This window comes from Lepeophtheirus salmonis, chromosome 7, assembly GCF_016086655.4.
Source record: "Lepeophtheirus salmonis chromosome 7, UVic_Lsal_1.4, whole genome shotgun sequence".
NCBI classification, from domain to species: Eukaryota; Metazoa; Arthropoda; class Copepoda; order Siphonostomatoida; family Caligidae; genus Lepeophtheirus; species Lepeophtheirus salmonis.
The window spans coordinates 26,126,443-26,414,800 of NC_052137.2; the positions used below are offsets into that span (position 1 = coordinate 26,126,443).

Here is a 288,358-nt window from a genome sequence, read left to right on the forward strand (position 1 = left end):
ATTGAACTGAAGTATGCATAATAAGGATTACATTAACAAAATAGCATTTGCTACTTGAAGGCCTAGTTCAGTATTTTAAAACAGAAATTAATCGGGATTATGTGTTGAAATTTTTAAAACTTCTTAATATAATGCAATATATATATATATATATATTTGCAAAAAAAGAAAATGAATAAATCCAAATTGAATAATGTAAATAATTTTGTATAACTATTTTATCAAAGTCTTATTGATTATTTTCTAAATAAACCTTCTGCAACCTAAATAATTTTTTGTAAATAAATCCAAAGTATTCATATATTAAATAAAAACGTTTGGAATACAAGAAATTAAAAAATCAAGACAATATTGTTTTTTTTTATTAAAAAGAAAAGAAAAATCTTTAAAAATTTATTGGTTTTTAAACCTTTTAATTCTTTTTCTCAAGGTAAAATGATTGCATATAAAATATAAACAGATATATGAAATTACCATAAAGTTTTATTATTAATACATTTATTTTCAATCATCGATATACATCATATACAAAAATTGTATAAACCTTTAAAAAAGATATATATTCTTTTAAATATTAAAATAAAAAATTATCGATAAACTGGATTTTGTAATAAAAAATTAATAACAGATTCATAATTTACTAGGATTGAAAAAATTTTTTAAACTTAAAATTTGGCTGACTTTGTTTAATGTACGCTTCTCTATTTACTTTAATATTATCCTAAAGCTATATTTTAATCACTAAAAAGTATTGATGGGCACCTTCTAAAAAAAGTCCCACTGCTGTTTCCGATGCGATTCAGGTAAAAATTCCCGATGTCGATTATATTTATTTAATATTTTTTCAATACTAGTTAAAAAACATCAATTTGCTAATAATTTCTAATTAATAAATAAATCACTTTCCTTTATTGAATATAAATGATATTTACATTCAATAGAAGAAGACAATTCTTCTTCCCAACAAGATTTTTCCAAGGGTAATGAATCACGTGGCAACTTTACAGAGGCAATTTTTGCAAAAACAAGCTTTCTTAGATTTCTCTACAAAACATATTCCCTAAAATTAACAATTTATGTAACAACCACATGTGCTTAATACACATTTTTCACGTTTAGTCTGTGTTAAATTTGTCTCTTATCAGTTTTCCATCAATTTTTAATAAAAAATATTTTATTACGATATTTTTAAAGTTATAAGACTCCAGTAACAAATTCACATGGTTATTTTTTATATATTGACCGATATGTTTATAATTTTTTTGTCATAACTTAGGAAATAAATAAATAGTTGAGGGTGCTTACAGTGAAATCTTTGATTCGGAATCGATATCTAAGTTTATTAATACAGGTACTCTAGTCCTGGTCCCTAAGAGAGAAAAAGATACATTTAAAATTATCTACTTCCAGCCAATCACACTTTGGAATTAGTCTTAAAAATGACAGGAATATTAAACAAGAGGCTGGTGGGAGCATCCCACATATTATTCCAAACAAACAGAAAGGTTTTATGGAAAATAGATTGGCTGTAGATATCCCACGTACTGTCCAAGATATGACCAATGAGATTAAGCTAGCAGGCACAAGTATTGCAGCTTGCCTGACAGATTTCGATAAAGCTTTTGACACGGTCTCTCACTGGGGAATTCTAACACAATTGCTCAAAATATATTTTCTACAGGGTTTCTAGTATAGTTGAAATAGGGGTACATATGACGAGTTTCCATAACAGAAGGGGCGGACGGCAAGGGGATATCTTATCTGTTTCTAATTACTGTTAGCATTCTATTTCTGGCAAATAATGAGCTATTCTTGGAACTCGATTCTCCAAATAGTTCTCCCGTTAATAGGTCCATACGAGCCCCTAAATTACAACAATAGATTATTAAATTACTCAAGCCTGACGGACTCACATCTTTTGGACAACTTAGACATAATAGAAAACAACTTTAAAATCATATAATTTCCTGGTAAGAGGTAATTTCATGAATATTTGTTGAAGAAACGGCTATTTCATAGTGGCTTTGCTATTGACGACTCAGTTCTCAATTACAAAAGACGTATATTAAATAGCCCCTCTACATACTCGTATCAGAAGCTATTTCGATACTGTTTGGCGGCGGGTTCTCTCCTGTAATTATCACAGTTACGAAGCATGCCCGAGGAAAAGATTAAGGAAGGCTATAAAATAACACTGAAGGAGAGGGACTGGCTTTTCTTGATGTCTCCGGAAGCTGAAGAAGACATGAAGATCGATACATTAATTACAGGTTTTCTTTTAATATTTTTACAAATAAATGTCACAGAGTCAAATTAAACAGTTCAGTAATGCTGGAGGCGATTGAAGAGGAAATGAGTGCACTTGTATTCCTCCGCTAACCTGTCTCACTAGAGGCACAATGTTTTATGGGGGAAGGGGGGTGAAGAAACAAAGATGAAGCGTATTTGGGAAAGGAAATGAAAAGAAAAAGAAAAAAATAAATAAAATTACCATTTTAATAACTCAAATTTTTTAAATTTTATAAACGTTTTACAAAAAAAATATTCCAAATTTCCTATTCCGATTTATCATCCTATTTCTACAAGAAAGTATACAAACAGCTAGAAGGAATATTTAAAACAAAACCCTAGGAACTTTAAAAATGAAGTTTGATGAATAAATTTGGCTATGATATGTAAAAAGTCTATATTATCACGTTGAAGATTAACATATACAAATTTTGAAGGCCTAAAAATAGTTAAACATGATTTTCTTTTGCCCTATAAACAATAAAAAAGTTCCAATTTACGTCAGCCTCTAATCTAGATCTTAGTCCATAAATTGTTTTACAAGGTTATAATTTTCTTAGTTAAAAGAACTCATGATTTATTACATGTAAAAGCTCTCATTATAAGTCCTTAATCTTATAACAATTTATTTGGAGTAAAATAATTACCAAGCTTGTTGGAAGCTATACCTATTAAGTTAATTTGTGTTCAAATCCTTAAGTGAATCCTCTCCTTGAGGCTTCTACATTCGAACGAAAAAATAATCATTGTAAACATTCTTAAAGAGGTTTCTTCTTACAAGATATTGTTATGTATTCAGATGGATCATACAGAAATAAATTATTAATCACAGACAGCAAATAGATATCAATTGAAAGTTCGGTACAGTATTTTCAATCTCCTGCCATGAATATGAGTGTTAGATACTTTTTTTTATTATTTAAATTTTTAATGTATACTTGTACTAATTATAATTTATGGCTGTCTCATATAGAAATTACAAAAAAACAACAACGGCAATTCCGTGAAAGGAAGGATAAAGTGAATCAGAGAGGGGTCATCCCTCTCCCTAAAATCTTGGTTGATCATAAGCAGTCTATGTAAACAAAAATCAATAATATGTGTCTATCTGTGTATCTAAAATGTATGTATGAATAAATTAAGGAAATTGAGTCACCGGGTGCACTGTATAAAGTGCTCCATAAAGTATATAATAAACATATTTGATCTAAGAAAATTAGAAGGTTATTCGTTAAATGTTGCAGGCGTGTCTATATAAAACCGAACAGGTTTACAGGGTTTACTGCGCTGTATATAATGTTAAATTATGTAAATCACACAAATATTTTTGATATAAAAATAATAATTTGCTCGTATTACTGAAATATTATAGGCGTGTGCATGTATAGAATGAGTAATGTTTCTGTTTGTTTTTGTTATTGGTTTCTCATGTATACTATAATTTATTTGCCTTTTCTGTATATGGTAAGGTTTGAATGGAATATACACCCTGGTATGTTAAGGAATTTTGTTTGTGTTTATTAGTCAGGGCTACACAGAGAGTGAAAGTACTCATCAGTTATCCCACACATTAATATTTTTTTATCAAACCGTCATTATTATTCTTTTATTCTTGAGGAAAGAACACATGTAAATGAATTGATATATGTATTGAATAGCCTTGTGTGAGTGTGTTCATGAAAAACGGACATTAAGAGTGAGGATTTCTTCAGGGAAAATATACTATATTACGAAAGGAAAATTTATATTTAAGACTAAACATAAATATTCGGGACAATGCCAGGTGCTTTGAAGTTCTAGACTAATTGAATAATCAAACATGAAGCTTACTTATTTTTTTATATATCCCCTCTTGAAGAAAGGGAGTAAAAAATTACGTTGATTCTTTTTTTTTTCCTTTCTTTTTTCTGCCAATAACCCTTTTTATAGTCCCTTCATGTGGGAATACAAATTTTGCAAGACTATTCCACGTCTCTAACATTTCATTTAAATGGATCCTTTTTTCCCTCTACGTCTCCTTCCGTCCATGCTCTCGATCTAAGCCGGGCTCCATAATTCGTTAACCATCCGAGAACGGTCTGACAGTTCCATATATATATATCTAAGGACGGCCAAGAATCCCCTTTTTTCTACATCAGATCGCGTAGATGATTGAAAGAACGGTCACTAAATAACTTTTCATTTTTTTCCAATTTGAGTCATTATCAGTAAAGTTGTTGGAATCGTGGTAAGAGAGCGAATTTGATTTGTTAAAATTGATTTAATAAAAAACGGAATAAAACAACGTTGGTACGCTTGCATTTTCTAAATAACTTCTCCTCAGTATTTCCTAATCGTCAACAAAGTAACTTTCACTAAGTACTCTATCACGTGCATAATGCCAAAGAAAATGTTCATTTTTCCATGGGTCAACGGAGGTGCAAATTAAGAAATTAAGGTAATTATTGATCACCAAATGGAATAATTTTTTATAACTACTTAATTGTAAACACGTAAATGTTTACAATATTTTCAAATAATTCGTTTATTGATTGCTTCATTTCCATTCTTTAGATTACGCGCCAAAGTTATCTAGTTATCATTTTTGGTCAGTAAAAAGTATTGAATACACTTCCTGTTATGATGGGTTTGATGTGCTCTGATTAAATAACAAAATATTTTGTCTTGTATAAATTTACAGAATATAACATACATAAATATGTAGTTATTTATACGGAAGTTATATATTAATAATAAATAATCCCTCTTCCTTCATGTGTAAATAAATAAATAATCTAACTGAAACTTATATTCTAAACAATTATCTTTTGATTGGGTTGGAACCTATACTTACTTTGAACTCTTGATTGAGCAACAGATACAATTGTACCACTGTCATATGTAGGTATTATATTTTGGAAGTAATTTCTATGGACATTCAATGCATCGATGAGTAACTTATTTAGTTCAAATTTTTGAATAGATTTGATGATCAAAATCAAATTTTCTTTTAGAAACATGCATACTCTACCATCTTACCACATCTTGTGCATTCGACGCTTTTTTCAGGACAACATTCCCATTCTTATTAGTAAACTGGAAACCACACTGTCTACAAAATCTTCCTTGAATCTTGTTCCACAATCTTTCACGGTTTTGACTTCTTCTACAATCTGTATTGGCTCTGCTTGAGATTGTATTTGTGTGAACCCCCGTTAATATTAAAACATTTAGATTATTTTTTGTTGTTTTTACTATTCTCCATTAATATATACTTGACATATTTTATTTGCAGCATCAAACAATTTTAATTGTAGTTTCTATTTTTCAGGACTCCGATCAGTTTGATCTCCTTTTGAGACGTCATCCTTGAATGTTCTTTCAAATAAAACTTCACTCACTATCATTGTGTCATATTATAGCTATAAGTATTTCGGCCAAATTTAAGACTATTTTTCTCTTAGACTCAGATTGTTGTGGGAGATTTGTCTTCATCTGAATGGTTTACGTCCCCATTTAAGGAACAAATATCTACAAACTCATTCAAAATTATTATAGTTGCATTTAATTAACTCATATGCTATTTAAAATTTGTAAAATCCACCTTATATATTGATATTCGTAACTTAAATTTTATGTTATGACAATTAATACAATATGTATCATGAAATAAATTATAAATCACATTAAGACATTTTCTTGATGATATTATTTTGATTGAATATTACCAAGTTACATCTATATTTTGGAGAAGGAAAACTTCTATGTATAGCAGATTTTCAGATAAGTTGTAATGCTAAAATAATCATCATTAAGATATCTTATAAGTATGTTGGAGAATACCCATCGGCCATCAAGTAGGTTTTATTAATAAAGGTTTGTTAGTATCCGAAAAAAAAAAACAGAGGAACTAAATAGTAGAAATTGTATTGTGAGTGGGCTTGCGTAAAACACGATCCCACAACCCTAATTATAAACCAGTCAAGTAGTTGTATGCTTCACCCCTTACTCAGTGAAGATGTTCTTTGCAACTTCCCGATTATCTAGAATAGTGGTTCTCAAATGGGGGTTTGCATACCCCTTGAGATACTTGTAGGCGTTTCAGGGGGTACTTGATATTTTAAAATTTATATATATATAAATATCCATTAATTAAAATTACAATAAAATATAAGTATGTACGTAAACAAATCAGAGGGCGTCATTTATAAATAATACCATTCACTACTTTTGTGTACTTTAATTATATTATTATTAGCGGATAATTAGATTCAAGATTTCCATTCTTTATTTCCTGACTTAGAGAAGAAATCTGAACAGATGGAGCGGGATAGCGACCCATTTCTTTTTTCTGAGGCAAACAGAAGCAAGCTACCTATCACTGATAAGGAAGAACTCTTAGAAGTGTCATCTGACCGTGGTCTCAAGTTGAAGTTACTCAAATCAACACTCACACAGTTTTGGGTATGTGCAAAGCAGGAGTATCCTGATCAGGGGAAGAGAGCTTTAGGGGTTCCTTTGTTGAAAAATATTTTAGAAGGGGAACTGAAAAAGATTGACGCTCATGCCCCATTATTTTCAAGTTTCCATTGATAAACAAATAGCTGATCTTTTGCTTGAAAAAAGAAAAAAGACTTACAATTTGTAAAAGAAAAAAATTGACTTATTTACAAAAAAATATAAATTAATTTGAATTGGAGATATTTGAAATAGAAATTGCTCAAGGTTGAAATTTAATTTCAAAATAACAATAAATGTAAATTCATACATACTTGTAAAAAAATATCATTTACCAATTTGGACAAAGTTTTCTATTTTCTACAGTAGTTCTCAGTATTCTTTAATTTTTGAGAAGAAAACCCCATAAGCATAATGTGTAAAAACGATTGCGTAAGAAACAAAAATCGGGAATTGATAATGAAGTAATTCCTAAATATAAAGTATAACAACAGCGTGTGTGTGCTCACAAATGACCAAATGTAACACTCAAAGAATGTAAATATGAAATTCCCTGATGGTCTTATTCTACTATTGAAGATCAAAAACGGAGTAATGTTCCTGTTCGGTGGAAAGTGGAATGTGAGTTTATTTTCTTTTTATTTCGTCTGATTTTAGCTAATTTTATAATGTGTCATGACAGCTAAGCTGCTTATTTTCCAAAACATTATTCAAATGGGATTTTTGATATATTGTTTTTTTATAAACCGACAATGTTTAGAATATATAACTCTACTTAGACTGTAGAATTCAAAAATTTCGGGTAAAAATTTGAATTCATTTACGCAAAATCTATTTATTCTATGCACATATTAATTTAAAGTTCATTGAATTTTTGATAGAAAAGAGATCCATGCATCTTGATATTGAATATCTGATGATGAATAATTTTTCTTTATGAAAAATGCGTTATCATAATTTATTTCTTTTTAACAATAACAAAGATAGAACTTCGAAAGACCTTCAAAGATGCATTCCTCTCTCTTTGTTCCATTATTTTAAGAAAGATGAGTATATTACATATATAGTATAGTGTGAGGTTATTTGCTTTGAAGAAGCTGCGATACAAACAACTTAGGTACCTTGACCTAAATACCTATTTGTATTAAAACCTTCATTTTTTTTTATTTCCCTTAATTTTTTTAAAATTTTAAATACGTGATATTGATATACATAGCTTTGTTATAACTTTTAACATCCATATATCACACAAAATATTAGTAAGATCTAAAAATGGCTAAATATGAGGATTATTAAATATATATGTATTAGTCAGGTTTTAAATCCTAAGCATTGTGATTTATTTGTATTTTTATTGCCAACCTAAACTATTTTTTTTAATAAAGTTGGATTTGAGTATCACTCTAACTCGAAACATAATCAACATAAGTAAAGACGATTTTTTATGTAAATAACTCATATTCGTCCGAAAAATCTTTTGAAAACTCAACATAGTTTCAACTTGAATTATGGAAACTCAAAATATTTCTATGAGTCTACAGAAATCAAGTATCTTGTCATTTATTTTCGATGTAAAGGAATATTAAATTATTCCTGCAAAACAAACATTAAGAAATTACTATTGAAAATAAGGGAAACTGATGACACCAAATTTACAAATATTTTTATGTAATTATTCATAACAAAGGATATAATTGGCATCAAAACATACAAATTATAAGAGTTATACCAGTTATAACTAGTTCTAAGGCCCGTCATACTCCTACAGTTTATGACTGATAGTTTTATCTGCACAAGCCAAGGCCCACATTATATTCTTATGTTACATTCTATTAAAGAAAATGTTAAATATTTGGTGGCCCTTTGACTTATGATTTATTTCTTGATCGCAAAGTAAAACACATTTTAGAAACTCAAAGTAAAATATAAATATCATTGCTTTACTCACTCAAATTCAATCATCTAAATCTCGAACTCTAGAATTTCAACTCGAATCAAACTCTATTTTTTAATATCAAATGCTTTTCTCATAATTATTTAATTCTTTTTAAGAGAAGGTCTAAGTATATCTATAACAACGAGTGCGTGCACTTATGAATGACGGAAAGTAACGCTCGTGAGTTGTTGCGAAGTTTAATATGTTAGTCCCTCTAGACTCAAATGATAATTAATAATCGAGAACGGAGTAATTACTAGTTATGTCCTTGCTTGATGTAGAGTGGGCCTCTTGTGTTTGCTTCCTTTCTCCTACAGCTGCTTGAATTGAGTATAATGAAGTTTTATGACAGATAAACTGTTCACCACCAAAACATTCAGGGTTACCATGTTCATTATCAGTTTCATATCAAAAATCCCTGCTATTTACAAACCTATGTATAAGGAAATCTTTTGTCTTTTTAAATAATACTCCTTTGATTTTTGGCAATTTTCCATATATTTTAATTTAATCTTTTACAATATAACATTGTGCTTTCTTGATATAAGATATATTAAAGAAAAACTCATTTTTTTCTTCATTAGGACATCATTTTTTCTTTAAAAGGGATTATTTTTAATTACTTCTAACTATAAGCTAGGGATATGTGGTTTTATACCTTAAGAAATTGTTGTAGGGGGGCAAGGGGGGATAAGTATTAACTAATTATTTAGTCTTAGAATATTCAATTTCACGTGTATAAGTTTTAAAATAAAAACAATTGAACAAAAGAATACAAAAATATAATGTCAATATCATTATTTGCAATGTTTCTAATTATCAAGATTTTTAGAATATCCTTAAAATACCTTTTTCATTTTTTAAAGAAATATCAAATTTTTTTTTTACATTTTAGTTTTGTTTGTAAACATTGCATTTTTGTAGTGTCTTCAGATATGTATAATTTTAGAGGAGAAAAAAATACACAAAGTATAATTATAATACATGAACAATAATGAACTTGGACCCTCGGGTTTAAACTTTTAAATAACTAGGAGTACTATCTTCTTTAGGTGGCGGTGGGGGATTGGCTGCTAAAAGTGATGCTTTGTGATCAAATGCTGTTTTTACAAAATAGGTTGTAATCATTCCTTTTCCTTTGACAAATATTGGACCACGACAATTGCATTCGTAGCCAACGCTCATGAGAACCTCTGCTGTTGTATCTGGTACCTGTAAAAAATAATTGAAAATAACTTTATTGATATATACATATAAAATTATGGTTAAAATTAATATAAAAAACGGCACTATGTAATTTTGTCTTAAACTATTTTTCCTCAAGACATCAAGCCTTAAAACATTTTACCTCCAGGACATTTCGCCTTAAAATATAAATAAATAATGATATAATTATGCCCTGAAAATTCAATATTATCGAAATCTCATTATGTAAGGAGTTCGAACCAGATACAAAATATTTGATAAACTAAGGGTAATAATAATAATAAAAAAGACAACGACTGAATTTAAGAAATGGTAATCACTTCTCTGTTATTAATTATCATTATACATAATGGGTTATTCATGTGAGAAAATACTCACGGATTGACGGCCATTAGAATATGAGGAAAAATCATGATTCTATCATTATTCCAATAGAAACAATCATTACATATTGTGATTATTTTCAACAAAAATAAACAATATCGACATTTAAACCTGATTTATGTACACTTTAAAGCGAAATGGTTTAAAGCAAAATGTCCAGAGGGAAAATAGTTTAAGGCTAGAGTACCGGGTACCATAAATACACCTTCACCTATTTATAATTTAAATTGAAATACAAATATGTAAATATAATTAAATCACGACTTTAATATATCTTGTTAGATGAAACATAATTTGTTTTATCATATGTTTGAACATTGAAAATATTTGATTATCTTCTGCAACTTTTTTAATATAATTGAATCATGAATAAAAGTTTGAAAAAGGATTTTAGTTTACAATCAAAATTAAGCGGTGAGGCAAGGGAAATTGAACGCGTGACCTTTTAAATAATATTTCATATTTTGTTACTTTTTTAAATTTGAAACTGGATACTGGCTTTTACTGCAGTAAGACGCATAAAACAGATAGCCGTAAGACAAGGTTTGACTATATCAACTTATAGTATAAATACAGTAAAACCTTTATTAAATGGTCAAGTAAGGGAAACAGAAAAAAATGACTGATTAGTGTAGGTGACCTCTCAAACCAGCTTTCCTATTTTGTAATAACTATACATTTGAAATACTGGATAAGGTCCCTTATTGCAGTGACACATTTAAAATAGATGGTAGTTGGACCAGGTTTGACTGTATGTATTTTTGGTGTAATTAAGGTCAAACCTGTATTAAATGGCCAGGACTGGGAAACAAAAAAAACAAAAAACGATGGCTTTGTCAGGATGACCTTTTAACCCAACTTTCCTATTTTGTAACAATTCTAAATTTGAAAACTAGACATGGCCGCTTAGTGCAGTTACGCACTTATATGAGATGGACAAGATTTTTCTTTATCTTCTTAAATTGTAATTACAGAAAAATATGTAGTCTGAAAAAACGACGACTTTGTGCAACTGAACTTTTAACCCAGCTTTACCATTTTTAAGAATTATATATAGAAAAAGCTAGATATAGCCTTTTAGTGTGATGACACGTTTAAAACGGATGTTTGTTCCACAAGGTTTGACAATATTTAATTGTAGTACAAGTACAATCACACTTGTATTAAGTGATTAAGCAAGGGAAACTGAAAAAGTGACTACATAGTGCAAATGACCTCTTAGACATAGTTTTCTATTTCGTAAGAAATCTAAATTTGAAAACTTGATAAAGTCACTTTGTGTGGTGATACTCTTACAAAAATGACCGGTATACTAGGTTTGACTGTATCTAGAACAAGTCCATTTAAATCTTTATAAATCAATTTTGGCAAGGGAAAACGGAATAAGGAACCATAAAGTGTAGGTGACCCATAAAACCAGGTTTCTAATTTTGTAATAGTTCTTAATTTGAAAACTGAAAATGCCTGCAAAGTACGATTATATGCGTAAAACAGATGACCGTAAAAAAAGTTTTGTGTGTACATTCAAAAAAAAAATTTACAAATGAGTTTCAGAAATTCAAAAAAAAATCATATAAAATTATTACAAATAAACCTAACGGATTTTAAATGGAATAAACTGCTTAATATATAAATAATTTTCTACTTTATATCATTTCATAAATTGTGTTAGTCAATTTTGATCCCTTACTTGTATCCGACCCATTTGTCCTGTCGACTCCATTCTTGAAGCGACATTTACTGTATTTCCCCAAATATCATATTGAGGCTTTTGTGCGCCAACAACTCCAGCTACAACTGCACCGTGATTAAGTCCAACACGAAGCTGAAACCTTTGAAAGCTATCTCGATTAATTTGCTCCAAAAGTGTCATCAGTTGTACTGCAAAATCCACCAAAATAGTACAATAATGATGTTCTCGAATAGTCTGAAAGAATATATATATAGATGTAATTTAGAAATATATTTATTCATTATTGAAAGGACAAATAGGTAAAAAAACATTGATTTGGATGAGTACATATATACATAAATAAAGATATTTCAACGATAAGACGTACTTACAAGATTTAAGGAAGATGTTAAAGATGAATAATCAGGATGTACGTCTTAAAACATCAAAGGTCGCAATTCTACTTGCACTTAATATATACTTGTGTATACCTGATTATAATAATTTATTACAAGTTCAATCTATAAATAATTCTTAAAAAAAAAATCTCATATCCTATATATTTCAACAGCTGTTTTAAAACTCTTTTTGAATATATAATCATTTGAGCTTATAGTTATATATACCCTTTGAGAAAATAAATTTATTTATGTGTCCTTCTATATATATAAGAAAAGAAGGTTAAGTTCCTTAAAAAAACATTATCGGAGTGTTTTTGAGCTATGTCCTACTTAATATCATAATACACAATGTGACAATAAACCCTATAGTTAAAAAGAATAATTTTAGAGGGTTACATATATATTAATTTTGTCTTGTATATATTGTTAGAAAAGGCGTGATAAATTTCTTTATAGGGGAGGATGTTACATCTGGAATTTTTGCCTGTACAGATTTGTAATGACTAAAAATATAGGCTAACCAGATGCGTCCTCTTTAGAAATTAAAAAAGAATGAGGAAAGTATTAAAAATCATATACATACTTGTAATGTTCGGTTTACTGGTTCTACATACTGTGATATTGGTGTTTCAATAAGTTTAAAAAGGTGCCATATTTAAATAGAACTGAAACTGTTACTTACGGCATCATTACGTCATCAAAACAGTGATCTGTCGATAACGTAATCACTCAAAAGTTATGTGGTTCCCCTTACTTCGAACAAAATTGTCTTCCACAATACAGTTAAAAGTGGAAATTGTTCTTTATAAAAAAATATTTATTCAAGTAATATTTTTAACTTTCACCCCAATCAAAAATCATAGACCCGATTGCACAAACTTGACATATTATATTAAATCTAGTGAAATTACAAGATCAAAACTTAAAGTTAAGTTTGGGTGGTGCAACCAGATCATAGTGAATATTCATATGAATCCACGATATGCAATTATTTTAGACATACAATAATTGAAGGGCTAATATTTAGAGAAGGTCAAAAATCCAAATTTTAAAAATTGAAGATTTTCTAAATTGGGAAAATTTGTAATACTATAAAATACTACTGGGCATATCAAATTTCATAACAACTATACGTATTATTAGAGCTCTGCCATTTTATTTCAAACTTTCTATATAAATAATATGTGAATTTCTTAACATTTTTTAAATTATTACTAAATATGATCAGAAATTTTGATTCCTGGGGAAACTTGACTGAAATTTTGTATTTCCATTAAATAGTGTGTGATTTTCTGCTTTATATAACAAGAGTGAAATAAGAATATTTCACTTTTTTATAAAGGAATAATTAATTACGCAAGTCAAAAAAAAAAAAAAAATCGATATTGCCGCTGAAATAGACATAATAGGACCCAAAAATTCTTAAGTTGATAAATCTTAATTATTTATGCTTTGGTGTAAGACAATTGAAACATGGAGACGTTATTGCTTTTCAAACAAAACCTTTAAAACATGCTACTTTTCTAGGCTGCAATTTTCATTTTCTCAGGAATGGAGGATTGCATATAAAATATAAACGCATATTTCAAATTAACTTAAAATTTAGGAAGGAATAGTTACTTTTAACGACTATTAACGTTTTTTTCTTTCTTAAAACTTGTCTTAAACTTTTAATAAAGGCTGAACTTACTCCAAAAGTTAATGTCTAAATCCATAATTATAATTGGAGCCTCAAGTACTATTAGAACTGATTATAGAATATAAAAGATTTTTGAAAAAGTACATTTTTGTTGATTTGTTTTAATAATTATTACTACTACTTAATAAAAATAAATAGAATAATCTTGGTTTAAGTGAATCCTCACAAAAGAAATCAATTTTACATAAAAAATATACATTTTAGATGTATTACTACGTGTCTTCAAAGAGTAAGTGGACTTTGTATTTTTTTAGGAAAAAGTATTTATTTATTCATGGATATTTATGTTGTCCTCTTCAAAGTAATACCCCTCAGATAGAATACATTTGTGTCAACGTTTTTATTTCAATTCTCGAGCACATTTCATAATCAACACGAAAAAGTCACATGGGGCCAAATTCGGGGAATATTGTGACTGAGGCATATTTGTGGTGTTGCTTTTGGCCAAAAAATAAAAATCAAAAAAAGTTGTTTCGGAAGGAACTTATCTGACTCTTGTCTCATGCCCAAAATGTTCGACGAAAATAAAATTGTGTCACGAGCCAACCGATATGTAAATATCCTCAGCAACTTTTCTGATAAGTATTCGACAGTTTTCAAAAACAATTTTCTTCACTACTTCAACGCTTTTATCTACTTTGGCGCCTAGATGGAGGCTCTTCATTTGTATCTTCCTTGCTATCTTTAAGTAGTTTGTACCGTATGTAAACAAATTTTGTACAGAAAACAGTTTCACCGTGTACCATTGTTATCATTTCAAGTTTTTGAAGCACTTAAAAATATTTTCGTTGCGAGTGTATTAACATGCAAAAATCAAAAAATCGACCGTACTAAATGTACGTTACCTACGAAATTTAAAAAGTGACCTTACTTTATGAACAAATCTTGTAAGTTTTGGGGATCTTCTGAAACTCCATCTCTAGAGATCATATTTGTAAAAATAATTTGTAGTGCAATACAAATTTTTTCCCGATATCCCGTCCACAAAATTCGAAAAATGATTAAACCATCTCAAAATGGCCAACCCAACTCAAGCAAAATATTTACTTACAATGGCATAATTAAAAAATCTTGATTAATATCTAAATTAAAAGAACAAAGTTTATATGTATGTAGATGACTAATTTTTAACAGCAAACATGTTTTTGCTGAATTTCAAAACGTCATATTATAGAAGAGAAAAAGTGGAGTACATACATATATAAAATAAACACTAATGAGTGTGACTTTATATAAGTTTCAACGAAGAGTTTGCGTAGCTAAGGCCCAGCTTTTATATGAAAATAGAAACAAGAAAAGATGGTATATATTATATACCTTAATAAAACAAAGTTTTTATGTAAGTTGTCGACACTTAATAATTTGAGTATTAACAGGTACTCTGGCTGGTCTTCAATAATAATATACAAAAGTTGGTTCGGTTGCTTGTTTCTCATTGAAGGACTCTTTTTAACAATAAGCTGGTGTAGCTAAAGCTCAGCCCGTTACATTTTTAAAAAAAAGGGAAGTAAATGTAAAATATAATTTTATGTGACCTTTAGATGAGGTTTTGCAACAAACATTGTAGGAGTAGCTAAATCACAGCTTGGCATATTTGGGAAGAAGAGTAAATGTGAGTACATATTTATATTATTAAGACAAATTCATTGGACGTCTAATTACTAGAGGTGTACTTTTTTAAAGAAAAAGGAAAAAAGAAAAATGGTACTACTGAATTAAGACTATTGTTCTCATCAACTGCCTGCTATATATTGTTGTTGCTGGTTTTTTTAGGGGGGGGGGTAGAAAATGAATTAATTCAATAAAGAGGAGACCCTTCTACATTTCAAGTAGCATTAGGTGTGGAAAAATATGATAATTACCTCTGCAACGAATTTCAGAGTACTTTATGTTTTTGCCCCTGTATGTTGGTTCATTTGTTAGTCATCAGGATTATGGCAAAAGTTACAAATCAATTTTGATAAAAATTGATACAAAAATTATATATGCTCAACTTAAAGGCCATTGAATTTAGGGAGGTCAAAGTCTTAGTAACATAAAACATTAATTATAAAAATATAATCGACCATAACTTTAATAAGAAATAATTGAGATACATAACTCAATTTGATATTAGGTGGAGGTTTTTCGCTTTATCGGTGTTCATCTTAGTTATATTTGTATATATTAATTTTAATATGCATTTTTAAAGCAATTTACACCAAATACAGACAAGAATGCTAACTTTGAGGGAGAAGTAAAATTATTGTAATACATTTTCAGGCTACCTAAATAGCTTATTTAATTAAAAAATTTAAAAGATATTAAAAACTAAATTGACCAAAAATTGAAGCTTCTTTAAAGGCATTTTTATATGAGGTGTATTATATAACTTCAGCTGGATATAGAGCACTTCAATAAAAAATTAGAAAGATATTCGTTTCTATGCAAGGTACTTCATTCTCATAATTTTTTGTGGGTATATATATTTTTATTAATTATAATCAAGATAAAATAATAAATAATTCATTTTTCAAATGTTGAATGTTAGTATCAACTTTTTTTAACTTTGACTTTCATTTATATAGGTCCTTCATGCCAAAATCGTACCTATACCCTGAAGGCATGATTTTTTCAAAGGGGTTAAAGGCCAAACCTGTAGAGGTTGGAAGTTTTAATTGTCATTTTCGTGTTTTACAGCTTTATTAACAATAATAATAAATGTGGGTTTTAGCCTGTGCCCAAAAATATTGCTGCGTGATAATATTTATAAAAATAAAAACTAATAGAGCATGCCCAAATTAAAAAAGAATAAATATATGAAAAAATAAAATGAATATATGTTCTAATGCCATTATATATATTAATAAAACAAAATTTATCTTCATAAACGTCTGTATGCATGAAAAACAGTCACAAGGTGTACTTTATATAGTGCTCTCTGTGGTATATCATAAGTTAATACAGAATAAAGAAAAAAAAGAGAATAATATACCTTAAATGAATTAAATCTCGCAGGCGTTTAGTTCAATTCGTATTTAAAAAGAAAAAAAGGAAGTACTTTATATAAAAAAAATTATGTTACTTAAGAGGAGGTTTAGCAACGAGCTAAAGTACTCCTAGCATCATCAAATCTTATAACTTTTCTTTTATCAAGCTTTTATTTTTAATTTATTATTCTTTAGGAAAGAAACACTAAGTAATGAAGAAGTAGCTAAGTGTAAGTGTACTAATGAAAAACAGAAAGTAATACCAAGTATTTGTTCTGGAGTTATCTACTATATTATTAAAGCAAAAATTGTATGTTCCTCCATGCATTGCCTTGTATTATCGCTAGTAAATAAATAAGCATAGAACTTACTATTAAAAAATAATATATAATGGGTGGCGCCAATATTTTTAGTCGTTGTAAACAAACTACTAATGAGTAAATAATCTTCAAACCCCATTGAATTATTTAAAAAAAATATATAGTACTGTAATGTCTATTTGAGCCACACAAAAAGAGATTCGACCATCTTGTTTCTAATTAAAATATATTTTCTTGTTATAATTAAATATAACTTATGTCTATTATAGTTTCAGGTATGTTGGCCTTGGATAGATATACAAAAAGATTGAAAAAAGCACCATTTATTCCAGTATTCTACATTTCTACATGACTACATATCCAAAAATTTATAAAAAAAATTAAGAAAAGAACAATTGAAACACATAACACAACTGAAGTATTTGTACAGAATGTTGTAATATATCAAATTTCTTCGCCAAGAGCAAATTTTTGAATTTTCATATATAACTTTAGCCGATTGTAAAAAATCAATAATTTAAATAATAAAAATCACAAGATAAACTTTGATCTGTTTGATCTGGGTATTTCAATCGACCCATAATATCCAGTTCTTTTCTCTAGTACCCTTACTTATTGTAGCTTTATAATTGTATCTTTAGAGATCATTGCTTTCTTCATACTTTCATTCAAATTCCTCGTATTCCTTCCAATTTTTTTTTTGTTCGGCACTTAAGAACTTTACACCACACTTTTTTCAATTATGAATAAAATTTAATTATTCATATTTGGGCAATCATAAAAGTTAAAAAACAAAAAACAAATTTTCAGCTTTTTTGAATTGCTAGTTTTAAGTTTACTTGAACAAAAAAGGTATACTGTTGTATTACAAATATGTTTTACAAAACAAAAAAAACAAAAAAACGACTGAAAGATTTCTCACAAAATTGTATTGAATTACATTTATACTTTTTTACGAATTATCGTCCATTTTGATCAAAAAATCATTCTTATTAACCCTTATGGTGTGTTGCAAATTGCACTTAAGTGAGTTAAATTTGATCATCACCGTAAAGAATAAAAAATTGATATATTATAATTGAAAGGGCATATTATGGCCAATATAAGTGTCTAAAATCAAATAAAGGTTTTAAAGTATAGTTTAAGTTCTTAGGTATCTAAAATAATCCCACATAGTTGAATATAAAACCTATAACTGTCTCAAAGGTACCTATGAAATATTAAGTTGTATGGAGATATATATGAATTAAAAAATTAATTAAGTATTTTTCCATGCCTTGATTAATTCAAGATTGTTTTTATGTTGATATATCACTAACAGAGAAAAATTACAATTTTTGATCCTTGCTTGATTTTTAATATCCCAAAAAATAAGATAGTTATTTATGTAGTTATTAAAGATCACAAAATGTATAAACGTAGTATTTCTGTAAGAGTTTTAAAAATATATTTATTTAATATCAATTCAATTGCTATTCTATATAGGGAAAAATAAGCTTTCTTTCGAAAGCCAGTATTCATATAGAGCATATATTGAATAAATCATAATGGTATGCTATTTGCACAGTGTTTATATTATTATGAGGACTAAAAAAGCCATTATTGCGTTTTAGCATTTTCAAACTCTAAGCGCGTGCTTTGTAGAGGGGGTTAAGGAGGGTTCGTATTTAACATATAGTATGCACAATACATTGATGTACTTTATGAAAAAAAAAAAAAAAATTAAAATTCATAACTTTTTCTTTCAATCTTATTAAGTGAATAATATGTTATGGAATACAATTTTTATTAATTTATATTTTCATTGGTTTTATAAAATTACTTTTTCGTATAAATTTCATTACTACATAGAAAATGTGTTCCTTGTATAGTATAAAAGCGGGTGTACCCTACATTTTTGGGCTTATTTGTGAAGTTGACATTGTTACTAGAGAAACACTACATTTTTAAAATTAGAAAAGAAAATATAATAAATTAAAATTTGCACAAGACAATCTCCAAAACCTTACAGCTCTCCTTGTCAAAATAAAGAGGTTCTGTGATTTAAAATTTCTTTTTTGTGCATATAAAGGAGTGAAAATGCCATGTTGGTAATTCTCATGCTTCCAAAGTTTAATTTAAAATAGTTTTTCAGACAGAAAAACAAAACACAAAATATCTTTATTTTGATAAGGAGAGTTATTGAAGTATGGAAATTATAATATGCAAACTTTTTAGAAATAATTTGCTTATACGTAACACGCATAATAGATGTGATAACTAGTCATAACTGGATACCAAAATATTTCCTGATCCGATATTTTACAAATGATTTGATGTACCAGTATTCATGAAAGCATTTTTTTTGTCGAAATTGGTTTGTTTTGTTTGCCAAAAGATTTTTCTTATAGCATCATATAAAATATCAAATTTTCTAAGAGTTTTCTCTGATACGATACGATGTAGATATTCGATATTTTCTCCGATATATCCGTTCTTTGATTTTGCTCTGATATATCAACTCACGTTTAGTGATAACCCGTCTTTAAAGTACTGGTTTTATATCTTTGATTTAAATTCATTTCATTAATAACTCCAAACCCACGAAGAATACAAACATATATCAACATTAAATATTTCATTATTAAATAACATGTTTCCTTGAATTTGAATCTTTTTTATTATTCTGTTATACTTTTACAAGCAAATCTATTTGCATATAAAATATGTACAAAATTTGTTACTTTTAAATAAGCATAAAACATACTTTCAAAAAACTAAACCATGTGTGTTTAGAAACATATTTAACCATGCAAAGAAAAGCAATTTAAAAAAACAAACAAAAAAAAAACATGTTATAAATCAATTGTACCAAATTTTAATTTCTACAAATTTATTTTAAAGATGGGTCATGTTACACTGTGATATAGACATATTATATTTAACATGAATATAATTTGTTTCTCAGTAACATTAATTCAAATGGCTTTTCTATGCTTAAATAAATTATCTGGTTTAATGCATGTGTACAAATTAATGGTCGAAAAATAAATAAATAAACTCATTTAAAGTTAATTAGGTTTTTTAAATATATTTTGAGGGCAACCTTTGTCTTTTAATTCTACATAGATAGATGACCATAGAAAAATATTATATATATTTCTATTGCAAAATAAATGCTGGAGATAATTCAAGCTAGAAACATGTAGTTTGTAGCATAAGTTGATGTAACTATGCCACATTAAGTTTTCTTAACTCTCAGTTAGTGATCATTTTTTTCACGTGGAGTAAAGCAGTACCCCAAATAATAAACAAGCATTATTACATGATAAACCATCGACATAGACATAAAATTACAACATTTTAATTTTTAATTGTCTTAATAAAATTTCTTTTCTTTAGTATATTTACAATTTACTTTTCATTTCTGAATATTCAGGATCGGGTATTAAATGAAAATACTTCTTTTTAATTTTTGCTATTGTAAATATCAATTAAAATATTATATGTATATAAAGAGTATAACTACAAAATATGGCACTTTCGATCTCTCTAATTTAAATAAACATAAAATTGTCATTTTGTCAGTCTTATTTAAAAAACAAAGACTGATCAGCAGATACTACTGTTAAAAGTAAATGTCATTCCATTTAGCCTCCGTTGATCTCAATAATGGCCTCGATTTAGGTCTTGAACTGAGTGTAAGCCCTATAAACTTGATCATGATTCTTGCATTCCAGGACGATGGAGTTGATCAGGTACATCTTGGTAGTGTGATAACTTTTTTTTACTTTTGACTAAAGGTAGTTCTCTAGATTCAAGACGTAGGAACTAGAAGGTCAATTATCCTTGGACTTTCAGTCGTAGAAGTACTTCTGAGTCGTTTTAGAAGTGTATCATGGTGCAAATTTATGTAGACAGACACATGAACAGTCTTTGGCGAGTTTCTTGCTAAAAACAATATCGTTGTTCACCAAAATCATCACAATAGTGCACCGACGTTCTGCTTCTGAATTGTAATAGGCTTGAAATCTTTTTTTGTTGACTTAGAAGCGGTGTTTTGGCTACTTTGTGAAAATTTTGTATGTATATTTCACCGCAAAAACTATGTACAATTTTGTCATCAAATATACTGGAAAAATCTGGAAATATGAAGTGCCAAACTTCGTTGGTACACTTTGTATATAAGTGATTTCGAGATTTGGGGGAAAATTACATTATTTCTATAACTAATCTCAATAATTAATTCTTAATTCAGCACCTTTTTTATTTTAAATAGTAAAAAAGTACAAATTATTCCTAATAAGGACGTTATTACAACGAGAAAGTGTAACACTTAGAAATATATCATATACATTTATGGGAATAAAATGTTGTATAAAATAATTTAATAGAATTTGAGATACAAACAATCTCAGCTGGCTAACAAAGGGTTCAGTATCAAGTATGATATATCTGGCGTTATGATGGAGATACAAGAAATGAAATCTATACTTACTGCTCTTTCTCCTTCTTTTCCTGGTTGGAGGCCAGCAGCAATCATATAAGTACTTCCAATAGTTTTAATCTTTTCTAATACACTAAACTTTGGCTTTGATAGAAGCTATATAAGTAAAGAAATGACATTAATATTTTAAAATACAAAATATAATACAACATTCTATACAAATTGCCATTACATATACCGAGCAGTGAATAAGTCTTGGACCCCTTGTAAGCTGTACTTCATTTTAATCTCAAGGAAGACAAATGAACTAGGACTGGGTAGACATCAAAAATAGATTTATTCATTATATTCACAGAAACACTATTTTTTGACTGGACTGCCATTGGCAGCAAAGCCTCCATGCGAGGTCGGAAGGCCGCTCACACATGTTAGATATAACTGCTATGCATCTCTTTCCATTCCTTATTTATGGAGGTCTTGAAGTCGGCAATGCCGTTTCGAAAGACTCAGCTAGCTTTTAATTCAGTTAACCAACAGATCGTCTAGTTCAACAGGTCAAAGTCCGGACTCTAAGATGACCCAAGTGATTTTGAGTTTAATTAAAAAAACTTAAACAATTCTTTATACGGAAATATTGATGATTTTGAGTCAAGCATTTGCTTTCATCTCATTTATTTTACTTCCTTGGACCACCCTTAATCTCTTTTCACACAATTGAAACTTCGAGGTACACTTTTTTCACCCAAATTCGGGCATTTACATGGCTGGGATGGCCATGTAACAGTAATTAGTACATACATGGGTCAGATTGACTGGCTTACTGCTTCAAAGTATATCCTTCAGACTAAATTTATCGTTTCAGGACTTGCATATGCGATACATTGCGTGAATGTCGAACACAAGCTGATTGACGATATCTTGATTGTTATGGCTGGTACAGATCAGAGTTGCAATCTACAACCTTTTGTTTGCTTCTTTGTCCTTAAGGTAAGATATATTTTTTGCAATGTTTCGTTTGAAAGAAAACAAAAACAATTTTTCATTAATGCACCAAACTCTATGACTAAAAATCTTTTCATCTCTCGGAAATGGAGTTGAAGAGGTTGTGCAAGACCAATTCACCATTCGGTAATGTTTTGTTAGTTTTTCAAATCACATATAAAGTTTTGTATTAATAATGAAAGTGGATACCATATATCAAAATGAAAAAAATAAAAATATAAAGAGACAGCTTTTAAGTCGTTCATGTAAAGTTTAACGAGTTGATATATATTTTTTTTTTATTTCTTCTTAGTGAGACTAATAAATATGTATGTAGAAGCAGGTGAATGCTAAAATGAAAATAAATATTCCCAACCTACCTTATCAAAATCACAAATAATTTCATTAAGAAGTCTAAGACATTCAAGACCTTGTTTATTGACATCATTTTCATCATAAAATTCCTTATAATTAGGAATGGAGGCAAACATAACAGCAATATTTTCATAACGTTCATTATATAACTCCTGAAAGAAATTTAAAAATAATTAATATATAATTTTCTAAATTATCCTTATTAATAAAATAATTGTTTTGAGAATATTTATTTATTAATATTTCCACATAATTAACTTAAACTTATTTTTTATATTCATTTATGATTAAACATACAACTTGCAGAAGCTTACATAAATGTACATAAGAATACAGCTAATTCCCTAAATTTATCCAAACAAGCTTACCTCTTCTTGAACTGTGTATGCTTCTTATTAACACATTTGTGCAATTTCCTTGAAATATTTTAATTTATTGAAAGATAATTAAATATTGAAAAAATCACAAAAACTAAAAAGATAACATTTTTGGTTTTTGAATATTCCTAATAATTTATTTAATAGGTATCTATAGAATATAAAAATTTTAATTCACAATTTAAATTTAATTCCAAAAGAAGTGCATTTCGAGGGGAAGGCCAACTGTGGCTGTCTTCCAAACTTCGAGGCCCTCAAAGCCACTGCCAGTTAGCACTGGGACAACATGACAGATGACTATATCCACAGCGGATGGCAGGCCTTCCGCCGCCGCCTATAAGCCATTATTGCTACTAAGGGCAGCTACGTTAATGATTAAGAGAGCTCTGACACACATCTATTTATTCTATTAATTTGGTTAAAAATCTATAATTAAATATTAATATTCAGGCTCCCTACTCTGATCTCTAGCAGCGTGTTTCAACGGTGTCAGGCCTTTACCAAGAATAACGGAGTTGGCTCTTGACGAGAGTTATTTATAGAGAATATAACAAGACTGTTTAATTATTTGATTGTGTATTTTTTTTTTTTACCATTATATACCGGGCGGTGCAAAAAAATTTACCGATGATGTAAATATACTTTTTAAGAGGTTTTGTGGCAACCAATCTGATTGTTTCGTATTTTACTGTTAAAATAAACAAAAATCCTTCCTGTGAGAGCGTAACAACTTCCACACGTGAGACCATGTCCAATCAGGAAACAAAGAGGATCGAAATTGCAGCCCTCCTCCGAGCGGGAGTGCCTCATAACAACATTAAGGAACAGGTTGGGGCCTCGTTGAAGACAATTTACAACGTTTCCAAGCGCTTGGAGGATGGGGTGATCTCAAGCATTCCCCTGAGGCTGGCAGGAAGCCCATTGTCTCAACAAGGCAAGTAAAGGCATTGTTCAAGAGGACTCCCAACAGGTCCATTGCCGACATGGCCAGAAAGATGGGAATGTCGAGATCAACTGTTTCAAGGGCATAGAAAAGGGCTGGAGGAAAGTCCCTGAGGCGTATTGAACGCCCTCTGCTAACTGAACGTCAGCGAAAAGTCAGACTTGAGATTGCCAAGAAAATATTGAATGATATCAAGAGCTCATCTGGACACATCAGCATTTTTTCAGATGAGAAAACTTTTATGGTCGATCCTGTTTTCAACAGGCAAAATGACCGTGTTGTGTGCTTTGTAGACGTGCAAGATAAGCACCGCTTTGTGGCAACAACAAAGCACCCTGCTTCGGTGATGATGTTGGGTCTCGTGGCCTCCAACAGGAAGGCCATGAAGCCGGTATGGTTCCCCACAGCTACAGATTAACAGCGGAGGATTATGTGAAGATTCTGGCGTCCAAGGTCCTTCCGTGGATCAAATCCATAGTGGGCAACTCTCCTTGGGTTTTTCAACAAGATGGAGCATCCGCCTACTCTTCCAAGAAAGCACAGGAGTGGCTCAAGGATAACATGAACTTTTGGCCAAGGAATACTGGCCCCCTCAGAGCCCAGATCTGAACCCACTAGACTTCTCTATCTAGGCGCACGTAGAGACCCAGGCCTGCAAAAAACGACACAAGAACATAAATGCCTTAAAGGCTGTTGTCAACAAGGCCTGGGCCTCCATGTACGCCGATTATATCCAGCAAGTCTGTGGCAGCTTCAGACGTCGCCTCACCAGTGTCATTGAGTCAAATGGTGGCTACATTGATTAAATTTGATCACAAACTATTTTATTATTCTAAAAATGTATGAATAAATTGTTTCTCAAGTCATTCGAAATGTCATTATTTTCCACAATATGTTCTGAACAAAAATTGGTAAATAATTCTGCATGGCCCGGTAGTTTTGTAGTTATTGGTGCATCGTACTCCTCCGTTAACTTGTCTCACTAGAGTCCGAATTGTTTTCAGTTCTTTTTTTATTTACTTGTTGTTGTCCTTTTCTTCTTTTTAATAATTGATCTGTTTTATGTGAGCCTAGGGCCCCCACAAAGGCTTACATAAAACATATCAATTATTAAGGCGAGGAGAAAAAAAAAGTGTAGCTAAAAGGGAGAATAAAGGGAAAATATGAATGAATTTGCCATTTTAATAACTAAAATTTTCATATTTTTATACACTTTTAGATACTTCCCAATGAAAATGAATGAATTTATAAAATTATCTTTTATTATAATTTAATTTCCGTGTGATTATTTGTATTTTACTATTTCTTTTCACTTAAAACTTATTAATTGATAATGAATATCTTCCTCTTTTTTGGTTGAGAATAAATAATGGTTAAAATATAAAAAATATATATTTTGTTGAAACTTAAAATTCATAGTGTTCAGATTTTAATAGACCACTCGGTATATGTGCTGAGTCAACTAGAAATGACGCTTGAGTAAAAATCATGTTATGGGAAATTCGACTTTTATTTATTTACTTCATGAATATTAGCGGCGAAATAGTTTATATACATATTTGTTGCATTATGGGATTTCTATTCTAATTTGAGGAATGGGATGAGATACTCAAGAATATTAGCTATAATTTCAAGCCTTCCATTAATTAATGTTATTTTAATTGTCCCCGTTATGACCTTTTGAATATAATTGGTCATATTCCTAACCTACGATATTTGTAAATATATATTAAAACTGAGTTTTCATTAAATAAAACGAGTTGAACCGATCTAGCTTTACTCGACGACAAACAATATTATCTCTTGTAATATTTTTTATAACTGTATTATACACTATTATACGATTAGACGCCATTACTATTAATTTTCCAAAAGCTAGAAATCATGTCCGACAACATTTTTTCCTCCTCCTATGTCAATATTCGACCTTTTCATCATGACGTCCCACTTCGTCACAAAATGAAGGAGATAGTTTTTAACTTTTGCCAAATGGGATGCAATTTCCAAAGATTCTCTCGAAATATATGTTCTTGGAATTTTTCTTCAATGGATGAAAAATACGACAAGCTGAAGCGCAGGTGTACCAAATCACTTTTGCTTTTTTGATGGGAATATCCAGAAGTACCCTTGGTCGTTTACATACTCACTATGTAGAAAATGACCTTAATTTGAAGACACATAGATCCATTGATAATCCATCAAACAACCCTTACAATAGATCTATTCATGAGCGACGGGAAGGTATCAAGATATTTCTTGAAAACCTAATGAATGACCATGGCGTTTTTTATTCCTGGAAGGTTACCTTCTTATTCGGACTTCAAGGCTATTTGTTTTCCAAGTCATTGTAGTAAATATATCATATAATAGAAATACGTTCAGTCATGCCAGAATTTAGGTTATGAACAATATTGTTGCAAAAATATATTTTTAAAGAATTGGAAGACTGTATATCAACAATTAGGAATTATGGGAAGGCAGAGAGACGTTTGCCATATATGCTACAATCATTTGGAAACTTTAGCTTCCTTGTTTAGGGAGTCCATTCTATAAAATTTTCTGGAGGATTGGACATTAAACATTGTTAGTTACATTAATAAAAAATATGGAATGTGTTCAAGTGGAAAAAAAAGACTACACCACTCGAGTCAGTTATGCTAAATATAATAGGGATGAAGTTCAATTGTTTACAATTGACTTTTCGGAGGTTAAGTCCATTCTATATTAATCAATTCATAGAGGAAAGACTCATTTCCTATCTTTCTAAGACATCAATTTATTTGTCGTTGTAGATAAAGGAGCAGGGATATCTCACATATACATGTTTGATGAAGCGAAGCAAGTGAAGTTATATATTGTAATTTTAAAAAAATGTATACTCTTAATTTCTCTATACTAATTACAGGAAACTTGCAAGAAAAGTTTTGAAGGTACTGCATCACTTTTATACCATGAAATAATGAATTATAGTTTTGCTCCTCGTCTTGAAATTCAATGCGACACCTATGGGTTGGTCATTACTTTGAATAATATTTTTTACTTGTATATTTTCTAAATGCTTTTCAAAGGTCAAAAAAAGAGTTTAATTGTTATGGGTCTTTTAGCATACATTCTAATGACAAGGAAAGTGGATAAAATCTCTATTTATTTTCTAGTAGAGAATAATTCTAAATTTTCTGCCGATTACAGCTTTGGAATGATTTTTAAATCTTTTAAAAATCATGGTATAAATTTTGCATCAACAACAAAAAAAAAACAAATCAAGTAAAAAATTTATATAATAAATAGTTGAATAGTGGGATTAGCGGCTCAAACTCTCTTTTCAATATTAAACCATATCATTGACTGGCGAAGACGGAATAATAACGTTATCAAAAATTATCGTAAATTAAAAGGAAAAATAAATTCTGATTTTTTTCTTATCTTCATTTATGTTCGATATATGAATAAAGCATAATATGGCAAAATAAAACTAAAACAGGGACACCATATGTTTATTTTATTTTATTGTGACTATAAATTTTTGAAATCTTTAAGTAAAAATAACGGGGTCTCTGTAATCATAAAATAATCAAAAAAACCATTTATTAATATAAATGGAAGATAATTAGTTCAAAAATAGAAATCTTTGCCTCACTTTTTTGACAAAAAGTATTTCAAGTGTCATTTCTTGTTGACTCACCACTTATTCTTCAAAGACAATTCCTAGCTCAAATGGAGTAATTATAATAGAAAAATGTTTAAATATATTTAATCAGTGCAGTTCTATCACATCAATTTAAAAATCATTAAACAAATGATGAACACATTGAAAAATATATATTGATTTTTATTCCTCTTTAGTCACTTTCTCAACAATTTAATTGCCTTTGTTCTCAAGATAAATATATATTATTGAAATTGAAAAGATGTTTCATTAGATACACACAAAATTCAAACAAATAGTTAAACAATATTTTTGTAAATGTAAGATTTTTGTAAACACCAGGCCCAGCCTAATGTACCTTGTATGTTTGTACTTGTAAGATCATTAGTATTCCTTCAACATAATATATGTCTTTTAGATATTCCCAATGCAGTGATTATTTCTATTTTTAAGTATCTTCTATCTATGAATAAATTTAATATTTATGAAACTATTTAATAATATTTCAAGTGCATTTTCAAAGACCCAAACATATTCTTTCATATGCATGTAATTTTGCCTTATATGTAGATACATAAATGATGTACACATAGATCATCTTTCTAATTATGTTTGGGTCCTAAAAAGGTTTGAACTACCTGCATAATATTTATATAAACATACACTTGTCCTCAAATTCTACCTTTGTGAACTTCGGTGATGAAACGAATGCAAACTAATTATATCAGAAGATTGGTTCTTGATTAAGATCATAGATTCAAATAATATGAAGCGTGATATGTAAAAATAAAAGACCCCACAAATTAACGTAGTCACCCTAAAAATTATAAACATATTTGGGGGAAGAGTAGATTAGTTGTCATGATGTTTAATTAAACTAGCTGCACGCAGCTATGAAATGAAGGGAATAAATCTAAATCTCACTTTGTATCTAGCAATGAACGGTGCGTGGAGAAAATATCGACCGTCAAAACGTCAACCGACAGAACATCGACCGACAAAACGTCGAATTTACAAAACGTCAAATAGAATAAACGTCGAATAGTCAAATCGTCAAAACGTCGACTAAACAAAACACCGGCTGACAGAAGGTCGACTGTAGAATATAAAAGAAAGGGCTACTCCAAATGGTTTTGCGATATATCCCATTCAGACATTTCCCGCCTGAAACACCATATTCTATATAAACTACCAGTCCGAGGGCCTCCCAATCCCCTTATACAAGTTAGGGGTGTTTTCAGTCGCCACCGTGTCCCAAAATGGGATGAATCCCACCTCCACCATTTAAGCAACCACTAAAAGCCCCTTACACCCCATATATACCCCCCCCATGTTTGAGCTGTTATCGGGTACAGCCTGGACCCAAAATATGATGAAACTCTCTGCCACTATGTAAATTTACCCCACATCCATTTAAACCCCGGAAGGGCCCCCAAAAATTGAGCCTCTTTAGGGTTTCATCTCATTTTGAGGCCCTGCAGTAACCGAAATAGCCCCAAACTTCGAAGTATAAAGTTTGGTTTGTGAGGTGTCCTTACTGTTAGTTTATGTAGGGGTGGTTGGGTAAATATCTCGGGCTGGAAATGTCTGGAGTGAAATGTCGTAGAAACAGTTTTTCATATTTTGTAATGTAATATTTTCCAGCCAACATCCTCTCAGTCGACGTTTTTTCTAGTCGACGTTCTATAAGTCGATGTTTTTTTAAGGTCGAAATTTTGTCCATTTGAAATTTCGTCGGTCAACGTTCTGTCGGTTGACGTTTTGTCTGTCGACGGTTTGACTTACTACCTAATGGACACATGGGTTGAAAATAATGGGTATCACACATTAATGGCTCTTATTTAATTCACCTCATTTTCAGTTTGTATCAACCTTTAAAGGATTTCATGACTATCTCTTCTTTAGTTTTTCAGTTATTGTGCTAAGTGTGGCGCTACTTTTGTTATTTCAAAAACAATGGATCAAAAACAATTTGGTGTTTTAATTTGACACTGCTTCTTGATGATAAAAAAATACGGTTTATCTAAGCAATTGCTTGAAAAGTGTTAGATGGACTTCGCTACATAAAGGAAATAAAAATAAATAATAGCCCTAAAAACATTGTCGGTCCTGCCTTAGCCCATTGGGTGCCAATAAAATCACTTTCTATGAAAAAAGTAAAAAAAATGGGAGTTCAAATGTGTTTCTTTTGATAAAAAAATATGGTTCAAAAAGTTTGTACAATTTTTGTGAATATTTAGATGTAGCTCAACGGCCCTAAAGTTGTAAAATTTTACATATTTTTGAAAAAATCGTGATTTTGCTTTAATATCATCATTCCCTACACATTGCAGCTTGTTAGTAAAATTAACAAATTTAGTTAAGTTAAACTTCAATAGAAAGTTTATTTATAAATGTTTATGAGAAATCATTTTTATGTATTTAAATGAAATGTAGCCATTTTGCCCATTTGTCTGTTTCTCTGCGTATTGCATCTAATGTGCGGCTACTTATATCTACAAAAACTTGCAAATACGTTATTTTACTTAGATGAAGAAAAAATAACTGTTTATTTCGATGACCTTAACTTTGATGACGTTTTTTTTTTTGTGGAAACCCCCTATATAACCATTTTTTATGAAATAAATCAAAAAATTGAGCAAAATAGTAAAATATTGCAATGAAAATTTATTAGGAGTTAATTTTATAAAAAAATACCTCCCAGGTCATTTGAGGTCGTGTGCAAGGATGTGCAATTTTTCAAAAATTTACAATTTTTTCTCATTTTTCAAAATGGATCCAAATTTGTAAATTGTATATATAGACAAAAACAATATTTTTGAATCTAAAACCCTAACCATTCGAAAATTTAAAGTAGCGCTACCCTTAGAATGCATAATTAATTTTAAAAAAATGTGTTGTATTGACATACTAAGCAGTAAATTGCTAATCTAAACAAAGGACAAAAATACTGCAACGTACTATTTTATTAAAATCTTGTTAAACCATTTTTTAAAGAAACAAAAGCATTTGCGTGATAAATTATTATAAGTTTTGGTTTTTAAGCTTGTATCTATATTATTTAAACTGTAACCATGGCAACGCCAACAAGATCTAGATCAAGATCAAGGAATGTGTTTTGACACAACAAGCTCAAACACTGGTAGGAATACTGGAGCTTGTGTCTTGCTTGAAAAATTACATGGAAAGAAACTCTTTCCATTTGCATGTAGGCACCATATCATGCAATTAATAATTAGGACTGTTTTACAAGAGCGTTTGGGTGGCATATATTCTCCCAAAGTTCCGTTACTTAAAAGATTTAAAGAAAATTGGGAATCGATCAATAAAACGAAATATGAATACAGAATTGCAGATAAAAAGTTGTCTAGGCTTGTTGAAGACATACGACAAGGCCCCATTAACTTTGCCAACGAACATCTTGAAAATAAATTTCCAAGGGACGATAATAAGGAATTCTTAGAACTAGCGATGATATTTCTTGGTGATGCTCCTAAGCGAGGAGTTGTATACATGATACCGGTTGCAACACACCATGCCCGTAGCCAATCAAAAGTATTATATAGTCTTAAAATCTGGATGTTTAAATCTCAATTTAAATTAACTCACAGACAAGAAAGAGATATATATGTTTTTATAATAAGGATATATATAAAAGTTTAGATCAATGCATCTAAGGCTTCAGACGTTCCTTACAACGACCTGAATTTAATGTAATACTCAACTATTAACAGTCAAATTTCCAAATCAACATCATCCAAACATTCCAGACATTGATGGTACATGTCAAAGGAACTTGTAGGACTCGCATTTCTTTATGTTTTTCAATAAATTATATGAAAATTATGGAGCTTCGTTATGGGTTTTAGAAGTTGATCCTGCATCATGGAATGATAGGCATGATTTCAAGCAGGCATCATAAATAATTGGGTCACTCATGGTTATTAATGATATCGCCGAAAGAACAAGATACAAGAATAAAGTGGCTTGTTAACGAGTGACGAATCAAAGCTGCAATTTCTTCTACAAGTATGGGCAGACCATAGAAGATTGTATCCTGATTCAAATAAGAAAACTTAAAAAAATTTACATTAGCTTTTTTTAAATATTATGTTATAAAAAAATTTCAAATATGTAATTATTATGTAAATATTAATATTCTATAACTAAAAATAACAACTTTAAGAATTACATATGAATACGTTTGATTTGTTATTAAATCATTAAATATAAGGAAATGTGCTGCATTGCAATATTAGTTATTAACTTAAAAATATAAATTTCTATTGTTAACCCTGTCCTTGTTCTCAGTCTCAAATTACTTCGGACGTCATTTTTAAAAAAATTAGTTTCTACTAAATTTTAATTATATTATTCTTCTATTTGACATAATTTTTTTATTTATGTTATTAAACTAGACAAAAAAATTGTCCAATATTTGTGATCATATTTTTTATCAAAACGAACGCATTTGCACTCCCATTTTTTTTTACTTTTTCACAAAAAGTGATTTTATTAGTGCCCTACTGCCCATGTGCCTCTTCGTGTCTGCCATATAATTTAAGCAAAGTGTTGTTATTTCGAAGAACAGTTGTTTAAAAATTGATTTATACTATAATTTGATCATTTTCACAAAAGTGTATGGTAATTAATAAATTTATAAATTAAAATAAACCTTCCCAATTTTATTCCTCACCTTGTATGTAATTGTATACCTCCTATTAAGATCATTTTTTCGATAGAAAGTTAATTATACATGTATATGCTAAAACCTCTATAGATTTTTGTAATCAAGAGGTATACACTATTTGTTTTTGTCAAAGAGACCAACAATAAATGACTCACAATGCTCAAATAACATTAGGCATATTCAAGGTCATAGCTCGAAAATGACAGAGTTTGTTTTGTAGGAATAACATCTTACTAAGTATAAAAATAATTAGACAATTGTTATCCCATAATCTAGTTGTATAAATAGTACTTTAATTATTAGATATTATTATTCGACCTTCATGGCTTGAAGATCAATTTTGAAACAATAAAAATAAACCCCATTCTAACCTTATTGACCCCTAATAACGGATGGAGAAAGGGTTTATAGGTGAACAATGATTTAAATTATATTTAGTTTTTTTATTCCATGGAAGAATAAGGATAAGTGTGACATTTTATTTGCAGCTGTTCCTTGAACATCTATTTAATCAGTTCAAATATCACGCTTGCTTCTTTTAAGCATTTATTAGAATACATTTATGTAAATTGCATGTCTGTAAATTATTCCAAGAGTAAACTTTATTGCACAACTAATAAACTTACTTTTTTCTTTTCAAGCTATTCAAATTTAATATGCAAATGTAAATTTTGTAAAGTTTTCTTCTGATATAATTTGTTTCGATTTGGAAATATATATAATATTAATATTATTTTTAGTAATAAAACATCCATTTTTCCCCTCCCATTTATCAAACACCCCATCAATATTTATCTTTATAGCTATATTCATAATATAGTGCGTCAACAAAAACAATCTTGAACAAAAATCAAGAAATAAAAAAAAGTTAAAGTTACTTTTTAACTTCATATATGTATACAGCCCAATATTTCATAGACATATTTGTTTCAATAATAAGTATATTGTTCAAATTTATCGAACGAATTAGGATATCCATGAATCTTACGTATGGTTTTGAACCTTTAATTGATTTAAGATACTTATATTGGTCCCAAAATGATTCCTTTTAACTAAAATCTATGAAGTTATCATTTTTTTATTGTAAGGTGGAATTTTGAGCAATTTGAGAGTATTTCAAAGGGTTAATACAAACAATTTGTTGATGGGAATGCATCATAGTTAGTCAAAAAATACAATTGTAATCCATACAAAATTTTAATAAAAAAACTTTCAAGATTTCTTTTTGGGCTGAAGGCCACATACGGAGTGGGACTCAAAACTTACACAAGCATTTAATTACAAATTACTGGCCATTATTTTTAATTACGAGTTTTCATAATGCAACCACATAATTTTTTTTTTTTTGCATTCCTCTAGGTGTAAAAATGTTGGGGCAAAAATATCTCTGAGTTTTGGCCTCCCTCTCCGTATCCCTCATCCCACCCTGACTTCAACCCCTTGTACTTTATAGCTTAGGGCATTTCGAAGAAGAACGTCTAATGTATCTCGCATCCAAGTTTTGATTCTCTACCAGCTGCCATCTAGATACGCCATGGGCACGGCCTTCATAGTCAAGAGCCGTCTATTTATTTTTTTAGTGTATCGACGCCGTTATTGCTTGTGAAAGGGAACATATTGAAGAAAAAATATAGTATAGAAACATTTCACATATTAGCTTCCGTAATTTATTCATGTTACTGAATGTTTTGGGTCCTCACTCTGTGTATACATTATAAAATGTAAACCCGTAGGTACATATGTACCTTTATATAGGCAAGTGCAAGAAGGGAAGAAAAATGAAGAAGAACCAGAATATAAAAATGCTTGAAGGTCAAGGTGAAACCCAGGTTTTATTACCTTAGATTATACATACAACACTGAAAAGGAATGAACGTACTCAAGACTATTCTTATTTTATTTTAAGGAGTGTTTATATTCCATTTGCAAAAGATAAACATCCTTTTTTATTATTATTATGCATGGTCAAAGTAAGTGCATTATTATATAGTGACAATATAAGTACTTATTGTTAGTGAATATGAACCATGATGGCTGGCTTACAGCTTAGATACTGTCATTATATAAAATATGCAGATAAAATTATTCTACCTAAACCTTCCTAGGAACCTGCGTTTGAAATATTTTCCTTGACCCTTCTTTATAATCGAATAAGTTAGTCTTAAGGAATTATAATTTATTGTACATTAATTATAGCAGCATGGACTGATTAGACATAGGCTGATATATCAGATCGAATTTGGAAAAATTGATCTATCGGGCAAAAAGTTCAATAGCTGAATTGCATTGTTATCTGATAATTTTATTTTGAAATTTCAATATTTTTCGAATATTTTTAATGATGAAGTCAGAAAAAAAGACGGTAAAAAAATTGTAATTCTTGTTTTGTTACCAGGCAATGCTTAAGACACAGCGTAATAACACTTAAATTTAAAATGTTTTTACAAAAAAACATATAGAGGACGAGTAGAGGGTAAGAGCACAACATTTGGTACAACTGAATTAAATACCTTGTTAATATCAATTGTCTGTTTCATAATAATAATAATATATATATTTTTATTTTTTTTTTGGGGGGGGCAGTGAAAATAAATTACTGCTATATAGAGGAGAAACTTTTATATTTCAAATGAAATTTTAATTTTATTGAAATTTGTATATTATGCATTTCTAAAGCACCGAGTTTAGAGAGAATGCTTACTTCAAGGGTAGAAGTTAAAACCCCGACGACATATTAAATAATGAAAAAAAGGAAAAAAAGAGCACACGTAAGTCCCACTTTTCTTTTAGAATTTTTAGAAAGAATTTTTTTTATTACAAATATGACAACTCTAGTTATGACTTATGATCTTCTATAAGTCTTTTGCATCGACGGGACACTGGTGTCCCGTATTTTTATTCATTCGTTCTTGGATTATTTTTCATATTTTTTACTAATAAAAAACATTTAAAGTCTTCAAACTATGTCATTTCTTGGAATTCCGTAAAATAACATTCCACCTATCATATACTTTTCATGTATGGATAATTTAAATTTTTTATTAATTGTTTAATATTTGTATAGTATAAGGAGTAATTGTTGAAAATTTTGCTATATTTTGATAAAAATTGTAAATGTTATGGCACTTAAAAGTTGTTGGGACAGTGGTGTCCCTCTGTCTTTGAAAGGTATTTTTTTTTATTGGACTGAAATTTTTTTCAGGATGATACATTTATCTTTGGTTTTGTCCTTTTAGAGTTTAGAGTACTCTTTATTACTATACAGATTAGCAAGCAATAAATGTTCACACAAATATTTTTATAAATACTTTAATATTGAATGTAGAGTTGTTCATAAATGAAAAAAAAAACCTAAAGAATAAGATATATTAATATTTTTAGCAGTAGTAATTAACCAAATTGATAGAATTTTGGAGAAAGCAGTCGCTCATGAAGAAGACTTTGAAAATTCATTCTATGATTCTAATATTTAAGTTATAGCTGATGCAGAGGTAACTACAGAAACGAATGTATAAGAGGCTTCATTAACTCCTGAAGTCTATGTTCACATCGTTATTAAGATACTTCGAAATAGTCACTTTGATGATAATTTCAATGATGATTATGGTGATAATACATATAAATTAAGACCACTGATAATTGAATCTGAACGGAAGGTTCACAATTTTTTTTGTCTTATAATTGTTAAGCTTTACAATAAAGGCATGGGGGATTCGATCTCATAGATCGAATAACTTCTTACCACTAAGATTCAGTCTTCAACACAATTTTATCCCCGAATCTACTAGACATGGTATATTACATCGTTTATAACATTAAATATCCAAATAAATTATTGTTTCTTCACTCCAAGTTGTAATTGACAAAAAGTCTGATTAAATATTATGAATGGCGTAAGAGGGTAACCCAATCGTCTAGGCCAACGAAAAGAAAAAATGTATCTGTTACAATGGTATAATGGACAATCATAGTGGACATTTACTGGAGTTTGAACAAAAAATAAAAAGGTGTGCTTACTGTGCGAGCAAAAATATAGAAAATCGAAATTTGGTCATTTGTCTGGCTTGAAGTCTTGCTTTATACTTAGTAAGAGATAAAAATTGCTTCATTATATTTAACATATTAAGCAGTTATTAAATTAATTTTAATCAATTTTTATAGTTAAATTATTACTTCATTGAATTATAAATAAAAAGTATATCAAAATAATTTAAACAATTTAAAAATTCAACTCCATAGCAGAACTTTAGTATTTTGTTTATACATAATGAAAATATACCGTTCACACCCAGAGGGAAACAAGTGTCCCATTAAATTTTGGCGAAGTTATTGAAGTTATAAAAAAATTCATTTTAATATGCTGTGATATGATCAAAGAGATCAAGAATTGAATAAAATTATCTTTGATCTTCTTTTCAATTCCTTATGGGTTTGAAAGGGGTAAAAGAGAGTAACACTAAGTTTTCCTCCATCTTCATTATATTAGGTAAAAAACCAGGGATAAGATTTATTCATTTCCAAGAATTGTCATGTTTGTTGTAAATATTGCTCTCTTTTTTCAAAACTGTCATCTTGCTACATTACTAGACTCGGATAAAATCGATGAATCCGTGTTTTATTAATCAAATAAATTTGTCTCCCATGAGTCAGCTTTTTCAATGAAGTAAAACATTAATCAACAATGGCTGGGATAAAATTGATTCTATTGGTTCAGCCAGTATTGTATTTGAAAGTATTGGAGATGACTTGGAAGTTCAAAGAACTAATTATATTAAAATTTCATAATCAATTGGATGGCTTTGATGCCACCAAAAACATCAAAGTCATTATGCCAACTAATTACATTGATAGCCTAGACTCTGCTCTATTGCATCCTGCAAGAATAGATCGTAAGATTGAGCTCCCACCTACAAATACGTCTTGATTTAAAAAAAATGATTTGACAAGAGGGATTAACTCGTTTAAAAGTACTGAGGCGATGCCCGGCTCTCCTTAGGAGCGGAAGTCGATGAGATATTATTTTCTGAATCCCTCTTCATTACCTTGCTAACAGACATTTCAAAAGTCTTCCTTTGTGGTATGAACGCCGTTCACACTTTTTTCTGTTGAACGACGAACAGAAAAAAAATGTGAACGGCCTTCATTTTTTTTATTTTCCATAAAGTTTTAAAAATATGATTTATTTAACTTTATTTCATAAAATAGGATATTTTCTTGGATCCAGGTTGGTTTGGATCTTTAGACGTACATATTCGAGTAAATTTCTTGTAACCAAACTTTGGGATCCAAATCCAAAAATTTTTAAAAGGGTTTCAAACGTATATGTAAACTAGAGCACAAAACTGTATACAATAGTACATACACTTGAATTATATAACTAAATAAAATAACGTAGTAATTGTTCTTTGTGAGTTATGCTCTATGCAAAAATGAGTTCATCCAACAAAGGAAGACTTTTGAAATGTTTGTTAGCAAGATAATGAAGAGGGATTCAGAAAATAATATGTCTATCGAGAAACTATTCAAATGAGTCTGCCAAAATTCTACTCAATCCATCAAAAATATTTTTTAATTATTACAATCATTATAAAAATATAATTATTATCATTAGTCCTTTTACTAAACTTGATAAAAAAAATCTAAAATTGAAAAAATTCTTTCAAGATTATGGATGCATTTAATCATTTAAGGAATATTGGATCGGAGAATATTTTGATATCAGTTTTATTTTAGTACAAATGATTTGTTTTAAATATCTTGGTATTATTTGTAAATCAACTTCAATTTGTTTTAAATATGCAGAAAACTGTTTTTTATATGGGAAAAAAATCATAAACAAGACATGAGAAGATTGTTTCATTAATCCATAATGTTTAATTTTGTATTCTATAAATAAACTTGAATAGTTAAGTAGGTATATTAACTTGAAAAAAATACTTTTGTAATTTATAAATTCAATTACAGTAATAAAAAACAACAACAAGCAACTAATGCATTTACCAAAATTCAATCACAATATAATCCTTTTAACAACTTGATTAAACATGGATGAACAAAATAATAGAGTTGTGCTTTTCGCATTAATGAATATAGGCAAGTTATTTGTATGTATATATTTTGTATATGAATGTTATCAAATACAAATATACTAACCCATTACGGTCAATACCACCTAAAAATTATTTGAATTTTTTTGTTTTTTAATATGATATTCTTTTAAACTCGAACATGATTATTAAAAACCTTAAGTTGATTTTTTACACTGCATATGGGCCTTATAGACACATACATTGAGAACCACATGGGCATATCAGGCATATTTTGAATAAATTTAATATTTATTGTTATAGCTCTATTATTAATCTAAAAAATCTGAAATGTATTTCAAAGAAAAGTTATTAATGCAATGCTGATGAAAATACCATAACAAGTATTATAAACACTCATAATGTTTTTTTATTTTTTTATGTTGTAACTGTGTAAAAATTCATTAATTTGTGAAGGTGTACTATAGGTGGGCTGTGAGAAACCTCCATGCGTAATATTCTTCATTATGAATTTCAAACCAATATTGAGCGAAGAGGCAAACTTAAAATGCGACGATTTAGTGCAAATGACCTCTACCCAGATTTCATGTTTTGTTACGATATGCATAGTATTCTTTATTATGACATGTCAAACCTATTTTAAGCGGAGATGCAAGGAAAACCAAAAAGACGACAGCTTATTCCAGGTGACCTCTATTTAGATTTCACATGTTGTTACAATTCTGAATTTGATACTGGATATGTCTACTTTGTGCAGAGAAAAACTTAAAACAAGTGATCCTGAGACAAAGTTCAACTTTATTTATCTCATTTATATAATAAATCGTATTTGTCACTGGAATCAAGTATATTGGTTTATGTTGATTTATATTCAAACCCTAATATCCAGTAAATGGTAATAATATAACTTGATTAATGTTTGTACAATTTTATATTCTTAGTGACACTTTTTTTTGTTGAGTATTAGTGTTGAAAATTACTTTATAAATATGAGGGTTATTCCACAAGAAATTTTCAAGAGAAATGTATGGATAGTAGTCCAACTTAGAAAGTAAGCAGTTGATGTATAACTCAGTCCAACTTTTAGTGGTGAGGTTTTAAAGATAAAAAATAAAGGTTTTGACTATTTTTGATAATTTATGTATTTAGTTACAATACTAGGGTATTTGATGAAGCTTAATTTCTTGTTTTATTATATACATATGATAAATTGAATTATATCAATTACTCCTAATTTCAAGATTTGATTACTTTACACCTTTTTAAAAAGATTTCTATGTGATTTATCTTTAGATAATTAAATTTCAATACAGTCGAGAACCACCAAGCTTAAAATATTAAAGGTTTAAGTTAGGGTATAAAATCCTAATTTCTTATCTTTAAGACCTCACAACTCCTTCAAATCTGTTTCCATGTGAAAATTTATAGTGAAGTGACCCATCTACAATATACATATTTTTTTAGTAAGTATTTTCCGTCTAACACAGACAATTTTGTACAGAAAGATGCTGTTAATTATGCATATATGAACAAAAGGATATTTTTGCACCTTAGCATTTGAATTTCAAGGCCTTCGAGACGTTGTTTGATACAGGGAAATATAAGAGGAGATTATCTGATTAAATATAATATAGATTTCAAGAAATATATTATGTGCAATAAACTTTGAGGATATTATCACCGACAATACCAATGGTTTCTACGACTCTTCAATCGAAATTATACAATTAATTATTAAAATAGATAAAATTAATACTGGTTGCATATTTTTAAATGTGATAAAACTGGTTTACTTCACATCTGAACTTACTGAGATTAATTATAATCAATTATTTGTCTGCATCAAAAAAAAAAATGTATAGACATACCTTTTATGGATGGAATTCTATCACTACTTTGTTGAGCTAAATGATTTTAACAATTTGGTTTGAATTAATTGAAACTATCGCTCAGAAATATTTAATTTTAACTTTTTTATTTTTGTATTCGAAGGAAGGTATTAAAATATTAAATTAAAACCTATTTCTTGAAATGCTGCTTCTGACATATTCATGTTTTGCATGAAATATAAAAAAAAGGTACTGAATCCTAGCACATATGAGAAAAAAAAACAAGAAAACTATTATTTTCATTTGTATAAAAATTTCAAAAAACAATGAGAATACTTAAAACATGCATAGTATTTAAAATGAAGACTAATATGCATTTGTATACAACATCCATTTTTAATCAGTGAAAGAAACCAGATACAGATGCAATAATTTTGCTTTATGGCTCAGTACTCTAAGTATTTTTTTACAAAGACTAGCCAAATTTTAACCCAACATACCTACACTTTGTTTTAATCTATTAAAAGGAAAAAAAAGTTTTAACGACGTAGCTCAATGGACAAAAGGCTCGGGAGAAATTGTTTTTTAAACCCAATGTCCGTAGATTCGCGTTTCTTTTGTTCCTAGAGAAAGAAATATACCGAATGTACATTGATTTCAAAGCCAATTCCTATGTAAATGTTTACTTTTACATAAACAATGCAATTCCATGTGAACAAATAAAAGAACATAAAAATTAAATTTTCTTCACAAATAGCATTAGAATGCAAGTCGTCTAATGTTGCAATTGTACCTATACCTATGGAAACTTGCAACGGTTTATATACATCGAATTTGAATTATAAATTAGAAAAAAAAAGACGAAATAATATTTCTGTGGATCAACAAAAAACTAGACTTTTCATATTGTTGAATTATTCACTTCCAATTTTTATAGCGTTTTAAGATTAAATAATTATCATGTTATGGATCAATAATCAGCATTATAAATAAGATAAATTCACTCTCAAAAACCTTTTCAATCCCCTTTTGTTTCATTAAAAAAACTTGCTTATTGTAAAGTTTAATTTTAAAAAATAGTAAAGAAGAATAAACTATGCACGGAAAATTGAAGTACTTTTTGCAACTTTCTCATTTGTACGGAGCGTTACAATTTCTCAAATTTATCTTCACTCAGTGTGCTTAGAATTTGATAAATTAATATCAACCGATAAAAAATTAACCAATAGTTAAAAAAAAGTATCAGTTACCGGGATAATAATTACAAGCTATCTGTATTATTAAAAAAGTATTTATCCTCCAAAAAAATATTTTTATCACTTATAACACTTTTTATTCAATATCTCGAAGAAATTTTGTCAAAAATTATTGATTATTTAATACAATAATTGGCTTTATAATATACAATAGTTATGTAAATTAAATGTTTGTAAAACAAAACTTAGATGTTATATTAACAATTAAATAATATTACCCCCACTAAGTTATAACCTCCCATTTAACATTATAAGCATGAATACTAAAATTGTGAACACTAAATCGTAAGAAATTGCTTGACCCACTCCCTGCACACCGCCACTATAAAGATAAACACAATTTGAACTTCAATCGATCAAAAATAAGCAGTAGATACTAGTAAACTGATATAAGAAACTTTTTAAGAATAAACCTTATCTATAAAGGGTTTCACCCCAATAAATTTAATATTTTATAATGTTTGAGAATAAAGAACTCTCCCTTACATTCAAATATACATATATCATAATTTATTTTATCTGAATTAGTGCTTTAAAACAAATTAGAAAACAGAAAACTACATGGGCAATATTTTTGTAAGGTAGTGGTCGTATTGACGCTTTTTTCTTTTAGGGCCATCGAATCCCATATTAAAGCAAAACTAACTATACAACTTATATGAATTTATTTTTTAACTGAATAAATAAACGTAATTTCTGCTGACAGGGAAAAAGTAAAATACGCCATGAGGGAAAATTTAAGACAATGATACAAGATCGTATCTTGCGTGTTCAAAGGATATATCTAAGATCATATATCTCCTGAATCTAAAAAACGCATTTCCTACTTTATTCTAAAACATTAATATGTAATATGAATATATGTTTATAAAAAGGAAATACTTACATTAGAATCAGCTGCTGCAATACCTTGCACCTGAAGTAAATAATGCTCTGCCACATGAGCCGGTAATATATTTTCCAAAAGTATTTTATTGATTCCGCGCATAGTATCGACTCCTTCCTCTTCAGAGCTCAATTTAGTTCTCCACAGGAAGTCGGTTCGGGAACTCAGTTCCACTTGATGATCCAATAAATGCAAAAGGAATGTCAATGATAAAATTGCTAGAACAAAGGGCAACCATGATGGCCAGGTACTAAAAATGAAAACTAAGTTTTAGAATTTGAACAATTATAGTAGCTCCATTTATTTAGTTACATAAATGTAGCTCGTCAATATTAAAACATTTAAGAATGATTTATCTATATATTGGTTGTATATGTAGTATAATTATATTCTTCCATGAATTATTATCAGTTTCTATTTGACAAATTATTCTGACTAATTCTGTGATAAATACCAGAAATTGTATGTAAAGTAGCCAAAACTGATTGTCACAATAAAATAATGAGAAATTGATGGGTTTTATTTGAAAACCCATATGGGGGCCATTATTAGTCTCTTAAATCAAATAAAGGACTTAAACTGGGTATCTTATCTCATGCCAAATCTTTCCAAAAAAAATATTTAAATGACTAATTTTTGTTTTTAAGATAATCGTTGATTTTATATATTAGTGGAGAGAAAACTAACTTTGAATTTTCTAATTATCTTGATTTTTGTCCATATTGTAGTTATGTTGACAAATGTAATCTATATTTAAAATATTGTATTTAATGTATATATTAGACGTAAAATATGTACGACAATAACACATGATGTTTTTACTAAATTCGAAAAAATATTATAAAAAATATTTATATATAATTAGCAAATTAAATGTTTTGTTTTAAAAGTTCTTAGCTACAAGATACGGAAATGTTAAATATCATAAATCATAAATAGGTTTTTTACAAGAATATAACTATAAATAGTAATTATAGAATATGTACATCTATTTTAAACATTTATTAATTAAGATATTCAGCAATTAACGTTTTCATAGAGGAAGGTTATATTTTCCAATTTAAACTTATAAAAAAATGTAACTAATGGTACTCATTGTAGTTCCATTTTCCAATTTTAAATTGATTGGTTTAACATGGGAATCCGTTCGAAAAACCAAATCTTAGACAATTTCAAATAAAACTATAGCTTGCATCAACGAATCAGGGAAAAATACTCAGGCAAGTCCAATGGCTAGTGGAGGCTGCGGCGGTGGTGGTAGAAAACTCTTTATAAATGCAAGTAATTATTTTCATATTGAACTTTCCTTTCATAAAATGTCCACCTTCTGCATCGACCATGGTTTCAATTCTGTCCTTAAAGATACTTCAGACCCTCACAACATAGTCATCCGGCATGACATCATATTGCTCCTCAACAGCAGCTTTACGGGGGTTGAAAGATACAGCTCTACTTTCCACATCTTTCCAGATCAATCATCTAGGGAAGCACAGTCAGGGGATGATGGAGCCAAAAGTTGGATGGCCAGAAATGACGCATTTTTCCCAATCCAGTATGCCGATTTTGGTCTATTAATAAGAAGTTGACGTTTTCTTCTGACATATGAAGTCATATCAAGGTTTTCCAACACAATCACCTCTCCTGAAAGCTTTCAAAATGACCTTTTTGGATAGTCCTCGATTGTGTCCCCAAATTGCTCCAAAAACTCATAAGTCCTCACTTTTTCTGCCATCCACTCCCTGGCTTCCTCTCCAACCTTTTCACATCCTTGATTTTCTTCTTCGCCCCATAAGAAAGTGTCTTTCCGTGGGGGACAATCTGACAAATGGAGGACACTAAAATTCCAGTACAACACAAGTCAGCAGTTTTTTTGTTTTTTTTGCTTTCATTTCAAACACCTGTTGTTGTCTGATTTGATCAACACAAATATTATTTGAAACTCAAAATTTAGAATAATAAAACCTCTTAATTGCAAAACCTCTAATTGTTTTTTATTATCGAAAATAGGTTTTTAAGATTTTTCTGTGATTTTCTAACGCACGGTGTTTGTATTATTTATATTCCAAGCCACTTTATAAATAGCATTTTTTCATTTTTCAAAAAGCTTCCTCAACATACTTATGTACTTTAAAGGTCCCAGACAGCCTCCAACTGATTCCACATGGACTTGTTGTTTTTTTAAATCCCATTTTCGTTTGTAAGTAATAGTCTATATATTGTGAAGAAAAATAAAATAAAACTTTTATAAACTTTTTGAAACACTTAAAAATTTAAACAAATGACCAATTGAGATACAAGTATATTCAGCTTAGTTTTTTTCATTCCAACCAAAAGGTGTGGTCGAGGGTTTTGGCATCAGGGCTGAGACGAGGTGGGCAAAATTGTCAAAAAAGAGTTCAAAAGAACTTAAAAAAAGTCATACAACGGAAGAGGGATTATTTCGTTGCTAGTGACAAAAGTGGCCTTCACAACCTCAAAAGACTCTTTTCACTCACTTTTTTAAAGCTCTCCAGACAATCTGGTGTAAAATCCTGAGATCTTTTCATTGCCCTCATGAGCTTGAGGGGATTGGCTGTTTTCTTTCACTTGTCTAGGTGCAGTAATGCATTTTTGATAGAGGCCTTCTTCCTTTCCAACGTTTCGGACTTGCTGATAGCGTAGATCGGGGTCCCGAAGACGCCAAATTGCTTGTAGTGCGATAATGAAAATGTGTCGATCACGTTCAAGTGCTATTTGACAACTTGCTCGTAAGCTAAAGAGCTCACGTTTGTTTATACTTTAATATATTGAAATATGAATTAATTTCAATACTCCATCATCATAATTTATTAATTTCTGAGTGTTCGGATTTTAATGAACAACCTGGTAGTTTTAACCATTCGTTACCAAAAAAAAAACAATATAACTTTTAATATGTATGCTCACAACATGGTGGGTGCTCCAATATTTTTTCTTACTGAAGGAGAGGGAAGTTTTTTCTATGAATTTCAAGATTGAAATAGTTAAAATGATATTATTTTTAAGGTATTATATTTCTTATAATTTGGGAGCATTGTAAAATGATAAAAGTATTATATGTCAAAATTTCATGAAGATTATCCATCTTTGCGATATTGCATCCCAAATAATAATTCTATAGAATTAAAGAAATAGAGAAAATAAAGTAATAATTTTTTTCTTAAAATTCTAATTATTTTGTCGTTGTCGAATAAATTAAGGAAATATGGGCCTTACTGAAATCAAAAGAAAAGGTACCATCAAATAACTTTAATTATTGTCTTTCAATCTATTTTTTTAATCTTTAACCATACCTAACTGTTAAGGTACTTTTTAAATTAATAATGTGTACCTGTGAATTTATATCCTCGAAAAGTAGTTTGAGAAATAAATAAATTCCAAATTAATTCATTGTCATGAAATAAGGGATAATGAATAATGAGAATGAATTAAAAAAATCTTTAATCCATTAATTTTCAAATAACTTTTAAAGTTTCTATTTAAAAACAATTGGATGCAGAAAGTATATTTTTAATTAAGAATTTAAATATGGGCATGAGCAAAAATATGATGAGCAAAATACTTTTACATTGATATTTAAATTTCTAGGGAGTATAAATACCCCAGAAAAGTTGAAGATGATTACTAAGAGACAAATAAATCGTTACTAAACTTAGAACATTAAAGTCCTTTGTGCAAACTTGTTAAATAATATAGTTATATCTAATATCATATTAAATAGTAAAAACTAAACGATATTAGAATGGGATTTGAGAGTCCCTTATGTAATAAAGCTAAGATTTATCATTGAAGACATTAGTTATAGCATAACATAAAATAAAAACTTATACCTACATATATATAGCAATTGTATAATTTGTATAAGTCACATTAAAAATTACACTTATATTAAAATATAATCAAAAATTTATTTTATCCTTCTTAAAGAGTAACTTACCTCAAATAAGGTATTACATCATTATCATCAATGATGACAAAGTACACAGTAGAATGCACTCCACAAATAAAAAACATGATGCACAATTTGAGTATGTAGTTGACATGAAGGAAAACTGAGGTACTGATGAGACAAAGACAGCAACTCATAAGCGATGCATTCAACTAGAAATAAAATAGATAGCATTAATTACGTAGTGAAAATGAAAACTGTTTCAACTTTTTATTTCCCAAATTTTCCTCCTAATAGAGGAAGAAAAATACCAGAAACTAATCGGTACTTAGCCATTCATGTCAATATATTCAACTCTTGAACTATTATTGACTTGATAGTGTTTATATGTTTATTGGTTAAAATATTTAATTCTAGTACAACAAATCAACACTTAAAACACTAAAAATAATTGAGTCAAGGACAAATTACCAAAAGATAAATAATATAATTAGTTGTCCATTGTCCATATTTCTGTTTCTTTGCTCCTCATGAGTGTTCTGAACGTTGAGTGGTTGAGTTTGCATTGGTTCTTACTAAGTCTTTGAATAGTTTCACACAAATATTGAAAAATAAGCTTATAGTTAAGAAAAATTGGCTATCTACCAACTGGTTATTGGGAAATATTTAAATTTCTTTTTAAAAATAGTGTTGTGATATACTGTTAAGGTAACACTTATAAGATCATATAAATTTTCTTAATTAACTTTTGTATATTCATAATTATATGTTTGCTACTTCTTTTTTTAATAATTATGCTTAAATCATATATCAAAAATCTAGTTGGTATTTTTGATATTAACAATTTGAAGGAGTAATCGTGCATGGACAATTGCACGTAGAAAATATGGCTGCAGAAAATTACATGTCATACTTCTGTATATAGACATAAAATAATTAGTTTAAAAAGGATTCAAATTGTTTTGATGATTTTGATAAATTGGAAAACAATAGTTATAAATGAAAAAGGTTTGTTTCTTTGTTAGATACCTACTCAATAAAAATATCATTCTATATACTTTTTAAAAATAACATCACATTTTTCATAAGGAATTTCTTTAAAAAATTTTTTATAGGTATATTTTATTTTTACCATAAGACCAAATGAGCCGTGCGCAGAATATTGTTTTCAATATACATACCTATTAACAAATATTATTTTGTTTCTAAAGGATCCAATATTTCTGGTTTTTTAAAGTGTTTTCTGGTTGAACTTGAATTACCTCTTGTTAAAATATGAAAAATTCTAAATAATTATTGAATAATAATTTTACTGTTCGGAAGAATGGCCTAACAACTGATTTTGAGACTTTTTCTGAGCCTTTAAAGAGGAAAGGTTGTAAAATAAAATAATAGTAATTATTTGATGTTGCAAAGTATCTTGGTTTAGAGTAGACAGATATCAACAGCTAACAAAAAATGCAGTCAAAATATTCATGTTATAGAGATAATGCCTTAAATATTCAAGGATAAATCTGAATGCTATTATATAAGAGATGGTTATTCGAGTCATAAGACTGTAGTAGAGAAAAATATTCCTAAAACTACATGATTTAGTGTTATTTTTGCCTTGAAATATCTAAATAAAGAAAAAATATATATATTGTTTGTCGTAAAGTGAATGTATAAAACTTCGTATACAAAAAAGCACTAAGATTAAGCTTAAAAAAATGTGTAAATTTCGTTGATTTCTCAAATATACGTTTTGAACTTATGATTAACGGAAAATAAAACATAATCTTTTATTTTAGTACATCTCATAAAATTTGTAAACGACATAGAAATTTTTTTTATTCATTGGAATTAGATATTTTTCAAAGTAAAAATTGAATCAAGTTTTAGAAAGCATCATTTTTTTTATGACTTTTTTCTGCACTCTATTTCTGTTCATATAATTAAATATTTTCTTATCATTTATGATATAGCAAAAATATTATCTTGTTTCTTTTCTGATCTTGCATTGTAATATGCAGTGTTGTGTTGGTCCTTATTTAGGAGTGAAGACTGCAATCCTATCCAGTTCAGTCTCTTTACGAAGGATTGACTGTTTTAAGTACCCGTCTTTAGGAGTAATAGGACAAGTCTTAAGACCGAATAAATAAGGAATAACGCAACTCTAATCATATGTACATACCCTAAGTAAAATCAAATCTTTCATGTAACCGGCATCCTTCAATTTAATAGTTTCTTCATATGATTACTCTATTTATTTTGAAGATTTGCTCATTTATATAAGAGAGAAATGATTATTAATAGTATTATTTTTCATTTGTAGCTGTAGTGGACATGTACTTTTTTTTTAAATAAATGCCATACACTTATGGTTTAGAGCTATTTTGATAATAGAAACCCAGTAGCTAAGCCTTAAAAATTAGTGTCCATTATTTTGCAAATTAATTATATTACTCTAATTGTGTCTACTTATAAACAATTATTTATAAATGTTTTTATAATCTTATTACACATTTACTAAACTCTACTGAAGTGCAAGTGAATACAATAAATTTTAAAATCCACTTAACAGGCTAAATTAATACTTATGGTCCTAATGTAAAGAACCAATCATTCATCCAGACCATTATTAACAATTGCAAAGGTAATAATTCACCAATCTTATTCGTAGGAGACCTGTCAGCAAATCATATCAAAATAAAAAATATATAGAGAAACTTATATTTGAATTAAATTTGATTTACATAACAGCCTATTTTAGCCCCAACGATAGTGTTTTATGGAGAAGAGGCCGATCAACGTTACGAATTAATTTAGTACTTGCATCAAAATTAATTTATAAATACGAAGTATGCCTTCTATCGTTCTAAACCATACTCCGATCACAAGATATTAATTGTTAACTTTGTATTGGAAACTTATTCAATGACCTGGAGACTCCCTTTTAGGTTATCGAAGATGAAAATGCATAAATAAAATTGATCCTATTCTAAATAAAAAGATAACCCCAGAGCAAAAAGGTGTTTTTAAAGGAAGAAAAATATATTACATTTCCTGGAATATTCAGACACTGATTGAAAGAGTGGATAAGAACAAGTGTTGTGGAGCTATTTTTGTGATAGATTTTTCAAAAGCATTCGATATCATTTCTTATTCTCACATTTTGAAATAGGTGAAAAAACTACTACCAATCCGTTTTTTAACCCTGTCAAGGCATTGCTAGCTAGGGGACCATCGACAGTAACTATTTGAATTAATTAGAGCAGACCGATTTACAAAAAAAGTTAAAAGTTATCCGCAAGGTTGTACTTCGACCCACTGCTCCTCGTAGCTACAATAGTAGAGCTAAGAACTTTCATGACAAAAAAAAAACTAGGATTTGGTGTCAGTTTTGGAAATATTCAACATCTTATCGATCTTTATGCCAATGATGCGGCCGATATGATAGAAGCGAACTCGGAAGCTCAATTACAAAAAAGAATATAAATTGTGTTATCTTATTTAACGACGTTCGAAAAAAAGTCGGGATTGAAAATCAGTAAATCAACGACTGTAATTCTCCCAATTGACATATGGCATCTGGGAAAAGGGTTGAAAGTTTCAAATTGTTTCACCAAAGAAAAACGATAGCTGTTTTAGGCATTAAAGGGGTGTGGCTTGGTCCCTCAAAATTAAATTAGCTGGAACTAAAAACGAAAGTCAATAATTTTATCAAAAGCTACTGCACTTTTAACCTTCAAAAAAGAATATACTTTGTTATTCCAAATGTTTTGTATCAGGCTAACTCTTTACCAATATTGGCGGAGGATGCCATATTGGAAGAAAATTTTTGGTTGGCTAATCTTTTTCATCGGAATTACATTTGAGCATAAACGAGACTAAGAAATCGATTGGATAGTGGGCTAAAATCTTTTTTGGACATTAGGGTGATGTAGTTACCCATCCCTGATCTTATTCAGTTAATATTGTTTGATATTTTATTTTAACACTTAACTTTTCTTGATTGTATCAAGCAATAAAGGATTGCGCCTAAACTGTTTATTAAATAAAGAACACATTATTAAACTTTAGTTCAGAAAAGAAGAAACAAGAATTATAATATTTTTTCTTTTTTACTTATTTTCTTTTTTACTAATTACCATCTTTATATAATAATATAAATTTAATTTATAAATTAGTAACTACTTTACACATATAAATACATAGATCATTCGTCAATTTTTAAATATCAACTACTTTTTTTGATTTTTGTTCCTTTGATTTGGAAGGGGATATCTTAGGCCATGTCTATTGTTGAAGACTCTTTATCATAAAGTCAGTAATTTCAATAGATGTAGGTATGTTTTGATGGCATTTCTAACTTGATAAAAAAATAATGTTAATGGTACGAGCCCTTCCGTTAAGTATCTCAAATGTGCCAAAAAAACCTTGATTGCTGCATCTACACAAGATTTATTGATCTTCATATAACTGATCAACTTATTGATTGGTATTAGATCATTCAAAGGGGGTGCTGAAGGAAGTTGAGCTGTAAACCACCAAGACAGGTTAACCATAAATAGAAAAAGTATAAATCAATTTATTTTCTGCTGCTGTCCAGTCAAATATACAGTCTCCTTAGGTAATTTTTGAACTATATTTTTGATGAACAGATCGATCTTTATAGCATAAATATGTTAGACACCCACCTTATCTTCTGTAAGGCACCAGGTGAGATGAACTGTCTAAACCTTTATCATTTTCCTTAGTTATGTATATAATTACAAGCTTAACCAGTTCCTTACTATCCCCTCGTACAAAAGTTTTAGTGGACAACGTTTTGCAAAGCTGAAAGATATATTTGTCTCTTATAGTCTATCGTCCAGAGATAGATAATTAGAGTCCTAGATATCACAACAAAATAATGACTTGAACTAAAGAATATTTTAAACCAAAAGTCAAATTTTAGCTAATGCTACCAATGAACAAAGCGTGACCTGTGAATGCAAATTTGCCAATTAGTATTAGCTACTTGAAGCAAAAAAAAAAAAAAAAAGGAAAGCTTACGTACTACACAGTAAAATGTGACATATTTACGGTTTTCGATTCTGACAATGATTTAATATTATTATTATTATTTATTTATTTTTGAGGGGGAGGGGGGACTGCAACACTCTAAATGTAGTTAGTTTTCTTGTTAGAATATAAATACTAAATCTAGAGACAATCATTTATTTCTCCCTACAATCAAGAAAATTAGAGTGGCAAAAAATTATAAAACATCATAATCCTTTTTTGTTCATAGAAATATTATATTGTAAAACACGTTTTTGAAATAATAAACAATTTTTTTTTGCTTCATACGTGTTTAGAAATTGTGCTATAGGTAATTGTTAACCAAATTTGCTAAATTTTTATAGTTCCTTCTACTCACCTAGTTGCAGTACCAAAATTCAGTTCCGCTAATTCTCACTTTGATTTCTAATTTCGAGCGGCAACTGCATAATTCTAGTGGACATAATCACAAAAGTTTATTCAAAAGTTTTGGTTGACATAACGAAGAATCCCAACATGGAGTAGAGATACGTGATAACATCAAGTCCATACTATGAATATATTATACATGGAACGGATCTTATAAATGGACATGTCTTCGACTTTTTTTCTTTGCTTGCTACAAAACAAAGTTTTCTATGGAAAACGACTCCTATGTAAGATTGTGGAACGACTGTGGATATTATAATTAAGAATCTTAGAAAGAAAACTTTTTTTAAATTTACGTGACCCTGTGTCTTTGGAATTGGAGGCACTCACAATAAATCAGCTAACATACATGATATTGGTGTTCACCCTGTTGTTGTTTTTTTTACCGGAAAGTTTATTTTTCCTCTCATTATACATGCCAACCTATACAATGTACCCCTTCCTTGGCATTTGAAAATGACTTTTTTAATTCAGAACAGGTCTCTGAGTTGTGGAAATGGGATGTATGGATTAGGTAATTAAATTTATCTTGTAATTGGATGAAAATTACATAATTATTATAAATACTCAACTTTTTATCATGTAATTTTGTTTTTAGTAAATTAATTGCGTTATAAAAGTAATATTCACTAACAAAGGGTTTAAAAAATTGATAATGATACAAACGAAAGAAATGAGAAGGAAATGAACATAAATTATATTATTTCTGTTGAAAATTTATCAATCAAAAAAATCCTGGTATTTCCCATTCATAGAAAATATCCCGGGAAATGGGAAACACTAATACTTATATATCATAAAAGCAAAGAATTTTATAACATTCAAACATTCTGAGAAATTCTATGAATCTGTCATAACACTTCTTACGCCTTTAATTTTCCACACAAAAACAACTATTCAGTAGGCATCTATGTTTATATAATGTATATGAATTCATTCAATAGGATCATCACTCAAAAGCACACGTTTGCACATCATTTACACAGTTTTTAAACTAAAAAAAGGATATGCAAATGCAAGTGACAGACAAAAATGAAATTCTAAATATACATACATCAATATATAAATAAGTACTCGTAAATAAATAAAAAATAACAATACTAGAGGGTGTAAACAGCCTTGATCCGAGTTATTTCTTAAATTATAACAGACAGATTTTCAACGTCTATGTCACCCACATTTATTATATGAATTGTTACACCAGTCTTAGGACTAATTACCTAGTCAGTCTTTCTTTTCCTTTCCGTCTTTCTTCTAAATCATTTCAATCTTTTTTACGATTTAATGGTCCTAAAGACCGATAGATTGGTCCTGTAGTACCACAGTCCTGGTTATTTTTATACCTATTTTTCACTCATAGCTAGGATTGAATAATATAGAAACGAAGAAAATAATACAGGATAACCAGAATGTATGTACAATAATAAGTTCTAGCCACGAACCTCCTACTTTAAACTTAAAATATCTTGTCTATTGAGATACGTAATGTTGAACAACCTAAACAGCATAGTTTGTAACTATGTCATTTGTAGCTGTTGTAGTTACCATAAAAGGCCAATAAGTACTGGTTCTATATCTGACAATTCTTTTCTGGACCAGACTAAAACTTTTTAATTTTTTTTTTAACCGATGCAACACTAATTGTACGTAAAGTATTGAGTTTTACGTGGGAGTGTGCTCATGAAAAATTGAAAGTATCACTTGGGATTTCTTGAGGAGTTACTTTATGTATTTTTATGGTACAATTTGTCTTTTAGCCGACGCCTAATTAAGCCTGTCAATGCTAAGTACTACGACTAGTTGATACATATTATAACTCTTATGACTGTAATTTTCTCGTAAATTCTGAGCTATCTTTTTAAATTTCGCGTCCATACAGATTTCGAAAATCTTCATTATCTGATCTAAGTGAGTTTAGAGCGGATTTATTTTTCACAAAATTCAACTCAAAGAAAGCATATTCCCCTCCTTAAAACAAAGTATTACCTATTGCATACTAGAAAAGCATAGCAAAGGGTTAAGTTCGCCCTCTATAAATGGGGTAGAAAAACTGAGAAATTACTACAATGACATAAGATAAGTTTATCGACCATTTGACATATTTTTATGAAAATAAAGTATTTATTAAATTTAAATTGTAAATATAAAAGTATAAAACATGCATAATTCAACAATCACGGTTTTTATCACATACCTCTTTTTGAGATATAGATGTCCTTCAACTATTTGAAACTAAAATGAGCGTCTTTTTCTATAAAATATGCCAAATGATATGGTGAACTAATGACATTGCTGTAATTTCTTAGTTCTACTAACCCATTTTAGCGGGCCCACTTGAGCCTTGGGTTGCGGGTTTCTAGTAGTATAATAGGTTGTGAAAAAGTAATTTTGTATTTACCGCTTTTTTTAACTAAGTATATCTTGTTCATTATTGGTCACATCGGGTCATACGATAAAGTGTTATAAAGATATTAATACATACTACAAATACTTTTGGCGAGTATTGCGCTTGACCGGTTCAGTGGTTGAATTATATTTATAATGACTGTTAATACCCTATTTAATCATACAAAAACAATAAAAAGTGCAATGTATGCAAATAATAATGAGATCATTTGAGATAAATAATTATATATACATACACATGCCTTATTTATGTATGATTATCTAGAGAAAACCAACTTTGCAGTGATATAAACGAACATACATTTCCAGAGTAATAAAAAAAATTCTTCTTGCAATCTTTTATTGAACAAACTTTCCGAAAATGAGAATATTTTTTTACTATGATGAAAAATTTAGTGAGACTTTAATATTTTCTCTCCTTCTTTTTTTTTGTTATCATCAAAATGCTTATATTATATTAGGCGTATTAAAAAGTAATGCATTAACTTTGATAGATTTTTTTTTTCATTGAAGTTTATCATCTTGGCAATCAAAACTGTCCTTATATGAAAGTTGCACTCTACAATTTACATTATTTGTTCCACATTTTAGACATTTGTTCTTCAAGAGCATGATGCAGCATACTTGACATCAAAATTACCAAAATGGATTTGCTGAAACCAAAATTGCACATAATTGACAGTCACAGTATCAGAACCATCAACACTATTCACATTTTCAGCTGCGTGGCTTGCCTTTACATCATGTTTGAAGAAAACTATAAAATATTGCGTATTTATAATTTCTTGTGTTGATATTTGACGCGCGCTCAAACACTAGCGAGTCAAATAATCACAAAATTGTCGTAATAGTTTTTTAGTTCAAAATATTATCCTTCTCACACATTCTAGGGTAAACAAATCGTACGTATACAACGAAAGATACACATTGCTAAACCATCTTTTGGAAAAATTGTGTTTACTACAATGATTAAATTAGGGGTTTTAATATCCCGGGAAAAATAAATGGAAAACTATTTTTTAAATATTTAAAAAATAAATATTGAATAATTTGATAGGCTTACCAAATTCTAAATTACTATATTTTTCCAATATCCCTTTTTGTTTTGGTTTTTTAGAGCCAAAAGATCCTGTTTTTTTTTTTTTAATTTCATAACATAATACAAGCCCGTAACAAAAAACTAAAATATTAAGCAATGAATATGTCGTTTATATCATTGCCAATTATATTGCCCGTCCCAATTAAATTAAATAGTGTAATGCAGGTTTTTTTGTATGTGTAAATCCAATAAATCCCAGGAAAAAGGGATACTGTTATTTTAGGGGAGATTTCTTAGTATGAATGTAAGTACAAACGGAACTGCACCAATAAAAAATTAAAGTTTTTTTCTTTTAAATCTTCTTTCTTTCAGAATTTTAAAAATCTGAATCAGACAATTGAGAAATTATTTTTTTACCATTTAATTAAATATTGAAATATATACAAAAGACACCCTAGGCCAATCAAATTTTGTCTTACTACTTAAAAAGGTTATCCTTGCTGATTCGACAAACTTCATTGGACTTCCTTTAAACCAAGCCAAAGGATCCAAATCAGGCCAAAAGAGAAGTAACAATTCATTTTCTAAAAATGTCTAAAGTTAGTATTACCCTTATGTAACTTTAATGTAGTATGAACAGGTGTTTCTCCTGTTAGGAACGAATCCATTCTTTGGAATTGCTTCATGAGCCAATAATAATGTATATTTCTCTAAAATTTCCAAAGAAACTTCTCGGTTATTTTTAAAACTATTTGGAATCCAATGTTTGAGAAACATTATATTCTCAAATCTTAATTATTTCATATATGTAATATTTTTCAAATGTAATTGTAGTAATTTTTTAGAAGCTTATTTCGGATAAAAATACTAAAAAGTTTGATGAAATGCATGTTTTGCCTTAATGACTCTTTTTACTAAAACAAAGTATTATGAACATTAAACCTATTTAATAATATGCTTTTTTAAATTTTGATGTTTCCATATTTTTCCCCATGCTTTAAGATCTGAAAAGCTCGAAAACCATTTTTTGAACGATCTAAATACATCCTTTACCCTGTCTTTTCGTCTTTAAAGTTTTTCTAAAGTGCAATTTTGATGTTTTTTTGCAACTTTTGGACAAAAAAGTATGGGTATAACACACAATTGAAATTTTTTAAATATTTTATTATCAAAGTACGAAGATTGGCCATTACAATTAAGATAAGGAAAAATATATAGAAGAAATAACTGCAGAACTAAAATTGTATACTCTCATTTATAAGCATTATTTACTCTATATTTACCCATTTTTTTGAGAAAAACATTTTTATTTTCGATATATTATACACTTAATTCAATGTTTTAATTTATAATAGTTTTTGTAATGCCAATATGAAAATCAGAATGATATATCTTTTAAAGTATAGCATATATTTTCCTAGACTTTTATAAATAAAAACGTAAAAATCATAAAAAAATGATTATTTATCATATCTATTTATTCATTCAACACTTTTTTTTTTCAAACTTTGAGATCGTCGCTAATTATATTCTACTGCTTGAAGGAAATACCCTCTACTTGGGATTTTCAGTTATTATGCTCCCATAGTCTACATTGATTTTGAAGCTTCTTTCTGACGATATCTGATAAATCATTCTCAGTTCTTCTTAACAATAAAATGCCCTGGTAAATTTCGAAGTCATTGATTGGAGAATCTATTGCAAATGCTGAAGTAATCCATATTGGTGTATAAGACAAAGTAAGGGTTCATCCTATCCATCTTTTTCATTGTAACTTTATTATATTTCATTTCATCAATGAATAAAAAACATCTTTGGGATTATATATTTCTGGCCATCCATGTTGATTGATGAATTGCTTTTGGTTTCTTCCAGTGAATACCTCGAGGAGGAGTCAATAATGAGTTCTGCCATTTCTTGATAATCAGCTCTTGTAGATGTGTCTGATTTCAAACAATTTACCCTTCTTTCAGCCATAATCCTTTAACAGTGAGACTTTTTGAAAGTTCTTTATTCAAGTTACACCATTGGTCCATGAAGCGTTTGGACTTAGAATATTCTGGAGACTAAACTTTACAAAACAACATTTCCCAAACTCTGCTTATATTATTTATATTAACTCTAACTAATCAAGTTTTCATAATATAGTTGCGTTTTTTTAAGAATAGATGTTCTATCGTGTGATTTTAAGCATTTTTTTCCTAATCTTCAAATGCACTTTTTTTAGAAATGTTAAAAGGAATTGATATTGATTGAAAAAAAGAGCTTTTTTTGTTATGAATGAATCCTACAAAATGAAATTATCATTTAGAGTACTAAAAACCAGTTATGCCAGTAAAATTTAGTAGATGTTTCAGTCCCAATAGTCTGAATTCAGTTATTTAATATTAAAATTACGCAACCTCTGCAATAAGTCAATGCAAATTTGAAATCGATATTTGAGAGTTTCTGCAAAAGATTTTTTGTAACAAAAAGTATTTTAACAAAATTTGTTCAAATTTTTATTAATATCCTGCGGCTCACGAAGAAACCCCCATTTAAAAAAATAAGTACTCTCCTTATGCTTCTTATTATAATATTCTCATTATTCAGACATATAAAAACATCTACTTGTAAGACAATTAAAACTAATTGATAATAAATAAATAGTGCTTCTATTTATCAACAAGGCGATACATCAACCACAACTACATTATAATCCTAATCGCTCTTTTATATATATAAAACAAATATGTATATGTTCACATTTCATTCGTTTATAAAGGCAGTTTATATTTATTCTCTTACCTTCAACATTTCATCCATCAACGCTTATTATTTGATTAAAAATAAATCGTAATATTAGGTATAAGGCTGTTTAATAGAATGTTTTATGTGACGTCAGTATTGTTATTGACAGAGGCATTAAAAAACTTTTTTCCTTTAATACTAAGGAAAATAATACCTTATTGGATGCTAAAATGTAACCACTAATTAAAAGGACTTTAACCTTACTGTCTATTCAAACCTATCACTCTAATAGCTAGTTTTTGTGTTGTCAAGAAAATACAACTCAAAACCAATTTGTGATAAGGTTTTATACTATATTCAGCTATATTTTAAACTGAATATGTACTTCATCACATACAATAACATCCTTGATACGCTATCTAATAGAGTTGCTGCTCTTGACAATGAAGACCGTATCCATGGCGTACTCCGTTGTAATGAAAAGAGCTCGGAGTGCATCTAAATTTATGAGAGGTGCAGAAGACATTCTTATCCAGGACAAACTAAACAGCAAAGCCCATAGAGGGTAGAGATCATAGCTGGAGGAGAGTCACAGGATGGCAGGGCAGAAGTCCGCCAATCTGTTGCTGCAGAAGTTTTGGTTCTTCTTGGATGTTTGTATGGGACTGCAATGGAATTCTTGACATATTAGGTATTCGAGATGCAGATGCCAACGGTCTCTGCATCATTCTTGGCATTGACACCAGCGCACAGGAAATTGCACACGCGTTGCCCTTTTTGTAGTTGTTCCGCCTTATTTACAATTAGAGACATAGGATAAAAAACTTGTTTATGTTTCAGCTGCCATTTTGTTGTGCAATCTAACTTTGTAATCAAATGATACAGCAAGTTTCAGGTCCCAACTTTGTATCGCTATTCAGGGACAAATATAATGTGCTGTTGATAAATGAACTGATAAGTCGGAAGTGTTTATACTGATTAGGTTATTATTGTTATTATAATAAGTTACCATGTAGATAGGGAATACATACATATATTACTCGCTTTAAAAAAAATTAAGGTTTTGGTATTTATAATATGACAATAAAGTTAGTTAGTACCTACAAGGAAATATATACAGGGTTGAAGTATTAATGATATTTAATGGCATTAATAATAACTGAAGGTTAATTGTGCTCATTCCATTATTTTTAGTTGAAGGGGACCAGGGTTCAATTTCATTCCTCTTGGCTGTGCCATGTATTTTAGTGAAGTAAATGAGAATGTAAGTATTACAATAAAATAATGACACCTTTGCTTCAAGACTCATATTAAAATCCTGGGGTTATATAATTATTTATATCATGATATTACATATTATTATATCTTGGTAGATGCACAGAACACGTTCTGTATTATCAATAAATATTATGTTCATACATATATTTCATATTTATTTAATTTATGTCTTTTTTGAAGATATACAAAACAACGACTACCATCTATCTAAGCTATAAGCACAGTGGAAAAAATAAGACCATGTGATTAATATTCAATTGTCTACTGCAGATGTTAATTGTACTTTTAACCACCATAAATTAATCTGTTTAACTAACAAACAAGTTGAATTGTGCAAAGCGAAGCACCATTAAGCTGTACTATCATCTCAAAAGTCGCTACATTTATATAAAAAGTCTTGCATTTAAATGAATGTGCCTAGGAAACTTATCCGACCCCATTTTTTTATCCCTATAGGATTTTGTATAATGTAAAACAAAAAAGGTTTAAAATAAAACTTTTTTTTTCACTAATAAAAAAAAAGCTTAATGTAAAAAATAAATTACTTTTTTTTTGTTACTATATTTGTAAAGGTATATCTTTCATTTTTAGAGATCGATAAAAGTTGTGGATCTCTGTATTTAAAACTCACTTTTAAAATGGCAAAAACTTTGCTAATATGATATATTGTATTCCATATATATTTGTGTATAATTATTTCTATTTGTGAATGGTTTAGCAAAGGCATACACTGACACAGGGTTAATGCTTATCAGATAACATTTTGTTTTTCTTAAGACGATTTGAATAAAGAAATGATATTCAACTCTGATTGACTTTTATACTGCAATAAAAAGTTAATCGATAGAACTCTTTTCCTTTGACTGATCTTCAAATTATAATAAACCTTATAAGATATAATAATATACAGAAATACCTTGAAATACGAATTGAATTCATTCCTAGACTGGAGTTTGTAATTCAAAGAAATTAATTCCGAAAGAAAATTAATAAAAGAAAAATTATGCTTGAAGTGGCTCTCCCGTTGTCTGTCGTCAATTATCTACCACTTCGTATCTTAATAAAAATGTATTTTTACCCTTTGTCATGGCTGACGTTTATTGTTGCAGACTAAAGATTTTAATCTATTATAGCCTTTTTTCTAATACCAATGGGAATCCCTTTGTTGTCTTTATGTATGTATTTATTTATGGGAAGAACAAATTGTGGGGAAATGACGGAAAATAATAAAGGGACTTTATCTGTGTTATCATGAAAAGTGAGATCTTACATGAAAAAAATAATGTACAATCAGACACCTATTGAATCATTATTCAGGGTGATTATTACTTCCCATTGATATCATTTTTCGCTCTTTTCTTATAGTTAATTTCATACACTGTGTATAAATGGGGTGCAATTCGTCAACAAATAATGACAATCGAGATAAAAGGAAATGGATTACAGATCTTCTCCGCACCCATCACGTTTCAAAACAGGTCATGTACATTGTGAATTCGTCTGTTTGGTCATAAGGCTCATTCACATTGGTGAGATCCTTTTCAGGATGACTTGAAGTGAACAACCCAACAAGATTGCCAATGAAGAGTTCTTGGCCAGTGTGGCTCAGGGTGTGGATCAAGGAAAATTAGGAGGTGATGAAAAAGTTTGTGAAGTCTTGGTTAGATACAACAATCTAGAAAGGGATTACTGTTGCCAACAAGACTTGGTAGCTTGCCATAATGTCTTAACAACTCAACCTCCTGCAAGGAAAAGCTCAACGATTTCTAGACACCAAACTTTTGTTCCCCTCATCACCAGACTGTTTTTACTGGACTATGAGTGTTTGAGCTTCATGAAGAGCAAGACCTGATAATTCCACTACCACGAGGTTGATCCTTTGAAGGCCTCTGTTGAGAAGGAGTTGGCTTATATGCTTAACTATTACGTCATCAAGGTGCACAAGGTCTTCAGACACAGACTGGAGACCATGGCGGTCGCAGAAGGAGGACATTTTGAGGAATAAATAATGATATAATAATAAAAAATAGTTTTGATACTATGTACATTGTACATGTTGTTCTTCATGGCGTCGATATAATCTTATATTAAATACGATACAATTTTAACATGCACACTGTATATAATACTGAGGAAGCAGAGAGACAGCATTAACATACTCCCATTGCATTTAAATATGTATTTTATCAACACATTAAGTGTATACTGTATACATACATACATAAGACCCAATTAAGTATGTGTATTAATTGAGTCACGTTTTTAAAATATGTAAAGACGTTAAAGAAATATTTCTCATGGATTGATCACCATCACAATATCTTCATAGGTCGTTGTATTTCTTTATAACAACTAGATATTTCTTCTCATTGTACATGTTATGAATATGTACGTAAGCTACATTTTAAAAGTTTGTCAATTAATTATTCAAATAAAAAAGTTTTCCAAATTTAATGAAAAGTATTTAATATTATTACACATATTTGTTTAATTTTACATTTGAACAATGTCTATTTTTTTTTTGGTAGTTCTAAAATTGTGCTGTTATATTAATAGAGTCTTCATATAGATGCATGTTATACGCGATACACATACAGCGTCTGCATAGCTATGATCCATTTTACGCATAGAAATAATTAATTTTTTTAGGAACAACATATACAATATTTCTAACAGATTATATTTAGCTTCAAGAAGTCAATTAACCTTGATTGTACTTTCTCAGAAAGGTGTTTTTAAAATAAATAGCCAATATTACTTAGAAAATACATACAAAATCAGAATCAAAATTACATTTATAATTATATTTTATTATAACGTTAAGATAATTTAATAACAGTGCCATTCTACTCTTGTATTTTTAAAAACATTCCTCAAATGCTTGAGTTACCGTCCACTTATTGCAGATCAAGCTTTGTTTTTTGAGCAAATAAAAAATGAAAAATTTGACATTAATTATCAATTCGATAAAAATAAACTACTTTTTTTTAAAGATGTATATATAATATATAAGAAAAATCTATGAAAGGGGATATAATTATTGTAATTTTACGGAGCTATTTTATTAAAAAACAATTTTTTTGTTCAAAGATTTTGATCATGTCAAAATAATGTTTTTTATTCACCTTAACGATAGAATGACTTACCAAATATTGGAATTCCTCAATAATCTTATCTTCCTCCATGAAATTAATTGTGTTATTACCATAAGCAGAAGGATATTTATCTCTTGAAATTTGATCATATCCTTTTTGTGTTTCATTTAATCCATTATAAATATCATATTCCGTCGTATTTATGGAATACTCTTCAACATATCGACTTGAATCATACTGAAATGAATAAACATATTTGGTGATTAAATTTTTTATCTATGTTAATAAACCAAAGTTTAGTAGGCTGTCGTAAAGTTGTGTTATTTTGTCCAAGAAATAACATTGAAGGAATAAGTGTGTGCAGCTGATGCTTAGTGTGTCATATATAAATAAAAATAATAAAAGCTGTTTAATAAAGTTCAGTGCTTCTTATTAAAAAAAGTGAGAACATATACTTATTATTAAAGTAAAGTTAATCAAAGAGCCTATTAACTTTGAGCAATGTCAGGCTAAAATATTTTTCTTCCATTTTATTAGCTTTAAAAAGGTCCAAATACATTTAAACCACATTTACAACGGTATATAAATTATAAAAGTTGCGTTATATTATTTCAGTTTATATTTTATTCCAGCTGTTATAATTAATAATATTTTATTGTTAAAAATATTATAATTTCAATTATACTTCTAGCTCACTATGACTTTTTATCATCAGGTAATACAATAATAAGGCTATTGATATGAAAAAAATTAAGGGTCAATATGGGTACAAACATTTATTTGGAAAAAATCAGAGTGTTTTTCTTTCAATTTTAGTTTAATAAAAAAATCCTTTCCTTGTCGCTATAATTGCTTTACAGACATTTGGCATTATTTTTATATTTGCAAGATAGCCAGGTGTGATATCATTCCATGTATTTTTCAAAATTATTTGTGGGGTACTTTTCCAGAAATTTTACTATCTAGGTATTCCCACAAAGCTCTATTTGGTTCAAAGCAGGAGATTGATCTGCCTATTGAATAATAGATAAGATGTGAGAGGTTGCTTTCTTTTCAAATAAGTATTTTCAGAGCTTGTATGTATATTTTGGGTCGTTATCTGGTTGAAAAACAAGTTGTGTAACATTTTAAAGAATTCTTGGAATGATATCAAACCCGATATCATAAATATCCCAGTTCTTTAAAGGAGTGCTCAAATTCACTTCAAATCAGAGTAAGTAAAAATGAGATGTATGTCAGAAAATTTGAAAAAAAAAAATCAAAACCCTCATAGATAAATCCTAGCTCAAGTCCTTTAAGTAGTAATTTTTGAATCTAGTTTGATGCGTTCTACAGATTTAAGAAAACCGGTCACATCAACGTTTTGGGACATATACATGAGTTAAAAAATTATGAATTGTAGACATATGTACTAAATTAAAATAAAAACGAAAATGACGTGGTAATCCTCACAATTTGACAAATATTTGGGAGAAGAGGAGTCATTATTATTATTATTTTTTTTTTTTGCTGACACTGGTTGTGAGAGGAAGGGAATGACCTCAAAAACCACTCTATATCCAGCAAGAACATAGGTGGAAATTACTCTAAAGTCAATCCACAATTCCACACTGAGTCCAGCAATGACTTACAATTCAGTTTTGCTCTTTGTTTTTTTTTATGAGCAAACACACTTTTGATTGCCTTATATTTCAATTTTTTCTATTCAAGAAGAAAAAAAAATATTGGCAAAAAACTCCTTTTTACCATGGCACTTTTCCTTTTCCTTTTAGCACACCGGCCGATAATATTTGATAATACTTAAAGGCAAAAATTCTTTAAATTTGATATTTTTCTTTTAAAATAGTTCTGAAAGACAACGATAGAAATCGAATATGGACATTTTGTATTTAAAGTTTGTAAAGGAATCAAAAACAATGATATAAGCATAGCCATTCAAATTTTCTTTCATTTGTATAAATTTCATTGAATGGCATTCAGAAATGTGACTGAAACTCATTGGCATCACTTAACATGTTATATATTATTTATTTAACCAGTTAATGACTTATAATTTTTCGAAGTGAGTTTCAAATTGACAATAAGCTGCATAAAGTTATCAAATCATAAAAATCAAATAATCTTACCGTATAGATTGAATTGTTGGTTCTAAGAATGTATTTTTTGGATTGTATCTAAAAATTTAAGAGCTGGGACTAGCTGTACATTAATAAAAATATTTTTTTAAAACTAACCATATTATGATAGAATAACTGTTGTAAAGGAAAAAAAAACGCAGTTTAGTGATTTTTTAAAAAAAAAGGCTGGTGCTTGAGCTCTTTTTTGTCAGTTTTTAATATATCGTTGTAGTGTTAACATATCTCACTGACATAATCATTTCCACTTAATTCAAATGTATTAAAAAAAATGAATAATAATATACAGTCAAACCAGTATTAAGCGGTTAGACAAGGGAAACTAAAAAACGGTACTGCTTAGTATAAATGAATCCCTAAAACCAGGTTTACTATGCCACTTAGTGTAATGACACGTTTAAATTAGGTGGCTGTTACAATAAATTTCCTCGTATATTTAAATAATATATACCAAATAATATTTTTCCATACATGAATACAATTTTAATAGAAGAAGTTTATATTTTCATAGTAGTAATTCATTTTCTCTCCCTCCCCTAAAAAAATAATTATACAACAGCCAGCTGATCCCATTTCCTCAATAAATATTTAAGCCACCAAGAAGTATAATTTATACTTAGGAAAAAAATATGAAAAAATTTCAAATTTTATGTTTTTGAATACTTTCTAAAAGTTCAAGAAAATTGAACCATTCAGTACTATAAAAATATTTTTTCTAAGCATGTGAATTAAATAAGTGCAAATACTGGTAATTACTGCTTTGAAACCCCTTTTTGAAAAATTTCTTTGTTAAAAGGTGTTGACGAAAACATATTGAATTTTCAAATGATTTAATATTTCATTAATAGTAAAGCATGATAATAATTAATCATTAAATATATAAATTACATCATACATATTTTAAATGGGAATCTATTTATTTTATTTTTTCAAACTTGAAATCCTCAATATATCCCTTTTGAAAGCTAAAAATTGATGCATCTTGAAAAAAACAAAAACAAGCATGCATTAAAATTTAAAAACTGCTGCATGTAAGGCTCAAACAATTATTGTTATTGTATCATTTGAGCTTAATAAAAGTTAATTAGCTCAAATAAACTAGGTTTTATCATTTTTGTATTAAATATAAACCAGACATTTGATGCCTAAATAATGGGGCTTTCTTAATACAAAAGAAATTTATATATAAACTATATTTAAAGTAATACACAATCAAAGTAAAATCGTTTGAAAAGTGGAAGCAGATTGTATTATTCATGGCATTGTGTAATAATGGTATACCATTAAGTTTGTTGATATTCAAAATATATATTTTTATCTACAAAATGGGAGAAAAAAGAAAACTATGATGCAACAAAACTTTATGGACAACGTGCTCAGGAGAAGTTATGATCGATATGTATAATTAGTAATGTAAATTTTTTAGGGAGCTCATTTTTTTGGAATTGGTTATGATCAAAAAGTTTTATGTAAATTCTCTCCAAATTTATACTATTTTACGCATGTAAAATAAAATATAGTATTGCAGCTGCCCTTCTGCTCCTCTCCTGTTTATAGCCGCCATTGAAAGGCTGGCGCATAATAAAAAAGGATAGTGGATTTGGAGTAAAATTTCCATACTCCATAATATCTTGGATCTATATGCAGACGATGTGACATTAACTATAGAAGCTAACTGAAGCCCCAGTTAATCAAGAGGATAGAAGTGCTGTTGAATTTATTTACCAAGTTTAGAAATATATATGGCCTGAAGCTGAAGAAATAGAAAACACAGCTCCCCCCCTAGGATCATGGATCCCCAATCAAGAGATATGTATAAGTACCTTGCAGGGTAAAAATAAGTATTAATATTCCTTGCCTTGAGTGGGGTAAGAATGGAATTCAGAATAATAAACGTAATTGAAATTGTGTTTGTTCTAAGATTCATCAGAGTTTGAATGAGTTTAGAGGATTCTTCAGAAGAGGATTGACCGTTATACCCCGATACTTTATGCAGCTACGGCATTCTCCAAGGATTGCTGAAAACGTCATATTAGAAGAAAAAAATGCTTAACAAGATTGTCTCATAAAAGTTATTTTGAAGCTATTGACATACCCAGAGCACAACTATGTGGAGGATTTCTCATCTGTCAAAAATAATCCCTAAAATTTACATTTAAATAAATTTTAAATATTGCAAATTACCCGACTTTGTGAATAGAGGAACACAATTATAACAACAAATATATATTCCAGAATAACAATGGGAACAGATCTCGCGAATACAACCGCCGGTGCAATTTCTCAGGATTGGCTTGCTGCACAAAAAAATCATCTGGAAATGCAAGCATGTATATTAGAAAGATTCATTAATTGATAGAATCAGACAAAACTTAGGGACTTTTTTCCACTAACTTTAAAAATCATCTCTGGAGGAATATTCTATCAATAATGAAATTCCTACCATTCATGATTTTGATAATTTTGTACGATTTGGGGACGAAAGATTCAACTTTCCCCTCACGAGAGCAGCAAATGCCCAAATTATACCCTGCCGTTGGCATCTTAAAATGAAAATTTCTTATTCATGAAATCTTGGGAAAAAAAATTGTGATGATGAGATCAAGCTGTTAGGGGTTACTGAAAAACTGGAAAAAGAGGATATTAAAGTCTCTGAGAGGGTTGAGCAGAAAGATGACTGCTCAATTTCAAATCTCCACTGAAATAAATAAGTTTTTTTATGCCATACAAGGAACTTTTCAATGGCACTACTTGCTTTCGTAGATTGCCCCATTGTGGGTATTTTAATGTCCCTTGTAAAGTTAAAGAGAAAAGGATTAGAACATGCTAATATTAACGTTACTAAATGTATGGTTTTCTTCAGGATTTCCAAAAGGAACAAAGTAGTGTCATTTGAAACTATGGCTTTCATTTTGCTCAACTAAACTCTAAGCCTTAATGACAAACAGAATAATAAATAATGCTGTATTACATCCTCCGGAGCTGAGAGCAATTGTTATACCTGCAGCAGCAAGATATGCTGGTATTTCCATTAAAGTTCCATCTCTGGGAAATCATTCGTAAACTTTGCCGTGAGAAAAAATTAAGTACCTTCCGTTAACATCAAGAAACCATTCAAAGGCTTTAAAAATAATTTTATGACTATCTAAAATTTAAATTTGAGGTTTGTTTTTAGTATTATCATAAATTATCTTTGTTTTATTGTGAATGCCGTATTTTTTTAACCTCTGATAGTATTAATTTTATAAGTTTTATTCGTGTGTCTTTTGTAAATTTTAGTAACATTGCGATGTAATCTTACCCAAAGCTTTAATTTTAAACTAAAATATTTGTGTGTCTATAAATTTTAAGTAACTGTTTCTTTATTTAAGTGTAAGAACAAAATAGTAATAAAAAAGTATTGCAGGAATATAATCACTCAAAAAGTAGGTTCCAGTATTTTTCATTAGAAATTGAAAATATTTGACTTAGCCAGGGGCGAATGAATTTTCGTAAACTAGTTAAGTAATCTAAGATTTTTTAATGTTGGGGCTGATTAGAGAGTCTATTTATTACTCATTATTAATAGTGCCGACAAATATTACTCTGAACTAACCTTAGGAAAAGCTAACCCAAAAAATTATTAAAAAATTTAAATAATCATTACTGTCTAAAAAACGTCATTCGATTAAATATGAACCAAATTATTAATTATAAAGGCCATTTATTACTTTTACGAACAAGTTAGAAGACCCAATCTTTTTTTATGAGTCACCTCATACCATTGTCGGAAAAAAGAAAAATCATAGGAAGGTTCTGCCCATGCTTGCGGGTCTCTAGTAATTACGTCACTGGTAAACTACATATACACTATTGAAATAAAATCAATTTGTTTTAGCAATCGGGCACTTATTTAAGGTTAAGTAAAAGTTTTATTTTTTTTAACCAAAGGACTTTGGTGCTTTTAGATAAGATTGCCACTTTACTTTTACTTTCAATGTTTGTTTTTTAAAGTGAGAGTTTTTATTACGTAGTATATGTAAGTTTAGTTTAATTTGGGCAACTCTGAATCCTCGTATTTTTAGATATAATTAAACAAATAACTTCAGCAATCGTGAGATATATAGACTCAATAGAGTTTTAAACTATAACACATTTTACATAATATAAAGGAGACTTTAAATAACTTTTTAATTTGTCATGTGTTTTTGAATACCTGTTGAAAACTACATTTCTTAATTATTTAATTTTTGGTAATTTTAACAACTGTACAATTTTATGAATTTGGTAAATTATGTAATAAAAAAAATAATTTCAAAATTCCTCAACTTTTAAGCATATTTAATATTTTTTTTACTATCAACTGATTTTGAGCATATTTTTGTTCTTTTTCTGATGATAGTTTGCGAAATCCAATAAAAGTGAATAATGTTATTATAACAATCATTCTAAAAAAAACTAATAGTTATGTTTTACTAAAAATAATACTGGGTTATTTATTGTTTCGACATGATTAAACAATAAAAACGTAATGTTAATCCTGAAACTATTTCATTTTGTTCTGACTTTTGGGTAGAGTGCTTATAAAATTTGAGAGAAACATCCATGTTATTTTTGGTTTCAGATCTGAATCCAAAAGTTTGGGTACCCAAAATTAACCAGATTTTTTTGGTCTAAAGATCCAAACTGACCACTATCAGATAAAATGTAGACCTGTCGGAACTTTATTTCACGGGTCCCATATGTGAAAAGTAATTCAGGGTTGAAATATTATAAGAGTGGTTTTGTGATTAAAGACCTTTGATTGTTCCGTTGATGCTTACACTTTAGAATCAACCAAATCCAAAATTATCATGGATCCACAAGCTCTGGTTTAATATTGGCTATATTATTCTAAAATAATTTTCCCATACCATGAAATATATGGATTAAGTATCCCATTTTCTGACTTAAACTATCTAAAAGACAAACATGGCAGTGTACGGATTTGCGCATAATTATAAATATATTTATAATAATTTTAAAGTCTCATCGTAAAGCATAATATTATGATGTCGTGTAGTTTTAAACTGTTTTGACACTTTAATTCTCATAATTATGTTCAGATTGTAAAAAAATAATTAAGGATTTAAATATTTAAACATGTTTCCATAGTCTATAGAGCTATATTTTTAAGAATATGTGCATATTTTTACTTTGTACGGATATAAAAAATAACTTATTTTTTCAAATTTCAAATAGAAAGCCGTTCTTGACTGTCAGTTGTATGTATGTTTAACAATTATTATATAATGTATTAATAATTAATCATTCATAAACAAATAGTATGGGAAAAAATAACAAATATATTGATCGCTACATATTGCTAATATATTTGAAGAAGGAAACTTTTATATTTCATTTCATCAATCACTAGTTTTAATAGATTTTTTTTTGTAAATTGATTGAAGATGTTGTATTCCAGTACTGGTGCTCCAAGGAATCGTTTTCTGATCTAAACACCAACTATTTATCCATTTTCAGTTTGCATCCACAAAAAGCATATATTCCCTATAACATAAAAGTATTATTGGGGAACGGCTTCAAGATTAGAATAATCTGACATGGTTGTGGACTTATAGGTCGAGTGTACAAAGCGATTCCAGTTCTTGAATTGCTAGTACCAGAACCGACAAAGTTGAACTGAACCTGTAATATGTTGCTTATCGATCTTGGTTCTTGAGTTGTTTTTGTTTTTGGTATATTTATAACCTTTTAATATTCCATCTACATACTTCTATCTAAATCAAACACGTTGTTATATTTATTTTATCATGCAATTTTTTTGCAAAAAAGAAAACAAAAATCCCCGAAATTATATGGTAGTTAACCAAATACGTTAGTCGACCATTCCAACTGCTATTTTTCTCTTAAGTACTATAAGACTTTTATTATCATATTATTTATCACAATTTTTAAAATGAATTCAGAATAATCATAATGGTACATATATATGTAATAATATTAAAATCACCCCCCCATTCCCTCTTAGCCTCACCTCACTTTGAAAACCATTGTTTTAGTAGCTGTTATCAAACTGACTAGTATTAAAAAAGAACCTAGACCTATATAGCTAAATCGAGACCAAAACTGTTGAAAATGAACGAACTGAGACCGGGACCAATATAACTGCTGAACGAGAACCAGGCAAAAACTTGTAATCAGACAACACTGCTAACATATAAAATGGCTTGTACAAACAACCTGTACTAATTTTTACTTGTAGAAGCACATTGTACAAATTAAGTGAAGTTAATTTTTTCTCATCTAAGGGGCTCATTTTCTCTTCTTTACAACGTAATAATAAGATTTCTCACTTAGATATATAAATATCTTTACTGAATAAAGCCGATTTTTTCCTTGGGGGGGAAGCGAAACTTTTTAACCCCAAAGGAAGAATTATGCAGCATGGTTTTGAAAGCGTTGCCCTGTTTATATTTGTTTATAATTAGTTCAATATATTTACTTCTACAATGTTAATTGATAAAGTTAAATTAGCAAAGGAGGTGATTTTTAAATTTTTTATAGATATTTAAGTGCAATGATTTTTATGAGTTTATGTTCTAAATTAAATTAAATCATTTTTAATCTCACATATACCTTTAGTAAAAATAAAATGTAGAACTTTTGTTTGAAATAAAAGTTAACTAGATCACCTTTTAGTTTGAAAGGAAAACTGATTATTTTCAAGTGTTAAAACTTTCATGGATAAGCTATAGATAATAATTTCTTAAAAAATTTGAACATCAAATTTTTGTATACTATTTACAAACATACTTGTTTTTATCACTTAAGTATATTAAGTAATTTACTTATCTACAGCCATTCATGGAAACATCAGGTTGGATACATAAAAAATAGATAAATTAGTGTCAAAAGGATCAACCATTGCATTTAATTTGATAGTGATTTTTAAAATCTAAAAGTAAATGATAAATGGTTTTTGTTTCTTTGTTGTAACGCTTAAAATGTACGACAAGGGAAAAAAAGAGGTCCGATTCAAATTAGACACACAAGTGCATTGAAGTGCATTGTAAATTACCTCAAAATAGGTATCTAACAAATAAATATTAATCAAAGAAAAATAAAACAAAAAAAAAGTAAAGAAGTTAGACAAATCGAAAATCTAAGAGTATTAACTAAAATATATAGAGATAATTTGGCAAAAAGAATACTGAAAATTCTTAATTAAGGGAAAGGTTTGGTTAAAAGATTATGCATGGAAGATGTGATAAAGAATATAATAGTCTCATGAATGAAGTTGCATTTAATATAAAAAAAAGCTATTGCCATTACCATGGGTTTTAAAGTAGGATTTGATTGTATTTCTACTAATTATTTAATCAATTCCTTAAGGTCTTATGAATTTGGAGAAAACTTCATAAGAAGATGTTTTCTGTTGGCTTTTGCTTTCTTCATTTGGAATATTTTAGAAAAATCCAGAACTAAATTAAATGTGGCTGCTTCAAATGAGACTCAATATCACGAATTTTCATTTATTACTCTTAATCAGGGAACTAACTAAAAATAAATTAAGCTTCAGTTATGAAGAATTATGTAAATGTATGAAAGAAGCTCTGGATTTGGAATCAATCTTTTAAGCAATCATTATCAATTTAGAAGAAAAGTTAGATGAAAAGAAGTTTAAATCGTTTCCAAAAAAATGATATTAAGTACTATGAATGTAATTTCTAAGAAAATACAATATGAATCCATAGGAAGGCAGTACAAGTACATGAATGAAACACTTTGATTTTACCCTAGATGATAAATCTATTTAAAAATTAGCTCCTTTCAATGATCCCATGGTAATAATAGAAATGCTATATATCACAATTATCTAGTCATACGAATATACAACAAAAGGATGGGGAAAAAGAAGTTCACAAATGTATGGTGCACTAGGCATACTACCCATTAAAACCATTTATATTATCCTAATTCACAAACTTATCCAAAACCTTACTTTATTATTTTGGATTCATAAAACAAAGTATGGCAAACATAACTAAGAGAGCAAATAAAAGGAAAAAACCCAGTTACAACATTTTTTTATGTTGCTTCTATCAGAAAAGAGAATTAGTAAAAATCCGTTCCTCTAATGAGCTAACAAGAACTACTACATAATTACAACGATTCTAAGACAATTTGTCGGAAAAAATTAATATATATATTTGATGATGAGTCATTCTGCAAAACTATTAAATTATTATTTTCATTCATGTTACTCCAATATTAAAAGAAATGATTCAGTGCTTATTATTGAATTATCGATTCTGACTCTATTAGTTTCTAAATGTGGTTGGTATTCTACGAAAACCTACACTACACAAGTCCCAATTATAAATTATAGGACAAATATCCCCCCTAGAATTCTATAAAAACTAGTCAACTACATACAATATTACAAAGATTCTTATAATATTTCAAACCAACTGTAGAAGCATCACAGTAATTAAATGAATAAATTTTTAATTCTTCTGAATTCTTAAGGAATAATCCTCATTGACTATCTGGAAAAGGGTAAAACTATTATAAGTGCATATTATTATTCACCGTTATTGGATCATTTGAAGACCAATTTCCTAGAAAAACACTCATAATTTGCACACGAATAAGTATTTTTCTCTCACTTCACCAGCTTATACTTCAGCAGTTACTGTCGCACACTTTATGGACATTAGGGGCTTCAATTCGAGATTAAATTTTTTGAAAGTCACTCCACTTCCTCGATTCTAATGATGCCAAACATAAAGAAATATACCTTTCTGACTGAAAGTTGGTGTGTGTTATTCCAAGAGATGTTACTAACTAAATGTAACGTCTAAACGCACCAGTAATGCTATCTCTCGGACTTTGCACAAACTTTTGAAACAAACTTCGCATACATACAGTCCAATAATTCATAGATATACTTGAGTCAATCATAGGCTTTGTATATGAAATTTATGGGGTGAATTAGAACACCAAATTTTTTTAGCTATAGTTTAAAACCTGTATTTGACTTAAGAGCCTTTGATTTGAATCCTATATCCCTTTCAAATAAAATCTATTAATTTAAAACTATTTTATGGTGACAATTAATTTTTTTAACTTTAAGTGCAAATTGTAGCTTGTTTGGTAATTTAAACTGACGATAATTCATTAAAAAATACAAATGTAATCCACAGTTAATTTTGAGATAAATAATTCTAACTTACTTTTGTGTTGTGCTTTATTCATAAGTAGGAGTGAAGTTTGGTTACTTTTTTTAGCATGAACCATAAAGAACTGTCATTTTTTTAAATAAACCTTTGAAAAATTAAATTTTTGAAAAAAACTTCAAATATTTAAATGTTGTTAAGATTATTTTAAATTAAGACTTTTTTTTTTTTGGATGCGTTATGTTTATACAAGATATTGTTTAATTTTAAAGTAAAAAAAATTATTTTATTTTTTAGAAGAAATTCTATGAAAGATGCATTACTTTATTCGAATTGTAAGAATCTTATTTGTATCCATAATTTTTAATGAGATTCCATATACCACATGAAAAAATAGTTACATTATTACATTTTTGTAGCTACCGTATTACGTCTTTGTCTTCAAATTGGAAAAAAGGAAACCAAGCAGTCAAAAAGAGCAACTTATAAGCAAGTTCAGTTAATTAAATAACCTAATTTGAAATTTTCAAAATATAGAAAGAATTCCTAAACAACGTATTTTTAAGATTAATAACGAACTGTATATAATCAAATTAAATGTTTCAGAGGAATACTGAAAAGGTAATTGACAATAATACTCTGGTTCAAAGAAATAAGAAACATTTTTGTAAATCTTGACGTGTACAATATCCTAATTAACTAATGGAGGCTTAAGTACATATTGCGACGCCTCCAAAGAAAAATAAATTATATTTTGAGAAAAAATATTCAAACTTGCTTTTTTGTAGACGACTCACATATCAAAATACATTCAATGTGAATACTTATAAAAACTAGAAAATTAAGATCATACTAAATACTTATATGTAATTTACTTTGCAAATATAATAGGCTCAAGTTACACCAAATTTACTATCATCCAACTAAAGATATTATAGTATAAATTTAAATGTATGAAAATACACTTACCAGATGGTTTGATAAAATATATAAAAAAGGTGAAAATGAAAGCTCATTGAGGTTTTGAGTATGTTTTTCTTTGTTATATTTTTACTTTATTGTTCGGTTGGCTTTCAGTTATTGTTTTATGTCTATTTTTCAAGTTTGTTTTATTATTCTGTTTGATAACATTTTAATCTATTTTTCCTTTTTCAAATTAACCACAAAAGCAAATACTACAAAGGATCCTTTTTTAACTGATTGATTAATATTTTTTCTGTATTGAAGTACTTGCAGGAGTATCTGGCATCGAAGAAATTTGTTTTTGTTGATATACACCCCTCTTTACTTTTTTTATTTAACAAGTTGAGCTTAGCTAAACAATAAACTATTTTATAAAAGGATGTTATTTCCTTATATTTTATTTTTTAACATGACGCGCTGAGCTTTAAGTACAAACACTCGTTACTATCTTAAGTTATATTTCATATTTTATTTATTCATATTCCATCCTTTTTTTTTCTCTTTTTCTAATATGACGCACTGAGCTTCAACAATTCACGTGTGTTGCTATCTACAGTTTATTTCATTATTTTTTATTCGATATATTATCTCCAAGTTTTTTTTAATATGACATGCTGAGCTTTAGCAAGAAACACAGGTTACTATCTATAGTTACATTCAATATTATTTATATATTTGCCCCTTTTCTTTATTTTTCAATATGACGCACTGAGCTTTAGCTACACACGCACACGTTGTTGAAAATGAGTATTCTACAACAAAAAAAAAACAGACAAACATTTCTTTATTAATATATATATAAGATAAAATTAATGTACTGAACTTTCTGTGCACGTCTATTTTCTGATATTATTGAGCCTTGAGTGTATATATTTGAAATTGCTAAAAAGTTATGGGGCATAAAGTACACTAATATGATGAGTGTTATAAATTTGATTTTTAGCACCTATCATTAATATGTTCTATTTTTGAGTCAAGTAAATTATTTAAACAAGTATCTATCCAATCGATTCACTAATAAAATAAACTACATAAGTATTTTTTTTCTTCAAAATTGGTTCCTGGAGGCATTTACAGCAGAGGATGGATCTGAAAAAATTTACGACAAAGTAATTCCGTTACAAGAATCATGTATTTGAAACAATTAAACTTTTTAAGAGCAAAATTTAATTTTAATTTTCAGATTTTTAACTACTATTGTTTTTTTACAAATGATATTGTTCTGCATTAATTAGTGAATAAATTAAACTAAAACGCTTACCAGAGTAATTGTGGCACATCCGGAGATCAGAGTGATGATCATGAAAAAAAGGCTGATTCTTATACCTCCATTTCTTGTGATTACATTACTTGTCCCTTCATTTGATGCTGGGCAATATTCTGGATCTGAAACCAAATCAAGCACATTATTTTTAATACATATTTTTTATTCATGTTAATATTTGGTAAATAAATCCTTCACTGGTCTAAAACTGTTAAAACATGAACAAATTCACTACTATTTTGGTACTGACCGGTGTTATAGTAATATTCACTTTGAAAAAATTCAGTATATGATATAAATTTTTCGTTCTGAACCGACATGTCGGTCCAAATTAATCTGAAAAACTCAGTTAATACCGAACTGAAAAAAAAACGAGTCTCAACAATCTGCATGTGTAAAATATTAATATATATTTAGGCTCCGTGTACTATATAACTTTAATTCAAAAAAATAAAATTATGCTGCAATACATTGGGTTACCAACAGTTCTCATTGCACAGTCATACACTCAAAAAATATTTCAAAGATTAAATTTTCTAGTTAAGAGGATTTTCGGGAGTGGGCTACAGTTCTTTAGCCCACCCCCTGAAGATGCCCTTGTAAATTCATAGAAAGAGAGAATTATACAAAGTTATATAAAAGTTAGTTTTTTATGTAAAAACCATAAGACAAAGGTATTTTAGTATTTTCAATAATATTCGACACTTTATTGATATTTGATAATTTGAATTTTTTTTTAAATCCTTTATACCATGGTGTGGCTGTTGCACAACACCAAATATCTTAATATTTATGTTGATATAATATACAGACATTATTTATTTAATACCCAACATTATCCACACAAAATTAATTATTTGCCTTGTTCTTAATAGTTTTTTTTATTTTTGACAAAAAAAATTATATTTTTATTTGTACGAATTTTATATGGAATATTTTCTATATAAACCATTTTCAATATGTTTAAATACAATAATGATTTTGATTATACATGCAAAAATACATTAATATATTTCACTTTAATATTGTATTGCTTTTTTTCTTTATTGTGCATTTAAAAGTATTAAATTACGATTTATATCTTTTGTTCAATCTACAAATAAAAAATATATATCATATAGAAATATTATAAAATATCACAATATTCTAACTTTTCAACAATCTAAAGTAACAAATAGCAAGCCAGCCATCGTCATTTTTGTCTTCAACGTGAGAATTGAAGTGTAAATCATTGAGTGCGTATCCCATCGATGCAAACATGTGATAATCGGAAGGCACCAGGTCTGGTGAGTAAGCCGTATGAGTAAGAGGTTCCTAGTTGTACAATTCAACAAGCTAGAGGGTTGCTATAGAGCCATGCAGTGGTGCGTTGTCATCAAGGAAATTTACCTTGTGCTGCCTTGCTTTGTACTTTGGGTGTTATTGGTGTATAGTATGGTTCAAAGCGGCAAGTTGTTGTTGTTGGTAGCCATCACCATTAACGATTTGACAGGGCTGTAGAAGATTATACCATCTTCAAACTTTTTCGGTGACCGGTCACCCTCTTCTTTTCTCTCGTCAAAATCACCACATTGGATTTTCAAACCACCTGAAGCACTACTCTGCTTAGAGCATGTCCACTGTAAGCTTCCACAAACTTTTAATTTGCTAGCGAAGTTTTATCTTCAATTGGTAACAGAAAATCAATGATGCCCGTAGGCACAAAAATACACATTTTTACGAGCGAAAATAGTGCGTTGTTTAATGAAACTATACAAACAATGAATTAATTTTTTTTTGACACACTTAGGGATCAATTGCCGAAAGTCTCCATTCATAGGCGCATACCTAGTAACATGGCTATATAAGCTAGAATTACTCCAATATCAATCCTCAATTCAACTATGAGTCAAAAACAGGACATACATTAATAATTTCTTTAGATAACCAATTCAAAAGAGCAGCTTCTGGTTTCTTGGACATATTTTATGCATATCTGAATATCAATGTTCACAACATCTCACGTCACCTTGATTGTATCAATCAGTCTTTCTTACAAAAAGTAACGGAACTAAGCTTGTCTAAAATTAGTTATTAGTTAGAAAATTCTACACAACTTTGAAATTATAATTCAACAATTGTTAGGAATTTGTTCTCAACTTAAAAAAAACTACGTCAGAATCAATCAATCAGTGTTCAAAAGACCGATTAGGAGAAAAAATATTTAGGAAAATTTAAAGTATACGATATATTATTTGTGGCAAAATGATGGTATTCCTAGCTATGACAGCAAGTATACTCAAAAGAGGCTAATGGATGCTCTCCAAAACTTCTGTCCAGCGTCAATGTAACTTCCATTCTCACTACATTTTGAACCAGTGTACTTTGGAATATAGAGTTTCCTGTTACTCTTTGGTTAATAAATTTAAAAAATATTACGGTGGGCAGACTTATTTTTTCTCAATCGATGTGGTTTCCTAGGTTTTTTGGGCCAAGTGTAACAATTTTGCACACACACACACAATAGTTGTATTGAAATTTAAAAAAATATATATATTAGTCAAACATCATATACAAGAAGTACAATTATTTTTGAAAGGCATCAAAAATTCGGCTTAGGTTTATCCTATATAAAAATTGCATTCAATTTTTTTTCATTGGCTTTAAAAAAACATCATAGGGATTACATTATATAAATTAATCCCCAATGTGAAGGATTATATTAACATATGTTTGACATGTGGATTAATAGAATTCACTCTTTACTGAAGTACACAATACGTAGATAAGTATAGTAATCACTCTTGAATGTTGAAGGAACAAAAATGTAATGTTAAAGAGTGTAGCTATAGTTAATATTGATTATTTTCAGCATTACAGTAATACGAACTACATCATGATTTATGTTTGTACATACTTATTGTAGTTTTTATAAGTGATGGGACGATGAATCAGAAGTGGGCATCATAGAGTTGAGTATTTTTTCTAGAATTGGGATTTCCAACAGAAATTAATGTTAAATTTGCGATTCCGATTCTTTTTTATTAATAGTATTTAACTATTTATTATTTTTCTACGTCAGAAGAAAAAAAATATTCATCACTTTTTTTCCCAAAAAATTAATTTTCCCAAATAACTATGTATTTAAGAAGTCTTTTCTCCTATAAATTCAATGTTTGAATTCTTTTTTTAAAAACTTTTTTATAAGTAATTGAATTTTAGAAATATTTTTCCTAAAATTTTATTTTTTATAAGCCTGCTGTGGTTTTTTGAAATTTTTAAACCAAAAAAAAAAGTTAAATATCCAATTGTATATTTGAATTTTTTTTTTTATATTATTGTTTTTTTTTGCCAAAAAATTCCAAAAACCGAGCTCCCTTAGAATATTTTCATGTGGACGTATTTGATAGAAAAATGGTATTTTCTTACCTATTATGAATATGAAAGAATCGGATTTGGTTTTCGTCCCATTACTAGTACCTAAATAATTACTATTTTTAAAAGAATATTGATTATTCCATTAGTTGAAAAGAATAAAGAGACAAAATCAACAATTGATTAATTCTTTTAATTTATATACATCCCATTATGTAAATTTATTGATTGAACTCCCTTGATTAAAATTACCACAATAACATCGAATGGATTAAAACATTATCAATTAATCTACCATTTGTAAGTGATGTAATTTAATATGTATCCTAAAAAAAAGACGCCATAAAAATACTTATAATAATATTATTTTAGACCTATGATTCTCGGAAGAATAAGAATTAATCAAATTACAATAGCTCACAAATTTTTGCAATGGACTAAAATGCTGTGTTTCTGATTGTTTATACCTGAGTGAACATCGAAGTTATCGTTAGAATCCGAAATTTTTTTAACCTTTTTAGACTACTAAGAGTAATATTTCATATACCCCATATTACATTTTAAATATACATAATGGGAACCCAAAACATGGAGTTGCATGACTATTTAATTGCAATGTGGTTTGTATAGAATCAGGAAAGGACCACAAAAACGAATTATTGATATGTTAAATACTATATTTAGATATATTTTATATTAAATATGTCCTGCTTCACAGGCAATAACATCGCTGGCCAACAGATTGGAAGCTCTTAACGATGAAGGTAACGTATCCATGGCGTACCATGTCGTCATGATAGCAGCTCAGAACAAACCCCAAATTTGAAATAGAAGCAACGGACATTTTTCTTCACGGTGCAGGTTTACTGTTACTCCATCAATTGTAGACTTAGATAAATTGGATTAAAATATAAATATTTATGTTTTTGTCTAGCTGTTGTTTGGCTGTGTAATGAAACCACGTACATAAAATATTGCAGATAAAACTGCCATTAAATCCTACTGCAAGCTTTTTGTCTCGACTCTGTAAACACATAATTTCTTCAAATATTTGATTTAATGGACCAATTTTAATAAATATGAGGTTGCATGAGTATACAATTAATAAAACTTCCGAGGGGAAAATGAAGCTTTTACAAAGAACTTTTAGATTAAAAACATGGACACCAAACGTATGTTTGCTAGTTAAAATGTATTCTCGTCGAAAAAACTCATACGGAAGATTGAAAAGGACCTAGGCATGACCAAAAAAAAACATTATAAACATCAAATAAGTTTTGAAATCTCGTGATATATTTGAGAGAGTCCGTGGAAAAGATACTATTGAAAAACATAGATAACTTACTTAATCTACAAAGATATTTTTTAAGCAAACATCTGAAATAACTTTTAAAATGTTAAATTTTGTACGGTACCCTTTTTATTAATATAAAGTTAAATTTCATCACTTAACCACAAACTACAATTTTCATGATTAGGACGAAAAATGAGGCATTTATTCGATTTTAAAAGAAAGGATCACTTTTAAGTCATTTTTCTGAACTTACAAGGCATTTTCTCTTATTCAAAAAATGGAGATACAGAAAAAATTAAAGTATTTTTTAATTTAAAAACGTATTCCTACAAACAAACTTATATTACTTACATTTTATTTGGATTTTTTAAGGCGCAAAATGACACTGAATCATGTAAATATTCGTAATTTTTATGATTTTTTAAAACAAAATGTACATACAGTTCTAGAACAAAGTGAATTATTCAAGAACGTTCATTCCATTTAATCTTTTTAAAACTAACCCAAGAAGGGATTAAATAGCAAAAAACTTTTTTATAAAAACCACATTGAAGCAGACATATGCATTTAAATAAAATACAATACATATCTGTAAAAAGGAAACAAATAAATAAAAGTTACTTAAATCCAATACAAATGATTATTTACATGGTGATAACTTAGGCTAGTTTTTAAATTGAATAAAAAGTTTTAAGGTAGTGTCCTCATTTTTACAATATATCCGAAAAAAAAAATTTCTTATGTCAATATCCATTATTTTGTAAATGAAAAGTACTTAGTAAAAATATTATTTATATAAGTATATTTTCCGTAAGTTAATGTGACAGTCTGTATTTTTATTCTTTATATATATTAATGTTCTTTTAGTTGGTCAGATGGAGTTGCACGAAATAAATATAAGTAAACATAATTGTGTTAAAATCATTTCATCTTACTCAAGAATTGCAGGGGAATCCGCAGCGGATTGGGTGGGCTGGATGGGCTGTAGCCCTACCCAAATTATGGAATTTTTGCTTTTTGCAATATACTTTTTTTCATTCGGGCAAATTATGCAGCCAGCAAAAAATGAAATATTTGTAATTCAATTTTTGATATTTTTTTCCAAATTAATTAGTTTTTATAAATAATCTTTAATTTTAGAAAAAAAATTCAATAAAGTTTATATTTGAAATTTTATTTTTGAAACTTTTGCTGAAAATGTAATTTTTTTTAAAATTTAATTTGCTTTAAATAACTATGGATTTTGATTTTTTTTTCCCCAGAATATATAAAAATTGAAACTTAATTTTATCCCAAGTCCTCAAATTAAGGAGTGAGAAGTGGTTTGTAGTTTTTTAATTATGGACATAATCTTTTTGTAATTCAATGTGATAGAGTTCACGCCAATCAAAGTTACTAAGATTTGAATATTATATGTAAATTAAAAAGTGACCATGCTTTGACAATCAGGCTACTATATGGAGACAACAGTTCAGTTTTTTCCTCATTCCTCAAATTCTAGACTCTTTAGTTTCTTGATATAACTCGATATTAAATTTAAGAAGGTTCTAAAAGGATTCCCGGTCACATTAGCTTTTGTATTTTTGAATTTTTTTCCAAAAGAATTAATTTTCCGTAAATAGCTATGAACTTTGATAAAAAAATTCAAAAATTTAATAAATGAAATTTTGAATTTTTTTTTCAAGAAATTCAAAAAACCAAACCCTCCATAAATATTTTTTCAAATGCCACTGAATTGTCTTTATAGTCCGTATACAATAATTATATTTTCTTGTCTAGGAATGACTGAGTATCGAACTTATGCACATTAAGGTCAAGAAAATAATTTATGGCAAGCTTGTGGTTCTTTGCTGTAGCTATTTGTTTAAACTATAAATAATTAGACAAGTTGAGAATAATTTCCATAGCACTTTCTATGTAAAAAACATAATTTTTATTAAATATTATTATGATTCAGAAAGTTGTATTATTTTTTCACAAGACATTGCTACTCTCTACCGCTTTTTTTCGAAACTATTATTTGTAAGAACGCTCATGCTTCATTTTAGCTAAGCCATAATTATTCAAATGTAAACTAATGTGGGGCTTTGTGATGAATAAACTCTTCAATATTACAATTTACCTTCTTTATTATTTAGTACTGTCTACTAATTGTCCTAATAAAGATATGTAAGCAATTACAGAAGCAAGTTAGAATGATTTTTCACAGGATTGAATGTGGATTACATTTTTATTCTTTGAGAATTTTAATCCGTTAATATTAACAAATAAATCACATCACAATTTGCACATTAAGTCAAATTGATCATTAGAATAAAATAATGAAAAATTGATAGACTTTATTTGATAGATTAAGTGTATCATAAGTCTTTTAAGTCAAATCAAGGTTTTAAACTATAGCCAAAGTTGATGGGTATCTTAACTCAACTCACACATTTGAATGCAATGCTTATAACTACTGAAATATGTCCGTAATATTGGGTCGTATGCATATATTATGTAAAAAATGCACAACTCGTTCCTAATGGATTAAAATGGTTCTTATGTTAATACACCAAAAATATTAATATTAACCTTCAGGACAAATTTGATAAATTTTTGACACAAAAAAATCTTTTTTTAGTTGTTAAATACGCATTACTGATTGGAAAGCCAAGAATAAGGAGCCACAAAATCGATCATGAATAAGGTAGTAATGTGATTTGCCGAAGAAGAATGTACCCCGCGTTTAGGAAGAAATTGTGGACGATTTGATCATCTAGACAAAGTCTGTGCCATATTTGCAACGGAGAATAGTGCTCCTTCTAAGAATATAAATTGGGATTCAACAACTTAACTCATGCGTGTATACGTTATGATTTGAATAAAATATAAATACTGGTTTGTTAAAATGAACTTTATTTGTTTTTATTAGTGATCACTCCTTTAGATTAAAGTACTCATAAGTCATCACAACATTTTTTTTTCTCAAACTCTAATTATGCTTTAATAGGCCTAATTATAGCCGTCTAGACAACGGGAGCCTGACTGAACAAAGTACTTTTGTATGAACCCATTACAGGGAATAATTATTTAACAGTTAGAAACAATTATGAGATAAACTATCATATACCTTTATATATATATAGATATTTAGGTATATGACTCAAATAAGATAGTTATGATTATAAAAATGTCCCTGGCACCCCAAAAGGAGCCGGCTAATTAATTAAACTATACCTAATATCAGTTACACTTAAATGTAATATGGTATATATGACTTGAATGCCTATTTTTTATTGAATTATTGACTTAAATATTGAAAAATAATATTAAAGTATTTAAATAAGCTCATTTAGTAGTAACATGAACAAAATTTCAAGGACAAATAAAATATTTCCTTGTATAATTGTTATTAATTATGATAATTATAAAAGCAATATGGATTTTGCCCAAAATTGCATCTTAAAAACCCAAATTTCGTCTTTTTATTACACATTGGATCTTTGCAACATCCTAACTAGTAGATCCAAAAAGAAGAGAGACCAATGTCACCTATCAAGCCTTTGTTAGTTGCTTCTTTAGAAAATAGATGAAACTGGGTCACCATGATCGATAAATTATAAACGAGATGGATATACATTAGTTCTAGCTTTCATGAGTCGAAAGGCTTGAGCAGCAGAAGTACTACTGATCTGTTAAATATAAGTCACCCCTGTTTCCTTCATCTAATTCTCTCAGCAAATGTCTTATTCATATACTTTTTTTAATGCTTTTAAAAACTCTTGCTTTAGAAAACGGAATATTTTTTAACCATTTGCTCAAATTTCGTTTACAGTAAGACATTTCAAACTGTGAACAATATAATCTTGTAAATCATAATGCTTACCCAACTGACGAAATGTAAATTATTTAACCATTTAATTTTAAAAGAGAAATAAAAATCCAAAAATTGAATGGAAACAATTAAAAATTATTTTTTAAAAGCATCAAGGGGATCACTAAAACATTTCCAATTTAAATTAAATGCATAAACTTTATATTTTACTAGATCTTAAATATATCTTCTCTTGGAAATCATAATTTTGAATTAAACAACATTCTTGAATCGAACAAGACTCTTAAGTAATACAGTGCCGCAGTAAATAATTAATACTTTTTTTAAATTTAACATTAAGTAAAGTACTCAAGACGACAGATAAGCAAAAATAAAAAATAAATGTTCGTTACTTTGATTGTACCACGGAAACCTCCTATGGAAAGAAACAGAAAAACACGAAATCCATTGGTGGTTGGCCAATTCCTACCAACTATCGAATTGTGAATCATTAATTGTCTCGATTTCGATTTTAGAGATCTCGACTGTGAAGATCTTCTAAGACAGGAACATCTTCACAGTCAACCAAGTATTGAATTGAAGAAACGACAGATTTATAGCAGCATCACCTGAGGACCTTCAGTAATAAACATCCTGCCCAAACAATGTACAAGGGAGGAGGCCTACTATAAGGTCCTGAGGTAGGCAATCTTGCCGTAACTGAAAGCTAACTATCCTGAGAGCAACCCTAGCCCTACGGTCTTGAAGACACAGAACTTCTGCAAGGATCACTTTGATTACTTCTAGGACAAGACCTGCTAGCCCTCTTCCAGCCGTGATCTTAATCCCTTCCATCACTTCATTGTGTGGAGCGTCTTAAAGGGCACAGTTGGGAAGACATCGCATAGAAATATTCAAGAGATCAAGGCCAGCATCAAGAAGCAATTGGTCAACCTGTCCACCGATTATATTGTGGTAATATGCTCCAAGTTCCGACCTCGAACGAAGACTGTGATAAAGGCTTGAGGCGGCCATATTAAATAATTCTTGGCAAGATTAATTTCTAATTTTTTTTTTTCCAAATAACATTTTTCGTTTTCGTAAAAGTTATTGAGTTTTTGGATTTCCTTCTTGATCGTGAAAAATATCCCTGTCGCACTCTGTGTGATAGCAAAAATCTCAAAGAAGAGGATTCAATAATTAGAAAATTTTAAAAGCCGTTTTTACTTATATATATTTTTATTTTGTCTCATTTTTATAGCAAACTTTTGATTCAACTCCTCCATGATCACGGTCTTCTGGGCATCAACATTCCAATGAGAAGTCTTCTAACTGTTGCCCTACAGGACGCATGAGGGAGTTAATATCGTGTATGGACAAAGGCATGAAATCTGCCAGCCAGAAAACTTCTCCCTTTAGAAATGCTGCACCATCTTGGACATTTTTTGGAGTGCAGTTTTGGCTAAACACATAGCTGTCCCTGAAGAACGTACTCTTCAAACATGACAAGACTTGGTACCTGAATACCTTGTAGTGAACGTCCGTGTTGACTTTCTCGTTGGCCTGAAGAAGTAGGGAGTCATTGCCGTCGGACGAGAAGACGACATGGTCTGAGCTGAATGTTTGATCGAGAATGCTCCCTTGACCTGAGCTCTTGATTCAACCAAGAAATGATCATTTCTCCTATTCAGAATAGCGCCGATTTGTACTTTTGCACGGAGTAAATCGCACACCCTCTGTCGGTTTACTTGTTGTTAAGAATTTTAGATTTCACAGAAATAAAACAAACATCAAATTATCGCTTTTTTACAGTTAATTTGTAAATACGACGAGGTATCAACCTGAGCTTTAAATCCTATCGTTCTGGAAATTGAGCATAATCATAAAATTACTTATTACTTTGTCTATTTATATTTATAAAGAATTGAAATAGCAATGATGTATCAAGTGATACGAAGGAATCAACAGCTGACAACAAAATACAAATTATATTTTTACTAACGCCGTGATTATATTCATTGGTATATTTGATTAATCTTTCGTTTTTCAAAAGCTAAACATATTCGTTAATTGAACTAAACAAAAACAAATTCAATATTTTGTATGTAATAAATCATTTCCAATATTTTAAATAACGTAACATAAATAACAACTGCCTATGTACCAATAAATTATTCAATATTATTTTGGCAATATCAATTAAAAGGAAAATTATTATCAGTGTGTATGATCTATATAGTTTGCTTTGATAACCAAATACCATAAAATATATTATTAATGACAATAAAAAATACCATCGTAAGAGCTATTAATTTTTCTATTGGTGAATAATACTTTTACTATAATTATTAATGTTATTACTTTAATGTAGAAGGCCTCACTGGACATAAGTACATAATTACTATAATTATCTAATTTCAAATTTGCAGATAATTAATTTTTCAAAACATAATTGTTAACTTATCTACCTAATAGTTATCATTTTAACTTTTTCTATGAAGGCAAGTGGCCCGCATGATCATGTCTGTCACATTATTCATAATTCTAGACTTCCTGTTATGAAACTGTTATATGAAATGTCATGTCTTGGCATGAATAAGTAACACATTGTTTTTATAATTAATTAGAGGGGTAAGTTACATAAATAGTTAGCTTTGATAATAACCCCATGCCTCAAATTTAAGCTTACACTTAAAAAACTCACAACTCAAATTTTGAAAAGAATTTTTTTTATAAATGAGGGTACGTTATATTCTAATAAGTATTTTCAATTGTTTTGAACTAAAAATATTGGCTCAAAGACGATAAAATTATTGTGCTGGAAATGCTGAAAGAAACATTTCTTTACGATAGCCACAAGGAAGAAGAGATTGTCTCGAAGGAAGCATCTTGTGAATGTTTCCAAGAACATATCTACTCCCAGCTTTCCAAATCTTAATCCTTTAAATTATTCCATGTAGACAAAGGTTAAAGCTCAGATTAGAATTGAGAATAAACGTATTTATCGCAGTTTCTTCGTGAGATCAACCAAACCTCAAATAAAGGAACAAAGATAAAATTGTGTTTTCTTCTTATATACGTAATGAGTATGCAAATCGATTGTTCTGTTTCAAAGTCACTTAATTGTGTTTGTAGATTCAGTTTCACTTTTTAAATTATTCATTGAAATGCATTAAAACTGGTGCGGGTTATATGCGATTCATCAAAAAATTGGTATGAACTTTCCCTTTTTACAGAATAAAATATCATTTTAGATAAAAGTTAAGTTAATACTATATGTAGACTGTACTAACATCTAACACTTGTATATTTAAAAAAAATTGATATATGCGTTTATGAAAAAATATAGCCAAAATAAGGAATAATTATCATTTTTTCTAAAATTTTGAATAAAATATGCCAACTGAAGATGAAATCGAAGAGCAATGAAATTTTGTACACATTATTTTTATACTCCAGGGCAACTTTTCCGCTCTATTTATAATCGAAATTCGAAAAAAGTAGAAAATCAAACTGGTCTACTATCCAGAGAGCTTTCAAAAAGTGGGTAAAATAGCCTTGTGAGGGTAGAGAGGCCACTATTGACACCAGAAATGAAAGAAACCCGTCTCGCCCGTTTCAAAGTGTTCAGATTTCAATTGACCACTCTGTATATCATATAGCTACTAAAGTCAGTTAGATGCCATATACGCAATTTGTAGGATGATTTAAGATAACCCAAAATTTTAGCTTAAGTTTAGAAAAACAAATTATAGGCTCTGTTTTCAAATTTTTAAGACAACCAAGAACTGTATCTTTAGTTTTACAACTTATATTTGCCTTAAGAGACTGTTATTGACTTCAATATGGTCTTTATATCAAATCAATCAATTTTAGAATAGAAATGGACTATATTTAACTTTTTTTTTAAACTAAAGTTTAATCTACATTAAATTTTGAGAAAAATCATTTTAGGGGGTATACATCTATTGTCAAGACGAAATATATACTTAGTCCTATTAAAATTCAGTTTTCTATTATCTTTATCTAATTTGTAGAAATAAAATTATGTTTACCAATATTAAAAAAAAAGCTATGAATAAATATCTACACTCAACTCTCCTAAAAAACATAATGATAAGTTTTTAATTACTTTTCAGATACTAATTATCTGAGAAACCCGACATATAATTGAAAAACAAATGAATAGTGTTGTTAGGTAGAAAAAAAATTAATCTTTAATTTCTTTTCATTCTTCTACATTTAACGTTTACTTTATTTTTCTTACACTTAAAGAGAAATGAACTAGGATGATTAATATCTATGTTATAAATACTACTAGATACATAAATAAAGAAGCATCTGATTTGCCATGTATTACAATTAAATTCAGTTATTATCTATATTTTGAATAATAAAATACTTCTATTACTGTTTAATGTTCTTAATTATTTACAGAAATTTAATTGTTAGCCTTAATTAATAACCATACAAAGTAAACATATTGCTCATTTGGATTTTTCCTAATTTCAGTTTGTAATGATAATCTTCAATAAAAATGTTTTGTTTATTTATTTTATTATTTAAATGAAGTAGTTTTCAATTCTATGTTAAGAAAAAATTATAATGATAATTAATATAAAAAGGAATAATGTATAAAATTCTTTTGAAATCATATAGTTTTCCTTTTTCCTCACATGAGAAAAAAAAAAAATACAAACAAAACGAAAAATCAAAAAGTAATTTTGTAATATTTTGCTTTCTTTTAATGCTTTTTAAAAAGTGTTTTAATCATACAACTTAAGCCAAGCATGCCTCGTTCTATTCAATAACTTGTTGCCGACAAGAATCCAACTTCATAATGCCTTTTTTCTTAGACGATCTTTTCCTTATTGACAAAAACTCGTAGATCTAATTTTCGCAGGCCTAAATTTAAGCCAAATTTGTACCCAAAAGAACAGGTGATAGTCACTTGGTGCTAGATCCGGACTGCAGGGTGGATATATAAGAACTCCCTATCTAAACTACTGGAGCTTCTGGCGCGTTTTCAAAAATGTGTTTGGCATGGCATTGTCTTGTTGTCTCCTTCTCACGAATGCTGGCCACTTATGTTCTATCCCAAGCTTCGAACTGTTGGGTTTTTCATAGTAAAGGGTAGAATTGAATGTGGAAAAATTGATGGAACCACTGTCGTGCAGCTCAAACCGAGAGAGTATTGGTCCCGTTGTTATCGAAAATTTTCTTGGTAATTAATGAGTTTTTTTATTTAAAGTCTTAAAAATAATTTTTTTTCACACAAATAATTCTTAAGATTAAAATGTGTAATACTAAACAAATAAACAAGTTTTATAAAATTAAAAACTTTTATTTTTTTTCATAACGGTTATAAAATTTCAAATCAGATTGTTCATTCACTCAATAAACAAACGTTTGGTATTTTAATACCCAGAAATCTTTGTTCATTTTCTTAGTCACCAATTTAAATAATTGGCAATTTAGATGTTTTAGAGAGAAAGGGCTTTTTTACAAAAAGATACAATATTGAATAGCAAAATTTTTATATTAATTTGTATGATTAGTTGATTATATTAGTATTTATTTGATATTTCTCAAATAACTTTAAAATGTTGGTTTTTCAGAACAGATCTGGTTTAGTTGCACCAATTTAAAACTATTACATGGCACCAGGTTTGATTGCTCATTTTAGTTCTCTACATAGTATAACTATCGGTAGAGTTATTCGTGCTGGAAGAATTTTGTAAAATTTAAAATTATGAAAAATGGTTATTTGAATACTATAAATTGAAACAATTAAGTGATTGTCATAAATTGCACCAAAAAAACACTCTGAAAATTATGTCAAACCATTTTATGGCAATATTTATTTTCGGCAGGAAACGCACGATCCTCATTATTCCATTGACTGATAGGAACTTACTAAATTTTTAAGAAAACTTTAGAATCTTCCTTTTAAACCCCCCCCGCTGTTACTATTTCTTCTATAGAAATGCATAGTAAAAGAAGAAGTTATCTTTTTATACCTTGTATATTACATTGTTGCTGTTGACTCATAGGACTATTTTTATAAATTTAAATTTTATATATCAAACATGTCCATTTACCCTTTTAAAATTATAAAAGTCTAGGAATCAATTTTTTCAGTAGTTAAATTCATAATTCAACATGAGTAAAAGTAATGAATTTCGATAGTACATTAATTTTTCATATGCTTTTACTGTTTCATAAAGATTAGTTATTGTATAAATATTTGATGGTTTTATATGTACTTTTAAATTTTATATAAGATCAAAGCTAATAGTTCAAAATGAGAACATGATTTTTTCATTAGTTAAACCCTTTAAAGACGATGGAAGTAATGATAAAGATTTAACGATGATTTTTTTGCACAGGAATACGTTGCATAGATTCAATCTATTAATAAAATTTGTTTGCGCGAATATTTTCATCCTTGATTTTGAAACATGTTATCTTTGTGACTTATAGGCATTTCAATGCCTAGTTCTAGATATCTCATCTGGCTTTGAACAAAGAAATATGGTTATAAATGAAACTCATGTTCATACTTGTTAAAGAACAAAGATAACATTTGAAATATCATTCCAAATATCTGTAAACAACTTTTTCATGATAATATAAAGAAATATCTGTTCTATGTTAAGTAATATACTAATATATAATATACTAATATACAAAGGCTCACTAAAATATAAACAGAGTGGGGATCCCAAAAAATGCCATAGCATGACTCAATTAAGAAAATCATGATTATTATTGAGCAAGAAAAAACAGTTTAAAATCAATTTGTTATATGTTTAATTTTATATTTTACTATATTTTTTAATCAATATGTCTTTTGTCACTTATAGACTTGGTATTTGAAACCTCCAAAGTAAAAATAAGGGATATAAAGTTATGATTAAATGGTACAAAAAGTGTTGTCTCTGTAGAGTACTCAAATTTTTTGAAAACTTCCTAAAAATACAGTATGTAAAAATTAAATACGGTGTTATAAGTGGTAGGTTGTCATTAAAAGGGTTCAATTAGCCCTAATATGTATATGTATATATAAGATACTTTGCAAAAAATCACAAGTCCAAAAACCCCCCAAAAATAATTAATGAGAACAAAAACGTTTTTTTATAATATAAAATGTATAATGGAAAAGAAAGAATTGCTATTCATATATGAAGAGTAAATATTCACGCACCATTACATTCATAAAAATGGATAAGTACACAATTATGTACTAATAGAAAGTGCTTGACTTGTACAAGTAAACAAAAGCGACAAATTATCGTTTACTTCACAAAAGAAAGTAAACAAACATGTATGTACATATATTTATACTGATTCGACAGAATGACTGAGATTAATAAATAAAGTAAGAAAACTATTGACACTATATATATGTTTTGTAGTTATGCTGTAATGTTTTTATAAAATGCTGAAAGAATGAATATAAAGTTTTAAGGAAAACTGAATGAGCATAAACGGCACCAATAATGGGATTAGAAAACTTTAAACTTGTTAATTAGAGTTAGGGTTCAGTTTGAAAATCCTAGATCGGTCTAACACCCTTACAGTTTTAACTATTTTCGGGCCAAACAAATCAAGAAAAATCACTTTCAGACAGAATAATACCAATTCCGCCAATGCATTATTATTTATATTGATAATATAAACTTACTTGAGCTCAATTTTGGAGACAAAATTACTCTTACAAATCTATAAAATAGATAGATTAGACAAATCTATTAAGACAAATTCAAAAAAAAAAAAAAAAAAAAGGGAAAATAGATAGAAAGATTATACAATTTTGTAGGTTGGTACAGGAAATTTAAAAATCACAACATTTTAATAATACCCCGTACCTTTGATTTTCATTATGAGTGCCTCAAAAAGTCCGTAACAGTAAGAGTTAAGAGTTGGGTTGAGGGGTTTACTCGTAAACCATTAACACTAGAATGACGGAGGGTAACGACCTCCCCCCTTAAACGACGGCGGATTTCAAAAATTATAAATTTGTTAAATTTTTTTAATATTTATAACTGTTAGTCATTGCTAAAATTAAAAGTAATGTTTTAACAGTCACTTCTCTGTACAGGATAACAGCATTTATGCCATCAAAATCCGACATATTATAAAAAACTTGTAGAGGTAATTTGCAAGAAGTCATTTTGGTGGAGTAAGGTTTTGCAATTTGATATAGAATATCAATTTCATACATCGTCTCATTATAATACTGAATTGATTCTGGTAACCTTTTTGTCAGAATAGAAAAAAAAAACAGAGCTCAAAATTAAAACATTTTTTTTCCCTTCATATCAAGTCAATTTTTTGCCGCTATTTACAAAATTTCCCTTGAATTTCATAATTTTCAGGTAGTTTTTAGTTCAGAAGGTCTTTTTTCGGGAGCACTATTTATGGTTTCTAAAATACTTGTCTTATTTTTCTGAAGTTCGTTTACAAAATACAATCCGGTAAAGAAGTTATTTGTTGTAGCATTCCTTCCTTTGCTCAAATACAGTTACATTATCTTCATTGTGACATTTTTCTGATAAAGATTTATTAATTTCCTTTTTGAGAATCTTTTCCCAAGTAAAGAAATCAATTTATCAAGTATTTGGACGATGCAGCAACTGCTAACTAAAATTTTATATCAAATTTATCAGACTTATTAGCCAAATATTGAGTAAATGTATCCCTAGCTTTTATTGGGAATAGTTACTCATCAGATTTATTTATTTTTAGCTGGCCTGTATGCTTACTTACAATTTCTGAGGAATCGATCTATTACAATTGAAATCAAGACGAACATGTCGCTTGGATTCTTAGGGATAGTGCAGAACGAATATCAAAGCGAATAATTCCTTATATCTGTTGTGAGGTATAGTATTCCGAAAAGCAAAATGTCTAGTTCAGCAAAATCTATGTTTAAATTTATACAAAGAAAGCACCCGATTCCTTTCTAGAGTTGTTCATTTATGTTTGAGCCTGCTTGAGCCTTTTCATACAAAATTGTAAAACAAAATATTATATGAAATGATTGGATATCAAATATGATACTTGAAGAATAGATATTGATTATTTAAACTAAAAAAAAAATCGATTAAAAAAACAAAAAAAGAAATTCAAGTTCACCCCCCCCCCCACCCTCAACTCAAAATATAATCCTCTGTACGTCACTGCACTAGTTTGGAGTTAATTTATTTTACTACAAGTTTTCTTGGTAAAATGCTAAAAAAAGTTACCTGACCTCTGCTTAAAACTGTAAAGAATTACTTTGGTAATTTTCAGTTTATTTTTTTAAATACCAAAGATGTAAATTGACATTAGTTCCACTTCTTAACACGAAAGAAATAGGGAATAATTACTCAGCGTTCGATCTTCAATTCTACTCTGAGTCCAAAAAGACTTTAATCGAGGTAAAAATAAATTTTCTTACGAATCGAATTGGGTTCGATAAATTGTATTGACACTTAAAACTAATCATCAAATCATTACCTTACTTTTATCATTTATGTGCACACAAATTCGTGATTTCACTTTTACTTATCAAAAAGGATATTATAATGATAAAAGCGTTAGAACATTATAAAAATCACTTTTTAAGTTGTTTACAACAACAACAAAAACGCACAAAATTATCATTGTGATTTAGATGCCTAAAGATCACTTTAAAACTCCTACTCAGTAGTACATTTGAATTTTCAAAATATTGAGAAATAATTTATAAAAGCAATATATCTATGGAAATAACCAATGTATACTTTAAATAAATATATGCTATGAAGATTTCAATTATTTCCACATCCCAACTCAGTAAACATGTTCATTCTTTCCCTTAAACTCTCTTTGGTTACCTCTTTTCATGTTTTGATATAGAATACAGTCAGTGTCAATAATTTAACAGCCATTAATTTGAAATTGACATATAAAAATAACATTTATCACTATTTAATGTATTTACCTGTGCTTTGTCCCTTTAATATTGTTTTTGAACAGTTTTGAAACCATGACAGAATGAGAAAGCATAATAATATAACTCCAGAAGGACACAGAGCCATCCACATGAATTTGGAACTAATAAACAAGTAAAAAAGTGATTAAAGTAAAACATGGAAAAAATAATAATGAATGTAAGGTACAACATTTTTTAAACACACTTGGAATTTGTTAAGAATATATATTTTTTAAATTAGTGCACAAGCAGAAATATTACAAAATACATTCATGTTTCTCTAAGGATAAGTTTATTTAATATATAAGTAATTATATGTACATACATATATGACAAATGTTGCCAGCAGCTACATGTATATTGTGCTGGATCATTTTGAAGGGTTTGGATCCCCTTTTTCGTATATTGAAAACAGGATATCAGAAAAAGTTAAGTATTAGTATAGAAATATTTTTACAAAATATGAGGTTTAGAGTGTGGGTTTTAGAGGTTTCCTAATAAATTTACACTTTTAAAATTATCATAAATTGATTTATTTTATTAATTCATAAAAATGCAAATATTTCCATAAAAGAGTTACATTTAGATAGAATGTCAGTAATACTAATGGTTTCAAATGGTAGGATACGGCCTGATAGAATTTTGAAATTTTTCCATGTTATGTTATTTCTTGAACAAATGAAACACAGAGAAAAATGAATTTTTTGTATGAATTGACATGCTCTGTTGGAGAATTGAGACGATGATTAAGGGGAATGTACGCGATATTGAAAATAAAAATACTATTAAATAAAGCTTTTCAACAATAACTTATGTACTAGGATTTCAAAATTCAGAGGTGTGAGAAAAGCTTAAAAATCAATTCAAATATATGTACAAAAAGCTAAAATCTTATTCCTAAGAAAAATGAGTTAATAAAAAAAATGAATAACATCATTTAATTTTTAATTTTAAATATTGGGCTTTTTAATTTTTTTCAAAATTTTGTCTCTCATCTAACGTACAAAATTTTTGAAATTAAAAATGGCCAATGGGATGTCAAAAGTATATGTTTTTTATGAAAATATCATATTTTTGGATGTAAGGTACAGAAACCTTATTTGCGCTATACTTACAAACATATTTTTAATCCTATACGACACCTTCAAACACTTGTTCATCTAAAAATATAGCTTATAAGTTGGCAAAACACATCGACTAATAAGTACCGGGCTTAGATAAGAAATCAATTTTTTTTTTCCAAAAATTCATTTTTATTCATCAATATAATCTCATTTTGGAATGATACACTCATTCCAATGTTTCTTAAGCTTTTCGATAGCAACTATTTATTGTGACTAACAAAATATGCTTCAGTTTCGACAATCACTTCTTCATCTGAACCCAATTTCTTTCAACAGGGCATCTTTTTGAGTTCAGCAAAGAGCCAGTAGTCACTGGGGGGCAGCTCTGGAGAATACAGTGTGTGCAGAAGTAATTCGAAACCCAATTCAACCAATTTTGCGTCTGTTTTTAATGACTTGTGACATGATAGATTGTTTTGGTGAAAGCTCACCTTTTGCTTGTTCAAATTAGGTCTTTTAGGGTAATTTTGGCCTTCAAACGATCCAACAAACCGATACAATAGTCCCTGTTTTTTTTTCTTTATGTTCAATGAATATGTAGTCAATGAATAAAACTCCATCCAAATCTAAAATTACCTGCCCATGTTTGAGTCTTTGAACGACTTTCTCCGTCTGCACACCACTTAGCCGACTGCCTCTTTGGTTCTGGAGTAAAGTGGTAAATCCATGTTTCATCCATTGTGATGTACCTACGCAAAAACTCCTTCTTATTTCGTGTGAACATCTCCAAACAGCTCTTTGAATCATCTTCTCGTTGTTGCTTTTGCTCAGATGTGAGCAAACGCGGCACCCATATGGAAAACAGCTTGTTCATACCAAAAATGTTCGTGTATGATGGTGTAAACACTACCTTTTAATAACTTCTGAGTTTCAGTTATCTCTGGCAAATTCACTTTGTGATTGCCCATGCTGATTTTCAGGGTTTTTTTTCAATGTCTTCCGGAATAACCGTCTCATTTAGCCGATCAGACGTTTGACACCATCGGTGTCCGTACGACAACGTTTGAAATCGGCAAACCATCGTTTGAAGGTTTTTTCCATTGGGTAGAGTCCAAATAACATTTTTCAATCCAAACTTGGTCTTGAACCGTATTTTTTTCCCTCATAAAAAAACAATGATGATCAACACACAAAATTGCTTTGAACCCATAGTTTTTAAGAATCACAAAAGTAGAGTCAATTAAAGCACTGTAACTCGATAAATAAAATACCAAATGTCATGAAATTTGGACAGTAACCTTTTGAATGTCTGTAATTCTGAAAAATATTTTTTTTGTTAGTGACGTCATCTGGTAGTTAAGCCTGGTACTTGTGAATGGTTGAATTTAAAACATGAGCCGAAAAGCCCCAGTCTTAACAAAGAAAACGCTTCTTTTTTTCGTTTAAAATTGGTTTTTCTAAAACTATTATTAATGCCCTTTATAGAGCGGAGTTCCAATAACCATTTTCAAGGCATTCCTTTGAGTCAACGTTATTTTTTCCCCTCAAGAACAAGTGTAAAAAAAATACAAAATTGGTTTTAGTCCATTGTTTTAAAAATAACAAAAGTAGCGTCACACATAGCACAATTACTCACAAACTGAAGAACAGATTGTCATGATATATTGATTGTTAAGCCTATGACTTTTCAACCCATATGTTATATATGACCTAAAATAAATTAACAATCTCATACATCACGCTGGTACCTTTATTGTATCTTACAAACTTTTAAAAAAAAAAACACACACACACATAAAAAGACCATAAATCAGTTGGTAGTCAATCCTTCCCAACAATGGAATAATGATTCAAAAAATTATTGTCATTGTTCAAAAATTAACAAAAACAAATTTTAATGCAACAAATCAACGTTCAAAACACTGATTACAGGAAAAGAAAAAGATACATTTGTTTCTTTTTTCTACGATAGAAAACATTAAATAAATTTTTGCATCATATTTTACATTCAATGACTGAAAATTGACTTATATTTTTTTTATAAAATTAAATACTTTGTTGGAACGCCATTGTATTTTTATTGTCCTTAAAAAAATAATAGTTTTTATCTTTCTATTATTTTGGAAAACATTGTTTTCATCATTATATCATTCCTCCACACCTTTTCAAAGTCAAGGAAGGCATTTTTTCAAATATTCATAGTTTTGACCATTCTACTATCTATATATGTCTTTTTTTTCACCTTAATGTCACTTTTTCCTGACAGTATATTTATAAATAATATAATGCTTTCAGCTTAAATATAAAATATACATACATAAATAATGGGAAAACAGTTTTAAGACATGTCTGTTAGGTCTTTTGTACTAAAAGCATACTTTGGGAAAACCATCATGAATTTAATATGAATGTTAGCTTTTATTAATCTATTGTATAAATATGTATATATAAGAGTGAACCTATGAAAGTTTTATATTCTGTTTTATTTTATATTAAGAGTTAAACTTCTTATTCATTTATTTTATAATTAATTATGTAGTTTATTTAAGTTACAGCATCCATGTGTCCCGTGATTAGAGTCATTTTTTAAATGTACATTTTCTTTTAAGTCATTTGGTCCAGGTGTTAGTTATTTTATAATTACAATTAATTATCAAATGATTTTTTTTTGTTTTTGTTTTTTTGAGTTGAAATAATTATATTCTGTAACAACATTCCAATTGGTTAATAACATTATATATGGCGGAAAAGTCCCGGGCTTAATAAGGAGAACACATTTTTCTTTTTTCAAAAATGGCATTGTGTGAATTATTATTATTATTTACTATATATAGCGGAGACCCTTTATAACTTTCAAGCCATTGATTAGCTTGAACAGTGTCTTTCCCACCAAGAAAGGAGTTTAAAATTAAAACATGAAATGGTTTTTGATCGTTTGTTTTGTAAATAAGATAAGTAGCGCCACAGTCAGCAAAATAACTCAAACTAAAGAAACGATTATCATAAAATTTTGAAAATTGTCTCTTTTAAAGGTAGGTAATAAATGAAAAGGAAGTAAATTAGAAAAAAAGTAGCATAATCTATCTTTAAAGAACGAGACTTTTCAGTCCATGTGCTTTAAGATTAAATAAATTATTTAAAAAAACTGAGGTTCTTGAACACAAACATAAGTAAAAAATTTGATAAAATAAAAAAGTTAGCAACCCATAAAATTGTACATATACAGCCCGCAACAACATAAATTCTCTTTTTTAAAGGCAATAAAACAAAAGAAAATAAGTACAATTTTTATTTTTGTTCCATAAAACAAGGGAAAAATTATGTACAAATGAATTCAAGTCTAAAGAGGAATTTATCTTTTAACACAAAATCATCAACTGATCTTTTTTTCTCTCTCAGTCATTTAAATATCGAAATCTCTAGGTAATTTTGGGCTATTATCGTTCAAAATCATTTTTTACCCTTAAAAACCAATAAAAGTAGCATAAATAAAAGTAAAGTAAAACTTTTTATGTTTAAAAAGTGTTTTTATTGAGTCTATATCTTGTTTTGAACTTGATATATTTCTATTTTTAGGCTCAAAAAAATACATTCTTCGCTAGACCCTTCAAATTTATTCATAATACATAGTAATGAGCTAAAGCAGAGCTTATTTATAGAAAAAAATTTCTGTATACTTTAAAAAAAGATTTATTTAAAAAATACGTATGTCTAAAGATTTTTTAAGTGATCACATTTTAAAATTCTCTACTTATTTTAAATGGATTAATTTATTGTTTCGATCCTCGTATTTCATTCCCAAGGAAGTAGCTTGCTCTTTTTCCCTTTTTGAGATCTGGTAGTATCCCAGGATGAATTATCCCCCAGTTGTCCCGTGTGGAATTCGGAATCCGAATTCGAACATCTTTTGATACATATTTGAGTTAAATGTATATTCCTCGAATTGCCTCGATCTTCCTTTTACGGGGCATAAAATCATGAAATTGGGGTTGGAATTGGAACAAATATGATGATAATTATCACTATTTGCTAGTACACCTCCCATAAAAAAATGGGATCATTAAAAAATACAAAATGCAACAAAAATCCTTGAATATGCATATTTTTTAAATATATCTTTTTTTAAATTTTACATTGAATATTTTTTTATAATATAAGTAGCATTGGATGCAAACTAAAGTTTTTTTTAAATTTTTTGATAATCTTTCGGTACAAGTGCTATCTGGTTACACATCAAAAACCCTTTTCAAAAATGTACAACACATTCAAAAGAATATATAGAAAATTTAATTTTTTTCTCCACATCTATATCTTGCCTATTTTATAAATTTTAAGCATATTAAACATGAAATTAAAAATTTGTAAATATGTAATTAAGCATATTTTTATTTGATATCCTATGCGTGTAACTTTTAAAAATAATTTGTTAGTAGTAGATAAATGTTATTTAAAAAGTGGGTAAGATGCTTACTATATGAAATTTATTATTCATAGCTGATATATTTTCTTTGTAGAATTTCTTAACTGTTCAATGGTGACAGTTTCTGTTACATCAGTTCTTTCCTCCAATAATTTTTAATAGCAATAAGGTATTATTAAGCAGTTTTTTATCTCATTTTCTTACTGGGTAGTCACTTGTATTCTGAAGATGGTGTTACTTTTGGGTAAGAATTTCATAGATTCTCTTAGAAATGAAACCTCTATTATTAATCTATTTTGCTTTTTTTACTATAGTGCTTGTAAACATCTATTTAAACAATATTTGTAAAAGGACTGCCTTCCTCTTTCAACTCCAATAAAATCATTTGTCTTTTTGACTTTCTTTTAATTGCTAAGGCTTTTTTTTTCTGCCCCACCGTTTTTTAACCTTTCCATAATGTTTTTACTCAATATCAGTTTTAGCTCTTTTATCTTTCTTATCTCCTCATAAATTTTTTTGAATGATACATCAGATCTTTTTATTAACTTTGGATTATCATGTTTCGACTTACAGCTTCAAGTTGCATAAGCTTGAAAAAGCGATAATACACCTGTCCACACAAGGAAATATTTGTGACGGGAGAGTTATCAATTTTTTTTTTGATCACTCCTCTCAACCATGGAAAGGCTTTTATTCATGGCCGAACTGAACCCAATTGTGGTGTGAGTACCAGAGAATATTTGAGAAGCTCGAGTTTCAATATTAACCATGCTTGATAATGTAGCAGCAAAACCTTAATTGTATTGTGTTGAATAGGTAATATGGGTATCTATCATTTAATATACATCCTTACGTATTTTCCAGTAACAGTGTATGAAATTTTAAAAATTAATTAGCTCGGGTAAGTTATATCTTGCTCATTTGATTCTCTTTCTACTCTTATCAAATAAAGGGGGAAATATACATTTGGACCAATGTGTATACCTGCAATAGAAAAATTTCCACACACCCTTCTTGGTGGTATTGCCTCCGGTATGAATTATCATAAAACCAGATTCAGAAGCAGATACTACCTATTCACTGCTATCATAGAAAGAATCATAGATTTTCAACTCATTGTCATGTCTCAGATTCCTTGGATGAGGTGGGGTATGAAAATCCAAACTTTGTTCATTTTCTCTCTATATATATTGACTAAAGAGTTAACCATTTTTACGAGTGTCTGAAAAGCTTCAGAGGAAGAGCTACCAAGTCCACTTTTATCAGCCAAAGTCTGATTTATCTTATTTCTTACTTTTCTCTTTTAAACACTCAAACATGCTACATGGGAAGTTGATTAATATCTTTGGATAATTGGATTATCATTAAAAGGTGTAGATCTCTTCTTATGAGATGTTGAAGGTCTTCAACAATTGGTTAATTAGATGTTCTCACAATGGGAATAAGGTTCTTTTATGGTATAATTTTCAGTTTCTTACTTTTCAAGCTCAGTTATTAATTCCCCCATATCTTCATGCAATAATGGATTTAATCAATAGTCATAATCAATTTCCTTGGTGCCTGAAAATCTAAATATGTATTGTCGTTTGTACAATGCGAAGATAAACAAAAAACAGTGTACTTTTCGAGAGATAGCAAAATGATGCTTTAATTCTCAATTTCAGGCGTACTCAACAACTTAGGCTATATGGGAAATCTCTTTGATTATAGATTCTTCAAGACAGTTTTAATAATTAGTTAAATCGTAAATACTCCAAACTGAAGGAAGCTTTTTGTATTTGATAACATCAAAGTTTTGTTTATTAATTGGTATATGAACTGGCTTGGTCGGGTCAAATGGTTCTTCAATAACAACTTTTTATACATTTTGGGTAATTTTTTTTGGAATAGTACGTCATTCCATTGGTACAAGCTGGTTTTTTACTGGTTCAATTTTATCACCCATGCTATTTTTAGCTATGATATTCCTCATTACTATTTAATATGAATAAGTTATAAGGGTCTAACGAAGAGTGTCGTTTTTCAATATTTTAGCCTAAAAATGAAAATATATCAGGTTCAGAACAAGATAAATAGTTATAAAAACACTATTTAATAATAAAAACACTTTTACTTAAGTTTTATATTTCTTACTTTTAATTAGTTGATTGTTTTAAGGGTAAAAAATAACTCTTAATGATAATTTTTCCGAATTACTATAATTCTACATATTTCAGAATTTGGATGACTGAGAAAAAAAGCTTTGATTTCTGTACTGATAGAAAAATTCGATTATTATCTTCAATTCATCCCCCCCCCACCCCACCCTATTTTCCCCATGTGCAAATGATAGTACATAATACATATTTTGTTTTACACAGTTCTGAAAATCATATTATAATCATTGTTTTCATTATGAGTCTTTCGAAGGATAGATAATTGATACAAAAAAAATTTAAAATTACAATAGCAAAATATCTTATCTAATAATTGTGGATGATTAGTTGGTTAAGTATTGCGGCATTGTAGATTCAGCAAAGGTCTTAAAAATGTTGTTACTTTCCAGAATAAATCCTGTTAAAATTACTTGATTTGAACAAATTCACTAATTTAGAACCATTAGTTGACATTATATCTGATGACATCAATTGAAGCTTTTTAATGGCATCAGTGTATTACTTGTTTTCTAAAAATTTTGGCAAATTTCAAATAATGAAAACAAAAAAATGGTTTTCTGTGTATTCCATATAGAAGCAACCTAGTCTATCTAAAAATAATTCAAATTTTTATCGTTTACCATATTTTTGTTAAAGAATAGTTGTATTTATTTCTTAAAAGCATCTGTCGACATAGAACTATAAAAAATTGATACTTTATAAACTATATTCCTTGAAGAAAAAAAAAATATTTATAACTTTTCTTAAAGAAATAACAAAGTAAAATTTGATTTTAATATTTTCTTCATATAAAATGGAAAAAATTGTTTATGAAAGTATTTAAAACAAATCATAAACAAACAAAGGAAATCAGGAAGAATAAATTAGTTATTTTCCTTTGTTCATATGTATGCATGTATCTTTCTTATATATAAATATTAAATAATAATTCAAAATAATTTTCAATTTGTTGATTAAATTGTTCCTTTGAACACTTACCTTTTAAGAAGACAAACTTGAATTAAAACAAGAAAAATGAATATAAGGAATGAACAAGCCACATTGTGTCGGAAAGTCGGATCAGATTGTTTTTGATACTCGATCTCAATCTTTGGTGTTCTGAAGAATAATATTCCAGATCCTAGTTCGGAGGATTTCTCGCAAAACCCAGTACTATAAAATACAATAAAGACATTATTTAAAGATTCCGTTTGAAATAGATACATTTCATGTCATTGAATGATTCAAATTGAAATGGCAAATTATATTTAAGGAACATTTAATAACTTTTATCGTAAAAAGATATATGTAATAACTATTAAATGACTATTTGCATGTATATGGGAATATATTGACATTTCCATTTAGTGATACTCTCAATTATAACTAGTTTATAAATTGTTAATAGTACTTTAGTTTCCTTTTCGTCAATTAAATAATTTGGATTAATAATTAATTTTATAGGTATATATGATATTGTTAAAGTTAAATTGATACGTGTATTTGAAATTATATAGGGTAAAAAGCACATATTTACAAATAACTATATACATATTTTAAAGTCAAAATATTGTACGTGGAGATAAACTATGAACTATGCATTACTCGTCTCGAAATTAAACCGTTATTTTCTAATTCCAAATTTAACTTTCATTTGATTCTCAAAATTATTTTCCCGTTATATTGGTACATATGTTATACTTAAGTACAGCATTATTCTTCTCTATATTTTCTAAACTATACATTATAATAAATTCTTCTTTACTACATTATAGTTTTTCAAATCATAGAATTCTAAGTTCCATACATAACACAAATCTTATACGGAGTGGTCAATTAAAATTTGAACACTTTTAGTTTGAAACTTCAAACAAGATATAGTTTAATTATTAACAAGCTTCAACACTTCTCACCCTTCGTTTATGGTAAAACTTTATGTCCTCCCGATTTTAATGTATGGATTTGAGATCGGGAATCCTTCAAAAAACTACTTGATTAAGTCTTTAAAAAAGGTGCAAGCAAGGTCTCCGTCATTTTTTCCGTCGTTGGGAGATAACGACATCTATTAATTCAAAATCAAAAAACTAGGCCTCAACACTTTGTCACATAGACGAGCTATTAAAGATATAGGTGTGATCTGCCATTTTAATTCAACAATTTAAAATAATGAAAAGAAAAAATAATTTTAGAAAAAATTCTTAAAAAAACAATAAATATTTTTTTTAATTAGATTTTTGTAATAAATTTTGAAGAATAAATAATAAAAAAAGTTTTTTTAATAATTTTCTTCAAAATTGATTTTTTATTTTCCTTCTTTTCATGTGTAAAAAATTACGGAGAACACGAAAATATGTATTTTCTTTTTATATTTCAATAACGAACTAAAAATGCAAACGTTGAGAATATTTGTACTACAATAATAAAAAATAATTCGAGAATCTAGGAGAATATAATTTGGAATTATATGATAACGTGTTGTTTTTTATTGGAACTTGTATGCGTAAACAAAAGTCAAAACTTTTTGTATAAAGTTTTATACGTGATTTTAGTAATATTTTACACACAAAATAACGAATCTGTAATTATTACATTTCCTACATGGTCCATTTAAGACAGTTCGTTTATTTCCATAAGAATTATTGTTTTTTAATATACTTTTAGAAAAAGAAGAAATACATTTGAAATTTATCTACATTTTGCAGACGTTAATTATAACTGTATAGATGGGAATTTTTTTATTAAATTAATAGTCTGTGAAAAATGAAAAATAAGTTAAAAAACTTCCACTTTTCTTCAAAAACTTTTTGAAAACATTCTCAAAACTAAAAGCAAAATTTGAAAATTTACCAAAATAAAAGCTTATCAAAGATCATACCATCAACACCAGTTACCAATATAATCTTGTAAAACATTTTTTAATTTTCTAATAATGCTATTACTTATGGAGAATAAAATTAATCTAATACTAGTCAGCAAAATTTTGAACTTTGATTTCCCTTTTGATTAAGATAGTGTGTTTCTAATTGATTTTACTCCGAAAAGCGTAAAAATGACCAAAAATTTATGGTTATGTTGCCTATTGAGACCTTATAAGATAATATTCCTTCTCAACATTATTTTGGCCTTGAAATTTTTCATTAAAATTAAAATAAACATAGAATACAGCTTGTAGGCATGCATCCAGATTAAAAAAACCATATGGACTGGAAAGTCCCGGGCTTCACATAGATTGTACTATTTTTTTAAATTCACCTCATTTTTAGTTAGCACTATCTTTCAAGGGACAGTTATCAAAATTTCATAAGAAATAGTTATTTAGTTTGTGAGTTATACACTGGTTTTTGACGGGAGAAAAATAACGTATAAGCAAAACAATGAATTGAAAATTGTTATGGAGAGTCCACTTCCTCAAAAAGAACGAGCAAACATTGGTTTGCCGATAAATATGATGAACAACACAGTTGACACCCAAATAAGGTGGTAACAACAGGAAAAATATTCACAAAATCCTTTTGGATTATGGGAAAGTTAAGTTGTATGAGTTAGTTGACCTCCAACAGATAACAAAAGAACCTGTTACCTTTATATTGCATAGCATTTTACCATGAAAAATCTTTGTTCAAAGAGGACACCGTGATTGCTCACTGTTGAACAAAACAAAAACGTGCTGTTGATTGTACAACAGCTCGTGAACCTTGTACAAAATTCCCTAAAGTGCAACAATCAGCTCCAAAAGTTATGACCTTGAAAAGGAAATAACATCAACATTGACTATAAAATAGCGTTTGAAGGACTAAAACACAAAAATACGGCTCGATATGACGGAGATAAAAGTTATGTTTCTCTAGGATTACACACTGTGTCAGAAGTCAACCAAAGTATTACATTCATAAATCTACATAAATTCAGCTTCAAATTGCTCTAGCATCCCATTTAGTCTCCAGATTTTGCTCCGAGCGACTACTGGCTGTTCGCAGACTTCCTTTCGGTAAGAAATGTTGCAAGAATGAAGAGGTTATCAATGAAACTGAGGGCTATTTGGAGGCGAAAGATAAAAAAAATTATAAAATGGCATTCAAATTATCAAACAGCGCTGGAATGATTGTGTTATTTTGATGTAGATTATTATATTGATGAATAAACTTAATTTTGATTGCAAAAAAAAAATCGTTTCTTTTTTATGCATGGCACCTTTCAGTCCCTGGTTATAGTTTTATTAACTATTATGGTATTTTTTTAGAATTGTTAAAAATGGCTTGTAAGTACAAAGAAATGACGAAAAACTGACTTGCTCTTTTAAAGTTTTTATTATTATTCTAAATATATATTTCCCCTTGGTATTTATCCTATGATCTTTTATATTGACAAAACTATAGGAATTTTTTGTATCGAAATGTCGAAATCTTAAGGAGTTTATAGTTATAAATGATAACAATAATTGATGACTTTCGTATCAATTTATTAATTCTATCTTTAGACTTTGTTTATCTAAAACGTTTAAAGTTGAGAACTCATTTAATCGTTTCCAGTTCGTTCAGAACATTTTCTCGTTTTGTCTGATTTTAACTGCCACTAAACAATTAATTAGGAAGAACAGTTAAACATGTTCAAACTGGCAGCCTCCTATAGCCTTAATAACGAATCTTAAACAGGGAAATGTTCATAAACAATTTATAATTAGGGTTATGAGTGATATAGAAAACGATTTTAACACGTATCAGCAAATGTTATTGAAGGTAAAGAAGAATACTAATTATAACGGATTCAAGGTTTTCTTATAACTTTTTAGGTTAAAATCTAGAGATATTATAAAATTGTAACTGGTATTCATAATTGTTTTAATTATATGAAATTTTTTCAATATTTTTTTTGATTTTATTAACTATTTAATAAATATATCATATTATTTAATATATAGGATAATCTGAAAAACTATGACATATTGATAAAATTTATGAAGCTGATAAATAGTCAAATAATTTTGAACTTACGTTTTATATTACCAAAATGGGCAAAAAACAAAAATCAAAAGACTTAAATAACTTATGATAATAAATATTCTTACTTTTGAAATATTAATCTTTTAAATTGCTGTTTATAAACGGTTTATGTTTGAAAAAAAAATGGACTGATTAATTGATCATTTACATTTTTGCCCAAATAATTAGAATTACTTTGAATTTTTTTAAACATAAAAACCTTACGATATTTATCGTCAAGTTATAAAAACGATACAAAAAAAATAAATTTTTCTTATTAAAATCAAGGAAATAATATCAAATGTTAGTTAAAATTTCCTAAACAATGAAACAAACTAATATTTATAACTGAATCTAATAGTGAGAATGTTTTTATGTGTGGAAACTTATTACTGACCGTTTTATGCTTCTATGATTATTTTTTTGTTAACAAAGCTTTAATAATGTGACTTTGACTCAAAATTATTCATTGAGCGACTTAGAGCAATGGACAAGGCGCGGCAGAGAAATTAGTTATCTTGATGAGCAGGTTCGATACTCAGTCGTTCCGAGAGAACGAAATATATTTAATTTATCTGGACTTAAAAGACAATGCCGATGTCATATGCTTTTAAAGTAATAATATAATGTTTACTTATAGTTAATCAGTGCAACTTTATCTAACCAATAAAGTAAAATCTAAAATAAAAATAGATATATAATTTGTCAATTACGTTATATTTTCTTACCACTGACTTATAAACATTAAAAAATCATTTTCATAAAATATTTATTAAATATTATGCTTACCTCTTTGGTAGAAGATTAGATTCAATCATTGAGAGCGTCTAAAAGAAATTTATAAATTAGATTGAAATATTTTTCTAGTTATTATATTTATTTAATAACTAAAATAATAGTTTTATTCCAAGGGAAATCGCATTAAAGAAACATGGTCGACCTCAAGTCGTCTGTGAATAAAAAGGGGAAGGAAATGAGCACTCACTTGTGTGCACTTCCTTCCACCCGCTGGGAGGGTGTCATTGCGGCTATTAGTGGTTATGTCTGCCAATAATATTCTTATATAAATATAAAATAAATCTCGCTATGCTGACTTTCTTGTTGGAATTCATTTCACTTCGTTACAATTAAAATGAAACATAGCAAGCAGCTGTTTCAAGACTTATGTATTCACTACCGAGTAAATAAAAATAAAATATATAAACAAAGGAATTTTTAAAATATATTTTATTATATCAACCTTGAGAGATTTTTGATTCAATATAATTTAAATCATTTTATGTGAAAAAATTATAATGTGCGAGATTTTCCCCCTAATATAACTAAAATTAATTCAAAAACATTAGAACACTTACAGTTAACGCAATTGACTTAGCAGTGGAGTTGTTTTCTGTAATATTAGCAAAAGGTTTGTCAGCTCCCCATGCCTCCATATATTTTGGTCGTGATGTTGAATACGTTTTTCGAACATTTGATGTATTTTTTCCATTTAAGATTTTAGTTCCCTCCTATATCAATCAAATATTAACTATATTAAATAAATATCTATATTATTCAACTTATTCTAGAAGAATAATATCAAGTTCTTTTTTTCATATATGCATATGCTGCCATATTATTGGCTACTGAACTCACCACCAATAAGAAAACTTATATAAACAAATTTTTATACTGTAAGTGGTCAAAAATGCAGATACAAACAAAATGTCTAAATCTTTCTGTTGGCTAATCAGATTCATAGTATAGTTGAAATTATGTTTTCCGACGCAAGATGACGTTTATTATGATATCATAGATGCCATCGCTTTATCATTTTATCTCATAACGTATGGAACTTTTCTTTTCAATTTGCAAGATTCACATTATTAACTTAGTTTAGAGGGTGAATTTAAAGAGTTTGCAATGTTAATTATAAAGTAATATTCAAGTATACTCCCTGCTCTTAGCGGATAAAAAAGTTATTGTAAATATGCTGTTGTTTGGGCAAATATTGATCAGTTGATTTTTGTTTTTCCACTAGGTTTAATTGTAAAATAAAAATGTAAAGAGAGAATGACGCCATAGCTTCAAATCGTATGTGACATAGCTATGACATATTTTCGTGTCTTATTTTATTAACTAGGAACACTAATGAACAAAAACTCTTTACTGAAAGAGATATTTATTTTATTAACAAACAAATTTGTCATTCTTTTAAGACACACCACGATTCAGTGTATATTTAAAGTTAGTTTAATTATATTATAAATATTTTGTAGGCAAAGTTTTTTGGTATACTGACAGTGACAAATGATTATTTATTTAGAAATGGAAATTAAATCCTTGTTTCAACATGTAAAAATATCTTACATGATAATAAATAATTGAAATGTATTACTTATGTACTAAATGGTGATTACAAAATATCTTACCGCCGCAAGAGGTGCCTTGATTAGAAAAGTTTCAATTTTCAACTTGGCAAGAACTTCGTCTCTTTCAGCACCTTTCCCATCTTCTACCTCATATTTCCCATCAAGTTCCATAAGTGTAGTCTTTGTTACGTGAACACGCCTTTTAAAATGAATCATCAATTATTGATTATAACAATTAATACTTAATAATACTTTGTTATTACACTAAATATTTGTAAATCATGTTAATTATAAACTCAGAGGAACATAAAAACCAATTTACTGGGTAGATTTACTTTTATCTAGTCCTTTATTTTTAATGCTTAATATTGAAACTAATATAAGGATTAATTCTGTAGTCGATATCATAACAAATATTTTTTTTTTTTTCAATATAGACAAAGTTTATCAATGCTTTTTTTCTCTCAAATAGATGAAATGAGTGGCATGAAAGCTGAAATATTAAAAAATGAAATAATAATACGACTCAAAAACGGATTCAAGACGGTTTAAAAATTAAGTACGATGATAATTGGCATCCTTTTTTATCAGATATGTATTCCCGGTATGTTTTCATGTAGGGAACGGTTGAAGAGAGGGTCACTACATTTTTCAGAATCAGCTAGGACAAACTCTTGTGAATATTATGTCACTTTAGGAAAACATTTTGGAAAAACTTGCACGAGTTACCTTAAAAAGCGATGAAAAAGCATTTGATCGGGGTTCTAAGGCCAAGAGGGCCATTTCATATATATTTTTTCTTGTATAATTACTTATATCTTAAAAATAAATTATAATTTTAAATAATCTTCTCCTTCAAACTTTTTTATTTATAACATTTCCAATATGTAACATGCATTTTTGGACATAATAACTGAATAATCTTTTGGCAAATGATTTTTTTTTTTATATTTTGTTTCGCACTAACCTCCCTTTAAATTATTTCATAAACAACAACTTTTGTTTGTAAACTTAGTCTGTTCAGTTTCAGCATGAAGCAGAAAGAGGACTGACATAAAGTAATACCAGGATTTTTCTAGGCCAGCAACGATGCTAAAGCAAGCATACACGCCACAAATAGGCAAGGACTAACGCCTATGACATTTGCAAATGACTAAAGGTGGATAAGGGGCTTTACAATTCTTCATATGCTTTACACAAAGCCAAAAAGCTGAATGGTTACTTCTTGATTGGCCTACAAACGTCCATCAAAGCAAATCCTCAACGATTGCTCATGATTCGTAGCATATATATATCAGTAATAAAACAGTAGTCAGGGACATCAAAGACAACCTCGGCTTGAAGTCCAAAACCAGATGAATGTGTCACCTTCTTACCATGATGATGAAGGACATCAGGTTACAAAGAGTCAAGAAACTATGCCAAATTTGTAAATCAAATTCAAGCATCATACAGCTATTCAGTGATTAGTCAAACTTCAACTTAGAGACTGCCTACAAAAAAAAATGACCACTAGATGGCATAACACAAGGTAAATGTTACTTCAGTGATTAAACCCCAGTTCTTGTCCAAGATAATAGTGTTTGGCTTGATCATCAGTGACAGGAATGCCATGCCGGCTCACATCTTTGACAAAGGTTTCAAGTTGACCTCCTCAGCATACTGGGACCTTCTTAAGAATGTTGTGATGCCATGAATGGAATCCACATTCTCTCCAAATACATGGTTAATGTATATTCAAACCCAACTCCTTGTCACTTTGCCAATACTGTCATGTATTACCTCGAGAGCAAGTTCCACGTTGTTATAAAAGCTGATGAGTGACCATCCAACAGCCCTGACCTTAACCTGTGTGATTTCTAGTTGTGTTCAGACCTGAAAAGGAAGGTAAACAAACGTCCCCCATAGCTCTTGGAGATCCATGAATCTCTTTATGAAGAGGAACATATCTCGCTTCAACAAGAAAGATGTAATAAAGGCCGGCTCAGTCCTTATGTCCTTTTTACTGTATGTGATAAATGCTGAGGGTGATCATATCGAATGATATACGGCTTATTTCTGTCTACCCCTGTAATGAAATAAAATGTCATGGCAGGCATTTATTTAAAATTTCTACGTAGGGTGATTTTTAAAATTAAAGTTTTATCCCTGCTGAATTAAATACTTTACACATTTTAAAATCAATAAATTATTCACGCTTCAAATGAATTCCTTAGGGTTCATAAAGAGGTGTAAATTGATGTGTTTTTTTATCCAAATCAAAAACTTAAAATGTGTTTTTCCTTTTAATTTTACCCTGCTTTTTCTATAGAAAATACAAACTAATTTAATTATAAAATAAATGGGTATGGTTCCTCAAAATGTATATTTACCTTTAAAATATACTACAGTTGCAAAAATCACTTCTTTCTTTATAGCATTTTTTTAGGTTAACCAATAACAGTTAGTTGTTGCTATCGAGAATAAAGTGAATGTGGAAGCAATTTGGGTCTTAATTCATGCAATATCGCCATTGTTATCAATCCTTGCATTTAATTTAACATTCTAAAAATACCAAAATCAATATTACTTGTGAATTATATGTTCGATTCATTATCATGAAATTCTAAGAAATATTAAAAAAATTCGACCACTTTCTAATAATTACGCTATTTTTGTTAGAGGCACCCTCAATTTCATGCTCAGAATTTAGTAATCAATATTTGTCCTATATTTTAGTGGAATACAAATATTTTTTTAAGGGAATATAATTATTGTTTAAAATTTTGTATCAAAAATGATTTTATTTTGCTGTCTTATATTTTTTGTAATCCCTTTATCGATACTAAGTTATAATTAAAGCTTGCCTTTCTAATTTTCATAATTTCTTTCTTCCGAAAATTTAATTTCCTTTTTAAATAATATATATATACATATTTAACCTCAACAAGTGCAACGTGCAATGTCTGCATAGAAGAACTACAGACAGCAGATCACCTCATCAATAGATGCCCATCACTATCGTACGAAAGATATGAAGCTTCTCAAGAAAAGGATGAAGTACTTTGGTTTTTTAAGATTAATGAAATGTAAAAAATTGAATCAATTTTTGCAGAAAATTATAATTTAAAATAATTATGTAGGTAAGAACTAACATTACCTGTTGTAGCGCAATTACCCCATTGTGTGGTCACGCTCTTTATCTTATGCATTTATTGTACAATTCTATTATATTGATATAATATTATATGTGTGTGTATGTATACGATATACAGTAATACACTCTTAACTTCAACTCTTAACTAACTAAAAAGAGGAGAGCAAACGTTATTTATGGTATTTCTTTATTTTTGAGGTAATTATATTCTGATATATAGATATGAAAATAATATTTTTAATTTTTGTCTTCATATAAACAATTAAAAATAAGCTCCAATGTTTTTATGTGATCAAGAAAGTTATAATTAATTTATTTTTAAAAAGGTACGTATTATAAAAATGACTTTTTGTGACGTAACTAGTGGCAGCTACTTAGGCAAATGCAAAAAACGTAGTATGAGAGGGAAAAAGGTTTCATAATAAAAATTCAATCCCGAAAAAAACTACGAGAACACACCCCCAAAAAAAAAAAAATCCCTGTAAACCAGCTGGTATCTTTCAACTCGTTTCTGTTGTTGTAAGGTAGACAAAATTTGAATTTGGCACTTCTCAAATGTGTTTAAACGGAAATATTTATTTAACAAGTCCATCATAGTCTCCATGGCGATGTTATTGTTTCTCGTAATCTTCCTAATACTGGTTGATGGATTCAGTCTTTTCAAATTTCTTTTTGATGTTGGCTACGGTGTTCACATCAACTCCAAAGATCTTGGCTTTGTCGACAAAAATGTTTCTTACTAAAATTTGGGCATATATTTTTGAATGTACCTTAGACATCTGGGATGACAGAAAAAAGGGACACTTCTTATTTATTAATAAATGATACTCAATATTAAAAAATATGTCACAAATCTTTTTTCAAAATTTATAATATTGAAATAAATCTTTATAGAAAAATGAGGCTCTTGAATTCACTCGCAACCCATTATGGTACATACAATATATGTTAAATTTATTTTTCAAAAAAACAATATGTAGGCCTCAAAAGCAAAACTGTCAGTTTTTAAAGGTTATTTTCATCTTTTTTGAAGTAAAATCAATCAGGGGATTACTATTTCACGATAAGTATATTTATTATTCTACTCATTTACTAATTCAATCTCATAATTTATTTACGATATATAATACAACAATAAATGTCGCAGAGTTTCTTAACTATCCAATAAAAAATTGCTCAACTTCCATTTTTCAGATGGAGACTTTAAAAAAAAAATTGTCCTAAAATCAGCAGAAAATAGAGAAATGAAAAAAATCATTTCAACATAATTTAAGAAGACCGAAAAAATATTTGAGATACAGGTACGAATGGATTTTGTTTTGGATTTTTTATATGCATTTTTCCCCAACCCTACTCCTCCAATTATTATTAATGGTTTAATAGTATTTAAATGCAATTTTATATGTTTTATAGTTGATTCGTAAAAATGGTACAACTTCTTTTGTGTAGTTGCATTCCAGATGAACATTCAGTTTATATTCCTCATCCATTGACTCTGCCTCAGCTCCGAGCAGTCTCTAAACACATATGTCAACGTTTTTTATGCTGGCTAGCATTAAAAATCTGTGAAGTAAAGTACAATGGAACTCTTATCCTCATTTATTTTATCTATGGGTCTAGGAGAGGATACAGAATTGATACCATATATTATTGCTTACATTTTCTGTATTTTGTTACTGGCTTTAATGTGCTTTTCCTCACTTTTTCCTTCACTGTACTATATAGAACATTATACACCTCTGTTAGTGGACGAAGCTTCTTTGTGGGACAAAATACTTTTTTAATATCTTGTGTAGGAGTGATATTTTTGAGTGATATATGTTGTTCATTGTTAAATTATCAAAGATTCTTTCAATTTTCATGTAATTTCCTATTTTTATCAACAGGACTATTTTTACCTTAGAGTATCCAAGAACTGTTCTGTTTGCTCCTATTGATCCCCAATTTACATCTATTTCATTTTTTCTGAAGGAACAGTTTCCCTTTAGAGTGACATTTTATGTATCTAATTGTCAGAACAATATTTAAAAAATAACTTTTCTAAGGTTAGTTCACCATCTTTTCTCTTTTGAACCATGAGAATACAAAAATATCTCTTAGTTAAAAATTGACAATTAATGTTATATTCAGTTCGTAATAGAGTCTCAGGTCTTCTGTTTTATATTATTTTTTTAACATTTACTTGAAACAAGGGTCATTATTTCTCTCTTTGAATCTCTATCCGGCCCATTTTCATAAAATATTCGCTGACAAAATCAGCCAATAATTTAGCAGGTTTTAATCAAACTCTACCGTAATACCTAAGAGCCTTGAAGTTTTGTCAATTTTTAACTTTTTATTAATTTAAACTTCAACTTAATATTTTGTTAAAATAAATGTCAAAATTTTTCTTACTCCTCCGATATACATTTCTCATCAGAATTTTACAATAAATGATTTATTCTTGATTGATATAGATCTTGATAGTTTTTTTTTTTTTAAAGGATTAGTTATCATCTTTGGTGAGTTTATACTTTGGCCGTTTGTTCATTCTTTTTCATCCATGGGTTTGAATAGATTTTTGAGTAAATATTTATTTGATGAATAAAGATTCTTACCGTCTATTTTTAAACATAATATATCCTTACCGTTTGGTGTTTTCGGTTAGTCATAAAAGTAGTTTAATGTGTTTTTCGTTTCTTGACCATTCCCAAGCTTCTTTAAGACACAACAGTATTAAAATATTTTTAATATTTCTGTAGAAACAATTTTGTGCTTCCCCTATTATTTTTTGGTCTCAAGTTCCAAATCTATAGGGTTGGACAGTAAAAGGTAAACTAGAGAGGTTGCTTTAAAGTTAAATGAATATTTTTTACTTTTCAAAAATTGGAAAGAAAATATTTTTTTCAAAACTTGTTAACATGCCCTTCCCAACTTGGTCACTCAAAATGGACACCTTTGGCATCAATCACAGCCTTTACACATGGACAGAAGGTCTTGCAGGAATTGATGACAAACTCCCAGACAAGTGATTCGACATTGAGGTGTTGATTTTTGTTGATTTCCCCCTCCAATGTGACCTTGGAGCAAATCCAGAGAGTTCAAATCTGGCGAGAAGGGGTAAAATCTCTTTGCCTCTTTCACTCTCGAGCCTCCTTGTTTTCATAACCTCTGTCAGAATGTGGTGCGGGATCCTTGTCTATGAAAAAAAAATCCAACTTTGCATTCCACGGCCAAAATGATGGTCCTAGCAGTCAGAGAAAGGCAATTCATCGATTTGGTGGGGTCGTCATTGATCTTCTTTTCTCAGCTAGACAGGAACTCCTGCTTTCCTGGAGATTTCTTCTTCATCATACTTTATATTTACCTAGGAAACAGACTCCTTGGGCATGGTCACAAATTCCATAATTATCACCAAATCAACTTCAGCATCTAGGTGATCTGAGATATGCTTTCTTTTGGCATTTTGCTAACTCATGAGGGTAAAATGACGAAATGATTATTATAGTTTGTTTATGAACAAAAAATAGCCAATTCAAAATGTCGAAAAATAATCACTTAACTTTCTTATGTTAATGAAAAAAAAATTTCATAACTCATTTTTTAAATGTCCTTGTGTATCTAGAACTTAAAACTTCTTGACCATTTGATTGTCTTGTTATTTAAATCTTTTCTTAATTTTTGGATTTCTACAGGAAATCCCAACGTAAAAACTCTTTGCAAAATATGATTAATTATAAATAAAGAAGAATGATAACCCATCAGACTTTTCAAACTTAAACCATAAATTATAAAAATAATGTAATGTAAGTGTGAAAGAGTCAAAAAATTGATTATATTATTTTTATGCAGAGAACTCTTCTTTCAGATTTACAGATTATTAATAGTAAAAGAAGTAATCCTTTGGTAAGAATGGTTTTACATCTTAAAAAAAGATATTACTTGAGAAATAAAACTAGTTGTCAAGGAAACAGACATGTAAATTTCACCACGTTAATATAATTTGCTGGAAATAATGATCAATTTCTTTTAAAAGTAAGTAAATAGTTTACATTTTAAACATTTTGTGTGGAGATACTTTCTTTTTTTTTTGGGGGGGGGGGATAAAAGCTCACAAATAGTATATTTTGATAGGTTGCCTATGCATTAAATTAAGGTATAATATGATAGTACGTAAAAGTTTTACATCATATGTGAAAATAATGTAATCCATTACATACAAAAGAGCTTCATTATAAATCTCCATCACCATTATCATATAAATAATCAACAACGACTGCCATGCTTTTATTTCATTTACTCTAACCACATAAATAAAATTACATAATAAGTACATTAGGCTAGGCAGTTTTAAAAGGGGTTTCTTCAATTTTTTCGAATTTGCATATAGGGGTAATGGAAAAAGTAGTTTATTTTTATAAAACGAATTAGTGTTAAATATGAGCTGAAGAGAATTGGTTTCAGAGATTACCCAATCTAATTTCGTCAAGACTTTCCTTTTTTCCTATTCTTCTCTAAAAATAGAAAGTGTTTTCCTTAAAAACTATTCCCATAAAAAACTAGTATTCTTATAACTGATAATTTTATCATGGAGTCTAGCCTTGAATTCCCATCGACTGTTTCTTGCCACTTCATTGAGCGTAAAACTTTTTTTAAATTTCATCATTAATCCCATTGTTTTCTCACCAAAATATACCCCCGTCCTTTGTGATTTGGAGCAACTTAAATTGACCTTTCCATTTTTTTATTTTAATTCTTGCACAGTTTTCAGATTTAAAATATAATTCAAGTTGTTCCAGAAATCAAATTTATGACCACAATCGGTAATAATGGAAAAAACCCCACAAAATACGTATATAAATAGTTTCAACAGAATTGGACAACTTTCAAAATTCGAAAAATAGTTGTCAAACTGAAGTTGTTCTACTGAACATACTCGTACATTATATATATATATATATATTTAAAAAAAAAAAGAAGATACAACATACATATTAGTCAAAAGCATTTGCATTGAAACGAAATTACTCACCCTGGCATTCCTCCAGATTCCATACGATTTGCTAGACTTACATCATCACTCCAAACGTCAAATTGCCATTTTCTAAGACCAATTACCCCACAAAGAACATTTCCTGTGTGCACACCAATCCGCATGTCTACATTTGTTCTTGTGACCTCCCTTACAGTTCTATAGAAAATATAATAAAAAAATCATAATAGAATCAAAGGATATAGGCTAAAAAAATGCAAAGTATATTTGAATGAATGATAGATGAATAAAATATAATCAATCAAAATCGTATGCCAAAATTTTTGTTTGTTCAATTATTTTAGACAAATACTTATTTTTGAAGGAAAAAAAACAGAAATAGAAATTGATATTTGGTAGATTTTCATTCATACTTCCTTCAAAGCAATTTGGGTTAGGCACATATATATTCAATAAACGAAAAAACAAATATAATTTAGTAAACTGTCTTGACATCGGCTTTATATTTTTTTCCGCTTGAACAAAATAAAATCTGCTTGTGTCAATAAAAATACCAACTTTACGAAGTTAAAGGCCTCTCTCAACATTTATGAAGTGATATTTTCCATTTTTTATTTAAAAAAAATGAAGTTTTTGTCAAAAATTGTCCATTATCCTTGTATGAGTAAAACATTAAACTTTTTATAATTTTATTATTTGGTTTATCCTTTAAAATATTTGGTACCTCATTTTTTATCATTTGACAGGCTTAATATATACAGAATGATTTGCTGATTCCTTGTTTTATTAAAAAAAAAAATATTGTTCTAATTTTTGTTCAACAACTACTGCTTCATTTACAAAGTGGGGACCCAAAAATTACAGTACAATTTATTTATAGCTCTATCCCAGTTATTTTTAATTACGATTTTCCATTATGTAACCAACCAACAGCTGAAACAAAAATAAACAAGTTTTGTTTTATCGTGTGTCTTCAAGTTTAAAAATGTTCTAGTAACAACAAAAAATGTAATACGTGTGCCATTTACTCCATTTTCAGTACAGAGAAGGATGCATAGACCGTTTACATCTCCATACGTACTGCCCAATACAACCTTATACAGCCAAGAAAAACTATATATTGTGGTGCAACAATATGGCGGACTTTGGCCTTCTTACATGTTACCATCATCCAGCCCTGACCTCAATCCCGGGACTTTGCATTTCAGATCATCTTAAATAAGAAAATCTGCCACACCTCTCATGAAAATTCGGATGCTCTCCTAGCTACCATAATGACAGCGTGATACGGCATTACAAGGCCTTAATCGTCAAGGGCTAACAATCTGCTTGCAGGCATGTTGAGGCTGTTTATTTCTTTTGGAGGAAGGCATATGGCATAAAAAATACAGCTAAATACTTGAGTTTAAACATAATAAATAATTATTTTTGAGCTGTCTTCTCTTGATTCAATAAAAATCACGTTTTTCATAATTTAGTCATGCAAATACAAGTTTTGGATTCCGACTCTGTAAGGTCAAATTTTAATTTAATATGTTAATTGAATCATTGAGCACTCCTTTTAAAATAATTATAAACAAGATGCTTATGTTTCTAACTAAGAAATTAAATGCTATAAATAAAGTTTTGTATTGATCACATCATATTTGGGAGGGAACAAGAGATCTTAAAACAGGGCAATTTTGACATAAAAAATACCATTTTTAAACAAAAAAGGTCATTCCTAAACCAATTATGGCATAAGAGTCTTCATATTTCGCTAAGTCAGTTTTTTGAATGCTCCCAAAAAAAATATATTTCTGGAGGAGAAGAAATATATCAACCTGAAAACAGGACGGTTTTGTAAAAATACATTCTCTTTCGTAAGAGACTAATGGTATTTTTTTAATTTCTACAAAACTATTTATTTTGTCGTAACCAAGGGATGCATAGAATAAAATATTTTAAGTTTTTTTAAGCCTCAAACAATTTTTTTTTTTTTGCATTCATTTTAACGTAAAATAATTCCCTTTTTGTTTCCCCAAATTGAAAAAGGTTATGTTAAAAAGTCAGATTTAAAGTTTTAATCTTACATTTTGTCTTTAGATTTGCAAACTTTTAAAACATGCTTTTGCAACAGCTTTAATTATTTATTTAAAAACTTATTCGCTATCCCGTTAAAAACAGTTGTGCGTTCATTTTTTTTCCTTAACAACAGTAAGTACATTAGTGATGTAGTCCTTATTCGTTTAAATATTTTTTTTTCTTGGTGAGCTCCAATTTTTATTAGACAATGGAGCAAAGATTGTTATAATAATTTTGGGTTCGAAAATCTTTTGCTGAAGCTTTTGAATATTGATTAAAAATTTTCATTAATGTCATTTTAATAATATGATTCGAATTTTCCACTATTGGCACTCAAAATTATAATATATATATTGGACATAACCTTAGTTTTGATTAATTGATTCATTGGGTTTGATCCATTTTCATAAGAAGCTCTTCTTTATGAAAATGTATTTCTGGCTATGAGAAATTTATAAAAACTTCTAAGACCATTTCTAAATTAGATGGATTAATTGTAATTATATAATGTTTACTTATACATAATCTCAAGTCTTATGGCTAAACAAAGGAAAATGTAAAAAAAAAAAACTCTAAAAAGTCTAACAAACTTGTCCTCCTTGATCATAGTGAAAAAAAAAAGAAATTTGATCTTATAGTGAAACATATTAATTCATAAAAATTAATACCTTAAAAAATAAAGATTTCTTGCTAGAAATTATATTTTGGTATATGTATTAAGTTATCAAGGGTCATTTACAGAGGAAGCAGAAGTATGTGGACATGTTTATAATTGCACTGTTTAATCTAGTGTGTTTATCTCGATAAGCTTTAACTTCACCTGAAAGTACTGTCCACTGACAATAACTTTTGTTTTATACTTAATCAGTACTGCTTCACCATGAAACAGCAAGAGTACAAACGTACAGTCATGTTTGAGGCCGGCAACAATGCTAAAATAATCATAAATTTCACAAAATTTGCTAGCAGCACATTAAAAAAGGATACGAGACTGAAGGCGAGTAAGAGGTTTTCTCATTCCTCATGTGGTTCACACAAAGTCAAAAAGTGTTTTTTCAGCAACCTGGCTTGGCTCATGAGGTCCATGAAAGAAAATCCTAAAAGTTCAATAGTTGTTTATTCTTGGAGTAGGAGAAAGTTGGTGAAGGTTATTAAAGACGACCTTGGCTTGAATTCTTAAAGCAAGGGAAGGCGTCACGTTCTTACCACGAAGATAAATGACATCAAGTTGCAAAGAGGCAATAAACTCCAACAAATTTGTTATTCGAATACAAGCATCATAAAGCTGTTCCGTAATTATTCAAACTTCACCTCAGACGCTGCCTACAACCCAAAGAATTACTGCGGGCTGTCAGAGGACATATATAATGCTCCTCCTGATGAAGTCCAACAAAATGTTATTTAGCTTGATCACCTTTCAGAAGAGTGTCTTCCCGGCTCAAATTTTTTACAACAGTCTCATGCTGACCTCCTTAGTGTACTTGGATCTTCTTAAGAATGATGTTATGCCATCCTTGGAAGCCACATACTCTCCAGATACAAGGGGCATGTGGATTCAAGAATCAGTGCCTTCTCATATTCTCAAAGCTGTGATGGATTACTTCGACTGTCACTTCTACATCGTTATCAAAGCTGATGAGCGCCCTTAAAACAGCCTTGACCTTAACCAATATGATTTCTAGTTTTGGTCAGAGCTGAAAAGTAAAGGTAAACAAACGTCCCCATAGCTTTTTGATATCCCTGAAGCACTCTTTGAAAAGTAACATATCCAGGTTCTACAAGAAAGATGTATTTAAGCCCTGCTCAATATTTCATCCCGTTTACAATTGCTGATCAATGCAGAGGGTGATCATATTGAATGATACAAAAATAAATTGACTTAAAAGGGCATTTACTATTATTTAAACTTCAGCGCACCCTTTTATAGTGTATAGACTGTTGGACATTAAAACATATAATTTGTACTATATAGGTTATTATTAGGTTTCTTGATCGAACAACAGTAAAAAAAATATGATTTCTAACCAAAGGCAAGAATTATTATCTAGTATTTTATTTAGAAAGTTATTTTAAAACAAAAGTATTCACCTCTACATCTTAGAAGTCTACTAAATTCAGTATACATATATATAAACTATTTTCTCCTTGGAACTATCAAATAATATTTAGTCATTTGATTCAATAGAAAAAATTGAAGGATACTTCATAAATTCGTTACTTTGTGTTTTTTTAGTTTTTAGTCTTAATTATGTATATTTAACTTTTGTATGTTTAACATATTTTATTAACTATTCAATCGTATTGACATTATAGTTTTTAATTTGTATTTACGTCGTAAAATATAAAGTCCACTGACAAAAAATAAAATAACAATTGACAATAGGATAAAAAAATAATTAGTGCATGTGCTCATAATAGATAGGGAGTAGTACTGAGGATTTGTCAGAATTTGTTGGAATCAAAGTATCATGTGGTACACTAAAATCTGAAAACTTTAACAGTATATAATTTATAAATGAACAACAGAACTTCAACAAAATTATTTATAGATGTGTGGATGAGCTCTCATAATCATTAATGTCGCTGTACTTAGCGGGAATGATGGCTTCCAGGAGGCTGAAGATCATCTGACACCAACTGCAAATGTTGTCCTCGGTCATGGCATCCCAATGCTGGCTGACATTGGCTTTGAGGGCATTCCCCTCAACATACATCTTAAAGAAGTAGTCGAGGGGGTTAGTATCAGGGCTATAAGGAGGCCAAAAGTGTCGAAATAGATTTAAAAATAACTCAATAGTCTTACAACAGAGAAGATTGGGTTCTATCATTGATGGTATCAAAAGTAGCCTCTTCCCCGTCGAGGTTCATTCCACCAACTTTATTCATAGCTTTCCGTACATTCTGGTGTGAGAACCTGATATCTCTTGCATGGGGCATCATTGACATGAGGGGACTGGTCTGGGCCGTTTTCTTTAAATTCTTCGTGTTCAATTTGGCCTTTTCGATAGAGCCCTTCTTCTTCTCCAATGTTTGGGCTTACTGACGGCATAGAGGGATATTCCAAAGACCCCCAACTGCTTAGAGTGCGCTATCAAATTTTACCGATCACGTTCAAGTATGATTTTCTCGACTTGTAAGTAAGCTAGGGAACTCAAGTCTGTATTTAATTGTGTATACTATAACATAACGATATATGAATAATATCAACAACTCAACCATGATTAATGATTGAATTAGTAAGTGATCAGATTTCAATGGACCACCCGGTAGAATTGAGAATCGATATTTGAGTTATTTTACTTCTTTTTTTGTAGATATCCTGGAGATGGAATTGTAGCTGTTCCCTTACTTTCATAGCTGCTCCCAGTTAAATAATAAAACGATATGACAGCACAGTAATCACATTAGTCAAATTTGTATTCTTACCATTTCACTTTTGGTTTATTTTTACTACCACAACGACAGGTCATAATTTATACCATTATAAAATACGGTACATACGGTACGAGTGTATTTTAAACAAAAAATTTGCCTTGATATGGTACCTGGTTTGTCTAATTTTATCTTTGTCAAATTGAATTCATTTTTAGGCCAAATTGTCAAACATATCTATATAAATTAATATCTTGAAATAACAACTGTAATAGCAGAGTTTGTAATTTTTGTTTGAAGATATATGAATTCAATTAGAAAGGAAATGCAATTTATTAAATTAATTCACCATTACATTTATTATTTAACATTTATTTCATCATATGCCGAAAAATGGGAAATTGAAATTGAATATTTATAGTTAATGAAAACAATTTTGTAATGAATATCCTTAGAAATGGAAATGATTAATTATGTTTTGATAATATAAAATAAATAAAGGAACTTAAAACAATATTTTAATTGCTTAAGACATTCATTTAACGATTCTTTTCATTCAATTTTCTCTTTCATTTCATAATAATTTAAGCTTACAAAATTCCCATTATTTGGATCACCACTGGTGAAAAGGGAAAAAAGGGTGCATGTTCCAATGTACCAGATTTTTAAAAAAGTATATGCTCTGATTTCAATACGATAAAGTATTTTGATAATGGATTGTAAAGTTCCACACGTTTCGGAAAATTCAGAATATCAGCTACCAAATGCAACGCTTTTTTATACGGAAACAAGTAAACCGACATTATGAAAGATAAAATAATTTAAGTCTCGACTTTACTTGGCACCGGCCATCCCAATTTGGGGGTGATCAAGATAAGTAATAAGTCTAATAGGACCGTTTTTAACGTCCTAACACGACTGACAACTGCTGGAAACATTAATGATCTACCCAGGGTTGGCAAACCAGCCACAATAATACCCAAGGATATGAAAGTAGACTTTAAGGCCAATCTGAAGTGAATTAATTTTACCTAGAAGAAGAAGGTGCCCACAGTGTCAAAGGTGGTGAAAAAGGCTAGTGGTAAGTCTTTCAGACATGTGGAATTACCTCTTCTAATTTCACAACTTCAAAAACATATATATTTCTATCATGAACATGATTTGTTAAGCAACGAAAAAGGAGACAATATTCATTAGAAAACTTTTGGATGACTTATTATAAAGATTAGTTTTACTCACAGTTAATCCATTCCAGTCAAAATGAAAGGGTAAAATACTTTATTAAAACAAAGCTAAATCATTTTATTAATATGATCAAGCCCCTATCAGTTTAATTTATTATTATATTACTTTTTAGTAAATATTTGAACATGTAATGGGATATTGAAGCAGAACTTGCAGTTAAAATAATTAAAAGCTAAGTGAATATTAATTTTATGCATTCTAATTAACTTTTAGGTTTGATATTCTGTTTTTGATAGATTTCATTAATTATACATCAAATACATTCATGTAGCAAGAGTAAAAAATGCACATTTTTAAAGGATGATTTTACCTTCCATAAAGATAAAACCCAAATATAAAAGGCCATATTATTATTTTAGTAATTGAAAAAGAGTAAAAACTTAATTCATAGTATATTCAAGTACTGATTTTCCTATTTTTGGGGCTAATTTTGAAGGACAAATGTAATCAACCAAGTCAAATATATGATTTTTTTGAAATTTTTTGTTAATTATTGTGAAAAAATATATCAAACTGTAAATTGATTAAACTTATGAGTCATCCAGCTTGTAAAAAGAGTTTATGAATATTGAATATATGAAAACACATCACTGGTGCACTTAATCTAGCAATCCCAGACTCATATAATTGTAAAGTATTAAAAAAATGTAGTGAGAAAGACAGGGAACACTATATTAAAGGAGTAAAATCTTCCAGGTGTTTAGTTCAACTCTTATTAGACAAGAATAAATGGCAAATATGAATGTGACTATAGAAGTGGTTTAACAACGAGCAATGGTACTCCTGACTCATCAAATCAATTTTGTTTATGAATCTTATTATTATTAATACTCTTCAGGAGAGAATGTCTTAGTATTTAATGAGTAGCTACGTTTGATTGTGCCTATGAAAAACAGAGGGCATCATCGAGGATTTGTTGGGGTTGTTAATTTATAGATATATTATTTAATCAAAATTTGTATCTTCGTGAATTACGTTCGGATTCTTCGTCGAATTTATTGTAAATTTATCTTTGGAGATGACGGAAATTGCTTTTAAAATTACCAAAATTGATCCTCACAATAAAAAAATAATAAATTAATAAATTCAATTCCAATGGGCATAAGGGTATAAGTCCATTAAATCTAGTAATGGAATTATACTTTAGCTCCTCCTTTAAGGTATCATAACTTATTCTAGTAACTTGAATAATAAGCCTGCAGATGAATAAAATATCTTCAGGAAATGTTGGCCTATATTTTTATATACCAGAGTGGTCTCAAAAGTTTCAAACCTACCAAAAATAAAGTACTTTTTTTCTGATTTTTTTTATTTTCAACATAGTCTCCATGTACCTTTACACGGACATTTAAATTACTCCGAGTGGGATAGGCTTAGACTTGTCAAATTTGGATACAACATAACTTCATATGTATGCTATTTTTTGAATCTATTTCAAGGTAACACTTTATAAAAAAAAAAGTTAATGACAGCTTGATACTCCATTTTTTCCATTTTCACAAAAACACTAACATTAACTCCCTTGAACGACATAATGCTAACACATAACAACTGCAACTCCAAAATGGCTGAAACTTTTACGAGTAACTGCGAACATATGCTACAAAGATTTGACTAGTTTATATTTATAAATACTACCATTTTCACGTTGAGGTCTGACACTTTTCAGACCACCCTTGTCTATATAGTAAAAAATATATTGAGATTTTCTCTTTTTTTTATTTTTGTTCAAGATTTTTTTAGAGTTGATGCACCACATATATAAATGTAATAGTGAGATAAAAAAATTATGACATTTAAAATAGAGAAACATTCAATATTTGTACGTAGAAATATATGCGTACATCAATCAAATATTCTTTCTTTTTTATGGTTAAAGTTTAAATCTAACCATACATACAATTTATAACCACTTGAACTTTTCTAATTAAGAGCTGACATAGAAATATACTTTTTAAAGACATAATAAAATGATGTTTAATTCTCATTCTTTGTTGGATTTTTTTTTTAAGTATAAAATTTACAAGGGTATTTAGATTTATTTCAACTTTTATAATGATATAATTTAAAATGAAAAAAGTAGAATTTATATATCAATGTATATAACTATTTTAGTCAAGCTTTACCTTTACAAATATTTACATACTTAAAGGGAAGCATAAACAGCTATAAAAACTACTTACACGTTTTTAAAGAAAAGCTAAGATATTGAAAAGTTCCGGGCTTAACAAAGAAACCATATTTTTTTATGTTGAAATTTTTTTTATGATTATGTTCTTTGTAGCTTTATGGAGCAGATTCCCTATAACTCTTTTCAAGCCATTACTTAGCTTGAACTGAATTTTTTCCATCAAGAAGCTAAGCAAAATTACAAAACCATTTTGATCCATTCTTTTAGAAATAACAAAAGTAACATGCATCATATCTAGAACAGTAACTCACAAACTTAAGAAAGTTGTCATAAAATATTGAATAACTGAAAATTAGGACAATTAAACGAATAGCGGCATCTTCGTGCGAAAATGGATAAAATCGATTATCGAGCTATTAATTAAATATTTGTTGTCCAAAATACATAAACAACTAGTTACATCTATTTAGCATCTGGTCACAGTTGCTCACCAAAGTTTCTGCCATTTTGGCATCAAATATTTAATGATAGCTTGAACCTCCAACGACTGTTCCATAACAATTGCACGTCCAAAATGTAAGAAACTTTGGTAAGTAACTTTCAGCAGATACTTGTTAGATATGACTAGCTTTTATATACGTGTGTTGTCATCGTCATGTTGAAGTCAGAAAACTTTTCAGATCCCCTTTGTAATTTTAGGATGTTAAGCTTCATTCAGCTCAAATGAGTGAATAATTAACCAGAATGATTTTCAAAAGTGAAATTGTTGGCTTAAAGCAAATTAATTACAAAATTTTAAAAATTACAAAACTATTAGATATACATAGAGTACAATTAAATTTATTTTATACATTTTTTGAAAAATGAAAAAAACGAAATTTATTTTTAATGAAAAAAAAGTGAAATTAATCTTAGTGACTAAAACAAAGTTTCACTCCTAAGTAAATATTATAGAATTACAATTGCTCCATCTGACCTAGAAATTGTCATTGAAGTCCATATAAATTAAGTATTTTTTTCTAAGAGCGACCAAGATATGAGCTTACGCACACAAGTCAAATTGAAATGTTTTCAATTATTTTGTAACGGTATTTTAATTTAAAAGATGTTTTTAAATGAATATACTTTTAATGTCCATTAAGTTAATTAAATAAATTTATTCATTTGTAATATTTAGTAATTGAATATGAAAGAGTAGATACTCGAATTGAATAAAATATTATTATATTAATTATGTATATCTATACATACGTAAGCTCTTATTACATAGATCTTGCACAAACAATCTAACGTACATAAAATATAAATTTGAAATTCCATCCCCATATTAATTTTATTCGGTATTATTATGCAATAATAATAGAATGTTGCACGTACCGGTATGTATGTAGATAATAATTGATCGATATTAATATTGATAATGAACACATTAAGATATAATAATACGTCTGTTAAAAATAAAATATTTAATAAATTGTTTAAAACAATTTATAAAATTTATAAAAAAAGGGATCAAGGGGTCAGCCTGCAACAAGCCTCACGAGTCTATGAAATCTTTGGAGTCTCCCATCAACCCACATAGACTGACTTGTTAGAAGACTACATCTACTAGGTTTGTGTGGCATTCAGGATGAGAGTGGATGGCTTCATTGAGGCTGAGGGAGGCCATATTGAATGAAAAAGTCGCTTTCAGTTATAATTCAATGAAAATAAATTTCATTTTGTTTCCCCCGTCTTTACCAACTAGTTTTTAATAAAGTTTGAAAAAGAATATGCATTGTAAACTTAAATATGGCGCATTAGGTATAAATAAAGATTTTCCAAAATCTCAAGTACACCCTGTAGTACCTCCAATTCCTCCGTAAGTTACGTTCACCCTCCTTTAGGAATCACTGTAGTTGAGTTACTCATTTAAAAAGAAATTGTGTTTGGGCGGGATCCTTTAAAATATCTTTTTTACTTTACGGGATCCATGAAAATATCAGGAGAGTAATTTTTTTGCAAATTTTCCGGTTCATTATCAATTATCCTTCTCTCAATTTCCAATGTTGTAGCTAATTGTGCGCCGGGTTTTTTTAAAGCCTGTGGGTTACACTTTTCTTAAATTACGTAACCTGGTCTAACTGCCAACAAAAAACTTAAAAAGTAATTTTGGTAAAATTAAATCAAGCTTATATTATTAAATAGGGGGTTTTATGTTAATTTCATTTAGGTATTAAAAACTAAAAAAACCCTGGAAACGGGAGAAAACACCTAATATGTATGTTTATTATATAATTATTTTGAGTAATAGTTCAATCTTGAAAACGCAGATTGTATAATTACAAAATTTTCTTTTCCTAAAATATCTTGTTACAATATAACACGAACCATTCTAGATAGCAAAATTATTTGATACCAACATTTCATTTTGTTTTATGTATATTTAAATATATTATTTTACATATTTATTAGTAATATAATAACTGTGAGCATTTGAAACTAATGAAGTGCACATATTATTTATCAAGTAGTAATTTTCATAAAAAAAGTCATTAACAACATACTCCTTTAATATATCGACCACTCTTTGAAAATTCAATTATTAAATTTTATTTATCACAAGTACTGAAAAAATTTTATTTCCTGGTACAAGTTGTAATATGTACAAAATTGTAACCGTCACAGGATAAATTTCAATGGTTAATTTTATTTTTTCTTTCTTATGTGGATCATTTAATAATATAACTATTTGTATACATATATATGGGTATTTCATAGACATTTGAATATATATTGATCTAAAATTAAATGATCTTATAACGTAATAAAACAGAATAAAATATTCCTTCATTAAAGTTACTCTACTAAAATAATTAATCATTGAATATTCATATATTCAAATATAGGAACATTTTGTGACTCAAAAGCAAAATATCAAATATATAGTTATGCAACTTTCATTTAATATTGTGGTGTACATGTTTTTTTATTTTTGTAACAAGTGGTCTACTAAAATCTGAATACTTTGAATTTTAAACTTCAACAAGATATCATGTATTAATTCACACTAGAATTTCAACAAAATTTTATATTATAAATAGATTTTAATAAGCTTTAATAATGATTAATGTAGCCAACCTTAGCGACAATCATGGTTTCAAAGCGACGGTGGAATTAGTCCTCCGTCATGAATGACAGTAACCTTGGGAGATCCGGTGTTTAGATGACGGACACTACAGGTTTTCCCTCTACATGCACCAAAAATATGTAGTCGAGGGGGTGGCATCTGGGCTGGAGGGGGAGGGGGCAAAAATGTCAAAAAAAGAAGGAAAAAATAGTTCAAAATAGCTCAATATAGACTTGCAACGGGAAAGATGGGGTTCTTTCATTGCTGGTATCAAAAGTGGCCTCTCCACCCTCAAAAACTTTTCTATCCACTTGACAGCCTTTTTGACAGAGTTCTTCTTCCTTTCTAACGTTTCGGACTTGGTGACTGCATAGACGGGGGTTCTGGAGACGCCCAACTTCTTGAAGCTCACGAATGAAAATTCGTCATTCACGTTCAAGTGTCATTTACTTGGCATGTACGTAAGATAAAAAGGTCACGTTTGGTTTATTTATATCGAAATATGAATTAATTTCAATCATTTAACCTTCATTAATAATTGAATTAGTAAGTGTTCAGATTTGAATGGATCACCCGGTATAATCAAAAAGAAACTGTGGAATATCTAATGTAATAGTTCCAAATCTTTCATAGCAACCTATTTTGGGGAATCAATCAGGAAAGATCCTAATTCTAAAAATATATTATTTATACATTAATTTTTTGTACAAGAAACTACTTTATCTTGCGATTATTTATTAATCAAGTAATTAAAGTCTTCATTATTGAAGAAAATCAACTAATTACCATGATGTTTGAGGTTATTAATAAAAATTCTACTGCGGTTCAAATAGAATTGTTAAAGCTTTTAAGTCAAGAATGGTCTCTAAAATAAAAATCTTTGAATTTCTAACAGCAGCCTTCACTTTCATTGACACGGTATTCTTACTTTTCTTACAAAAATCTAGCCACTTGGAAAAAAAAATCGTCCAGATGCTCGCAAATTTCCCTAATCTAGTCAAAAATTGGCTAATTTGGCAATATTGATGGGAGAAACAACAGCGGTAGCGTGATGAACACAAAACATAAACCGAAAATGCTCAATAAGGTCTCTGACGTTGTGTTGAGGGACTTAAGGAACTTTTACATTTAGTATGAAACTGTCTTGGTATGTTTTTAACCGTGTTTTACATGCCTGAGGCATTTGGTTTAAAAGCAAATACGGACCCCATTGACATTGGGGTAAAGCCCACAGGTTGGAACTATTGATCGAAGAAATGACGATTGATTAGTAGTAAAACAAGAAAACAAATAAGGGAAAACGTAATATTACTCTAACTATTTTATCACATTTTTTTAAATTAATCAAACATCTGTACCTATTTTTTTTCATTTTGGGTATGTAAACATGTGACTAACTTCTTTATATTTTAACTAATTCAAAGTATTTGCCTATAAATTATCTAATTTACATCACATGCGAACTTTTTGTATGAGTGGCATCATAAGTACATCAAAAAGTTATGATGAAGTAGAAGTTTCATCGTGTTTTTTTTTGTTTTTTTCATTACAACTTTTAAAAATAAATTACCTAAATGTGTTATATGTTATTAAGTACTAAACACTTTATATTAATTGTAATATTGTTATTTTTTAATAACTAAAATTAAATTGAGCATATGATTCGGTATTGACGGTAGGAGCATCGCTAATTTTCTTCATCTAGCCCCAAAAAAATATCAACACCAAGATATAATTACTTAAATGAATTGCTTTATTTAATATATATATACAAGCAGAGGATGCATATGTTGCAGGGCTAAAAACAGGATAATAGAAACAAATAAATATAGAAAAATAAAAGAGACCGATAGAGGGATGAAGAAAAAGACAGTTGAAGAGGAGGGGTTGGGATGGACAGAGAGAAGGATAATTATATAGAAAGAAAGAAGGGAAAAAGAGTTTATATTTTGGTCAACGACAAGCTCTTAAAGACCTCAGAGGCCAAAAAAAAGATCATAGGAACATGTTTCGTTATTTTTACGTCTACTTGCTAAATTTTGGACTGATATGTTCAACCATTTTGGAATCCATATATGATAACACCCAAAGCAGACTAATAAATATTTATAATTCCTCAAAAAAAGGGATTAACGACGCCACTTGTTATCTTGAAACCAATATTTTCTTACCAATTTCAAAAATTCCTCTCTATTTAAAATTATTTTTTGACTCAATACATGATGTAAAATGAAATACCCTGACAGGAGCTTCTGCAAAATTTTGTTTTAGGTCATCTCAAAAATTAGACAACTGATCCCTCCCGCCATCCCTTTTACGATTGTGAAATCGTAAAACCTGTTTTAAATATAGTAAAGAAAAAATGAAGGATCAATACGATCAGGAATTTTAAAAGGAAGACTGGCTTGTTGCTATGCCTCACAAGCTTCGATCCCAGTTAATAACAGAATATTTGGTAAAATTCTAAAAATATTTGGTCTGCATGATTTAATAAAAATAGAATTTAGAATTTTAAAAATCTTTAATTATAAATAGTATAAATGCTGTATTGAACTTATGAAGGATTAAGAGTCAGGTGTATACTTCCTCACTCTTTAACGTGTGTTTCTTATTGCTAAACTTCTATATTTCTTCATTGTGTTAGTATCTTCTATTTTTAAACACATCGTACTTCGATGTTTATTTTTTGTTTTTAGTAGTCTGCTTCAAACTATATATGTTGTAAAACATAAAAAATACCACAAGCTATTTGGTAAATAACCAAATAAGTCAATAATACCAACTGATATTTATCTCTTAACTAATCCTAGACTATCATTGTCATATTATTTTTTCACAATTTTGAAAATCAATATTATATATATATTTCATAATATTAAAATTCTACATTGTATTTTATTTTATGCTGTATCAAAACATTGCTGAGTAATATTTTAATAAAAGCGTAGCTTTACATTTTTATTTGTATATTATAAGCTAAAATTTCTTCATAAAATAATAAAATGAGTAATATATATACAATGAGGCATCGACAAAAAAATTGGAGTCGTAATATATCTTTTTTGGGTTGGGTCACGAACTGAGGGGTTATTTCATAGTTTGTCCAATTTTTTATGACGTAATAGAATTTCAAGTATCAGTTTTCCAATTTATTATAGAACCTATATAAAGGTGTCAGTACTCCAATAGCACAGTAGCCCAGTTATACAAAGCAATACGTATATCCCTTCATTTGACTAATCAATAATATTACTAATTTATTATGAAAGTCGAGCGAGAGAAATCTTAATCTTTTCTAATTTGTAATATAATTAATTCTAGATCAGTTTTTTTTATTTTCATAAGAAGAAGTAAGAATTATCCCATATCCAATACATAGGTAGGTATAACTTCAACTCAAAATAGTAGTACATAGAAAAATAGTGTGTAATAGACATTTAACTCCATTCCTTGTCTATATTTATTGTTTTGAAGAAGCAACTAGTGTTACTTACCTTTAAAGATTCCGGGAATTACAAAATCCCTGTTCATAAACCAAAGAAATATTACAAAAAGTTTCCCTTTTACTGCTAGATATTGATATTTTAATGATTTTAGTAGCTTGTTTTTTTTTGTTTCTACATATGTTGACTAAAATAGTTATAAGAATTGAAATACGTCTTTTTGTTTTATTTTGTTGATTTTTATTCAGTTAGTATTATTGCTATTTTTTTTATGGGATGCTACTATCTTTAGATTGGATATTTGAGTATTTTGTTTGTAAGGCTTAATCGGGTGATTGCATTTTGGTCAATAATATTAACTTATACTTCTTTAAATGCAATTCACCAGAAAATTTTAGTTATTTCTTAAATATTATGCGCTATCTAAATAGTGGTATCAAAAATATAAATAATATTTATATGATTAAAATACTTCTCAAGACCATCCCGTCCTAAATATGAAAACCAATGTATTATCAAATTTTTGAGCAAACAGTGTATACAAACTGTCACAGTTTCGAAAATGATTTTTTTTAAAAGCTTGATGAGTTCTGATTTATTTGATAATAAAATCACCTTCAGTCTCAATTAGAGTCTCTATACGAGGCTAAGAGTGCAAGAAGGCCTTATGTCCGGCGAGTTAAAGTCGTCAAATTCTTTTTGGAAACATTTGATACATTTTTTTTTAGGGTGCCAAGTCGCTTAAAAGTCTCTAATTGCCTCCTAACCTTAAAAAGAATATATCACCGAGTCCCAAAATTTGAGCAATTGTTATCCCATCGCACCCAGATCAGGTTCCAAGGGGGCCCGGTGCCTTTTCCAAATATTTGGGATCACAAATTTGTCAACTGATTCAATTTTTTTTTTTAACTGATGAAAGCTTGAAAATGTTATCTAACAAAAAAAACCTGCCTGTGTTTCCCCTAGAGAACATACTAAAGGGATGGCATAGATAGCTTGCACACTCTGCATGTAAGGTATATTTAAAACTATTTAAAATATAACTAAAATGCTCAACAATTTTTTTTCTATTTGGCAATTGGAATAGTGGTTTTATTTGCAAAAATGTAAACATACTCTATAATTATTGAAGAGAGAACATATCAAAATAAAGTACTCCCGAGTACATGTGCTCATGAAAGGCACAATATGATACTAAGTATTGTTTGTGAAATTTTAAGTGGGTGTTTGTCCCTGTTGGACTCAAAGTAGAATTGAGGATCAACAATGCTGTAATTCCTATATACTTGAAAGATATGCTGTGGAATTTGAGTTTGACTACCTTCCTCTCATAACTGTTCCCATCTAATTTAAAAAAACAATATGAGAAGTTACCTACTCCTTTTCCAAATATTCTTAAAATTGAATAGTTTCTATGCCGTCCATCAGCAAATCAAGAAAAGATTTAGAAAGCCAATTTTCGATTAAAAAAAAAAATATTATATATATATTTTTGAACAGAGAGTTTAAAGTTCAGAATTTCCACTTCCAAATCATATTTGTTTTGATCGAATCAAACACCAGCAAGTGTTTAAAAGGGAAGCAAAAAGACAGCGGGTTGCTGACTTACTCTGCGCCGGAATATCCAATAACCTCCATTTTTGAAATTGTTCCTTACGAAAAAAACAGTTGTTTATGAGGTTAAGAAGAACATCAAGAATGGAAAAGTCTGGAGAATAAGCTGATGAGTGGAGGGTAGAACAAAGTGAGAACAGAGGAGTTTTTAGCTCTATTGGGGGACACCATTGAGGACAAACCAACAAGTTCAACATAAAATTTTGTAGGAAGTTGATTGTCTCGCATAAGACAGTCCACAGAGCCGTGAGGGACCTCTTATGTCAGAAGGAAACGTTAGGTAATTATTGAATCGGTAAAAATCCAGGAGTGGTGCCAATCTAATCTGGCTGATTTCTGGCCATTCAAACTTTGACCCCCACATCTTCTGACTGTGCTCCCCTAGGTTATGGGATCAGGGGCTATATGTAAAGTAGAATCTGTGATAATACTAAATTGTCTGTCAACATCCTTAAAGCTGCTGTTTAGGATAAATGGGCTGACATGCCGGGCCACTATGCTGTGAGGGTCAGCAGTGCCTTCATTGCTGAATTGAAGTCACGGTTGAGGCAGAATGTTGATATTTTGATAAATGAATGTTGAAAGTGTATTTAATTAATTGCATTAAAAAAATATTTCACAACCACCGCCCCTGCAAACCTCCTTGAGGCAATTGACTTGGGTAAGTTTTTTTTGTTTTTTTTTGCAATTGGCTGAGACAAACTGTGTGTCCCTTTTTGAATTGTCTTTACATAACCCCACGTCATATTTTATACAACTGTATGTTTATTGTAAAATATTATGTAAACTTTAATACATTAAAATATTTTATTTTGATAAATTGAATGCAATTTAAAGACCTCATTGTTAAGGTTTTAATGAGAAAGAGGGTTTAATAAAATATTGTAATACTAAGTATATATGTATAGTTTATGAGAGACTTTGACTAATAACATATTCACTCCATCAATCAAGATCAAAGTAATTTGATTGCTATATTTGATGCAGTTAAACAAACGCAGCATATTATTTTTTGTTATATTCTCAAAACATTCTAATTAAAGCTATTAAAGCTTAAAAAGGTTTTTTTTAATATTTTTAATTAAGTTAATATGAATGTGTAATAAAAAACGTATATTTTATCCTAAAAATGAAGTACTTTTACAAAGTAAAAGCCTGTACTCATATGATCACAATAAGCAGATTTGAATACATTTGACACGTATAAACTCCCATCTTTAGATTCCCAATATAAAAAACACTGTATAGCAGAACCAAAAAATTACATATTAAAGCGTGTACCAAATGTTCAACTCGCTTTTTTCACGCCCAGAAAGTTCAACTCCAACTCAATACAAGTTAATCTCGAAGTAAGTTAAACTCTAGGAAAACTCGTCTCAAACAATATGGCGATAATATAAAAGGAAGATGAGATTTTTTTGATGAAACGCATTATAAGTTTTTTACTTGAATAAAAAACTGAAGAGGATTTTTTAAAGCGTCAAAGACAATATTTAACCACTGACATACTTTCTAACAAGTTTTAAAAATGATTGATATATGTTTAAATTTGTACATGAACATTTTATTAGCAAGTTCACTTAATTTGATCACGTGTTATTGGAACTTTAAATCGAATTTTGATATCATGAATTTAATGAATTTCAGTTACTGAGGCTTGTTTTTAACCAGCTAATCCCTTTCTTTTTTCGTTATTCTTGCAACATGAATAATTATAAACTTTTTTTTTAATGACGTCTCAGTATCTTTTATGATCAGTACAAGCAAATAATAATTTTTTATCAGGCTCAGGTAACTTTAAAAACCGCAGCTCCTAAGGACTTTATTACTTTTTTGAAAAAAAATAAATAATAGTATTCATATCAAAGGATACGCTTATCATACTGTCGCAATATTGAGAAAAAGTATCCCAGCTTGTTTTTATGTTATTGCAGCCCATATAAATTTGAATGAAAAAAATCAACTATCATATAGTAGGTATTTTATTCTTTTTTTTCATATAACTATTTTTATCTAATATAATCTTTTAATATAAATGAGAACTTGTACTTAACAAAACTCTTTGTTTTACCCTTAACCACAGATTGAAACAAATTACCTACATAGCTTTAAGATACTTTATTTCCCTAAATTGAATTTTGTTATAATATATAACCAATGTTGTGCTCTCATCGGTCTTGCATTTCAAGTGGTTCCAGTATTTGTGCTTTTATTCCTATATAGAATATATGAAGAAAATATAATATATATCATAAAAAATGAATCAGTCTTAATAAGTAAGTCAATTTTTTGAATTTTCTATTGTTCATTTGCAGTGTTTTTAAATTATTTTTTACATCCCTATGGTGATACAGCTGTGTCTGAGCTCCAAATAGCTAAGGGCTTCTTATGGACCTTCTTATGACACATGTGCAATGTGTATTAGGGTGTCCCGTTAATGTTTTTTTTATTAAAATTTGCTTAAATTTACACACATTACGAAAGTATTAAAAAAAAGTGTCCATCATTTAGATGGCTCCATCGCTTCTCAATGTTTGTAAAAAAAAAATACATCTTCACAGATTTAAACCGTATGTCAAAAATAATACCAAAATGCATTTTGAAAGTTATTTTATGATTAAAACAAAAATTGGCACTTAGTAGAACGCAAAAACTCCGCTTATGGTCATTTTTTGGTGTGATCTTAACCTTGGATATTGACTTTGACCTCTCAAAAGGCAATATGCTCATATTATGACCAGTACCAAGTTTGATCAAAATCGTTACATACCATTTATTATTATATTTTATTTTATTATTAAAATCAATGATACTAAAATTTTGCATCATTTAGAGGGCTCTACTGGTCTTCCAACTTTTGTACAAATTTACGTTTTTGCATAATTAAACTGATTGCCTAAAATAATAAAAAAATGAATATTGGACGCTATATATGTATAGGTATTTCCACATACACACCTTGTATGTGTAGATTGAAAGCAATCTTCCATTCTTCATCTTCCTACGCCCCTCTCCATCCTGATCCTCTCCTCACAGCCCCACTTTGAAAACTACTGTCTTAAGCAAATTTAGTGGAACTTTGCCACTACGTATAAGTTAGGTCCGGCCCTATTTGTATCTAATAAAATTTCCTGGACCCAAATTTTATAGCAACATCCTTTGTTTTAAGTACCTGTTACCAAACTAAGCCTCTATAAAATAAGATCTGATACCAACAAAGCTGAACTGAGACTGAAACTGTTGAAAAATAACCGAGTTTGGGATGAATAAAACCGCTGAACCCGATGCAGACACAACCTGAAGTTTTGACGAATATAAAATATGATAGTTCATCAATTTTCAATATAAGAGGATTAATTTATCCTGGCATCAATTTAAGTGCTTAGATAATTATCGTGTTTATATAATCACGATAGATATTTATGGGGTGAAACTATTTTAAATGAGTCATTTAAAAATGGAAATACTTTATGTATTAGTCCTCTAAAGTATTTCAACACGTAAATATTACTAGAAAGAAATATATTAGAAGAATCATCATTTTGAAACGCGTACAATGTACGATATTTTATATAGAGTAATATAATTTTTATGTAACGTTTGTTTTGGTCTCGTGTAGAAATAAATTTGAAATATAGTGTCGTAAATCATAAATGAACGTTGATTTATATATTTACATATAATAAAAAAATGAAAAGGTATAAAAGAGTAAAATTATTGGTCTTATATGAAGCAAACTTGGTATTTATATGAAAATGTAATATACAGGGTGCGACCTCCATGGAACAACCAAAACGATTTTTTTAAGAAGGCCATGGGATTGTGGTCCTGTGAGCTAGGAGGTCAGATGACTTGGTCCGACTATGTAAAAAACCTCTGACTTTGTTTGTGATCAGCACGCTTTGCTATTGATTTATAATCACCACCAGACTCTTACAGTCTCTTCCTTACTCTCTAGGCAAAACAATTGTCCATTTTTCAGAAATTTTCAATCTCGACATTTTCTTTACCGGTGCGAATGACAACAAGCACACCCTGCCATTTCCACAATTGTGGAATAACTATATTGTTGATCCGTGACAATTTTTTTAACAGACGCCGAACACTTCTGAATTGCAGTAAAAAAACACCTCCATTCTGTGCATGCTCAGATGTTGTAGGTACTGAAATTTGTTGTTAAATAACAGCCTAATGCAGAACATAAACCATGTTATATAAAAGTTTATTTAACAGAATAAAGTCTCACTTTCGAGTTGAACTGTGTTGAGGGTAATGATTGTTTTCTTTTTTACTTAATATATATATTTATAATATTTTTGGAGCAGAATTTAAATTTTTATTTTAAACAGATACCTAGTAAAAAATTTATTAATAACATTCAAAAATGTAAATTTTATGGTTTCTGTTATTTTTTCCAAAATGTAATTGGCTTTCTTTTCATGATAACAATAAATATATTCCAATAAAATTGAACATATGTGTTTATTAGAATTAAACACAGTACTTTAAAAAAGGCTAAGCTTGTTTATTCAAAGTTGGGGGATACACCTCACCCTAATGCACAGTTGGACCATGGATTGAAATTGTATGCTTTTGATTGCTTAAACCTCAAGAAACATGAAAACTACCTATATAACTCAAAATTTATGGTTTGGTCGCATACTGTTAGCAACATTTCACATGCTAAGTAAATCAACCTTGAAACCTTTATAGATATACAAAAATCTCATTTCAAGTAACAAATCTGTAAAAAACATTTTAAATATAAAACTTTTAAGATGTTTCATTTTTGATTATGAAGCTATATGTCTTCACTTTATGACAAACTAAGTCATTGATAATTGTAATAAAAAATGAGGAAATTATTAGATTGCCAATTAAAATATCAATTTTCCTTCATTTTTTGTACTTAAAAAGCATTTTCTCCAAATCAGATAACGATACAGAAATAAATGAAGCATTTTTTGAATTCGGAACAATATTATTACAAACTAAAAAATAAATTTTTATCTTTGAAAGTAAAAGAACAAACAAAATTATTTTAATATTTAAAAAAAAAAAATTCTTTAAGCCACCAAATCAGACATTTTTGACTAATTTTGTTATTTTCATGTTTTTTGTTGTAAAAAAATCTGGAACTTACCATCTCAATCAAAAGGAAAAATGTTAAAACTTGTTTTGATTAGTGTTATAGTTAAAAATGTTAAGGTGTATCATTGAAAATTTTTCAGAGACAATCATTTTTTTGAAAAATGTTAAAATTTAATATTGTTCTGTATTGGCCTTACAAAATTGTTTCAAGCGATCAATATCTTTACAAATATGCATTACTATTTTAAGATTTAAATTATTTTTAGTAAATTTAGTCACTTACATGATAGCCTCTATCATTGCCAGTCCCATATGTACACAATTGGTTGCATGATTTGGACGACTAACTGGAAGACCAGAGACACAGTAGTAACAATCCCCGAGGATTTTTATTCGCATACACTGATTTTCCTAAAAAAAATATTAATAAATGAGTATTCATATGTTGGATTTTCAAATTCAAATAAATTATTTATAAATAGTATTCATAGACGTAGGAGAAAATAATTTTTATAGGGGAAAACTTTAACTTTGTTCAAACATTAATAAATACGGCAATAGGTACATATTTGGAACATAATTTTTCTTTGGAGAGTACTAGTTCATAATTTTCATCGTCGCAGTTACATATTTCCTTATTATTTTTTTTCTTTAGAGAAAAATTTCGATTATTTTTGTGTATTAAATTTGACAATCTAATGACGTGACGTACCTGAAAATATTATCTTAACTTCATTTCAGAATCAATAGACCCTAATTGAGGTAATACAGCTAGGTATGTAGATTACAAATACAAAATTGTAGCTAATTTGGTTACGTTTACCTCTTGTATAATTACAATTTCTAAGTACGTATCAAACAAAACTTTGTTTTGATGTGTTATGTTAAAAGCATGAATTGCAGCAAATATTTTTATTATCAAATAAAGATTCTCTTGTCACTCAATTTTCTTTAATTGTATCAAGCATAAAGTGATATCGCATAGACTGCTATTTTAATAAAGAAGACATTATTAAACTTCAGTTGAGAAAAGAAGGAAAAAACCAATAGTTTTCCTTTGTAGTTATTTTCTTCTTTACTAATTATTATATACGTACAATAATATAAGTTTATAATTATAATTAAATTAGTAACTACTTTAAACATATAATTGGATCTGTCGTCAAACACCTATTCCTTTTTTCTTGTTTTCTGTTTCTTTGATTTGGAAGGGAACATCGATCGTTCTCAAGTAAGTGGAGACGTTACCCACCAGGACATATACCTTGCTCTGAGTAAGGCAACAGGTCTAATGAGCTGTCTGAAACCTTTATCCTTTCCCTCACTTAAATAGAAAATCACCACCATTACCAGATTTTCTTACATCCTCCCTCCTTAATTTATCCAAGTTTACAAAATCAGATAGCAATGTTGGGAGTCTAGACCCAGTTAGCTTCATATTTATACTGGTGTCTCAAGTAAAATATTCAAACGTGAATCAAAACCTATAGTGCATATATTAAGAAACTAATGCAATAAACTACAAAATAAGGACTTCGGCTAAAGTCTAGTTTAACCCAACACTCAAATATTGGCCAAAGTTACTAATGAACAAAGCATGCACAGTGTCTTAAAATTCTTCCCTATATGAAAAGGATCATTAATAAGAAAAAAAGGAAAACAAGTTATCCTTGTTTTTATGTACTCAAGTTTTATTATGTCTATTTTATTTAATAAACAATCTAGGAGCGATCATATATTGCTCTTTACATTCAAAGAAGTTAGAGTCACTAAAAAAACTATAAACACTACAATCTTTTTTTCCCCTAAAAATATATATTTTTAAAACATGTTTTATAAAATAATGCACAGCAAAAAATATTTGCTTCATACATGTTTATAAATTACAATTGTGCAAGAATGAAATTTGAACCAAAATTTTGTATTAGTGTTTTTTCACCTAGATACAGTACCAAAATTGGGGTCTGCTAATTCTAAAAAGGATTCATAATTTCAAGGGCAACTGCATCACCCAAATATATATTTTTTACAGTTTATATCTAGGAAATCTGCATATTATAATCTTCAAAATTCAGCGGCTCATCATATCAAAAAAAAAAAGATTTTGTGATTTGAAAAGTTTTATTTAGAAGTTAAATTAAATACATTAAATTTTGGAATATCAAAAATGACTAACTTGGTATTTTCTCACACCTAAGCAAATATAATTTTAAAGACAAGAACATCTTTATTCTGATATAGTGAGCTGCTGACCTTTGAGGATTATAATATACAAAGATCATATAAATAAATTGCGTATGCACACAAGATAGATGTGGTAACTTGTCTTTAGCATTCAATTTATTTGAAATTTAGTTCTACAAAAAGGTCTAAGCTATAAAATAAAACCATTGAAGTTTTGTAGACTAAGAAACTTAAAAAATTCTTTGAATTGTACTATATTTAAATAATGATACAATTAATAATTATTTCATCATTATAATTTCAAAAGATATTGTTATATCAGTATTTCAATATATATAAAATTAATTTTTTTCTCAGATTGTGTTAACATTATGAGTCTATTTAAAATTTATAGGATTTACAATCAAACATACTCAATTTTCTTCATTTCAGTATTCACTACGAGAAAAGCATTGATGGAGGAAAAAAAATCTTTCAATTTTTTTGACATGATTCTATCATAACAATTTTAATTACATTTGCTTTCTTTTTTGCTTCATGTTTAGTTTTTAATATGTCGAACATTTAATATGTATAATATGCATTTCTATATCAGAAATCTTAACCGATAATTCCTCTCTTTTTTGATATTATTTTTTACTTTTTATACTAAGGCAGTAATTCATTTTACGTATTGCGGTCATTTTTTTCTGTTTTGACAGAACATTTAATATATTTAGTAAAGTTTAATTAATGGTTATGTGTAATCACACAAATTATGTATCCAATATTATGTTTAAAAAATGTTCATAAATGGCAATGCTTTTAAAAGAGAACATTTGCATTAAATTTGTAACAAATCTATGATTAAACTATGGAAAATAATACAACAAATGTGTTAACAAGATAAGTTTACTTTTTAATGGAAATTTTATACCAAAACATACACCTTTCAAATGAAATAAAGTAATAAAACAGGTTTCAATTTTCAATCAATTTGACAGATGGTAAAAAACAACTTTTAGTCTTGTCAAAGACTACCCTAAAAATATAACTTTCATACATTGATCAGGATTTGGAAGTCTATTTATAGCAAAAACGTGACTTGGTAGATAATGTAACTAATATATTATGATGGCAAAAATATGTAATTATTTAATTTTAAAAAATTACCAAAGTCAAAAAATAGAATATTGATTATTCTAAAAATGGTTTCATATATTAAAAACTAATAAGAATATATTGAATTATTTTACATGTGGAATACTTAGTTTTAAATTGATATAAAAAGACTGTTGTTCTATCTACAATAGCTAAAATGACGCAATTACAAACTATGTTCTTTTAGCACTTTGACATAGCCTCTTGTAAAAAGACAAGTTACTTAAAGTAGAAAGTGTGTGGTTAGAACTTATACGTTCTTTCTAAAATTTATTATTTTCTTCGCTTATATGTTCTTCAATTTTAGCTATGACTGAAAATTACCTATAAGGATAGCAAGTACTGCAGGAATGTTCAATGGTATAAAAGATCGACCGATAAAAAAAGACTGGAAGGAGAGGAGGGAAAGACTGATTCGGAAATCAGTCCTAGGACCAATCCAACACTAATTATACTTTATGACAGAGTCTACATCAATGCATTTTTTACTCACCTGTGCTAACTGATCAAATCTTCCAAACAGCTGGTTTAACGTAGAAACAAGCTCAGAAGCAGTTAATTTCTCTGAGAGCGGAGTGAAGTTGACGATATCTGCGTATAATATACTGAAAAAAAAGTATTTAACAATTAAGAGTTTTAAAATATATGATATTATATAATATTACATTTGAACTTTTTAACCCATCTATGTACACATACAAAACTCATTCTCAAATTAATAAAAAAGTTTCCGTTTTAACCTTACAAAAGCGTTACAATAAATTAGCTCTACCATAAAAACCTAGCAACGAAAGTAACTACTGCTTGGAAACATTTAACGTTAATACATTTTTGCATAGCATAAGGGGGTAAAAAATACTTAATATTACTGCTAGGTATATTATACACAGTAAGGTGAGGCTTGTGCCCAACAAATCCTTATATTTTGTCGAAAAAGGCTGAACTTTTTTGAACAGACCTGTGCAATTTCATTAAAACATATGCATTATTATTTTGCGTACAAGTCGATTAAGTTTTGGAAAAGGTGATAAAAAACTATATAAATCTCTTTTTTTGGGGATTTTTAATGTTTCATTTTTACACAAAATATGTACTTCTGTTTAAGATACAAAAATTTGACAGTATTTATATCATTTAAAATTAAAGCTCTTATACATATATTACCCAAAACAAATGGATGAAAATTTTATAAAATGACACCATTTGTGTACTTCATTGATTCATATGGTTATCAATAAATAAAAGAACAAATAATTCTAATTGATCCTGATAAATTAAGCAATTTTGATCATAAGAGAGGAGTTGATGCCTGGAGAAGAAGGATTCAAACATATAGAATTGTAAGTTGCATGCATTTTACAGTATGCAAAAAAATTATAATGCAAATGAAAGCAAAATCCAACAAATTATTATTTAAAATGTATTCGCCTTTGGCATCAATAACGCCCTGGACTCGAGCTTGAAAACTGGAGCAAGTCTTAATTACAGTTTTTTGTCTCAGATTTTGGAATTCCACCGGGATTCTGTTTATCAGCATGGATTTTGTATTGTAGGATGATCTTTTGGTATGTCGCTCAACTCTGCCCTACACAAATAAGTCCATGGGGTTGAGATTCAGTGACCTTGAAGACCAAAGACTGGGTCCAACAAAGTAAAACAAAATTGACAACTAGATAAATGTTTAGCTCTTAACATCTTGTATGATTTGTATCAAAAATTATCTGGCACAAACTTCCTTATCAGCTCTTTAAAACAGTTTAGAGCACTGGAAATGGCTTTCATCAATTTGGATGGTCTTTATCAATGATTTTTTTAATCATTGATGAAGACTTTCCCCCTGGTAGTCTGACCTCATCTTGTAATCAGCACACTTTGTTGTTGATTTATAACCACCTCCAAATTCTTCAAGTTTCATCCTCACTCTCTGGACAAAAAACATTTCCAGTTTTAAGAAGTTCGCAATCTCAAAATGGTATTGTCCAGCACAGATCGCAACAAGGACAATCCACCTTTTCCAAAATCGTGGAATAAATACTTTGTTGATCGATGTAATTTTTTTTAACTGATGCCAAACTCTTCTGTCTAACTTGCTGCATAAACAACAAACAACGTTCTACCTGTACAGCTGTTGAAGGCGATTAATGTTCCTTATTAAATAACGGCTGTAAGCTATACATGCAGAATGTTTATTTATATTATTAAAATGTTATTTTCATGTGGAAGGATGCTGAGGGCAATCACTTTTTGTATCTTTTTTACTTCATTAATTACAAATTAATTTAGAAACAGATTTGAAATTTTTGTTTTAAATAAATACTTAGTTAAAAAATATTAGACACATTTAAAATGTAAATTTATGGCTTGTGTCATTTTTTCCAAAATTTCCTCGCCTTCATGCTCAAAGTTAAGATTAAAATAATTCAATGAAATTCCACATATGTATTTAATTGCACCAAAAAGGCTAAGCTTGTTTGTTCAAAGTTGGGAGATTCCCCTCACCCTAATGAATAGTTGTATGTTTCTGTTATGGTTGAACTGTGTATTCTCCACATTCATATAGATAGTAGATTCAAATAAAGTGTTTAATATAGGCAAATAAAAGTAATGCTTGGAAAAGCCGAAGTTTAATATCTTGTTAAAAATGTATCCACATATATTTAATGTTCATATTGTTCGTTTATGTTTTAATATTGAGAGGGGTATTAAATATTCAGTATCTACTATCAGTTACATTGATAAAAAAAAAAGAATGTAAATTCTAATAATAACTTCATTGATTTAATTTTAAATCAATACAGGAACTTATGCAACGTAATGTGTAAGAGAGAATCTGGGGGATTCGAACCGCAAGTGACAACAAACACTCAATTTATTCCAAAATCGTTGGGATTTTACTTTTCTGATCCTGCTCAAACTTGTCTGTAGTACCGTTAGTAATTTTGTGCTTATAGATTTTTGGGTGTAAAATGCAGGTGTGATGAAAGAATAAAATGTAGTTACACTTATGACCGGTTGTTAAATGGGTTTGACCTTTGTTGACTACACTAATTTTTTAAGGAAAAAAAACATGTATATATATATTTTTTTTTATTTATAATTATAAAAGTGCAAACCATAATTTTTATAATGCGTGACAATCAGGCTGTATAAGTAGTTACAGAGTTGGCGTGGTTTAATACTAGAAGAAAGATTTTAAAGCATTTTTTTTTTTTTTTTTTTTTTTTTTTTTTTAAATACAGTCAATTACTATCATGCATTGAATTAGTGAAAATCATGCGTTGTGTCATAGAAAATATATATAGCAAAAAAATGGTTGGATATAATATTTTTTTTAAATAAACTGATTGCAGTTTAACTTCTGAGATTCATTGTTACAATTTTTGAAGATCATGTAATTTCATCCATTTCTAATTTAAAATAAAAAAAAACTATTTCTTAAATTCATTTTTATAATTTCAAATTTGTAAAATTACTTAAAAATTCCAAAGAATTAGTGTTACCATATCTTTTGTTTTTCGAAAAAATTTAATTAGTGTAATTTGTTCCATTCAGGTAATTACAAATGGATTTATTCTGGAAAATCCAAAGTTTGTCAGAATAACCATAAGCTAATTATTAGATCAACTAATTACCCCAAAAACTTTCCCTTTAAAACCTTTTTAATCAAAATTTATATAATAGAAACAAAAAATCCAAAAATCACTTTACATTAAAATGCCAAACCTCAGTTTATTCGACAATAAGAGAGAAAACATATCTGTTATGATTTTTAAAACTGTGTAAACCATAACTTTAAATATGTATCATTATTATACACAAAAAAAGAAAACTTTTCGGATTTACATAAATGTTGTATTACCTTTTGGAAAAAGGAAGTTATGTGTCTGCACCCTGTATATTATAAATATTAAGGTCGTGGGATCGACCCAAAAAGTTACAAGAATTCTCTATACTCTTATAGGTAAAATATCAAAAATTTATAAAAATCGAACTAATGAGTTCAATATTGAAAATGTAAGTGATTTTGATGGTTTAAAGATATAACAAGTAGACTGTACGATATCACCCGGTTCTCTCCTTTACAATAAACTTTCATATGAAGATTGATATTAAAGTAAATACTTTTTGAGGCCGCTTATACTTACTTATATGTGGTATTCATTATTAACAAAAGTAGTACTATAGAATCATAACCACTATGGCCTCTAGATATGGAATATTTCATTAAGAAAGTAAACTGAGTCTGTTTGTATGGATGTATATTTGTGTCTTTTCTGTAGAGTCATAAATATACAGAGCAGGGACAAAAAACTAACAATAGGATTTATTTACAGTTTTATTTCCATTATTTTTAATTAAAAGGTTTCATTACTCAAATTAACGACAGCTGAAACAAAAATAAAAAGTATAAAAATGTCAGAGCAACAGCAATCTCCTGTGACCTGGTGTTAGTGCCCAGAAAGCTATAGAGACCGTTGGTATCTCCATCCCGAATGACTACAACATCAAGAAGTTCATAAAAGCCCCATACAGCCAAGAAGAACTAAAAATCTGCAGCAACAATATGGTGTACTTCATGCCTTCCTCTATGTTGCCCTCATGCAGATCTACCATTTAGGGCTTCTGGGAGAAGAATGGCATACTTATCATCAAAACTAGGATTTACTCTGAGCTACCATCATGAAAGCGTTTTACGCCATAGACAATCGTCAAGAGCCGTCAATTGGTTCGCTGACGTGGTGATGCTACTATTGCTTATGAAAGAGAACATATTGAATGAAAATAGCGTTAATCTAACATATTGCAAATTATTTTGTGCTGCCTTTTCTTGATTCCATAAAAATCACGTGTTTCGTAATTCAGTCATACTACTACAAGTTTGGGTAGCCACTCTGTACAGTATAGAGATTTTATAAAATATGAGTCAATTACTTATTTTTAACAACAAGTGTCATCAAAGTTCATATTAAAAAAAGAAAAGAGAAGTAAACTATATAAATTACGGCTATGACATTCGATAAGAACCTGATAGTTTTTTTATTTATCAAGCCGGTATCATTACTATTTCATTTTAAAGAATAGAACACTTATATAATGAATAATTTCTTGTGAATTTGCTCATAAAAAATGTAAAGTTACATTGATAATTTCTTAGGGAGTTATATTCTATATAAATTAACAAAAATGTGTCTGTCGTAGATCATAATATATCTGGTCAATGATAGTATTTACTAAAATCAGAAATTATACAAATGTTACTGTTGATACGTTAAAGCGGTATAATCATCACTTAATAAATAAATCTAAAAATGACTTTCTTTTATTTTTATATACTTCTCAACAATGACAAATAACTATAAATCAATATATTGATAGAGAATACTTATCTAAAAGCTTTTGAAATTTATTACTATGAGTTATTAATAATATACATTATCACTTTAAGTCATCAGGATAATCAAAAGAAGTTTGATGGTACTTGTGTTGGATTTGATTGTATTACATCAATAATAGATAATAGATAAAATATTATGTTACGGGTTTTCAGTAATAATAGAGTTATTTGAGAAGAATAAGAGTATAACGTTTCATAACTTAGACTTACTGCTTTCAAACGTAATTGTGTTATTTAAAAAATGTAGAAAAATTCATTATAGAGATCTTAATATTACTTCCAATTTTTAGTCATGTCCGTTAGAAATTTGATGGTGTTAAGAAAAAATATATTAATTATTCAAATCCTAGGCATAAAAAACTATCAATGTAAAGAAAATTCAAGATTATCAAATTTTGATCAATACAAAATGTAAGAAAATTAGTTTCTCTAAGCAACAGAGAAAGGAATGTCAACGTAAAATCGAGGAAGAAACAGACGCTTAAGTCAAGAATTAAATGTAATATAACAATCAGATGAGCTATTCCGTATTGTAGAAGGTAAGATACACGCAGACGACAAAAATTTAGTGAAGAGCAAAGGACATGCCCTTATTGGGCCGTCTTTAGTATTTTTGTTTGGGGTAGGAGCTTTAACTAAAACATTGACAAAAAAAAGTTTTTTATTCTTGGCATTTTATAAATGTATCAGAACGATATCGTCACCATAATTATCAATAATAAGGTTATTTAATGTTCCTTGAATTGTTCAGATGAAGTTGCACTAATTAAGTACATATAAGTAAAAATTAGAATCAGTTTTATTCAAAGCAGATATCAAATATTATAAAGTTTCAATGGAATGACCCATATGAATTCATAACTTATCGTCTAAACGAGGACAAACTAAAGTTTCATTCGAAGCCATAAATTGTTTTGTGTTGCACATATACAAGATACCAAAAAAAGCAAAACTTTTTGTATAATGTTTAACTAGCATGTGTGAAGTTGAAACCTTTTTAAAATCTGAAACAAACCTGTGTGAGTATTATTATTTTGTATAAAAAACACTAATTTGGCAATTACTAATAAGAAGAAAAAAAACTTTTATCAAACGTTTTCACATACTAAAATTATTTTAGGCAAAAAAAAATAATAATATCATTTAAAGACTCTAATATATTTCTTGTTAATCCGAAATTGAATACCAAAAAATAAAAAAATTTGTCTAACTTTCAAATTAATCTACTAATTGATAATTGCACCTTATTTTTACAATGGACTACTCTACAGCTTCTTAGTAAAGGTAACACTCAAATAGCTCTTATAAATGTAATGTAATGGAAGTAAACTTTTTGCTTCTAAAGATTTCTTTAAAAAATATAATCATAATGATTAAACAAATATTTTATAGAATTGTGACGTAGTGGGTGGATATATGTCTTTCTCAAGAGTAATTGAGGATGTACGCCCATTAGATTGTTTTTTTTTCTTTCTCAATAAGATGTTTCTATACAGTTTATACTGAAAGATTAAAGGAAATCAAATAAGATAGACTTAAGTTAGTACGAATACCAAGAGAATCTACATAATATAACTTTCTACAGAGCGGTCAAGATAAATAGAGAAAATCTTTAGCACCTAGTATCATTCTTCTGTGGAGGCCCTGAAGAAGTCCATTATCCGTACAATGGCAAGGCTGGATCTGTACAAGGTGGCCTGGACCTGTCGAAGCTTCTGGCTTTAAAGACCAAGATTATTAAGAGAGGCAGATCTCATTAGAAATAATTGATTTTCATTTTTTTATAGTTTAAAATAATTTAAAAAAATATAGTTCTACCCCATCTAGTTCGTATGTTATAAGGCTTTAAATATTTTTCTAATTTATAAAGATCACTCTGTCCTTTAAAGTTTGAATGAGAATATAACCAGATATATTCATTCTGGTAGAAAATATGAAAAAAATTGTGGAATAAAATTCCAACAAAGCACGCGTGTGAGAAAGATAGAAGGAGAAAAACAACAATAAAAACCCTACTCACCATACAAGATACGAGAATATAGATAAATATCTCCAATTTATCTCTGTTCTATTATCTTTTATAACTTGTGAGTATTTTATCATTGATGTTCTCCTTACATTTTAGTTCATTGTACTTTAGCATGGTCTGTCAGAGCTAAAGTTAATAATGATTGAACTGTACAAGGAAAATAAACGATATGTTTCAAAGGCAAAGCCAACCATTTAATATGATATGAAAAATAAGCTACAAAACAATCATATAAATGAATGATATTTTAGCTGATTACTTTAGGCTTCTTTACATTTTTAGGGAGTATAACCAGTCGTTAAAGTGCATGAAGTATGTATGTTCTCGACAATTCAGATTTGGATACTCTGTTGCTGTTTCATCAGATGTTCCTTATTCAATAAGGAGATCTGAGATATCTCATTAAAAAATCCCTAAAGATCTCAAGATGGGATATAAAATAAATCAAATCTTTGAAAATGACTTTTTAAAGAATACTTTAATTACAATTACTAAGGAGGATCCTCAATTTGTTAAGAATCATTGACCAAAATGTACAATTTATATAACAAAAATTTCACATAGCTGTTGAGGGGCTAAAGAGATAAATTTTCCCGTGATGATGTAGAATGAAAGAGTAAATTTAGTAGGAATGTGAATATTGAGAAAAATGAGATGAGCATATATTTTAGTTAAAGCAAAATATGAATGCTCTTAATATTGTGACCAGTAGGGTGGTCTAATTACCACTATTTTATTCATCCTCAGAGTATTCGAAAAATTAAATTAAAAAAGCACTTAGTAAGAGTTTTTTGTACTGAAAGTATTTCCATTTATATATACCAAGATGGCATTGGTTCTCATATATGGAGGAAAATAATAAATATTTTTGGAACAACAAAATTAAATTAAATTCTTATTCGTACATTTTGTTAATTATCATAATATTAATTCATAAATCCAGTGGAATCGAACATTGTTTTAATAAATCCTTACTTATAATATGTTTTCTGTAGTTATTCAGCCTAAAATACAATTCATGGTTGCATTCATGTAAAATATATGGTTAAGTTGAATAGCAACACAATTTTTGAAAAACTAGCGCAAATTACAGCCTTTGTTTCAAAAACTCAGATTCGAAAGTTGGGATAAAATTGATTTGTGATACTCTACTACCTTTGCTATAAGTTTACATATTATGTTTCACAATACCAATGAGTTTGACAACTTTTGTAGTATATATATCTCTAAAAATTCTATACGATTTTTTTTATAGATCAATTAATTGATTAAGAAGAGCAACATCAAAACTTTTCTTCCCGGGTTAATTAAAGTGAAATATCTTGAATTATTTTTGTAAATGGTTTTATACCCCAAAAAATATTAATACCAATTGTATTTCATATCAAACATATTCAAATATATATAAATACAAGCAGTAATATCCCAAATTGCCCGGAGTATTTAAGTGTAGACTTAAAAAAATTCTTAAAAGTTAACTACAAAAGGAATTCTTAGTGTTATTCTCCGTTTTTCATGAGCACAATCACATTAACTACTCTATAGAATCAGACTTATATGAATTCTTATTATGAGTATTTTCCTCCAAAATGAAAAAATAGTAATAAGATATTTTGTCCCAAAATTATATTTTGGGACAAATAATGAGTAAAAAAAAGGATCCGTGTAAAGAAACCCCTAAGTAAAGTGATAAGAAAGGGAAAAACGGTTGTTCCATGTGGTTCTTTTACCTTTTGCCCATTATTTAATAAGTCGTGGGTGGGTTAATATCTCCCTTTAAAAGAAAAATTATTATCTACCTTCATTTTAAATTAATTCAAAAATTCATAATAAAATAAATATATATGAATTGAAATATAATTATGATATTTTCACTACACTAATACTAGTTAAAACTAGAAAAATATCTTCTTTAAAGCAGTAATTCATTTTATCCTGCAAAATATATATCCGCTGATATTAAGAAAAGGTCTTAATTCAGTATTATTGCATGTCTCGCTCCCGCCTTCTCCTCGCGCTCTTACACTAATCCAATCTTTTCTTTTTATTATTCACACATATTACATCAGTGAAAAATCATTAAAGTTTGTAATTCAAAACAGAAAACATACAATGTCCAAATAATAATTATAAAAATACAAATAAGTCAATTTATGAGTTTGAAATATTGAAAGTTTTATTACAAATACAAAGGAGGAAAAGAAAGAAAATAAACCGGTAGATTAAAACTTATATCAAAAAGTGAGGTTTTCGAGCGAGTAAACGTTAGTAAAGACTCTATATGTATATTCATATTGTGTATAGTATTAGTAATACTTATTAGTTCTTAGTATTTCCTTTTAATAAAGAGGGAACTGAGAATTAATATTGCATCTGTTCCGTAATCACAAAGACTATAAGGGAGTTTCTGGTTTTGGTGCTTCACAGAGTATATTAGACCCTGTACATTGGAGATGAAACATTCAATTCTCCACCTTTACTCATACCGTGAGGACGTTACAATGAGCCAATCTGAGGGACTCAATCTTGCATGATAGTTTATCCAGACTTCTTCCTCCACCATCTTAAGGATCAGGGTAATTTTGATACATTGGTTGAACAAATGAAAAGAATTCTCCAATTCTTTTGAGAAAAAATAACAAATTATCTTCTTAGCATCTTCCCGGGACTTATTAGAAAAAATACAGGACGTCTGACTGTTTACCTCAGCCATCTTTGAAAAGTGTAAGTGAATAGGTTCTTTAAAATGACGTTTGGATCTAAATGTTCCATGCCATCACTAATACCAAGCCTCTCGAACCTTCGCCTTGTGATTGATGAAATTTTTTCCTCTTCACGACCAATAATAAGAGTTGAAGCTTGGTTTTTAATTTTGTAAGGAATTACTTATAAGGCAATGAATGCAGGGATTGAAGGACTGATATAATTACTTTTGAAACCTCCCCCATATATCATCATCCACTGTGTTCTATGGGATAAAAATAAGTTATTCAACACGGGGGTCCCGTCTGATATATTTTGGCCTGCAGAAGGAATCCTTGTATTGCTAAGGAACTCCTACTGTTCAGTAGAGGATGATAATTTAGTAGGTTGATTGACTCTAGTAAAGGGTGGACACTCAATGATAGAGCTCCACACTTGGGGCATCTTCCTCCAATGATGACCTGATCTTTTAACTCTCCAAACATTTGACTTGGAGCCATACAGATCCGTTCAGCAAATTGAAAACCAAGCCATCGTAAGAGTTTTGTTTTGATATGAATTTCCCAAAAATAAACAAAGCTTCTGAGACGTTTGAACACGAGAGATTCAGTGCCTTCCGCATACTTTTGATGTGTTTAAAATCAAGATTTGTTTAATCCATGCAAGTTTTTGGGGAATTAATCTTCAACCTTGAAACGTATGTTCTTGCATGCCCTCATAATAAATCTTCGCTTGACTTATAAATACTTTAAAATATCATCTTTGAAAAAGGAATGTGTCTCAACCGATTGAATGTTTTTGGGAGGATTTTGATGTCCAAGACCTTTAATTTTTCATCTCAAGAATTACTGAAAAATTTGAATTTTTTGGATTGTAGATAAAAATTTTACCATATTTCTTAGCATCAGGGCTGCAGCTAAAAACTTCAATCCCTAGAAATGAGTAAGACTAACTAAATATTACTCGTTAAAACTTATGTCTTATGTTGGATGAGATCCTGTTCTTCTCCATATTGATGGAGAGACCTGAAAATTTTCTGAAATTACGAAGGACTACAATGGCGTGAGAGATGGAAGATGAAAGTTTTTCTTGTGTTCCCGTTAGAAACAAGATAAGATCGTCTGCATATTAAACACTTCAGTGACTTTTCATTTATTTTCAGACCTTTAAGGCTGGAGTTGTAATTGATAATCTTCTTCAATCTTTTCATTGCAATTAAAAAGAGGGATAGAGATAGAAAATCAATCTTATGTTATATGCAAACCCCCAACAATATTTCAGTCAGGCGATTACGTTATTATTTCTTACATCAAAAATATCAAAATATCTACATCATAGAGTACTATATAAAGCGAACCCTGTATACTTGTTGGATGCCATATGCACAAGTCTGCAATATTTCATTAATATGCTTTCATATATACATTATATAAAGATATACAAACTTTTTTTTATTAATATAGACGTACTAAGGCATATAATTTGAGAACTCTAAAATGAGAAATCTCTATAGTAATTTTGACACTGATACTTATAAACTACTAAAATATTTAATATTCAAAAAGGTATAAATATAAAAAAAGTTTTTTACAAAATCTTGTAAATGTATCTCCCTGGTATTATTTATACACATATACTATGAAACAAAGGACAAAATAAAAAAGGAGTTTTATTAAAATCGTATGTATTTTTTGCTGTGACAACAATAATTAAATATGTTATCTTTTCATTTTTTTTTTTTTTTTTGGTATCCTGTCTGTGCAAAATTGATAAATTTAATGTTTCATTGGAAGCCATTTCTATAGTAGATACATCTAATTTTTAATAAAATATGTCGATGTTATATATCAAATCAAGCAATTCTAACAAAAATATAGTTTGAGGTAGAAATTTTTTCTTGACAGGATTAAATATGACTTTTGTAAGTAAAATTATACAATAGACATATCCTTCAGAAAAAATGAATTCCACCAAGGCTGCACATAGAAGAAAATACTTACGAGACCCATTTTTATTTAAAAAAGTTAAATGTAATGTATATATATATATATGTATATACGTATATATATATTATAATACTATGCAGGTGTGTTCGTTAATGATGAGACGCTCTGTTTTAGGTTGGATAAAAGCTAATAACTTGAAAAAGACACAATTATTAAATTGTGTACCATCAAGACATGTAATCTTGATTATGACAGACAATCTTCACTCACTCCATTCATTATTGTTAGCAACAATCCGTTCCAGCTTGCCCCTGAACTTTTTGCAGGGGTTATTATAGTTGGCTCAAACGTCATCTGCAGCGCCCTTCAACTAGTCCTTGTCACTTCGACTGCTCTTCAAACGCCTAAATGTTGGATAGTCTATTTGTACAGCATCAAGGTGAGTAGGAAGGCCAACACTCTTATGGTAAGAAGCAATGAGCTCCCTTAATCCTTCTGTGAGAGCTAAAGTTGTCTTGCTAAAGACAGCAGTACTCTCTGTAGGTACCTCTGGCCCAGGAGAAGATATCCTTTATCAATTCAATTACATAGGTGGCTGAATCAACATCTTGCCAATTTGAAGGAAGTCGAAATCGTACATTTGAGCCTCTGCAGTCTCATTTAATCTTACTGGACATAGCCGAACCCTCTCAGGAGCTTTATCAGTCCCTCTCTCGAAGAATCAGTATAAAAGTTCGTTCAAGTAAATCCAGACAATATTTTACTACGGCCTTAAACAACAACCTAAATATTTAACTTAGTTATTTCAATTTTAAAGGTAGGGGTTCAGCGTTAGCTTTCATTTACATACACAACTTTTAATTCAAGACATGTACATATTCACGATGGAGGAGACCTGGAAGAAAACTATCTTATAATTGGCTTGTGCAGAACACTGCCTATTGTACATCAAGTTAATGCTCGGGTATCTAAAGAGAATTGTCTAAAATACCTCTAATGAGCTCTATTTGAGACATCTGATTCTGTTTTAATCAAGATGAAATGCTTAATCACTCTGTTTTTAAATATTTTGTAGATGTAGATGGTTTGACTGATTGGCTGACAAGAGCCAATCACATTGCTTCATCATTTTTAATGGCAAATGTATAAGTGTTTCGTTTTAAAACAACAAACTAATATATTTATATAATGATTTATAGAATCTTAAATTAATTTTTTTTTTACAACAAATCACTTTTTAAAAATTAAGTAGATAATATTTTTAAATTTTACAGTTGAGTGTTCGTAATATAATACATAAATAGATGAAACTATATAATTTGAATAGAATATATATTGCCAAATCTTTCAATATGAAGTACAGTTTTAAAATTCTTAGTAGGGTCTTTTATTTTCCGGGAAATGGTCTTTGTGAAGAATCCCAATTTTTTTTTTAAGTTATGGGATTCCCTTAGTAAATCATAAATACAATGACATTGAAACATTTATTTTTATGTTTTAGGAAAAAATGATACATTTTAAGTTAGTCTTACTCCATAATATATTTTTTATTTCTACGCGCTTCATTTTTCTTAGTATAAGAAATGTATAGTACTCAAGCTTTGTATAAATCAGCTTTTTAATTACGTAACACGCAAAAAAAAATACAAAATAACCTAATTTTGGGTGGAGCTAGATGTTAATAGTTTAGAAATATACTACCAGACCCGTGGGCTAAAAGTCAACTCGTGTATAACTAGAATCATTGTATTGTAACATCTCATACTGCATCTACAACATAAATGATATTCAAAATAGAAGAATTTTGTGCAGATTTGGATTACTAGTCCTTAGTTCATCTTCCACGTATCAAACCCGCATTAAATAATACACTTAAACAAAACTGGAGGGAGTTACTAGACACGGATGAAAAGACAAACTTTGCTTTATTAATATAAAAGATAATTTCCCAAGAACCCATCAATGGTACATTTTGTTTTTCATCAGCAGACTCACACTTTGTAATTCAATACTTAGATGTTATCTCCTCAAGAATAAACTGATGATTATAACAGCTTAATATATATATATTAATATCATGTAATAGCAATTGAGTAAATTAGTATTCAGAGCGCTACTATGCTGAGCTTTTGCCACGCACACTTGTTGCTAAAACTTCATTTAAAGTGATATTCAATATTTTTTTATGAACATAACGCTTTTCTTTTCATTTTTATTATTAAGGGTGTGCTCGATTCAACAAGGAAAATGCCTGCAATATTTTTTTAATATAAGTGAATTTATTAGCTACATTGTATGATTACATTGTTATTGTTTAGAGCAAAAATAACTGTACTCGAGATACATTCATGTTATTTTTTTACACCCTAGATAATTCTTACTTTGAAACCATTTTACATTTTAAAAACTTGGATTTGATTAATACCAAGATTTTTTTACCAAACAACAAATGATTCCCTCAATTCAGTAAAATTGTGATAATTCATTGAATACTTACATTGTTCAAATTATGAAATAGCCTAACTTTCCTCATGAAACAGATTCGATTGAAGGAGTAATAGTCCAAGTTATTATCATTACCCAGGATTTAAACTTTTTTTTAAATTTAGATAAATAACCAGTGCATATGTGTAACTGTATGTATGGACTATAAAAAAGTTATGTGAATTTATGTGAGTGAAGTTTTAGTAAGATGGCATTACTCCAAACATTTTGGTCATTCATTGTACATTAATGTGGAGAATGTAGATAAAAATTACAGTTTTAAGATTAAAAAAGGAACACCGGTTTATGCTAATTTTATTTCTTGTTCATTGTTCAATGGATCGTCCTGGTATTAACATTCTCTGTACATTATGATTTTCCGCAAATTTTTGGTGTCATTTTCTTTTATATAAAATGATTAGATTTTTAAAAAAACATAATTTTACAATATCTCCTTTGCACTTCCAATGTTGAAGTTTTTCCTTTTCAAAGTAATAATAATAATATCCCCTCAAAATCATATGATAAGCAAAGGATGAGTACAAGGTTCTTAATTTAGTAGTAGCATAAGCAAAGTCGATATTTTTTAGGGAAAAACAGTTTTTCTGTCTGATCTTTTTCTATTTTGTTTATTATGTAATAGGTGGTCGTGGAGTTACCTCCTCCCTATAAAGTAAACATTCTCCCCATTCTTTGCTGTAAATTCTTTTAAAAGGGCATAATAAAATAAATATACATGAACTTAAAAGTAATTGTACTATTTTATCTACATATTTGCAAGAACATCGAAAAGGAGTACAGTCCCCTACGTTCATGTTTCTTGTCATTTCTACGAACTCAGACAAAAAGTACAATATCATCTATTACTCCTTGTGTTTCTTTGCTTATAATAATAATAATTGATTTAGCGCATTGGGAAGGGAATGGTTATCTAAAAAATATATATATACAGGGAGCAGGGATCAGATTGTCGCCTACTTTAAACCTTGATAACTTGAAGACAACATTATCAAATAAAAAACCGGTTACCAAATAGGAAAGCTATTCTCAGCTGACGATACGTAGTTCAGTCAGCATTATGCCATCATCATATGAGGAGATAAAGAGCTATAAGTGGAACGAGAAGCATTCGAGGTCCGCCGTAGTCATGGCATTGGTTAATAATGGAGGTGAAATCTCCAATTCAACGATTGCTTCAACCTTAGGAGTGAATTTACGGACTGTTCAGCGTATCTGTAAGAAGCTAGAGGACACCTGGGATGTTGATGCCACCATAAAGAGGGCACCCAAGGAGGAGGGCGCCGATAGGAAGGTCAGGGACACCGACTTTGTCGACAAGGTGAATAAGATGGTTGAGGATGACCCTACCAAGTCCATGAAGGCCGGAGACAGGCCCTGGAGGTGGCAACAGGACTAAGCACCCTGCCATGTGTCCAAAATCTCCATGCAGTGGTTAACCGAGAACTGTTATGACGTCGTAACCAAGGATTTGTGCCCTCCTAACTCTCCCAACTTTAATCCTTTGGAGTATTTTGTTTGGGGCTATGTTGAGAGACATACCAACAGACATCCCCATAGCACCAAGGGAAGCCTGATCGACTCCATCAAGGAGGTATTCGGCAACATGGACAATGAGATGGTCAGAAGAGCCTGCGGCCGGTTCAGAGGCCGTATTGAGGCCGTTATTGATACTAACGGTGATTATATCGAATGCATGGCTACTCTATACCTATTTGCTCGTCATAGTTTTAATTTTCAATAAAAAAGTTAAAAATGTATATTTTGTAGAAAAATATTTTGGCGACAATTTAATCCCCGCTTCCTTTATATATTTTTCATTTTTAAGAGATATGCCAACTCTTTCACTTAAAGATGGAATTCGTATATTTTATATTTCACCTATTTCGAAGGATCAATATAGGGATGGTACGTAAGAACACCAATAAGACTTTCTTTATGGGTCAACATATGCCATTCTTCCACTATATCACAGATGGGAACCAATTTCAGAGACGTCACTCGAAAGAAGGATTGAACATATTAAATTTTACTCGTTGCCCAGCTCATCTAAGTCTAAGATATTTCTGGAATGAGGGTCATGGGATAATTTTCCTAATTATAATTATATATCTATTAGTTATAAAAATGAAATTAGTCTACTTTTCTGTGTGATTTCATTTTTTTTTATTGATGTGTGGTTATAAAAATTCACAAAATAAAGGATCTGAATTGTGCTTCAAGTTGTAAAACAAATATTTATTCAATTAAAATTTGTTTTTTATTTACTTTATTCGTGCATATGAAATTAAATAGGATAGCCAGCCAGACAATATAAGTAAATCAAACTGCTTTTGTTTAACAGTGAGCTTTACAAATTGATATATTTATATGCCAAATCTTGAGTAAATAACTATGCATCCTTATTTATTTTTTCCTCTCCTTTTTTCAAAGTATAAGCCTGAGTTTGTATACTAACTGTTTTACTCTTTTCTCTAGTACTACTTCACTAATGATATTTGAAATGTATATAGAAGGTTCTCTCTTTATAACTGTAATTCATTCCCCTTCCCCCCGATCGCCCTCACAAAAAAATCATATATAAGGTAGCTGATATTAACAATGGACTTAGTATAGGAGAATTGTTTTACAATCTACAAAACGCCCGCTCCTATCGATAAATATACTGGTTCCTTAAAATTATAAAAATATTAAACATGAATTTTTTTAATACATATTTAACGTGTAAGTTAATCCATTTTTTTTAAATAATTGCAACTTATATTAATAAATAATTAAATGTCAGATTTACTAGGAAAAAGCCCTAGGACTTAAATAAACCATAATTATAATTATCAAGAATATCCTTACCTAACGTTATTATGCCTTTGAACATACATTTCTTGAAATCTTTGCTTCGTTCCTTCCTGACAAGCATCTGCCATTCGTAACATAATGTTCCTTTTTACCTATAAAGGAATATATTGAATTACCTATATTTTTTTTAAATATCATTTTTCTGTATTCGATACAAAATATAGTAATACTTAAAATATATATATTCATTTAACTTATCAACGTTTTGATACATTTTTGGTAATATCATTTTTGAAAATATTAAGTTGTCAAGGATTTACCTGCATTAATTTTTTTTTGTTTTAAAATCGGAATCCTTATTTGTGGCCCGTCAACACTTGAGTAACCTTTGTTTATTTTTCTCAAAATTGATTGTGGATTATATTGATATTCTTTGACAAATTATTGCCATTTTATATCAACAAATTATTGCCAACTTATATCAACAAATTATTCTTATTATCCTGTTAGGGGTCCCAAAAACTCTACTGAGAGTAGTCAAAATCAATTGATACAATAAAATAATGATAAATTGACATATTTTATAGCTTAAATTTTTTTTTTTATCAAATAAAGGTTCTAAACAGTTTTTCAGTGTTAGCGAAGATGAGTTGAAAGGATCATCTTGCACGTCACACTAATAAAAGATTGGCTTAAATTTTAATTGGACAGTAAATAAAATAAACATAATAGCAGTCATTGACGTTTGAATATTTTATTTATACTTATTCTAACTCTGGTCTTCTCATAAAATCTGAGCTATTTTTTTCAAGTTTGCATCCAGATGCGAACTTACACACACATTAATCTCAGAGAAAATAGACTCGCATATTGATTCGAAGATTTTACAAATACAAGGACACAATAGTTAAACGAACTTTGACTCGACGTGTCGGTAAGAAGTTGTTTGTTGTTTTGGGTCCTGGCAGAAGTGTTTGGCGTCAGTTAAAAACGTATGGCATCGATCAACGAAGTATTTATTCCACATTCGTCAAAAAACAACAGAGTGTTTTTTTTGCAATCCAAACCAGACGATACAATGTGAAGAATGCAAACTTCTTAATCCTGGGCAAGTCCTTTGTCTGGAGGTTCTTTTTTTCTTGATTTGTGTTCAAGATAACTTTTATGTTGACACCCCATATAAATAATATAACTTCGAGCTTCAAATTCTATCTATATCTTTTTTTCTGTATTTGATTGGGACTATCAAACAAACGAATTGCCTCGTACATAAATAAATGGTGCTAAAATAAATATTTAAAAATACTATAGCATACGAGTATATACATAAAGATCAAAAGATTATTTTTAAAATAAATTTGTTTATATCAAAGTTGTCAACTCTCTCTCTAACCGTATTGAAATATTTTGATACAAGTATTTGATGAGCATATAACAAGCTATTTTGAACAATCATATATTTGATCAAAGATAAAATTCATATGCCACTTTTTATTATTTATTATTTTATCTATTCCATGACCATCTCCTGTGTTTGTGTCAAATGAAATACAATATTATATTTGTATGTGAAAATTAAAACTAGACAAGTGAACTACATACGATTTTTAATGTAAATTTTGCAGAATTTAGATGTTTATTTTGATTCAGAATATATTGATCACAAAATATATTAAAGAGTTATTCCAAAAAACTTCCTTTACTAATTTATATATAGTTTATACCCTTAGACGTGCACACGCACGATAGATGTGGTAACCAGCCTTTATTCGTTAATATATTGTATGAAAACTATATTAGGAATTATGTTAACTATGTACATACCATTTCCTTAATGTAAATTTTGGAAAATGTACAAACATTTTATATATACATATGGGATATATAGATACAGAATATTTTAATCACAAAATATATTAACCAATTTTATAACTTTTATATTGTTTTTTTTTTAAATCTACATACGTATAAGAATTTCTCATTTCCCCGAAAATTGTCTTCGAGGGGATATCAAGCATTATTTTTTTAATTGCAGGATCCCATTACTAAATAATTAATACAAAATTTTTATTATGTACAGGGAGCAGGGATCAGATTGTCGCCTACTTTAAACTTTGATAACTTGAAGACAACATTATCAAATAAAAAACCGGTTACCAAATAGGAAAGCTATTCTCGTCAGCTGACGATACGTAGTTCAGTTAGCATCATGCCGTCATCATATGAGGATATAAAGAGCTATAAGTGGAACGAGGAGCTTTCGAGGTCCGCCGTAGTCATGGCATTGGTTAATAATGGAGGTGAAATCTCCAATTCAATGATTGATTCAACCTTAGGAGTGAATTTACGGACTCTTCAGTGTATCTGTAAGAAGCTAGAGGACACCTGGGATGTTGATGCCACAATAAAGAGGGCACTCAAGGAGGAGGGCGCCGATAGGAAGGTCAGGGACACCGAATTTGTCGACAAGGTGAATAAGATGGTTGAGGATGACCCTACCAGGTCCATGAAGGCCGGAGACAGGCCCTGGGTGTGATAACAGGACACAGCACCCTGCCATGTGTCCAACATCTCCATGCAGTGGTTAACCGAGAACTGTTATGACGTCGTAACCAAGGATTTGTGGCCTCCTAACTCTCCCGACCTTAATCCTTTGGACTATTTTGTCTGGGGCTATGTCGTGAGACATACCAACAGACATCCCCATAGCACCAAGGCCAGCCTGATGGACTCCATCAAGGAGGTATTCGGCAACATGGACAATGAGATGGTCAGAAGAGCCTGCGGCCGGTTCAGAGGCCGTATTGAGGCTGTTATTGATGCCAACGGTGATTATATCGAATGAATGGCTACTCTATACCTAAATGCTCGTCATAGTTTTGATTTTCAATAAAAAAGTTAAAAAATGTATACTTTGTGTTGTTTTGTAAAAAAATATTTTGGCGACAATTTGAGCCCCGCTCCCTATAAATATACAAGGTTGAGGTAAATTAATTTTTATATTTCTCGAACTTGTTTTGTTACTAAGTATATCTCGTTCATTAATGGTCACATCGGATCATATAATGAAGCGTGGTAAATTTATAAGCTTCTTTGACAGTATTGTGCTTGGTTGGTTCAGTCGTGAATTATCTTGCGTCGAGTATGGAGGTATCAAAGGAAGAAATTCATCTTAGATTAAATTTTTTCTACCTGAATGATAAAACGCGGCGAAAGCAAACAAGAAAATTTTATATGCATACCGGTCTGATACTTTTTTGGTTCGCGTTGCAGAACAGTGGTACAAGTAATTTTTTCCCTGCTCAATTCTGCCCTCTACTGTAAACAACTCAAACGTTTGAAGCTGGATATCGAATAGAACCAACTTCCATTGGTGAATAGGAGACTACAACAACTCATCACGACAAAGCCAGGTCACACACATGTTTAATTACGCGTCAGAAGCTCCGGGAGCTTAAATGGGAAGTTCTAATGCGTCCACTCTAGACTTTGTACTTGGTACCAAGTCACTACCACCTGTTCTTGTATATAGCCAACACGCTTGGGGTTATAAATTTGGCCTCAATAGAGGCCAATGAAAATTAGTTGTCTGAGGTTTTTTTCTAATAGAAAAAGGGTAGGGTTTCTACGAGAAGGACGTGGTGATGTAGAATTCTCGTTGGCAACAAGTTATTAAACAGAACAGGCCATACCTGATTTAAATCGGATGATTTTAATACTTTAAAAACTTTGAAATAAAGTGAATATAACGAAATTGCTTTTTCCCAGCCCAATTTTTATAAGTGATTCTATTACTTTGTTGAAACTTTTGTAAGTCCCCCTATAATAATTAAGGTTAGCAACGACCCTGTTCAGTCAGATAAATTGAAATAGTATATTGTTTACTTATACGTAGTCAGTGGAACTCTTTCTGATGAATAAAAGGAACATGAAAAAACCAAAATAACATCAAGCGTCAAAACAAATAGAATATTCTTCTTTCTTTTTTTTTTGTCTTCTAAAAAAAAGAGCCTCGCATTTCATTCCGTAAAATCTTTCTTTTCAGTGTTGTTCTAGGGAAAAGACGTGAAAATTATATTTGAAGAATTTTGAGTTTTAAGAATGACACCTGCCAGAGTTAATTTGGGATATTTGGGAAATACATAATTACACCTACATAGATAAACTTTATATTTATCTTTGTAAATATATGTATTTACTAATTATAATTACTTATTTACGTTGTCAAAAAATAGTTATTACTTTGTTGATAGTTATTTAATTTCTTAAATAAGTTTAATTAATAGTGTAGAACCTAATTAACACATTACAAAAGAAAGATTTACTACTACATACAATTGAGATTATATAATTCTAAATGCGACATTTAGTAATAATTCCTGTTTATCTGTCGTCAAGAACTATATTTAATAGTATATAAAAAAAGAGAAAAATTGAAATTTGTATAATGGGGGTTCGTTTTATTCAAAAGGCGAGCTTAAATTAGTAATTGTTTAATTCAAAATGATTGTTTCTTAGAAAAAAGCAAATATCTGGTATAGGATAAGGTTTACATATTAAATTTCAACTAAAAATGTTTTTGTGATCTTCAATGTTGCACAATTTTTTTTTATCGTTCTGTTTTATTGTTTACATGTTTATTTCATTTTCAAGTTAGGTGTTTAAAAGTTTAACTTCTCATCAGTAGGGTTAGCACGATATAAGAATATATTGTTCTCATAAAAATATCTTAATGTTTTCAAAATTTTATATTAACTCAATCAAAAATATGATGTTTCAAAGACGAAAGCAGAATCTTGAGATAAGATTTTTCCTGTTATTCGTAATATATACTCCATGTAATAATAATGTAGTCAAAAGCGTTTTATGAAAAAATAATTGGCCTTATTACTTAGCCAACTACAGTTTAAAAAATATTTCGTTTTCTTAGGCAGGAGAGTAAATATAAATTAAACTAAAGATTTGAATCTAAATATTGATAATAGCATTTGGAAATATAAAAACTTTATAGGAGGAGTTGATCCATTGGATACAATAACAACTGATTATGGGCGGATAATTAGAAGGAGAAAATGTTGTTTCCTTATATTCATCTGGTATATCTGCTTTATATATCATTTCTACACCATATTATACGATAGAACAAAGACCCAATCTCCCCTTATTTTTTATACGATTAGCTAAAAAAAGCTTGTGAAGTGAAAATGGCATCAATTTTAGCAGGTCTATATCTCAGTTAAAATGTTGCAAAGGGGGAATTGGAGTGTTACTGATTAAATTCACTAGTTTAATAACAAATATTGCCTCTAATTTATATGTATTTAATTGCACATTTAAATACTACTAATACTTGCAATAGGTTAATTAATTAAACAACCCCTATCGAAGTAGTTAGATCTTTTTAGATTTAAAGAAATATATATAATTATCTTATTTGAGTCACAACTATGTAAACTATACATCCAATTTTTTCTTAACTGTCCTGAATAATAATCACTTTTTATGATTAAATATGCATTATTAACTTTAACATTATTTATAAAATAGCAACTAAAAATAACGAAAAAAACTTTAATCAAGATATGAAAACAAATTAATACTATTAATTGAGTAATTCTCACAGCCGTCAAATTCCTGATTCGAGTCAGGTATAAGTTTGTTTATATTAGTTTAAAAATTCACCTTAGTAGAAATAAAATGGAAATCTAAATAAACCTACCGAAATGTATTTTCCAGGAATAAAAGTGATCATTCTTAAAAACGTTTATCTTTGGAGACATAACACATCAGCAACCACATTTTTTAAGGAATAAAATTTTTGTTTCTATGGAATAGTTTCTTTTCTTTTTTCAAGTTTTTAAATTTTTACATCTTATTTCATAATTATGTTAAATTATAAAATATGGTGGTACTTTAGCATTTATTTTTAAAGTTTAATTGATTTATTTAATTTTATGGCTTATTTTGATGACACAAAAGGCTCTTAATATATTATTGACAGAAACAAAAGTTATCTGAATCTTCACATGTTTTTCTGTAAATTGACATTTTTTTACACTATATATTTTTGCCCCTAACAACTTCACTGGGATCTTTAATTTTATTATAATTATTCACTCAAGCATTCATAATAAATTGAAATAAATTTTTACTGCTTAAAATTGGAGGCTATATTTTTAATAGGTTACCAAGAAGTTTTGCAAGTGTTCAATTGCTAAACTTCAGGCTAATAAGTACACCTGTTTGCTCATTTACCCTGACGAACAAAACTGTGACCAAATATACATGGTTTTTATTAGTATGGTGATAGTTATGTTTGTTGTGTTACAAGGAACGTTTTATGGTATTTTATATTGAAATAAAAAAATAATTTTGAAAATGTTGAATGTATTTATGTGTGTCATATGAAATTTTGAAATTTGAATATATAGTTACTGTATATATAATTTTTTATTTCCTATCTTTCCTATTTTCTCAACTGTAATAAAATTCGAATGGACGTATATTTCTTTCATATTAGTACATTTATTGTTCTTTTGTTTGCTTTCAATCTACATACATATGTACTAAGGTTTCTGAATTCCCGGGATATTGTATTGTTCCAGGATCCCGAGAAATATTTATTTAAAATTACAGGATCCTGTTACTAAATAAATACATTAAATTTAAGTATTTTTTATACTTTCCGAATAATTACTAAACCTTTAGTTAGTCATACTTAAAGATTTCAAAGGAAAGAGTATACACTTGGCAGAAGGAGAACATATTTTTATTTTCTTGTTTCTAATTAGCTTAAAATGGTCAGCTGACGCATATTTATATTTGAAAAGTATATCAGGTATTATATTTATTGGGCACAACAAATAATTTAGTTATTTAGGATAAATAGTCCGTAACTACCATTTATGGTCTTTCATAATGATCATATGTACTGTAAAAATCAATCAGCTACCGATAAAAAGTATTTTAGGCTTCTTGCTTATCAAAAAAACTTTACCTTTGCGAAATATATGGAAGGCGTAAATACTTGCCATTAAACGTGTGAATTCCAACCAACTAAATGATTCATCTCATTTAATTTAAATTAATTTTTTAAATAAATTTTTGATTATGTGTATTATACATTTGTTATTTCTTTATAATATTATTGATGTTTATTGTGTAAAATTGTGACTCTAAAGAATTCACTTACCGAGTCAATACTTAAAGAAATAGATTGAATTATTTTTTAACTTTAAAAATGAATGATTATATATGTACACGTATTAAAACGAAGTATAAGCAACTATTAGATTAAAAAATAATAATTTGAAGTCATGAATCATGTAAGAACAACAAATTTCAATCGGAGCAATAGTAAATGAGGAATATAATAGGTGTTTTAAAAAGTAACCAATATTATTTTTTTTTTTTTAAATTAATGCTTATCTTTTTGGCTCACATGACTGTTGGACACGACAATTTCCATTAGTGTATCACCATCTTTGACAATTGGGCTTCCAGATCGTTGTGCATCTTTAATATAAAAATTACCAGAACGAAATAGACGAAACCAAAATTATAAATGATTGGCTGTTACATTATCAGGACCATAAATACTATTCATATTTTTAGCCACTTGGCCAGTGTTTTCTCCTTGTGTGAAGAAAAAGTGTAAATTATGGTGTACTTTCTCTTTTCCGTTATTCATCTTTGTCATGCACTCAAACAATACTGAGTCAAGCAATCAATAAACTGTTTTTAAAACGTTTTTTAGAAGAAAAAATTATCTTGCTAACTTAATGTAGCGTAAGCCAAATACATTTATACAGTGTGAGATACACACTACTATAACCATCTATAATAAAAATAATAGATCATTTTTACTAAACTTTCATTTCCCTTTTATTTATATTGTTGTTTTTGATTTTTGTCTGTACACTCTTTTCCATGAGTCCATCAGTTTTACATAACACGACTAGTTTTTTTTTTTAAATAAACAAATATTTTGTGTATTTTCCTTTTAAATGAGTTCTTAAATTTTCATAAACTTACTTTGATATTGTAAGTGTTGAATGTGCTATATTTTTTGGTAGAGCAGGGGATATGTTAAAATGAAATACAGAGCCCAACCCACTGCCTAAAATTCAACTTGGTGTTGAATGGGTCCCCAAAACTTGTAGTAGTATGACCAAATAACGATAAGTGTTATTTTTATAGAATCAAGAGAAGACAACAAAAACTAATTTATGATATAGTTTTGTAAACTATCTTAGTAATATTTTTATTCCTTATGTTCTCTTTTACAAGTAATAACAGCATCGACAAGACGGCGAAGAGAATGACACCTATTGACGATAAAGGCTGTTTCCATGACCTCTTGAAGCAAATCCAAATTTGGATAAAAGATGAGGCAGGCATTCTTCTCCAAAACTCTTAAAATTGCAAAATCCAGGGGGTTGAAGTTAGGGCCGGAGGAGGGTGACATAGAGACAGGTCAAAATTCTACCATATTGTGGTTCCATAATGCCTGTACGGCATAGTCGTTTTGTTTCAATAATTTATAGGATAACTCCGAAGCAAATCCTTGGGCTTACCCTCCATTTTTCATTAGCACACTCACACGTAGCTCCTCACTCAATTCCTAAAACGTTCTCATCTCAGTAATAAAAGAAAAATAATAACAGATTTAGAAAAAAAAATATGATTTGATAAGTGATGGAGTCATTTGGCTCCTTGCTAAACCTCATCTAAAATCACATTCATTTTTTTTAAATTTCAAATTAAGTACTTTGTTTTTTTATTTTTTTATTATGAGTACAACTTAACGTCAGCTATATTTGTTTCCTTTCATAAAGTTCTTTCTGAATATTATCTTTTTTTATAGTGATTTTTGTATGATATAAATATATATATATCAAAGAGTAGTTAATACAGTTTGCCATGTGACTATGTTTCATACATATAAACATTGTTTTATTAATTAAGATGTAATATGGAGTTTTTCCTAAAGTTAAATCCTGAGAAATCCTGGGAAAACGGGACCCCGAGAGAGAACCCCTAATATATGTACACAATAGCACAAATCCACTTAAATATAAATATATATTATGTTTGTAAGAACTTGATGAATGTAAAAGGATTTGTTCAGATATTTGATATTTACATGTAAAAACATATGTTTATATACGATAAAAGGAGAAACTTCATAATCTTATGTATACTTCACACAAATACATAAAGTACATACATATATTACTTACATCATATGTACTTAAATTTGTATAAGTTCTTTTTCTACTCATTTTAAAGTAGATATATGTAAAGCCTCATATTTATATACAAGTACCTATGTATATACAAGATTTGATCAAAAACCCCGTTATTTGCTCATTTTTAAATTCTATTTTCATTCCATTCTCATATTAATTTTATTACAATGTTGGTTCATATGAATACAACGTTTTCTTTTGACGGATAATATGTACTTTGATGTGATTTGTGATTTAAATTTAGCATTAATAAAAAATAACTATTTAAAAAGAATAAACAATCTTTCGAAAGTTTTTTTTTTATTCCACTTTCTTGTAAATGGATTTTTTTACCATAGTAAAAATCTCAAAGAACACCAAAAGAAATTCAGATTTTGTATCTCTCTAAAACAATCTAACAAATAAAGTGATGTGGACATGTTTACTAACATATTTTTTTTTAATATATGAGAATAGAATAATAATTGTATTCGGAATGTGAAAATAACAGTTTATTTTCCGGCAGACCTCGCATGGAGACATTGTAAATGGTCTTCCTCGAGGGCCCAGTCTGATCCTCCCCGATGGCCTTCTAGGACAATTCCGCGTGGAGGACCTCTGTTATATCAATCATTTTCTCGTACTGCGTGCCCATGTTGGCGACTAGGCCAATGTATTTCTTATTAATGGAAGTTATGTGTTCTATACCATTGTTTATAGTATATTTGTAAAAACATGACTCTTAACTCGTCAAAATACCCATAATAGAGATGAGTAAATAATAAAAGTTATCGGGTCATTCCATGTCAAATTGACAAAAATAAATCAAAAATGTCACCCGACCCTCTCAGATTTGTATTATTTATGGTAAAATCGCTCAAATTCATGTGAAAAATAAGTGTGCAAAATTTTAGCACATAATTCTGAGTTGTTTCTGAGACATAGATACTCGCTTCAGACCAAAATTTTGAAGGTCGCTTTAATGTCATATTACCTGTACTTGCCAGTGTATGTCAGTTTTTTTGTAAAAATAAAAATTGAGGTCATAAGAAAAGAAAATATTTTACTTTTGACTTTATGTTTGGAATCCTCGCATTATATATCTATATCTCAAAAAAATGACTGAAACTATGTACAAAAATTTTGCACACTTAATCGACTCACGAATTTGAGCTTGTGTGGCAAAAATTATCTAAATCTGAGAGGGTCAGGTGACATGCTCTTGTTGATTTGACATGGAATGCCCCTATCTGGTAGGCAATATAAAAAAACAATAATTATTTTTTCATTTAAATGATTTTTTTAATGGCTATCGAAAGTTATAAAAGTGCGATCAGTGTATGCCAGATCTATTAGAAAGATAAAATGGCATACTGAAAAAACTTTTTTGACCGTTTTGAGATTGTTTGACTAAGTATTGTTTGAGCATTTAGGTATCCAAGATGGATAAGAGAAAATATGCAATATTTTACAATTTTTACATCGAACAAGATGAAAATGCATCCCAGCCACCTAAAATTAGAAATATTTTTTTATGGTCCTGAGGATGTCACAACCAATCATACACAATTTTGATAAAAAGGTTAAACACCATTTAATGGCTTCCATGATAGTTTATTGAATTTTTGGAAATTTGTCTTCACTTTTTTCGTCTATCAAAATGAATAAAAGACAAAAATTATCTTGTAAAGAATATAAATTATAATTTTTAATTATTTTTAATTTTTTTTCTAGATCCCACAAGTCTGATATAGCAACATTTCAACATATATATGAAAAAAATAATTAGGTATACTTTTTATAAAAAAGATTTTTTTAAGGATATAAAACAAACATAATGAAATCTAAAAAGCTGAAGAAAACTATTGTTTGTAAATTTTTAAGTGTAATCATAGATTAAAAAGTCAACAAAAAGGTGTCTTTAAGTTTTATTTTCATTACGAAGCTCTAACTAATTTTGTGGCAGCATTATGTTTTTCCATCATTTTCATTAATCGTTTTTCCTATATAGGCTTTATATTTATTTGTTCCATTAAAAAAATAAGAAATCCACAAAAAAATAAACATATTTTATTTGAAATGTTATGTTGGTCCCATAATCTCTTTATTTTTTATGTGAAATGATAGAATTGTAAAAAAACTTCTATGTAACTGTAGCAAACATAAAATGTGTTAAAGATTTTATTAGAATAGGATGTTTTTCATTAGTTAAAAAAAAGTCATCAAAATAAAACATAATTCGTAGGGATATCTTTTTTCTTACTTCACTAGAGGAGGAGGCAAGGAGGCAGTAATCCTACCACGTTTTGAGAGGCAATGAAATGAAAATTTGAAACATAATGCTGTGATCAATATATGACGTCATTTGTACAAAACTGCTTCACTACTTTAGTTCTAGTGCTCCTGGTGATAAGTGAGGATGCGGAAATCAAACAATATGTGACGTAATCGTCTATATTTAGTAGGAAAAATTTATAGATCTATGCTGACCTCCCAAAAAACTACGAACTACTTGTCTTCTCATTGATGGAATTCTCGATTTATAGAAGTCTATGGACTTCATTTTGTGCTCCTTTATTTCCCACTTGAGTCATATATCCGTATTCAAATATATACTTCATACACTCATAGTTTTATTGCCTAACTTTATTGAAATAGATTTCTCGTTGATAGTTCTTTAGAAATGAACATATGAAAAGATATTTGTAGTAAATAATAATTTTTTTTTTTTAATTTTGAAAATTAAAAAAATAATTGTGCAGATTTAAATGTATCTGAAAATAATGTGAAGAAAACCAATCTACGCTTAAATTTGTAGTTTGACATTAAAAAAATATTTAACATAATCTGTTTGTCCCATATTTTACCGTCATATATAAATGTATATAATACAAGAAAAAATGGTTTACTTGGGAAAATACAAGATGTGTCTTTATTCCAGGTATCTAGAGTTCCATGGCTCATTAATCATTTGTACTAAAATAGTCATAAAAAAGGAAAAGACTCAAAACTACCCATCAAGAGTGATAAATATCCATGTAAAAGTTCGGCTATTTGCGAACAATTAAATATCCTAATACTATGAATTATTATTACTTGGACACTTTCCCTATTGATGAATATGAATTAACCTTAATGTGAATCATAGAAATGACTCTATTTGTTTAGTAGATTTTTTTTGTAAAGGAAAGTGTTAATATAATTTTTTCCTTCAATAATTGATATAATGATTGATTATATTTGACCACATTCTGTATCGATTAATGTTTATACACTAATCGGGGTAGTGAGATATCAAGAACATTGTTTTTCAAAAAATGCATTTACAGTGAAACCTTTATAAAGTGGTAAGGCAAGGAAATTGAGAAAGTGTCTGCTTAATGCAGGAGTCCTCTTAAGCCAGGTTTGATATTTTGGAACTATTGAAAAGTTTATATTAAATAAATTAATACAATAAAGAATATAATAATGAGTCTCACCAATAATAGGATAACATTTATTCATTTATGTGTATGCGTACAGATTTTATTCATTAACATGTCAAGAGAGAGTCTATAAGTCTATAGCCGGTCATTTCTTCTTTGTTTTATACTCAACATTAGGGTACTACTTATACTTTTTGTGGAATAGTTAAGATCTCGAAGATTAAATGTGTTATGTTTGATTAAGACGATTTTAATAGAAACATTTTTTTTTTTCTATAAAAAAAGGAATATCACAATTAGCCCACTATTGTAGATTTAATATTTAATAACTATTCAAAATTGGCATTTGTTTTCAAAAAATGGATCTTTAAAAAATAATTTTCAGGGGAAAAACGAAGATTAGTGTCATAATTGTGTGGTTATAGTAAGAATAAATTTAAAAAGTCTGGATCAATGCATCTAATGTCTTAGATTTTTTTTACAATGGCTTTAAGTAATTAATAAAATATCAAACTATTTATTGCCAAAGTTCAAAATCAGCATCATATAATTTTCCAGACATTTATCGCAGGAACTTGTTGGATTTAGCATTAGTTGGGGGTTAAGTATGTTTGTTATCTCAAAAAGGGATGCTGACCTCCAATAAAGTTAATAATGAGAAACGTCGTTAACTTTATTGTATAACGCAACCTTTCTTCTAAAAATAAACAGAAAAATGGTCCAAAAATAGATGGTTTTTACACGAATACATAGTGTGTTTTTGTTTTAATGAGGTACACAAATAAGACGATTCATTTTATAAAAAGGATTAAGTTTGCTTTTGGAAATTTACAAGCTGATCCTACGTCAGCGAATAATATAAATGATTTCATACACGCGCCATAAACAATTGTGTCTCTAAATTTTAGTAATGATCCTGCTAATTTGGGAATTACGCTTACACAATAATATTTGGGTTTCATAATGAATTACCAATCACTGTTTCAATTTATTCTACAATTATTGAAAAGCATCGACAATTGTATTTTTATTCAATAAAGAAAACTTTAATAAAAATTTAACGAGATTATTTAAAAACAAGGATTTGTTTTTTCTCTATGTATTAAATTGAAAAATATATTTTTAGCATTTTTAAATGATAGTTACGCGAGTAAAATTTATGAAATAGTTAAAAATAATTATAAGAAGTTAAATGATGTCATATTTAAAATTGTTCAACTGAATTAAATTAACTACATTCGATTAAGGAGTTTCTTTTTACTAAATGCTTTATTAAATGATTTTCACTAACAGAGGGTGAATAATATGAATTTTAAATAAAATTCTGTTTTCATTCTTAGTAAAACCATGAAATGTCATTTAAACATTAAATGCAACATCACAGCTGTAAGACAACCAATTATACATATATTCTTATTAAAGTTGTTTTCTCTAAAACTCAATAAAAGAAAAATATAAACTTAAAAAAAGGAGGAAAAATAAATTGAAAAATGAATAATATAAAACTTTTTTACAGAATAAATATTGAATTTCTTAATGAACAAAGAAAAAAACTAAAAAAAAACCTTTTTTTATTTTTTACAAGATAGTTCTAGGAGTATGTGTTTTTTACATTCATAATTCTGTACAAAAGAATAAACGAGCTATACTTGGATGCTAATGTAGAATATTTCATATAATATATAATTTACATTTATGTGAAGCCTAATCGTTGTTCAAATAATGTTAATTGTCAACTATTGATTCAAAAATATAAATTGCATCTTTATTATAATGTATGAACTTCATACTATACTTTGCATTGCATTACTACAAAGGCCTAGAAAATACTTGAAATGTTATTATTTGTTACCTTTGCAACATCTCCATACTTCAATTCCAAAAAGGACTTTATCCTTCACTTTCCTTTAGTGAACATTTTTTATCACACAGTTAGTGAGCTGGTTAAATTAAAAAAATGCACACAACGTATTCAGTTACAAAATAAATAGATGAGCAATAATAATAATTACGTCAATGAATTTTTTTATCATTTTTTGAAATTTTGTATTACTAAATATCGATTAAAAAGCTAAAAATACTTTTATAAATTATTTTTATACGTAATGAAAACAATAGATTATTATTTTCTATATTTTTTTTACAAAATTGTCATTATTTGATGCAAACTTTAGAAATCAAATTTGGACCCATCAGTTATGACGAGTTTGCGAGTCTTATATAAGAAAAATAACTACAATATTTTATTTTTATAGATAACGTTATCATTTCTCAGTCCTCACATTAAAAAAAAGAATCCAAGAAATCAAATTGAAAAACAAAAAAACGACTTTTAAGCCAAACAGTTAATTTAATATACTAAACTTCGATTCAAACGTCTAAATAAACGAACAAATCCTAAACAGGTATTTAAAAAAAAATAAAGAATTTCATATAATCTGATTGAAGTTTTCAGGGGCGTACTGGCTATGAAATGCAAATTCAAAGAAAATAAGAAAGTTCACTAATTGACATTACTAGATTTTTTTTTAATCTCAAAAGAATTCATAAGTGCATAACTTTATTATGCAAGTAAATGTATTTGCTTGCAAAATGTAGATAGGATATTGTTTTTGTTTTTTTTAATTTCTTGATAATCTTCCTGTACTATACCATATATTTACTCTTCAAAACCCCCTTCCGAAATTGTATAAAATAGTATATTTACATTAAATTTTGCTCCTACCCAGTTGAAAAGAAAATATAGGTAAATTTTATTGCTTTTTTCAAATCTATATTTTGCCTACATTATAAACTTCAAGTATCTTAAATATTAAATCAACAATTTCTGAATATATAATTATATGTATATATTCATTTTATATTCTGTGTGTCTAACTTTTCAAAATAATTTGTAGTACCAAAGAAATGTTATTTATAAAATGAGTACTTACAAAAAATGTTAGCAGATAAATATGCTTACTAAATAGAATATTACTATCATATGCTCAAATATTTTATTCATAAAGCTCCTAATTTGTTCAATGGAGACCGTTTATTTTGGATCTGTTGTTTTCCCAATAATGATTTAAGTGCAATAATGTATTTTTCAGCAATTTTGACTCTCTTTTTCTTAATGGGCAGTCACTTGTATTCTGAAAACGGGGTCAGGTTTGGGCAGGAATACAACTTATTTGTTTAAGAATCATTGATATAATGTTGAAAATTTGTCTTCTTTATGAATTTGTGCATGAAAATACAGAAAATATTGTTTTGGCAAAGGTTAAAAATAGAATGGAATTTGAACCAGCCTCCACACAAAAAAATAATGGAAATAAAATTTTTATATTGGGAATAAACCTTTTAATTATACTAGGAAATGATGCAAATACATTTCCAAAAAAAAAAGTAAATTGTCTTTAAGGCTTTGTTGATTTCAGTCAATTTAAGGAGTTCCATAGGCTTAGTTATAAGTAACTTTGTATATTCAAAGCAAGCAAAAAAATAGTCTTTCTGGAGACAATATTCATCCCCGGTGAATTTTCATAGTCAATTTTCCTAGTACTGATATTTTTTATTACACTCCTGAATTTCTCCAATTCCCAAAAAATAAAAATGGATTACTAGATATCTTGTTCCGGGCGTATTTCTGGGGAAATGAAAAACACTTTATTGCTTCGAATGTTTGAAGATTCTTTATTGTTCTAATAAACTTTAACATTTTGATTAAATATATTTAGTTATTTTGAAGGATTTATTACGTCTTGTTTATGTTAGTATTCTATTGTATATATACGTGTACATCATAGATACGAAAATAATTGTTTGAAAATACACTGTTCAACTAGAACTGGACTTAAACATCAAATCTTATAAGCAAACATATGGCAAAGTTCAATGTATTTTAAGGTTTAGTATATATGCAATAATTGAACAGATATAACAACAAAATCTTTATAAAAAGATTAAGAAAACAATCCTTAGAGAATTTTTTCAATCAATAAATAAATAAACTCTCTTCAAATATACAAAAAGATACGTAATTATATTCACTACGGTCAAAAGTTATAAATACAAAAAACCTTTAACAACTTTTTGAAATGTTCTTAATAACATAACAAATCACTTTCAAAAGATACAAGATAAAAAAAAGAACTAAATCAACTAGATGGAGCGAAGTAGCTCAATAGACAACGCACTTTGGATAAATTATTCTGTTAAACTCGATGTGCATAGGTTCAAAACAAAGAGTCCTACAAAAGGACATATACTTAGTGTTTATAAAGTTCAAATGCAATTATTAAGATTGATGAAGTAATTTTAATACTATAATAACTAAATTGCCTGTTAGATAATTTACAGTAGTATCTAAAAATCAAACTCACAAATTAAATATAATTGTCATCCTTGATATATTTATGTAAAATGTGTACTAATTCAAAAATGACACAAAATATTTTGAATTAGGTATTTGTACTTACCCACCCTTAAGTAGCTATTAAGATATAAAGTAGTTTTTTTCTTCAAGGAAATAATATTTTATTTTAAATATGTACACATATATATTGTAGACGTGTTTTATAGTTTTAATTAAAAGTAATATATATTACTTTAAGCTTTGTATCATGATTATATATTGTAATTTATAAACTGTAAATACGAATTCCTTTTCCAACCACTAAGTTATAAATACATACATACAATTGGTTTATTGCTTTTTACATAAATATACAAAAATTCCCTTTTTTAATCTATGTACTTTTTGATCAATACTAATTGATAGGAACTCCATTAGTCTTCCTTTACTTTTGCTCTTGAAGGCATATGCTAATTAGTACTAAGTATTAAGCATACTAATTTAAGTATGTACTCATGTACATTAGGTAATGACTTTTTACATTTTCATATCCCTATGTCATTTTTGGATGAGTTTTATGTACATACATAGTTGTTCAAAAGTCTGTGTACTTTTTGTGACAAAAAAGCCATGCCCATGATAAAAATCTTGATGTAGTTTTACAGGCCCATTGTTTATACTTATTTTGATTGGATATATTTAAATATTTTTCAGTACCATTGGTTTTAATGATACGCTCCAGGGCCCCTAAAGGCCTAACACATTGATGATATACTTCTTCCTTATGGATATCCAGAATTTTTTCACAGAGGCTTTGAGTTTATCAAGATTGTAGTGACGATTTATGCAGGTATTGGACTCTATATACTACCAGATTTTGTAATCTAGAGGGGTAAGGTCTTGACCCTGGGTAAGGACAGAAGTTTTTGGGCCAAAAGGAAACCTTCTCGGTCAATCAGGACTGTACCTTCTTCGCCGTGTGGGGAGGCGGCTCTTCTTGTTGGAATAAGTATGGGGCTCCTTGATGATATCCAAGATCTATAGCTTGCCAGTTGAGGACTTCAGCTGTTTTTAGACGTTAAAAATGGTCCTTCTAGATATATAGGTGATCTTGATTACCTCAGAAATAAGATTGCCGGTTCGAAGTATAGTCGCTCCTTCAATTCTTTTCTCTTTCATGATGTTGAATTACTTGTTTTTGTTTTAAAAAATGAGTAGTATTGGTGCGATTAATGAAAACTCTATTTACATTTTCAGCCACATGGATTGCGTTCGAAGAAAAACTGTAAGATATGCCATATTTTTTTTTATTTTTTTTTTACTGGTGTCCAACATTGACGACCGCTCAAACATTATTGTTTTAAAAAAAACTGAATAAACTATAAACCGATCACTCTCGTACAATGAAAGATGCACATTCGGAAATCCATCGATTGGAAAAACATTGGATTTCTTTTTACTACACTTAAAATAAAAAACTCTGCATATTTATAAAAAATGTATGTTACTTAAGATTGACATACAATATTGTGGCAATGTTATGGAACACCATTTTAAATATAAAAATAATACTTCTAATAGAGCTTCCAATCATTTATCTTCCTATTTTCATATACATAATTTATCAAAAATGACATAAAATGAGGTGATATATGAATAATAATTCATCCTTAAAATGAGAGAAAAAAAATATGTATCCATATATTTATATATAATTTATAATATAATGTATAAAATGATTCTTATTTATATCATTAAAACGTCCCAATAATATTGTGATACATGTAACTTTTGTATTTTTCACTTAATTTAAGCAAACTTCAATTTAGGATTTTTTACAAAGCAATGTTACTTAAGGGATCTTAATTTAAAAAGTTTTTTTTTGTGAAGAGCCTTCTATTAGTGAACAAACTTTTTTATAGCACGGTTAGTGGACTGGATAAAATAAACTTTAGAATTAAATAAAATTAGTTACATGATAAACAGTTGAACGATAACAATAATTGCGGCATTTGAATTTTGCGTCATTTATTTAAAATCATTATTTAAAATAATAAAATACTTGTATCAATACAAAAGAGCGAAAAAAAATATATCTTTATCTTTAAATAATAGTTGAAGTAATAAGTTCTGAGAGTTTACTCACTTTTTATCTTCTTTTTTTTTTTTGACAATAAAATTATCATAGTTAGAATTATCCGATTTCGATGTTTCCAATCGGTTTTCTGGCTAATGTTCAGTTCCTGGGCAATAGAATAAGTGCTCAAATCCTGATCAAACTCGACGATTTCCATTATCTTATCTACATTTTGGGCATCTATATTACCAGAACAGAATCGTTGGAACCACCGCTTTGTTTTTGCATTCGATTCGATACTTTATTGGGTCCATAAACAGCACAAAAAAAAAATTACTGCCTGCTCCGCCTTTTTTACCAAGGCCGTAGTGATACTGAAAAATGTATCATATTTTTTTCTTTTTTTACTTCCGCTTTGGAAGCCTGTAACACACAACAAGGCTTCACCTAATACAAAACTGTAAATGAATTTTTTTAAGTGTACGCTTAACCTTTAAGCATACTTAAATAATTATTTTTAAAACAATGTATTAATCGTGAGATATATCTCACTAAAGACATCTAGCGGCAAACCCTCAGAACTTTTTCCATAACTTAATATTATTATCGACATAAATCCTGAACTAGGCATAATTGAAAAAACTAAAAATGCAAATCATTTGATTGAATCTTTCAGGAACATAATGAAATTTTTTATGTTGTGGTGTAAAATATCCTAGGTCACTATCGGAATCGCTTTTTCTCGGGATATATCCGGATTTGACACCCTCTAGAAATTCCTGAGAAATGCATGGGTTAATTATTCCTGTGATGCACTGGTAAACTTTTAGCCTGTGAATGAGGTTGTACATTTTAAAATTATACAACTCTTAGATCCATAAAAAGTAGATCATTTAGCAATTGCTACATAAGTATTTTGTTGCAAGATGTATTGGGGCACATAATTTAAAAAAGTGGGAAAAGTTTGTTTAAAAAAAATGTGCACTATAACTGATAATTAAGAAATGAAAGTAGAGAGTATATAAGTAAGACTAAGCAATAATTTATTCATGCTTTGGTAATATTAATATTTAAATTTCATGGTATTTTTTATTTTCTTACGGGGAATGAGAAACCCTAGTTTGTACATAAAATAAATTGTGTCGTGATATATTACGAGGAGTTAAAAAAATAGTAAATATGAAGATTGTGCTATTTTTTAGACATCATTTTTCATTTACTAAAGCTTTCACATTTTTTTATTCATGAAGAGTGATGATAAGTATAAAATACTCACTGGTGCATAAAAGACTAGGAGTAACTTTGATAATTTGTTAAGGAGTTATAAGCCTAAGTCATTATTGAGGATCTATATCGCATTAATTCTGTATTTATGATTAGATAGTGGGGTTAATGTTTATTTCCTTCATCTCGTAACTGCTTGCTGTTAATGTAACGAAATGTTATCACAGCAAGATTCTATTCTTGTAAACTTTCTTCAAATTGCCAGGGTGACCAGATTAAGTTTAACTTACTTTTTTTAAGATACGGGCATTTAATAATACTTTAATTTATGTATATCAGACAAAAAAGAATATAAGTATTTCATCCCTTGCCCATTTTGTAAGTTTGCTAACAGACACAGAAAAGAATGCTTTATAATTTTAAAAAGTAATTTCATTTTTACAGTAATAGACATCACATGACCAAAAAAATTGGAATAATTCTGAGTATAACTCAAAGAACACAATCCCACCGTAATGTATAAAGGTGTGATAACATTATGTAAACCTCCTTGCCTTAGCAAAGGCACTGGACATGGCTTGTATAAATTAATTTCCGTCATAGCAATAACTCAAAAGATATGCCCATACCAAAAAAGAAGTGACTCAAGAAGAAATACATTAAGCTCAGTCTCTGGACATCAATAACATAGAAAATCAGTGGTAAACTTATAAAATTTGCAAGTAATCCAATATATATTTCATTTTTCATCGGTTTCTTGAATGTTGAATATTGAATTAGTTTCATTGAAATGAATAAAAGGAAGAGCGAGCCCAGTAAGTGAACAGATTAATTTAACCCACTTAACTTTTCTATCAAGTTATTATGAGCTCTGCACCATCTCCTTCAAAGAATAACCGTGTATTAAAACAACATTAGCTGAGGCTATTTTACATGCAGGTTAATATGCCAAAAATTGCGCCAACTAGATTTACTCACTCCGCTCTTACTGCATATTCACTCATAGATGCATTAGAGACTTAATCCAAAACCCAACAATATATTTGAGCCGTTCTTGACAAAGTTATGTATCCAAGAGATAAGAAACATTTACAACAAATACGATGAAAATCAATCTATTTATATACAAGTTATTAAATTACGATTTAGGAACCTTCAAAATATTTAAAGCCGTGATGTGTCGTTTTTTGGTTTTTTATGATACCTTCTACTTCATAAAGATCCGGATATAAGTAGTTGACTATTAATATGTAGGTATTTTCTCCAAAAACCAAATAAACATTTTAATAAATTAAAATTACAATCAATAAAACAATTTAAAATTCATGTAGCGAAAAGGATAAGAAAATACGAACCTCTGCAGCAATGTAAGCAGGAATAACGGAGAGAAGTAACTGTTCCTGGTGCTCTTTTTCACACTCGAGACGAACTCGAGACTCCACACATGTTTTTGTCTGCTCAAATGTGTCCTTTCGGGATATCGACTCCATATATTGATAATATCGTCCCACGAGATTAGCACAAACAAGAAGGATTCCATTTGATGTAATAGTTTTATAATCATATGTATTTGCATTCATAGTCGATAAAATGAGTATGCTTAGATGTACTGAGGAGAGTAATATCCCAATGATCACGCTTCCTACAGGCGGGAGAGGTAAACATGTGTAGAGTGACAAAACCAGGAGGAAAATGGATATAAGTTGATTTGGTATTTGAAGGGCTATCCCTCCATAAATGGGAATCCTTAAATAAAAAAAAGAATATTAAAATTGAATAACAAAATATAGATTGAAAAAAAAAAAAATCCGTAATTAAAAAGCATTTAACAATTTTTAATATCTGTTATTAATATTTTTGTATCAAATCTGTCTCTCAAGGATTTTTGATAGGACCTAAGGAACATTTTTACCCTTTTTACAGGTTTGTGTCAACTTTTGAAAATTACAAAAATAAATAGTTCACATACATACAAATTTGTTAATTCCTTGCAGAATAAATAACTTTATCATCTTTGTATTGATTTTTTTCTCAATAAAATTATTTCTATTTAAAGTTATACAGGTTAAGAATTTGAAATCTGGAAAATTTAAACCTTAATGTCGTGGACACTTTTCGATTTATTTATAATAAAAGGGTGCTCAGCAGATTTAACTGACAAAATGTATACGAAAAATACAAAATCCTTAAGATTTTTTATGAATAAGAACTGGTGCAGTAATTATTGTGTGCTTCAATCACGGATATAGATATGTTTGAGTTTACGAAGCTGACCAAATCAACTGTTTACAATGTTGCCAAGACTTTTAATGAGTCTGATGGGTCAGAAGCACCTGATAGGAAGACTCGTTCTGAGAGCACTCCACACTTATTTAAGAAAAAGCACAAAGGAAATACGGCCTTCTAGCTCCCTTGACCTGACCCTGGGACTAGTATGTGTGGGGAATCTCGGAGAGAGACTCTAAAAAACGTGCAAGCAGCACTGTTTACTCCTCGTGGGATTTCAATCTCGAAGCAGTAGCCTACATGGATAAGGAGCTTCTCATCAAAGGCATGACCAGAATCAGGTCAAGATTGGAGGCTGTGTTTGAAGCTAGAGGTGGTTAGTTTTAGTGATTGACTTCACTATGGACCCCTACATATAAGAACAAAAGTTTTGTGAATAGCTAAATATACGGATTCTTAAAGATTATTGTATAAACACCATTTTGTTGTATGAAGGATGTTAATGTTGTTTATACAAATGCAAAAAAAAATAAACAACAAATCCTTGGTTTGAAATTTATATATTTAGGTAGTAAATATATAAGATATAGGGTAAATAAACAAATAAATAAAAAATATATATACTCTAGTAAAAACATTTCATATATATAAGTAGAGTTGTAGATAGAAATACCCTGCGGTTTGTATTAAAAAAACACAAATTAGTATAAAAAATGTAACCTAAAGAGATGCACAAATGTGGGTCCGTTAGAACAAAACTAAGCTAGTATGATACTTATAGAATTGGTGTAAATAAGATTTGTATTCATTGACAAGTTATCTTCAATTTCTAACAAAAAAAAAAATATTTTAACCCTATAGATATAACATAAATTTCCCATAAAATAAGCAAAATTGATCGACAAGTAAATAAAGGATAAATTGTTAGATTTTATTTAAATGGGCTAAATCAGGAGAAATAAAAATATCCTAATTCATATAAAATCATTAAACTATGGTTATAATTGTTAGTTATCCTAATCAAATATTACTTAACATCTGGATAAACATTATACAAGCAACCTTGTAATAGAGCCTCGTGGATAAATAATAACTCTTCCATTGAATAACAATTGTAAAATAAAATAATTTAGTTTTATTAAAAAGGGAATAATCATGAAACCCCAGGCAGGAGCCTTTCATTACATTGTCCATTGAAAATCATGGGTTTTGATTTAATTAATTTATCATGGAGCCGTGGAAAGACGAAAAAATTTGTTGGACAAATTCATTTTTTGGGTGAAACTTGAAAGAGTGCTCCAGAAGCAATTATTAGTTATGATTCAATTTGGTCAAAGAAAGAGATAATTTTTTTAATCGAGTTTACTTCTATTTCTTTCAGATTTCGTTCTAATCCCAATATGAATGAAGGACCAATTATGAAATCTCATCGAAAGGAAGCATTTATTGAGGGAATCCCCCTGATAAGGTTACTATATTGTCAGCTCCTTCGTAGGTCATCATATTTCCCTTGTATTGTAGAAGAACGACTCTTGACAAACTTTATTTTTACCCTCAAAATTACTTTATATTTAGTAGTTCATGTTTCACCTAAAAATATATAACATGTATATATGATTAATTGAATCAAAAAAAGTAATGGTTATAATGGATAATTTGTTTGATTGAAAAAGTGAATAGTTTATCCAGCTAATAAGTAATCTTTGTTTTAACCCTCAACTTCAGTGAAACATGTATTTAGAACAAAAATCCAGTGGGCAGTAAATGGGAAGTATACTCTTCCATTTTTATGTAGAGGGAAGTGAGGCTCAATGCAGATCTTACATTGAACTTTTGGATAAGAAAATGCTACCTTGGGTCATAAAAAAGTTCGGGACATTTTTTTTTCACTCTAGACATAGCTCCGTGTCATTGCAGCTGCTAAAATCCAGAATTTAATGAAAAAACAACTTTCTGGGTCTTCGAGACCTGAACATGTGGCCACCCTCCTTACTCGAACCCCTTAGACTTCTCTATCTTAGCATGTCTGGAAGAGAGGAAATGTGCTAATATTCACAGGAGTATCCAGTCTCTAGAGGCTTCCATGAAGAAGGAGTGGACCAAGCTCGAGTCTGACAACATAGTCCAGGTATTCAAGTCATTTAGCCCTCTTTTTGTGGCTATTATTAGATCTGAGGGCTAACATATTGAATAAAAATTGTCCCAAGCACTGTTTTCAGATGATTTTGTAAAATATAGTTCCTCACAAAAACTTTTGTTTAAATATTAATTATGAAAAAGTGAAAATATTAAAATCTGTACCTTAAGATAACATATATGATGTAAAAAAAATTAATTAAGCTTTCCTTCTTTATTTTTTTTTTCTCTAGATTGTTAATAAAAAATATATATGTAATTTCAAAAGAGACAAAGTTTATGTTTCACCTTGAAAATAGTTGATCCTCAATGCAAAAAAACAAGCTAGAATGATTTTTTTTTAATTCATCGTGAATTAAATTTGTATTCTTAGAAATAAAATTGTCAATATCAATCAAAAGACTATTCTTATTGACCTTTGAAGGTGTTGCAAATTGCACATAATGTAATCAAAATTGATCGCCAAAATAAAATAATAAAAAGTTGCCATATTTTATTTGAAAGGCCATATTCAGGCCAAAATATTTATGTTTAATCAAATAAATATTTCAACTATAGCTGAATTTCTTTTGTATCTTAACTAAAACTCTAATTTTGAATTCAATGCTCATAATTGACTCAAAGATGGCTATAAGTTATTGGGTTATATGTTTATATGAGCTAAAAAAAATAAAGGGATTTTTTCATTTTCTTGATTTTATTTAAGATTATTTTTATGTTGACACATCTCATATTATGTACATACAACCATATAACCGATTTGAATCTACATTTACAAGAAATGGACTTATGATAGATAATAAAGCCTTACCAAGTCAGTATTGATATAGATACTATTAAGACTATTGCAGCCCACAGTGCTAGCAATCGAAGACCCATTAGCGTATGGAGTATTTTAGCATGAAGTAGGAGTATACAAGGAATAAGTAGCACAGACGTACCACTTAATATAGATGCCCATGGTATACCGTTTTGAGGCCATTCCTATTGGATAAATAAACAGAAAGAAGACAATAAGATATCGTATGATAATTGATCAAATAAATCAAATGAACTAATGACAATTACATTGTTAGGAATACAATACAGAAATATAAAAGTATCAAGTTATATATATATATTTATGAAAGGAAGCCAAGAATATAATAAAAATAAGGTAGTAAATAATAGAAAATGAGCGTTCTATGTGTTATGTCTCAAAATGATAAAATATTGCACTAATGTCTTACATTAAATAAATTAAAATTAGTTAAACGATAATAGATTACATTTATATTTAATAATACAGTAGTAATTATTGATGGACTAGAATGGTCTGAGATAAATATTAGTAAAAATTTAGAATAAAAGCCAAATTTCCGGACAACTGAACGCATTGAAGAATTCCCGTAATAACTAAAGTTTTATTTATACATATGATAAAAACTTTTTTTTAATATTTTTTTCACCCCGATTTCCAAATTCGAAAAAAATGATCAAACCCCTGAAAATGGCCTGCTCTAATGTGAATTGTCCAGGTGTATATGCATTTATGATGGAATCAAATAATTAGTAGTAAAATAATTTATAATTGTGTTGAAAGGTTATACAATATTTTATTGAAGTATAACAAAAAAAAAATCAATACTTTTTTTTTATAACGGTGTATACCTATAAAGGAACAAGTATTGTTTATCTCGCAGGAGCTAACTTGAATAAAATAATAAAAATGCAAAAATTAAAAAACCATATTCGTTTAAATAATAGTAGTTAACTAAGTTTTAACTTTATTTTACTTTGCAAATAAATAACTTGTTTCCAATTTTATTTTTACCCCAATAAACATGAAAATGACATTTTTTGCAAAATTTTAGGTTTTGTGCCCTACAGAGTTATTTTTTGGTTTTCATACATTTAGTTTTTATTTATTTTCTTAAAAAAAATAAATAATAGAAAAAAGAAATGTCGGTAAATTTTTCAAAAAATAACTTACTTATTTTGAAATCGGAGAAAATTCCTTCTAAACGCAAGAAAGAAACAGGTTAATAAATTCCTCTATTTTGGAATCACAATGATAAAAACTATAATTTTTTTTGTAAAATACTACATTTCAAGCTTTTTTGGCAAAATTAGGTTGAAAAAGGATTGAAATTGAACATATTTTTTTCAGAAAATGATCCACACGCAAAATATAAAAAAGTAATTTTCTAAAATAAAGTCACGAAACGCGCCTGTTAAAATAGTAAAATACATAGTCGTATCTATTTTAAATTGGCATTACTATCATTTTTGTCAATAAAAAAAGTGTCACCTTTAAAAAATTGAAATTTAAAAGTAACTCAAGATTGCTTGCATGAAAAATGTTTATGTATATTTATTAATCGATCAAGTCTTAGAGATAGAATATTTACAATTGCTCTCATGAACTATAATAATAATTCCTTTATTCAGATTATTTCTTGTTTCTTATGCTAAGAAAAAATATAAACTAATTACCTCAATCCAACGACAATATTGGCGGACAATTGTAGTCCTTTATATAACAGTTTGTATAATTTTATTGTAAAAAGGAATTAAACTTGCTGAATTATGTGTAAATAAATGATATTACCATAAATTTTTTTATATAAAAAAGTTAGGAACAAATAAATAATGGAATTTTTATAATATAATGTTAACCACACGTAATTTTGTTTTATAAAAATTTTAATTAAATTTTATTGGAACTCCTCTAAATTTTTTTAAATACAGTTTATGCATAAACTCTTTTAAAAATAAAAATCAATTATGTATGTTTTTTTTGCATTTTAACAGATTCATCCTGGAATTAAATCTTTGCATTTCTTTTTTTCTAAAGAAACTTATATTTCGAATAAACATTTAATTTTGCAAGAAATTTTTCATTAATTTTTTAAAATTAAAAATATCCAAATAATTGACCTTTTTGACAATATAACCTATAGAAAATTAATAATTTTCAGATCAATTATTAATAGAATATGTAATAGGATCTTCTAACTATTATTCCTTGAAAAAGTTACATATGTTAAACAATATACCAAAATAACAGGAGTTTATCTTAACATCTTCAGATTTTTGAACAATTTCTAAAACGAATTGTATAATAAAATATGTCGTTTTTTGGGGATTAGCTCATTTTTTTGGTGGGTGCATATAATATTAACTCGAGGATGTGAGTTGCAAACATTTATTTTTTTATGTGTATTTGTTTTGTATATAATTAATTTATTTTATGAAAATGATTTACACCATCATAAAAATAAGATTACTCTAGTTATTTTGATGAGGTACTGATAATAATTGAAGATAAATTTTTACGTTAGAAAAAATTATGATATAATTATTTATCTATAAAACAGAAAAGTATAAGAAAATACAAAATATAAAACAGTTTTTGGATTTTTTTTCAAAAAAATCCAAAAACCAATATAAAAAATATCAATAATTTCTAAGATTTGTACACACTTCTAAATACATTTTTACCTTTTAAATCAGTTCATTTGCTATATAACGTTTTATTTCAGTTATTTTAAAAGTAGTCTGTCTTTTTTGCAATTTTACAGTTGTTGATTTTTTCAAAATCTTTTAATAATAACGTATTAAATATAAATGTACCTTATAAAATGATTATATATATTTGAGGTTTTTTATTAACTAAAATATTCTGACATATTCTTTTATGTATGGTTCTAAATAGTAAGTCTTCAATTATTTAGTCCATTAAATAAAATATGTCATTTTAAATTATTGTATTATATTATTATTGTAACGGTAGATTTTTTTTATTATTCAATACAGCATAAATATCTCATCAAATGTAATAAATATTTTCAAAAGCTATCAACCATAAAAATCTTATTCTTAATACTGTCTTCTATCTTGTTGTTCATTAAGCCATTTAAAAACAATTAAATTTGAGGTACTATAAGTCGAAAAAATCATGTTAGTCATTGGACTAAATTTATTTAGTTAATTAACAAACTAAAATTACTGTATTTTTTTTTTGTGGTCTTTTTAATTAACTATTACATTTTTACTACAATTAATAATTAAATAAAATACCTAAAGGAATTACATTATAACAATATAAATAAACATTTTAGTTTAAAATTAAAATTAGACCCCCAGGGATAGACCAATTTATCGATTGTATCTTCTTTTTTTTTGTTTATGTCTCAATTAAAAAAAAATTGATAAAAAAATAACGTGTTCATTTAGAAATTTTGGAAGTAAAATAAAAATGAAAAGAATTAACAAGAATTTTGAAAGAATTACAACAAATACTAAAAAAAGTTAAAAGTTATAATAAAAGTTACACCAATAAAAATTCCCACAGTTTTAGCTTATTTGAGAGACGATAATCTTTTCTAAACATATTCACAATATGTTTTAAATTTGTCAGGTCATGTTCTGATTCAGAGGGTATGAACCTCACTATGTCAGAGGCAAGGTCCCGTAACTTTCCATAGACTCTTATTATTTTGATATTAAAAGCAACGTATCTTGCTGTGGCGTCTATTAAAATGCCTCTAAAATCTTCTACTCTGATCGGCTCTCTCAAAGTGAGTTTTTTTGCCAATATATGCTTTGGAATTTAAAAGTCCATAGTACAGTGCCTTAGTTTTTGGAGACGAATTCCATCTCACGGATAATCCAAAAAGAATAATGGTCGATATATAACTTGACTTTGTATTTATGAGACATTTCATATTTACAGATACGAATAATCTAAGTATTTCCAGACGGGGACACTCAGCAAATGCGTGGATGACCGAGTTGTACATTTTCCCACAGTCTTTCCACAGTTTATAAAAGGAGATACATACTGCCGAGATATGTAATTGAACCATAAATTTACGAAAGTCCAAGATTCCACATGTGGATCTTATTATTCTTTTGATCCAGATTCGTGGGAGTTTTAGTAGTCTTATGTATTCTTTGGCCACCTTAATATGTTCATCTAATATAGTTTTTCAATATTTAAATTTCACTGGCCAAGGTAAGGGGATTGGTTCTGCTTTGAGTATCTTATTAACGGATATAGTAACTTCCCCTTTGAGACACTATTGTCCGATAAAGCGTCATGAACGGACATAATATTTTTATCTGACGCTTCCCCCTCCAAAACTGCTGCAACTTCTTATTGCTTGCATAATTACTTCCTTTTTATAATTTTGGTGGATGATGTCCAATGTGGAACTCGAGCCGTACACTGGAGAACTTCTCCACAGAATTTCCTCCACTATAAACAATTATTCATATATTTTACTAATATGATTGCTTGATAAATTTGTACCAAACAAAATCCACTTAAGACCTCCTTTTGAAGATATATACCTATCTTTCCATTCTGCATCTTTACTTATTGTGAGAGCAATGAATATATATTTTTATACATTTTTGGCAGAAACTTTTTACAACAAAACCAGGCATCCACCTAGATATTTCTTCGGTCTTTGGAGAGCAGGGATATATCTACTGTTAAAGAGTTTTTCTAAACAAGACTTTTCTTCATTTAAAATTCATTCCCCCAATTTTGGATTTGATGACGCTTTAAATAAAATTAAAGGAACTACCTAGGTATTTTAAAAGTCAGTACGTTTTTGGAGGTTCAAATATCTCCAATCATACATTTTGATCAATATGTGTCCAATCAATTTTGACCAATTTTTTCCTGAAACTCCATTTTATTCAATTCTATTGTAATATTATATTTTCACTTTTTTTGAAATTTTATGCTTATTTGTAGGGATTTTAGTAGACTTGATTAACATAAAAATTATTTATTACTATTTCTCATACAGTGTGTCTCGGCAAATCGTGAACAAATTTTTGCAAGGTTAACTCTATCAAGATTCTCCAAAAGTACATTGACTTTATTTTACATTAAATAAACTGTCAAATCTCAAAAAGTCCATCCTTGGTATCCACCATGGCTTCGATCGGAGGCTTGATGGCCTTTCAGGTATTCTTCACGTAATCATCCTACATATCAGCCCATTGCAACTCCACAGTAGCCTATAAGGCATCTACATGGGAGATGGCACAGGCCTTCTTCTTGATGGCAACTCAGATTTCACTGAAAAAGAGAGTTGTAGTATGGTGATGACGGATGCCACATTCCCAATATTGTCTTCACTATATATATATATATATATTTTTTTTTTTTTGCCTAGTAGGTTATAGACTGTTTCTCAAGGCTTTTTTTTACTATTCATCAATTTTTAATATTTAAAAAGGATAACCTTGGAGCAGGGGACAATCCGGGAGGTATTGTCAAAACTTATTCCCGTCTCAAGATGCGCTCATACACGATTTCATTTGGCTTCCATCGCAGTTGACATTTGTCTGATGAAGATATTTGTTCTAGAGGATTTTTTTTTTGCGCTAACAGTAAATATTTGGGACAATGTTGTTAAATTATTTACTTTCATTTTCATTCACGATTTGGTAGGGCATGTTATATACTTTGCAAAATTTAATGTTAATTTAAAGTGCGATTTTAAACTACTTATGGAATCTACATATTATAATGAAATATATTTGTATGGACTCTCTAATTGGGTTTTATTATGACAGTTTTTGTACATTTGTTTTAAAACTACATGCATACATCATTTTTGGTTAAGTTTTCCAGTTGAGTATTTACAAAAATATAAAATATATGTTTATTCTTCCCAAATATTGAAAGTTTATTGGTACGGAAATATTCTGCTTTCTTATTTTTTAAACAATGATATAGGTAGAGTTGGAAGAGTTAAATGTATAAAGAATAGAAAATTTTATCTCTCAAGGTGAAGTTTTTTTTGTTCTTTCAATGTTATGTTAAATTATCTGTTGGAAGTTAATTCAAAGTTAAATTGCTTTCACAATTTATGCCAGTTTTGTCAGTTTTATGTTCTTGAAGTGAAAGCAGTTTTGAAAAATTTAGATAGATTATAAATTTATCCAGAAAACAACACATTCATGTAAAGTAATACAAATGCTTTGTAAATGGGTATATGGTTATTATGAAATACTTTGAAAAAATAGCTAGGTTATTGATATAACATTGTACATAAGGAAGTATGTATTCATTAAATATTATAGCTTAGGAAGATTAATGGATGAAGATATACCCGGAAAACAAATATATTCTTTTACGAGTATATTTATGTGAATATATCATTATCAGATAAAAAAACTAATAACTTTATTAATGATTCACTGATGCTTTAAACCTTAAAAACGATACACATTTTTGTATTTGGTAATTTTACCTTTTAACGATTTTCCTACATAACATATTTTCCATTTTTTTATCTTTTTATATTTAATAAATTCATGCAGACAGAACATATAGGTACAAAGTAATAACTAGTGCACATGCTCATAAAAGATGGAGAGTAACAATGATGGTTTTCTGGTGAGTTATAAGTGTAGGTCTTCGTTGGACTCAGTTTAGAATTGAATATCGGCATCGGAGTAATTCTAGCCTACATCTCCTTGGTATATAAGTAGTTAATTTTGTGTCTATTTGCTATTCCTCTCGGGGGTCCCATCAGCTGATCTAATTTAATGTGATGACAGGTATGCGGCTCTTTTCAAAAAAAATCTGCAAATACACGACGTTAAAATTATTGTTATTTTATTTTTACATACCAGTAGAACATATACCGGGCCACCAACTGATATCATTTATTTATTTAAATTATGCAAATTTTGAAGGCTAAGAGTCGTTATATTTTGGAATGTTCCGAAGAGTAATATTATAGAACATATAATTAGCTGTCGATGACTAATAAATAATTGTCCTTGTCCCCACCATGAGCACACAGTACGAGAAGAGGATTAAGATTGTAGTGCTCCTCCGTACGTGGTTGTCCCGGAAGGCCGTCAACTCCTTGAAGTCGGCCTTCTAGAAAAAGTATATTACTCAATTGAGGACATGGCCAGTAAGATGAACAAGTCCTCATCAGTGGTATGCAGGCCTCTAAAAAAGGCAGCAGGAAATAGGGAACTTGTTGACTCATTCTGATCTTTTATGAAGAGAAGACCTGACAGGAAGAATAATCTAGTAGCGACATTTGAGAATGTATTGGAGGAGTATCTATATTCTTCTCCACCAAACATCTTGCATCAGTGATGATGTTAGGCCTAGTTGCATCCAACAGGAAGGCCTTAAATAATGTGTGGTTCCCTTTAGGATACAGGCTGAGGGATGATAAGTACATCAAAATTATGGACACCAAATTCTTCCCCTGGATCAAAGCCATCGTTAACAGTTCTCGCAAATAAACCACCTGAGTGGTTCCAGGCCAATATGAGCTCCTGGGCAAATGATTTCTGCCCCCCGTAGCATCTTTCTACACCGCTTGGAGCTAACCATCAATTCTAAGTGCCGATACGTTCCCTAAAACATGCTTTTTGTGTTTCAATTAATGTTTAATAACTTTTTTCCTAATTCACCTAGGATCTTGCTATAGACTTCAATACTTTGTGTGTTAAAATTGATAATAATAATGTTTCACCAGGTATTATGCATCATTGACTATTTATAAGAAAATATGAAATAGTGACGAAATAATAAAGGAATATTTTTTATAATAATGAATGAGCAAAGAGTCATGGATCCAGGATCATGTTTCTATTTCGATAAAAATCATTGACTAATGAGACTTTATTTATAGTCATGATCTTAGATGAGGCTTGAATAAATGAAAAAACTTGATTGATAGAAATAGAGTAATGTTTTAGCATTAAAGACTAAAAGTAATGCTCAAAATTACAGGTTTTTTATAGTGTGTTTATTTAAAACAAAAAACAAAGATGGTGAAAATGTTGGCAGCAAAATTGCCTGTAACCTATACATTAAGTTTTGAGATAAGATGTTATGAAACATGTTTATAAATACATATAACAAAATCCTAATAAAATATTATTAATAAATTACAAAAATCAAGCAAAGTTGTTTAAGTTTTATTCATTATTCTAGTTTTACATGATGTATTGATTACAAAACTGTTATTGTTTTTTTGTTTTATTTCAAATCAGATTTTCTAGATTCGAACAAGAAAAGAATCAAAAATCTCCATAAAAATAGACACATTCTCTTTGAAATTTTATATAACTTTAATTATGAGCTTATATTTCATGTGTAACCATTCAATTTGAAGAAAATGCAATATAATGCCAAAGAAAAGGTCTTATAAGGTTTTAAATAAACGTAAGGAAAAGTATCTCAAACTTTTCATTTATGATTGTAATTCACTTGAGCCGTAATAAACTTATATTTAATATAAGATAATATTTTCTGGCAGTAGGTCTTGTCTAGCAGCAATATTAAAAGAAATAATATAAAATCCATATCATTACAAAACTAGTCATGTTAGAAGCAAGTGTTTTTTTTAACAAATGAAATATCAATTATTTATTCTAAAAATGAATTAAAAATTAACAAATATAAATATTTTTTATAATAACTTTTTATTGCTTAAAGGGAGATGATTTATATCTAATAATGTATTGCATTGTATTTAATGAAACTAAAATGTATGAAGAAGACAAATTTATCCTTTTTTTAAATAAATAACTTTAAATAACAGTAACTAATCATAATAAATGTTATTTCAACCCATATTTATTAATATTTTTTTATATCGTACAATGCAGTGGGCGGAATATAATAGTGGGCTTTTTAATAACAAACAAATAGGATAAACTTTTGCAAGAATGAAAAGGAGTACAACATTGAGGGTTTATTACAGACTTCTTTATTGATATTTCTTTCGATTTTTCAAAATGATTTTCTTTGGCTGCTACCACAGCCTCCAACCTGAGCCAAAAGGCACCACGATACTTTTTGATGAAGGCCTTGAACGCCCAATTATGTTTGCCAGAGTTCTTGAGGTCATTTAAATTTCGATTAGGTGTGGCCCAAGCTCTCTTCTTGTCTACTTTTCAAATCACAATGTTGAAAGGGGAACAGTCAGGGGAAACCTTCCCAAAACCCTTCACATGCCTCCACAAAGTAAAATCACTGACTTTGAATGCTGCCTCATTGACCTCGCCGGACTTCTGGTAATCGCGGTGTCCATGTTTGTCCATGGTTCCTATTTTTTGGTCCTTACTACTGCCAGGGGACCTCTCAAGACTTTCATCATAAGCCACCATGACTTTTATTCTTCAAAAGGATACTCCACGAGCACCCTACTACCATCATGATCTTCTCAACACTCAATTCGGCGTGAAGCAAATCAAACACATTTTTCCTTTAAAAACCACGATTTTACCTTCCACATTGGGATATTTGAACAAGGTTGATTAGTAATGATGATAGAATTTAGCTTTTCAAAATTCAACTTTTACTTGAGAATTTTTAAATGAATTGCATAAATACTCTATTTGACAGGTTAAATACTGCCCTTTTATGATAAAGAGGGGGAAAAACTTTCCTTTTTGCTATTATTGGGTTGTTTAAAACATAATTTCACAAACATTTACATAAAAAGAAAAGAAGATTAATAATAAATTAGTTTTTTGTGTAGTATTCAACCGTTGCATACGTACTATGAAAATAGAATATTTTTTTAATTAAAGGAGAAAGTTTATGGTCAATTAATTATTTTTAGGAAAAGTTAAATGAATTAATTATATACTTTGTAAACTTATAAGGCAAAACAAAGTTATCTCTCAAAAGAAATTAATTTATTGGCATTCGAAGCTTGGACGATATGATAAAAACCGTTATATGAAAGCGATATTATATATAATAACTTTCTTTAAAAAATATCAAAGTGCTATATTCTCACTCTACACTAACAAATCACCAGTGAAAAAATAATACATCGCTCTCTAGGCCTTCAAAATTCAGAGTACTCCTTCTCCTTATCCCTATGTCTGTTAGTGCGGCAAATTAATTAACAGAATGGAGGAGATAGTACAGCAACAATTGAGCTACAGAATCACGAAAGATGATTGGCTAGAGTCGTCGGTGTCAAATACCAGAAAAGTTCAAAACAGAAGCATTTACGGCAAAAATATATAGAATGTATACCTCAAGGGATGCAGAAGATGATCAAGAGATCAATATCAACGATTAAAAGTGTTGATAAGAATAGAATATTGAATAAATATAGATCAATTATAATACGGCCAACGTGTCTTTGGAATAATAGGAGGTAGTAAAATAAAAGAGGAAAATATTATTTACCATAATACAATAGTAAAAATCTTAAAATTTAAGTAAGCTTTTTTTATTATGTTATAATTTTTTTTATGTCATCTTTTCAACATTTTTATTAATTAAAATATTAAAAAAAGTATTAGAGAAAAGTGGGGCTACTACGCAAACTTTTTTTTATGCAAACAATTTTTCACATTCTATTTTTTCGTTTTTTGTTGTGATTCAAATAGCCTATCCTCCTTAACTACTCTTTGGCTTCAAAAATTATAAAAAATTTAAAATTTAAACGAATAGTTGAGTTTTAGAAAAAAAATACCTTTTAAGTTGTTAATTCATAAAATGAGTCAGAGCTCAGGATTGTCTGTACTTACGACCTTCAACCATGATTCATTTTTATCTTTTAAAAATACTGATATATTACTGGTATAAATTTAGCATCAAAGGAAAAACAGTTACATCCCTTGTGAGTCAATTAGCCCCACTCTCATCTATTTCAAATATATGTATATTTTTTATTGTTTAGATAATATCATTGTTAAATTTCCGTAATAATATATATCCAATAATACTAAAAAAATATTTATTTTAAAGTTTTTACAAACGTTTATCAGTATATATAAATATATTTTCTTGATGAAAATTATTCTATTTGAAATTCAATATAGAATATAAAGATGTTCTAAACTTTCTTCATTTTTTATCAATCATATAGTGTGTCCACATAAATACAAAATTCAAGGCTAGAAGAAATGTCCAATTAATTTTTACATATAGCCTAATAATTCATAGACATATTTGAGTCCACTATAGCATTTGTATTGAAATTTATAGAAGGCATTTAGATACTAAAAAAGTTTATTTTTAGTGTATAACCTTTATTTGAATGAAAATACATATTTGGCTTCCATGTTAGTATGTCATAAAATAAGATTGATTAACAATATATTACCCACAAAAAATTAGCTTGTTCATCGCTTAGTATTTCACTTTTTCTTGTCGTGTCTTGCAAAATTGAAATAAGCAAGATCTGTAAGCTCTAAAAAAGGACCCGTGCACATTTGCATAAATATTTATAAAAATGAAAAGCAGGATAATTTAGAATAAATGGGTAGATTTTCAGTGTGAAGACTAAAGAATTAGAATCCTCTTCGACCCGTCTAGCCTCAGTAAGGACAATTTTGTACTTGGCTCTATTCGAAAGAACTGACAAAAAGCTACAATTCCATGTTATTTTACGAATAGGGGGGGGGGGGCATAATGAATAATAAAAATGGTTGAATTTCAAACTTTTGATTCAAAAGTTTGCCCTAAAAATGGCATAAAATAAAAATATGCAGAAGTGTAAACGACTTTTAAAATGTTCTAATTTTTGAGTCCTCGCCCGGTAGTTGTAAAAAGAAAAACTTAGATTTAACTGTGTTTATTATTTTCTTTCGGAATTCAAATATTTCCCTGTATTATATAATTTAAAAATGTATTTCAATGGAAATGAGTAACCCTTCTATATATTACATAAAAAATTTAAATGATCCCAATGTATAATGTATCTGTTTCAGTTTATCTAAAAACTATGCATTTTTTAGCCCACCCTTTTATTTGGATTTAGTAATCTGAAGATTTAATTTTCTTATTCTAAACTGTGGTCATTATTATTCAACTCCTGAGTAATAAAATTCCTTTTCTGGTATATTCAATTATATACATATCCTGATTCAACATTCATTTGTGCCCATAAAAGACAGAGAGGAACATAGAGGATTTAATGAGAAGTTACCATTTGGCAGTCCTTATATGAGTCATAGTAGATTTGAGGATTAACATCAGAGTACTTCTTGCAAATGACATTGTTTATTTATTTTTCCACTCCTTCTAGTCTGATTTAATGAAACGTCATAATAGCTGATTTGTTCTCCCCCAAAAAATATTCAATTGTATGCATTACCATGTAGATTTTTGATTTCTTTTTTTAAAAGCCCAAAATATAGGGGATTTTTATCATTACCTGTACAGTATCCTTGTACATAAGTTTTTTTTTAATAAGTAACGATGTGGAATATATTTTTAAATCATTAAATATATTTTGTTCCATTGGAAAACTATAAAACACCGTTTATTCTTACAACTTTTTCAATTATTTCGATTTTTTAATATTACACGCCATAAGGGTACATAGACATGATAGCCACCTCCTCCTAAAGCCACAGACACCCCAATTATATGCGGAAAATACGTGGAACATATACACCTAAGATTGGGATATATTTTTTTCTACTAAAACCACATCTTTTACAACAACAAAATATAAAACCAAAACAAGGCCTTAAAATAGTCATTAAAAATAACAACACCGATTTAAAAAACGTCATTAAAATAGCAAGTCTTCTTGATGTCTTCAATGTAGAGTAAAATTTCTTTTATATTAGGCCATTTTTCCATATTTCTCTCCTTATACACTCGAGGGTATCACATTGTACCCATCAATGAATTAAAGTCTCAGTTGTCTCTTCACACAATCTTCATGATGTATCTTCCACCATTCCCATGATCTTTAGATGCTCCTTAAGGGAATATGCCCTATAATGAAGCATATTTCAATGCTTATAGATGTTTTCTTATATTTATAAAGTTACCACTCCGAATTAGGCCCCTCCAAAAAAATGTCTACTTGTCGGTACGTTGTGTCTTCTATCCATTCCTATTTTCATGTTTTCCTTATGTACTTATTTATCTCGGACAAAACTGCACTTTTGGGGACATCCACTTCAGATTTTTCAAGAATAGTTCTGCCATTCTAGACAAGCGCGACTGCATATTCATTTCCTGTATAATCCAAATGACCTTTTATCCATGTTATTGTCACATTCCTGTTCAAACTCTTTATTATCTTCTATCATTATAACTTGTTAAGCCGTAAATAAACTTTCATTTTTAGCTATAGAACTAATAGTAGCTGAACTGTCCAGAATTTTTTTTGATAGGCTATTAAAAGAACTCTTCCATATTATTGAAAGCACTTAATGTCTTACAAAATACCCTATAGTTCTGCTTGAAAAACAGTGCTCTACCATTTTAAGTTACAAAAGTATCTTCATTTATCATACACCAGCCAAATCCAACTTTGTCATCGATTTTTGAACCAAGTTTATAAAAGTTGAGAAATTTTAAACTAATCGCTCCTCCTTGCTTTTGTATTTTATGGGAAATATTATGCCAAGTTTTTTTTCTCAGTCTTCTTTCATCAACCACGCCCCTCATTTGGTTTTTATTTGTAGGAATCCAGGTTATACTAATGTCTTCTTCTATTCTCCTACGGGTTGCTATTGCTCGTTGTTTTATGCTTAGATGTAAAGGTTCAACAATGAGCAAGATTTCCATAGCTCTAGTTGGTATAGATCTCATCACACTTCAAAACAGTAGGCATGCTAATCTATTTATTCTTCTCAACCTCTCAATTTGGAACTCCTTCCTTATTATACTTCTTCATATTCCTGCTCCGTAAGTCAAAATCTATTCGAAATAGGCCTTACATATTTATTTAACATATAATGATTTTAAACACCACTGAGTCCAAATCATTTTACCAGCAGAGAATAAAGCCCTTTAAGCATATTGGTCCTGGCCTAATTAGATTTATATGATGAATAGAATAGTACCACACAAATGGGGATAAAATTGTACCTAGCGGACATTATTTTGTTTGAGTAAATGAGACTTTACATCCTTCTAGAAAATATTTATCCCTTCTTTTTTCCAAAAAGTACTTGTACCATTTGTTTCTAGACGCATGAATGCCAAACTTAATTAAAGCTTCTTCTATAACTTTAAATGGAAGATTATCAAAAGCTCCTTCTATGTCAAAAACACTATTTCGGCATGTTTTTTACAAAGTACCACGCTTTCAGCCTTATCTACTGTTTTTCCAATCACCGAGTCTGTTGACTTTCCATTTCGAAATCCAAATTGATTTATCATAGAAACGTTCAACTTCCGGGACTCAATATGCCAATGAATTAACCTCTCGATTAATTTTAAGATGGTATTAGTTAGAGTGATTTAAACGATTTAAAAAAATTCAGAATCAGAGAAACAATTATATTATTCGTTCATTTTGCATTCATGTTTTCAAGCAATACATTTGGAACCTATCGTTACTCCATTAGGGTTTTCTTACTCTTTGGTGAGCTTTCATTAGTTTCCCTTCTCAATCTTGTCAGTTCTTCTGTCCGCCATGTTGTAACTCGTTCATATTTTTTTGTATGCAGTGATACCAATTTATTTAGAGCTTCGACGAGTGGACTCGTTATTTTGGTAGCTATAAATTATATTACCCTCACGTGTATCTTGTTTTCCAATCCAGTTGTAGCAACCTTCTTCTATGGACACAGCTTCTTATTGCACTCTTGCCATTTTATTGACCTTAGATTCCTGCATAATATGGGCTCTGTTTCAATTTCAAGCTTGAACATTAAATATTTGTGGTCAGACATTGACTTTTTTTCGGAAACACCCCTCAAAGAGACATTGGGAAGCATGTAGACTTTGACAAAGGTTAGATCTATAATTGAGGAACCTTTTCCTTCTACAAATGTAAGCTTCATCCCCTCGTTGCAATATCTTCAATTCATGTGCTGCACACATTTCTTCTATTTATTCGCATCTCTTATTTGTAGCTTCAGCTCACCATAATGTGCTAAGTGCTTACTACCGATATCTACCAAAATGGATGTGTTCTCTTCTTTACAGTTTTTTATAAATTATTGAAGTAATGGCAATACGCATTCTAACGTTATATCTGTGTATTATGATACCACAAAAGACCCCTATTTCTTCAGCTTCAATGATATTGTCACCAAATCTCTATTACAATGATAAACTAAGCTCACCGCCTTAAAAATTTTAAAATCATAATACTCGCCCTTTCACTCGATCTTTTGGAACATTGATGTAAAAAATTGTCATAACAGGGATGCCTATGGACCAAAGGGCTATTTTTATCAGGAGGCTTCGTAAGAAGTACCAATATGATTATATTTTCATCAATCTTCTTTCACAGTTTGTAACCTGCCAGGGATCTTTTATACATATTTATCTGTAAATAATTAGATTTGAAGCCAGGCAGTTTTCCAATGGATAAATTATTACTATTTGTTATTATTATACATATAACTAAGTATTACTCCATATTATTTGCTTTTTTAATTTGTTTCTTCTCTACTCGAATTGTGGAATTACGGTTAAAGGAATTAATCTTCTCCTGCCCACATTTATCTCAGAATCATCTGAATATAATATGTAGGAATAATAATCTACTGTCGTATAAAGTAAAATAGATTCTTTAAAATTTTGTGTCATAGTAAAATATAATTAAACTTTAATGACAGTCAAAGAAACCGAATTTTATAGGGTGCTTTATTTACTTTGTGGTGATATCTCTGTAAAAAGACCAAGTTCTAGGTCGTTATGCTAATATGTTCGTGGGTTTTTTTCTTTGGGGGGGAGGGGAGGAGGGGTCTCAAACTTTTTAAGGTGATTTTCCGTCTTTCAGAAGCTGTATCCCCCACAGGTGTGGTTTTTTTCAAATCAATACCTGAGACCCCAACTCTCTTTTCATTGGGTGTATCAGATTTATGTGTAGTATCCTCTTTTTCATCCCAAATAAGTCTTCGTCTGAAATTTTCATAGTTTTCTTTGATTTTTTCCTCTTTTTTTTTTGTCTAATAATTTCCTCCACCAAAGTTTCTTCATCCATTTGAGAGTTTCGTTCTTCATCGTTCCTCTTTTCTCCCCAGCAATCCCCTCGTTTGATTCATTCGTCGTAGGAGAACTATTCAGCATTAATTTTTCAGGAATACTCTTTCTGTAATAATTGTCTGCAATACAATCATCTTTGTTATTCGAACGACTATCTGCCAATGACTTTTTCAAAGTTATCTCTGTTGATAATTCGTCTGCAGGTTTATTTATTTTAACTCCTTGGCTGGTAACTTCATTTTCTGTTTCATTCTCATTTTGTTGAATAGTAGATTCTTTAGGGGTGTCATTAACAATATCTTGTCTGTAAAGACTTGGAGAGTTTTTAGAAGTGATCTCTTCGATTAAGGGGATTGTGAGGCCGTTTGCCTGGCGGTGGAGCCTACTATTGATTTACTACGAATACGCCTTTTGTTCCTTAGTCAATTAATTACATTTTATGGCATGTCTAAGTTCAAAGCATTTAAAACATTGTTTGGTCACCATATCACACTCTATATGATAAATAGCTACATTTATTGATAGAAAAGAAGGCACATTTTTTTAAATTTCTCTTGACGGAATATTTAAGGAAGAACTGGCTACTTTAAAAGATGGGAAAATTGTTTGAATAACAAGGAGTTGTTCATGTCTTGAGCATCTATGAGGTTAGGTTGCGTAACTTTAATGCCTTCTACTTTATGAATTGGGATTGATGGTCAGCCACCTTATAATATATCACCCCCGGCATTTTTAATCTTATATAATTATTATATCTCTACTCAAACTGTCCAAGAATTCCAGACATTCAACTTAAGCATTGAAATAATTATTTTTCTTATGCTCAGATCAATAAACAGAGGAAATTTGATTATTTCCCCCGTTTATTCAGATGTTGAGGCTTCATCAAAATTATTTCAGGTGTATACGGTTTCTCACACGTGAAAGATCTCACCTCCATTAAATTAAGCCCTAATGCATTCTTAGCTATGCAGGCAACATTGTCCAAACTCATTGTTGGATTGAGGCCCTTCTAGTATTAATCCCTTCACAGAAGAATAATGAAAACTTCAAGCAATTATTTTCTGAATTTTGCATGTCGTTTCCATCACGTTTAAATGAACGAATTACTTTTTTTCCCTTTCTATTTTGTCCAACTTCCTCTGTGAATAAGGATGTTGTATCAACCATTTTCTTTCTACCTTCATTCATAACAGTGTTGATATCTGTTATTTCACTTAGAAAAACATCAAATCAGGTTTTTTCCTGGTAGGTTTTATCTTTTTGAAGTTTAGACCCAAAAACTCATCAACATGGTTAGTGAATTTTTAGGCTTCTTCTTGATCTGTGGGGGGATCCATCCCCTTTCATATGTATTTAACTACAGTACCAAAAATTGTACCAAAGATAAATTAATATTTTTTTAAAAACGGGAGCTAACTTGCTTCCCTAATACACTATATATCAAATAGAAACAATACGCAACGATCTCACATACTATTTTGTCATAATAGTAAAAATATTAATAAGAAAAAAAAAAGAAAAAAAACGAAGAAGAAAACCATTCCCGATTTTCTTATGTGTGTTTAATCAAAGTGCGATAAATGAAAAGATAAGTAGTTGCATAAAAAAATTGCAACCACCTTTACTAGACAAGACGTCAAAAAGAGTTCCCGATAGTACGAATCCTGTGCGAGAAATAAAAACAACTCTAACTTCACTTTTCAGATTTAATTATGCCTCACGCCATAATATACATAAACTCAACCTATCATTTCGATATACAGTAAAAATTAATTTATCGGCCACCGGTTTTAAGCGTCACTGCTCAAAGCAGGCATATCCAGATGTTAAATCTATAATTATTAGTAAATAGGAAATATTATTTAGGAGGTCACTTTCACTGAAGGGGAACTTTTTCAGTTTTCTTTACCCGGCCATTAGATAAATTTTTGATGGCACATGTATGTATTTAAAATGTGCTTAAATGTTCTTTTTTTTATTTATATGCAAAATACAACATTTATTACTCAAAGTGACTCTAATAATTAATTATTAAAGTTACTTTGTAAATATACCTATAACAAGGGAAGATATATCCTGTTGTAAGTAGTATTTTTAATTGTGAGGATTAACAATAGGAGAAAAACTAGGACAAATTTGGGGTTTAAAAGATATACGATAACTGTATTTAGTTTATCTACAGGATTAGTTGGACATTCAAACAAATACAAATATTGTGGGTTTTTTGTACATCAGTACAACTATATTTTAACTAATTATCTTCAAAAATTAATAATTTCAATTTTTGGGTATACTAAATACAATATTTTGCAATATTACAATGAAATCGTAAGGTTTTTGTTTTATGTTTTTGTGCTTCTAAATTTACATATAAGTACCTTTTCAGTAATAATTCATCTCCTTTTGAGGTTGGACTGTGTGAAATATGAAAAATCTTTAAGGTTAATCACCGATCGAGGCTTTAAAGCCAACTTCATCTTTCTACTTCTTTATCGGATCTAAAAATTGATTTGTTGTTGATTATTTAATCACTAAAATTATTCTCAGCAAATTGTTTTCTATCATTTCCATAAAAATACTTTCCCGAGTCTTCTCTTAACACCAACTTTCTTTAAAATTATTTCTCTTTCCAAAATTTCATTTGTAGTAAACTCATTTTTTTCATAAAAACATCTCTCAAATACAATATCTGTCTTTTGATTGACGTACTCGATACATATGCCTATCGGCTACTTTCTAAAACTGATACCTGCCATTCCATTTTTTTTAATTTCATGAAATGTTTTTTTTTTTTTTTTTTGTATAATTAATTGATAGTCCATAGAATAATGTACACGTATTAAGGTTGATCTATGGGAAATTTACACTCGAATTATTTATTTATATCCGATTTGAGCAATATTTAGTGTGTCAAATTACCTATTATTTAAACATTGGAAATTAAAGTTTCAATTAATACACTAATCCAGATCTGAGTTCTGAGCTCCTTTCAACAATTAGTTATAACAAAACTGTCTAAAATACCTTTACATATTTTATTGTAATTTGTAAACCAGGTTAGGATGTTTTTTAAGCTAAAATAGATTCTTAAAAATATTGCTGAGATATTTTTTGGAGAATTAATTGAATTTACATAGTTTCAGGTTTTTGTATTTAATTTTTTTTTAATTTTAACCCTATATCCAAAAGAAATACAGAAAATTTTGTTAAATTTAACCAATTTTTTGTAACATAAGTCAAAGTTGTTAGTTGAATTGTAATTTCACAACCGTAATCACAATTTAAGGAAGTATTAGCCATAACCACTAAATCATCATTTGTTCCAACTAAAATTGATAAAACCATAATCATTAGACTAGTCAACAAAATTTTGATCTCAGATTGAGATGTTATGTTCTTGATTTATATTAAACCGACAAATATGTAAAATATAGGCCAGAGTGTATTTTTACAGGTTCAACAGAGAAGATCATTATATTAAACATCATTAAGCCTTTAAAGCTTTAAAATATACTAAATTACACCATTAAGCTTCTTTCTTAAAAAAAACCTTTAAAAATATTTGAAAAAAAAAATTTACGTGCTCTTTTTATTTTTATGAAAATGTATATTTTCATTTTAAAACAAATTAAATTTTTTGTGGTTGTAATCAAAAATTGTATATTTATTTAACTTTCAAGATAAAGTAATTTTTTATAAATAGAAGGAATTTTATCCAATTCAGAAAAAGATACAGAACTGATTTTAATAAAGTTTAAGTTTAAAACAATATTTTAGGATTTTTTATCATATTTATATCTTCTAATGAAAGAATACTCTTTAGGCCACAAAACCCAAAAAAATGGGTTACATTATTGAGTTTGTATGTTTCTTGGGGTAAAAACAACTTAAACAAAAATTTAAAAAAATATATATATTGTTGACTTGTGTAATTGGTCATTATTCATGTTAATCGAATGAATTTAAAATTTGTCCCTTTAAAGTATTCAAATAGCATAAATTGCTTGAGTGCGCTGATATAACATAAGTTCACGTCAACGGATCTCGCCCCTCCCACTTTAAATATACAAATATAAACTAAAAAATACATATACATTTAAATAAGCATAAATACTACAACAGCTGAAGTGATCTTATGTGAAACAAGACCCTCAAGCACAAATTTAAATATAAATTTATTACCTAATACGCATCAAAGAATAATTTTTTTATTAAATTGTTACCAAAAACTTTTGGAAGCTGTTTAACTACTCCTCGATGTCTATATTTAACTATTTTTAATTTTTAAAGAAACTTTATTTGTCTGTTTTTGATAAAATTGTTATTTTATGTCCAATTTTTTTGATTGCCTCAAAAATAAAAGTTTGAGATGGAATAAGTAAACAACAACTTTAAGTTTTGGAAAGATTTATGACAACAAAAGTCCAGGACTACTTTATTAATAAATTATGTTATAGTTTTAGACAAATATATTTTTTAAGTTTTTTGTTTGTGGTTATAAAAAAAAATAGAGTCTTCAAATCAGTATGTCAATCAGTAAATCAGACTTTTATAGAGATATCATAAGAAATAAATGGTAATAAGTACTTTCTCTTCAAATTATATTCCCTCAGGACTCTTTGCCTTAAAGAACTTTGTCTTAGGACATTTCGCCTTAGAGCCTCGAGGATAATTCCCCATACAATATAAATTAATGAGATGTATACGTTCATATTGCTTATTAATGGTTGAAATTGATGCTCCCTTTAATTTTTGAAATCAAAACATGTAGGGCTCTAGGAGCTTGACATTGGCAGAGACCAGGAGGAGGTGAGCTTGAACATGGATAGCAAAGGTGAGGCCTATGTCTTTAATGCCGCAAAACCGTGATCGTGCTCACAGAATGGTCATTGGACAGCTCTGACATTGTTTTGTTGGATTCGCCTCAATTGATGACTTCAGGTCGGCTAGGAATGTTGGGATCATCTTCTTATTGCTTAAGGGGTTTTGGGGATAACATCACTTAACTCGTGCAGGTACTTTTGAACATGATAGATGGTCCTTTTGGGCTACCCGATGGAGTCAATAATATCCCTGGTGCCGTTTCCTGCTCGAGTTAATTCAGAAATAGTAGCTTTATGCGTTGTTGTTGATATTTTCGGGGCAAAATCGGGAAAAAATTGTTGCTGAGATTCGCAACTTCCCATATATTAACTAGACAGCCATGACCACATTATTCATCCTGATTTAGTCGAACTTTATCAGGACTTATGTGTTAGGCCATGTATTTGCTTATCGTCAATTATAGTAGCTAAATTGTACATATTTCGATCATAATTCTTAATTCAAAAAGATTTGATAAGAATGTTTCTACAATAACGAAAATTGTATAATATTTACAACCCTTTACATGTGTAAATATATAATCTATTTTTCGTACCTTGAAATCATATTTTTTAATATAAGAAGGAGAAACATATTTGGGTTTTTTTGTAAGAAGCTAACAATAAATTTATCTACAATTGTGCACTAAACTTTTAATACATTAATATATCTTCACCTTTATGTACTGTCTAGTTTCTTTATTCCTTGCTAAGAATAAGAACATCAAAATATACTTTTTTGTAATAAAAAAAGAGAGATGAAAAAAAACTTATTATAACAATTTAACATATAAGGAATGTTTCACAATCATTCTTATGTACATATATAGTGCTACACCTCGTTATTTTTGATATGCATTTGATTGTCTTATCCTTTCCCTTTGTTCTCCTTCGTATAAAATTTTTATCAATATTGAATCGTGGCCTTCAATAAAAATATTTTACAGCACTTTAAAAATTAATTATAATAAAATAAGATCAATAATCTAGTTTAATAACTTCAATTAATATATCCCCCCCCCAACAAATTGGATCACAAACAAGTAGATCTTCGCTTAAAAACTATTAGAGATATAGAAGCAAGTCAAGACGAAACAGACAAAGCTCCTTGGTTGTAAGAAATCCGTCAACCGTGTGATTAAAAAACTATTATTTGGGTAGGGGTGTGCCTCCACCTGAAAAGGAGTCCATGATATTAATTAAAAAGGAAACGCAGCTCAGGTTCCTAGTGGAATAACACCATTCATATGCATTGCCGCGTAGAGTACTTCTGGTTAGAATCACATAAGGGTTTTTTCAAAATCACTAGTGGGTCTACTTTTTTTATGTCTGTTTCAGTATATTTTGCCGCATATTGAAAATTTTGCAGGAAAAAATTCGAAATCTGCCAATGTTGAGAAATTTATAACTTTAACCAAAAGAGTAAGAGCCAAAACTCAGCTCTGAATGTCGCTCAAATGTTACAATTTTTGGCAAAGGAATATTTAGAGTTGGATAAAATATTACCTAAATGGGTGCGATATTTTTTTCTAGTTGGTAATGTAAAGATTTTTATTGTTTACTTTCCTAATTTAGTAAAACTATTCTTTTATTCTTGAAAAGATAACATCTAGGTGTAAAGTCATTCGAAGAATATGTGTTTTTAACGTGCATGAATAATTCACCGAATGACCATTTTACCAAACGGACAGATTGCAAAAAAAAAATATTAAATTGTTTTTGTGATGATTCATGCTTCTAGAGTATGTAATTATGATTCCCACTAATTTTAGACAAATTTAAAAAAAATTAAATGTATAACTATTGATTTATTTTATTATGCGGATATTTCAAAAGTTGGTTCGAATTGCTATAAAAGGCTATTGTACCAAAATCATAACAATCGCCTGATAAATAAATATATTAAAACGATAAAAAAGGTTGAGAGAAGAGAAAGAGTCAATTAATCAAGGATAGAGACTCAATGGACAATGTGTATGAATAAATCATCTGGATAAAATATGTTAAAGCTTTGATATACCTGGTCAATTCTTGATTTGAACTAAATATCCCAAAGTCATCTCTGAAAATGTCAAAAATATTTTGTCCTTTAGAGTGGTCTACTTGGTATTTACATAGTATTGGAGCATAAATCATCATCAATTGTAAATATTTTTTTGGGAAATTGTCTGTTCGAAAATGTGTCCCTTCAGCAAAAAAAATAAAGAATATATTCGTCAATAAAAGTTTCGGTACTGTGTCCTAAAACCGCTCAATAATGACGGAGATTAACAATGAGGTTTTACTCCAGAGTTATCATTCTAAGTATCTGTCGGACTTAGTGGAATTAAGAATTGACATCGGAGTAATTCTTGCCCATATGTCCTTGCTATATACGGTGTATTTGTGTTAATTACCTTCCTCTCATGGCTGCTAACAGCTAATGTAATACAACCTCATGACAACTAAGCTGCTCTCAACTAAAACATTATTTAAGTTATCAGAGTGACAATGTTAATTTTTGGTTTATTTTATGCAGAGCGGTCGTATGTATACAACTCTATCAATATGTTTTCATTATTAGATCTGATTGAGAGGTTAAGAGAATTAAAATAAAAACATTGATTATACAGAAGACAATAAGAGCCACCCTAATGTGCATGCATATAAAAAACTTTTATATTACCTCATCACTAAATACACCTTGCAGACACACTAATAATAAGAGGATTGTGATAACCAAATATAAAAAGTTTAGGAATAAGGATTGTTTGAGTACAACATAGTATTTTGAACAAAGCTCCATGATGTCCATATTGTCCAAAATTGAAGTGATCCCACTAGACTCTACCAAATCAGACCTAGAAAACAAAAATGGAGATATATCAATGAAATATTTAGTTGTAAAGGAATTAAACATTTTAAAAATATAATTTTATGATTCACTAAAGGGTGTTTCCGCTATTGCTTAGAGTTATTCTTTAAACTATAACACAAACTTTATGAACGCATTTGTAATACAAATTCATTGTGTAGTAAATTTAAAAAAATAAGTATGCCTAAGTTTAAATTTACAAATACATAATTATTTTACAGAAAATTTGAAAATATTTTATATAAAGTTCTACAAAAAATTTAACTTATTTTAACAATTTCTTTAGTGCTTAAGTCTTGAGTTAAGATATAGAACCACTTTTTAATATGTAATCTGTAGCATCCAAAGTATAACTGATAATGATATATTTATTTAAAAGTTTCCTTTTGAATATTAAAAATAAAGAGATGATGCACTAAGTTTAGCAACATTCGCTTGTTGCTTCATTGTTATTTTTAGATCAAATAATTACGGTCTTCTAAGATATTATGAAATCACTCAAAAATTAGGTATCTGCATACTATCCTTTTTCCTATTTTTTATTTCAAGTAGCGGTGAGAATTAAAGCCTCTAATAATAAACTTTTAAAATATTAGAGTTATTAAAAGTAAAATATGTTTTATGCTCCGACATAAAAAGATTTTAAAACTAACGTAAAAGTCTAATAAACAATTGGTAAATTTACACTTCTTTCTCTTTTTATCCGATGACAATAAAATGTAATAAGTCGAATAACTTATTGTTTGGAAGCATAAAAATGAAATTTGATATATTCCACTCAATTCAATGAAATCCAACTATGAGTTATGAGATCTTTTTTATAATGTATTGGATCAAAAATCGTTTGGAAGACCTGTGTGTTTTGGATTGTAGTTCGTAAACCACTCATCTGATGGGTGCAATAATACATCATTTGATAGTTATTGAGTTACACAACAAAATACTTGAAATTTTTTTATAATTCTTGACCATATTTTTTGACCTTATATATCAACAAAAGTAATAACCTTTGATTTTGATAACAACATTTATCATGACAAAATCAATCATTCTCTTACTTTAGAAAAAAAAAATGAATGGTGTGGTAGATGAACGATATTAAAAAATATTAAAAGTACAGTTTTTGGATATAATCAAACTTATATTATTAAATTTAATGGTATTTATTAGGTAAAATACCTGCTTTTTGGTTCTATGAATACAAAATATGGTTTAGTTGAAACATGGTTTTTAATAAGGGGTACATTCGACTAAACCTATTTATCACTTTAAATGTTAAAATGTAGAAAGGTTTGATAAATACATGTTTTATAAAAGACTACTTATCTGTTTAATTTATATCCTAATTTAAAAAAAAAGTGAAGTAAGAATATTTTTTGTTAATCCCGTTTCTCAATAGTGACTTAGTAAAATATTTCAATGCATAAAGCATATATATGCCAAACCTTTTTTGGTATAATTCTTGCCTTAATAATGAGTTACGGTAGATTATATCCCCTAGCAAAACCAAAAGTTTTACTCAACCATTAGTTGGATAAATAAAACCAAACAAATGATACCCTTTTAAAGTTCTGAGGCTAAGACTTTTCATATAAATTTTGTAAAAAAAAGTGAATTAATAAATATTTCTTTCAGAAGAATAGCAGGCACAGTCTTTCAAAAATCCTCCTTTAGATAAATTGTCTATTAAAAAAAATATAAAAGGATAGCAAATATTATTAATCTGCTATTGATATTGAGCCAGACCAAAACTGAAATATGAAGTTATTTATCATTAATGATGAAAATCGTGTAAATTTTCGGTATGTTAAAAAAAACAACTGAAAATCAACATTGTAACGCTGACAATAGGAAGAATGTTTTTGGGGGAGATCCGTTCAAGGGATAACGTTTCATTATATCAGTTACTTTCAGCTATGGCAAGGAAGAAGGAAATAAGCAGAGACATTGGTAAAAATGATTCGGATGTCAATCCTCTTTTCCACTCTGAGTCCGAAAAGGACTTAATATTATAATCTGCAAACAATCCAAAATGTTACTCTCCATCTTTTATAAACACTTTTTGTAGTCAGTCAGGGTATTAATACTATCGAAAGAAATAGAAAACTATGTTCACTACTCAGGAGTTAAATAATAATGACAACACCTAAGGAAATAAACGTCATTCCTCAGTTTACTTTTTTTTTTTAAACAAGCAAGCAAAATATTACACATCACTAATTATCATGTATTTATCTCCTTTTTACTGCTGTTAGAAGTACATAAAATAATACGTTTTCTACATTCTTTTTATATTTATGCACGAGTACAAACTCCTTTCAAAAATATTTTGTAGAATAAGTAAAACCTCCTTTCAAAGCCTCGAGAAAGAGAAATACTCTTTTTATAATAAAACTTTGTATTACAAAAGTCATGAAACTTTTTATTTGTATACTTTTTTCATATACCTATATTTCCATCACGTCAATTTAAGCTTTGTAGTTTGTAAACCATAAAATTAATGTGATTACAATGCTACAATTAAAAACAATTCTTTGGTCACTAAATTAAAAAGTTTTGATTAGTGTTGAAATCCCAATAAACCAGTCTTATAATACAATTATTGTATACAGGCTCTATAAGAAAAAAAGTCCGGTTTGCCCTAAATAATTTCTGATCATAATTATAAAGAAAACCAATATTAAAGATTCGAAATTCAAATTATTCACCATTTCCGGTCACAAATATCTCAATACGACGTAGGAAGCTTCTGCGTGATCTGACAATTTCGGCAGAATCTATGAGAGCACATTCTCTGACAATAGAAGCTTTTAAGGCAATGCAACTTTCTCTGTGGGTCCGAAAGGCCTTTCTCATAATGTCACTCCAAAAAGACTAATACTAATCTGGTAGTGATGGCGGCTATTTCCCCATAAACCAGACTGTCTTTAAGTTGTCAGAACACCCTTTTTGGGATTTGTCTAAGGTATGTCATAGAGATCTGTCTTACTCTCAAATAAAGTTTCCATTGGGGGAACTCTTATCTATCCAGAGCAAAGTCCTGGAGAACATTGATGATCCATCCGAATCAACTCCAACCTTTTGACCTGTCGGAAATGCCGACAATCCCTGCTAATCAGAAGGACAAAATTCGATACGAAATAAATCTACAGCACGTTGCTTTAGGCTGAATTGAAAATCTACATCGGAGTAATTCGTGTCAATCTCCATGTTTATTTCCTTCTACTTTGTCAAAGCTGATTGTAGCTGATTTCATGAAACGTCATGACAGCTAAGCTCCTCTCCTCGAACAAAACAATTTTCATATTGTCAGGATTAATATGATGATTTTTGTGTGCTTTTTCTATTTAATATGCCAAAAACTTGGACGATTTTCATCAATAGTCAGGTGGAATTACTTTTAGTTTTAATTTTTTCAATTCAATGTGAGGTCTTTTCATTTTATGGAATTGTTCTTTACATACATACATTTACCAACATAGCAAATACTTAACTAATTGAATTAAACCTATATGAAATTTAGGTTTAAAAGAAAAATCATCTTCTATTAGCTTTCTTTTATATAAATCTCCTTGCATCCAATTACAAACAATTTTCTTCATCATGAACTTTCCTCACTGTTAATGGAGCATTCAGATGGTTTGTGTAGTAATTAACAAATTTAATGCCTCAAGAATTTCTTTCGTGTAGTTTTGGATTATTTGAAAAGGTCATATCCGGGCCAATATAAGTCTCATAGATCAAATAAATGTTATATATTATAGCTGTAATTATTGTGTATCATATAGCATCCCTAAAATTTGAAGCAAGTCTATCAATCTACGGAAGCAACAAAAACTCCAAAGCCACAAATTTTACTTTTCTTTAGTATTTAGTATATTAATGAGAGGGTTACCTTGATAACACAAAAGTATTCTTTATTGTTGGCTATCAGGTATTATTATTTATTTAAAGGTTGCAGTATAAAACTCAGTCTTAGATATTTTTATCTCTCGTGATCTGAGATTTAAGAAGCATATAAAATACATTAATAGAAATAGATTCATAGCTAATCAAAACTTGGGAAACCTTAAAATAAGTTTCAAAACACGTAACCCTACATTCATGGTGAAACTTTTTGATCTCCCGATCTTAATGGAGGGATCTGAGATCTCAAATCATTTCAACAACTATTTTATTAAGTCCCTAGAAAAGTTACAAGTTAAGTTCGTATCGATTTTTTGGATAATAAACAGAAAAATTACAAATGAGACCCTCTGATCACAACACCATGATCTATCTCTCAAAACCAATCATAGACATTTTAAAGCTTAGTTTATATTATTTATGGGCTAGTCTTTAGAATTACATACCACAATGCTTTTGTTAAAGCACTAGGACTGACTTCAAGGAATTTTTAGTTCATTCTTTTTTATGTGACATATTTAAGTATATATGATTTACATTCCAGATTTTTTTTTTTTTTTTTTAACTTTTACGTTATTTTTAAAATTTTAATATTCTTACTTTTCAAGTTTAACTTTAACACATAATGATAATATTTATATTTTAAAATCTCAGTTTTGCTTGCAGCCATCTGAATTTTGAAATATCTGGAGTAATAGTAATTCGGAACTATTATCGTTCAGAGTCTTTTTTTACCCTTAAAAGAAATCCCCAAATTGAAAATAAGAATAATAAAACTTATGTAAAAACATTTTTTTATGATTAAAAAGCGTTCTTATTTATAATGTATCTTGTTCTAAACTCAATATATTTCCATTTTTTGGCTTAAAAATGATGAAAACGACTCTCTTCTTTAGACCCTTATAATCTATTCATAATACGTAGTGATGAGAAATATTATAATTTATTTTATAGAAAAATATTCAAGGCAAAAATTTCTATGAAAATATGCATCTCCAAGGAGTTTTAATCTATTTTGTATTTTTAAATGATCCCATTTTGAAATATTAAAATGATGTACTCATTGTGTATCAAAAACTTTATTGTTTCAATCTGGATATATTATTCCTACGGAAAGAGTCCATTCCACTCCTTTATGAGGTCTGCTAGTTTTTCTTATGATGAATTATCCTCTGTCGTCCCTTATGGAGATCGAAATCCAAATTCGACCATCTCTTGAGATTGTTGACCAAGTTAGAAATATATTAACTCGATTACCTCGATCTCCCTTTCACGAGGAATGACGTTATGAAATTGGCATTGGAATCGAAAAAAAAGAATTATGATGATAATGTTGATTTTGTGCAAGAACACCCCAATAAAAATATGGAATCACGACAAAAATGAAACAAAAATCCTTTAGCTGCATATTTTTTTAAATAAATCTTCTTTTTTTTTAAATTATACATTGGATATTTATTTATAATATAAGCTATGATATTCCTTATCACGATGTATTATGAATAAAATATGAGGTTCTAAACAAAAATGTCGTTTTTTAACATTTTTCCATCTAAAAATGGAAATATATCGAGTTCATAACAAGATACAGAATCAATAAATACACTTTTTAATCATAATAATTAAAAAAAAAAAACTTTTCCATAAGTTTTATCAATCTTACTTTTAATTAGGGGGGGATACAGCTAGGTGGTGGGGACAAGTAGGGTAAAAATTACTCTGAATAATAATAATAGTCCCAAATTAATATATTTTCAGATAATTCATAATTCGGATGACCGAGAGAAAAAATGAGATCAGTTTTGGAATCTGTGCTTATACATTAATTCGATTATTGTTTTCAATTCATTTGTTCAAAATTTTGCCCTCTAATTGTTCCCCTGGGTAATTTGTTGTTATCAATTTACAATTATTCATATAAAAATACAAATTTAATCATTTTCAAAATTGAGAAAAATATAGTTAGCTTCTTTTTTAATTGACGGGCCACATATTTTCAATTTAAAATTATTTTGAACTAACATGATATAATGAGTATATCATAGAAAAATGTTATATGTCTTATTTTTTTAAAAATATGTATATCCAAGGATTTTGGTTCGACTTCGTATTTTTGAGTAATTCTATTTTTTATGAGGGTGTACTTGCATATATATAAAAATATCTTAATAATATTTACTATTTCAATGTCAATGGGTATGATGTCATATCCAATAATAATCATCACAATATACTTCAACTTCTTCAGTGTAATTGAATATATGATCGACATATTCGTAGTGTAATTTTTGGTTATTTCAATACAAATTACTAAAAGAACAGTACTCTCTATCACATTTTCCAATTCAAATGTTATCAGTTCATGAATGACATAAAAATAATCATATAGTTTTAATAGATCAATATGAAAGGATAGTATCATTTAATAGTTGGTAATTTGTAGTAATATTTAAAATTTAATTTTTCAATTTTTGTAGGCATGGGACAAAGTCTTCAAGGAGTTTGGATTTCCAGGGTAAGTCTTGGACTTTTCTTTTGTGACTCGTCGAAGGAGGTAGAAGGGCGTGTGTCAATTAAAGCATAATGAATTGGCGGATAAACCCCATTGTTCTACGATGAGTCGTTTTGTGTTTACTTGTTGCCAATCAATTATTTTAAGGTATAACTATGCCTTATAAGGGGCATAATGATTTAGAAAGCTTCTTAATTTGCCAGTAACATTTGCTCACTTTCAATGTTGCTACTCTTTTACTTATTTTTTTAAATTTTCTGTTACATGTGTGCATAGTGACATTTTTTAAATAGAACATTTATAGTCAAAGAAATGACAACTTGTACTTTTGACTCATACAAGTTGTCGCTTGTAAAAACATATATTACACATATAATTATTTATGTAGCTATTATAAATATCGCTATATACCTACAATAGACATACATATAAGATAGTTATCTACAAAATTGTGTTATTCCTTTGTATTATTTGATATTATATTATCGGTTGTCAGTAATATTTCTTTTTCTTTTAGGAAAAAAGTAATTTCTTATATTTTTGTTTTATTTCAATGCTTTATCAGAAGTGTTACAATCATTCTATTTGAGCCAACTATACCCCGTTCTGTTAGATAACTTGTTGCCAAAAAGAATCCAACTTCATAATGTTTTTATTCCTGTGGGCAAAATAACTCGGACAACAAATTTCCACAGGCCTCTATTGAGGCCAAACTTTTACCCCTAAGAGTTTTGGCCGTAGACTAGAACAGGTGGGACTAGCTGGGTTCCAGGTCCAACCTGAAGGTTGGATCCATATCAACTTTCCATCCGAGCTTTTGGAGCTTCTCACAAGTTATCATGGATGTGTGTAGCCTGGTGTTGTCTTGATGATGTTTTATTGTCTCCTATTCAACAATACTGGCGCTTCTGTTCGATCAACAGCTTCAAACAGTCGAGTTGTTTACAATAGAGGGAAGAATTGAGCAAAAAGAAATTGCTGGAACCATTTTTATACAACATGAACCTATAGATTATCGGGCATTATACATCGTAAAATTTCTTTCTATGCGTTTTTCCCTTTCAGGCAGTAAAAATAAAAAAAAGGGCGAATTTCTTCCTTTGATACCACAATACTCGACAAACGATAATTCGAGATTGAACCGGCCAAGCGAAATACTGTTAAAAAGTGTTTGTAGTATATATTCACCCCTTTATAACATATAAACATATGATACATTGTGACCAATAATGAACAGGATATACTAAGTTAAAAAGAAGAGGAGAAGAAAATGAAAACAAAACCTACTTACATATATAAATGGGTGAATATTACATCTCATCTTTATCTAGGAATATAACTTATGTTACAAAAAGGTTCTTATGAAGTGATAAACAAGATTTTCAGATGACTAACCTTGCTTATGTTTTTATCAGTATATAGACCTAGTACTCCAAAGTCATAGAATGATTGGTGATCAAGCTCTATGATATATAAATACATATAAAGGTATACTGGCAAAGGGTTACCCAACGTTACTCGGGCAAATGACGGAGTGGGAAATCATATTGACAATAGTCGATATTATTTCTTCTTAGTGGTTTGACCCCTTCAGCTGGGGAGAATTATAATATAGCCACTGTATATTATATGAAAGAATTATTACGAATTTAAAAAAAATGTGTAACAAACTTCAAATAACATACTAATATAAAGGTACGCATAAAAAATTTGTGTAGATGAGAAGTACATCTTTTATTTTTGTAGAAAACTACAAAAAACTATTATGCACTAATTTTGCCCCCCCCCCCCAAAGAAAAAGCAGTTTATATAATGTATTTCCATTGTAAAGAAAAACACAAAAATACCAGATTTTTTGCGTACTTGCAAAAATAAAGAAGTTATGGGGAATAATGAGGGTGGAAAAAAATAACCTCGTTAAGTGGTTCATTTTGCAAATATTACAAAAATTATTTAATATAATGTTGGGGAAATTGAGATATTATATTGTGTAAAATTAGGATTTATAATATTTATTGATTTAATAATAAATAGAAAAATCCATTTTTACCAAAAGTATAATTTGATTTACTTATTTATTTTTTATACAATGAAATCCAAATTCACATAATTTTAAAAATAAAGCAATGGATATCTCGAAATTTCTACTTTAAAAAAACTCAATATCAATATTGATGTTGAATAATACTTTTCAATACTTAATATTTTTTTGATAAATGAAACCTTAACTATTTACGCTAAGTTTATGTAACGAAGAAACAATTGAAAAACTTAGGTGCTACTCCTTTTCAAATAAAACCCTTTAATAAGGTAATTTTTCATTTTTTATTTCGGAGGATAGGATGATTACATTTGATTATTTATATTTTTATATTCAAAATTTGCCTCGAATATATATAAAAACTAAAAGCCCACAAAAAAATAACAAGAAATCTCGAAAACCAAATTTGATACGAAAAAACGAATAAAAAATAAAAAAACACATGTAAAATTTTAGGGTATAATGTTTTTTTTTCACATTTTGAGGGAAAAGAGATAAAATTAATCCAAAGGAATTGAGTCTTCCGATGGAGTCTTCAGAAAATTGAATACTAATCTTGAAATTATTAATTAATCCGAAAGTTGTACATAGTTGTATTTATTAGTAAACTACATTGATTAATTATATTTGATCAGATATTCCACCAAATAAGAGGGATGGTATAATGTCTAAATCATTAATATTTGGGTCCATTCAAATGTATGAATCTCAATGGATTTTCCTGAAAATCTTCCCTAATACTAGTGCAATTTAATAATAACTGAGGAAGACGTTGACAAACAAATTCACATAGATAGATTCAATATAATATTATTTAATATATGCAGGGCGTGTAAGCTATATATGCCTTAAATTTGTTACACACTTTTTATGAAATTTTTTATATGTACTGTTTGTAGGATACTTGGGTTTGTCAACAATGTTCCCAAACATGTGTCAAACTGGGAACGTTTTAAATGACCTCGAATATTTCAACTTAGAAAATAGTTTAAATTTCAATTTTTATATTAAATACCTATCATACCTATATGGTTTTTCTCTCTCAATATAATTTTTTTAATAAATGGTTTATAATTTGACCTTAATTATTTTTTTGTCATATTTATGCATAATGTATCCACCAAAGAAAATTTGAAATTCATTTTACTTGATAATAAGGTCTTTAAGAATTGCATAAAATATTTAAAAAAATATATTCATGAATAAATAATTTATTTTTAATATTTTTCATTTATGGACTTATATTTTAAACATCTGTTTTTTATATTTTTTTAATACATATATGTATATATTTGTTATAAAAATTACAACTAGAAAAGAAAGAAATGATAATTTTATATCATCAGTTGTTTCTTGCTTTATGCATATATTCCAACATAGGGTATTTTTATAGTTATCAATACAAAAAAAAATAATATAAATTTTCCAATGACTTTGCTTTGATAGAATAAAAAATATTATGATGGAAAATTATCATAAATAATAATCATCATTATTCAATATGTTATACCTATAAAGTTTACATATATTAAGCTGTAACATAATAAGAAAAGTAATTTAAAATAATGCATATCGTCCATTTTTCTGTTTTATCTCAGCTAAACAAATATCTTTTTTTTTCTCTAAAACAAGGGTAGAAGGTTCGGATTTGAGGTTATACTTTAAGGATGACTTGATTAAAGAGAGAAGGTGGGCATTTCTATTAGAAATGTATTTAAAAAAAAGTACTTAACGTGTACAAAAGGCTATTTCATTTATTAGTTTTTTTGTAATTATATGTTAAGTTTATTTTACTTCATTGATTGTTATGATAATCCAACAAGACAACAAGTAAAAAAAGAGGTTTCTCTAAAGGCATTGGGGCTGTATCCATAAATTAATTATCATATAATCTTTGAAAGAGAGAAATGTTTAAAATTAACTTTTATTTACTAAAATTATGATTAATGCTCGTGACAATTCTCCTCCTCTCTGGAAACTAAATAAAGGCTATCTCTTCCACAAAGCGAGGTTCTCCACTAAAAATACCATGTACCTACCAAAACCAAAGATTGATATCTTTAAACATAGTTTATATTATAGATCGACAAGAAAATACATTTTTGCTTTTACCGAGGAAGTAAAGCTGACCTCAAGCCATTTTTTGTTTATTCTTTTTTTTGTGACTCGTATATTTATATATATATTATTTTCATTCGTGGTTTACTTTTTCATGTTGGTTTTTTTCTTTTTCTTTACACAGTCACGTTATGTTAAAAAATTTAATATTTTTTTAATAAATGGTTCACTTTTATTAAGAATGATAGTTTTTATATTTTACATATAAGGACTTAATATAAGTTGACTTTCATAGGATTTGTTTATCACCGTTGGTAGAAATAAATAATTTTTTTGAATTTGTGTTTAAGTATGAAATGTCCAGATTTCTTCCACAGTCAAATTATAATGAAAGTTTATGCCCGAATTACAACTTGCAATCCTTGTTCTAAAGGGGGGAAAGCATATTTGTGTAGCTGATATGAAATAGAAAAAATAGAGAGTATGCATTTTAGACTTTGAAGGGGAGAGAGTGTTTTAAATGCCTTAAGATAGTTTGATAAATATGTAGTAAAAATAAATCCATTATTTTTGACGGATGTTTTATCCCATTAACGTTTTTCTATTTGGCAATCAAAACAGTTCTAAATATCGGTCGGACTTGACGATATACACTATTTAATCCACATTTTCAACAATTAGCTTTACAGAGCATAGTGCATCTACGACATCAAAATTATCGAAACGGAATAGACAAAACCAAAATTGTGCAGGATTGGCGGTTACAGTATCTGAACCATCAACATTATTCACATTTTCAACCGTCCCAGGTTTGTTTTCTCCTTGCTCGAAGAAAAACTATAAAATATGAGGTATTTTCTCTTTGCTGGTGTCCATTTTTGATGTACAATTAATAATACTGAGTCAAAACAATCACAAAACTGTATTATAAGTTATTTTAGTACAAAATTTTATCTTTTTAACGCCATGAATTTAAACCGATTGTACTTATATAACGTGATATGTACAATACTAAAGTAATCTATGGAAATAATAAAGGATTTTTGTATGCCACAGGTATTATATATATATATGTGTGTTGTGTAGAGGTTCCAATCCCTTTACGATTTGCAACTAGTATAATCAAATAGTACATGTTGCAACCAAAAAATTAGATATATAATTTTAAAGGTAGGAGTTACAACCAATTTGGATTGAGATTGTTACAACAATTAAATACACAAGGATAATCAATCTATTAATGGTATAACTAACTTTTACGATTTTAATAAAAATGACTAAAATAAAATTATTCTGTGGCACATTATAAAGTTTAAATACACGCAGTTATATGTATACCTCGTGAATTCATAATAACCATGCAATTTTCATAGATCATAAAGAAATGATATTATCAGTGTATAGTTAGTCAATAGAATTAGCAATATAATGATTAAATAAGGGATTTGAAGACAAGGAAATGGCAACTTGTACACAAAATTTATAATAATTTGAAGGGGGAAGGGATTATGAATTATGAAAGTAAAAGTTGTATCAAAAAGGTATCAACTTCTTGATTCGGAGAAGAGGAATGAATCTTAAAAGAATTGAAGAAAAGAACAATGGGCCTGATATTTTTTAGTTTGAATACAAATTAATGAAATATTAAATATCTTTTTTGGTGAATAAAACTAAAAATGAATGAAATACAAAAGCACTGTGATATATGTATGCCTTTTGTGTATATATAACACAACTCAAAGTTATTATATTAAAGAGGCTTTCAAGGTATTTCTAAATAGTTAGGTATACACATTTACGTACATACATATAATTACACTTTATTCAATGAACCTCAAGGTACATCCATTCAAAAATATAGGTAGCAAATTATTCACACAAATGTATTCTATGTATATGGGAGACGAATATTACTGTCATATGAAGAAAAAAATATAAATGATATGTTTGACACAAGTAGAATGCTGGAAAATTAATAACTAAATTTTCGTTTTATGGCATAATGTTAATATTAGAGTTGTAGACGTTATTACCTGCCGGTAAACCAAAAAAAAAGAACCCCAAGAATGAAATGGTAACTCTGATAATTTAAAGAAAATTACGAGAAAAACAGTTTAGCTGTCATGGCATGTAACTATACAGGCCCTTCTCTCTAAAATGCAACACATCTTTAAATTGTGCGTCTTTGTCCTATTTGTTTATATTTCAATGTTTAATCTTTGTAACTTATTCTAAGCAATTATCTAGAGAAATTGTAAGGAAATAGTAAGCAAAGTTAATAAAGAAATAAGAGCATCATAAACAAAAACATAGAGCAACGGAGAGCTGCAATTTTAGAGCTATCTGTACTTAGAAAATAACCATCAGGGATCTCTAAAGAAGTGTGCTGTAACCTCTCTACGGTGTACAACCTGATCCAAAGAAGCACACCAAAATATTCCACAAAGTCCACATTAAATACAAAGGGGCAAAAAAAAAAAAAAATTATTGAAACAGTTAAAGGCACCATTGAATGTAGAAGAGACAAAATAACCGTCAATGGCCTTGCTCGTGAATTTGACAACTCACAGTTAAAGGCACCATTGAATGTAGAAGAGACAAGATAACCGTCAATGGCCTTGCTCGAGAATTTGACAACTCACCGTGTGGTGCTTAATTAAGCAAGACATAAACATTTAAGCTACCTTCTCGTTAATGTTTGAAGCCCTTGGATTGAATATAGCAAGTGAACCGGTGTAAAATCCCTCCTCAACAAGCTTGGAAAGTAACACTCTTGGTCTCACACATCTCCAACTGTTTTCCCCTTGAATTGGGTTTTTTTGGGTATCTCCCAGGGGCCGATTTCAGAACAACAAAGAGACAACTGAAGATCACCATCATCACAACTTGAGCCAAGCTAGAGCCAAGCTTTCTAAAGAACTGATGTGACACCAAGCTGGAACTAGTCATTAAGACAAATGGCAGCTGATTGAGAATGTAAATAAGGTGTCCCTTAATTGATTTTTGAATTAATTTTTCTAAATTTGATGATATTATTTGAAATATAATGATTTTTATATTTGTTAAAAAGTGTTACATTTTCGATGGAGGAACATGTAGTACCTGTCAGCATCTAAAAGACGAAGGAAAGAAAAACAAATCCTACTCCATATCTGGCAAAGAAATAAGGCAGGTTACCACATATGTTATACGAGTACACGTTTCATTTTGTATATATATATAGTGATGAAAATCCAGTGTAGAATGGGCATCTTTAACATTCATAACGTTTCCTTAGATCAGCTACAGTCAGCTGTGACAAGGGAGGAAGGAGAAAAGGATATAAACAAGGAAATTTGCTAGAATTACTCGAATGTCGGGCCCCAATGAGTCAAACAAGGACTTATAATTATAACTCCGCAACACATCCTTAATGTTAAACTCGGTCATTTATGAGCACACGCGAATGATTATAAAAGTTTTTGAATATATATTGGTAAGGATGTTCACTACTCAAAAATTAAATGATAATGACAACTGTTAAAGAAAAGAAAATGCAATTCAAATTGCCAATTTCATATATTTATTGTTCCTTTAATCGCATCCCGGTGATTCCTAGAGAAAGAAATATACATATATATATATATGGATTTCACCAAAAGATTTCTAGGTTAGATGGAGTAATTCATATTCAGTGCAACTCCATCTAACCAATTAGAGGAACATTAAAAAAAAATTCTAAAAAATTGGCCAACTAAAAAATAAAGCAGATTTTCATGACTATGTATATATATCCATATACTTAGGTATACACGCACAATAGATGTGGTAGCCCGCCTTTACAACCTCAATTTGACTGAAAGTCCAACAAGGAATTACACTTATAACTCACGAGCAAACACTCTTCTTTTTTTATGAGCATACGTACTAGTTATTATTTCATACTCAAATGTTATGTCTTCAAGAATTATATTATAATGACAACAGGTCTGGAAAATGAAAAGTCCAGTTCAGCTTATTAACTAGAAAAAGCCGCTTCCGCTTTTTAAGACGTGTTTTATGCACCTCCATTATAGCTGAAATACAAAAGTAACAATTAAAGGTAAAGTTCGAACTCGTCTAATGTTAAAAGATAAAAATATTTCACGCAGCAAAATTGTCAAGAGGTAAAATTATGAAAGGCAAAAATAGGGAAGCTGCTAATTTTTCCTCTGTGCTATTCTTGTCTTTTATGCAGTAATTATTACTTATTATAGTCAATTGATGCAAATTGAAATTACGACAACTTTAAAATATATATTTTTCTTTCTAATTTAATTTTTTTTTTTTTTTTTTTTTTTTTTTGAAAATAAGTGAAATGAAACAGTTTTAATTTTCTAAAATATGCTTATATTTTCACTTTAAAATAAATAATGATTGGTCTATTTTATCATTAAAGTTTGACTAAAATTTAATTCTGATAATAAATATTAAATATATAAATTAGATATAATAAGTAATTCTAAAGAGTTTTTTTTTTGTCCAGTGTCACTGCGCAAACATTTTGGTGATATCTATGGAATGAACTTTTTTTATAGAAAAGATCATCTTTTTGGGATACTTTTTATTTTAGAAGAGTCAATATTTTTATAAGTAACATTTTTTTAGAAAGTGATATAACTTTCTAATTCTAAGAATACCTTTTTAAAAATAAAGACCTATTTTGTTTCTTTAAAAGGCTTGCCAATTTTTTTTTATTCTTTTCAACTCCATATATGAAATATTTTTGTGAGTCATTGCATTAATAATCCAAATTTTTCTACTCACATCCAATTTTTCGGACTCTGGAACCATTCTTATAACAGAACTCAAATATTCTATTGGCATGCTCTAAATATCTCTAATATTAAATAAAGTGTAGTAAAAGAGTTGGGCAGAATGATAATATTGATAGATGTAGTGAAGATCCGGCCTTGTGGTATTTATGTATGTTGTTAACCCATCTATTATGTTCCTATGATTAACTCTAAGGTAATAATACTCCTATTATTTAAGTTACTAATAGTAATCTAACAGTTAGTATTTATAATTGCTTAACGACAATTTAGCTTTTAGCCTTTTCGAAAGGAAAAAAACCAGATTGAGAAATACAAATGACTACATAATAAAAAGTAAATAATTCTACAAAAATTTTACTTTTTAAACACTGAAATTAAAATTGATTTCGGGCCTTTTTTCTATTTATATGCAGAGGAAAGGTTGCGAAATAAAATAAAAGTAACGACGTTCTAAATAATACAGAAATATGACAAGCACAACATACAATAAAACCTATATTGATTACGATTTTAACTTTAAAATATGACTTCAAATATTCATAATTTAAATATAAATTTGTTAATATTTTTTTATGATAATCTACCAAACAAATTAACAAAAAGGTTACAATTTTTTTTTAATTTGAAGATCTATATTTAGAATATAGCATATACTAATTACACATTTATAGTTAATACACCGAGTACTACCATGATTAAATAAGTAACTTAAATATTTTGTTGATTACCTAGTAATATCAATGTGCCTTATGGATGGTAATGAAAATCATGTGTATAATTGACATTTAAAAAAGAAACTGATAATCTCCATGGTAACCCTGATAATTTGAAGAATGTGTTGGGCATATCAACTACAATCATCTGTGACAAAGGAGGAAGAAGAAATTGATATAAACATGGACATTGGCAAGAATTACTCTGATATCGATCCCCCCGACTATGACTCCATAAATAAATTGAAATAATAACTCTGAAAAAAGGTCTTAGGGTTACACTCGCTCCGTCTTTTATGATTAGACACGAATGTTCAATCATATTTTGACAATAGTTGAATCTATTTAGGAAAAGAAGTTTACTACTCCGGAATTAATTGATAATGACAACTGCTAAGGAAAAGAAAATTCATTCTTCTGATTACCAATTCCAAAACAAACAAATATTACATTATTTACATCACTACATAGAAATACCAACATCACAGATTCTATAAAAAAAATATGCATTAACAATACAATATAGGGATCGTGAAAACTATGTCAAAAAGCGAAGGAAAAATTAACTGAGCTCAACCATGGATGAAGACTAGCCATTTACGTATGACCAAAGAAAAACAAAAAAGTAATGATAGACCAATGAATGTATGTATAACACAGCGTTACCTCATTAATACAACAACTAGCACTTTATTTTGCTGAAAGCCGTCATTTTTTCTGTCAAGATCTCTTTTAGAATAAATCAAATAGAGAGAAAATGCACATTGGTAATTTTCGTGCTTCAAAAATTTAATTTATCGTGATATTATCACTTCTACAAACAAGTCACATTTGAAAACCCATTAAAGATGAGGTTTGAAGATAGTAATATGCAATACTTACATAAACAAACTGTCTATACACATATTATGTGTACAAGAATCATAAATGTAGTTATTCATTTGTAAATGTGTAGGTTTACATTGTGCATACAAAACCTCTGAGACAAAATACAAACTCCTTTATTTCAGTTACACTTTGAGATATAAATTTACTTATGAAATAAAAGTAAACAATTATAATAAATCTTATTTGTAAAAATAGGATTTAGATTATTTTAGAACATTTTACTTGTATGCAAATGATCTACTTTAACAATTATTTTATATATAGACAAAAATTGACGTTGCATTTGTTACTTTTTCTTAATTAATCAATTCATAAGAAAAATGTTTTGCTTAGTGTTCCCTACCACAGATTTAATATTTTTATAATTGATCTCATATTATTTTGGTAATGCATGTGATCAGTATTTAAAAGCTTAGTTTTCAACATTTTATAGTTGTTAAATGGTCGTAAGGTCTTCAAATCTCTTTCCTCTGAGTAGAGGGTAAGCCTTGGAAGACTTTTTCTTTAAGTGCTCTCTTCACAAAATGTATTTTAATATACTTCAATTCAACTCAAGTTGAGTTATTTTTCTTGGCCATCCCATACGGAAATTTCGATAAGGTAAAGATAGTGTCATAGCTACAAAAGAATAGGTATTTTTACATATTTTTCCGAATACATGGAAATCAATTGATTTGCATCTATAAGTAAAAATGAAATGAAGATCTGTATCAAGTATCAACTTTTCAATGAAACTTTATTTTCTTTGATGATGAGTCTCTTTAAATGAAATGAGAAAAAAACATTAACAATTGCATTTTACACTTTTAAAGCAAAAAAAAATATCTTAGTTTTTCTTTTAATGAAGAAAATACAATTTTTTTTTTTTTTTTTTGCATTATAACTAATGTTTATATATATACAATTTTTTTTCTACAACTAGATATAGAAGTGCTATATTAAAACTTTTTCGAAATAAAAGACAATTTGAATATAGTTAAACAATTTAATTGCATTAAACATAATGTTATAATAAACTTACCTTGACTCTGAAACGATGCTTTTTTTAGCATGAATACCCCGATTTCCTTTAAATTCATTATTAACAACATGGCGTCCATTTTCATTGAAAGTAGGACGCTTATTTGTGTCAACCTCCATTGTCTTCCTATTTCCTAATTTATTATCCCCATTTTTTAACTGAATTGTCTCTTCATTGACCAAATCTTTGATCCGATTTTGATTGTTCTCACTCATATCGTTTCAAGTTTTTTTATGATGGATTATGATTCTGAAATGGAACGAAAATCAATTTATTTGTACATAGATATCTATAATTGGATACAAAATCTTCTTTTTAAGTATTTGAGAACTATTTTTAAGGGCAAAGGATATGAGAATTTAAATCTTATATTTCTTTCAATATATGTGACAAAAGAAACCTTTTTTGTAAAAAGAAATGAGAAAAAATTGTTATACTAATACTGAAAATATGAGATTTTAAATTTCCTCATATTAATATATTCTATTTCTATACATATTTTTTCTTATTTGTTTAATATTCACCAAATATTTAATGTATTTAACACATTTCAACTTTATTAAGTTGTGTACATATTATTTTAGATATATATTTTTAGACATTGTTTTAGTTTGTATATATATAAACATTTACTAAATCTTACTGATGACTTAATTACAGTAACTTTGAAGATACAGAGTTGTCCATTAAAATTTGAACACTTTGAATATTAAACTTCAACAAAATATAATTTATTAATTAAGAAATATAAATTTATCAAAATTAATACTATCAATAGTCTCGGAGCTCTCTCGCTCATTAATGTAGCTGACCTTAGCGGCAATGATAGCTTCCAGGCGGCTGAAGTCCTGACAACTACTGCTGATGTAGTCGTCAGTCATAGTGTTCCAGTGGTCGCTGATAGTAGATTTGAAGGTCACTGTGTTTGGAAGAAAGACACTGTATGTCTTCCCCTCGACATGCATCCAAGAGGTGTAGTCAAGAGAGTTGGCATCAGGGCTATAGGGTGGCCAAAAGTGTCATAAAAGTGTTCAAAAGAACTCAAAGACTCATTGAAAAGAGTTTTGCAAAAGAGGAGATGGGGTTCTTTCATTGGTGGTGTCAAAAGTGGCCTCTCCACCCTAACAAAGCACACACTCTTTTGATAGTTATCTGAAAAGTATGTTGTGACACCACGAGATTTCTTGTATGGGCCCACATGAACTGAGGGGATTAGTATGGGCTATTTTTGTAACTCCTCCAGGTCCAACTTGGCTTTTTTGACAGAGTATTTCTTCCTTTCCAACGTTTCTGACTTGCTGACGGCGTAGACGATGGTCCTAAAGACGTCTAACTGCTTGGAGTGCGCACATGAAAATTCGTTGGCCATGTTCAATTGTAATTTTCTCGACTTGTACTTAGCAAGAGAGGAAAGGTTTGTTCTTTGATCTTAGTAATTGTTTATGCTTTAATATATCGAAATACGAATTAATTTATAGTAGTCAGCCTTCATTAATTATCGAATTAGTAAGCGTTCAGATTTTAATGGTCCACCCAGTTTCCCCAAAAGAGTCTTCATTATTTATGGGAGAAAGTTATGTAGTACTATTAGAAATTTTATTTTTAGCAGTTATATATTTTAATCGATGAAAACGATTGAAATATATTATATCTTCAATTAAAGTAGTTTAAAATGGACATGAATTATATTAAAAGATATTTTTGGTTAGAGTTCATATTAAGTTAAGTATTGAAATATAAACTTATTGATCGCTTTAAAAAGTGTAATATTACACAAATAGAAGAGTATAGAGTAAAATAATACACTGGTTAAAAAGATAATTTAAATTACAATCGCAGTATTACATCGAAACATGTAATATTTTTACAGAAAAAAAATTGACAGAAAAAAAAGCAATTTTAAATTTTTAATCCTTTACTTTTGTGCATTGTAATGTGTTTGGTTTTATAGTAATTTTAGGAACTAAAAATACATTATTATGCAAGTCTATGATTAGATAAATAATAAATAATTTATTTTTCAATAAAGTTTTGATGGATAATTTTCATCTTATATAAAATTTATTTGATGTAATACATACATATTAAGTTTGCAAAATAATTATATGAAAAACAGTACTTCATAATTGTTTGTATAATAATTTATCAAAGTTTATTTCATAAAGCATAATACATTCTTTGAGGTAGAATAATGTGTTGCATTACAAAAGAGAAAAAAAAAGTATTGTTGAACTTTATAGTTGAATTTATTCTATTACCAAAAATGTTGATTCATTACAAATAATTATTTTAATGAATGATGCCTCATTTATTCCCCTTTTTGTGTATTACTTATTCGCCAATAAACATAGAACTAAAATACTTTAATTGAAAATAAGTCATTTTTTATTTATAATATGTAAGAGTTTTTTCTTCAATGCATATTTCTCTTAAAATTTAATTCAATATCACTTTGTTAGTTGAATAAAAACAAACTGTTTCATGACTGACCAAAAGGAAAAATATTTTTGCGACCCTCATAAAAAGCAAAATGCAGCTTTAAGGACTCATGATCAAGTACAGAAATATAACAAATTTGTAGTAATTTTAATATATTTACGCAAAAGACTAGCAATGACAAATAAAAAGATATATTTAGTATGTAAACATAAAAACAATCTTTAGATTTAATATATTAAAAAAATAGAAAAAATCCCTTCAGGTATACTGTCAGTTCAATATTTCATTTACATATTTTGTCATTTATATGTTTTATATTCAAACTTAAGGAATTTGTTGAGATACTCAAGACTGTTGACTACTGCTTTAAACCTTTATTTGCCGTACCATACTTATATTGGCTCTGATATGGCCTTTCAAGTAAGATCTATTTATTTTTATTCATTATTGATGATAATCAATTATGGTTACTTTAAGTACAATTTTCCTGAAATGGTTTAATATGAATAGTTTGTTAATAGAAATTGAGGATAATTTGTGAAAGAAAATAATGTATGTAATGTATAGTCAATTTGGAGAAAAATAATTCAACCTTTTTTCTGTGTTGACGAGCCGCAAATTAAAAATGTTATATGACTCAAATGCAGTTATTTTTATGCATGTAATGACACTTGACATAAATCTTACCTCATATTGCAAGAAGAACTAGTTGACAGATAGCTAGTAAGCACTATAAAAGGCTGATATAATAATAAAAAATTATTCAGGAAAAATAACTTTAATTCCAAATTGGAAAAACTTTTTTTAAATTTTTGATAAGAGCTTGTTTACTTCTTTGTGCTGACAAGAATGATAAGCAACTGGTGTTGAATAAAATATAGGGAGCTTTTTACATTTTTTTCTTTTTTGACTATTACTTGAATGTATGTATGTATGTTGCTTTCTATATATGAAAAAGGTTAAAGATATCGTCTATTTTTTTTTTAATGTTAGAGAAGCGCTTCGTACTAAAGGGAGCTTCTTTTGTGTTTGTATCTACATAGTATACAAGTTAAAAAAACTTACTCTCTGTTATAATTTCTCTCATATATGTTTTTCATTTCGTCTATGTATTTGAGCGCACCCCTTTTTACTATGCATACCTTTAATTTTTTGCGTATTGACAGGACCCTTTAGAAGCTGTATATCCAGAGCCATGTATTCAAATAATATGAAACGCCGGTATATAAGAAAAAGAATGGAAATTAACATGAATAATCTGAAGAATATTTTGAAGAAAAGCAGCGTAGCTGTCAAGACGATTAATTAAATCAGCTGAGAGAAGCTATAAGATGAAGGCAATAAACTCCAACTCCACTCCGTATATAGCAATGATGTGGGCAGGAAATATATCAATGTGGCTTCAATTCTAATCAGATTTCAACAAAGACTTAGACTTACAACTCCACCACAATCATCACTGTTACTTTTAGTTTTTCATTTACTAGTGATTATTTATACTTATTGTTATCTCTTCAAGAATAAATGGAAAACAACACATCTAATCTAAAACCTTAAGATAGGAGGTGTTCTTCATAATTGTGACAGGCCCTTTCATCTAAACAAAATCCTTTGACCTATCGGACATTATCTGGCCATGCGATCAAATTGAAAATGGATATAATAAAGGATAATTAATAAATTGTTTGTCTTGTGTTTTTTTACTCTTAATTATATATATATATATGTACAACTTTATGAATTTTTGTCACATTTTATTAACTATTTATTCGTGTATATACTAACGTATTTAACTTATAGATTTTAATTTGTATTTATATAGTGAAATAAAAAGTGAACTTTAAAAAAACAATAGTTATAACCACTTGGGTGAATAAATAAAATCTTTTCAGGTAGTAATTACAAAAATATGTTCTAGAAAGCAGGCTACAGCTATTTGACAACCTGAAAAGGTTTTTTTTTATTTTCCTAGGATGCTATAGGCATTATTTAATTATCGGGAAGGAAACATCTAAGTATAAAGTAATAACTGAAACGGGTAGTTATAAAAGACGAAGAGTAACAATGAAGGTTTGCACAGGAATATAAGTGTAAGTTCTTGTAGATTCATGTAGAATTGAGGGTCAAAATCGGAGAAATTACAGCTGCTAAAGTACTAGGTTAGCTTTGAGTTTATACTTTATTTCCTTTATCTCACAGCTGCTTGTAGCTGATTTAATAAAATTTCATGATAAGGAAGTTGTTCTCATCTCAAAAATTGTTAAATGTCACGATTATAACATTTATTTTTGTTTTCTTTTATTTTTACATAACGGAAGGGCATGTTATATAAATCACTGTGAATACTCTTGTGATAAACAGAAACTGTTATTTTGTTATTCCAAATTGGATCCTAAAATGTATTTTTAATTATGTTGGTACACATGTACACAATGTATCGTGACAACATTAACCATTTTTGATAATTAGTTTATTTTTTACAGATAAAAAGGTTTAATGTCTTTTGCTGAACTCTGCAAATTTTTATTATCGAAAAAAATGGAAGTAAATATTCAGTTTGGGGAAAAATTCTTAAAATTATTTGGAAAGATTATTTAATCTACTAAAATGGTTATTCCTTCTAAAGTTCTAAATTTTGAAGAATAAAGGATGTTTTAAAAGATTATTTTGGGAGGTATAATCGCTTGTTTGACTCGGATTATAATTGAGGACCGACATCAGGGTAACTTTTCCTGGTGTCCCTGCAGGACATGGAGTAAGATTTTTTTTTTAGTTCTTTCATATCATAGGTAGGTGTTCTCTCCTATAATAAAGAAATACCATGGAAGCTAAGCAAAAATATCATTAAAAAGATTGCCATGTGGATTTTGGGTTTCTTTTTTAGTATATCGAGAGGTCATATTTTCTACAAATTTATGTCCATGCCTCCTCCCCCTGTATGAAGAATTATGAAAGAGTGATATATTTCAGGAACTTTTTCACAATAAATTTATCTTTTCCAAACTAGGAAACAATGAACAAGATATAATTTTTTTTTAAATATAGGTATAGTATAGGGATGATGATATTTATGTATACTTTTACATATACCTGTTATATCGTTACCTTAATATAAATACTCTACGGGGAGTTTCGAAACTGAAGCCAATGTGTGTTCTTGTATATATTACATTTTATTATAAATTATATAAATTTATATAATTTATTTGTATTGATATATATGATATATTATTTTATAATAATTAATTGTATTTGAGATATCATTTTTTTAAAATAACTAATTAAGATTTAAAAACACACGCTACCTAGAACAGGTAAGCCGAACTGCCACTAATTTCCGCACCCATCTAAAATAGCATCTGTTCCTCCCCTTTTCCTGACTTTCAAAAGGGAATTTTCAATTTTCATGAGAACCAAGACTCTAAAATTATCTACACATTTGAACACCGGGTATTTCCATTATATTTCAACAAACGCAATATACCTATGGTTGAAAAATGTAAAGAAAAAACTTGCATGTATACAGTAAAACTTAAACTTCCAAAAAAAAAAAAATTAAAAAAAAAAATTGCCCAACCGGTTAGTGAATAGCCCTTTTTAAAATCTTAACCACTAGGTAGGGCTCACATATTGAAAAACTTTAATATATGAGTTTACAGGTCATAATTATGATACAAGTATGTCTTTGGTGTTAAATTATAGATTTTTTGGAGTAAGGAGCTTGAATTTGATGGTATAATTAGTATAAAACTAAAGAAAATAAATGATTTTCAATGTTTTTATTAATCAAGAGGCATATACTTGAGTACCAATTTGAGGATGAAGGATTACATTAAATTTTGAAAAATAAATATTTTTGATTTTCAAAAGAGTTCCATATTCTTATCAATTTGTTTTTATTGACAAAAATTAATTCTTTCAACTTAAGTTCAACCAAGCAAACTTAATGTCTTTCCTATTCTTGGAATTATATTTTTTTTCAATAAAATATTAATCTTCGCACAGAGTGGGAAGTCACAAATGAGCAAGTTAATTTTTTTGATTTCGTGCACAAACCCCTCCCCCCCCGGTTAAAAAGTTTGTAGTATAAAAATTAATATCTGTTAATTGAGATTTTATTTCGTGAATTATACATCTCACTACGACCAAAAATGAACGAGCAACAGGCCAAACACAATATGGTACAATATCTTCTTGATCCCCATGTCAACACTATCTGTCGTATACAACATGCTAGAAACGGTGGCTTGGCCCCAAGAGGTCTCCGGGTTGTTGTGGCAAAAAAAAAAAGAAGAGAGATGAAGCCTTCATCATTATCCTAAATACCATGGTGCTGCCGACGAAAAGAAAAGCATGAGGAGGCGAGCCATATACCTCAGAGTTGGCCAACAGACCATTAGGGTGTCCCATCCAAGTAAATTAGGGCCTCAGTTCCTATTTCCGGAGACCAAGACACCTCTTCTGCAAAAAGTTAAAGCAGAAGAGACTCAAAAGGTGCAAGAAAATCCCACCTAACCCTCGACTACTTCTGATGGGACACCATCGAGACCAGTGGATGCCATATCGAATGATAAAGCTTCTGTACCACACCTCTTAGTTTTCAAAAAAAAGTTTATAACAAAATATTAAGTTACACGAACTTCATTCAACATTTCCTGATTGCTCATTTTTGATTCTCCAATCTGTATATGTTTCAAAATGTGTACACATATTGATTGACTATTCTTAAAAAAATTGTTGCCCAAGTCAGATCAAATTTGATACAAACTCTTTCTATTCGAATAAAATTTTTCTTTATAAAAAATTGATTTATAAGTCTTACATTTTGTACACATATTCTCTGATTACTCTTTGATACAATGTAATAAGGTAAATAAAGTATTTCTGAAAAGAATAATAATAATAAAATATCCTCATTCGTTTAGGCGCACCATAAATCCCATCAATAAATGTTTAAAGTACTTTATATCTAAAGAAAAATAAAATAGGACATTATTTAGATCATCCTGAGCTTCGTTAGCAAATAATTAAAAAAAGACAAAGATTCTGGGAAAAGTTGAATTTTTAAACCAATTTAATACTGGGTTGTTTAAACCCACTAATGGGTTGGACAAACGTTAAATACTAGTCAAAATTACATGAAATTTTGTTTATTTACTTACAATGTGAGAAGACCATAATAGTATTTCTTCCAAAACTAAAGATTGTATCTACTCCTGTTTCTGAGTTATCGAATACTTATTTGAATACCCTGTTGCCCAAAAAGCATATTCTATCGATTTTTTGATTTTTTTAAACTGCTGTATATTTTTATATTAAGAACTAGGGGTTGTACCCGGAGCTAATTAGCGTCAACGAACAGGCAAACTTTGTTTTATTTATATACAAGATTACATCTCAGAAATATGTAGTGTTACTCTACGTTTTTCATAAGCACACTTACAAGTAATAATTCAATATTTTGATTTTCCGTCCGGTTGAATAAAAAAATTATGATAAAAGCTTGAGAAAATAAAAAAAATTTACAGATTGTCGACAACAACAAAACTAAAACCTTAAAAAAAATCCTCAAAGTTTATAATTAAATATATTGTACTTTAATTTGCTTTTCTTTTTTAGCTCATTATAAGCAATATTCGATTTTCTTAGGCTAGAACGGAGTTAAAAAGAAGAATACAAACCTGACAGTTTAAAGGTCATATAAAGGGTAAAAAAGGTCAACTTCTTCGAAATTTTTATTTAAGCATATGAACTAGGCTTCAAATTTTTCGGGTGACCTGATAAATCGATTTCTGTTGTATTTTTATGAAAAAGTTATGTTTGTAAAGTTTCATTCTTCAAAAAGCATTTTTTGACCTGTATATCTATTTAATAATGACTTTTTTTAACGACATTCTCTAGTTGTAAAGGGACTTAGAAACTTTAATTTTAAGCTTAATTTGTTGAATTACAAAAGTTTTAATAAAATCCCTTTTCTCAAGTGATTCATAAAATATAATCCTTATTTTTTTTATTTTAAAGAAAAACAAATAGTAACCCAACAAAATAGGACACCCTACTACACACACTCAAAAAAAAAAGTGACCCCTTATATGACCTTAAAACTGTACTTTTTAAACTTAAAATGTTATATAATTATTGTTATATGGATAGAAAGGCTTTAATGGGTATGACATTCGTGAGTTTTTTCTTTTTACTTTGAAAATGGATTAAAAAATAAACATTCATGAGTGAAAAGTAATTTTAATTAGCCCTGAACTCATATTTTTTTCAACTCTATAGAGTAATGCCTGCAAGATTTCATTCATTTTTAGTACAGTTTTAAGGTAATATAAGGGGTCACTTTTTTAATTTTAATTTTTAACCCTTTTCTTTTCTTTTTAATATAACGCGCACGCTCGATTGCATTGTCATTTCTTAGATAAAGTAAGATATACTCCAACATTACATGTCGCCAACCAAACATCAATCCATCGTTCCAGAAAAACTTGCTTCTTTTGAATAGATTATTAATTTTCTATGTATAGGATGTCAACACAAAAGCAAGCTACAATAATTTTTTCATAAAATTGAGTGTAGATTACATTTGTATTCTGTCACAAATTATCGTCAACTTGAAGTAACAAGTTAATCTTATTAGTCATTTTGAGGACTAACAAATTGCAATTAAAGATCCAAAACTTTGGCTAAATTTCTTGAGTATCTTAACTCATCTAAAAAAATTGAAAAAATGCCCTTTCGTTGACTCAAATATGTCTATGAAATATTAAGGTGATGTTTATATGAAGTAAAAAATGAAATTGGGATTTTATCCTTTTCATCATTTTTGTTCGAGATTGTTTTTATTTTGACGCGCCACATCACATATTTATACACTTATGATTTTTTGTGAAATATTCAACAATTGTTCGTGAGAAAAATTATTATGGAATACCCTAGTGACATTATCGGAGTTGGTCCAATATATGTTCTTATTAGGTGTGAAAGAAGTGTTGTAAGGGAAAATTAATCTACCAATAAATACAAAAAAATCTTTTTACTCAAATTTATCAAACAATCATTATGTGTCGTATAGGTATTCATCTACATCTATTTTTTTATAGGTTTTTGTCAAAAATAGATTGAAATAATCCTATGTATTCTTTATTCTTTTTTTTCTATTCAAAGGAAAAAATGTTCCTTTGTTCGTGTATCAACTTTGAAAAGACTTCCACTGTCTTTGTATAATCTTTGCAATATTCGAGGAAGAATATCCACATCATTATTAAAACACTCAGGTAATTGTTTTTTGTTTTTAAAATTCTATATTTATAAAGTCATCGAGACCAAATATTTTGTTCTTTTTTTTTGTTATAACAGAGTCTGTTTTAAGGTGCCAGAGTTGTAGAAACATTGGCCAGAACCTAATCTTCCTCCTGACATTATATAACGTATTTTTCTTTGACTTATTATTTCCTTACAATTTTTTTCACAGGTTCAACTCTGCCACATTCATATAACAAATATAAGGAGGATTCAATATGCTCCTAAGAGAATGAACCTAATTTGAACCTTTATTTTCTCTATATTGGTTTCTGAAGATTGAAGATGTTACAAAACGATTTCTCATCCATTTATTTCAAGAATTAATCAACAGGTTCCTCCAGTCAGATTTCCATCCTGATTTCTCACCAATCCAGTGTCCAGCGACGTTTGGAAACTAAAACGACCATAGGATATTGACTCTGATTTCTCTCAATTTATCTTCTAATCATTTGCACTCGAAGAGTCTTAAGTGTAATATACAAAGAGATATGTGGACCGATGTTTGTTATTGCTTTTTTTATCCGTGCCATTAAAAAAAATCGGTTTGCTATAATAAAATTATTTGAATGAAACCCCAAAGTGGTACCCAGCTTTCCTTTTGAAAAGATTCCAGAGTTTTTCAGCATTTGGTCTTTATTTCGAAGAGACTATAACAATCCATTGGCTTATTATCGTTTAGAAATAAAAATGCACAATTATTCATGCTCGAAATATTATTAAATATATTAATCTGTTGTTATATCATTTGCTCTTGTTTTATTTCACATACCAGCTGATCCATTGAAACACTTACTAATTCAATAGTTAATTAAGATTGAGTAATTTTAAGTAATTCATATTTCGATATATTAAAGTATAAGCAATTAGTAAGAAAATGAAACAAATCTGAGCTCTCTAGCTTACTTACAAGTAGAGAAAAGGACACTTGAACGTAATCAACAAATTTCCATTTATGCACTCCAAGCAATTGAGAATATGCAGAACCACCGTCTACGCCGTCAGCAAGTCAAATCGTTGGAGAGCAAGAAGGACTCTATGAAAAAGTACAACCTGGATCTGGAGGAGTTAAAGAAAAAAACTATTGGCCAGCACTGGGATGCAATGAAAAAGGAATACATCCACAACGTGTTTCACGCCTTCCTTCACCGCCTTAAAGCCATCATTACCGCTAAAGGTCTACATTAAGGAATAAGGGAGCTCAGACAAAAATTCAATTTTTGTATTGATTTTGTTGAAATTCTATTCTGAATTAATAAATTATATTTTGTTGAAGTTTATCATTCAAAGTGTTCAGATTTTAATGTACTACTCAGTATATAATCTGAGTTTTCAGTATCCATATACAAAATTTCCTTTTCAGTAAACTACAAATTGATGTAACTACTAGCGCGGATATGTTTTAAAGTTTTTAATAATATCTAATTTCGTCTGTGAGTAATATGTCACAAAATTTTTCTAATGGTTTGGAGTTACTTACAACAGGTAATGAATTATTAATAAAACGGGATTATTATTCGACAAAGGGCTATTATAATATCCATTTAACTTTACTCATCAAAAACATAGAATAAACAAATTATTTATAAACAATACTACAATAGGTAAGTGTAACTTTATACTAAGAATAAGATCTATTGTTTACAGTCCCATTTTGAAAAATATTTACATTTTCCTCTTTGGCAAACTCATCGACGACATGATGAAAAGAAAAAGGATACAAATTAATTAATCAAATCATCTTTTTTTTTTTTTGCTCATAAACAAGTTAAATAAGATACAGAGAAAAAAAATAACTTTTGATTTAAAAATAAATCAGATAAAGTATAATTAAGAATGTTGTTTCAATGTCTGTTAAGAAATGTATGTGTAGGGCACAACAACATAATTTATTTTTTACAAAAGGCAATAAAACCATTTTTATTAATCTGAAAAGTTTTATTTTTGTTTCATAATGATGTTACACTTTTAAAATTGAAGTTTTGAAATTAATATAAGATAAGTGACGTCTCCATTGTTCGAATTTTGATATTTGGGGATTTTTTCATTTTTTTTTTTTTTTGTTTAATATGGCATTACATAAGAAAAAAGTATTTTAATTGTCAACATATATAATTTAATGGTTGCGAATGATTAATTGATTTAATCATTAGTAATTTGCAAAGTTTTAACTTCTAAATAATTTCGGTTTCAATTGCCCTATTTAAAAAAAACTAACCAATTTAGAATTGTTGCATCACATCTAATCTGATGATATCAATTAAAGCTCTTTTGCATTGTTATCCATAGAGTTTTTGCAAATTTCAAATTGAAAAAATCTTTTTTTTCCTATTAAAAATTTCAGCAGTTAACTGATATTCACAAATCCTAATATAAAAACTCAGATAATATATTGCAACAAGTTTAATTCTTTAAAATATCCGGTCAAACAGTTTTTGGCAATACTAACTTATGACTGCAAAAGCACATTCCTTATTACTACAACCCATGATAGCGACTGACTGTATTTAAAACTTTAGAATTTTGTCTCTAGAATGAAACCAACCACATTTATTATTTCAACAACCTGATTGTTATGAATTATAAAAAAGGAAGTTATATTGCTGCACGCCATAGAAAACTCTTCAAATAGGATACAGATTTTACCGAGAAAAATGGGGGATGTTCCTCTTATTCAGAATATTAGAAACCACAAATGTCTCTGTGATTGTTTTTATAGATGATGTATACATGAAAGTTAAAATTTACCACGACAATATTTTCGAATATAATCTCAATAAAGATGATTTTTAAGCCTTTTCTTATAGCACGAGCTATGGTAAGATCAATGTTAATTTAGCAAAAACATAAAATGTGTTATATACTACAAGAATATTATGGAAAATGGTCAATAAAGTAATAGTAAATATGCTAAAACAGTGAGTACTAACAGTAATATCCAGCAATACCTACAGTTATAAGGAATCGAAAAACATACACATTTTACTTTAATAATATATATAGAATGTAACTTCCAAACAAGTCCTGGGAGTTACTCTCGGTTTTTCATGAGTAAACTCATACGTAGAGACTTACTCAATACTTCGACGTTATCTCCTTAACAATAAAAAATAATAATAAAAACTTGAGAATAATATGATCTGGTCAACTACGGAATAATTTAGCTCGTTGATAAATATAATCTAAAGTAACATTCATTTTTTAATTTATATAAAAGCATTTCTCTCTTTCTCTTTCTTTAATTTGAGTTCACCTAAACGCCTGCGAGATTTTATTCATTTTCTACAGTGCCCCATTTATATTATAACCTTTTTTTTCTTTATACTGTATTGGTATATTAAATACATCATACAGCACTGAATACAGTAAACCCAGTGACTTTTTTTCATACACAGACATACATACTAGATAACTTTAAAATTGAATCTATGATATTTATTAGAGACTTTTTCACAACTATTAGAATTTTTTTTTCTTTCTTGTAGTTGCAATCTGAGCAGTATTCTATTCTTAAAGAGAGAACATCTAAGTATTAATTGAATAATTTTTATTCGGGTAACTCGGTTAAATTGGCCAGTTTTAGGAAGTTAAGAGTAATTAATTATTAATTCATGGGGCAATGCAGATCAGTGGACATTGTGCTTGAGATAAATTATTTTCTTGAACTCAATCTTTGTAGGTTTTATATTTGTTTTCTCCTTGAGAAAGAAATTATATGATATTTAGATGTAATTCAAATACTAATGTTGGGTTAGATGGGGTAATTATGATACAATAATGTTTACTTTTAAAGAATCGGCGAAACTCAATCTTACCAATTAACTCTTTTAGGACAAAATTATTTCCTGGCAAACTATATACAAAACTTTTAATTATTTAGCATTAAAAAAATACAAACAAATTGATTCACTTTTTTATGATATTGAACATATTTTTGCCATTTTGGGAAAAAAATTTAAGTACTTAAGATCAAAGATAATGAAAAATAACATTAATAAATTTTTTTGTGTATTCATAGGTAAAAGTTCAAGTTGAGCTATAAGTAGATTTGAAAATTGACATCAGGGTAATTACTTTCTATGTTGTTGCTAGATACAGAGTGAGATTAGTGTTTTTTCGTTCATGTCATAGATGATTGTGCGAATCTAATAAAACGTTATGACACCAAAATTGCTTCTCCACAAAAGATTCTTCAAATTTGTTGGGATAACCATGCTAATTTTCTATTTTTTTTTTTTTTTTTTTGCATACCAGCCGATCATATTTTTAATACTCTACATGTAGAGAAATTGTATTAATAAGTATAGGAATATCTAACTTCTTGGGACTTTGTTAACGGATTTCATATAGTATTAGGTTTCTTTTTTTTTCGTTCGATAGATTGTTGTTTTACATTATAAAATTAATAGAAAATATACAAACATACCAGGGATACCCGCTTATTACGATTTTGGGGAAAATAAAAATTTGTGCCTTACATAAAATCCAATTTCTAAGAGTAATTTTTGTATCAAACCCCTTAAATGGGAGAAAATAATTTTAAACGTCCACTTTTACTATTTTTCCTTTTTTTAAAGTTTGATTAGTCAATAAAAACATTTTATTCATGATAAATTATTTAAAATACTGTATCCCAGATAAGATACTTGTAAAATTTAATCCTAACCCGGTATTTAATTAATTTTTAATCCCGATATTTCAATAATGTAAAATTTAAATTATCGGAACTTTACCAGTATATATTCAGCCTACTTTTTAATTGCAAGTTTGCATAATACATAATAACCAAAATTTTAAGCCTTGGTATCAAACAAATACTTACAAGACACTCCCCATTCCCCCTTTGCAAATTATACACTTCTATTATTTGAATATATGGGCATCCCAACCACTATAAATTATATCTTCCAATTCCAATCAATTGATAATGATATAACACAAAGCATTTTTTGATGTATCTCTTTCATCCAAAAATAGAAATACATACATATTATAAAGGAGCTAGTCAATTATGTCGGACTATTATGTATTTACTAATAGGGATAATCACAGCTTAACAAGAGATAATTTGATTTCAACAAATCAATGTTCAGTACACTAATTAGGAACAAGAGGAAATGAATAGACAACTGACACAGTAATACATAATGATGAACATAGTTTATATTTTGTGTATGTTAAAAGAAAGAAACAGAAAATTAATATGGTAACGTTTACCATTTGAAGAATGTTTTGTAGATGAGTAGCATAGCTGGCTTGGCTCAGCTCTGCCAAGGGAGACGGGAAAAGGAAATAAACAAGGACTTTGACAAGAATTACTCCGATATTATAGAAGTGTTGCACACTAATTTAAGGTATCACTGTATTCCACGAAGAAAAGAAGAGTAATCACTCATCCTTCATCGTGGTATATGTTATTTATGTTATATATAGTGTGATGTTAGTTGGTTGATAATTATGTACTTATTACGCTTATGTTTAATTGTAAGTAGAGTATAATAAATTAAGATTAGTGATGACTTGTATTTAATTTAATTATATATTAGCGATAATTATCTCGAAATATAAAACATGTTCAAGAGTGTTTTTATTCAAATGTCGATACTCAATTCTACTGTGTCTGAGAATTTAATCTAACAAAAAAAGATGCATCTCCAAGGATATTTGTTCTATTTTGTAGGGATCACATTTTTATGAGGGTGTACAAGCAAATAGTCAAAATTATCATCCTATTTTTTCCAAATTCAATGGTAATTTGATGACGCGATTCCTTGTAAAAGGAAGCTCGAGGCAATCGAAGTAGATACTTCTAACTTGATAATCAATTTCAAAAGATGTTCAAATTCGGATTCCGAATTCTACGAGGGACGATGGGTAATATAATTCATCCGAGGAAAAACTGCCAGACATCATAAAGGAGTAGAGTAGATTCCTTCCTTGGGAATGAGGTACCATGATCGAAACAATAAAGTAGAGAATTTTAATATTTGAAAAGGGGATAATTTAAAAAATACAAAATTGAACAAAAATCTTTAGAGATACATTTTTTTTTAAATACATCTTTTTAAAAATTATAAATTGAATATTTTTCTATAATATAAAATTTGATATTCCTCTTCACTATATATTATGAATATTTTAGGTTCCAAAAAAAGTTTCGTTTTTCATCATTTTTCAGCCTAAAAATGGAAATATAATGAGTTCAGAACAAGATACATAATCAATAGAAACATATTTAAATTATTTAAAGAAAACGTTTACATATGTTTTATAAATCCCATTTTTAATTTGGGGATTGTTTTAAGTGTAAAAAAAGACTTTCAATGATAATAATCCTAAATTAATATAATCCTAGATATTTCAGAATATATGAAAGAAAAACTGAAATCAGTTTTGGATTCTGTGCTCATAGATAAATTAATTTTTTGGATTGAATTCATTTTTATTCTGAGTAACCTTTGCTGTATGTGCCGGTGTACAATAATATTGAAGTTGATCTTAATGCCAATCTAGATAAAGGACGGTGATAGATAGGGTTGGTAGAACGTCAGAGGATTGGTTCATCCCCTTTTAATTGAAATATACTAGGTTATGAAACCCTCGACTGTTGTCATACAATACAAATGTTTGATCCGAAAATGAGAATCGATTTGTATAATACAAAGTTGATAGCTCAAATAATTTATGTGACTACGACACTCCTCTAAGTAGTTATTAAGGTCTTAAAGGGAGAAAATTTATAGTTGAAAGTCTTATTTGATCGAAGTGACCTGGATCTTTGTTAAAAGGAGAAATAAGCCTACAGACAAAGGTCGTATAAAAATGTATTAAAGGATATTTAGTTTGTTTTACGACAAAGTTTATTTATGTTTTTTTCCTATGATATATTTTTATAGTAAACAACTTCTTGAAGACATTTTTCACCTATATGACATGAATCAAAAATTAACTTTATATTTTTGAAAGATTCTACTTCCTTTGTCATAGATCAGAAGGCTGTCATCTTCCCTATGTTTCTTAGAATCAGAAATTTGTCACAAGGAAAATAGAATCACAAAATACACAATTTATCATTAGAAGCTATAGTAAAAGTCTGTTTTCTTCAATTATGAGAAAGGAGATTAATGAGTGATATACAATGTTGAAATTCATAAATGATTTTTTTTTTCGTTTTTTAAACAGTATACTATCATAGTAAAATATAAAATAGATATTTCTTTTTTGAAAGATAGAAGAATAATACATAAAAAATATTTTAACAATTTTTTAGAGAAAAATATTTGTTATTTTGACATTTAAAAAAAAAAGACAGAATGTTAAAATAATTACACAGGTTAGTAGAATATCAGCTTTTCTTTGCTCTTAGATTGAGACGATGTGTTCTTGATCTTGATATATAACCCAAAGTTTTTTTGATTTGGTGGCCTGCAGAGTATTTTTTTTAAATATTTGCTTCCAACACATACATGATTTATTATTAATTTTCGCTTGAAAAGATCTAAAGAACCGATAAAGCATGGATTTTTAATTTGTAGATAGATATTTTTAAATTCAAGAAATGTCTTAATAGTATCTGTATCTTTTTATGAATTGGAGAAAATGTCTTGTTAAGTACAATACAATGACCCTTTCATTGAAATTCTAATAAATTTCTTATTTTTTGTCACACTCAGAAAAAACATAGTTTGTCGTTAAGGGATAACATACAAATTCATTATAAAAAAAGAACACTCTAAAATATTTAATATTTTAAGAGCTATTTAAGATAATTTTGTTTTTTAAGCTATGTTGGCTTATTTTTAGCTATTTAAAATGTTCTCACAATGGGTCGAAAATACATTAACTTTCGATCATTAAGATAACTTTTATGTTTCTTTAGAGTATAAGGAATCCAAGGGCAATAAATTGTTTATTTCTGTTATTAATCACAGGAAATATCGTTATTGATGAATATAAATGAAAGAAAAGGTTAACAAATGTATTAACATGTTAAAAAAAATATTGCAAGGGGATATTTAACTGTATAAAACATATTTTTCTTGGTTATTTTTTGTAACTATATTCTTCAATTTTTTTGCTTGGTTTCTTATATCAATTGTGAAATTTATATTTAAAAGAAGGGGGAAAACAATCAATGGAGCTTTCAGCAGCTTCAAAGCATTAATAGCTCAGCAATTTGCAAAATAATGGATGATTGAGGGAATGGATCTGATCAATATATTGATATTCATCTATTTTATACTTTTCACCCGCATGTAAACATCCTTGGATCGATTATAAATCGAAATCAAATAAACTACAAATGTATCATTATTGGTTCTAATTTTCTTTTAGTTTTACAATTGCAATTTTTAGTATACAGCACTCTGTTTATACAGATATCATTGTAACCTTTTACAGACAGCTACTTGAAGTATACTTACAACTTTGTTGTTTTACTTTTAAACTCACTATAGTACATGGGTCTCATTAGAAAAATAAATTGAAATTCGTCATTTTGAGGCAGTGATTAAGTGGAATACATAAATTAAGCTTATTTCCTTTATAAATATTATTTAATTAAAAATAAGTTTCATTTTTTAATTACTAAATCTACTTGGTATATAGCTAAGGCCTAAGACTTATTCATCCAAAATTGATTTTAGTTATTTTCTTATAAAATAATAAACTGTTTTTTATCTATATATATATTAAAACTTAAATTTTAATTACATCAAATAAAAATAGCAAATTAAAAGTAGTACTTATTACCTAATGATCCTGCAATAATGTCATAGATTATTATTAGTTCAAAAAAATACAAAAAATACAAAGTTCACAAAAAATAGTTCAACAAATGAAATTGTTTATAGGATTACTATTTATAAAAAATTATAAAGAAGTATACACTTTACAATTACATTATGGTAGATAATCTTTTTTTCTTTTCCATTGCTTCCTCCTTTTATTCGACAGACGTGTTTCTCTTTTAGTTCTTTTTATATATTTAATTAGTACAAATTCTTTTCAAAACACTCCATTTCGATGTTAATTTCCTAATCATCTTCTCAATCCCTAGCTAGAGGTATTCTCTTTTGCATAGTTCTTGCCCCATATATATCTGTCTGTATTTTTGCTATCTAAGTTTCCATTTTTAACTTTTCTGGATAACTAAAAAATGAGTTAATAAAAAATTTGCAGAAAGATTAGAAATGTGTAAAATTTTATCGAGGTTGCTTTCTTTTCCTGTACGTAATTTATAGACTATATATTGCGTTTTAATAAAAATTGCATCAAGTTTTTCATTATTGGAAGTAGAGAATATACTTTCTCTGCCCAGTTACCTATTTATTGAATAATGTACAAAATATTTCCTTACGTCCTCATTAATTTGAGATAAACAATGACACTCGCATAAAATATGATCGGTTGCTTCTTTCTTACATTAACAGAAGAAAAAAATTACCTGTTCGTCATTAAAATACTCTGCAGCAACCTCGAGAGTGCCGGATAATATTCTGTATTTAAATCATTTTTCGTTCGAAGTAAAAAACCAATTTTAATTGTCTGAAGGATTTCTTGGCTACGTTTTTTAATGCTGTGTCGTTCCAAATATGTGTTGAAAGGTGTTAAGGTGGGCGTATGCATACGCTTTCTCAAGTAAAAAAATCCTATATATATCATACTTTTAGTCTAAAGGGACGAAGGACGCTCTACTGACTTTTTTGATTTTTTAAATAGACAAATAAGAGACAAAAGCCATTTTTTTCATGAGACAAGTTATAATCTGCATCGGTATTTGAGTTTAAGTTAAACATAGGATTTTTGTTAATGCCACCTCCATTTGGCATCTCCAGTGGTAAAGATAGCTCTAAATTTCTGACTATTTCAGTAACACCATCACAAAATTTTAAATCGCTTGGAGAATAATGATAACAATATGAAAGCATCCGAAAGTATAAATATGGATTTAGCTAAAGTTACACTCGGTTTAGCTTTAAAATTGCAATCAAATGAATTTTAAAAACTCTTTGTATTCCCATAACTTTTGTATCCATTACAAATTTTGAAGTTTTTATAGATAAACGAAATCGTGGGATATATATTTTTTTTTGTAAAAAGTTTCAAGTAAGAATTTTGTATAATTTATATTTCTTTAGCAATACTGTTGTTATATGGTGTATCATGGAAGAGGTGGTTACTTTAGCAATAATATAAATATTCCATACCCTGAGCCTATCCCATTATTTTAAATTGAATGAAGAGAAGTAAAAAAATTTCTCCTAATTGTCTTACAAATCTCTTTCCCATTCATTTTACAACTTCCTTCGCCTATCCAGTATCCCAAGCGTTATAAATTTGATTTTAATTTAAGATGAGGCCTAGACTTTCCTAGAAACCAGTTCTGTATACTAATAATTGCATTTTCCTCTCCATTCAACAGTAGACTATGTGATTTAAAGAATGAAGATAGCACCCCACAATATGTTTTAGATTGGTTTTATTGTTTTTATAAGGACTCCTTCAAAGTATCATTATTAAGTAATCTGCATAACATAAACATTTTAAATTTGATTCTGGCACTGCAAGTCTTTTATTCTATCTCTGTGATATATTTCTTATATTATCCCATCAAGGTGTATAACAAAAAGTATTAGGAGTAGAGTATCTACCTGACGAACCCCCCTGTTGTGAACTGCAATCATACAAATGATAAAATATTCAATTCATTTCTGCTACAATGTTTTTATTATATCCTCATGAGACAGAGTATCAAAGACTTTGGCAAAATCCACTGCCATAACTGTTAAGTCATTGGTAGACTCGAAAAAGTATGTTGTGTAAAAGAGATATTATTGGTTAAAACAATTTTCCACAGGATTAAAAATCCTTACGTAGGTATAAGTGTAATCAATTATTTATATCAATGACATAATTAATCCTTGAAACAGATTAAATCCCTACGATTGGCAACACTGATTTTAATTGATGTGCGTCGATTACACTTACTGAAAAGGTAAATTACAAGAAATGAAGTGTCATTTAAAAAACTAGAAATAAAAAACACGTAGAAGTACGACTAGTCTAATTCAATTCTTGTTTAACACGAAATTTTTTACGTATTACTTTCTTTATAATTGGGCCTTACAGATAAATCCAGCGTCAACTAATACCCAAACTTCCATTAATACCCATTAAAGATCAAAATAAATATTACTTTATGATTCTTCTTTTAATTTGTTGACTAAATTACTCAACATCGATAAGCTATATATATCTATTACATGATAAGGGGATGAAAATAACTGAAAAGCTTTAAAATGCACAATGTTGTCCCTAAGCATGTATGAAACTAACCCTCAGATTCTTATTGGGAACTGTTTAATATCGTATTTAAAAGGCACATTATACACTTTTAAAGCCTCTCAGTTATTATTTTTCTCATTATAACGTAATTGACTGAAATGATTTCAAAGGCACAATGTCGTCCCCAACCAGATATGAAATAGACCCCGAGATTATTAACGGCCTAAAAAGTTCCACCAACACCAAGCCCTCCTTGTACGTTATGCCTCTGGACCCAAATTATTTGAAGATTGACTTTCATGTTACTGAATTTTTCGTCACATTAACGTTAATTTTTGGCCCTAATTAAGATTTCAGGTGACATCTTAATCATTGTTCCGATACATGTGTTGTTTTTCTTGCGATTGTTTTGATTTGATCAAAATTGGACAAAAAATGAGTGAACGGGTATCAAAAAGGCAAAGGGTTTCGGATCTTCTCAACGAAGATTTTGTTTCAAAAAGAATTTCAGACATTGTTGGCGTGACTGTGAGGACAGTACAGAGGCCAATGTTAATCGAAAAGGAGTCAAAAGGAAAGCGAGAATTGGATGAAATGGTTTGAAGTGAGATGAAACATTTTTCAAGTCCTTGGAGGCCAAAGTCAAGGAAAATCCTACAGCATCAATTTACCACTTGGCTGACGAGTTCAACGTGGACTAGATCACCATCAGGAGAGCAATTTATGATGACTTTGGCCTTAAGAGCTTTAACAGGATTCAAGACATATCATCATCGACATGATGAAGGCTTTAAGGCTTGAGAGATTCAAAAATGTCCTTAATTACTGAAAGAGTCATCCATCGACTATGAAGAAATAATCAAACAAGAAGACTTTCACAGTCGACCAGGTTTTGGATGCAGAAACGACAGATATATAGCAGCATCACCTGATGAAGTCCATGGCACCTTCAAGACAATACGTCCAGCCCAAACAATGTGCTTGGGAGTAGTGGCCTCTTAAGGGAAGAAAATTGATGTCTTCTTCTTCAAGCCAAATAAGAAGATTGGGGCTAATGCCTACTCTAAGGTCCTGAGAACAACTATGTGTACCCAAGATGGTGCTCCCAGCCATACGGCCTTGAAGATACAAAACTTCTGCAAAGAGCACTTTACTGAGTTCTGGGATAAGTCCTTCTGGCTCTCTTCGAGTCCTGATCTCAATCCCTTGGACAACAAGGTTGGGAAGACATCACACGGAAATGTTCAAGAGCTGAAGGCCAGCATCAAGAAACTATGAACCAACATGTTTGCTGATTATATTGTGGCAATCCAAGCCAAGTTCTGACCAAGTGTGGAGGCTGTGACAGAGGCTGGAGGTGGCCATATTGAATAATTCTTACCAAGATTGACTTTAAAAGTTTTTTTTTATGATACTTTTCTTATAAAAAGTTATTAAGGAATGGATTTTGTCTCTTGATTGGGGAAAATGTTCATGTCACACTCTGTGCCTTTATTCATATTTTTTTCATAAGCTAATTAGTTGATATTAAACTAAATATATTTATGACTTATTTGAACAAAAATATTTTTAAGACCATGCATATACAGAATGGGTGGAAAAAATTGCAAGGTATTTCAGACTTCAATATGACATTAATCATTTGCCTCTGAAACAATCAAAATATAGAATCCCTTAGAAGGGTATATAGTTTTTAAACGATGGTTAATTAAATCAATTAAATAAGGAACGTCATTGCAGGAGTATTAAAGCCGACGATTCATCGATATGCTTCGCACCCAAGTACAAAAAAAATATTTTCCATTGTAAGTGTATGCATTCAAACCGTGGATAAAGTTAATATTGCAATGAGGGATGGAATTGATCCGTACGACATTGTAAAACAGTTCCCAGGTTCAGGTCGACGAAGATGGCCGATATAGAGTAAGCAATTTCAGACATAACTGAAAATACTTCTTGCACATCAATGTGCATAAAAGCAAGGATTTAGAGGTTGTCCATCTCAATTATTCGGATTAAACAAAAGTTTATGGAGTTACACCTATTAACTCTATTAACTATCAATAAAAGATTCAAGTGGTCCAATGCAATTTTAACCTTTTTGAAGCATAATAATTAAATCATAAAATTGTTTCCCTTCAATAAGATTTTGACTATTGTTCAGCATCACAACTGTCAAAATGACCAATGGCTTATAAAATCAAGAAAATAATTCCCAAGGGTGTCCCGTTTAAAAAATCTAGTAAAATAATTTCCCAAGGAGTAATAGTGTCTTATTGAAATGCCTCCCATATTTCTTTAAGCTGGGAGCTAAAATTGCCAGAGAGTTCATATGAGTCCTCGGCCATGTTGTTCCATCTTGGATTCGGTTCAATTGCCCCAAGGAGAACTATGTGAGACACCAAGACACCTTTTCACATTATCATTAAAATCCAGATATTATACAACTACCAATTCAAATATTTCTGAGACAAGTAAAAGATACCGCCGGCAAGACCATACTTTATCCCTCTTGACTACTAATGGCGACATATAGTTGAAAGTAAGTCCAAACCTACTAAAATTCAAATTTGAAGGCTCTAAAATCGGCCATTGATGATGCTTGGTCCAGCTTTTCAAAAAACAAAAAATCCAACCTTGTATCAAGACCGTTGTAGAGACCCATGGTATTTATACAAAATGAATAAACCATTTATAGTTATATAGTCTTATGCAGTTTTTTTTAACATTAAATTTACATTTTGTGATTTTTATGCCAAATATATACCAACCTTTAAATAAGCTTAAATTTTGAATTTTTTTCTGTAGCGTAAGTGTATACAACTCAATATCATGTTGAGCATTTGGTGTTATTAATTATTCCTCCCTGTAATGAAAGTTATAATATATCAGCGAGGAGGGAGCACTAGAGCTTATAGTGATTTTTGTCAGCTTATATCCCGTCTCTGAAAGTTACTATATTTTTAATGAGATTGTCTGAGGCGTAATTTCTAGGATTTATGCATTAGTCTTTAATTGCTGAGGAGATAACATACTCGTATCAGTATATACTATTTATTAACCATGCGTGTGTGTTCTCATAAAAGACAGAAAGTAATAAGTAGGATTGTTTAGCGAGATATATTTAAAGTTATAAATTATAAACACTTTAACAAAAACCTGAAAAATGACATGATAACTCTGACAATTTTAAGCATTTTTAGGAGGACAGTGCTTATTTGTGCTATGAGAGTAAGAAAATAAACTCAAATCTTATTAATACATTGACCTACATTATATATTGCAACCTTTCCTCTTGATAGAAACACAAAGGTGTCCCAAAACCAATTACAAGTTAGATCATTCTTCCTAAGTTTTTAACTATTGTTGAATAATTGTTACAACTTGTTTACATCTACTAAAGCTACTTGAACTCAATCAATCAACGTTCATACCATTGATAACTTGGTAAAAGAACAAAATACAATAATTAAATGGTTTTATTTTTCGCTAAAATTATTTTATTCATCCGCAATAATTTCTTTAGTTGCACTTATCCGGATATATTAGCACTATTTTGCTTCTACGCGAAGTAGTTTATGGAATAAAAAAATTATATTATTAAATAAAAAATATTAAAGGTACACCTTGAGGGTTTTTTTTTCTTCATATAGGCCACTACAAGCCAACATATCTTATATGTAAATGAAAAATGGTATAAATATTGAAACCAGCCTATATTAATATCAATATTTTATTCAAGAAATTATGTCCTGAAAATAGGACATAAACTTTAAGGGTTTGTTTATATTTTCTTTCGGGAATTTTTTATCATTAGTGATAACGAAATGTGTGTATTTTGTCCATGTTAAGAAAAAATCAATATAGTAACCCCAAAAATTTGATTTTTTTTTTGGAGGAAAGCAGCTAAGCTGGGATTATATTTCATTAGATCACCTATAATCAGCTGTGACAAGGAAGGAGGGGGAGAAGGAAATAAACAGGGACATTGGCAAGAATTACAGAGATGTCGATCCTCAATTCTACTCGGACTCCAGCAATGACTTACAATTATTACTCTGCATCAAACCCTCAAAGCTGATCTCCGTCTTTTATGAGCAAACACGAACGTTCAATCAGATGTTAAATTTTGGATTTAGTAGAAAGAAAGGTCAGTATTCAGAAGTTTGATAGTAATGACAACAGATGAGGAAAAAAAAATCATACTTCTGATTACCAATTCCAAAAAAAAATGGGCGAGCTAGAATAATACAATGGATTTCCCTTACTAACTATTACTAGAGGTACAAGAAATGTTGAAGTTTTGTTGGGTTAAAGGAAGGAAAGAAAAATAACAGCTGATACATTATAATACTTCGTAAAAAATTATTTGAGTCTTATCTGTATTGTTGAACTAAAAAAGTGTTCAATTGCACTTCCAAACAAGATTTTATGGCATGGACTTTGATAAATGAATTTAACAACTCCTTAGATAAAGCTTTGATCTTTTGCAGCAGGCTAAAAGTAAATCGGGGCTGATATCAGGTCTTTGATACGAAAATCGTTCAGACTCTTTTTTCATTTCCAACACAATCAGATAATTTTAAATACAATTAATGATACTTACGACCAGAGATTTAACGCCAAAACGAAAGCAAGAGTTAACTACAAACCACAAAACTAGTCTATCTTTTAAAATAATTTAGATACTACTTTGTTATAAAAATCCTATAAAATTTGAGATCAATCGGTTTAGTAATATGGAAGATATGAAAATTTAAAGTTAGCAAAATCAAACAGGTTTTCTACAAAGAAAAAAGTGCCGAAATTTGTATAGGTTTTCACTTCATCATCTATATCTAACTTATTTTAATTTAATTTTTTTTTTAATTCGGGTAAAGATTAAATAACAACGGTAAATCAAAATTGTAAACTATATGTCTATAAAATATGTTGACGGAGAAATACAACCCTTAATAAATATCTGAAAGTAATTTACAGGATAATATATTTAGTCTAATATAAGGCATGTGTAGGAAAAAGGGCAGAAAGTTCAATCATTACAAAAAGAAAGGGTGAAGGGGAAGCATTATATGATAAATGATCAAAAGATTTACCCGTAATCAAGGTTGGGAAGAAAGTACGCATTCAAAATATTGTATATAAGAGGTGGGATATATAATCGGAAAAATAATGTCGCGTAATAGTATGAGGTACCAGATTCATGTCGAGAATGGGAGGATGTATTGGAGAAGTAGGAAGTTTATCATTATAACATATAATTTTATAAGACTTTTTATTCAACCTAAAATATGTTTTATTCAAGCTTGCCAACTTTGGACGTCCATATATTTTTATTAACAAAAAAAACTAACAAACTAACTTAAAATTTTACAACTATTGAACTTGAAGAGATACAAAATAGTTTAAGGTTTTTAAAAATTTAGCTAAGTAAAAAGATATTTAATCATAAAATTTCTCTCTTTCCAATGTATAAGCGGTCTATGAACCAGACAACTTTATTTAATAACAAATAAGTGATAAACCCTCCAGATTTATAATTTTAAGGTTCATTTTGATTTTGACACTTTTTCCATCTCTTATTAGAAAATTATATAACATAGAAGTGTGTTGTATTTCAGTCTTTAATATAAAATATCTCGAGTTTTAAACATGATAAAAACTGTAATAAACTAAAAGCCATTAAACACTTCTCTATGAGTATAATTAATTGTATCTTTAATTTTTCTAATTATCTTTTGGTTAAAAAGACACAGAATTAGTTTTACTAAATACATTTTTTCTTATTACCAACAGCTAAAAATTGCACATACCAGTAAAAGCTTTAGATTTACAACTATAATCCTTAAAAATTATGCCTGCATGGTTATCAAAAAAATAAACGTTCTCTCCTTTCATACAATTGGAATAATGTTTGAGAAAAAACAGCTTTGCTAGCATTACGTTTCATTAAATTAGCTGCAAACAGCTGTAAAATGAAAGAAATAAACACAAATCCCACTTATTATCCATCAAAGTTATTTTCAGAAAATACTCTGATATCGATTTAGAATAATAACCCAAGTCAAAGAGTGACTTATACTTATAACTCCACAAACTATCCGTCAATCAAGAGCACACATTCGTGGTTAAACTTTATACCTTCGGGGGTCTAAAAGATAAATCTGGACAAAGTTAACTTCATCACGATGAAGAAAAAGAGCATTGCAGTTGGGTTAATGGCCGTATATGAGAGTTGTATCTATCATTTGGTTACAATTTTGCCGCAAAATATCACCAAAAACTATGAAAGTGATGCTAAGAGCGATTATTGCTGAATTAAGCCAAGAAGGAAAAACTGCAGGGGCAATTATAGACTTTACCCATTACCCCGGTAATCATCTACTATGTTCTAAAAAGCCTGAATGAGTAGAGTGAAGTCACTTGGAAACCTCCAAAATCCCGAAGCGACAAGAAAAGGGCCCCAATATTCCTAACCGGATGTCAATTGAGGAGAATCCAACGAAACCCATGTCAGAGTTGGCGAGGACCACTTTGTGATTATGATGAAAGTAAATAAGACCGTCAATTAAAGGATACTCACCTCCTACCGCTATGGTCAGACTCACCTCTTCTCAGTTGCCACCAAAGCCAAGCATCTTCAGTGCTGTACCAAGATATCGAGGTGAGTGAAGATTGGCCAAATTCCTCCTTTGAGATTTTTCTCCGACAAAAAACTTTTCGTAGTCGACGCCTACAACAATTGGAGGAACAACAGGTAGATCGCCGAAAGCAAGACCATGGTTGTCAAGAGGCAAAAATATTAAGCAACCCGCCTCTATCATGGTCCTTGGCGTCGTCTCGAGTGAGTTCGATGTTCACTACTCCAGAATTAAAGAATACTATTAACAGCTTTGTAAAATAAAAATAAAATGACTGAAACTACAATAAGTTTTGCACTCGTCATAGATTACATTTTTTACAAATTTGATCAATAAATAAAAAATATATTGTTGTATTGATTGATAACAAATTCGGCGTCACGTATTTCAATCTTAGACAACGTATTTTAATGTGTAATAGCCAATTATCAATATTTGTCAAATTCAACTGTATAAAAATATTTGACTGAATGAGTCCTAGATTACTTTACTACTTTACTTTGTGATGTTCAAGTAAATAGTTTTATAATTTACTCACAAAAATATTGTTTTATTGAAAAATAAACCGATATTATATGGAAAAATTGATTTTGATTAGAATTTATATTTGTAGGTCTATCAATACGTAACGCAAAGGTTTTGAGAACAGCTTTTTTTTAAAGATATTACTACATAGTAACGGACAACATGATTAAGAAGTTGATATTTTATACTTTCAAAAACAAGATCAAACCTAAGTGTTGAACCAAGTAACGAAAGGAAGCATTTCTAATAGCAACAGATTAACTTACTTCGGAGCCTCCATGACTCACTCTTTTGACTGAATTAACAGTGTAATTATTTGAAAGAAATAAAATTGTATACAGTATGAACGATAAGGACAAAAACTGACGTCATACTTGGTATCGTAAGAAGTAAAATCCTGAATAAGGAAAAAAAAATTTTAAGCCAAGGGATTTATTAAGTTGACAGACGCGTTTTGTCCCTTTTTTTTAAATAGCAAAACGTCAAACCATGTAGATTTTGAGAGCTAAATATTTTATTTTTGCGAATCCTGCTGAAAATTTAACAACTTCAAGGAATAGATTATAAGTAAATTAATTATCCAGTTGTAAATTTAGTTTAATCCCATTAAATTGAAGAAAACGACCTTCGATCATAAATATATGAAAAAGTATCATGATCGTTAAAATAGTAGAACTTTCATATAAAGAATAACAAAGTTGATAGAAAAAACTAATACTTATCTTTTGGGAAAGCAAATATATATAATAATACGTATATTTTTAGTATTCTATCTTTGTATCTGTATAATTATTATTTTACCACTATATACACTTAGAGGGTGCCACAATAGTCTACATTAGTCTTGTTTTAATTAACAGAAGTAATTATTTATTTATTAAAATATAATAAGTTGTTATAACGAAACTTTTAATATAGAGATAATACATTTCTTCAATCATTATTAAGAAACGTAATCAACATTGAAAATATTTCCTACAAGTGTATTCGATTGTACAAAATAATGGAATAATTGAATAATAATGGGTTTTTAAACCTGAAAAATAGTATTTGTTGAGGAGTTATAAGTATTATCCTTGTTAAACTCAGAGAAGAATTGAGGATCTCCATAGGAGTAATTCCTGAAACCACCTGATTGACCTTGAATCTAATTTCTGCTGTGCCATTTCAAAAGTGGAGCCGAATATTGAGGCACTCGTCAAGGCAAAACAAATGCAAAAGGCTAATTAAGCTGTATGTGTCTAGTGTTGCATTTTTGTATGTTTTTTGTGTGAGAAAATAAATTAAGAAAAAAACATAAAGAATCTTTTTATTTGCATGTGATAACTGCTAGTAAAAAATTTACTATTACCTTGGTAATACATACAACCAAAAAACTAAGGATGTAATATAACACAAAACAGCAAAGCGTACATTTGCATCAAAAATCCTTGGAGATGCAATTTTTTATAGATCTTTTTTTAAATTATAGATTGAATATTCCTCATCACTATGTATTATGAATAAGTGATTAGGGTCTATCCAAGAGTGTCCATTTCATCATTTTTCAGCCTAAAAATGGAAATATATCGAGTTTAGAACAAGATACAGAAAAAAAACCTTTTGAATCATAAAAAGGACTCTTACATAAGCTTTAAGGATATTCCTTTGATTTAGGGGATTGTTTTTAGAGTAGAAATTACTCTGAACGATAATGGTCCCGAATTACTATAATTTAAGATATTTCAGAATTGAGATGACTGAGAAAAAAAACTGAGATCTGCTTTAGATTCTGCACCAAAAGATAAATTCATTTTTTGGCATGAATTCATTTGTAAAAAATGAGTGTTTCCCTTTGTTATTATTACTGAACCTTTGGAGGACCATCCAACTATATTTAAAATAGCCAAAATTAATCGTCACAATAAAAAATGATTAACAACTTATTTATGTTTTTATAAATTTAAGTAAATTAGTTTTGTGTTTATGATTACATCATAGTTAATTAATGGTAAACTATGTATTGCAAAGCGTCTATATATTTTTATTACATAATGCTATAAAATTAATATTTGCATAAAGATTTTTTAATCTTACTACATACTAAAAATAATGTAACAGTAACATTGTCTTTTTAATAAACCTTTCACAAAGAAAGATATTTGAATTTGTGGTACGTCAACACAAAGGCAAGTTAGAATGATTCGAATATATTTGTATTCTTTGATAAATTATCGTCAATTTAAATAAACAAATTATTCTTAGTACCTGTGGGTGCCTTGAAATCTATATTTAAAGTAGCCGAAATTGATCGCGGCTACTTTTAAAAAAGGATAGATTATCCATATCCGAGCCAATATGGAGCTTGTACATAACGTCGAAAGACAAAACGTGAAAGGGAAAAACGTCCAACCGACAATTTTTTTCGGGATGCTTCAAAAAAGTAGATAAAGTATAGAACAGAGAAAATACAAAAACAAAGAGATCTGAGGGCATAATGAAATTGCAACAAATTATTTTATATTGACGTTTTAAAAATTTCCTTATCCGCTCAACTAAATTTTTTTGTAAATTTTATAAGCATTTTTAGTAGGTTAACACATTAAGTTGCAGTTATAAAATTAGTTTTTATGTTTATTGTATTGTTACTTCAAACAATCATGGGAATTATTCAGACTCTAAAAGGTGGAAAAAGACTTTTGTAAGATGGGTATGCAATGAATATATACTAGATGCACAGAAATTCCACAGATGTTTTTTTTTTTTTTTTTTTTTTTTTTTTTTCAGGAAACTAACTTTTGGGACTATAGTTTTCCTTCAGCAACTCCCTCCGCTGGCTTTTGTCCTAGAAGAACCAAGACTTATTCAGTAAAACAGATGAGACTCTAAAAACTGCTTCCCGTAGTCCTGGAAGAGCTTAATCAGGTCCCTACAGTACTTCACTTGCTCTTCCTTGTTGGCTTGAGAGAGAGAGAATGGGGTACCCACACGCAGGGGAGGGATTTGAGATAATCAGTCATGATTCTAAAAACCGCTGTAAGTTGTCGGGAAAGCTCTACAGAGATCTCTCGAATGCTCAATCCGGATTTGTTATTGATCAGGTCTTTGACTTGGGTGATGCTATTGGGTGTCCTTGTATCCCGGGACAAACCAGATGAGACATCTTTCTCAAAATTCAAAGTACCATTCCGGATCTCACCAACCAACCAAAAGATGGTTACACGACTAGGGTAAGCATCGGGGTAAATGATAGTGAGGTCAAAAATTACTAGCGAAAGCTGTGAGTCTCCATATTCAGCGATGAGTGGAGAAACATGTGCAAATGTGGTATGTAGGCATTATCTCTTTCGTCTCTGAAAAACTATAGAATGTTTTTCCACCATAAAATTCATGAGAAAATCGATGTTGGTGAAATTTCGTAGCTAATTCTTTTCCTTTTCCTTCAAACTAACCTGTTTCTATCAGTTTAGAACATGACTGATACATATATAATATTCTTCTTTGGGAGCGACTGAGTATTGAACCTACACACATTGAGTTCATAATAATAATTTCTCCTGAACGATTTGTTCAACAGAAATACGTCACTGCATCAATTACCGATTAATTATTCTTGAACGCCGAATAACAACCCAATATAATTGAGTTGATTATATAAGAATTATGGGAATTATATTTAGGTGCTCTCTTTTCAGTAATAAAATAATAATGGTAACAGTTTGAAAATTAAAAAAAACTTTTTAGGTTGAAACTATAAAGAGTATAGCAATTTTCTATTGTCATATTTTTTACAGCTCCGTGTGTATATATGAAGTATTTATAATAAGTTTGTATCTGCGTTTTTAATTTATTTTCAAAAAGAATAACGATTATTTTTTTACGAAAATATAAAACAGCTTTTGCAATACATTTATTGCATAAATATTATAGCTTTGTAGAATTATGTATATATATGTACAATGTATATATACGTATATGTGTCTTTAGATAACATAAATGTAAGCCTTTGATTTAAATGAATTTTAAAACATACTCCTGAATGTAAATATTGTACAAATGTATATATAAATTTAAAAAATAGACAAGATATAAAGAACAAATGCTATAAAATTATGTCATAAAAATATTCGTTATAAAAATAATCTGGAAATTAATCTTGAATAAATTACTACTAAATCATATTTATAAAGCAAAGTTTGTCTCTAAGCACATTTCTACAAGACTGTTTGGTACTCATAAAAACACCAACTCTTGCTTCCTTCAATCTAAAGTGATTATTTTTTTTACCCTCCATTAATGGATTTTTCTAAAAAAATTCATAAAAGTGTATAAGGCTCAAGAGATAGTTTTGGGTAATTATATATTGTTAAAGTCACAAACTCGTGACGTTATTCCTTCTCAATATCTTATATTTATAGAAGTACGTTTTAGCATTTTATTAATTAGCTTGGGCGTGATTTTTTGACAAATACACCCATAAACTCCGACATTCACATTTAATATATAGATATAATCGATAAAAAATTTGACAATAATCTTACAATCATGAGTTTGGTGTTCCAAGAATAGAATTATTTATTCTTATAGTAAAAAAGTTAAAAGTTTATTTTTGAAAAAAACGTCAATAAAATATAAATTACCTTATACGAATTTTAGGAATCAAATTAGAAACTAATAGTGTTTGATGAGAATGTGAGTATTAAATAAATAATAACTACAATATAATAATTTTTATATTCTCACATTTAAAAAAAAAATCAAATAAACCCAACAAACAACCATAATGGAACTACTTTTAATCAGAACAGTTAGTAAAATTCACTGAACCTTGATTAAAAATTGCAAAACTGACATATAAATCCTAAACAATACATAAATTATTGCATATAATCTATTTTATGTTTTAGAGAACACTAAAATGTAGTGGAAATAAACTAAAGCGTAAATATCATGCCTTGAATTTATATATTTTCTTATTTTCATTTGTTCCTAAAGTTTTGGTACAGACAACAGTTAATATATAAAATTATACAAAAATCCTTAAAAACGTTTTTTTTTTTCATCCCGATGTAAATCCTCTTAAAACAAAACTATAAAAACATAATATAGATATAGATCATTAAAAGAGCGGAAACATTCATAGATGCGTTTGCACTACCTTATTCGGATGATCACTGTGAAACTTTTATACCGGATGTTACTGGCAAATTAAAAAGCTTTCTAAAATTGTTGATTCCATTAAAAAGTACAGTTCTTCATTAAAATAATTGATAGATAACAGATAAAACATAAGACGACTCTAAAGTAAATTGATGGGCTAAACTGCCCATCCACTTTGCAAATCATGATAATTTATTTTAATTTGATACAAAAGATTCCTTCCGATAGTCACCTTTCGATCCCTTACGACAGGCCCACAAAGAAAAGCTCAGGACTTTTCTACTAAATTCAAAATCTGTAAAATGCTCGACCCAAGTATTCTAAAGTTGACTGTTTTCACACAGTCCCTAAAAATATGCAATGTCTGTCTAGTTTTCCACATTTCAAGGAGCACAACTTTCCATCCGGTGTTTTTCTTATAAAATTGTTGCACAATAAAAACTGGTCGTTAAGATGAGTTTGCAAATTTCTACATACTGCATCTCCAATATTTTTTAAAATTCAATTATTATTAACTTTATCCATCAAATGTAAAAGTGCAAAGGTAAAAATATATGGAGATACGAGCACCTCTTGTGTACTTTATTGCTGAAGAGAAAACTCCATCCATACGTAAGAAAGAGACTGCCTTTGAAATGCAACCTCAAACCATGTTAAAAATGTCACCGTCAAATTTTGCTACAATTTGTTTCGGAACAAGTCGATGGCTTATGGTATGAAAGGTTTTACGAAAATCTATTGTGCTTACTCCACTAAAAGTATCTCTATTCATGGCACTCTTCATAATTTTTGCTGTATTTAACGTTATGTCATATATATAACTCGATTGCATGTCAAGCCATTTTCTAATCATAGTCCACATTCCTCTTTTGTTATCAATACAGTTTCTATAGTGTATAAATTATTTTGGGTCACATTTAGTACAATCTTCAAAACATTTAATTTTTTTTTTTTTTCTAAACCCGGAGTTAGGGCGGTTTATTGTCCTCAAAGTAAACACATAAAATTAATTGCAACATAACTACGCTTTAAAACAAACAAATACTCAAAATAACCAACATACAAATGTTTAAAGTAACATAAATTATAAAATGCCTACATAAAATGTTTACATATCTAAAACTAGTTTATCATTTTAAATATACCATTCATAATCAATAAAACTTCCATCCAGAGCTTTTGTTTTCTTTTCAATCGATAATAGTCTATAAACTGTAGACACAAATTTCAATGTAAGAATATTAGCTTTCATTCGGTCTGACGATAAGTAGATATCCCCTCATCAATAATCCCTAAATATTGTCTAATTCATATGGTTCCATTCTGTTAATAAGGACTCTTCATGAATAAATGAATATCATCCACCTCTTCCTCCTCACATAGTCTACAAATACTTTCACCCATTTATTTGTAGGCAGTGAATTTGTAATCAGTCTATAATTTACCCTCCATGTGTAATGGGAAATCAGAGGGCATTGAATACTTTTTAAAACGACCTTGGCACATTTGTTGATCCTCCATCTCTTCCTAAGTTTTTTGACACGCCTCAAACTAGGTGAGGTAGGTGGAGTTATGTAGTTTTTGATCTTCTCCTTCGAAACACTCCTAATTGATTGGAAATATGTATTCACAAGTCTTTCATAACAAACCAACGACACATTTCTTTTAAATGCGTATACAATTATCAAAATGAGCCCATTGTTTTGTATTTCCTCCAATATTATATCCACCACCACGTTCCATCTCTTTGGGTCAGTTTCATCTGACCGTGTTCTCCAAAGATCTGAAATACTCTTGTGTTTGGAACTAGAGGTTCCACTCCTTTCATACCCAATAAAACATTCTCAAGCAACTTCGAACATGCAGCACTTATACCATTCCACAAGCTTCCTTTAATTTTAAATAATTTAAAAAGGTCGGCATGATCATATTCAGGATGGTCATGAAGATCATAACCATATATTCTTTTAATATCCACCTTTATGATACTTGTCCATGTACTTTGACTCCCATTCAATCTTTTAAACCATCTTAAATTACTCATAATCCAGCGTTTTTTGTTGTCTACAAGTCCAAGATCCTACCAAGAACTTTTTTCATAAAGTTTAGTCGATGATATTGTGGCACACATTTTCCCATCGAAGATGAATCTTCTCTTCATTTGCTCAATTATTTTTTTTCTTTTTCTTCAATGTACGGAACAAAACACATTAATTTAAAATTTCTTGGACACGATCATTTGATTCCATATAAGTACAAGGAGCGGGGATAAAATTGTCGCCAAAATATTTTTCTACAAAAAACAACACAAAATATACATTTTTTAACTTTTTTATTGAAAATCAAAACTATGACGAGAATATAGGTATAGAGTAGCCATTCATTCGATATCATCACCGTTGGCATCAATAAAGGCCACAATACGATCTCTGAGCCGGCCGCAGGCTCTTCTGACCATCTTATTGTCCATGTTGCCAAATACCTCCTTGATTCCATCTTGGAGTCCATCAGGCTGGCCTTTGTGCTATGGGGATGTCTGTGGGTATGTCTCTCGACATAGCCCCAGACAAAATAGTCCAAAGGATTAAGGTCAGAAGAGTTAGGAGGCCACAAATCCTTGGTTACGACGTCATAACAGTTCTCGGTTAACCACTACATGGAGATTTTGGACACATGGCAGGGTGCTGAGTCCTGTTGCCACACCCAGGGCAGCCGAGATCCCTCGTCATGGCCTTCATTGACCTGGTAGGGTCATCCTCAACCATCTTCCTCATCTTGTCGACAAAGTCGGTGTCCCTGACCTTCCTGTCGGTGCCCTCCTCCTTGGGTGCCCTCTTTATGGTGGCATCAACATCCCAGATGTCCTCTAGCTTCTTACGGATACGCTGAACAGTCTGTAAATTCACTCCTAAGGTTGAAGCAATCGTTTAATTGGAGATTTTACCTCCATTATTAACCAATGCCATGACTACTGCGGACCTTGAAAGCTCCTCGTTCCACTTATAGCTTTTTATCTCCTCATATGATGACAGCATGATGCTAACTGAACTACGTATCATCAGCTGACAAGAATAGCTTTCCTGTTTGGTAACCAGTTTTTTTATTTGATAATGTCGTCTTCAAGTTATCAAGGTTTAAAGTAGGCGACAATCTTATCCCCGCTCCCTGTACTTTTCCAGGCAGATACAAAAGGTAATTTTGAAAGTGAAAACACATTTCACTCTACTTTCTATTTCTTCAAAGTTTAGGTCCCTTGCTCTCCTTACTTCTATACCTTATAGCTTAGAATGTGTAGTTTTTCTTAATTGTGATTTTTTTTCCTTCGGTTTCCCTCCCCATAGTGATTACTTCAGTCTTTTTTTATTTATTTTTAATCAACTTTTACTTCCAATGCCTTCTAGCACTTCTATTAGATATAAAATGGATGCTTCTGTTTCTTGAGAAGGTACTAAGAAAGTCATGTAATCTGCAAAATTTATGTCTTCACCTTCACGTCTCATACCAATATCCCACATATTTGGTCATTGTTATATATTGTATCAATCAGCTCTTCTAGTGCAATTATAATTAGATAGGCAGATAAAGGGTCTCCTTGCCTACAAGAACGTTGGATCTTGAAATTTCATAGTTGACCACTTCCACATATGAAAGATTCTGCTCTCGAAATCAATGTCCCCACAGACCGAATAAAAACGTCTCCACTTTTTTTGCATTTCCATGATTTGATATTGTGAATGTGTGAAACAGAGTCAAATGCTTTTTCAAAGTCAACTGCTATCGCAGTAGTTTTTCTTCCTCCTACATGTCTTGAAACCCCTCACTGTGTCCTCTATAGATTTACCAGGACAACCCCTCTCTGATCTCTTGTATAATTTTGCTTAAAACCATTTTTAATCTTTCAGTGACAATTCCTGTCGTTATTTTATAACTACTAATTAAAAAAGTAATCGGTCTAAGATTTTGTACATACCGGGGATCTTTTTTCCCTGATAATATTAAAGAAATTAAACCTTCCGGCATAAAAGTTGGAAGGTGTCCTTTCACAAAACATCCTCATATATCCTACTGGAACCAGCAATTTCTTAAAGGTAATGTAAAACTCCATGGGGAATCCTGAAATTATTATTCTTTTTATAATTATTCGAATAATTCAAAATCTCTTCTGTACTAATTTTGTTCATAAACATTTTGTCTTCCTCATTCAGAATTCAATCACTACTCTTTGTACAAGTTATATTTTGAACAAAATCTACTGTATTGTACTTACATTTCAGGCACAGATTATATTCATTACAATTTGTACACTTAATAATGGTTCTCGTAGTCATCTTTCAGAGTTAAAGCTATTTCGATTGGGTGATCCTACCTTGTTTATTGAACATAGTCTTCAAACTTTTATTTTTTTCTTTTACATTCTCCACTCTTTGAAAAGGTATCTGCCCCTTAAAATATTCAGTTCCAATCTTTAACCTACAACGGATTATCTTCCCTATAGTGTCTTTTCCAACCAAGTCCTCAACTTCTTTATATATTTCCACTCCAGCCTTTTCTTTATATTTTAGGCTTTCGAGATACGCACGGCATTTTTTTTTCTTTTCTTGTATCTTCGAGTCATGATTTGTAAGAAAACCTCTGCATTTTTTGAGAATTTTTCCCAACTCATCGTCAGGAGCCACATTCACTTCTGATTCAAATAATTGTTCAGAGCATTTTATTATAATTTCCAGCTTGGTCTTCAACCTGTTTTCTAACGAATGGCTCACATTCAGCTTCCATATCTTTTTAATATTGGCCCTCTTGGCACTCAAGGTCAAATAAATTGGATCAGAGTAAAATCTCAGCAGTAGCAAAAATCTGTCAAGTCTTGACAAATTTATAACCTGACCTTTAGATTTAATTTCAAATGTATCTTATGTAATGCTACAAGGGGATATTCAACGTCCCACATTCCTAAAGTAGTAATCAATTCTTTCTTGATTACAGCACCGCGGTTAATTCCATGGATATAATTCATTGTGTCCTGAACGAATCACAGCATTAAAATCCCATTTTATAAGGGTAGGCATTAGTTCAAGCAGACCATATAGATATTTATTGGCAATATCGGGGAAAAAAAGGGGTCATCAACATTTGGGGCATAAAGTGCCACAGTTCTTATCAGGTATCCTTCTTTTTTTACATCACAAATAACAAAATTTCCACCCATGTCCTTTCCCACGGTCTTGTATTCCATACCTTTTCTTATCAGTAGTATGACACCTCTTGATGGATGTTTTTCTCTTTGGGTAGCATAGGACTACACCATATTGTAATGGGAAACAAATTAGGGGTTTCCTTAACTCTTGTGTCAACTAAAGCCACTATGTCAGCATCAATATAAGATGGGACGTATTTCAATATTTTTCTTCTCCTCTCATAACTGGCAATGGAATTTACATTAAGGGATACAATGATCATAATTTGTTTATAAATCAGTATCGAGTTCCATTCTTTCATTCATCTCTCCAATGTCTCTTATATCTTCAGAAGCGCTATTTTCCTTTGATCTTTTTCGGAATTTTCGAATCTTTTTTATCTTCTCATACAGGGGCTTAGGACATGGTGTAGGCTTCTGGAGCCCCTCTTTCCGTTTTCTCAATACAATTCTCCAGTCATCCCTAGGTAAATAGCGTTTGCAACTTTAGATGTGGAACCAGTTGCTTCTTCTTGTAGCTGTTCAATACGTTTGTTATCATTCTTATTAATTTCCTATTTGTCAGACAGCTTATCCTGTAGATTTAAATATGTTTGTGCAGCCTTAACCCCAACATTAAGCCCTTCCTGATTTGTTGAGATCTCCTCAACATTCTCCACCGAGCACTCTGGTTCATCTTTATCGTCATTCCCATCCACAGTCCTGGTTTTATTACTTTCTATTCGTATTGGGAGTTCCAATTTTTTTTTCTGAACTTTTCCTCAAACTCATCGAACGAAGTCCTTTTCTCACCGTGCAATTATTTCTTTTAAGTCCAAATTCAAGACATTTAAAACATTGTAATTGCTGCACTTTGCAAGTTAATTCTACCTTTTTTCCTGCAACTGGGACAATTACGGGAATTGGCTTGGATGATATAATTTTAAATGTCAAACGCCCTGGGCTTATCTTATTTAATTTTTCTGAAAATGATTTTTCACCCCATCTCTATGCTGAAATGAGTGTGGTATGTTTTCTATTTTCCCACTAAGCGATCCATATTTTTTCATAATTTCCTTCAACTTCACAAGATCAACCTCGGATCCATTTTTAATTGTTACTTTGAGATGTTCCTGTAACATCTTTATTCTTTTTAGTACCCTGACACTGAATAATTTCCCTAGATCATACTTAAACACAATACTGGGAAATTTATTTTGACAAAATTCAAACATTTCTTCTGGAGATAGAATTTGCTTATGAGAAGTAGCAAAGAAATTTCACTTAGCTTCGATACCAAACTCCCTTTCAAATTGGCTAAGGTTGCAAAGCATCTTTCTATTTTTATATTGCCCTGCACAACCATCAGTAAACAATTGTAAGAACTGCACACCAAGTAATCTCACTTTCAAATCTTTCTTGATGCCATCGATTACTTTATAAACAAAATGTACATCATGAGTGTTGTCATGAGAAATAATTGTGTAAGGGAAATGATTAATAACATTGACTGACCTAAAGTAGAGGATAACTAGATGCAATTAACACATAGAAGTGTTGCAGTGAAAACTCTGAATTTTATTTTGCACAACAAAAGGGTAGTTCTTTGCGAAATCACCACGCAATATGGCCTTTGAATCATCCAGATCACTTTTTAGTTGGCTCAGGTAGCTAGATTGGCGTTTTGAAATGTAGGAGGGAGGTTTGAGTTCCTGCAGTGATTCAATAAGATTATCTATGGGGCAAGGTACATCTGAAACCATTTGGAGAGCGTAGATCTATCAGTGTTTGTCCACAAAGTAAAATTACTTGGTGATCCTTATTGCCAAAAAAAGTAAACAAAAATCAAAAAAAAAAAAATTGAATGGACACATTTTGATAAAAATTCATGATCCGAGACATTTGAACCTCCCAAAAAGTTATTGATCTATACAATACCCAGGTAGCTTCTATAGTTTTATATAAGGCGACATCAAATCCAAAATTTAGGGAATTAATTTTAAATGAAAAGTCTTTGTTGGAAAAACTTTTTCATTGTAGATAAATCCCTGCTCTCAAACGACAGAAAAACTTTCTAGGTGGAGGCCTAGTTTTGTTGGAAAAAGTTGTACCAAAAATGTATAAAAATATATTCATTGATCTCACAAAAAGTCAAGATGCTTAATGGAAAGGATATATATCTTCAAAAGAAGGTCTTAAGTGGATTTTATTTGGTACAAATTTATCAAACAATCATATTAGGGATATATCAGAATCATTGTTTATAGTGGGGAGAATTCTATTGAGAGGTTCTCCAATGTACGACTCGAGTTCCACAGTGGGCATCATCCACTAAAATTATAAGTGCTTCTTCAAGCAACAAGAAGATGCAGCAGTTTTGGAGTGGGAAGCGTTGCAGAAAAATATTATCTCTGTCCATGACGTGTTCTCGGACAATCGTTTCTCAAAGAGGAAGTTACTATATCCGTTAATAAGAAGCTCAAAAAGCTAAACCAACCCCCTGCACCTTGGCCAGTAAAACATAAATATGGAGAAATTGCATTAGACGAACCAATTAAGGTGGTCAAAGAATACATAGGACTACTAAAACTCCCACCAATCTGGATCAAAAGAATACTAAGATCAACATGTGGAATCTTGGACAGTTGTAAATTTATGGCTCAATTACATATCTCGGCAGTATGTATCTCCTTTTATGAACTGTGGAAAGACTGTGAGAAAATGTATAACTCTGTCATCCACGCATTTGCTGTGTGCCTCCGTCTAGAAATACTTAGACTATTTGTATCTGTAAATATGAAATGTCTCATAAATACAAAGCCAAGTTATCTATCGGTCATTATTCGTTATGGATTATCTGTGAGAAGGAATTCCCTTCCAAAAACTAGGGCATTGTACTAGGGACTTCTAAATTCCGGGACATATATTGGCAAAAAACTCACTTTGAGAGAGCTGATCAGAGTAGAAGATTTCAGAGGCATTTTAATAGATTGAGACCTGTGAGTGTGGAGAACTCTCACATCATCCCAAACAACAAACTTTCAATATAGTTAATTTTGAGTATACAATAGAAAAAAAAAACTATCAAAAAAAAGAAAAAAAAATGGTGTGTTTTGAGATATAGACCACAGAGCAGGGTGCGGTCACTGACACACAAATAGTAATTTTTGAAGTAAATGCCTTAATTTATCGGTATTTTAATGTGTTTTTTTTTAATTCTACATCAAAAAACGTTCTCTCATGGAAATTTTTATTTCATTTTCTACGAGTACTTCTCCAAATATAAGCTAAATTAGTTTTCAGGTCCTAATGTGAACAACTCCATATTTGGGAAATGGACCTTGACGAAAACATAAATAACTGGGGAACTCATCTTTGTAATGTCTTCAAATTTTGGCTGGAGAGTTTTTACAATAAGGGGTAAAACAAATCTAAAAATGAAGAAAATCTGAGATACTTGGTGTTAGGCCTTGGCTGATTTGACATGGAATTCCTCCAATGTGAAAGTTAATTGAAACAAAATATTATCACTTTATATCATTTTCTATCTTTTTTCATTTTAGAAATATTTGTGTAAATAATAGCAATAACATTTGAAACATAAAAATATATTTTTGAAAAAGAATTTTTTTGCAATTATCTGAAAGATCAACATTCTATCATGTCATTTTTGTTTGTTTTTTTGTTATGTTTTGTTTTCCTTTTCTCTACTTGTACATATATAACATACATATTTGATTAAACAATAACAATATTGATATTTGTATTTGCTCCTCCCCTCTCAACAATTTATATATTTTAAATTTAGGTTATTTCATATCAACTCAAGTAATAATAAGTGAAGTAAAGAAAAATCCATAACAAATCCATTATTTTGATGATTTTTTTTTTAGTTCTGTTTCCATTGATGTTTATCTCCTTTGCAACCAAAACAGTACTTACATGACGTTCGGACTCAACCAACTCAACTGTTTTATCAATATTTTGCATTCCTGAGCATGGTGCTTCTTCCGCATCAAAATTAATGGAACGAAGTCGACGAAACCAAAATTGCGCGTAATAGGCTGTAACAATATCAGTACATTAAATCCTATTCACATTTTCAGCCACCTGGCATGCATTTTTGTCCTTATCGAAGAAAAACGGTAAACAATATAGTATTTTTTCTTTGCTGGTGTCCATATTTGACGCACGCACAAATAATACTGAGTGAAACAGTAACAAAACTGTCTTAAAATTTTTTTAAACGATACATTATATTTCCAAGGACGTCCTGCTTAAATCGATTACACTTATACAACACGAAATAAACCTTACTAAAGTCATATATCGGAAAAATAATGGATTTCTTTTAGCTACATCTATGATCAAGACAAAAAGTCTGCCAACAACCACAAAATCAAATAGCTTTTGACGCAAAAACTCTTACTTATGAAAAAACAAAGTTTTCCAAATTTTAAGTTCACACAAATCCCTTTTTTATGAGATATTGGCACTTAATTTCAGCTGTTCTTTGATTTAAAATTATATGCATTGTAAAATTTACTTAAAGGTTGAATTCTTTGGGTTTTATTTACAACAAAATAGTTTGTTCTGAAAGGTCTAGTTCCTCCACGACATTGAATTATTTTCCAATTTATTAAGGAATGAATATATTAATTATTGATAAAATAAGAACATTTTCTTTATTCTCTTAATTTGTCATTCATTTATTTTCGTATAAACAATATAATTTAATAGACTGATTTGTTTAAATTAAAGCACTTAACCTTGATAACATTCTTGTAAAAAATTATTTAAATCAATATTAGTGCTGAATAATACTTTTTAGAACAAAATAATCTTTTTTCAATAAACCCCTAACTATTTACGCTTTCAATAAATTCAATTGACGTAAAAACAATTAAAAAACTGAAAAGTAATTTATTTTTAAATAAGACCATTTAAATATTAACTACTTTAATCTTTAAATTACATTTAATTTTAACAAGAATAAATTTATGTTTATTTAGATTATTGATTATTTTTTTCTAACTCAAAAGTTGACTCAAAACTAATAATAAGGTTTTAAAATACTCTAAAAACTCTATTTAAAAAATTTCGATAACTAGATTTGATATTAATTACAGATTCGGGAATAACGTCTCATGTATTACTATAAATAAATGTAAAATTTATAATATTTTGTAGAAGTAAAACATTTGCATTAGTTTCTTTTCCAAATCTATAGTGTTGGTAATCATCCAATTTATAACACAGTTTACAAATTGGGTTTTAAAAAAATCGTATTTATTTACATGATAAATAATTTAATGATTATAATAATTACGTCATTTAAATTTTTTAAACTACTCAATCCCTCTTCCACTCCTAAATATTAATTAAATACAACGCGGATCGTTTGAAAAGTACGTGTAAAGTTTGAGATATTGCACGACTTGCACTATGAGGTATCTAGTCAGTAGCATCTCTATGAAAAACACACACCCACTTTCAGCCAGATGTGTATATTTCTTTCTGTTTGGCATTCGCTTGAATAAAAGAAGTGGAGTTATTTTCAAAAAATGGACGAAAAATAATTTCGTGTGTGGATTAAACATTACTTTATAAAAGAAAAACGCTTCAAAAGACACAAATAAGCTTGATAAACATTACGAAGACATCTGCACCTTCAATTAAAAAAGTTTAAAAGTGGTTTCAAAATTTTGAGATTGGCCATATGAGTACAAGTAACGCCGAACGTTCGGGACGCCCTGTTGAGGTTAATATTCCAGAAAACATTGATAAAATCTATGATGGGGTGATGGATAACAGAAGAGTGAAGGTGCGTGGGATTTCTAGTGCAATGGGCATCTTGAATGAATGGTTCTATAATATTTTCCATTGACATTTGGATGCTATCCGCAAGATAGATGCTCAAACTTGACCAAAGACAAAATCGTGTGAAGTATTGCAAGGACAGTTTACAGCTGTTCAAGAAAAATTTGCAGGTCTGTAAGCGTCGTTTCGTCACTACGGATGAAACATGGATATGTCACTACACTCCTGAAACCAAACAACAATCTAAACAATGGGTTATCAAGGAAGAATCTGCACCAAAAAGGGTGAAGACTTCAAACAAATGCTGAATAGAAAGATAAAGATCAATTTGGGTAAAAGTTTGTGTTTGTTCTTCCAAGAGATAGTACTAACTAAACATTAACTCGATACGCGTCAGTAGTGGCATCTCTTGGACTTTGCACGGACTTTTCAAACTACCTTCGTACATATAAAACATAACAGAGTAGGGTTGGCCTGTGTTGTCTGGCATTGCACAGAGATTAAGAAATTAAGATTTAATGCTGAACTCTTCTGCAATAATTATTCTTGATGTATGCTATAAATCTTTACACACCTTTTTAAAACGGAGATTATAAGGTTTAAAAAAAATAAATATATTAATTGAACTATTGTTTATTCAACTCTAGTATTATTGTCAAAAATCTATTGTCTCAATATCTCTTCTATTTTTACTTCTCTAAACATTATACCATTCTTTAAATAAAAGTTTGCAAAATTCATACCGACATGAAGCAAAAATAATTCTTAAAATTTTACAATCTTTATTTTTCGTTTTTATATTAAATAGTCGTTTTTTCGTTAAAAAAATGTTTCGAGAAAAATGTTATTTAAAGGCCGCCATGGCTGTGAAGACCAAAAAAATGTTACCAAAACCATTTTTTGAGCCTTAAAAACTTAAATGATTGTTTAGCAAATCCATTTATTAGTTTGGTCGTGATTCCCGGAAAACATACACATACACCGACATCCATATTCAATGTATGTAAAAATATAATTGATAAAGAATAAAAACATATTTTAAAATAATATTACAATAATGAGTTTGGTATTTCAACAATATAATTTGTTATTCTTGTAGTAAAAAAATTAAATGTTTAACCATAAATAAAAATATTTATGAAATATAAATTATTTGATGCTAATTTTAGGAATCAGATTAGAAACTAATAGTTTTTTTAATTAGATGCGACTATTATATAAAATAAGAGCTATAATATTATAATTTCCTTATTAAAAAAATATTCCAGAAATCCAACAAACAACAAGAATAGAACGATTTTTTAGCAAAGAAGTTATTTAAATTAACAAAATATTTATACAAAGTTGCAAAACTGACCCATAAATCCTAAATGATATCAAAATAATTGCATTTCATCAGATTTATGTTTTGAGGGCAAGCTGAAATGTATTGGAAATAAACTTAGATTTAAAGGAATAAAAAGCATTTTGTATGAATATTAGGGTGTATTATTTACCAGTTCACTAACGGAGTGTTAAACTCAATTATCATATTTACATGTACTAAATTTATAGCTCATAATATATTATTTGTGGCAGACAAAAAAGTACATTTCCTACTTTAAATTTACTTTAATGTCTAAAATAGAAAATAGAAAAATATTTTTCAAGCAACAAATATTAAATAATATTTAGATATTAACTTTTTTTAAAGTTGTTCTTTTTATCACAAAGTTGCACGTCTTCACTTAAAAACAAACTATGATTATATAACTTTAAATTTTTTTTACGGTGCTGTTTTGTTTTATTATGAAATTGTTTGTCTTCGAATTACGAAAACCTATAATTTTTATCTTTATCAAAAATGAAGAATTGTAGCGATGTAGCTCAGTGGACAATGTGCTCAGGAGAAATTAATATCTTGAACTCTTTGTAAATGTACTTCAAAGACCTGGGTTAGATGGACCAATTATTAAACCATAACTTTTACTGATTCTTACAATTTTATATGACAAATTAAAGGAACATTATAAATACTTTTATTTCAATGAAGAATTTATTAAATCTATAAAGAAAGGTTTAATTTTTTATCATCATTTTTTTATACTTACAAGGCTTTTTTTCTTATTCAAAAATATATGTATAAAAAGTTTGAATGGGAAAAAAATATATATATAGTATATTTTTTTTTGTTTTTTTCCTTTTATTTTGATCTTTTAAGGCAAAAAGAACACAAATCAAGTAAATGTTGTTTGAAAGAATTTAAATTTAACAAACATTAAACCCCCAAAACAGAAATTTATTGTAATAAAGGTAATTATCATATTGTATATATAAAGTAAAAAAAAAATCCAAAAGAAAAAACGTTGAAATTTTGTTGACTTGTGAAATAAAAAAACAAACATAGATATTGTTTTTAGAATGTTGAGACTTTACAGTCAAAAGGCTAATATAAGGTCTGTAAAAAATGAAAGAGCGCTATTGCTTTACTCCGAAAAGCTACAAAGCTTACAGGTAAATTTTGCTGTACGGAGGATTCTCTTTTAGATTTTTCTCCATTTTTGAGACATTCTAAATAACCAAAACGAAGAGTAAGAAATTAGAGATACAGCTGTTTATTGTTAAAGACAGGTATTTATGAATTAAAAATTGACACATATTTCTATATCTCATCATTTATCACACAATTGTTAAAAAAAACTTTTCTAATCACACTTTCTTTTCTTTGTCACATTTTAAAACGAAATAATGGACAATATTTTTCTAAGAGCATTGATCTTTAAAAATTGATTTGTTCTGACATGTGAGAGCCGTTTGATGTATAATTTATTAATATTCCAAAATAATTATATGATGGTTAAATGACGACACAAGGACACATTTACAAGGAAATTACATTGAATTTTAAATTACTCCCTTCAAATGTGATCTTTTCTTTTTCCTTTTTTTCTGCAATGTACTTTTTTATTATTTTATAATAGGTTTTTTATCGTTTAGGTATGAACATACTTAAAAAATTCAAAATTCATCTGTAACATAATTGATTTTTAAATCTCTGTTTTGAAGTAGGACAAGGGGTAAAAAAAAAAGGGAATAGAAATAGAAAACCATTTTCGAAAAAAGCTATAAACTCAAAATAGTTTTATATTTTGGTATTATAAAGTAATTTATACAAATATGTGATTACATTAAGCATAAATAATTAATCAAGCCTTTTTCAATCCTGATAAATGAGTAATTTATAAATCATCTGTACAATATACTTATTCAAATGCATTTATTGATTTGATTTGATGTAAGTTAAACTACTTATTTGAAACTAGAACTACTTGTTATAAACTTTTTTTTAATTTCTAAATTGTTATCGTCATTACTTTTCTTAATATATTTTTTCTGATAATACAGGGGACACCATAAACCTTGTATGATAAATAATGCTATGTAGTTCTATTTATTTTTATTTTTTCAATACCTAAAATAGAAAACATGAATGCTACTGACTATCATACAAATGAGGGACAAAAAACTTATTCAAAATGGTCACCTTTTGCTGAAATTACAGTCTTGAGTGTACTAAGGAAGGCATCGCAGCAGGTAGGAACCATCTCCATAAGAATGTTGATCCATTCTCGAATTAAGAAGGAATTCAGTGTATTAAAATTTTGATTAGGTTTCTTGCAGGCCCTATCCTCCAAAATTAACCAGATTCCAAAATCCATAGGATTCAAATTTGGACTGAATGAAGACAAAAATTAACAGCTTTAAAAACTATGGAGATGATTCTTGCACCAACCCTTCATCATATTGGACGTATGGCAAGAATAGCCATTTTCTCGAGAGTCTAAATACCTTCTTTGAAGTGAAATTTAGTTTCAACAGAGAAACAAATCTTATGATGAGATATAATGTTGGGAGCCAGGCCCGACTTCAAAAGGAAGTTCTTGCTTGGGTTGACTCCCTTTTCTTTGGGTCAGACCGAAAGGAACTATCTCTTCAAATGACAGTAAATAAATATCTTCAGGTCTTCTTTTACAAGGATGTTCATTGTTGTGTGGCTCATTCCTATCTCTGTGGTCATTTTACAGAGGCGCCTCTTTGAATTTTGTCAAATGCTCTCTCCTTTGATTTTGATGTTCTTTCTAGTACGTATTGTTCGTTGTCAACCTCTTCGAGAACTATCATTGACACTATTTGTCTCCTAGCATCTGACTACACTCTTTAGTATGAAAGTTCTATTAATCTTTATAACTTTTAAGGCATTAAAATTTTTCGATTGCTCTTCCCACAGCAATAAAACTTGACGGCATCATCATGTTTGCCTTTCATTCTCGTAAATGAACGATCAAAAAAGATTGTTTATAACAAACTTTTTTCATAATTGTTTACTTAATTACCATACAATTTTTACAATGATTACTCGCAATTTCTATGTGTTAGATAAGTTTAAACATTCCCTACAGAATTTAGAATCCATCCAATATACTTAATCGGTGCAACTTCATATAAATAAATTAAAAAATACAAACAGAACGTCAGAAAGCTTTAAATAGGACAGTTCAACTGGGTTGTACTGTGACTTTTAGGTTCAAAACTATCTCTGTTTTTCAGTACTCTCGCTGAAGAAATCTTACACTGAAAGTAGAGTGACTTTTGAATATGGTCATTGCCGAGAAATTTATTAATTCACATACCTCCGATAAAAAATCACTAGGGTCATGTTTAAAAAAGAAACCAAATATCATCATTGTAACCCTGATAGTTTGAATAATGTTTTAGAGGAGAAAAAATTAACGATCATGACGTGTCAATAGATCAGCTACAATTAACTTTGACAAGGGAGGAAGGGGACAAGCAAATAAAAAAATACAGTAGCACAAATTCCTCCGATGATGATCCTCAATTCTACTCGAAGTCCAACAAGGGTTTTTAGTTAAAACTCCGCAACAAATTACTAGGTAACTTGACGTCTTTTAAGAGCACACACTAGTGTTTCATGCGATTTTGAATATATTTGAATGTTGCAGGAAAGGATGTTCACTACTCAGGAGTTAAATAATAATGACAATTACTAAGGGAATTATTCTTCAGATTACCAATTTCAAAAACGAGCCAGCATAAAAATATAGAATATTTACATTACTATATATGTACCAACATAGCTGAAGGAAAATATAAAAAAAGTGGGGAAAAATAACTCCTCAGTTTTCATATATATGGAAATATGTCATATATTTAAATCTTTTTTCACATATACTTGTATTTATACCTCTGTATAGAAATTAGAGTGAACAATACAAAATGAAAAAATATTCCACGCAAAATTTCCTAATGATTTGATTTATTTCGGAGACATCCCAATATAGCCGAAACTTTGTTTATATACTAACAGTAGCACCTTGCATTGCACAAAGTAAGAGGTCCTAAAAAGTGTAATTAAAAAAGAGGATAAAAGAATTAAAAAAATAAGTTTTAAACTGTTTTTTTGCTTTTTTAAATTAATAATGAATTAGAGTTGATAAGGAGTTCAAGAGCAAGAGTGCTGGTTGGGTTAGATTAGAGTTATAATTAGTAGGATAGGAAAAAATGTAGTAATGTTAATAATAGAGATAATAGATACAATTTCTGATAAGAAGTTTATAGTCAGAGGGCCTCCCGCATTTAGTAGACCTACCAAGAACTAAATGATTTTTCGTTTTTGGTAGTACGGAAAAAATATTGGTAGATTTGTGTTCTTCTTACAAATTCTAACAAATGATATTTACTACTTTTTGAGCAAAATTAGTCCTAAAAAGTTTTTGGCTATATTGTTTGTACATTTCCAATTGGCAGTTTTATGACAAAAATAGAAAAAAAGGATATATCATTTAGACGACTTTTTAGATGCATATATGTTGGTATGTTATTTTAACTTTATAACACAATATTATTATTATTTTAAATTCATTATTGTACTACTAAGCTTACAAGAGCTAATAGCAAGAGTATTTGGTCGGAAGGTGCTATGATGAGACTTTGAGGATTACCTTACTTAACCGGATGAATATAGTGTTATTTTTGAATCCCTTTCTACATAGAGAATGTCATTAAAAAAAATTATTTTTAAATGGCCATACCTAGAGGTAAAAAAACGCTCTTTGAAGACTGAATCTATGACTAGACTTCATTAAAATACAACATAAGATCGAATTAAAATGTCACTATAAGTAACCTTAAAACTCTACTTTATAAGCTTAAAATGTTATACAACTATTGCTTTAAGCATAAAAGGGGTTTAATGATTTAGAAATTTGAATTAACGGTTGAAAAAGTAATTTTTGGGGTATACCTATTGAGATTTGGAACCGATATGGAGACAAAAAGGGAAGCTCCCTGCTGTTCTTACGCAGGGTAGAATATCTTTGATTAATTAAAAAGTTGATGGGACAAGAATATACCATTGAAGGCCATTAACAATTCTAAACGAATCATATAGAATATTGGCTGGAGTATTGGCTAAGTAAATCGAACCTTTATTAAATCGGAAGATAGGTCAGCAACAAAAAGGATTTCTAAAAAATATACACATTGCAACATTTCCAGTAATATACAAACTGCTATTGACTCAACAAGATTGAGGAACAAGTTCGGAGCAATTATTGCACTAGATTTCAGTAAAGTGTTTAATTTGATCATTCATAAATTTATCGGACAGACCGATAAAAAAAAATTGCCAAGACATTTCTTAAATCCTATCCGTACAGTTTTGTTCAATGGGACTTCATCTTTCTTGTTGAATGGAATCCAGAGTGATCCCATAAAGTTGGAAAAAAGCTGCAGACAAGGGTGTCCGATTTCCCCCCCTTCTCTTTGTAACTGCAATGGAGCATTCAAACCATTACTTGAATCGTAAATACAGGGGTTTCCAGGTTCGTTTTGGGGATATATGCAACTTGGTCGATTTATACGCAAATGACATTACGCTAATGATTGAAGGAAATGCGAGTTAACAATTGGAAAAAAGAGTTGAAATTATACTTTCTGCTTTCAAAAAGTTCACTAAGATTTCAGTGTGAATTTCAACAAGTCTTCAATCCTCTCTATATGTCACTGGCATCCTTCTTCGGACTTGAAAATAGGTGGATGTGCGGTAGTTAACACAGCTAATATACTGGGCGTTGAATGGAAAAGAGATAGACCCGCTATTTCTAATTGGATAAAAGTCAACTCGAAGGCCCGTAAGGGGAGGGTGTCTCCAGAGAAGGAGATTTAATTTTCAAAAGAGAATTGTTTTATATAATAACAAATTGATTCCTCAGATTATATATATTGCTGCTAATGTCCCTTCTGTAGGTGAGGAGTCACTAATGGCGGAAGATAAATGGTTTGGTACATTGTTCGATAAACGTTACATCCCCGCCCTAAATATACCACAGTCTAAATTAGGAGGAGGACTTGCCTTAGTAGCTAATTTTTTACCTAAAATCTATCTCAAATTTTTTAAGGATATCATTGCTAAGCCTCACCAGCAATGGAGAAATATCTAATGCTATTCATTATTTAATATTTTGCACTGACCTTTCAAATAATTGCATTCTCTATCTATCAAAGGAATGTACAGCCGGTCAGAGAATCATCTGGGAAAATACTCCTTGTTTTAACTTAAATAACACGATTGACATCAGTCGTCAAATCCTGAACAAAAAACCTTTTTTTTAAGAATCTTCGACAACCAAGTGAGCTTGAAAAATCGCTACGGACGAAAATGTCCTTAATCCCCATGACCTAAAACGCAACCCAATCTTTGATACGGGTAAATTTTTCTTTCCTTTACAAAGAATGGCTGTAGATTATCTTCCACTCCTTGGTGCCTAAAATTAGTCAACATAATTTCTCTTTCCAAAGAGGCTAAGGACATACTCGTTCATTTTATATCTCTTCTCAACCTTGATAAATCCTGGGGAAAGAAAATTGTACACTCTTTGAAGATAAATGATGGGAGGAAATTTACGGCTCAATTCTTGATAACGGCAAAGCTGTTAAAGTTTTCAAAGCCTTGTAAAGACTGTGGACGAATTTTTAAAAATAGTGTCCATGTTTTTGTTGACTGCCCCGTTCTTTCAATAATTAAGCAGTTTGTTGTGCTTAATCAAATATTTATCGCGAACTATAAAAAAGAGGCAATTAAAGGATATATTCTGTTTGGTGTTTTCTCTCGAAGAACTGAAATTTCTCAAGAACATAAGGCAATAAACGCGTCTCTCAGTAATTATAAATCATTTATAGCACAGAACATTATTTTATAGTAGGTTGTTAATCTTAATGATATAAGATCTATACTTATAGACGCTGCTGCAAGGTATGCTACATTCTCTTTGAAGATCCTAACCTCCAATGAGGCTACGTGGAACTATGCATCGGATTTGATAAAATGCTTCCCACAGATTTCCGTAGGATATGAAAATGCTTCAGTTAATTATTCGACAATATAAAAAACACATTAGGTGATTATGTTATCCTTTAGAGGATGTTTTATGCTATTATATATTATTTATGTTTTTTTATGTTGTATTATTGAAGTTTTGATTGCTTTTGTTTTTATTTTTTTCAATTTCCAAAAAAATTTTGTTATGAATAAGGTTATATTTAAGAATATTAATTATAAACTATAATATTTAATTATGTTTTTTTATATGAACGCAAATATTCTTGAAATGAAAACTTTGCTGGTGAGGGAATAAAAAGCTAATTTTTTTGTGGATTATGTATAATTAGATTAAACTTATATATATATATATTTTTCTTTTTCGTTTGAATATTTTGATAAGTCCATATTAGAGTATTCAAAAATCATAAAAGATGTTTAATCAACAACATGAAACAGACTACGTCCAAATAATAATTATAGAAACAAAAAACATATATAAATGAATGTAAAAATTTGAAATATTATATGATTAATTAATTAAAATAAGGGTCACCCCCCTAAAAAAACAAAAAAAAACAACAAGTGGATAACTAATGGGATCAAGAATTGAGGTTCTCGAGCGAGTTCTGACAAATAACAGTTAGTAAACACTCTGTATTCAGGTTGTGTTTAACTTATCAGTATTTCCCTTCGATAGAGATGGAGCTGAGGATCATAATCGCTTTAGAGACGTAGAATGGAGTTCATGGTTCTTGTGCTTCACAGTGTATATTATACCTAGCACTTTGGAGATTACCCACTCAATTTTTCACCTATCCCTATACTGTGAATACGTTACAATGAGCCAATCCGAGAGACTCAGTCTTATATTAAAGTTTCTCTAGATTAAACCTACATAATAAAATAATTAAATTCGGGATTTCTCTTAACCAAAAATATTCCCCAGAAATTTTTAGTTGTAAAACCCGACAAATCAAAAGGAAATGGGATCTCGAGAGAGAAGCCGTAATACAAAAATTGAGCGGGGAGATAAAGAAAATATTAAAAACTAGCCTAATAACATAATTGATGACATAAAAAAAATATTATTTCATCCTGAAAAATCTTTCTTCTAAATAAACTTCTAAATATAAACTCACGAAATTAACGTAGTTATTCGCCGTTAAATTGTAACATTAACTTTTTTGATCTGTTGATTTCTCTCTAAACATAATCATCAGTTAAGTTTCGATTAAAAACATGACATTCGAATTTTGTTTATTTCAAATTTAATTAAAGAAAGAGGAAAAGCAACAACCCCACAACTTTATATTGTTAAGGAAATATATGTATATTAATAAATAAAGTTGACTATTGTCATTTTTTATTCGATAATACAGGCTTTCAGAATAATATATTCTAAATTGTGATGGATTATCCTATAAGGCTTTTGTGAAACAAATTGCTTTCCATTTTTTTAAATATATATATTTGTAGCATAGTCTATGTACCTAAAATATGAAAAACAATTTTGGAACAAATGAGTCGAGAGTGCTTCTAATATTTGGATATTACTATGTACGCTGTAAAGGGTGTGCAAGTTATCTGTGCCGCAAACATGATTTTTTTTTTCAAAAGCAATTTTCTCTCCAACCAGTTATCACTTTAAAAATACCACATTCTGATAGCTTGATAAATTATAATTTATTTTATTTAATAATATCACCTCCATCCTTAATTACAGTCTCTATACGAGGCAAAAATTGCGAGAAGTCCTTCGCCTCTTGGTCCCTTGGCAAATCCTTCTTGATCCGACTTATAAGTTCTTCATTGGTATTGCTTGGGGTTCGGTTGATTTGTCGTTTGATCACACCCCATAAAAATATCAATCGAATTCAGATCTGGCAAGTTTGGAGTCCAAAAGTATCGCAAGATAAAGTCGTCAAAAATGTCTCGGAGTATTTGAGGCTTTTTTTCGAGGTGTAGGACAGAGCCGAGTCCTATGACCGTATGTAAGGTCTCCTATTGGCAACTATGTTGATTCAAGGATTCACTTTGTTCTGTAGCACGTCCAGGTAGGCATCAATGTTACCCATGAGGGCTTGGTAGAACACATGAGGAGGCATGACTTGTATTTCGGAGCTAACCCATCCAAACACGTGAGATGGGCTGGGCATTTTGTCTGCATACCTCAAATTCCGTATTAACCTTGCAAAAAGAACAACTCACTAAGTCCCTGAGTTTGAGCAATGGTTATGTAAGCACACCTGGCGCAGATTCTAAGTATGGTTTTGTGTCTTTCCCAAATATATAGGTATACGAATTCGTCAAGTGATTCAATTTTTTTTACTGATGCACATTTCAAAAGCCTGTGCTTGCTCAAGAGAGCACACCAATGTTGCAGTATAAATAGATTGTAACCCTATATATGTGTTAAATTTAAATATATGACACTCATTTTTGAGTAAAATAATAAATCAATCAACCATACGTTCAAATTTATCTTTATAGGAATAAAGTTTTGTAGTGTGTCATATATCTTAAAAGATACAAAAGAAAAAAAATAATATGTATTTAGATCAATAATTATGAATAATATTTAATCAATCGGGATTAATGAAAGAGAATCAGAGAAGGCAAGGGCATTGAACATCAAATCAGAATATAAAGCTAAATTTGGAAGAAGTTTTCATAAAAAATATTTATAAAGGTCATACAAAACTATTTAAAATGATATCTAGGATATTAACTTGTATTGAAACAGGATGGCAAAATATAGGGAAACCCCAACACTTAAGATGCTAAAACTGATAGGTGAACACAAACTCTTGAATTGTAGTCACTGGCTACGAACTGGGAAAAAGTTCTCTAAACTTACCAAATAAAGGCTGCGAAAGATTATAAAATGTTGAGAGAGGATACCCCGTTAGTAATTTTTTTAATTAATTTTTCAATCAATTTAATTAATTTTACGATAGGTATTAAAATAAAATGAACAAAGAGAGCAAGAATAGAACCACCAACACCCTTTACATTGTAACGCATCGACAACAATGGGAGAATATTATTTGTGTTATGGTGTGTTAAATTTTATACTCGATTTCTAGGTGAGACGGAACAAATGGAAGGATAGCAAAGCACCGACTCCATACTTTTTTTAAATGGGACAGTGGTTGGACATTGGTGCATCCATTGTTAGGGAGTCCTGTTGTAGACTGGGGATCTTTGGAATTAAGGGGATTCGAAAACAGTATTGGGAATCCTTTTACAATTTATAAACAAAAGTGGTTCCGATATGGAGTGGCTATATCCTCACTCTGCACAAATAAATAAGCTGTGGGGAATCAATACTGTACTTTCTGTGGCTTGGCGATTAAAAACAGAACACCTTTTCTTCGTATGTCCATCCGTATAGAAATTAATTAAGAGAATGGAGGAGATAGTACAAAAAAATGGAACAGCAGAATTATGAAGGGTGATTAGGTAGTGACAAGGTCGTCAAGGTGCCCAGAAAAATTCAAAATAGAAGACTTGATCAGAAAAATACAGTCAGTTTTGTATGCCGTAAGGACTAATAAAAAGGCAATATCTCAAGGGATGCAGAAGATGGTCAAGAGATCAATATGAATCATGAATTTTTTGGATAAGAATGAGATAGTGCTTAAACATATGTAAAGAAGTTGAGTGTTGATTGAAATTTGTGTATTGAACTTTTTTTTCATTTCGTTAAAAAATTTTAAATAGTGACCCTATAAGCATTTTTTTTGTAATGTTCCTTTAATTGGTAAGATGGAGTCGCACTGATTAAGTATAAGTAAACATTATAGTATTACAATTACTCCATCTAACATAGGAATCTTTTGGTGAAATACATATACATATATGTAGTATATTTCTTTCTCTAGGAATCACCGGTCCCGAACGTACACCCACAAGGATTGTTTGATGGTTTAAGTATTGCTTTTAATTCATGATGTGTATTTTACGTACATAAATATCATTTACTAGCAACTTAAAAAAATCAGCTGTCAAAATTCCATGACTATATATTCTTTCATCTTTGAGTTATTGTGCTAAGTGTGACGCAATTTTTGTTATTTCCAAAACAATAGGCAACAACAATTTCGTGTTACAGAGACTTTGCTCCTTAAAGAGAATAACAATAATAATAAAAAAGATCATTTTGAAAAAAACAAAAAAACAACTTGTTTTCCTTGTTTAACAAGGGATTCTTTGACCGATGTGTTATTAAAAAACATTAATAACAAACAAATTGTGTTAAGTATAATATTTAAAGGAAAAGATCACCGAGTGATATTGTAAATTTTTTGTTCACTAGAGTAGGTATTTTCAAAAAAACCAAAAAAAACAGTCAGTGCCAATATTATTTTTAAAAATTGGCATACAACCACATGGCAAAAGTGACTTCTTCATTGAAATGTGGCATTGTCCCTATTAACGAACAAGTCGTGCACTGATGGAAAAGCCAAACTCGCTCATTTTGCAAAAACAGAATTAAAAATTTAGCACACTTACTGTATCGCCGTCCTTAAATGATACCAGTAATAAACTCTGTATTTTAAAAAAGAAAGCAACTTGAAAACCATGACAACATAAGTTGAATAGGTAATAGGAACATGTCCCTAATCTCCAAAGGCCTTCATAGCAGAAGCAAATCTATGCAAAATTGAAGAAATAATTTACTTTCCAGATGCCACGATCTTCCGATTCCAATATTTATGAGGAAAAAAATCGTACATAAAGAAGCTGGATATTTTAAAGAAATTTACAGAAAACTCTTAATTATAACCTACATACTTTTTGTTGCTTTAATAGTATACAAAATGGTGTGATTTTATTTTTATAAGTCATGATTTATTTTATTGAATTATTTTATTTCAATATATTTGTTTCTTTTAGTCTCAATCTTAATAACTTTTTATGCCATTTTTTATTCATTTTATTTATATTAGGGGACATTTGTTACTAATTTAAATATGAAATATAATATAAAAATAAATAATAATGACTAGAGTCTAGTACAACAGCGGCTGAATTATGTTTTAATGAATAGCAACATCCTCTTTGTTCACATATAAGTCCAAGACTGACCCTAAAGATATTGAACTAAGGTTGAGACTTCCTCCTATCTATTTTATGATTGTCAAAAAGATATTCCAGTAATAGAAATGGTAGATAGTATAATAAGAAGAGATACGACAAAAACCGTAGTTATTCCGATTGAATCATTGCCTACATCCCCAAGGTACGTGGTCGTCCTCCAGCTTAGACTTTAAACCCCTGGAAATCTCAGCTTGGATGGTCTTGGAGAAGAATGTTTGCCACACCTTTCATCCAATTTTGGATTCACTTTGAGATGCCATCATGACAGTGTGGTAGGCTGTGGACACGGCCTTTGTCGTCAAGAGATGCCAATTTTTTCACCCGGCGTGACAACACTGTTATTGCGTATGAAAGATAACATATTGAATAAAAAATATAACTAATTATAGCAATCAAACATATCACAAATTGGTTGTGCGTACTTATTTCTGAATTCCATAAAAGTAAAGTTTTGTATAATTTAGTTATGCTACTGCAAATTTGAGGTGCCCAACTCTGCATAAAACTAGGCATTTTTACTTTTATAACTTATTCTTCAATGTTAAAGATTTTAATTACAAAGTGGTCCATTAATATTTGAACCCATAATTGTTTATTTTATTCTTGAATGTTAATGATTTAAATTACAAAGTGATCCATTAATATCTAAACACTTTGACTTTCAAACTTCATCAAGATATAATTTATTAATTAATAACAGTGTGGTGGCTGTTGCTCGAAATCCTCTTTTTCTGTAGAAATAATATAAATTAAACTCCTTATTTCGAAAAGACGAATTATAGGAAAAAAAGTGTTTTGGTTTATTTATTTTTCAGAATATTATAACGTACATCACTTACTAACGAAAGAACATAAAAAGATCAAATGAATAAGAAATGAAATAAAGAAAACAAAAAGGAATGTCACAACCAGAGGGTCAGATGAAGTTACTAGCTGACCAGCAGCAACACTTCCGTCCTTGAGAAATCAATCTTCAAATGAACAAATGTCACAATGCATAATCTATACACGACGAAAGATCAAAATACAAGAATAAAGAAATATCTATGGAATTAAATTGAAATAAATAACAATTAATCACAAAAATTTTGAAATATATTTATGCGCTCCACTGGTTGAGAATTCTTTGTTCCTTTAAAAATTCTTAATTTCAAAGTAAGGAAATTTCCCTCAAGACCTATTATTAAGCCATGGGCCAGTCCTTACCAGGTATTTTGTCTTCCGAAATAAGCACAACGTCGTTAACTACAACTTCATCCATGTGATATTTCCATTTTCCACGACTTTGTAGCCTTTGCAAATATTCATTGCACTATCCTTTCCTCAAGTGATCACCAAGACGATTCAAATATTAGTAGGGAATCTTTAAATATACGTCCCTTTTTTTATATTAGAAAGCACTCCAATCGGTATATTGAGACAGATGAGAAGTCGTTATGGGCTCCAAAACTTGACAATCTAAGCTTAAAAAGGTAAGCGAGCGATTAATGGATAATTATACGTCTGTTTATACAGTATACATTTCATTCAATGTTATAAGAGCTCTTCCGAATATAATTCTGAGAGGTTTCTTTACGGACAAAACACGTTTCACATAAAAACCTCGTCGAAAAGGACTTTTAGTGTTAATAAAATCCCACTTAATAAAAAAGCTAGAACGAAAATTACGAACTTCCATGGAAAATAAAATGTTTGATGATCTAACAAATGAAGTTTGATTATATATATAATAGTTTTTGAAGCACCTCTACGATTTTTCATCTGTCGAAAAGCTTCCAAGATTTTTTCCATTTTTTAATTCTAACTCTATAAGAATTATTCTACTTTGTGGAGAAGTAAACAAAACAATGTACGACTTGATAGTGAATCTATCAGTAATTAAAAGAAAAGGTCCTAAAAAATGTATGCCTAAATTCGTCATTGCAGGCTCTATTCGAATTCATTTCTCTAGAAGAATTGACATGAATTGCAAAAGAGGCTGAGTTTTGTTATAGCAACAATGGAGACACGAATTAATCACTAAAAAATTTCTTCTTCTTTCCCTAATATCCAAAATTGTGTTTTAAAATTTGTAAAAGTAGGTTTGATGGCCGAATGGGAAGCTCTTTGATGATAAAACAAAATAAATTTTTTCACCAACGACGATTTTCTAGGTAAAATAACTTGGTGCTTGAATTCCTCAAGAATGAAAGCAGGGTAATAACCACCAATAACGAGTAATTGTAATGAAGGATCCCAAGTAGGATCCAATATATGATAGATTATTGTATTTTTAAATTAAACGATTATGAGATAAATCTTCATATTCTGTTGGAAGGAGCTCGCACGGATCTATGCTCAAATTCTTGACATCAGAATCCTCCCATTCTTCGGAATAGATAACGTTGGAATGATGAGAGCTACATGTTACCACTCTACGAAACAAATCGACAAAGCGAATCAACGTCCAATAATTTTCAAAACGATTGAGGATGTCATTCTCTGTTCTTGGAATTAGCGACAACATTTTTTTTTTAAACTCTACATTGTTAAGAGATATATCAGGTATGGCAGAATAATCTTGTTGCGGCTAATGCTTTGAAGAGCGTAAAAGAAACGAAGGTTCATTCCAATAAATTATATTAGATTTTAAGGAATTTGGAGAATATCCTCGATTTACCACGTCTGTCGGATTTTGCCTGGAAGGAACATACTTCCAGCAGAATTCTCCAACTAGATCTTGGATCTCTAGTATTCGATTTCTCAAAAAAATATTCTATGATGAACTAAGTTTGGCCATCCAAGCGAGAGTTACTTTTAAATCCGATCATAAATGATAAGAATGAATATGTAAGAGAGTGTTCTAAAAAGCACCCAAGACGTACTTTATAAGACGAGCACCCAAGAGCGCTCCCAAA

The 288,358-nt window shown here is 29.2% G+C and overlaps 1 protein-coding gene across 1 annotated transcript; it reads right to left on the reverse strand.

Annotated features, from left to right (window-relative positions):
* Positions 1-9,141: 9,141 nt before the first annotated feature.
* On the reverse strand, positions 9,142-231,120 carry LOC121122242 (adenylate cyclase type 2). Its single transcript, XM_040717230.2, has 22 exons — positions 230,777-231,120; positions 227,651-227,899; positions 209,527-209,701; positions 185,893-186,065; positions 182,075-182,465; positions 160,482-160,579; positions 143,550-143,661; positions 140,016-140,143; positions 117,703-117,861; positions 109,616-109,754; positions 108,560-108,712; positions 107,994-108,031; positions 103,225-103,398; positions 94,616-94,728; positions 76,199-76,323; positions 62,730-62,915; positions 46,725-46,888; positions 42,770-43,019; positions 23,101-23,247; positions 21,791-21,895; positions 11,943-12,179; positions 9,142-9,874 (listed from the first exon to the last, which is right to left on the reverse strand). The coding sequence occupies exons 2-22, from the start codon at positions 227,863-227,865 to the stop codon at positions 9,677-9,679; spliced, it is 3,480 nt and encodes a 1,159-aa protein (XP_040573164.1). The 5' UTR covers positions 227,866-227,899; positions 230,777-231,120; the 3' UTR covers positions 9,142-9,676.
* Between the last annotated feature and the right edge of the window lie 57,238 nt (positions 231,121-288,358).

Coding starts and splice junctions, on each gene's coding strand:
- LOC121122242 (XM_040717230.2), bottom strand. CDS start 227,865: ATGAGTGAGAACAATCAAAATCGGATCAAAGATTTGGTCAATGAAGAG. Junction 21,896..23,100: donor TTATTTGTGATTTTGATAAG/GTAGGTTGGGAA, acceptor TTACTTATATAG/CTTCTATCAAAGCCAAAGTT. Junction 9,875..11,942: donor GACAAATGGGTCGGATACAA/GTAAGGGATCAA, acceptor TATTTTTTACAG/GTACCAGATACAACAGCAGA.